The sequence below is a fragment of the Taudactylus pleione genome, unplaced genomic scaffold, assembly GCF_031769625.1.
Source record: "Taudactylus pleione unplaced genomic scaffold, aTauple2 ptg000662l, whole genome shotgun sequence".
NCBI lineage: Eukaryota > Metazoa > Chordata > Amphibia > Anura > Myobatrachidae > Taudactylus > Taudactylus pleione.
The window spans coordinates 699,016-987,373 of NW_028285064.1; the positions used below are offsets into that span (position 1 = coordinate 699,016).

At 47.0% G+C, this 288,358-nt stretch overlaps 4 protein-coding genes across 4 annotated transcripts; 2 read left to right on the forward strand and 2 right to left on the reverse strand.

Moving 5' to 3' along the window:
- Positions 1–13,914: 13,914 nt before the first annotated feature.
- On the reverse strand, positions 13,915–61,074 carry HECTD3 (HECT domain E3 ubiquitin protein ligase 3). The gene is made up of 22 exons (XM_088455593.1): positions 60,943–61,074; positions 56,452–56,826; positions 54,556–54,716; positions 54,345–54,437; positions 53,649–53,784; positions 50,953–51,068; positions 50,379–50,492; positions 47,949–48,031; positions 40,356–40,521; positions 39,110–39,191; positions 38,423–38,605; positions 37,977–38,029; positions 34,860–34,924; positions 31,391–31,494; positions 30,907–31,026; positions 29,944–30,033; positions 28,253–28,459; positions 27,683–27,812; positions 27,448–27,522; positions 19,026–19,107; positions 18,642–18,713; positions 13,915–14,838 (listed from the first exon to the last, which is right to left on the reverse strand). Exons 2-22 carry the CDS (start codon positions 56,785–56,787, stop codon positions 14,754–14,756), a joined length of 2,553 nt encoding a protein of 850 aa, XP_088311719.1. The 5' UTR covers positions 56,788–56,826; positions 60,943–61,074; the 3' UTR covers positions 13,915–14,753.
- A 20,048-nt stretch (positions 61,075–81,122) lies between these two features.
- Positions 81,123–91,769, forward strand: LOC148478310 (uncharacterized). The gene is made up of 2 exons (XM_088455605.1): positions 81,123–81,201; positions 87,076–91,769. The coding sequence occupies exon 2, from the start codon at positions 87,102–87,104 to the stop codon at positions 87,645–87,647; it is 546 nt and encodes a 181-aa protein (XP_088311731.1). The 5' UTR covers positions 81,123–81,201; positions 87,076–87,101; the 3' UTR covers positions 87,648–91,769.
- A 10,365-nt stretch (positions 91,770–102,134) lies between these two features.
- UROD (uroporphyrinogen decarboxylase) lies at positions 102,135–125,902 on the forward strand. The gene is made up of 10 exons (XM_088455604.1): positions 102,135–102,291; positions 105,191–105,303; positions 107,349–107,428; positions 109,110–109,172; positions 121,742–121,939; positions 122,035–122,196; positions 122,285–122,422; positions 122,603–122,703; positions 122,943–123,009; positions 125,568–125,902. Exons 1-10 carry the CDS (start codon positions 102,269–102,271, stop codon positions 125,742–125,744), a joined length of 1,122 nt encoding a protein of 373 aa, XP_088311730.1. The 5' UTR covers positions 102,135–102,268; the 3' UTR covers positions 125,745–125,902.
- A 1,282-nt stretch (positions 125,903–127,184) lies between these two features.
- ZSWIM5 (zinc finger SWIM-type containing 5) lies at positions 127,185–199,956 on the reverse strand. Its single transcript, XM_088455603.1, has 14 exons — positions 199,450–199,956; positions 145,267–145,623; positions 145,035–145,183; positions 143,184–143,334; positions 142,586–142,759; positions 139,862–140,038; positions 138,924–139,070; positions 137,526–137,663; positions 137,011–137,271; positions 135,178–135,313; positions 132,287–132,444; positions 131,258–131,421; positions 131,076–131,157; positions 127,185–130,736 (listed from the first exon to the last, which is right to left on the reverse strand). Exons 1-14 carry the CDS (start codon positions 199,937–199,939, stop codon positions 129,874–129,876), a joined length of 3,447 nt encoding a protein of 1,148 aa, XP_088311729.1. The 5' UTR covers positions 199,940–199,956; the 3' UTR covers positions 127,185–129,873.
- Between the last annotated feature and the right edge of the window lie 88,402 nt (positions 199,957–288,358).

Consider the following 288,358-nt stretch of genomic DNA (forward strand, 5'->3'; position numbering starts at 1 on the left):
TCTTCCATTGTACCAGTCATGTATTAATAAATAGCCTGACATCAATAGGAGAAACACTTACGAGATGTAGTTATATTACCGGCCATCGTAATCCCGACCCGGGACTAAAGGTAGGCGTCGAAATCCCAACAGCCGGCATCCTAGACGAGGGTAAGCGGGGCTTGTTAGGTCTTAGCTGCAGGGGGGGAGGGTTAGGTTTAGGAACCCTCGGGGGGAGATTAGGGTTAGGCATCCCCTGGGGAGGGTTAGGCTACGGGGAGGGACGGCTAGGCACCACCGGGGGAGGGATTAGGGTTAGGCACCCCACCGGGAGGATTAGATTTAGAGTGCTGGAAGGGGGGGATAGACACCACCAGGGGGGGAGGTTAGTGTTAGGGGATGTAGTTATGAGACCGGCGGCCTCAATGCCGCTGTCTAAATCCCGACTGGGGAAGCCTGACAAGGGATTTAAGATAGGCGTCAAAATACCGACGCCCATCTTAATCCTGATGCCAGAATCCAGGACCAAATGGAGTAAGAATCCTGATGCCAGAATCCAGCCCAAATGAGGTAAGCCCGGGACGGGAGGGTTAGGCACTAACAGGGAGGGTTAGGGTGCGGGGTGGGGAGGGTTAGGCTACTTGAAGGGAGGGTTAGGGAGAGAAGGGTAAGTATACTTACCTGACACTTGTTGGGATACCAACCAATGCGCTGTTGGTATTTTGACAAGAGGCATCCCGACAGCAGGCATTACATACTGATTCTGGGGAGAGGGATAGGGATAGCATACTTACCACCCCTGTCGGGATCTTGATCCATCGGGATGCCGCTGTTGGGATTTCATACCCAACCCGTAATGTAACGTACTCACCACGATGGAGAAAGATCACCCCTCCGCCTCTGTCTGGTACGTCCCTGTTGATCATTTATTAATACAGACAGCACTTTAGTGAGCACTATACAATCAGAGCACTGAGCAGTAAGCAGAGACTGGGTGATGATTAGTGTCTGTCTCCTAAGCATGATGTATGTTTATCTGATACCCCAGAGTGTAAATAATTCACCACTGCTGGTCTCTGGCTTTGCTGAGATTCCCTATAGTAACACTAAGATAGCAGGGAGCATAGCACTGCGGGACTCTTGGAACGGTATAATGGAGAATTTGTAAAAGGAGGGGATGGACGGAATTAATAATACCGGATTGCTAGCTCTTGTACATTTACCAGTTACATATATATATAGCTCTGTAACTGCAACATTACAGGAATTCTCCATTCAGTCTGGGAAGGATCATTGTCATAGATACCAACATTCACTTCCTGTGAATATTTATCAAATCTTGGACAGAGATAAAGTACCAACCAATCAGCTCATGTTATTTCACAGACTGTGCTTAAAAAAAAAAAAAAATCACACTAGCTGACTGGTTGGTACTTTATCTCTCTCCAAGATGTGATAAATCCCCCCCATAGTGACGTTGAAGTACATTCACCATGGCAGTGACTGATAGGATGTATATCACCTTTATAAATGAGATCGGTAAGATGTCTCAGAAGTGATAATGAGTGGGGGGGCATGACGCACCATCTATGGGGTATGCTAACCCTATAATGTGGAAACCAGAACAGCCAGACTGCAGCTTTCTCCGTCATAATACAAACCTCCAGAGCTGATTTGAGGTATTATACAGTCAGGTGCATAAATATTGGGACATTGACAGAATTTTCATATTTTGCCCTCTATTCACCACCACAATGGCTCTGAAATGAAACAAACAAGATGTGTTTTAACTGCAGAATTTCAGATTTAATTTGAGGGTAATTACATCCAAATCAGGTGAACGGTGTAGGAATTACAACGGTTTCTAAATGTGCCTCCCACTTTTTAAGGGGCCAAATGTAATGGGACTATCAACTCAAAAGCTGTTTCATGGACAGGTGTGGGCTATTCCCTCGTTATTTCATTATCAATTAAGCAGGTGAAAGGTCTGGAGTTGATTCTAGGTGTGACATTTGCATTTGGAATCAGTTGCTGTCGACTCTCAATATGAAATCCAAAGAGCTGTTACTATCAGTGAAACAAGCCATCATTAGGCTGAAAAATCAAAACAAACCCATCAGAGAGATAGCAAAAACATTAGGTGTGGCCAAATCAACTGTTTGGAACATTCTTAAAAAGAAAGAACGCACCGGGCAGCTCAGCAACACCAAAAGACCCGGAAGATCACGGAAAACAACTGTAGTGGATGACAGAAAAATTATTTCCCTGGTGAAGAAAAACCCCTTCACAACAGTTGGCCAAATCAAGAACACTCTCCAGGAGGTCAAAGTCAACAATCAAGAGAAGACTTCACTAGAGTGAATATAGAGGGTTCACCACAATATGTAAACCATTGGTGAGCCTCAAAAACAGGAAGACCAGATTAGAGTTTGCCAAACAACATCTAAAAAAGCCATTACAGTTCTGGAACAACATCCTATGGACATTTGAGACAAAGATCAACTTGTACCAGAGTGATGTGAAGAGAAGAGTATGGAGAAGGAAAGGAACTGCTCATGATCCAAAACATACCACCTCATCAGTGAAGCATGGTGGTGGTAGTGTCATGGCATGGGCATGTATGGCTGCCAATGGAACTGGTTCCCTTGTATTTATTGATGATGTGACTGATGACAAAAGCAGCAGAATGAATTCTGAAGTGTTTCGGGCAATATTATATACTCATATTCAGTCAAATGCTTCAGAACTCATTGGACGGCGCTTCACAGTGCAGATGGACAATGACCCGAAGCATACTGCAAAAGCAACCAAAGAGGTTTTTTAAGGCTAAAAAGTGGAATGTTATGCAATGACCAAGTCAATCCCCTGACCTGAATCCGATTGAGCATGCATTTCACTTGATGAAGACAAATGAAGGGAAAATGCCCCAAGAACAAGCAGGAACTGAAGACATTTGCAGTAGAGGCCTGGCAGAGCATCACCAGGGATGTAACCCAGCGTCTGGTGATCTCTATGCATTCCAGACTTCAGGCTGTAATTGCCTTCAAAGGATTTGCAACAAAGTATTAAAAAGTGAAAGTTAGATTTAGGATTGTTTAGTTTGTCCCATTACTTTTGGCCCCTTAAAAAGTGGGAGGCACATATAGAAACCATTGTAATTCCTACACCGTTCACCCGATTTGGATGTAATTACCCTCAAATAAAATCTGAAAGTCTGCAGTTAAAGCACATCTTGTTTGTTTCATTTCAAAGCCATTGTGGTGGTGAATAGAGGCCAAAATATGAAAATTCTGTCAATGTCCCAATATTTATGCACCTCACTGTATATCCATTATTATTATGCTGAAATCAGCCAGATTCCTTATATGTGTGGCCTCTATGCAGTCATTGTCCGAGATCACCAACAGGTTCTGATGAATCTGGGAGAGATCCACCTGCTTAATGGCCAGAGCTCATCCACTTCAGCAATTGGTGTGTATGAGTCCAAAGCTCTAAGCGGCAAGGTCACGCTGGTTGTGGCAGCTTAGAACCATCACACTTAGATGTGCAGAACAAAAAAAAAACATAATGGAAAACAACCCCAGTATACAGGACAAGAGAACTGGTAAATAATACAGTTCCCATTCAGGTGACCAGTACACAATAGTGACCAGCACATAATACAGATCCCATTCAGATGACCAGTATGTACTGGTGACCAATATATAATACAGATCCCATTCAGGTGACCAGTATGTAATAGTGATCAGCATATAATACAAATTCTAATCAGATGACCAGTATTTAATAGTGACCAACATATAATACAGATCCCATTCATGTGACCAGTATGTAATAGTGATCATCTGATTAGAATTTGTATTATATGCTGATCACTATTACATACTGGTCATCTGAATAGGACCTGTATTATATGCTGGTCACTACTGAGCACTGATCATCTGATTAGAATTTGTATTATATGCTGATCAGTACTCAATAGTGACCAGCATATAATACAGATCCTATTCAGATGACCGGTATGTAATAGTGACCAACATATAACACAAATCCCATTCAGGTGAACAGCATATAATACAGATTTCCATGCAGGTGACCAATATGTAATAGTGACCAGAATATAATAAAGAACGCCTTCAGGTGACCAGTAGTCAGTAGTGTCCTGTATATTACCCAGATCCCATTCAGGTGACCAGTATATAATATTCACCAGCATAGAACAGATTCCAAACTGATGACCAGCATACAATAGTGCAGAAGTTCCCAAACGTGGTCCTCAAGGCGTCCCAACAGTCCAGGTTTTAGAGATATCAATAGTTGAACACAGGTAGTTAAACCAAATTGAATGAGCAAGCATTAGTGTAAATGGTGCTAGCCTATGTGTCTGTCAGTCCTGACGAATGACGCTGGCTAGTGCGTGGTCCTTATCTTGCGCATGTGCAGAATGTCTTGTGTTAAGGTGCATGCGCTGTGTAACAGAGGGGATGCCAGACTTCAGACCTACCCATAGGCCTTTGCCAGGAGATGCAGCTAACGAGTTGCATTCTGGGTAAAGTGCCGGATGCCGGGTCATGTAGCAACACAGTTTAGACACTTACACGGGTTGGAGCTGAATCACACAACATGTTTTATAAAACAAGGGATATGGTAAGAACTTACCTTTGTTATCTCTGTTTCTACGAAGTCCATAGGGTCCACAGGGTTGACCTTGGGGGTATAGCTGGATCTGGATCCATGGGCACCACGCAGTTAAAGCTTTGCTGCTCCCAGGATGCACTTGGGTCCGTCCTCCTCTATACCCCGCCCCCGGCCACAGGCACCTCAGTTGGTAAGCAGCTAAGGCCGGAGGAGGAGACTAAACAGAGAGAAGGAAGACTGGAACACACAAGAAACCATACTCACAGAAATGGGAGACGGAAAACCGGTGACCAGCCACACAGCCCATTTGAAGCCAGGTGCGTCAGGGCGGGCGCCCTGTGGACCCTATGGACTTCGTAGAAACAGAGATAACAAAGGTAAGTTCTTACCATATCTCTTGTTTTCTACTTCAGGGTCCATAGGGGGTCCACAGGGTTGACCTTGGGGATGTCCCAAAGCAGTTCAACTAAGGGCGGGGACGCTCCTGTGCTGAAAGGAGTATCCGGCGCCCAAAGGATGCATCCTGAGAGGCGAAGGTGTCAAACGCATAGAACCTCAAAAACGTTTGAATTGAAGACCAAGTGGCCGCCTTACACAGCTGAACAGCGGAGGCGCCACGTCTAGCAGCCCAAGAGGGGCCCACAGAACGAGTGGAATGAGCCTTAACAGAGGCTGGCACAGGTAAACCCTCCTGTGCATAAGCCTCACAAATAACGGAACGAAGCCAACGGGCTAACATTTGCTTGTTGGCAGGCCAACCCCTCTTGTGAAAACCGAAGAGGACAAACAAAGAATCCGACTTCCTAACCGAAGCAGTCCGATCCACATAGATTCTAAGTGCCCGGACTACATCTAAGGAAGCCTCACCAGCTGAAAGATCAGGTGACTGAAAAGCTGGCACAACAAGTTCCTGATTAATGTGGAACTTTGAGACCACTTTGGGCAAAAACTCAGGACGAGTGCGGAGCACCGCTCTGTCCTGATGAAAAATCAGAAAAGGGGGGCGACAGGAAAGCGCCCCCAACTCTGACACCCTCCTGGCAGAAGCAATTGCTAGGAGAAAAACGGTCTTGAACGTCAGACACTTGAGGTCCACCACAAGAGGCTCAAAAGGAGGACCCTGCAAGACCCGTAGCACCACCGCCAAGTCCCAAGGAGCCACGAAGGGAGGCTGTATCCTGAGAACACCCTGGAAAAAGGTGTGAACATCCGGTAGTGTAGCAATCCGTCGCTGAAACCACACGGACAAAGCAGACACATGAACCTTCAGAGAGGCCAGGCGTAAGCCGAGGTCCAAACCTGATTGAAGGAACTCCAAGATTCTGGAAACCCGGAACACCTGAGGATCATAGTTTCTGGATTCACACCACTGAAAGTAAGTGCGCCACACCCTGTGGTAAATCCGTGCGGAGGCAGGCTTGCGTGCCCTAAGCATGGTACCAATGACCGAACTGGAGAAACCCCTAGACCTCAAGACGGCTGTCTCAAGAGCCACGCCGTCAAAGACAGCCGACCCAGATCCGGGTAAAGGCAGGGCCCTTGAGACAACAGGTCCCGACGCTGAGGAAGAAGGTACGGAGCGTCGATGGAGAGACACCTCAGATCGGAGTACCAAGGACGTCTGGGCCAGGCCGGAGCAACCAGCACGAGCGTGCCGCCGTCCTGCTTGAATTTCCGCAGAACCCGAGGAAGTAAGGATATCGGAGGAAACAGATACGCCAGGTGAAACGTCCATTTCACCGACAGCGCGTCTACCAGACTGGCGCCTGCGTCTCTTTTCCTTGACCCATAAACGGGCAACTTGTGATTGTGACGGGAGGCCATCAAGTCCAGCTCCGGCAGCCCCCACCTGTCCACGAGTAGCTGAAACACCTCTGGGTGAAGCGACCATTCCCCGGGATGCACGTCGTGACGGCTGAGGAAATCCGCCTCCCAATAGAGAACTCAGGGAATGAAGACTGCCGAGATCGCTGGAATGTGACACTCTGCCCAAGCAAGGATGCGAGACACCTTCGACATCGCTGCCCGACTTCGAGTTCCTCCTTGGTGGTTGATATACGCCACCATGGTGGCGTTGTCGGACTGCACCTGAACCGCCCGTCCGTGAAGAGCGGGACCGGACTGCAGGGCCCGATAAACCGCCCGCAGTTCCAGAATGTTGATGGGAAGAAGAGCTTCTTCCGCAGACCAACGACCCTGAAGTGACAACGAGCCGGTCACTGCCCCCCAACCCTGAAGACTGGCATCCGTCGTGAGCAGGACCCAGTCGGGGATCCAAAAGGGGCGCCCCTCGACCAGATGAGCTGTCTGAAGCCACCAAGCCAAAGACTGCCGAACCTCCGGGGACAACACCAGCAACTGAGAGCGGATCCGGTGAGGTAACCCGTTCCATTCCGATAGAATCAGCCCCTGCAGAGGCCGGGAATGGAACTGGGCCAATTCCACCATGTCGAATGTTGACACCATGGAGCCCAAAACCCTCATAGCCGAATGGACCGACAGGCGGCAACTGCACAGGCAACTGTGTATCCTCAGCTGCAGGGAGGAGACCTTCTCCGGGGTCAGGAAGATCCTTTGCTGACGAGAATCCAGCAGGGCTCCCAAATGAACCATCCGCTGAGATGGAATCAGGTAGGACTTTTTCCAATTTATCAGCCACCCGTGCGCCTGCAGGCAAGCGACCGTCAAGTGGAGATGATGAAGCAGTACCTCCGGGGAACTCGCCAGCAACAGGAGGTCGTCCAGATACGGTAGTAGCCGTACATTCTGGTTCCGAAGATGTGCGGCCATGACCGCCATAATCTTCGTGAACACCCTCGGTGCCGTGGAGAGACCAAAGGGTAGCGCCCGGAACTGGTAATGGTGTTGAAGGATAGCGAACCTCAGATACCGCTGGTGCGAAGGTGCTATCGGAACAAGGAGGTAGGCGTCCTAGATATCCAGGGACACCATGTAATCCCCCGGTTCCATCGCCAGAATGATGGAACGTAACGTTTCCAACCTGAACTTGGGAACTCTGAGGAATTTGTTCAGAGACTTCAAGTTGAGGATAGGGCGATGAGAACCATTGGGTTTCCGCACCAGAAACAGAGAAGAATAGTACCCCGTCCCTCGTTGTAATTGAGGAACGGGAACAATGACCCTTGCTGTCAGCAAGGACTCTATAGCTTCCTGAATCTGTAAAGACTTGGTCGTATCCTGAGAAGGACTCGTGCAGAAAAACTGGTGGGGCGGTCTGTGCCGAAAAGACAGGGCGTACTCCTGGGAGACCACTTCTCGAACCCAGGCATCTGTGGTGGTATTGTGCCAGCACTGGGCAAATAGAAGAAGTCGGCCTCCCACTCTGGGGTCCCCCAGAGGGAGGCCTGTCCCATTTATCTTCCTGCTTGGAAGAAGGGCGCCTGGCACTCCAGGGCTGCTTCTTGGGCTTAGAAGCGGCCTTGGTCGTCGACTGCCTCGGGAAGGACTGACCTTTTGCCTTGCCCTGAACCCGAAAGGACCGAAAAGCAGAGCTCCGTACCTTGGTAGGAGCAGAAGCCGAAGGGAGGAAGGCTGATTTAGACTTAGCCAGAGTGTCCACAATTTTGTCCAAGTCTGGACCAAAAAGCAACTCCCCATTAAAAGGTAAGGCCTCCAGTCCCTTTTTGGAGTCAGCGTCAGCTCTCCAAGACCTCAGCCACAAGGACTGACGCGCCGACACAGCTGCAGCCGACACCCGAGAGGTTAGCAGGCTTGCGTCTAACGATGCTCCCCCAATGTAGGAAGCCGCATCCCTCATTTGACCTATCAACGCTCTCTGGATCTCCGGAAGCATCTTCCGGAAAGGTATACTCCAAAGCATTGGCCCAGCTCTCGATGGCCTTAGCCACCCAAGAGATGGCCATGGACGGACGGGCCCCCGCCCCCGAGAGAGAGTAGATAGACTTCAAACAAGTCTCCACCTTCCTGTCCGTGGGATCCTTCAGGGAGGAGATCGACGGCAAAGGCAGCATAGCGCTTTTAATTAAGCGGGTAACGTGGGAATCCACCACTGGAGGAGTTTCCCACTTCCTGCAATGAGCCTCCGGAAACGGATAGTTCGAAGCCAACCGCTTCTGCGGTTGGAACCTCTTGCTGGGCAACTGCCAGGCCCCTGCCATATGATCCGTCAATTGATCGGACAGGGGAAAAACCGTCGAAGCTACCTTGGCCTTTTTAAAATTTGGGTATTTTGACCTGGGGGCGGGCACATCCTCCTCAATGTGAAGGATGGCCCGCACCGCCCTAACCAATGCCGGCACATTAATGGAAGACTTAGCCTCCATCTCCTGGGCCCCGGCATCCGAGTCAGAGTCTTCATGGATCTCCCCGTCATCCGAAGACACGTCCGTGTCCGTGAACTGAGCCGCCAGTGAAGCCGGAACGGAACGCTTGGACGCCTGTGGGGGCAAATCACTGTGCAACATATGTTGAAAAGCCGATGACGAAGCCGCCAGACTCTGAACAGAGCTGGAGAGGACGTCCACCCAAGGCGGGGGTACTGCCTGAGGATACCCCTGAAAAGGTACCATCGACTGCTGCAGCACCGTGGGGGATTGCACGTATACCGGCAAACCCGCATAAGGACCCACAGTCTGAGAACCGGGAGGAGACTGCACCAGACGAGTCACACCCGGGGAACGGGGCATGGTAGGCTCTGGCAACGCCCTAGAAGGGGCCGCAGTCGGGACCGCAAGTCGGTCCGCGATTGACGCCAGCACTTGCGTAAACATTGCCCACGGAGGATTCTGCGCCACCGGGGGTTTAGAGGGTCCAGGTACCAACTGGCACCGCCCGCACAGACCGTCCTGAGACAAATCTGCCCCGTCAACCCCTGCCGAACAGCGTCGGCAGGAAAACAACACAGGAGCCTCGGAGCACTCATTCCCCTCATCAGACATGACACAAACTTTTTTGCAATAAAAGTGTCTCACCGAAACGAGGTAAGGCGTATAACACCCACGCACTCCCAAGTATGCAACCCAAACAGCCCACAATATGGTACTGTGTAGCACACCACTGTATGTGACGGACCTCACAAATACGTAGATTTATATAAGTGAGGTTACACAGAAAGAACACTCCTCCCCCACGCACCTGCGGGCCGTAGGAGAAGGAAAGGGATAGGTAAAAAGCTGACAGTAAGTAGAAAATAAGCACAGACAGCAGCACTAGCAATAGTCACATACCATGCAGAGAAGTATTACTCACTTCACCTTCCGCTACAATCAACCTCCCAGATACAGTGTCTGGGAGGGCTATAGCGCTGCGAACACTGTCCTTTGCAGGGGGAGAGGTACGCAGGGGGACTGGTCCACTGGAAGCCTGCCTGGGAGCTCTGCGATGCTGCCTGAAGATGGCCGCCGGAGAGCTCTGAGGAGGAGTGGCCAGGAGATAACAGCCCAGCGACGCCAGCACACATGAGAGAAGGCGCGCTGGGCTGAGGGGAGGAGCGCTGAAGCAGGGAAGGCTGCCTCCCCTGCTAGTACTAAACCCCCGGGGTAGCCGGTTCCCCGCCGGTACTTACACCCCGGGGGCCAGCGGTCACGCGGGGTATTCCTGGAGGGGGAGCCCGCCGCCGCTACTAGCGCCGCCGGTCTGTCCCCAGAGACCGGCGGCATGAAGACTGCATTATCCCCGCGTGCAGCGCTGACAGCGCTGCACGCGGCTTACCTGGCCCCTTCAGTCCGGCAGCAGTCCTTGGGTGGTCCCGGAGCCACGCTAGTACTGACTCCGGGGTCCCGCTGCGATCCCCGGATCAGTACCGGCGTCGCAGCGCCAGCGGGGCTGTTGGAGCGGCAGCGTAGACGTCCAGATGGACAGTCTGATGCTGCCGCTCTGAAGACAGTAAAAATAAAATAAAATCTTCGTTTTTTTTTTTTTTTAAATAAAGAATAAAGCTTATAAATGCTTATGCAGCCCCACTGCGCAGGGTGACCCGACTCCGGCCGGGCACCAACTAAAACTGAGGTGCCTGTGGCCGGGGTATAGAGGAGGACGGACCCAAGTGCATCCTGGGAGCAGCAAAGCTTTAACTGCGTGGTGCCCATGGATCCAGATCCTGCTATAACCCAAGGTCAACCCTGTGGACCCCCTATGGACCCTGAAGTAGAAAGATTCGTTATCTCCATTGAGAAATAAAATAAATCCAATACAACCGGTGATCGATCGGCAGAGATGGCTGACATCACTAGCAGTACCTGGAAAGGAGACATTGCACCAAAGTGTCTGCCTGTAAAGCCCGTTCGTTGTGATGTCACTGCGGCTGCGCTATTATATAATTAAAGCATCACCTGTTACAGTAAAAGCAGAGCTAGCTAGGATTACAGACACTCAGGAGGTGGTGTCTTGGCTTTTAGTCCCCCAGCCGCTGAATTAAAGGAAAATAATCACTAGAAGTAAAAATGCAATAATTCACAGGTGTTATTGTATACAGCAGTATTTGTTACACTATTAGTCTACTTATTTATTTTGTTCTCTGCCCATCCATTGAATACTCCTTTTACTTGTGCCTTATGCATCAAAAACTATTCACCAATTCTATTTTGCGGTCCACACCAACATTCAAAATAATTCTTTCATCAAGGAAAGTGTTACATCACAGGAGTGTGAGGTACAGTGATGTCACTGGTTCCTGATAAGATAGGCTGCTTTCTCATGGATGTTGGCCCTGCCCAGTGTATGGCTGTCTCCAGTGTGTACACTCACTTTAAAAACTCCCATGGGCAAAAAAAGAAAAAAGCAACCCGGGCATGAATAAGCTTTTCTTACAGACAGTGGAACATGTTCTAACATTTCTCAGCGTTTGTCTCCCTCTGCTGGCGAGACGCTGAAGGTACACAATTGTTATTTTGGGGTCTATTTGTTATCTCTTCATTTCTACAAAAGCAGGTGAAAATGACAATTTTCACCTGCTTTTGCAGAAATGTAGTTTTGGGTCCATTCATCAAAAAGTTACCTTCCTCTCCAGGAATGGCCCGCTGTCCCCATACACTAGTATCACATATCTCCTGCTTACCTTTCTCTCCCGGAATGGCCCGCTGTCCCCATACACTGGTATCACACATATCTCCTGCTTACCTTCCTCTCCCGATGTGGCCCGCTGTCCCCATACACTAGTATTACAGATTTCTCCTGCTTACCTTCCTCTCCAGGAATGGCCCGCTGTCCCCATACACTAGTATCACAGATCTCCTGCTTACCTTTCTCTCCCGATGTGGCCCGCTGTCCTCATACACTAGTATCACAGACATCTCCTGCTTACCTTTCTCTCCCGATGTGGCCCGCTGTCCCAATACACTAGTATCACAGATATCTCCTGCTTACCTTCCTCTCCCGATGTGACCCGCTGTCCACATACACTAGTATCACAGATATCTCCTGCTTACCTTTCTCTCCCGATGTGGCCCGCTGTCCCCATACACTAGTATTACAGATATCTCCTGCTTACCTTCCTCTCCCGATGTTGCCCGCTGTCCCAATACACTAGTATCACAGATATCTCCTGCTTACCTTCCTCTCCCGATGTGACCCGCTGTCCACATACACTAGTATCACAGATATCTCCTGCTTACCTTTCTCTCCCGATGTGGCCCGCTGTCCCCATAGACTAGTCTCACAGATATCTCCTACTTACCTTCCTCTCCCGGATTGGCCCGCTGACCACATACACTAGTATCACAGATATCTCCTGCTTACCTTTCTCTCCCGGTGTGACCCGCTGTACCCATACACTAGTATCACAGATATCTCCTGCTTACCTTCCTCTCCCGATGTGACCCGCTATCCCCATACACTAGTATCACAGATATCTCCTGCTTACCTTTCTCTCCCGAACGGCCCGCTGTCCCCATACACTAGTCTCACAGATATCTCCTACTTACCTTCCTCTCCCGGATTGGCCCGCTGACCACATACACTAGTATCACAGATATCTCCTGCTTACCTTTCTCTCCCGATGTGACCCGCTGTCCCCATACACTAGTATCACAGATATCTCCTGCTTACCTTCCTTTCCCGATGTGACCCGCTGTCCCCATACACTAGTATCACAGATATCTCCTGCTTATCTTTCTCTCCCGAATGGCCTGCTGTCCCCATACACTAGTATCACAGATATCTCCTGCTTACCTTCCTCTCCTGGATTGGCCTGCTGTCCCCATAAACTAGTATCACAGATATCCCCTGCTTATCTTTCTCTCCCGGAATGGCCCGCTGTCCCCATACACTAGTATCACAGATATCCCCTGCTTACCTTTCTCTCCCGGAATGGCCCGCTGTCCCCATACACTAGTATCACAGATATCTCCTGCTTACCTTTCTCTCCTGAATGGCCCGCTGTCCCCATACACTAGTATCACAGATATCTCCTGCTTACCTTTCACTCCTGGATTGGCCGCTGTCCCCATACACTAATATGGGGACATAATTCATCAAGCTCCGAAAAATACAATATTTTCAGAGGGGGACTGCAGGAGCATTTGCCATCTTCAGAAGGCACTTGCTCCTGCACACAGCGCTCACCTTACTCCTTCCCTATGGGAAAGAGTCCCTGGTTCGCGAAGAGTGTGCTTACGCACAAAGCCCCGCCGTCCAGCGGAAGGAGCCAAACAGCGGCGTCTGGCTCCTTCCGCCGGACATAGGGCTTTGTATGCAGGCGCACTAGGGCTACAGAGTTAGACTTTCGGAGCAGTGAGTAGAGTTCGGGGAAACCGCTGATTTTCGGATCAGCTGTTTCCGCACCGGAGCAATGATGAATCGTTCCGCCGCTCACGGCAGTAGGTATGTTAATCATTGGGGTCTGCTTGGACCCCGTTAATTAACATAATGAATAGACTCCATAGACAGAAATGAGATTCCTGCAGCTCCCAGTGACAAAATGTCACATATTGCATAAGGGTCAGTATTTCACGGAAACTGCAAACATTGTTTTCAGCGCAGTACAGGTGTCACGCCGGTGACGCTACGCTCCAAACAGAAGTACATATAAAAATGGGAGAATATAAAGAAGAAAACAATCGATACTACAACTTAATGTGGCTATTCAGTGTCTATGCCATCTCCACCCAATATTTATTACACATAACGTCCCATACAGGAGAGATACACCCGCAGATCTGGCCGCCTGCCATGGTGGTGCCGCGGTGGATCTGCTGCAAAATCACAAACGTGCAGGACAAAATACGTGGGTGCTTGGTCATCACAAAAAATGAACCCCCGGTAAAGTAAAACCCCCAATGACCCCTGCATCTTTTGCCAGGACTTTTGAAGGATCATTGATAAGACGTGAGAAATCAATTTAATGGCCAGTTATGTCTGTGGATAGAACTACACAGAAATCAACATGGTGATCAGAAATCTTATCTGCCATTCAATGATCCCAGAGGTGTCCCCCAGCATTCACTCAGTCCCCAGCTCTCATCAGTCCAGGTATTGGCAACAGAGGGTTCTCGTATCACATTTATGTTGCTAATTACAGGATGATTAGACCCACGTTTGGAAGACAATGCATTTCAGAATTGTCTTGTCCACATGAGTTGATACGGAGCAATAGGTGACTCCATCTCCAGCCCCAGTGTCTCAGTGATGAGATCCACTCTCGCCCAATTAAGCTAAAACGGACATTGATCGCGTCGCTGTCGTCTGAGCAGCAGGATTGCAGTGTGTAGTGGGAGTACAATGATTGGTACAGTGCCGTGTCATTACCCTGCAGGTCCTCCTATAGCTATATACGTCATGTGTTCCTGATATAGGATACCAACCTGTAGCCCGATAATGTAATAAAGCATACATGTCCTGTTTCTAGGAGGGTCATAGGAGCTGTGCTGACCAATCAGCAGGGAGTGCCAGCAAGGTGTATGTCAGTGGTGAAGACCAACATGGCTGCCGTCCATGACTGAGAGAGTGAGTGCCATCGTTCACCACAAGCAGGTATATTTAGTTCTTGCATTTCATGATATAGTGTCACAGCCATATAAAAATATAATGACAAGAATGCTGTCCGCCAAGGACATCCATACAGTGACGCAGACTCTGCTCTTCATGCATTCAAGCCTCATTAAAAGTTCATATAGGATGCAGAAATTAATTAACTCTTCCCTGCTCCAGTTCCAATACGTTCATTCCTCCCAGGGGCTCATATCCGTATCGATGGCGACACAGTTGTAGGCGGCATAGCGCAGCTTCTCCTCACAGATCTTGGCACTAAAAAAACAGAAGAGCAATCACTAGCATAATAATGGTGTTAGGCAGGGGTCTTCAGCCTTTAAGACAGTGTGGGTCACATAAAAAAAAAATCAACGAAGTCCGCGGGCCACAAAGACACACTGCGGTATTTAGACTCTGCCCCCTCCTCACACAATTATGTCCCATAACTGCCCCCTCCTACAATTTTAATTAGGTCCCAGAACTGCCCACCTCCTCCCACAATTCTAATTATGCCCCAGAACTGTCCCTCCTCCTCCATTAATTACAATTATGCCCCATAACTGCCCCCTCCTACAATTTTAATTAGGTCCCAGAACTGCCCACCTCCTCCCACAATTATAATTATGCCCCATAACTGTCCCTCCTCCTCCATTAATTATGTCAGATAGTAGCCCCATCCTCAAACAATTATGTCCCATAACTGCCCCCCCTCTGCAGTGCCCCTTATACAGTGCCCCTAGTAGTGGTCCCCCCTATGCAGTGGCCCCAGTAGTGGTCCCCATTATGCAGTGCCCCCAGTAGTAGTCCTCCCTATGCAGTGCCCCCAGTAGTAGTCCTCCCTATGCAGTGCCCCCCAGTAGTAGTCCCCCCATGTAGTGCCCCCCTATGTAGTGCCGCCATTAGTGGTCCCCATTATGCAGTGCCCCCAGTAATAGTCCTCTCTATGCAGTGCCCCCAGTAATAGTCCTCCCTATGCAGTGCCCCCAGTAATAGTCCTCCCCATGCAGTGCCCCCAGTAGTTCCCCTTATATAGTGCCCCCAGTAGTACCGTAGTCCTCCCCCATGCAGTGCCAGTGCCCCTTACATATATAGGACAAAGACACAAAAAATAACCCCCCAAAAAACCCTTACCTGAATCCACACTCCTGCGACCGCCGCCATTCGCTCCTCCGTCCCCCCAGCATGTCCTGCACCATGGGAGAGACGTCATGACGTCTTTCCCTTCACCCACTGCAGGAGCCAGAAGGTGGAGCTCTTGAGTGAGCTCCAGCCCGGCTCCGGCTGTGGGTGCATTAGCCAATGAGAATCTGTCTTACTCTCATTGGCTGCCAAAACAAACACACCGCACTCAGGGCCTAATTCAGTAAGGATCGCAGATGCTAATACGTACGCAGACGGGTGATGTTTGCTTTCTGGTAAAGGTTTGGTTGAGGTGCGCTTCTCTATAGGTGCTTTCATGCGCTTTCTGCGCATGCGTACACATTGCAGTGCGCGTTGGCAAGCGGCTCACTGCGAACGGGAAAGCAATTGCACAGATCACGCAGATTCATTGTAAAGTGATTGACAGGAAGTGCCGTTTGTGGGTGGCTATGGGGAGTGGTCAGTCGAACGCAGGCGTGCCAGTGTGTTTGAACTCTGTAACAGGGGCGTGTATAAATTAACCACTGCGATGCCATACGTAGCCTGAGTGTTCACTGCGTACAGGAAAGTTAGAAATGTATAAGTGAGGTCTGACCTGCCTTAATTGTGCGAGTGGCTCGGATGGTACTCGATGTTACCTATGTTTTGGTTGGATTGCAAGGTGTTACGGTTGAGGGGAAGCGGGCGTCTGCATGTTGTCTGTGCGAGTGCTTTGCAATTGCAGCAGACTTGCGATCCTTGCTGAATCGGCCTCTCACTGCGGTCCGCACTACACTAACTGAAACGGACCTGGAGGGGGTGACATTAGGGTGTGCCTGCACACCATCGGCGAGTCATGGGGAACAGCTCCGCGGACCACCCCTCTGGTGTAAGGGATGGGTCTGGGTGCTGTTCTTCAGTTTTTATATTACTATGTAATAGTTGCATCTTTCAGTATATCTGTTCTGGACATATGGCTGACACAGAACACATACCATAGAAACAAAATAAACATAAGCAGCAAAATAAAACCCATATGCAATTTAATATACGATTAACATTCACAATCAAATATATTAGAATCAGAGCAAAACAGAGGCTGTGATCATGGTGGTGTGGTATATTATATTATAATAATATCGCACATATGAGAATGTTGATATGGTTGTAATATAGAAATGCAGCACGTCGACATTTATCATGCCAAAACGTATGACATGTCAACATGATTATAATGTCGACAAAAATGTTCCTGGTGGTCTAGTGGTGACTTACTTGGTCCAGTGGGTACGGCGGTGTCTTCTGCATCCTGATGACTTCCAGTGGGGAGTATGCCTAACCCTCTACCAAGTTCCCAACCCTAACCTATCTTCCCGAAGCCTAATCCTAACCCTCGCTCTAGTGCCTAACCCTAACCCTCCCTCCTGTAGCCTAATCCTAACCCACCCTCTTGTGCCTAACCCTAACCTCCCCTTCTGTAACCTAACTCTCAATCTAGAGCCTAACCCCCCTTCTGTAGCCTAACCCTAACCTCCCCTCCCGCAGCCTAACATTAACCTCCCCTCTTGTAGCCTAACCCTGTCTCTAGTGCCTAACCTCAACCGTCCTCTCCCACAGCCTAACCCTAACCTCCCCTCCTGCAGCCTAACCCCAACCTCCCTCCTGCAGCCTAACCCCAACCTCCCTCCTGCAGCCTAACCCTAACCTCCCTCCTGCAGCCTAACCCCAACCTCCCTCCTGCAGCCCAACCCTAACCCCCCTCCAGCAGCATAACCCTAACCTCCCTCCAGCAGCCTAACCTCAACCTCCACTCCCACAGCCTAACCCCAACCTCCCTTCCTGTAGCCTAACCTCCTTCTCACAACCTAACCTCCCCTCCCACAACATAACCCTAACCTCCCCTCCCGCAGCCTAACTCTCACTCTAGAGCCTAACACCAACCTCCCCTCCAGCAGCCTTACCCTAATCTCCCCTCCAGCAGCCTAACCCTAACCTCCCTCCAGCAGCCTAACCCTAACCTCCCTCCAGCAGCCTAACCCCAACCTCCCTCCTGCAGCCTAACCCTAACCTCTCTCCAGCAGCCTAACCCCAACCTCCCTCCTGCAGCCTAAGCCTAACCTCCCTCCAGCAGCCTAACCCTAACCTCCCTCCAGCAGCCTAACCCTAACCTCCCTCCAGCAGCCTAACCTCAACCTCCACTCCCACAGCCTAAACCCAACCTCCCTTCCTGTAGCCTAACCTCCTTCTCACAACCTAACCTCCCCTCCCACAGCCTAACCTCCCCTCCTGCAGCCTAACCCAAACCTCCCCTCCTGCAGCCTAACCCAAACCTCCCCTCCCACTGCCTAACCCAAACATCCCCTCCCACAGCCTAACCTCCCCTCCTGCAGCCTAACCCAAACCTCCCCTCCTGCAGCCAAACCCTAACCTCCCTTCCCTAATCTTAAGCCTTACCCCCCACTCCTGCAGTGTAACCATAATCCCTCCTCCCGGTGCGTAATCCTAACCGTCCCTCCCGTAGCCTAATCCTAACCGTCCCTCCAGTTGCCTAACCCTAAACCTCCACTGGTAGTCCATGCAGAATAACGACAGACATTGCAAACATGTAATCGTACTACATATGTCGACATTATGACTACATGGGGGAGGGGAGACATTTTTTAAGCACACTGGGTTTCCTGTCAGTAAATGTAATTGAATAACAAGGCAATAGCTTCTAAAAGCCCAAAATGGATGACAGCGGAGGACAATATTTTTACGCTCATCTACGTAACAAATGTACATAGTAGGAAAAATATCTTACATATATGTGAGATTTTGCCTACATACTCTCATGATTATACATTGTAAAATATATTTGTAAATGACATGAATGTATTATATTACAGGACATGGGAGAAGAGGAGATTAATGCACCGGTACAGCGCTGTGCAGGGGGATAAAGGGGGCCGGGCCCTTACCTGGGGTAGTTAGGAAGGTACAAGGTGCTGGAACACGTTGATGACTCCGGTAGAGAATCTGTAGTATCAGATCTGCGGACAGGAAAATACATTATTGGAAGTGGAGACGCTCTGCACCAGGATTATATTACTCATAACCAAGCCGTGTATTCAACAATAAAAGCTTTATTTAATGTCACACAATAATCAAATATTGGATTTAGGCATGCTGTGACTTGCAGTTCCACAACAGATGACCAGCTACAGACTGACAACATTTGATGTACTTTTATGACTGTTATTCCGCGATTGGTTGTTACAGTTATAGCACAACTGTCCCACATAAGTCTGCAAATGTAGAGAACGGTCATGTGACCCCATTCCATCATGCGCTGTGTTACTCACCCCGATTTATCTGGATAGATGTTGATTGGGGCTGGAAGACGACTTCGCCCTGTGACGAACCTCAGAAAGCGGCTACGATCCTCTGAATTGAGAGAAATGTTGTTAGTGAGGCTGAGATTTCCTGACCGTCACCCTACACGTGACCCCATCATTCTATGTCCGCCCCCCACTACCGACCACACTCTCTCCTCTCCCATTCCCTCCTATTATTATTATTATCATTTATTTATATGGCGCCACAAGTGTTCCGCAGCGCCTTACAAAGTACATAGACAAAAAAGTAACCATTGACTTACAATACAATACAATACAATACAATACAGGACATGGATAAACATAGCTATATTAGTGACATTAACGTCCGCATAAGCAGCCAAGTGTTAGTTGCCCTAGTGGCTAGTAAGAGATAAATTAAATTACAGTAGGGAGACGCACAAGAGGGTAGAGGGCCCTGCTCGAAAGAGCTTACTTTCTTTAAGGGAGGGGAAGACAAACAGGAGTGACACAGAATGGGGTGGGCCGGGAGAAAGGAAGATGTAGCAGCAAGTTAGGATGAGAGCTGGAAGGCTTTAATGAAGTAGTGGGTCTTAAGAGCTTGTTTGAAAGATGGTAGAGAGGTGCAGAGTCTGATAGGGAGAGGGAGGGAGTTCCAAAGGTGAGGAGCAGCACGGGCAAAGTCTTGGAGGCGGGAGTGGGAGGAAGTAATCAATTGGCATGAAAGGCGGCGTGTATTACGTGAACGAAGAGGGCGGACAGAAGAGTGAAGGGAGATGAGATCAGAGATGTAAATGGGAGAGGAATGGGTGAGGGCTTTGTAAGTGAGTGTAAGAGCCTTGAATTGGGTTCTGAAAGGGAATGGGAGCCAGTGGAGGGCTTGCAAAAGAGGAGAGGCAGATGTAGAGCGTTTGGAGAGGAAGATGAGCCGAGCAGCAGCATTGAGCACAGACTGGAGAGGAGAGAGATGGGATTTGGGGAGGCCAGCTAGGAGAAGGTTACAGTAGTCCAGTCTGGACATGACCAGTGAATGTACAAGGGTTTTGGTAGCATCCTGGGTGAGAAAGGGTCTGATCTTGGAAATATTCTTGAGATAGAAACGACAGGACTGTGAGAGGTTCTGAATGTGTGGTTTAAAGGAGAGGGAAGAGTCCAGGATGACTCCAAGACAACGCACTTTGGGGCTAGATGAGATAGTAATGCCATCTATTGATAAAGAAATAGTGGGACATGATGTTATGTGGGAGGGTGGGAAGACTATCAGCTCAGTCTTAGACATATTAAGTTTGAGAAATCGCTGGGACATCCAGGAAGAGATAGCAGAGAGACAGTTAGAGATACGAGTCAGTAGAGAGGGGGAAAGGTCAGGTGAGGAAAGGTAGATCTGAGTATCATCAGCATAGAGATGATAATGGAGGTCAAAAGAGCTGAGTTTACCTAGAGAAGACGTATAGAGAGAGAATAGGAGAGGTCCAAGAACAGAACCTTGGGGAACACCTACTGTAAGAGGCTGTGGGGGGGAGGAGTCGCCATGAGAGGAAACAGAGAAGGAACGGTCAGAGAGGTAGGAGGACAGCCAGGAGAGAGCAGTGTCACGTAGACCAAGGGAGTGAAGTATATGCAGCAGTAGAGGGTAGTCCACAGTGTCAAAAGCAGCAGAGAGATCAAGGAGAATGAGCAGTGAGTAGTGGCCCTTGGATTTGGCAACAAGGAGGTCGTTGCTGACTTTTGTGAGGGCAGTTTCTGTGGAGTGGAGAGAACGGAAGCCAACCTGAAAAGGGTCAAGGAGGGAGTGGGAGGAAAGAAATGTGGTGAGGCGGTTGTAAACAATACGCTCAAGGAGTTTGGAGGCAAAAGGGAGGAGAGAGATTGGACAGTAGTTAGAGAGAATGTTAGGATCAAGGTTAGGTTTTTTAAGAATGGGGGAAACACAGGCATGCTTGAATGCAGAAGGAACAGTGCCAGATGAAAGGGAGAGATTAAGGAGGTGGGCAAGATGGGAGCAGGCAGAAGGAGAGAGGTAGCGGAGGTGGGAGGGGATAGGGTCGAGGGGAGAGGTGGAAGGGGGGGGGACTGGATAAGGGCCTTAACTTCCTCTCCAGTCACAGGGGAGAAGGATGTCAGAGTCTGTAAAATGGATGGGGAGGGGTGATCCGGGAAAGGAGGAAGTGGAGAGCTGGGGGACTGGTTGGATATGATGTCCTGACGTATGGAATCAATTTTAGATGTGAAATAGGTAGCAAAGTCAGTGGCAGAGAGCAAGGAGGGGAGACGAGGAGGGGGTGGGCAGAGGAGGGAGTTGAAGGTGGAAAAGAGACGCTGGGGATTTGAGGACAGGGAGGAGATGAGATTCTTGAAATATGACTGTTTAGAGAGGGAAAGGGCAGCACTGTAGGATGACAGCATGAATTTGAAATGGAGAAAATCTGCCCGAGAGCGTGATCTTCTCCACTGTCGCTCGGTGGTTCGTGAACATTTTTGCAGGTATCTGGTGCATTTGGAATGCCAGGGTTGAGGTGTGAATTTGCGAGGGTGAATAGTGATCGCCGGAGCAACAGAGTCAAGAGCAGAAGTAAGGGAGGCATTGTATAGGGAAGCAGCTTGTTCAGCGCAGGAGAAAGAGAGGATAGGGGAGAGACGTGAGTCAAGTAGGGAAGAAAAGAAAGCAGTGTCGATGGCTTCAATGTTACACATAGTGATGCTGGCTTTCGGAGCTAGTGGAGGGGAAGGAGAGAGGGATAGGTTAAAAGAGAGGAGGTGATGGTCAGAGAGGGGGAATGGGGAATTGGAGTAAGCAGAAATATCACAACGGTGAGTGAATACCAGATCAAGCAAATGCCCACTCGCGTGGGAGGGTGAGGAGGTCCATTGGGAGAGTCCAAATGAGGAAGTGAGGGTGAGTAGTTTGGAGGCAGCAGATTCTGTGGGGATATCAATAGGAATATTGAAGTCACCGAGGATAATAGAGGGAAGGTCTGAGGAGAGAAAGTGAGTGAGCCAGGAAGCAAAGTTGTCAAGGAACTTGGAGGAAGGGCCAGGGGGACGGTATATGACTGCTACTCTGAGGTGTACTGGTTGGAAGAGGCGTATAGCATGAACTTCAAATGTGGAGAATGTAAGGGATGATTCTGATGGTATATGTTGGTATGAGTAACCAGGGGATAGAAGGATCCCAACACCACCACCATGGCGACCCCCAGGCCTGGGGGTGTGGGAGAAGGTGAGGCCCCCATAAGAGAGAGCTGCAGGAGAAGTGGTGTCAGAGGGTAAAATCCAGGTTTCAGTAATGGCCAGGAGATTCAGGGAGTTGGAGATGAAAAGGTCATGGGTGGGGGCCAGTTTGTTACAGACTGATCTGGCATTCCAGAGGGCACAGGATAGAGTGACAGAGTTGATAGGAGAGATGTGAATGAGATTATCAGGGTTGCAATAGCGTGGAGATGAGAATACTTTGGGAGACCGAGATGAATAGAGTGTAGGGATCATGCGTGCTCCTGTGCTAGGAGGGGACCCTGTAGGAAGTGGGCAGGGAGGGAAGTTAAGGAGACGTGAATGAAAGTGGGGCGAAGTGACAGGGAGATAAGTAAGGGAGGAAAGATTACCAGTGGGGTAGTAGGATCCTTGGGGGGTATAAGAGAAAGAAAATGGAGTAATGGGAGAGGAGGGGGAGGAAGGCAGAGAGAGAAGGGGAGATAGGAGGAGGTGGAGGAGACCAGGGGGAAAGGATAGAGGTGGAGTCAGAGGGCAGAACAAAAGATTAGTTAGAAACTGAGTGAAGGGAGGAGAAAACATGGTCATGGTAAGGATGAGGTACAGTGTCAGCACAACAATAATATATTATAGAGTTTAGAAAAAGTGGAGATAAGATTATTACTTATCGCTTCTAGACATAGTGAACTTAATAAAAAGTAATAAGCCCATTCAACTCTCCTGTCCACTGTCATACCGAATAAAGGATATAGAGATCTACAATCAGCGTCTTCTAATATTCACAAATCAATGGAAATTGACACAAGTGAAACATTTCTTAAAACTGAATCAGAAATATGCAGTGACATAAAGTAGGACAAAAGGTGATTATAAAGAGGATGCAAAAATAACTAATCCATCAGAATTGTACAATCTGTCAGTAAATGACCAATCACGATTATTATCGTTTCTGAAAATATAAACAGCTTGTTCTCTGAGAAGAGGATAAAAGCAGCTTGAACAAGAATTTAAAATCTTAGCAGTCGGCCACTGTCGCCTACCACAAGATGGCGTTCAAACAAGCACATCCATTTCTTACTATCTCAATGCTGTACACACAGACACTGCTCACCATAACCGCCTACCACTCTACAGCTATACAGACACTGCTCACCATTACCACCTACATATATACACTGACACTGCTCACCATTACCACCTACATATATACACTGACACTGCTCACCATTACCACCTACATATATACACTGACACTGCTCACCATTACCACCTATCACTCTACATTTATACACTGACACTGCTCACCATTACCATCTATCACTCTACATTTATACACTGACACTGCTCACCATTACCACCAATCGCTATACATATATACACTGACACTGCTCACCATTACCACCTATCACTCTACAGCTATACAGACACTGCTCACCATTACCACCTATCACTCTACAGCTATACAGACACTGCTCACCATTACCACCTATCACTACATATATACACTGACACTGCTCACCATTACCATCTATCACACTACATATATACACTGACACTGCTCACTATTACCACCTATCACACTACATATATACACTGACACTGCTCACCATTACCATCTATCACACTACATATATACACTGACACTGCTCACTATTACCACCTATCACTCTACATTTATACACTGACACTGCTCACCATTACCACCAATCGCTATACATATATACACTGACACTGCTCACCATTACCACCTATCACTCTACAGCTATACAGACACTGCTCACTATTACCATCTATCACACTACATATATACACTGACACTGCTCACCATTACCATCTATCACACTACATATATACACTGACACTGCTCACCATTACCATCTATCACACTACATATATACACTGACACTGCTCACTATTACCACCTATCACACTACATATATACACTGACACTGCTCACCATTACCACCTATCACTCTACAGCTATACAGACACTGCTCACTATTACCATCTATCACACTACATATATACACTGACACTGCTCACCGTTACCACCTATCACTACATATATACACTGACACTGCTCACCATTACCACCTATCACTACATATATACACTGACACTGCTCACTATTACCACCTATCACACTACATATATACACTGACACTGCTCACTATTACCACCTATCACACTACATATATACACTGACACTGCTCACCATTACCATCTATCACTCTACAGCTATACAGACACTGCTCACCATTACCACCAATCACTCTACAGCTATACAGACACTGCTCACTATTACCACCTATCACTCTACATATATACACTGACACTGCTCACCGTTACCACCTATCACTACATATATACACTGACACTGCTCACCATTACCATCTATCACACTACATATATACACTGACACTGCTCACTATTACCACCTATCACACTACATATATACACTGACACTGCTCACCATTACCATCTATCACACTACATATATACACTGACACTGCTCACTATTACCACCTATCATTCTACATATATACACTGACACTGCTCACCATTACCACCTACATATATGCACTGACACTGCTCACCATTACCACCTATCACTGTACATATATACACTGACACTGCTCACCATTACCACCTATCACTATACATATATACACTGACACTGCTCACTATTACCACCTATAATTCTACATATATACACTGACACTGCTCACCATTACCACCTACATATATGCACTGACACTGCTCACCATTACCACCTATCACTCTACATTTATACACTGACACTGCTCACCGTTACCACCTATCACACTACATATATACACTGAAACTGCTCACCATTACCACCTATCACTCTACATATATACACTGACACTGCTCACCATTACCACCTATCACACGACATATATACACGGACACTGTTCACCATTACCACCTGTCACTCTACATTTATGCACTGATACTGCTCACCATTACCACCTATCACACGACATATGTGAGGATGTTGCTCACCATTACCATCTATCACACTACATATATGTGAGGACACTACTCACCATTACCATCTATTACACTACATATATGTGAGGACACTACTCACCATTACCATCTATTACACTACATATATGTGAGGACATTGCTCACCATTATCACCTATCACGCTACATATATGTGAGGACACTACTCACCATTACCACCTATCACACGACATATATACACGGACACTGTTCACCATTACCACCTGTCACTCTACATTTATACACTGACACTGCTCACCATTACCACCTATCGCACGACATATATGTGAGGACGTTGCTCACCATTACCACCTATCACACGACATATATACACGGACACTGTTCACCATTACCACCTGTCACTCTACATTTATGCACTGATACTGCTCACCATTACCACCTATCACACGACATATGTGAGGATGTTGCTCACCATTACCATCTATCACACAACATATATATGAGGACACTACTCACCATTACCACCTATCACACTACATATATGTGAGGACGTTGCTCACCATTGCCATCTATTACACTACATATATGTTAGGACATTGCTCACCATTACCATCTATTACACTACATATATGTGAGGACGTTGCTCACCATTACCATCTATTACACTACATATATGTGAGGACATTGCTCACCATTACCATCTATCACACTACATATATGTGAGGACACTACTCACCATTACCATCTATTACACTACATATATGTGAGGACGTTGCTCACCATTACCATCTATCACACTACATATATGTGAGGACACTACTCACCATTACCATCTATTACACTACATATATGTGAGGACACTACTCACCATTACCATCTATTACACTACATATATGTGAGGACGTTGCTCACATTACCATCTATTACACTACATATATGTGAGGACGTTGCTCACCATTACCACCTATCACGCTACATATATGGGAGGACGTTGCTCACCATTACCACCTATCACACGACATATATACACGGACACTGTTCACCATTACCACCTGTCACTCTACATTTATACACTGACACTGCTCACCATTACCACCTATCACACGACATATGTGAGGACGTTGCTCACCATTACCACCTATCGCACGACATATATACACGGACACTGTTCACCATTACCACCTGTCACTCTACATTTATGCACTGATACTGCTCACCATTACCACCTATCACACGACATATGTGAGGATGTTGCTCACCATTACCATCTATCACACGACATATATATGAGGACACTACTCACCATTACCACCTATCACACTACATATATGTGAGGACGTTGCTCACCATTACCATCTATCACACAACATATATGTGAGGACACTACTCACCATTACCACCTATCACACTACATATATGTGAGGATGCTGCTCACCATTACCATCTATCACACTACATATATGTGAGGACACTACTCTCCATTACCACCTATGGCACTACATATATGTGAGGACGCTGCTCACCATTACCATCTATCACACTACATATATGGGAGGACGTTGCTCACCATTACCGCCTATCACGCTACATATATGGGAGGACGTTGCTCACCATTACCACCTATCACACGACATATATACACGGACACTGTTCACTATTACCACCTGTCACTCTACATTTATGCACTGATACTGCTCACCATTACCACCTATCACACGACATATGTGAGGATGTTGCTTACCATTACCATCTATCACACAACATATATATGAGGACACTACTCACCATTACCACCTATCACACTACATATATGTGAGGACGTTGCTCACCATTGCCATCTATTACACTACATATATGTTAGGACATTGCTCACCATTACCATCTATTACACTACATATATGTGAGGACGTTGCTCACCATTACCACCTATCACACGACATATATACACGGACACTGTTCACTATTACCACCTGTCACTCTACATACATGTGAGGACACTACTCACTATTACCACCTATCACACTACATATATGTGAGGATGCTGCTCACCATTACCACCTATCACACTACATATATGTGAGGACGCTGCTCACCATTACCACCTATCACACTACATACATGTGAGGACACTACTCACCATTGCCATCTATCACACTACATATATGTGAGGACGCTGCTCACCATTACCATCTATCACACTACATATATGTGAGGACACTACTCACCATTTGTGAAGTTATTCAGGGCTTCCCAGAAATATTGAACTCTATTATCAGTTGCCTCCAAATCCTCAAACCTGGCTGGAGGGGATGTGACACGTTAGTAAAGAGGGAGAAGAACAGGGGGAGGAGGACTGATTTATAGGGGTAAGAATATAGCAATACAGTCAACCAGGTGTGCCCATAGGAGAAATAGAAATGGTATATGTATTTTTCATTGATAAGCCACCCTTATACTTACTCAGCATTTTTAGGGCTGCCACAGAGATCTCAGGGTCCCCAGAGACCTTTTTCTCTAGTTCCTGCCATGTAAGGAGATCCAGCACAGCCTGAGGAATGACTTTCAGCAGCCCGGCCTGGAGACCCTGTACCTGAGAGACAAACAAAGATGGCCACCCAGTGAGACGGGGAAAGGCCGAGGCAATGTGAGACGGGGGCAAACCGAGCCAATGTGAGACGGGGACAGGCCGGGCCAATGTGAGAAGGGACAGGCCGAGCCAAGTTGCAATAGGAGCAATAGATACACACCACACATATTCACATTTCAGCTTTTAGCATTTCCTCAGTAGGAACCTGTCCCAGTCTCCGTGTGATATATAACAATCATTTATCAGCTTCATATTACCCGAGGCTCTAGTTGTAGAACTATAAGTCTCGGACTGCTGAAACAACATGCTGGGACCAGTACTTCCTAATATCTTGTGAGTAACAAATTGTCTGGAACATATACTAACATCTGGTATTATATAGAAATAAGATACAATGTAAGAAAATGTGCCTGATTTCCAGGTAAGGAAGAGCGGCATCCTACCTGCTCCTTACTCTCCTCCAGACGAGCTTTCTGCACCATTTTGATGAACTCCAGGCGGTCTTCATAGTGCACAGATATACTGCTGCCGCCGGGTACCAACTCCACCATCCGCTGGTCACTCAGGACCGTCGTGTATGTCAGCTCCCCCCCAAATTTGAACTCAAATGTATCTTTATCCATCACCTCCATCATTTCCAGCAGTTTAACCTGATAGGATAGAGCAGGACAGGAGATTCAGGAATTCCCTATCTACACATACAGGTATATTCTCCTATGGGATCCAGTAATTCAGATGGGGTATCATACACATATATGTAATTTACAGGGTCATTCCATGTCAAGTGGACCAGGGGTTCCCACCTCACCATCTCCAATTTTGAGTGTTGCACCACTACCTTTTTGAGGGCCAGAGGTTTGCTACTATTGCATATTGTGAATTACAATAAACCTCTATCGTCCTAGTGTCTGCATTAAACATCGTACTTACACATTAACATAGAAATAAAGACACGGACAACCAGACTGCCGATTATATTTGACAACTTTTATTAATAATAACATAGCAGTGGCATGGTGGCAAAGGAGGACGGCCTAGGTGAAGAGTCAGTAACGTGTGGTAATTATACATTGATAAACATAAGAGGATGGGCCCAAGATCCAGCCTAACCTCACCCAACTCGAGAAGGGGGGAAAACAGCCTTCTGCCACCCCTTCTTGGGACTAAATACAGGAAGGATGGTGGCCAACTGCCCACCCCACCCATCCCCAACTTGAGATGCCCTGTCAACCTGTCACCCCACGAGATCAAGGAGCCCACTTGGACCGGTGATGCTCCAATCACCCGAGGGGCAATCATGCATGCTCCCGTTGACAGCCCCCTTAACACCTCAGGGTACTTCCTCACTGACCACACACCTACCAGGCTGGCCCTAGGGAATCAGTCAAGGACCGCCCATCACCCTATTGTCCTTCATTCCTATTGGCTAGACCCATAAGCTAACCATAACTCCGTCCTCTTTCATAGTGCTCTTTCACACAGACCCATGCCCTAGGGTTTTATGGGGTCTATTTATCAAGCAGTGAAAAGCATGGAGAAGTGGACCAGTGGAGAAGTTGCCCATAGCAACCAATCAGCTTTGAAGTAGTATTTATCATGTACAGTCTATCAAATAGCTAGTAACTGATTGGTTGCTATGGGCAACTTCTCCACGCTTTTCACTGCTTGATAAATAGACCCCTCTGTCACTATGGTCATACAAAATGCCCGCCGGTGTCTCTCTCACAGTTAGTCTGACATGTACAATTTTATCTAATTTGGAGATGGTCAGGTGGGGATGATCTTCAAAATTGGTCCACTTGGCATGAAATGATCCATAAGATATACACAATGCTACATAAGAGATATATACCACACTACCCAAGCTAAACACAATGCTACATACAAGATATGCATGACAATATATACACAATACTATACACAAGATACATACCACACAACACAATATGCATAAAAGGTACACACGATACTAGATAAGATCTACACAATACTCAATACTACACACACCACTAAAGAAGGCATACACAATGCTACACAACTAAAGAAGGAATTTATATAATGCTACAAAATAAATATACTATATATACACACACAATGCTAATAAATGTAATATAGTATTGTATGGAGAACTCACAAGAAGAGAGTCCACAGCCTGGAAATCTTTACTCCAAATGACTTCCTCCCCTGTCAGTTGTTTCCACACAAGGCCGGGTAACGCCAGGACCTGTGGGCAGAGTGCGTTCAGTGCCGTGTCGGCAGTGAGAGGAGACGGAGCAGTGCCCACTCTGTGCCAGTTTATATTTACATTACATTTCATGTAGATAAGCAGACATTAAATCTCACTTTAATCAGTGCAGTGATGTCTTACCCTGACCATAGGGAGTCAGTGCAGTGATGTCATACCCTGACCATAGGGAGTCAGTGCAGTGATGTCATACCCTGACCATAGGGAGTCAGTACAGTGATGTCATACACTGACCATAGGGAGTCAGTACAGTGATGTCATACCCTGACCATAGGGAGTCAGTGCAGTGATGTCATACCCTGACCATAGGGAGTCAGTGCAGTGATGTCATACCCTGACCATAGGGAGTCAGTGCAGTGATGTCATACCCTGACCATAGGGAGTCAGTGCAGTGATGTCATACCCTGACCATAGGGAGTCAGTACAGTGATGTCATACACTGACCATAGGGAGTCAGTGCAGTGATGTCATACCCTGACCATAGGGAGTCAGTACAGTGATGTCATACCCTGACCATAGGGAGTCAGTGCAGTGATGTCTTACCCTGACCATAGGGAGTCAGTGCAGTAATGTCATACCCTGACCATAGGGAGTCAGTACAGTGATGTCATACCCTGACCATAGGGAGTCAGTGCAGTGATGTCATACCCTGACAATAGGGAGTCAGTGCAGTGATGTCATACCCTGACCATAGGGAGTCAGTACAGTGATGTCATATCGTGACCATAGGGAGTCAGTACAGTGATGTCATATCGTGAACATAGGGAGTCATGTACAGTGCACACAGATACAGTATATGGATGAAGCAATAAGAACAGAATGTTTATGACACTATATACAGAACATTAATACCAGGAATTCCTTTCCTCTGAGTGCTGCGCCCATTAACTGCCCGATCCACTCATATTTCGCTAGGTCCCTGCAGGATGGGTTTGGAACGTACATATCCCGGGCCTCCCCTGTGCCATTTCCCTGTAACAAAGAGAAAAACATCTCCAGCAAATATAAAGGCTTTGTACATCACCAGGACCAGCGATGACAAGGACCATACGACACCGTGTCCAAACAATGTCACCAATATTTAGTAGGTCATCATACACCGCCCTGCTGTATCCCATGTGTCTTTATATTAAACAGGGACGGGAGGGTGACATAAGGGCTCAGACCATATATCTATCCAAACTCACTTCACGCGTGTCGTATTAAACCTTCAGTTTACAAACAACTAACATCTGCTTATTGTATTACCGCTTGGCATCGGTTAGTTACAATAAATGCAAGTAATAAGGGAAAAGTCATTTATAGGCATTTCCTTTAAGGACGGGGATGAGCTCACCTGGTTGGATGTGCGTACAAAGAAGGGCAGTGGCACAGGAGTGTCGGCCGAGCTTGGACAGAGCTCTTCTGAGATATCGGCCAGACTGTCTCGGAAACCTCCGCCTAGGTGCAAGGATCACACAACAGCATCAAACAAGAGAAAGCACTTGTTGCCATGGCAACACGGTATAATCAGCAGCAGCAACACACAGCGCACAGAGATACTCCATACGCCACAGCGACAACCAGGACAAGTGTATGTACAGCTGACTGACATAATCTGTCACAGCGCACAGAGATACTCCATACGCCACAGCGACAACCAGGACAAGTGTATGTACAGCTGACTGACATAATCTGTCACATCGCACAGAGATACTCCATACGCCACAGCGACAACCAGGACAAGTGTATGTACAGCTGAGTGACATAATCTGTCACAGCGCACAGAGATACTCCATACGCCACAGCGACAACCAGGACAAGTGTATGTACAGCTGAGTGACATAATCTGTCACAGCGCACAGAGATACTCCATACGCCACAGCGACAACCAGGACTAGTGTATGTACAGCTGACTGACATAATCTGTCACAGCGCACAGAGATACTCCATACGCTAGGGAAGAGTGAGTGAGAGGGGAAGCAGTCGGGAAGCCGACGGACATAATCCCGAACGCCGGCCTCCCGATTGTCCAATCTTGGTAAGTGTCTAATGACAGGCGTCGAAATCCCAACGCCTGTCATTAGACCTACGCAGGGAGCCCGACACCCGGCTTACCGATCGAAGGTAAGCCGGGCGCGGACAGCCGCGGAAGGGGAGGGTTAGGTTAGGGGCTCCCAGGGGGCACTTAGGGTTAGGCACCCCCCCGGGAGGTTAGGGTTAGGCTAGGGGGGGAGGGAGGGTTAGGTTTAGGCACCCCCCCGGGGGACTTAGGTTTAGGCGGCGGGGAAGGGGGAGTTAGGTTTAGGCACTTAGAGGGGGGATTAGGGTTAGGCACTGGGGGGAAGGTTAGGGTTAGGCACCCCTAAGGAGGGTTAGGGGGGTTAGGTTAGTTGATACTTACCTGGGGACGATCGGGATTTTCAGCCGTGTCGGCCTGCCGCTGTCGGGATTTTGGGGTACTTTAATTTTGTGGCACAAATATCAGCATATCATGCATACCAAAATGCCTCCATATCTAGGTTTACGTGTATCTTACACTTCTGGCTCCCTACGCCTGGAGAGGTGGAATGGGGGAAGGCAGGGGTTAGTTGGGTACAGAAAGAGCATGCGTATTGTAGCCCCTTGTAGAAGCAACTCAGTGAGACTTGGAACCGTCCCCAGATACACTGCTTAGGAGGCCTGTTGTAAAGATACAGGACGTCTATGATAATAGCAACAGACAACTGCAGCTGAGAGTATTTCAGTCATTAGCATTGCGCCAGTCTATTTGGGTTACCTATTAGATATTTCCATTTGGACTATTACAGGAAAAAAGATCCTTAATTGATTTATAAAGCAGCATATGGTGTTTGCATTTCATTACATTACATATGGAAACTGCTACTCGGATTTATGAAAGGCTAATCTGTCTTCTGTATACAACACTTCCTTACATTATGGCTCGTATTCAATTAGCCGCGATAATGTCACCGCTGACGGCAGAATCTACTTTTGACCTACATCGCGTGTTTTAGCAGCGGAAACTTATCGGGCGCGTCCCTGCTATTCGCCGTATTCAATTCCAAAGTATGCGAACAGTCGGCCCGTTGAAACACAAACAGGCAGACAGTGCTGTTAAAAATGGGGAATTCAGCCTGAGGCCCCCCAAAAGATGCACTAAGATTGGGGTTCGATAAAGAAGTCCCCGATTAGCCCTACTGAAGCTATTTGGGTTTTTTCTTTTCAGTCATTTGCTTCAATTTAGCGTCTTTGCACAAGGGGTGAAGAATAGCTTTAAGCAGGTTTAATTGGAGAAAAAAAGTCCTGTCAAATTTGGTGTACATAAAAATGGGTGCAGGCATATTTTAAAGTCTCTAAAGTGAAGTTAAAAATATTGTGAAAAACCCACCAGTTGCAAGCACCTGCAATCAAAAAAACACCTCACCCCTATTTGCAGACCCCCACCCCCCCCAAAGTCTACTTTGTTACTTTTCAAGTTTGTACGCCAACTTTGTACTTTTTCGCCCCCATTTTCAAAGTGTAATTTTTGGGGTGTTTGCAATGAAATACGGCGATATTTTTCCGCCTGGCGAAATTACGTCATCCGCGATACTTTTCCACGGATTCCGACTTTTCGCCGCTAATTGAATACGGCTCTATATTGGGCAATGTGACTCATATTTAATACCAATACTATATATAGGTGTATATAGCAGGTCATTAAATTGCAGACTGTCAAAATGACGACAACAAAATATCGAGCGCAGCATACCGACACGGCAGTAATATTATTTAAAATATTTTTACTGTGTCGGCACTACAGTGTTTACAGTTCTAATGCTGACACAGTAAAAATGCTGTAAATAACATAACTGCCGTGTCGGCATTCTGAGCTTGTCATTACAGTATACTGTAGTTATCTCAACAAAAAAAACAAAGCGATCCAGGGTATATACATGTATACACCTGATGTAAGCCTGTCTGTATATACATGTATACACCTGATGTAAGCCTGTCTGTATATACATGTATACACCTGATGTAAGCCTGTCTGTATATACACATATGTACACCTGATGTAAGCCTGTCTGTATATACATCTGTACACCTGATGTAAGCCTGTCTGTATATACATCTGTACACCTGATGTAAGCCTGTCTGTATATACATGTATACACCTGATGTAAGCCTGTCTGTATATACATGTATACACCTGATGTAAGCCTGTCTGTATATACACATATGTACACCTGATGTAAGCCTGTCTGTATATACATCTGTACACCGGATGTAAGCCTGTCTGTATATACATCTGTACACCTGATGTAAGCCTGTCTGTATATACATCTGTACACCGGATGTAAGCCTGTCTGTATATACATCTGTACACCTGATGTAAGCCTGTCTGTATATACATCTGTACACCTGATGTAAGCCTGTCTGTATATACATCTGTACACCTGATGTAAGCCTGTCTGTACATACATCTGTACACCTGATGTAAGCCTGTCTGTATATACACATCTGTACACCTGATGTAAGCCTGTCTGTATATACATCTGTACACCTGATGTAAGCCTGTCTGTATATACATCTGTACACCTGATGTAAGCCTGTCTGTATATACACATCTGTACCCCTGATGTAATCCTGTCTGTATATACACAACTGTACACCTGATGTAAGCCTGTCTGTATATACATCTGTACACCTGATGTAAGCCTGTCTGTATATACATCTGTACACCTGATGTAAACCTGCTGCAGAAGTACTATGTGCGGAATTTTTGTACTTCAATATGTTGTGATTGGTCTGTATATACATATATAGAAATTTCCATGTACCTTGATCAATGATTCCTTCAGCGATGAATTTACATTCCCACCACTGGTCATAGCGCACCGGCCACCTAGTAAGTCACAAAATCCACAGAATTAGGTTACACAGCGACAAAGTGGACAGTAGGGACTATAAAAAGCAGGGGCATCGTAGAGGCAATAAGGAGCAGTGACACAGAGGACAGTAGAGGTGATAAGGAGCAGTGACACAGAGGACAGTAGAGGTGATAAGGAGCAGTGACACAGAGGACAGTAGAGGTGATAAGGAGCAGTGGCACAGAGGACAGTAGAGGTGATAAGGAGCAGTGGCACAGAGGACAGTAGAGGTGATAAGGAGCAGTGGCACAGAGGACAGTAGAGGTGATAAGGAGCAGTGACACAGAGGACAGTAGAGGTGATAAGGGGCAGTGACACAGAGGACAGTAGTGGTGATAAGGAGCAGTGACACAGAGGACAGTAGAGGTGATAAGGAGCAGTGACACAGAGGACAGTAGAGGTGATAAGGAGCAGTGACACAGAGGACAGTAGTGGTGATAAGGAGCAGTGACACAGAGGACAGTAGAGGTGATAAGGAGCAGTGACACAGAGGACAGTAGAGGTGGTAAGGGGCAGTGACACAGAGGACAGTAGAGGTGGTAAGGGGCAGTGACACAGAGGACAGTAGAGGTGATAAGGAGCAGTGACACAGAGGACAGTAGAGGTGATAAGGAGCAGTGACACAGAGGACAGTAGAGGTGATAAGGAGCAGTGACACAGAGGACAGTAGAGGTGATAAGGAGCAGTGACACAGAGGACAGTAGAGGTGATAAGGAGCAGTGGCACAGAGGACAGTAGAGGTGATAAGGAGCAGTGGCACAGAGGACAGTAGAGGTGATAAGGAGCAGTGACACAGAGGACAGTAGAGGTGATAAGGGGCAGTGACACAGAGGACAGTAGTGGTGATAAGGAGCAGTGACACAGAGGACAGTAGAGGTGATAAGGAGCAGTGACACAGAGGACAGTAGAGGTGATAAGGAGCAGTGACACAGAGGACAGTAGTGGTGATAAGGAGCAGTGACACAGAGGACAGTAGAGGTGATAAGGAGCAGTGACACAGAGGACAGTAGAGGTGGTAAGGGGCAGTGACACAGAGGACAGTAGAGGTGGTAAGGGGCAGTGACACAGAGGACAGTAGAGGTGATAAGGAGCAGTGACACAGAGGACAGTAGAGGTGATAAGGAGCAGTGACACAGAGGACAGTAGAGGTGATAAGGAGCAGTGACACAGAGGACAGTAGAGGTGATAAGGAGCAGTGACACAGAGGACAGTAGAGGTGATAAGGGGCAGTGACACAGAGGACAGTAGAGGTGGTAAGGGGCAGTGACACAGAGGACAGTAGAGGTGGTAAGGGGCAGTGACACAGAGGACAGTAGAGGTGGTAAGGGGCAGTGACACAGAGGACAGTAGAGGTGGTAAGGGGCAGTGACACAGAGGACAGTAGAGGTGATAAGGAGCAGTGACACAGAGGACAGTAGAGGTGATAAGGAGCAGTGACACAGAGGACAGTAGAGGTGATAAGGAGCAGTGACACAGAGGACAGTAGAGGCGATAAGGAGCAGTGGCACAGAGGACAGTAGAGGCGATAAGGCGCAGTGGCACAGAGGACAGTAGAGGCGATAAGGAGCAGTGACACAGAGGACAGTAGAGGTGATAAGGAGCAGTGACACAGAGGACAGTAGAGGTGATAAGGAGCAGTGACACACAGGACAGTAGAGGTGATAAGGAGCAGTGACACAGAGGACAGTAGAGGTGATAAGGCGCAGTGGCACAGAGGACAGTAGAGGTGATAAGGAGCAGTGACACAGAGGACAGTAGAGGTGATAAGGAGCAGTGACACAGAGGACAGTAGAGGTGATAAGGAGCAGTGACACACAGGACAGTAGAGGTGATAAGGAGCAGTGACACAGAGGACAGTAGAGGTGATAAGGCGCAGTGGCACAGAGGACAGTAGAGGTGATAAGGAGCAGTGACACACAGGACAGTAGAGGTGATCAGGAGCAGTGACACAGAGGACAGTAGAGGTGATAAGGAGCAGTGACACAGAGGACAGTAAAGATGATAAGGAGCAGTGGCACAGAGGACAGTAGAGGTGATAAGGAGCAGTGACACAGAGGACAGTAAAGATGATAAGGAGCAGTGGCACAGAGGACAGTAGAGGTGATAAGGAGCAGTGGCACAGAGGACAGTAGAGGTGATAAGGAGCAGTGACACAGAGGACAGTAGAGGTGATAAGGAGCAGTGACACAGAGGACAGTAGAGGTGATAAGGAGCAGTGACACAGAGGACAGTAGAGGTGATAAGGAGAAGTGGCACAGAGAACAGTAGAGGTGATAAGGAGCAGTGACACAGAGGACAGTAGAGGTGATAAGGGGCAGTGACACAGAGGACAGTAGAGGTGATAAGGAGAAGTGGCACAGAGAACAGTAGAGGTGATAAGGAGCAGTGGCACAGAGGACAGTAGAGGTGATAAGGAGCAGTGCAACAGAGGACAGTAGAGGTGATAAGGAGAAGTGGCACAGAGGACAGTAGAGGTGATAAGGAGCAGTGCAACAGAGGACAGTAGAGGTGATAAGGAGCAGTGACACAGAGGACAGTAGAGGTGATAAGGAGCAGTGACACAGAGGACAGTAGAGGTGATAAGGGGCAGTGGCACAGAGGACAGTAGAGGTGATAAGGAGCAGTGACACAGAGGACAGTAGAGGTGATAAGGAGCAGTGACACAGAGGACAGTAGAGGTGATAAGGAGAAGTGGCACAGAGGACAGTAGAGGTGATAAGGAGCAGTGCAACAGAGGACAGTAGAGGTGATAAGGCGCAGTGGCACAGAGGACAGTAGAGGTGATAAGGAGCAGTGACACAGAGGACAGTAGAGGTGATAAGGCGCAGTGGCACAGAGGACAGTAGAGGTGATAAGACACAGTGATCCAGTGTGAAATAGAGGCATGAACATTAAACATTAAAAAAAATGTAATTTCCCAGAATCCCTTGCTGGAGAAGAGTACGTAGTCATTTTAAATGATATCTATGAAAGTTATCAGATGTTTTCTCCATACTTTCCAGGACTAAGAACGATATTCAGACCCACCTGTAGTCCAGGGGCTTCTCTGACTTATCGGTGGGTTTCAGACCTTCATACACCTAAAGGCAGAGAATTGACTTATATAACGCTTGTTGTACCATCATATTAAAGCTGAATTAGGACATGTTAAGCTGGAACTATATATACAGCAGTAATAACTGCATTTGGTGGAAGTTTGGAATATATAGGGCACTGTCACATACATCTCATCTGTGATTTTTACTTATATTTCAGCTGCACATTAAGCTATAGAAAATAGCAACCAATCAGATATTGACTTTCATTAGTCTAATTGCATATAATGATGAAAGCCTCTGTAGGATTGGTAGCTGAAGGCTGTGTCATATGCACCTCGTTATACAACAAACATTATCATTGTTAAAGACCTGCTGAAGGCATCTGCTAGTATGCGTAAGATGTTTTACTATACAAGCTGCCCCTGTCTGGGGTACCTGGCTGAAGACGGTCTTCTTGTAGGTGGGGTCTAGTGTCGGATTATCCCGGTGCTCCACGGCCAGCCGCCGGTTGATGTATAGACGGGGCATGAAGTTGGGTTTACTGGTCTCCGAGTCTTTCAGGCACTGGGTGATGAGTGGAGAGCGCCGTTTGGACAGCAGCAGGAACTGTTTAATGTACTATAAGAGGAGAAAGAGTTCCACAGTCACAAATTAATAGCAATTATAATATACAATGGGGGAGATGTACTCATTTGAGAATGATAAAGTGGAGAGATAAAGTACCAACCAATCAGCTCCTAACTGTCATTTCTCAAACACAGAAGTCTATTTATCAAGCAGTGAAAAGTGTGGAGAAGTTGCCCATAGCAACCAATCAGCTCCTGCCTATTATTTTATAGACGACTGTAAATAAATGCTACTTGAAAGCTGATTGGTTGCTATGGGCTACTTCTCCACTGGTTCACTGCTTGATAAATAGACCCTACATTCTGTAAAATGACAGTTAGGAACTGATTGGTTGGTACTTTATCACTCTACAAGGCTTAGTACATCTCCCCCTATGTCTGAAAGGTATGTGGCAATGAAGGTAATTCTTGGAAATAGTGGCCTATTAGAAATGGCTGGAGATATTTCCTACTAGCTGTGTTCTTCAAATTCTAACATCGGGTGCCACTCTCTCACCTTAAGTTGGTTGAACGTGCCGATGCTGTGATCCCAGGCGGGAACGAGGTGGTGGAGAACATTATCGAGCAGCTTGACAAATCTGTCAGAACAACAGGACAATGATCAATCACAGCGAATGCACAATGACAGAACCAACGTTTCATCCTCCACATCCTAGGAAACCATCTACACATGTTATAGAGGATCCAGCGTTACAGCTTTGGTGACACAGAAGAGGTCATTTATTAGGAGTAAACGCAGCTTTCGCAGTGCTGAGCGCCTCCCTTTGCAAAAGACTTCCATCGGAGCACTGGGATTTGTGGGGCTAGGTGGTCAGACTTGCGGAGGTGCAGGTAGATGGCAGTAGTCGGGCGTTCCTGAGTGACGGGATACAGGGGAGATGGGAACAGCACAGGGAATCAGCACATGCTGAGATAGTGTGTCTCTTCTGATTAATAAGAACTGTTTTGCGTATATTGCGGCAGAGAAACACATTTCCAAGCTCACTTAGGGCCCGATTCAGGTGCGACTTCGTTCGGATTCGCTGCTGCTAAAATATGCAAATGCTGGTCTCAGCCTTCCCCTTCAATCCATCGATCTACTGAAATACTGCACCATCGGCACACCATCAACACTTTCGATGCCCTACGGCTGGTGCATCGTTTCCTTCTGAACTTCCTCTAATCATGGCTCTGCATTTGATAACTGACACGCCCATGACACGCCCATGACACTGACACGCCCATGACACTCCCATAACACTGACACGCCCATGACACTCCCATAACACTGACACGCCCATGACACTCCCATAAAACGCTTAAGAGACGCCGCCCTCCCCCCCCCCTTTTTTTTTTTTTTTTATCATTTCAAGCCGCCTACCAGTCGCCTCCCAGGAAAGCCCATGGCTGTCCTCCGACCATTTTATTACAAGCGACTCAATACACTCAGTACACAGGCGCCGTATCGGTTTCACTGACTTTTTACACAAGCGCAGTAACCAATAGATGCTCAACTGCGCAGACAATCTGTGTCCACCTGTTCAGGCCCTTAGAGTAGTACAACGCAGATTATATAGGTAATTCCCACTTGTAATAAAACCTGACCACTCAGTGCGCTAGATTATACCTGACCTCCAGAGAAAACTATTTTATAATGGAAAGACCATACTACCCTCAGCCAGATGTGGCCAATGGTATCGCGGCATCATTGCATGGGGGGGGGGGGGGGCGGCACAGGAATGTCTCTCTATGTATATTCTGACCTCTGGATTACCATGGCTCTCCGGTATAGGACATCTGGATCAATAGCTTCTAGACGCGGGTATCGTACCAGGTTGGGGGGCTGAAACATGTCCGCCGTGAGCCCTAAATCTCTCTCTTTGGAGGACTTAATCTTTATCCCGTGTATTCGGACATCTATTCCTTCATCTAAGGGAAACAGAAGTTAGAAGATGGGGAACAAATAGGAAGCAGCATACTGGAGTGAGGAATTAAAGCCATACTGATACACTGGGGAGAGTCTACAGGAGAACTAATTGGTCCTTATGCATTAAATGCATGGGTAACATTATAGATTGACATGTGAGAATACAAGAGACATAAGGGCCTATTCATCATCACTTATTCTTCACAAAAGCATTTGAAAATTAACATTTTCACATACTTTTGTACAAAATAAGTGCCAGGGCCATTCATCGAGTTCCGAAAAAGCATTTTTTTCGGAACTTGATGGTGTTACTGAACTCCACTCTGAGATGGTGTTCAGCCCCCGATAATCTTCACAGGCTGCTGTTTACACGGGGGGAAGTAATTATACATAGAGGCGATGGGGCAGACTCCAGCGGGGGAAGTAGTTATACATAGAGGCGAGGGGGCAGGCTCCAGTGGGGGAAGTAATTATACATAGAGGCTAGGGGGCAGATTGGCCTGGGCTAGACATTCGTGTCTGGAAGAGGGGAGACAGGGAGCGAGCAGGGGCTGCGGGCCGGTAAGAGGGCACACAGGCAGACTCTGAGGCTGTGAGCTGGGAGCAGAGAGGGCTTAGATAACTGTGAATAGTATCACAATTCCGAAAAGCTCACTCCGCAAGAAATAACAGTTATGGTATAACATACCTTAGTTAACTCTTTTTCTTTGAGGTCCATAGGGTCCACAGGAACTACCTTGGGGAAGTATGTAGTTGGAGCAATCCATTGCACCAAACAGTTACAGATTTCAACATCCCAGCATGCATAGGGCCTCCTCCCTATATACCCCACCCCCAGCCACAGGCATTCAGTTTGTAAACAATGTACGCAAGAAACACTTTAAAAAAAACGAAGCGGGAATGCGTGACACAAAAAGAAAAGAACAGATCCCAACTGCGGCCAGGTGCGTCAGGGTGGGTGCCCTCTGGACTTCGAAGAAAAAGAGTTAACTAAGGTATGTTATACCATAACTCTTATTTTCTTCTTCAGGGTCCATAGGGTCCACCGGAACTACCTTGGGGATGTCCTAAAACAGTTCCCTTAAGGGTGGGGACGCTCCTGAGCAGAGAGGAGAATCCACCACCCAAAGGAAGCATCCTGGGAGGCAAAAGTATCAAATGCATAGACTTTGATGAAAGTGTGGACTGAAGACCAAGTCGCCGCCTTGCACAATTGTTCTGCAGAGGCGCCATGTCTAAACGCCCACGATGGTCCCACAGACCGAGTAGAATGTGCTGTCACCGTATTTGGAACCGGGAGATCAGCCTGAATATACACGAGAAACAGTCATACGCAGTCACCGAGCCAGAGTCTGCTTGTTAGCTGGCTAGCCTCGCTTATGAAAGCCATATAACACAAAAAATGCACCTGATTTTCTGATGGAGCTGGTACGATCCACGTGGATACGAAGAGCTCGAAACACATCCAGTGACGCTTCACCTACAGAGAGGCCAGAAGACTGAAAGGCTGGGACTACAATTTCTTCATTTATGTGAAAAAACGGGTTACCACCTTTGGAAGGTACCTCGCCCTCATACGGAGGACAGCTCTATTCTGATGAAAAATCAAAAATGGAGAGCGACGTGAAAGTGCTGCCATATCAGAAACTTGCGAGCTGAGGAGATAGCGAGGAGAAAAAGGGTCTTCGCTGTCAACCATTTAAGGTCCACTGCGTCTAAGGGTTCAAAGGGGGGATCCTGCAGCATCCTGAGAACGAAGGATAAATCCCACTGTGCCATCGGAGGGAGAAACGGAGGTTGCAGCCGGAGAACACCCTGAAAAAATGTTCTAACGCCTGGCAGAGTGGCAATTATGCGCTGGAACCAAACTGACAATGCAGAAACCTGAACTCTCAAAGTAGTCAGACGAAGACTTAAGTCTAGTCCAGCCTGAAGAAAGGCAAGAACTCGGGAGACCCTAAAAACCTTAGGGTTATATTTTCTGTGGGAACACCAATGAAAATAGGAATGCCAAATCCTGTGATAGATGAGGGCTGAAAGAGGCTTCCTTGCCCTAAGCATCGTCTGAATCACGGAAGTAGAAAAACCTTTGGCTCTTAAGACGAAAGACTCAAGAGTCATGCCGTCAAAGCCAGCTGAGGTAGATCCGGATATAGGCAGGGACCCTGCACTACTAAATCCGGCCGTAGAGGAAGTGGACTGTCTATGGATAGACATGTCAGATCGGTGAACCAATGTCTCCTGGGGCCAGGCAGGAGCTGTTAGTATCATCCTGCTGCCTTCCTGCTTGAATTTTCTGACAACCCTTAGGAGGAGGGAGATCGGAGGAAACAGGTATGCCAAACTGAAGTCCCACCTCACCACTACTGGCAAAATAATCCTTTGCCCTAGAGAAACCAGCAGCGCCCCCAAATGTACCATCTGCTGAGTTGGAGAAAGAGAAGACTTTTTCCAATTGATTAACCAGCCGTGCTCTTGTAGACAGGCAATGGTCATTTCGAGATGGCGTTGTAAAACCTCCGGAGATTGTGCCAATTTCAGGAGGTTGTCCAAGTATAGTACTATCCAGACTCTTTGTCGCCTGAGATGAGCCACCATGACGGCCATAATCTTGGTGAATACCCGAGGTGCTGTAGACAGACCGAAGGGCAGAGCTTGAAATTGATAATGTTTCTGACCCACCGTAAACCTCAGAAACTTTTGGTGAGAAAGTGCACTAGATACATGCAGATATGCATCCTGTATGTCTAGGGAAACCATGAAATCTCCAGGCTCCATCGCTAGCGTAAATGACCGTAGGGTTTCCATACGGAATTTGGGTACATGGATGAATTTGTTGAGACTTTAAATTCAGAATAGGGCGATGAGACCCAATTGGTTTCAGAATCAGAAACAAATTTGAATAATAATCCCTTGCCTGCTGCGTCACAGGAACGGGGATTATAACCCCTGATCTAAGGAGGGCCAAAATAGCCTCTTGGAGGCCAAGGCCTTGACTGGGTCTGAAGGAAGAGCTGTACAAAAAACTTCTGAGGGGGAAGCCTCAGGAACGTGAGGGCATACCCATGAGAGACCACTTCTCAAACCCAAGCATTCATAGTTGTCTGATGCGAGGTGTAAGAAAACTGGAGATGTCGGCCTCCTACCCCAAGATCCCCCAGGGGGAGGCCTGTTCCATCAGGCAGCTTGGAAGTCGGATGCTTGACTGACCAGAATTTCCTGGTCTGCATTTTCTTGAGGGAAATATCCTGTCTGGAGAAAGACTGTCCCTTCGCCATCCCCTGCGGGAAAAAGGACCGCTGCTTATACTTAGGGGTAGACCTAGAGGGCAACCCAGCAGATTTAGATGCTGCCAGAGCAGTCACTGTGATATCTAATTCCGGCCCAAACAGTACCTTCCCGACAAAAGGTAAAGACTCAAGGGCTCTCTTGGACCCTGTAACTGCCTTCCAGGTTCTTAGCCACAGGGTCCTCCGAGCAGCCACTGAGGTTGCTGATACATTAGAAGCCAGAATACCTGCATCAATAACTGCTTCCCCAACATACGCAGCTGCTTCTCGCATTTGGCAGAGATAAGACAGATGTTCTCTGGTAGCATCTGGCATACTATCTTCCAGAGACGTCGTCCATTCTTCCATAGTCTTGGCCACCAGGCTAAGGCCATAGCCGGTCTGGTAATCTGGTAGCTCCAGATAATGAAAGCCTCCTTAAGTGAGGATGCGGCAGTGATGGGTAATGTAGAGCTCCGGATCAATTATGTCACATGAGCATCTACAGTTGGAGGAACTTCCCATTTGCTACACTCACCCGGTAAAAATGGGTTCTTTGTCACATGGAAACGCCTATCTCCCAGGAGTATTCCATCCTTCAGACATGAGATCCGTCAGTTGTTCAGACTGAGGGAAATAATCCTTAGCCACCTTCTGACGCCTAAAGACCGGAGTCTTAGATTTAGGCAGAACCTCCTCTTCCTCTATACTTAGGACAGACCTAACTGCTCTCACCAGAGAGGGGACATCTACCGAGGATTGGTGGTCTTCCACAACCGAGTAAGAACCGGAATCTTGAAGCAATGCCTGAAGGGATACTCTCTTATGCTTTTGTTTTACCGCCACTGGATTATTCGCCTGCATTACCTGCTGAGCGGCTATAGATGGCAGCATACTCTGGCTAGAGTGAGCAAAAGAATCAAACCAAAAAGGATTCATGGGAGACATACACATAGAAGGATGAAAATGTTGTGGGTACCCCATGGAGGGATGCAGCACCACTGCAGGAGCCAGTGATGCTGCTGCATGGTCCACTAAATTCAACAAAACCTGAGACCAAGAGGCCTCCCAAGTTGGTTCTTGTGCAGGTGCTGGTGTACCAGATTGGAGAAGAGGCTGTTTATAACAGGCCCTACACAAACCATCTTGCACAAAATCCTGTTCTGACAAGCCAGCCGAACAGGATCTACATGATACCAGCGTAGGAGGCTCAACCTCCTTCTTTCCCGTGCTTTTAGACATAACAATGTATCACAGGTATAAGGTATATATGTAATATGACCGTCTTCACAAATAAATGTGTAAGACAATGAAAAACCCCCACACCCCCGTACAGAGGGATGAGGAGAAACACAGTGATAGATATATCTGATAGTTTAGAAAATAAAATACAGTGTCAATACAGCAGCTAGCATGAAGGTCACATACAATGCAAATATAATTTCAAATGCCAATGCAAATGTAAATGGGCTCTGATTCAACTGACCAAACCCCCGGGGGGCTTGGTAGGATATAGCGCACTGTCTCCCTGACCCATGGGAGAGGTGTACAGGGAGACTAACCCACACCTCTGAGAACCAATGGCTTTCAGCAGCGCACTATAGGTGAACTGCGAGCGTCTCAATACACAAGGTGGTCATCAATAACAAACCAGATGCGGGAACCCACACAGGAAGTTGCGTCTGGGTTGGGGTAGGAGCGGCAGGGGGAGCTCCTATTTCCCCTAAACTGCAATTTTGACGACCGGGTACGCTGGCCTCACAGTAGTAGTAGACCCTTACTAGTGCACTGCTAGTGCATCTGCTAACCATCCCTGGCGTCAGACAATAGGGCCCCGGCAGCCTTAGTGAGGCACTCTGACGGGCCCTTCACCAGCAGCAGCCTCTGATGCGTCTCCTAAACCGGAAGCCAGGATTGCAGCGCACGATTCCCCGCAAGCGAGGAATCGCCTTACCTTGTCATCTCCTTGGATCCGAATGCAGTTCGGGCCCCGGCGTCGCTGCTGGCTAGGCTTCGCTGACACCCGCCGAAATCCCGAGCCTCCTACCTTGTTCAGGAGCTGGTGTTTCGGCATCAGCGGAGGTAATAGGAGTCGTAGTACATGCGTCCTGCTGTTATAAGAGGTGCGTCTGGACACTTGCCAAGCACCAAACAAAAAAACTGAATGCCTGTGGCTGGGAGTGGGGTATATAGGGAGGAGGCCCTATGCATGCTGGGAGCTTGAAAGCTGTAGCTGTTTGGTGCAATGGATTACTCCAACTACATACCCCCCCAAGGTAGTTCCTGTGGGCCCTATGGACCCTGAAGAAGAAAGAGCAGTTTTTCGGAAGTCATACTTAAGGCAAGGAGGCATGATGAATACCTCCGAACAGTACTTTGAACTCGCAGCAAGTTCAAAACATAATTATCACTAATGATAATTATGTAATGATGAATAGGCCCCAAAGAGAGTGAAAAAGGTTTTTCAGGACTCTGCATTTCCATTATAAGCTAACACTCAGCTCCCGATCAGTGGCCCTCCTACCAAGTAGACCTCCCACTGTTGTAGATATCAGTCTTCATTCTAGCACCCTGCACCTGTCACGGAATCGGTATGATTTACCGCCGGACCCATGCCCGGTGGTTGGAATCCCGACAGCGGCATCCCGGCAGAGAAGGAAATCCCGATCGTCCTAAGTATTGACTAACCTATTTCTACCCCCTAACCCTCCCTAGGGGGGCCTAACCATAACCTCCCCCCCAGTACCTAACCCTAATCCCCCCTCTAAGTGCCTAAACCTAACCCCCCCTTCCCAGCCGCCAACACCTAAGTCCCCCGGGGGGGTGCCTAACCCTAAGTCCCCCCCGGGGGTGCCTAACGCTAACCCGTCCTTCCCCTAGCCTAAACCTAACCTACCAGGGGGGTGTCTAACCCTAAGTCCCCCCCGGGAACCCTAAACCTATCCCCCCCTCCCCCGCAGCTATCCGCACTCGGTGTCCCTTCGATCGGGCGTCGGGCTCCCGGCGTATGTCTAATGACAGGCGTCAGCATATCGACGCCTGTCTTTAGACCCTTACCGGGATATGACAGGCGAGAAGCCGGCTGTTGGGATTAGGTCCGCCGGCTTCCTGACTGCATACCCATCACAAACCGTGCAGTTCCTCTTTCCTGCCTGGAGCTCTCTGTTCTGTTGCTTCTAGCACACTCAGCTGATACAACAACCTTCTGATATACAGACCAGTGTGTGCTAGAAGCACCAGAGCAGAGAGTTACACCCCAGGCAGGAAAGAGGAACTGCACAGGTTGCGACAGGTGCAGGATGCTAGAATGAAGACTAGATATAAATCACCTTAATACTGCATCATGTGTCCTTTGGTACAGGGCCGGATTAAGGACCACACGGGCCAGGGGCCGAAAATGATCAAGGGCCTAGTGTGAGGTGTGACCTCAACTGTGACCAGTGCTGTGTGGGTGTGGCCAGTGCTGCGTGGGTGTGGCCAGTGCTGCGTGGGCATGTACACCCCTACACTATCACCCCCAATATGTCTTCCTATATTCGTAAAAGCAAAAACATTACATAATTTTGTGAGGAAAACAGACATACAAGATTTATGGCTGACTGCGTGACCAGCTGGGTAACTGGTCATCGTCTTGCCCGCAAGCTACCTTGGTAACATGGCACAGCACTGAATGGACATATAGCTTTGACATGAATTGATTCCAAGTAGGGGGGTTTAGAGCAGTAACATTCATTTGTTTTATGGAGAAATATAAAAGGTTCAAAAGAAAAATGAAACATGCTTTGGAAAACGTGACTTTCCTTTTATTCTAAAATAACCCTTTGTTTTCAGAGTTAAGGCAGACACATTAGAAGAAACTATTTTACTCTGTTTGATGATTAAAACCATTGCATTCCCAAATCTGAGAGACGTTATGTTTAAAAGTCAATTATGGCCACTAGGTGGTGCTGTTTTATTGCATTATATGAATACGTCACAAAACAAGCAATAAAAGTCAGTTCTGGCTATTATGTATTTATTTTAAACTGACTTAATAATCTTAAATTGCTATTTTATTTCAGATCCCTTTGTAGAGGCTGTCTGACAGGTACAAGAAGCGTATGTCAGCCGCCTGCATATCGCTGACGTGTTACTGCTGCCTTATTGTCCCGGCCACTCACCAAAACACTCTGTGATCCGGATCTCAATGAGCGGGTAGTGAGACGTCATATCTTCCAGGACACACACATCTCCGATCAGGTTGCTGTCAGGGAAAGAGGACAAGTCAGAACCTACCAAATAACCGGCATTACAGTGATCAGACATGGATAATAAAAAATACCTATTAATCTATTCTTACAATGTTTGGAGAAATGTACTTCCACATAAGAGGATAAGATTATGAATAACATAACATTATATAGTAGCATTACTTTTTATGGATCTCATCCGACTGTCCACATGTATTTATCTCCCACTGTGCCCCCTTATACTCACTTCTTCACCGCGCTCCCTCATGCTCACTCCTTCACCGTGCTCCCTCATGCTCACTCCTTCACCGCGCCCCCTCATGCTCACTCCTTCACCGCGGCCCTCATGCTCACTCCTTCTCCGCGCCCCTCATGCTCACTCCTTCACTGCGCCCCTTTATTCTCACTCCTACACCGCGCCCCCTCATGCTCACTCCTTCACCGCGCCCCCTCATGCTCACTCCTTCACCGCGCCCCCTCATGCTCACTCCTTCACCGCGCCCCCTCATGCTCACTCCTTCACCGCGCCCCCTCATGCTCACTCCTTCACCGCGCCCCCTCATGCTCACTCCTTCACCGCGCCCCCTCATGCTCACTCCTTCACCGCGCCCCCTCATGCTCACTCCTACACCGCGCCCCCTCATGCTCCTTCCTACACCGCGCCCCCCCCTCATGCTCCCTCCTACACCGCGCCCCCCCCTCATGCTCCCTCCTACACCGCGCCCCCCCATGCTCACTCCTTCACCGTGCCCCCCCTCATGCTCATTCCTTCCCCGAGCCCCCCCCTCATGCTCCCTCCTTCACCGCGCCCCCCCTCATGCTCCCTCCTTCACCGCGCCCCATCATGCTCCCTCCTTCACCGCGCCCCATCATGCTCCCTCCTTCACCGCGCCCCATCATGCTCCCTCCTTCACCGCGCCCCATCATGCTCCCTCCTTCACCACGCCCCCTAATGCTCACTCCTTCACCGCGGCCCTCATGCTCACTCCTTCACTGCGCCCCTTTATACTCACTTCTTCACCGTGCCCCCTCATGCTCACTCCTTCACCATGCCCTGCTATACTCACTTCTTCACCGTGCCCCCTCATGCTCACTTCTTCACCACGCCCCATCATGCTCCCTCCTTCACCGCGCCCCCTCATGCTCACTTCTTCACCAAGTCCACTCATGTCATGCTCACACCTTCACCGCACCCCCTCATGCTCACTCCTTCACCGCACCCCCTCATGCTCACTCCTTCACCACGCCCCCTCATGCTCACTCCTTCATCGCACCTCCTCATGCTCACCCCTTCACCACGCCCACTCATGCTCACTCCTTCCACCTCCTCATGCTCACTCCTTCACAACGACCACTCATGCTCACTCCTTCATCGCACCTCATGTTCCCTCATGTTTACTCCTTCACCACATCAACTCATGCTCACTCCTTCATCGCACCTCCTCATGCTCACTCCTTCACCGCACCCCCTCATGCTCACTCCTTCACTGCGGCTCCTCATGCTCACTCCTTCACTGCACCTCCTCATGCTCACTCCTTCACTGCACCTCCTCATGCTCACTCCTTCGTCGCACTTCCTCATGCTCACTCCTTCGTCGCACCTCCTCATGCTCACTCCTTCACGTCCACTCATGCTCACTCCTTCATCGCACCTCCTCATGCTCACCCCTTCACCACGCCCACTCATGCTCACTCCTTCCACCTCCTCATGCTCACTCCTTCACCACGACCACTCATGCTCACTCCTTCATCGCACCTCATGTTCCCTCATGTTTACTCCTTCACCACATCAACTCATGCTCACTCCTTCATCGCACCTCCTCATGCTCACTCCTTCACCGCTCCCCCTCATGCTCACTCCTTCACCGCACCCCCTCATTCTCACTCCTTCACCGCACCCCCTCATGCTCACTCCTTCACCGCACCCACTCATGCTCACTCCTTCACTGCGGCTCCTCATGCTCACTCCTTCACCGTGCCCCCTCATGCTCACTCCTTCACCGCACCCCCTCATGCTCACTCCTTCACTGCGGCTCCTCATGCTCACTCCTTCACTGCACCTCCTCATGCTCACTCCTTCGTCGCACTTCCTCATGCTCACTCCTTCGTCGCACCTCCTCATGCTCACTCCTTCACGTCCACTCATGCTCACTCCTTCATCGCACCTCCTCATGCTCACTCCACAACTGTACCCCACATTCTCGCTCCAATGTGCCCTTTCATACTCAGTCCCCTGCTGTGATACACCCCCATTCACAATCCACCACTGTGGCCCCTCATACTCAATCCATCACTGCTCCCCCACTCATACTCACTCCACCACCTCATTCTTAATAAACCGTTGTGCCCCCTTATACTCACTCCTCTATGAGGACATCATTAAGTTTCTTCAGGTTGTCTCTTTCGCCCCCATGCACCACAACTCTTTTGGGCATGTAGTTCTCGTCTGTAGAGTCAACCGTCAGCAGCAGCTTTCTGTGGGCACAGGGTGAGACGGAGAGCTTACACTCTACAGAAATCGCAGTCTACATTGTAACATACAATATCACCAACCACTGTTCAGACCTACAGTAATGAAACGGACTCAACGCATCTAAAAGGATGTTCACCCCAACTACATACCCCCCCATCCCGTCCACTCGACAGAGACAGGCAGATCATGCTGGGATTTGTACAGCACTGTAAAGCCCGGAAGATGCCTACCCCTGGTCTGAATTTTCCATTGTAAGACAACGGGACAATAGGTAAACCTGGTGGACAAGTGGGCGGGAGCCGTTGCTAGATGGGATATAATCTGGGTTAGATGTCTGGGATGTGACACACTAATAATAAAAGTGTTAGGGCAATGAGGTGAGTAAGAATGGCTGAGGTTCCTAATGTGAATGACAAAGGAGTGAGAGGAGATACAAACAGGCTGATAACAGAGAACACTTGCTTGACAATGGTGCCTTCCTTCATGTGCAGTTGGATCCAGTGCTGCCCGTGAGACCCGTCGCTCTCCCAGTAAGTGTCGTGGTAGCCGTCCGTCAGGCAAGACAGGTTATTATCATCCTGCGATGAGAGAGCTCACAAATCAGGCTCTGACTGGGCTAATAAATCTCCCAAAACTTTCTATATCCTATATAGCTTCAATAAGGCTAACCCCCCTCTCCCTTCCCATGAGCAAAGAGCGATCCTGCACCTTCAGTGTACATCATGAATTAGGTCTTCTGTGTGTAGCTACAGGCTCAGCACCTGCTGGTGTCTCAGATGGGACTGCTCCGAGCCGACTGTTCCCATTTTTCCACGTTTCAGTGAAACCTATAAACACTATGAGGGGTATTCAATATGAAACGTAAACTTCGCTGTCAAAGTTTACGTTTCATATCAGAGCTTTTACATGGGATAAAGTATCGGGCGCGCGCCAGCTTATCCCCGTATTCAATACGAAACCTACGAAAACGGGAGCCTGCGAAGTGGGATTTGCGTTAAATTACGAAATTTTTCTTAAAAAAATTGTAGGACCCCCCTAAAGCTGTAAAAACATGGGGGATCACTATGGGTACCCCCGTTTTAGTCGGGGATTTAAATAGTCGCAGCAGGTGTTTTTTTCCCGACATTGAAGAAGTGATGCAGAAGAGCACTTAGGTTATTTTTTTTTCGTTTTTTTAAGTGGTCCCATCAAATTTGGGGTACATGAAAATGGGTACTAGCATATTTTTATGTCCCTAAAGTAAGTTTTTAAAAATTCTGCATCTATGCACCTGCCGCTAATAGCCTATTCTAGAATACACCTGACGCTAATAACCTATTCTAGAATACACCTGCCGCTAATAGCCTATTCTAGAATACACCTGCCGCTAATAGCCTATTCTAGAATACACCTGCCGCTAATAGCCTTTTATAGAATACACCTGCCGATAATAGCCTTTTCTAGAATACACCTGCCGCTAATAGCCTATTCTAGAATACACCTGCCGCTAATAGCCTACTCTAGAATACACCTGCCGCTTATAGCCTTTTCTAGAATACACCTGCCGCTAATAGCCTTTTCTAGAATACACCTGCCGCTAATAGCCTTTTCTAGAATACACCTGCCGCTAATAGCCTTTTCTAGAATACACCTGCCGCTAATAGCCTATTCTAGAATACACCTGCCGCTTATAGCCCTTTCTAGAATACACCTGCCGCTAATAGCCTTTTCTAGAATACACCTGCCGCTAATAGCCTATTCTAGAATACACCTGCCGCTAATAGCCTATTCTAGAATACACCTGACGCTAATAGCCTACTCTAGAATACACCTGCCGCATACTTGCAGAATAGCCCTGAACCTATTTCCCTATTTTTAAACACTTTTTTCCCATTTTTTTTTTTTTCACCCCAATTTTTAAATTAATTTTTTGGGGTGTCCCTATTTTTTTTTTTTTTTTTTGACACACTTCTTTTTAAAATGTCATTCCCAGGGGTGCAGGCTATTTTTTTTAAGCCTGCACCCCTAAACCCCAATTCTGCACTTTTTTTCGACACCTATTCAGTGGTGAAAAGTTATCCCCGTTTCTTTTCAAAGACTTTTCGAACCTGCGAAAAGTCTTTGAAATTGAATACGGTGTAAAACTAAAACCTGCGATAATGACGTCATAGGTGCGATATTAACGCAAAAACGGACTTATCGCTCCATATTGAATTCCCCTATATATAACCACGGCCTATAATAAGATTCTGCTAATATGCACGTAGTCTAGAAATAACATTATCACACTATTCTTTCAGACTTCCCTTTGTAATTACATCCATTTGTTTGTTTTGTTACTATCAAGCAAGATGTGTATTATCTATATGTTAGGGCAATTTTAGAGAAAAAAAAAAAAAAATCAGGACGGGTTTTATTTTTGGGGAAATAGGTTCAGAGACGTAATTAGAAACTGGATTTCCAGGCAGAGGTACAGTGCAGTGAGAGGGGAAGCAGTCGGGAAGCCGACAGACATAATCCCGACCACCGGCTGCCCGACTGTCTAATCCCGGCGTCGAAACCCCAAAGCCTGTCATTAGTCCTACGCCGGGAGCCCGACACCCGGCTTACCGATCGAGGGAGGGGGGGAGGATTAGGCATCCCTCCCCGGGAGGTTAGGTTTAGGCTAGGGAAAGGGGGGGTTAGGCACCCCCCGGGGGGAGGTTAGGGTTAGGAACCCCCCCGGGAGACTTAGGGTTAGGCTGCGAGTAACAGGGGGTTAGAGTTAGGCACTTGGGGGGAGGTTAGGGTTAGGCACCTCCCCCGGGAGACTTAGGGATAGGCTGCGAGGAAGGGGGGGGGGGGTTAGAGTTAGGCACTTGGGAAGAGGTTAGGGTTAGGCACCCCTAAAGGAGGGTTAGGGATAGAATTAGGTTAGGTTATACTTACCTTTGGACGTTCGGGATCTTCACCCCTGCCGGGCTTCCGCTGTTGGGATTTGAACAGCCGGCGGTAAATCATACTGATTCCAGTGAGAGCCAAAGGACTATTCAGTCTCTCCTGTTATCCAACCGTTCACAGGGCAATAACAATTTCTAAAGATAAAGCGCCAGGTTCTATGTGACAAGCGATGGTTAATGGTCTGGCGTTGGGGGATCAGATCAGTTTATAGGACCCTCTCATGTCATAAGTGGACTTACCGTGGCTGAGGACACGTTAATACTCTCCACAAACTGTTTCATGTTCCCTAAGCTCTCATCCTCCTTCCCCACATGTTCACACAGGAAGTGAACCAAATCCTCGTCGCACTCGTAGGTCCAGGAGGGAGGCACAAATCTGTCGGACAGAGAGAAGTAGCTTTATGAATGGTCCCGGGATCTTTAAGCACAGCTAGAATAATATAGGCCTTCCCTGATATACAGAGTGTAATTCCGTAGAACTATAGGGGTCAAATGACAAACTTTTCAATCAGAACGGGGATCTATGGTGAAGCCGATCATCTCAGCGTGTGTACGCGGCACACAGCGCCGATTAATTTTTCAAAACCAGTCAGATCGGATCTGGCCTGCTCCACGAGATTTCTCCAAAACGATGAACTGACATTGTCTAATGTGTGCGCATTTCTGATCTGTCCGACTGCTCTACTAACAGTTCATTTAAAAATGTAACCTTTGTGACGATCTGAGGGTAGATCAAGGGTGTGTGAGGTGTACCTAGCATAAGTGAGAACGCTGGAGGCTACAGGAAAATGGAGGACGTCCAAAACGTGGGTATCCCTGGGAGGTACATTACAGAGAGAGCAATGAGCGTTTCTAATTCGGAGTGAGAGCTTTCCTCAGCTCAGGGTGATCAGCGTCCCCCCCATAACTACAGGTCAAAGGGCAGCAAATTATTACCGTAATTTCTGTACAGCCTCCGCATCTGGTTGGGTACTTATGGGTTTTCTGCCCAGGCGCATGGAGTATGTAGCGTCCACAACCTCCTCCCATCTGCAGAGGGTAAGTGAGAGTCAGCACAGAACAGCGGCAGGTCAGTAGACGTATACTCTTCCCAGGCATGTGCAGATAACCAGGGATAATGGTTTACTCCTCATTGTTTAACAAGTACCTGCTGATGGGCCTGTAATCAATTCCAAATAACTGCTGCTGTTTGGTGGTCTTATCGGGAGACTCCACGGGGACCAGCTTGTCACCCCCCTCTTCTTGTCTGCAGAGTAGGACCCATCCCTCTGTCATATCACAGCTACTTCTGTATTCATCCATCTGCTCCTGCATAAAAGAGACCAGCGGGGTTACACAGAACATGGGGGCACTTTATACATTATTATACATAGATTGCTCTGGAGATAGCGGTCTATAGAATGACATCATAACGTAAAGTATTCTGGTCATACAGCCAGAGAAATATACACAGTAATTAACGCACATACCATCCTAGATTAAGTACGTCATCTCTACTACCTGCTAAAATACCTTACACAGTATGTGAATAAGGAGGAAGTGTGGGCTGAAGATCTTCAGCCACTCCCATGTGATCACCCAGAGCTGACATGCTGGAACCTATCAGACTTCCTAAATCACGATGATGTCACGGAAAAAGGGGAGGAAGTACAAGAGGACTTCATGGCGGGGCCAAAATGATCGCCCTGCAGAGCTTTAAGAACAAAGTAAAGATTTCACGGAGAAACTTTAGTAAACATGGCCTGGACCGAGAGGGCCGAAACACACAGAGGGTGCGTAGGGTCAGTTCCGAGTCCGCTGGAGGAATAGAAGAAGAACATAAAGATGGAAAACTCCAGGCAGTAATCTGTGTTTCTTGCATAAATGAAGCTGTGGGCTATTCTCTGCAGGTTGGAGCTGAAAATGTAAAGCGGCACTAACATTCAGTGCAAAGCATGCCTGGCTTTACACTGAATGTTAGTGCTGCTTTAAACTTTCAGCTCCAAGCCGCCAAGAAGTGGCAGCTTACAAAAGTCGCCGTTTTGTAAATATAGCGCCTATGTCTTCCAAACTCTGTGCTAGATGTGGGGAGAGGAGAGTGTCTAAGTCACAAAGTCACCTACCCATTACTTTTAAGAATCAGAGCTTCAGGAGCCACGTCGTTGTCAGATCTTTTAGGCTTTGACAAAAAGGTGGCCTTGGAAAATAAAAGGTTTGGATGATGAATGGATACCATAACTAGATCGGCATAGCAGGACTGTATGGGACAATCTTGGACTGATAATTTACCCCCAGGTCCCAGAATGCGGCCAAATAAAAAGAGAGTCTGTGAATGATCTGTGACACCAGCAGAACTAGCCCTGGGTAAGCTATGCTACCCATCTATGAGATCTGACACACCTCGGGATAAAGGGGCTGGTCATTCCCTCCTTCTTGCCTAACACATCATGGATGGAAATGATCGAGACGTCTAGGACGTAGGCCCTCATTCAGAGGCGCTCTGAATGTGGGCGGCCGCTTGTGTTTCAAGTGCGGCCTCCTGGTTGCTAGCTAAGCTGTGGGTTACCGACCGACCAGGTTGATGGTCGCGATGGATCGGGGCTTGCGACAAGACCCTAAGGTCGAGCAGGAAGCACCCCACTGACATCACTGCTGATGTCAGTGCGGCCGCCCACAAAACGGCAGGTGTTCCTTAAGGAACACCTCCGTTTGTGTAACCTCCCCCCCTCCCCGCCTACTAAAAGGGGCAAACTGTCGATCAAGATCGACAGCCGCCCCGTTGGTAGCGAGCCCCGGAGCGAGAGAATTTCTCTCTCGCTCAGGGGCTTGCGCACGCGCAGTGCGGCCGCTGCGTGTGTGCAGGGCCTAAACATCGACCCGCTTGCGAGCACTCAGCGCTTGCGACCGGGTCTGAATAAGGTCCATAGTACTTTGCCCATATTACGGACAAGAATACGTTTTTTTTTTTTTTTTTCTGTGCATCTTTAAATGTCATTTTTAATTCTGGGATCAATAAATAAATCAATGGATGTTAGAATTGTGCAAGCGGCCATCAGATTCTCACCTTGCTAAGCTTCACCCAGAGGCCGTTAGCATTGCCGTATTCCTCCCCCGTGGCCCTGATGCAGCTTCCTTTCTGGACTTCAACAGTGGCACGTGAAAGTTTTTTAAGGTTCTGCTTGGAGTACCCCGGGGCCTCCCACACCGTCAGCAGAGAGCGGGAGGCAGACAAGGCGCTGAGGTCCTTGCAGATCTTGTACTGTACTTCTCCAGGGACATAGCACAGGGCTTCAGGGAGCGGCTGTGCACGGCGGAAGCAGTCAATACACTCCAGGACGCAGCGGATCTGGCCCAGGAGCCGGCGCGGGTTATTGTGGTCCTGCATAGCTGGGGTAGTCATGGGAGTTGAAGAAGGGGGCTGAATCTTTTACTGAAACAACTGGAAACAATGAGACAATAATAGTTATTATAACAGTAGTCTTCATTCTAGCAATCTGCACCTATCACAACCCGTGCAGTTCCTCTTACCTGCCCGGGGTGTCACCCAGACGGGAAAGAGGAATTACAGAAGAAAAGGGCATTCCCTCCAGCACACTGCAACAATATCAGCAAAACCTACTTGAACCCTACATGATAATAGAAATTCAGAGGTATTAGTTGCATACATTTGCAAATATATGATTAAGCACCGGGCCAGCGTCAAGGCTCCTCTATACCAGCATCCTTAACATTAAGGGGTTCATGTATAAGGCGCAGGGCAGAGCAGAATAATAATAGTAACATATACCTCCTGTGGGTCCCAGAATCTCGTTTTGCGGCCAATAATATACACATATAGAAAACACTGTATTGTGTTGGGATCAGAACAATTCCACACTGGCATATAGGGTAACAGGTAGCAATGTTTAAGCATTGATGGTTTAGAGACACAATAGAACTAAATCAGTTCTATTTCATGACAGCAAAGTGCCCCCGGAATGGCCAGTATCGTCGCATCCAATATATGTGCAGTGGAAAATTGTGGAAAATTAGTGAGGTTTGTCTACCGGAATAGACGCAACCAGACACCACAGTGATGTCCAAAAGCATATCACAAGGAACAGATCCCCCCCCAGTGCACATTAATTGACCATGTGTAAGGATTAGTGAACAAAATACATATTTATCAACATCATTTAATGTATGTAACATCTAGTGGGGATGAGCAAGATGCAAAGTACAGTAACCCTTGGTAACCAGCCAGCGATTAAGTCACCTGACATTAAATTGGTTGCTATGTGTCGCAGAATATTTGCAGCATGTGGTGAATTGTGACTGATGTTCTGCACTGACCACACCAGGAAACTCTCTGATAGAACTAGTGACTCATATAATAATTTACTTATATCACCAGCTCTCTCCATCTGAGATAACAAAGATGAATCATGGTTTATAACCACCTATACCAGCATGTGACACTGTGTTCCAGGTGTACCGATAGAGCGCAGGGAGTGTAACCAGCCCTCTATGTCTGTCTGTCCTGATGACATTTAGGGGCCGATTCAATTCTCCATGGGTGCGATGTGCTGTTCCGAAACGGCACATCGTGGCCATCAACATCGCACCCCATTGATCTGAACAGGAAACAGTCGATGTCAGAGTTATTGTAATTGGCCGATATATGTGCGCCGCCAAGCGCTCTGACAATGCTCTTCGGCGCACTGCATTTAATTGAAGTACCCTCATATGGTGTATGGGCTGTCTTTACATACACAATATATAGCATGATCATGATGTTGGTAATATAGTCACTAGGTTTAAAGAAGGCAATTTTTTTTTAAACAGGCAAAGCCAACCTAGCACACATACATCTAAAGGAGGCTGCCAGTGTATATACAGGGCACACATACACCTAAAGGAGGCTGCCAGTGTATATACAGGGCACACATAAATCTAGAGGAGACTGCCAGTGTATATACAGGGCCCACATACTTCTAGAGGAGGCTGCCAGTGTATATACAAGGGCACACATACATCTAGAGGAGGCTGCCAGTGTATATACAGGGCACACATACATCTAAAGGAGGCTGCCAGTGTATATACAGGGCACACCTTCATATAGAGGGGGCTGCCAGTGTATATACAGGGCACACATACATATAGAGGAGGCTGCCAGTGTATATACAGGGCACACATACATATAGAGGAGGCTGCCAGTGTATATACAGGGCACACATACATATAGAGGAGGCTGCCAGTGTATATACAGGGCACACATACATCTAGAGGAGGCTGCCAGTGTATATACAGGGCACACATACATCTAGAGGAGGCTGCCAGTGTATATACAGGGCACACATACATCTAGAGGAGGCTGCCAGTGTATATACAGGGCACACCTTCATATAGAGGGGGCTGCCAGTGTATATACAGGGCACACATACATATAGAGGGGGCTGCCAGTGTATATACAGGGCACACATACATATAGAGGAGGCTGCCAGTGTATATACAGGGCACACATACATATAGAGGAGGCTGCCAGTGTATATACAGGGCACACATACATATAGAGGAGGCTGCCAGTGTATATACAGGGCACACATACATATAGAGGAGGCTGCCAGTGTATATACAGGGCACACCTACATATAGAGGAGGCTGCCAGTGTATATACAGGGCACACATAAATCTAGAGGAGGCTGCCAGTGTATATACAGGGCACACATACATATAGAGGGGGCTGCCAGTGTATATACAGGGCACACATACATCTAGAGGAGGCTGCCAGTGTATATACAGGGCACACATACATCTAGAGGAGGCTGCCAGTGTATATACATACAGGGCACACATACATATAGAGGAGGCTGCCAGTGTATATACAGGGCACACATAAATCTAGAGGACACTGCCAGTGTATATACAGGGCCCACATACTTCTAGAGGAGGCTGCCAGTGTATATACAAGGGCACACATACATCTAGAGGAGGCTGCCAGTGTATATACAGGGCACACATACATCTAAAGGAGGCTGCCAGTGTATATACAGGGCACACCTTCATATAGAGGGGGCTGCCAGTGTATATACAGGGCACACATACATATAGAGGAGGCTGCCAGTGTATATACAGGGCACACATACATATAGAGGAGGCTGCCAGTGTATATACAGGGCACACATACACCTAAAGGAGGCTGCCAGTGTATATACAGGGCACACATAAATCTAGAGGAGACTGCCAGTGTATATACAGGGCCCACATACTTCTAGAGGAGGCTGCCAGTGTATATACAAGGGCACACATACATCTAGAGGAGGCTGCCAGTGTATATACAGGGCACACATACATCTAAAGGAGGCTGCCAGTGTATATACAGGGCACACCTTCATATAGAGGGGGCTGCCAGTGTATATACAGGGCACACATACATATAGAGGAGGCTGCCAGTGTATATACAGGGCACACATACATATAGAGGAGGCTGCCAGTGTATATACAGGGCACACATACATATAGAGGAGGCTGCCAGTGTATATACAGGGCACACATACATCTAGAGGAGGCTGCCAGTGTATATACAGGGCACACCTTCATATAGAGAGGGCTGCCAGTGTATATACAGGGCACACATACATATAGAGGGGGCTGCCAGTGTATATACAGGGCACACATACATATAGAGGAGGCTGCCAGTGTATATACAGGGCACACATACATATAGAGGGGGCTGCCAGTGTATATACAGGGCACACATACATATAGAGGGGGCTGCCAGTGTATATACATGGCACACCTTCATATAGAGGGGGCTGCCAGTGTATATACAGGGCACACATACATATAGAGGAGGCTGCCAGTGTATATACAGGGCACACATAAATATAGAGGGGGCTGCCAGTGTATATACAGGGCACACATACATATAGAGGAGGCTGCCAGTGTATATACAGGGCACACATACATATAGAGGGGGCTGCCAGTGTATATACAGGGCACACATAAATCTAGAGGAGGCTGCCAGTGTATATACAGGGCACACATACATTTAAAGGAGGCTGCCAGTGTATATACAGGGCACACATACATTTAAAGGAGGCTGCCAGTGTATATACAGGGCACACATACATATAGAGGAGGCTGCCAGTGTATATACAGGGCACACATACATATAGAGGAGGCTGCCAGTGTATATACAGGGCACACCTACATATAGAGGAGGCTGCCAGTGTATATACAGGGCACACATAAATCTAGAGGAGGCTGCCAGTGTATATACAGGGCACACATACATATAGAGGAGGCTGCCAGTGTATTTACAGGGCACACCTACATATAGAGGAGGCTGCCAGTGTATATACAGGGCACACCTACATATAGAGGAGGCTGCCAGTGTATATACAGGGCACACCTTCATATAGAGGGGGCTGCCAGTGTATATACAGGGCACACCTACATCTAGAGGAGGCTGCCAGTGTATATACAGGGCACACCTACATCTAGAGGAGACTGCCTGTGTACATACAGGGCACAAATACATCTAGAGGAGGCTGCCAGTGTAATGGGCAATTACCAGGTGCAGGAGAATATACGGGCACCGGGCGCTGCTCTCCTCCTCCCGGGATCTCGGTTCATTACGGTGTAGCCGGAAGATCGAGCAGTAAACCCGGAACTCAGAGTACCGTATGTATCTGTGTAGCTGCGCACAGTTTTCAGGTAACTGAGTACCGTATGTCACTGTGTAGCTGAGCTATAGATGAGCTGAGTCATTGATCTATCTCCAGGAATAACATATTTTATATAATAAATAATAAGCATGTCCTCCTGCTGCTATCACATTACATTATCCCTTCTATTACAGGATATGTAATTTACTACAATTACTCTGTAATTCAGGCTGTGCCCATAGAGCTCAATCCAATTAGATGCGAGTTTGGGATAGTGAGTTTGTATACATAAGCTTACCACCATACTATGGGCCGTATACAATTTGAGGCGAAATGTCGGAATCGGCGATAATTTTTCGCCGATGACGTCATTTTCGGCCTGTTTCCAAAATTCCGTATTCAATTTTATTTACTTTTCGCCGGTGCGAAAAATCAATGTAAAAAAAAACCAGGGATAATTTTTCGCTTGCATTTAGCAGGCAAAAAAAATTGCAGAATTGGGGTTTAGGGGTGCAGGCTTAAAAAAATTAGCCTGCATCCCTGGGAATGGGCCCTTAAAAATAATCTGTGTTCCAAAAAAGTAAAAAAAAAAAAATAATAGGAACACCCCAGAAAATTAATTTCACTTTTGGGGTTTAAAAAATAAAATAAAAATAGGGGTAACACTTTTAGCGGAATGGAGTCCAGAGGGGTTCCTTTATATGCGGCAGGTGTTTTCTTCATTGCGGGTGATAGCGGCAGGTGCATTTTTGCAGAATTTTTAAAAATCATTTAAGGGACTTAAAAATATGCTTGCACCCATTTTCAAATACCCCAAATTTGATGGCCATAGTTATTTTTCCCCAAAAAAACTTCTAAATGCTCTTCTGCATCACCTTCTTCAAAGCCGCATTTATGCACCTGCCGTGGCTACTTAAAAACCCGACTTTCTTCTGCAGGCAAAAACGCGGGTACCCATAGTGATCCCCCAGGTCTGGACATCTTTAGGGGTCCTACAATCATTTCCCGAAAATTCCCGTATTTTTCCGCCGATCCAAATTTCGCCTGAAATTGAATACGGGGAATAGCGGGCACGCGCGCGATACTTTTCCATCTGGAAAACAGGCGAAGGAGGCCAAAAGTTCAGAAGGCAAAAAGTCTGGACTTTTCGCCTCAAATTGAATACGGGCCTATACCTTTACAACGGGACACTCATGAATTACACAGTTTCTGTGCCTGGGTGACCAAGCCTGGATTTCACCTGGTTTAATGAGCCACAAAACCTGTGGAATCCATGAGTGTCCTGGTTTAAAGGGATAGTATGGTAAGCCTATTGTCACACGCCGCCCTGGAGACCCCAGAATCAGACCCCGTCACCTACCTTTGTGGGTGCTGACCCGCGCAGTCTTCTGGCTCCCGCGCTGTGCGCTGTTTCCCTCTCTCTCTGGCCGGTCTCCGCTGTCCTCTGGAAGGTCCCGCTGCTCTGCTGCTCCCACGCTGGCTCCTGCTGGTCGCTGGTCCCCCCTGACTTCTTCTGAGAAGCGCTGTCCTCCGGTCCATGGGCGCGGCCATCTTGGATTGCCCATGTGACATGCTACCACCAATGAGGAGTCTTCTCCTTCTCTCTCAGCCTGTCAGCTCCCAGCGTCCACTATATAAGGTTCCCCAATGCTGACACAAGTTGCCAGTGCAACTAGTTTCCTAGTGAGCTTTCCCACTGTGCTCCAGTCGCTCCACGTAGCCACCCAGCTACCAACGTCTACCAACGGCTATCCAGCCACTCCACGTAGCCACCCAGCTACCAACGTCTACCAACGGCTATCCAGCCACTCCACGTAGCCACCCAGCTACCAACGTCTACACACGGCTGTCCAGCCGCTCCACGTAGCCACCCAGCTACCAACGTCTACCCACGGCTATCCAGCCGCTCCACGTAGCCACCCAGCTACCAACGTCTACCCACGGCTATCCAGCCGCTTCACGTAGCCACCCAGCTACCAACGTCTACCCACGGCTATCCAGCCGCTCCACGTAGCCACCCAGCTACCAATGTCTACCCACGGCTATCCAGCCGCTCCACGTAGCCACCCAGCTACCAACGTCTACCAACGGCTATCCAGCCGCTCCACGTAGCCACCCAGCTACCAACGTCTACCCACGGCTATCCAGCCACTCCACTTGGTCACCCAGCTACCAACGTCTACCCACGGCTATCCAGCCGCTCCACGTAGCTTCTCAGTTCCTAACGTCCACACAAGGCTATCCAGTCTTTCCAAGTGGCTTCCAAGCTACCACACCACTTCTAGCAGTACTCAAATTCCCTATTAGTTCACTGCTTCCTCTCATGCGGAGGAATTTTATTAAACCAAGTCTCCTCCTGCGGGCGTCTGAGCCAAGTGATACAGGTCCAAGGCCCAGTCCGGGAACACAGTCTTTAAATCCCACGATTGTGACAGTTTGCACTGGCCAGATGGACTCGGCAAGTGGTCAAGACAGGAGACCTCTCAGGCCCAGTTGATCCAGTTCATCCAAGATATGTCGTCACGCTTGGACAACATTCAGTCCTTATTGGCTCATCCCGCTCCCGCTGGCTCCCAAGCTGCCTCTCCTCCTGTGGTGTCACCTGCTCCCCGCTTCTACCTCCTGCTCGTCTTCAGCTTTCCCCTCCGAGTAAGTTCGATGGCAACCCCAAATTATGCAGGGGTTTTTTAAACCAATGCTAAATCCAGTTCGAGCTACAATCAGCCAATTTTCCAACAGCCAGAACCAGGGTGGCATATATCATCTCTCTGCTCTCTGGCCAAGCACTCGACTGGGTCTCGCCCCTTTGGGAGAAATCGGATCCTTTGCTCTCCAACTACCCTGAAGTTATTTCCACATTTCGCAAGATCTTTGACGAACCTGGAAGAACCACTTCCGCATCAGCTGATATTCTACGCCTCCGTCAGGGTAGCAGGACCGTCGGTCAATATGTAGTCCAGTTCCAAACTCTGGCCTCAGAACTCAATTGGAACGAGGACGCTCGCATCGCTGCCTTCTGGAGTGGTTTTTCAGAAAGACTCAAAGACGACCTAGCTTCCCGTGACCTTCCAACCAATTTGGATGATTTAATTTCCCTTTGCAACAAGGTGGATCTTCGTCACAGGGAGCGTGCCTTGGAAAGAGGCAAACTTGAACGCGGAAGGCCACGTCCAGCTTCCCATTTACCCTCTCCTCCTATGGGCGAAGAACCCATGCAGGTCAACCGCTCTCGTCTATCGGCTGAGGAACGACAGAAAAGGCAGAGACAGAACCTCTGTATGTACTGCGGATCTCCTCAACACTTAGTTAGATCCTGTCCCATCCGTCCAATTCGTCCGGGAAACGCCTCCTCCTAACTTATGACAGAGAGGTTAAGTTAGGAGTTGCCATTGAATCACATAGGAAGTCTGATTCCACCATCCAGGCTCACTTAAAGCTTCCCCGAGGTTCCAAAGCTGTATTAGCTCTTCTGGATTCTGGAGCAGCAGAGAACTTTGTTACTACGGACTTTGCCCAGAAACATCAAATCCCCATAGAAGCGTTGCCTCGGGTCATCACTTTAACCGCCATCGATGGTAGTCGCATTACTAGTGGAACCATCACCCATCGTACAGCACCACTTAGACTTACCTTTGGGGTGCTCCATACCGAACAACTGTCCTTCCTAGTGATTCCCAAAGCCTCTCATTCTTTAGTCCTTGGACTACCCTGGCTACAGAGACATTCACCACAAATTGACTGGACCACCATGCAAATAACCTCTTGGGGTTCCAATTGCTTCAAAGGCTGCCTTCAGCGGGTAGTACCTGTCCGATCTTCTGTCATACAGGATTCTACTGACCTGCCCCAAGCTTATGGTGGGTTTTTGGATGTCTTCAGCAAACAGAGTGCAGACCTATTACCTCCCTATCGTGATTGGGACTGCCCCATAGATCTAATTCCCGGGAAGAATCCTCCTAGAGGCCGAACCTACCCTCTATCGCTCCCTGAGACTCAAACTATGTCGGAGTACATTAAAGAGAACTTAAGTAAAGGCTTCATTCGACCCTCCACGTCTCCAGCCGGGGCTGGATTTTTCTTTGTAAAAAAGAAAGACAGTGGGCTGTGCCCGTGTATTGACTACCGGGGTCTTAATGAGTTAACTATTAAGAATCGCTACCCTCTTCCTCTCATAACAGAGTTGTTCGATAGAGTCAAGGGAGCCACAGTTTTTACCAAACTCGACCTAAGAGGGGCCTATAATTTAATTCGTATCCGTCCAGGCAATGAATGGAAAACGGCCTTCAACACCAAGGATGGGCACTACGAATATCTCGTTATGACCTTCGGCCTCTGTAATGCTCCAGCCGTCAACGAAATCTTCCGGGATCTTTTGTACAAGAGTGTGGTCGTGTACTTGGACGACATTTTGATTTTTTCTCAAGACCTCCAAACTCATCGAGACCAGGTGAAGGAAGTCCTTCTGAGATTGCGGTCCAATCAACTTTTTTGCAAATTAGAGAAGTGTCTGTTTGAAGTCTCAAGTGTACCATTCCTGGGGTACATCATCTCCGGAACAGGCCTTCAAATGGATTCCTCAAAACTACAAGCCATTCTTGATTGGTCTCTTCCTTCTTCCTTAAAATCCATACAAAGGTTCCTAGGATTCGTCAACTATTATCGCAAGTTTGTGAAAGGTTTTTCAACACTGGTAGCTCCTATTACAGCTCTCACCCGTAAGGGAGCAGATCCAACTAAGTGGCCTGTCGAAGCTACCTCGGCATTTCAACTCCTTAAACAAGCCGTCATCTCCGCTCCCATCTTAAAGCAACCGGATTCCACCCGGCCATTTATCCTGGAGGTGGACGCATCCTCCGAAGGTGTCCGTGCTGTGCTTTCCCAGCGGTTTGAAGATGAAAAACTTCATCCCTGTGGTTTCTTTTCACGGAGGTTTTTGCCTGCAGAAAAAAACGACACCATCGGGGATCAAGAGTTACTCGCCATGAAACTAGCCCTCGAAGAATGGCGATATCTTCTAGAAGGAGCCCATTACCCCATTACCATTTTCACAGACCACAAGAACCTGCTTTATCTTAAATCCGCAAATTGCCTGAACCCTCGTCAAGCCCGGTGGGCAATGTTTTTCTCCAGGTTTAACTTCAAACTCTCCTATCGCCCTGGCTCACAAAACCTCAAAGCAGACGCACTCTCCCGTTCCATGACAAGCGACCCTGATCTACCCATGGAACAGCCCCAACCAATCCTGAATCCAGCTTTCTTCGCCTCCACCAAATTATCTTCTATACCCCCGGTTGGGAAGACCTTCGTCGCTCCAGAACTCCGCAAGAAGTTGCTGCATTGGGCCCATGCTTCCGGGTTCTCTGGACACTTGGGTATGGATAAAACCCTTGAATTCATCCAGCAGTCCTATTGGTGGCCTTCGATGAAAAAGGACGTCAGGTCTTATGTATCATCATGCATCAAATGTGCTCAACACAAAATACCTCGGCGGGTTCCACACGGTCAACTCCAGCCTCTAGCAATTCCATCTAAGCCATGGACTCCCCTCTCTATGGATTTCATCTCTGAGCTTCCTCCATCTCGGGGCCACAACAACATTTGGGTTATCGTGGATTGCTTTTCTAAAATGGCTCATTTTGTACCTCTTACTGGGCTCCCGTCTGCACCTCTACTCGCCCAGAGTTTTATAAAAGAGATCTTCAAGCTCCACGGCCTTCCTCAAGAGATCATCTCAGACAGGGGAGTACAGTTCGTAGCGAAGTTCTGGAGGTCACTCTGCTCAACCCTTCAAATTAAACTAAAATTTTCTACCGCTTATCACCCCCAGACCAATGGTCAGACCGAAAGGGTCAATCAAGACCTGGAACAATTCCGGCGCACTTTTGTCTCCTTTTCCCAAGATGACTGGATTGACCTTCTTCCTTGGGCCGAATTTGCTCACAATAATCATTATCACACATCCACCAACTCAACTCCTTTTTTTACAGTTTTTGGTCATTATCCTCGAGTGCCAGATTTTCCTCTTCTTCCAACATTAGATGTGCCCGCGGCCAAAATGTCTCTTCAACGGTTCTCCAACATCTGGGAAAAGGTTCGTTCCTCTCTGACTAAAACCTCAGCCCAGTACAAGAGATTTGCTGACCGCCAAAGACGAGCGGTTCCCAATTTCCAACCTGGGGATATGGTCTGGCTCTCTACCCGAAACCTAAGACTCCGAGTTCCCTCAATGAAATTTGCCCCGCGGTACATTGGTCCATTCCCAATCGTCAAAGTCTTGAATCCTGTGGCCTACAAGCTAAAACTTCCTCCTTTTCTTCGCATTCCAAGTTCTTTCCATATTTCTCTTCTAAAACCACTGGTCTTAAACGATTTTAGAAGGTCCTTCCCAAAGCTTCTAGTGTTCAAACACAACAAGGAGAGGAGTTCGAAGTTGACAGAATCTTAGATTCCCATTGTCGATACAATCGTCTTCAATACCTCATCGACTGGAAAAATTATGGTCCGGAAGAACGAATCTGGATAAATGCCTCTGATGTCCATGCGCTCCGTCTGGTCAAAGCGTTCCATATGAAATTTCCTCATAAACCAAGGAAGTGTCCAGTGGCCACTCATGAAGGGGGTACTGTCACATGCCGCCCTGGAGACCCCAGAATCAGACCCCATCAACTACCTTTGCGGGTGCTGACCCGCGCTGTCTTCCGGCTCCCGCGCTGTGCGCTGCTTCCCTCTCTCTCTGGCCGGTCTCCGCTGTCCTCTGGAAGGTCCCGCTGCTCTGCTGCTCCCACGCTGGCTCCTGCTGGTCGCTGGTCCCCGCTGACTTCTTCTGAGAAGCGCTGTCCTCCGGTCCATGGGCGTGGCCATCTTGGATTGCCCATGTGACATGCTACCACCAATGAGGAGTCTTCTCCTTCTCTCTCAGCCTGTCAGCTCCCAGCGTCCACTATATAAGGTTCCCCAATGCTGACACAAGTTGCCAGTGCAACTAGTTTCCTAGTGAGCTTTCCCACTGTGCTCCAGTCACTCCACGTAGCCACCCAGCTACCAACGTCTACCAACGGCTATCCAGCCACTCCACGTAGCCACCCAGCTACCAACGTCTACCCATGGCTATCCAGCCGCTCCACGTAGCCACCCAGCTACCAACGTCTACCCACGGCTATCCAGCCGCTCCACGTAGCCACCCAGCTACCAATGTCTACCCACGGCTATCCAGCCGCTCCACGTAGCCACCCAGCTACCAACGTCTACCCACGGCTATCCAGCCGCTCCACGTAGCCACCCAGCTACCAACGTCTACCAACGGCTATCCAGCCGCTCCACGTAGCCACCCAGCTACCAACATCTACCCACGGCTATCCAGCCGCTCCACGTAGCCACCCAGCTACCAACGTCTACCCACGGCTATCCAGCCGCTCCACGTAGCCACCCAGCTACCAACGTCTACCCACGGCTATCCAGCCGCTCCACGTAGCCACCCAGCTACCAACGTCTACCAACGGCTATCCAGCCACTCCACGTAGCCACCCAGCTACCAACGTCTACCCACGGCTATCCAGCCGCTCCACGTAGTCACCCAGCTACCATCGTCTACCCACGGCTATCCAGCCGCTCCACATAGCTTCACAGCTCCTAACGTCTACACAAGGCTATCCAGTCTTTCCAAGTGGCTTCCAAGCTACCACACCACTTCTAGCAGTACTCAAATTCCCTATTAGTTCACTGCTTCCTCTCATGCGGAGGAACTTTATTAAACCACGTCTCCTCCTGCAGGCGTCTGCGCCAAGTGATACAGGTCCAAGGCCCAGTCCAGGAACACAGTCTTTAAATCCCACGATTGTGACACCTATGTATCATGAATCTCGCAGACATCGCAGGAATGCGCACGCCCTAGTGAAGTGGGCAAAATGGGGAGAATTTCCACAGCGATCGTGGGTCCCCGTGTAGGGGGCAGGGCTTAATGCCGTGATTATCCATGAATTGCAACATTTAGTCATGCCCCCTAATTAAATTTAAGCCAATCGTGGCAATTTCCCATAATGGGGGTAGGGCTTAATGACTAAAACCATCAGGCCCCGCCCCCATCACAGCCCACCTGCTTCTCCCAGGGAGGAGAAGCAAAAGGTAGACAAGTATGCCTTATTCCTGTCGAAGCCGGATGATTGGCTGAGATCAGATCTTTAAAAATATCTGAAGACGCCATGTTTGCGTTGTCTGCATGACGCCATCTGGCGTAGTCAGTATAATATCATTCTGCATGGCGCTATTTTAACGTTGTGTACATCTGCCGTGTTACTGCACACTGTTAAAGTCTTTACATAATAAATGTGCATGAATACACATATATATTTAAAGACTTTATATATTCAGTGCTGACAGACAAGTCTTGTGGACATGTCTGGAACTAGTAATTGGAATACACAAAGATACTGTGAGGTACAGACGAGTGTTTTAACTGAACCACGGTCTTTAAGTCTGACTATCATTGTATGCCTAAACCAACTTGCATTTACATTTGCAAGTAGACTGGAGAGTCCTTTGATTACATTGTGATTCCATCAAGTGTCTGCTGGCCATCTCTGATAACATCTCTGACAGTTCAGACAGAAGTAATAATAAAACCAGTTACTGTTTAAAGCTATATATATATATATATATATTAATATATATATATATTTTTTTTATATATATATATATATATATATATATAATATATATATACTTAAATGATCGCATGTGTATCCACAATGCGTGCACACATATACACAGATGCTATTATAAATAAAAACACACACACACCGCATGTTTTGTCTGTACACAACCCCTGCGCACCTTTTATGCTGCATGAAGACACACAACGCATACTTATATCATAAATATACACGAACTTATAAAAAGATTCCTCCACATTAAAGGCTTAATATTAGAGGTTATATTAGTGAGTAATTATGTTGTGAAATGTAATGTATATGATATTTAAGGTACATAAGCTAGTAAACATATCATGTTTGGTACTATTCTAAAGCACTGTTTGTTTGCAGGGTTCCGGTTCAACCCGCAAGGAAATCGCATTATGCGTTCGCAAGATTTGAACAATATGAAAATAGTGGTTAGAATGTGAAAATGTATGAAGTGTTTATTTATTAGTTTAAACCAGTTCTTCGGCGGGAAAACCACACAAAGCAACATCTGAGGAACTGGGACATACCCCTAGTGATGCTACATGAACTGTCCAATGACCTGCATCGTACCAGAATGTCCACGAGCAAGATCCAATGGAAACCTGTGTGATAGGATCACTGGTAAAGTGGTCTGTGGCAGGTACATTTGTCCCAGATTCCTGTCTTTGTGTTTTAAACCCACAGGAGAAAGTCTGCAGTGTAGCAGGCTTGAGTTTCGGCTTTTTGAAAAGCCGGTTTGGGACCTGGGGGTTGTGGGTGAGAGGAGAGGGAGGGCTCCACCCACGGCCACTCCAGGTTTTGGTTCTCGCAGCCTGGTAACAGGCTTGTTAGTTTTTCACCTGAGAGTGGCCAATATAAGCCTAGTGTGTTTAGGGCTGATGATCTCACCTGGGAGAGCAGACAGGGAGTTTGCTCAGAGACACTTGGAAAACCTATCTGTGAGTACTGTGCTGTGCTTTGTTGCTGGCGAGGGTATTAGGCCCTGCCAGGTTCTGGTAGTGAGGGAACTACCTGTGAAGTTAGTGCCCCGACAGGGCTAGGATTTATATTTATGTTTTCTTTATGTTTCTAACATTGTACAATAAAGACTGGCGCTGACCAGCTTGTACTTGCATCCAGACTGGTGTGCTGCTTCCCTGCTGCTGTGTGTGTGTGTAAGGAAGGAGTCCTCTACCCAGGAGAGGGACCCCCTAACCTAACTGTGTCACAATATGGTGGAGAATGCGGGCACCCACACACACTGAAGTTGCAGCAAGAGGAAAACTTTCCGTTTAAAAATGAAAGGGACAGACACCCAATTTGTGAGTGTGGAAATAACGCTGTGTCCTTGGAGTCCCATAGAGGAGGCGTCAGCCCATGCTCAGAGAGGCAAGGTTCAGCTTCCAACCTACACCCCAGGACAAAATGGAGGACATTATTAAAGCCCTGCTCCAAGCTACAGCAGCTCAGCAGGAATCTACCAGGGCTCTGCAGGAATCCACCAGGGTGCAACTGTTGGCCTTGGAGACAGCCCAGGGGCAACAACAGGTTGCCATCGAGGAAACCCACCGGGCCTTAGCGGAAAACAGCCAGGCCATAAAAGAGGTGGTACAGCACCTGATCGCCCGGCCCAGAGATGTTGGTACTGGTCCTCCCACCACCACTCACTCCGTACAAGCCTGTCACTTCCTCCAGAAGATGACTTCGGGCGATGATGTGGAGGCCTATCTCACCGCATTTGAAAGAACGGCCGAAAGGGAGAGTTGGCCCAAGGAGCAGTGGGCAAGTCTGGTGGCACCTTTTTTGTCTGGGGAGCCACAAAAGGCCTATTTTGACGTATGCCTGGCTGATGCCAAGGACTATAAAAAACTAAAACAGGAGATCCTAACTCGCTTGGGAGTCACCACCTTTGTTCGTGCCCAACGGGTCCACCGCTGGGAGTTCCATATGGACAAGCCTCCACGTTCACAGATGCATGACCTCGTCCATCTGTCCTCAAGATGGCTACAGCCCGAGACGCTGACGGGACCACAGATCGTGGAAAGGGTCGTGATGGACCGGTACCTGCGATCATTACCTGCGACTCTGCGCAAGTGGGTGAGCCATGCAGACCCTAAGTCCGCAGACCAGTTGGTCGAGCTGGTGGAGAGGTACGTGGTGGCTGAGAAGCTGATGAGTATGCCCCACCGAGCCCCGATGGCGCACCGGCGAACTCCCACAGACACTGGTAAGACTGATCCAGGGGAGAAGGGTGCTGGGCAGTGGAATGTACCTAAGACTAAGGGTGTAGAACCTGGAGACAGGCCTGCCAGGCCGGGAAGGTTCTTGCCCCATAAACGACTAGACATTAATATGACTCAGTGTTTCCGATGTGGTGGCTTCGGCCATATTGCCGCTAATTGTGCACTTACAACTGAACCTATGCAATGTGATACTGCTCATGTCTACCGCCGGGGGTCTTTCTTTGCACAGATAGCCTGTACGGCTGACCGGCAGGCTGTGACTGATAAGCACATGTGTGTACTCACTGTAGATGGCAACCGAGTAGAGGCACTGTTAGACTCTGGTAGCTTGGTGACACTTATAAAAGCTGAGCTGGTGAACCCCTTGTGGCGTGAGGGGAAAACTGTTGGTGTGACCTGCATACATGGGGATACTCGATATTATGTTACTGCTGGGGTGAACATCGAGACACCATGTGGTTCTGCTATAGTTTCTGTAGGTTTGGTACATGGTCTGATGTACGATGCAATATTGGGGAGAGACTTTGCTCACTTCTGGAAGTTGTGGGAGAGCCGTTTTGTTCCAGAGGTGAACAACCCTGATCCATTTGAGAAGGTTGTTGATGTAGTGGAGGAAGGAGTTTCTTCTGAGTCAGAGTTATTCCCTTTTTCTACTATGATTGGCGAACTAGAGAATGCGGAGCATGACGGTGGCCCGCCAACTGATGTGCCTCCCATTGAGGTGGGAAGTGTTGTTGGGCCAGGTGATCGTCTGCCTGATTTAGAGGTCAGAAGAGAGGTCTTTGCCGTGGAGCAGTTGAATGACCCTACTTTGGTAAAAGCCAGGGAGAATGTAAAAGTAGTTGATGGTAAACCCGTAGACCCTGATAGTTCTTTGTCCTATCCCCACATGGCAATGTGTCAGGATTTGTTATATCAGGTGACTAAGAAGGGGGAAGATGTTGTGGAACAACTAATAGTTCCCAAAGCCTACAGAAGAACAGTGTTGGATCTGGCCCATGGTCATATAACGGCGGGCCATCTAGGGGTAGAGAAAACCACTGAGCGAATAATGCAGAGGTTTTTCTGGCCCGGGCTTCATAAAGAGGTATCTGACTTTTGCGCATCCTGCCCTGAGTGTCAGTATCATGCTCCCAGGCCACATTTTAAGGGTCCACTAGTTCCATTGCCTATCATAGAGGTGCCGTTTGAAAGAATAGCGATGGATTTGGTTGGACCCTTAATGAAGTCTGCCAGGGGACACCAGTATATTCTGGTCATAATGGATTACGCTACCAGGTACCCGGAAGCGATCCCGTTGCACAATACGTCAACCAAGACCATTGCCAGAGAGCTAGTTCATGTCTTTAGCAGGCTGGGTATACCTAAGGAGATACTAACGGACCAGGGTACACCGTTTATGTCCATGAAAGAGTTATGCCGCCTGTTCAAAATCGAACAGTTAAGAACTTTGGTTTATCACCCCCAAACCGATGGGCTGGTCGAGAGGTTTAAGAAGACATTAAAACACATGCTTAGGAAAGTGGTCGACAAGGATGGTAGGGATTGGGACTACTTATTGCCGTATTTATTGTTGGCCATAAGAGAAGTTCCCCAGTCCTCCACCGGGTTTTCACCCTTCGACTTGTTGTATGGGAGACACCCAAGGGGGTTACTAGACATTACCAAAGAGACATGGGAGGGGCAGTCTAGTCCTTACAAAACAGTGATTGAGTATGTTTCTCAAATGCAGGAGAGAATTGCTGCGGTAGTGCCGATAGTGAGAGAGCACCTGGAACAGGCTCAACAGGCACAGCAGAGGGTATACAACCGCAATGCTTGGTTACGCAGCTTTGCTCCTGGGGACAGAGTGTTAGTATTGGTTCCCACTGTGGAAAATAAACTTTTGGCTACATGGCAAGGGCCCTTCGAAATCTTAGAAAGAGTGGGGTAGGTCAATTACAATGTTTACCAGCCGGGGAAAAGAAAGCCGGAACAGATATACCATATAAATCTGTTAAAGCCCTGGAAAGATAGAACGGTACTGTCGGCCGTCCGAGACCCTCCAGTAAGTCCAGGGCCCTTAGTTCCCGAAGTGACAGTGGCAAAAACCCTGTCGGCAATTCAACAACAAGAGGTCAAGGAGTTTCTGATTAGAAATAGGGTGCTGTTCTCTGATGTACCTGGGAAAACCTCGGTCATTAAACATGACATCATCACTGACCCAGGGGTTAAAGTTAATCTAAAGCCCTATAGGTTACCAGAAGCACAAAGAGAATCGGTGTCGAAAGAAATTAAAAATATGCTAGAGTTAGGGGTTATTGAAGAATCACATAGTGAATGGTCAAGTCCCATTGTGTTAATTCCAAAGCCCGACGGGAGTGTGCGTTTCTGCAATGACTTCCGAAAGTTGAACAGTGTTTCAAAATTCGATGCATACCCGATGCCAAGAGTGGATGAACTGATTGAGAGACTAGGGACGGCAAGGTATTTAACCACTCTTGACCTAACCAAAGGGTATTGGCAAGTACCGTTAACCGAGAGCGCCAAACAAAAGACAGCTTTTTCAGCACCAGAGGGCTTGTTTCAGTACAAGATGTTGCCCTTCGGGCTACATGGGGCACCTGCTACCTTCCAAAGAATGATGGACAGGATTCTAAGGCCCCATAGACGGTATGCGGCTGCTTATCTGGATGACGTGGTCGTTCATAGTCCTGATTGGCATTCTCACTTACCCAGGGTACAAGCAGTGTTGGACTCCATCTATAAGGCAGGTTTGACAGCCAACCCAAAAAAGTGTTGTCTAGGCATGGAGGAAGTAAAATATCTGGGATACACCATTGGCAGAGGCCTGATAAAGCCTCAGCTCAATAAAGTTGATGCCATACAAAACTGGCCACGGCCTCTGAATAAGAAGCAGGTGAGAGCCTTCTTGGGAATTACGGGGTACTACAGGAGGTTTATACCCAACTTTGCCACCATGGCAGTCCCACTGACTGACCTGACCAAAGGCAAACAAAAAGTCATGGTAGAATGGAGTCCTGAGGCAGAGAAAGCTTTTCAGGAGTTGAAAGTAGCGTTGTGTTCCCAACCAGTCCTGATGACTCCTAATTTTGAAAAGGAATTCATAGTACAAACCGATGCATCAGAAGTAGGTATAGGAGCGGTCCTGTCCCAGAACAAGGAGGGTGAGGAACACCCTATTTTCTATCTTAGCAGAAAGTTGAATGTACATGATAGAAACTATGCCACAGTGGAGAAGGAGGCGTTGGCCATAAAGTGGGCGTTAGAGGCTCTCAGGTACTACTTGGTCGGAAGAAAGTTCAAATAGATCACTGACCATGCCCCTCTGAAGTGGATGTCTGAAAATAAGGACAGTAATGCGAGAATTACAAGATGGTTCTTGGCGTTACAAACTTTTAAATTTTCAGTGGAACACAGGCCAGGAAGCCAGCTGGCCAATGCTGACGCGTTGTCACGCGTTCATTGTTTGGGGGCTTCAGTTGTTCCGCCCCACAGGTCAAAACAAAGGGGGGGGATATGTGATAGGATCACTGGTAAAGTGGTCTGTGGCAGGTACATTTGTCCCAGATTCCTGTGTTTTGTGTTTTAAATCCCCAGGAGAAAGTCTGCAGTGTAGCAGGCTCAAGTTTCGGCTTTTTGAAAAGCCGGTTTGGGACCTGGGGGTTGTGGGTGAGAGGAGAGGGAGGGCTCCACCCACGGCCACTCCAGGTTTTGGTTCTCGCAGCCTGGTAACAGGCTTGTTAGTTTTCCACCTGAGAGTGGCCAATATAAGCCTAGTGTGTTTAGGGCTGAGTGTCTCACCTGGGAGAGCAGGCAGGGAGTTTGCTCAGAGACACTGGAAAAACCTATTTGTGAGTACTGTGCTGTGCTTTGTTGCTGGCGAGGGTATTAGGCCCTGCCAGGTTCTGGTAGTGAGGGAACTACCTGTGAAGTTAGTGCCCCGACAGGGCTAGGATTTATATTTATGTTTTCTTTATGTTTCTAACATTGTACAATAAAGACTGGCGCCGACCAGCTTGTACTTGCATCCAGACTGGTGTGCTGCTTCCCTGCTGCTGTGTGTGTGTGTAAGGAAGGAGTCCTCTACCCAGGAGAGGGACCCCCTAACCTAACTGTGTCACACCTGTTATCTAGTTTCTTTGTCTGGGAGGGTATATAGCTTGCATGCTGGTCCTAGTCTACAGCCATTCTTTCTTGGATGACCACAGACTTCTGGACTGATGACTCTTTGCTGGGACCACACGTATGTATTGGGCTGTGTCGTATTATGAATTTCATTGCCTTTGCGCTAATTGTGCTAGATGAAAGCGTGTAACTTTCTTTTATTACAATAAGAACTTTTGTGCGTTGGAAACACAATTATTGTCTGGACAGCGATTATTTCTCTCTAGCGATTTAAGGGTATTCATACTCCCATTATGAATCTGTTACATTCAAATGGGATTATTAGTATCATTACCCTGCATTGGTTATAAGGCACAATGATCCCTATGGCTACATGCTTTAAAGACAAGTATCAGTGTGTTTTCACCAAAACAAAATAGATCTTACAAAACTGATTTGGGGTTCATTTAATTTGGATGTAAATCAATTTTATGACACGCCTCTCAGATGTAGCAGTACACGCCCACTTTACCGCCGTGCTCATACTGTAGGTGTTGTATTCACAGTCTCCCTGAAAAGTTTTTTCAAAACTAGGAAAGTGATATAGACAGCGGCTGCATCCGTATTTTTCCCCTGCTCTTCTATCAGTGGCGGGCTGGGCCGGGGGGCAGGGTGCCATGTGCCCCCCGGGCCGCAACGTCATTCGGGCCGCGGGTAGTCTGTGTCACTGTGACACAGACTGCACCGCGTGTGTAGCGCTGACCGGGCGGAGTTCGGTCAGCGCTACACAAGTGACAAGCACACAGCCGCCGGCTCCGGCAGCTGTGCGTTTGTTTTGGTCAGCAGCCAATGAGAGTCTGTCAGACTCTCATTAGCTGCTGCTGCTGCGCCCACTGCGGGAGCCGCTCCATCTTCCGGCTCCCGCAGTGGGCAATGGGAGAGGCGTCATGATGTCATGGCGTCATGACGTCTCTCCCATAATGCAGAGCGGCCCGGGAAGGACAGACGGAGGAGCGGATGGCGACGGAGGGAGTGGGGATTGAGGTAAGTTTTTTTTTTTTATTACGTGTGTCTACTGGGGGAGGGGCGGGTACTACAAGGGGGGAGGACTACTACTACTGGGGGCACTACAAGTGGGGGACTACTACTACTGGGGGCAATACAAGGGGAGGACTAATACTACTGGGGGCACTACAAGGGGGGGAACTACTACTACTGGGGGCAATACAAGGGGAGCACTACTACTACTGGGGAGCAATACAAGGGGAGGACTACTACTACTGGGGGCACTACAAGGGGGGGACTACTAATACTGGGGGCACTACAAGTGGGGGACTACTACTACTGGGGGCAATACAAGGGGAGGACCACTACTGCTGGGGGCACTACAAGGGGGGGACTACTACTACTGGGGGCACTACAAGGGGGGAACCACTACTGGAGGCACTACAAGGGGGGGGACTACTACTGCTGGGGGCACTACAAGGGGGGGGACTACTACTACTGGGGGCACTACAAGGGGGGACTGCTACTACTAGGGGCACTACAAGGGGAGGGGACAACTACTAGGGGCACTGCATAGGGGGGAGGGGACTACTACTAGGGGCACTACATAGGGGGGAGGGGACTACCACTGGGGGCACTGCATCGAGGGACCACTGCTGGGGGCTCTATAAAAAGGGCAATACTGGGGGTACTGCATAGGGGGAGACTACAACTGGTGCCCCTATTTAAGGGGCACTGCATAAGGGTTACCACTATTGGGGGCACTGCATGGGGGGTGGACTGCTACTGGAGGCACTATATAAGGGGCACTGCATAGGGGTACCACTACTGGGGGCACTATATAAGGGGCTTACTACTGGGGGCACAAGGGGCATTGCACAGGGGGGACCACTACTGGGGGCACTGTATAAGGTGCACTGTATAGAGGGGATCACTACTGGGGGCACTACTGGAGGCCTGCATAAGGGGGTCCTCTCACGCACGCACGTTCTTTGGGCACCCTGGCTACATGCTACTCCTCTGCCAGGGCCGCCTGCATGCATTTGCCCCTCAGGCTAAAAGTTGCCAGCCAGCCCCTGTCTTCTATTCATGTATAACATGCCTGGCTAGTTCAGCATAGCAGGCAGGTAGCAGTGTGATTGTGGTATAAGAGATAGGCAGTTAAAAGGACAACAATGTCTAGATAGACACCAGATGTGTCGACCAGTTTTATGTCGGCCTTTTGACCCTGTCGACCATTTGTACCTGCTGACTCTTCCATGTCGACCTTTAGTGTGTCGACCTTTTGTCCCTGTTGATCTATTGCCTGTCTAACATCTGGGGGCCAATTCATGATGTTAATTATTTGGGTCCGAACGGACCCCAATAATTAACATTCTAACTCGCCGAAGACGGCGGAACAATTCATCATTGCTCCAGCACGGAAATCAAAATCAGCTGTCCCTGCAAGCGGCTTCACTGCTCCTTTCCGAACAGTATGCAAATCGCGAAAGTATGCAAATCCGCGATCGCACGGCAAGGCATTATCACGCCCACTGTGTCTTGGCGTGCGATTGCGGTGTATATGCAGACACCCACCAGCCTGTCTTAAGACGCCCACTTCGCACCTAATTGGATCGAGCCCTATGTGTGTCCGTACCTTGCTAAGTGCAAAAAATTGTGTTTTTTTCGGAAGTCACAAATGCCAATGTAGTCTTGTAGGAAATGGAGGAGTGTTGGTTAAATTAAGTATTAACCCCATTTTCCTTCTACAAGTAGAGGGTATTAGTACTGTACGGCAGAGCCTTCTGTGTCACAGTTGGTACAATGAGTATCTCGTCTGGCAGAGCAGTGTCTGATAATAAAAATCTGCGGTGTTTGTGTGGTACCCCACTAAAACTGGAGCTGTATTATAAATGTATATATGTAAATAGAACATGGAAATACATTGTGCACTGTGCATATAGCACAGAATGGGTAATATGGAACCATATTGTAAGTGACCATATACATATAAGTGCTGGTACAGGTAGAATGTGGGGAATCAGCAGCAGTTCACATGGCTAAAGGCGCCAAGACATCAGCAATTGATTGCAGCAATCGTGCAATTTGCAATCGATTGTGTATAAAAAATGTTTCCCTTTTTCAATCGATTGTGGCAATTCTGCAATTTGCAATCGATTGAAAAAGGGAAAGATTTTTATACACAATTGATTGCAAATTGCACGATTGCTACAATCAATTGCTGATGTATGGGGTCCTTACAGGGGCGTATCTATAATGAGTGCAGGGTGAGCGGGGAACACGGGTCCCCTGGGTCCAGGGGGGCCCCGCACCGCACACCCTGCACCCATAATATTACTTACCTCTCCGAATTCCCACATCGGCGTGGGGGTCTGGCGCTGTAAAACGACTGGAAAATGGCCGCGGCGGCCATTTTCCCGTGGACCTGTGCATACACTATAGACTCTGGGCACACTCTAGTGCCCAGAGTCTATAACTCCGGCGCTGGCTGCACACAGCTCAGTGCGCTGCCGGACACCGGGCGGAGAGGAGGGGGCCCGTGTCGGAGACTGCACATGGGCCCCCTCCTCTCTAGAAACGCCCCTGGGTCCTTAAGAACCTGCTGGAAGCAGCTGCAGGTGGCTGAGGGGGACAGTTAAGGCCCCCATACATCAGCAATTGATTGCAGCAATCGTGCAATTTGCAATCGATTGTGTATAAAAATCTTTCCCTTTTTCAATCGATTGCAGATTGCAGAATTGCCACAATTGATTGAAAAAGGGAAAGCTTTTTATACACCATCGATTGCAAATTGCATGATTGCTGCAATCAATTGCTGATGTATGGGGGCTTTTACACAGAGGGCTGATTCAGACCCGGTCGCAAGCGCTGAGCGTTATATACTGTAGTGCAATTTTGGTTCATTTTTGGGGTGTGGGTCCCCCTGGATTGCGTTGGTTGGTCTGTCTCAGGGCACTGCATTATAACACATTTTCCTTTATAACACATTTTAACCCTTCACTGTGTGTCTAATATATATGTACCTCACTTTTTTATTTTCATTCTTTATATGCAGCTGCAGCTGCTCCTAACTATCTCTTTTCACTGCACTTTTCTTACTATGGTGGTGCCCTGGGGCGGCTTAGCTGGGCCGGTTTTGGGGGGTCCTGCGCTCTGGATTTGAACCTTAGTATGTTAGGGACCTACCCGAAAGAGGTTACCTGGATATGGTGGGTAGGCCCATAACCTTGGCCATGATTATGCTAAAAACCTCTATTGATTGCAAAATTTTATTGCATTTATATATATTATTAATAATTTGGAGTTGTGCACCTGAGATTTGTCTGTTTCTACTCTTGGTAAGATACCTGAACACCACAACACCACCCTATACCATTTGGCGGGGTATTACATTTGCTGTGGTCATCTGTCAGGAATGGGTGTTTATGTTCTGGCCTCAAGCCCAGAATTAGAGTAACTAGACAACCTGTAATTCTCCAGCCAGAGTCTAGTAGGGCATTGTGTGACTGCACACATATGTTAGCGTGAAATGCTTAATTAGATTATTAAATGCTCTATCTCTGTGTATGTCGCTTTAAGAGTGATTTTAAAAGTTACATAAGTTTGAAGTTTCAGAAAAACATGTTACTCACCATACAGTCTGGAGTAGAGAAGATAAGGTACTATCAGGGGTGGAGACCCTTGGACAGTCTGAAGATAACAAAATACAAGATGTCGACCAAGATGGCAGACGAGGAACACGACAAGAATATGCGTCATAATGTCATATGTTTATCTTATCTATATGTCCAGCCAGTATTGGGGGGCACAACTGCACATGAATAAAGCTGACTCACGGTGACTAACCTTTTCAGACCCCTATAAATAAAGCCAGCACTTGTACCATTCTCTAGAATGGTCTACTCAGTGCCACGTTGAACTTCATCGTTGTGTCTGAGTGGTCTGTTCTCCGATATATCGTAAATGTCTGTCTGTCCGTATGTCTCTTAAATGTTCTGAAGTCTCCAGTGTTCCTGACCACATTGAAGGAAGAGTTCCAGTTCTTCATTTTACGCTCACAGCTGGTGCGATTGGCACGGGAAAACTGCATATCCGAGACCACTGACAGATCATTTCCAGGGTGCCAAGGACGAGCTGAATTTCAAAACCGGTGAGTAAGAGATAATTGTGATTATTGCACAATCCTTGCTCTGTTCAGTTTTCTTCCTTGGGATCTTTGGAACGCTCAGGGGCTTGAAATAGACACGTTTTCTACGAACCCTGTGTGGTAGCGGGAACACTTGTATGTTGATTTTTTTGTTGTTCTGCTTTATTACCTCTACACTTTCACTTTCTACTTCCTTATTTCTTATCTATATTGCACATATTGCAATTTGAAATCTTTAATTAGACATATTTTTGAGCATTATAATAGCACCATCTTGCGGTATTTTTCCAATATTACAGAAGCAAATTAAAACGTAATGCATTAGAGATCTTTACAAGTCTAATTAAATGGCATAACAGAAATACAGTAAAATAACTAGGATTGTTACAAGGGACATAAAGAAATGCAGGGCCGGACTGACCATCGGGCACTTCTGGCAAATGCCAGAAGGGTCGATGGCTGCGTGGGCCGGTCTGTCCGTCTACATGGATACAGTACTATTGAAATTGTCTCTCCCAAAATGGCCACCACCTCATAGGAGACATCGTAGCACATTGACATTTGAGAGGTCTTAATTTGCCATGTTCTGCTGCCAGACGCTAGAGGACCAGCTGTACCTCTAGTAACAGGGAGCAGCTAGTTCGTCAAAATCCCGGGCAAGACCTGCATGCTGCCTCCCTTGCCTTTCAGGTATGTGTTTTTTTTTTTCATTATGTGTGTGTCTACTGGGGGGTGGCACTACTGTGGGGGGATTACTACTAGGGGGACTACTACTACAAGGGGCGAGATAACTACTAGGGACACTGCATCGGGGGTGGTACTACTGTGGGGGGATTACTACTAGGCGGACTACTACTACTACAAGGGGGGGACAACTACTAGGGACACTGCATCGGGGTGGCACTACTGTGGGAGGATTACTACTAGGGGGACTACTATTACAAGGGAGGGGACAACTACTAGGGGTACTAATGTGGGGGGATTACTACTAGGGGGACTACTACTACAAGGGGGGGGGCTACTAGTAGGGGCACTGCATCGGGGGACCACTACTGGGGGTACTGCATATGGGGGGACTACTAATAGGGGCACTACAAGGGGGGCTACTACTAGGGGCACTACAAGGGGGGACTACTACTAGGGGCACTACAAGGGGAGGGGACTACTACTAGGGGCACTACAAGGGGAGGGAACTACTACTAGGGGCACTGCATAGGGGGAGACTACCACTGGGATCACTGCACCACTACTGGCAGCTCTATATAAAGGGCAGTACTGGGGGCACTACATCAGGGGATCACTACTGGGGTCTCTATATAAAAGGCAATACTGGGGGTACTGCATAGGGGGGGACTACCACTGGGGGGACTGCATCATGGGACCACTACTGGGGGCTCTATATAAAGGGCAATACTGGGGATACTGCATAGGGGGGGCTACAAATGGGGCCGATATTTAAAGGGCACTGCATAAGGGGTACCACTATTGGGGGCACTACCACTGGGGGCACACATCCCACTGCTTAGGACTTTTAATCCCTACTTTATTGTACTACATTTGGATACCTCCCTAATATCACATATCGTATATTTTTAATACTTATACAGGAGTATCAGTAACTCCTTGAATACTTTATACTCATTTTAATAAATATTATTTGATTACATAACTATTTGACATTTCTTGTATTCACTGCTGCATTACTGGACATAGAACTTTCTCATACATCATTAGAGTAGGTTAGCGCTGGACACTACTATTTAACCCACTATGGAGTAGGACCCCATTTTTTTTAAAGTGAGGGGTCCCTGGGACCCACACTTTTTTTCATTTAGCGCGATCACTGGGTGTAAGGGGCATTACTGTGTGTAACTTGAACGAGGGGCACTACTCTGCAGTGTAATGTGACAAAGGGGCACTATGGTATGGAATAATTTGAATTGGGGGTACTGTTGTGTGCTCACGCCCTTTCTCAGTGAACACACAACTGTTATTTTCGATGCGTGCCTACGGTGCGCATACTATCATATTCTTTTGTGTCGGGGAAACCAAAGCTCTTTATGTCTACAGGGCATCAAAATGTGTAGTAATAACAGCTCTGCTTTGGTGACACAGACGTGTCCTCCTCTGCTCAGCTCCCCTGCCTTAAAAATTCCTACAGTGACCACCATCTAATCCTCTACAACTGCTAGGCTAGGCCTTGGTCAATTGGAAAAATGCCTTTCCTTTACTTTGTGCGTGACATATACTAATGTAGCGCCAGCTTTACCTAACAGAACTAACCAAATACCAAATGTTTAAATATGGCACATGCTTAAATCCCCTGTAGGATGTGCTCTTTTGTGTGTATTTTAATACAGAGAATGATGTACACTTTTATGTTCTAATATTAATTATATGTGTAAGCGCATAGACTAAGATGTGGGAGGAGTCAGGATTAGTAAGGGGAGGAGTCTATGCCAGGAGCCAGGTGCTGACGCGAGGTGGGCCTGTGTGCTTTAAAATGCCAGGGCCTATTTTTAGTCCCAGTCCGGCCCTGAAGAAATGTGTGCATGTTGTAGTGAACATTTTAAAGTTAAGATTGGGAATATTTTTATGGGGAAATGGTGAGCGGTAACTTGTAGGAAGTGTACATGCAATGTTTTGATGTTTATGTTTTTAAATAAGAACTGCTAGAGAATATAGTTTAAGTATTAATAGATAAAAAGAAACAATTTACATTAATGCTTGTTAGAAGTTATGTAGGAATTGCAGTATTGATGAAATGTTTTGTTTAAATTTCATTGCACCAACTGTACATATTGCTGGGTAAAGTTAGCCAGAACAGACGCACTAGGAAAACCCACAATGCGCATTGTAAAGAGAAGACAGTACCACTACCAAAGTAAGGGGAAAAGGAGCTTTCAGTGGTCATATAGCGTGTTCATACACTGACCTCAGAAGCACGATAGCTACTCACATAGAAGCTAGTCTTTTGTCATAACAGTAGCACCAACTAAAGTTAACCAAAGTACACTACATTAGAAGTGGGGTGTGGCATACCTCTAGATAGGTGCCTTCCTTGAATTGCGCACGAGTAAAGAAGATATATATATATATATATATCATAACGACACTGCGACTACCCAGATGTGGGGGCGCAGATCCCAAAGTAGGAAACCTGATATTTCAGACGAACCCCTAAAAGTAGGGAACCTGATATTTCAGACGAACCCCTAAAAGTAGGGAACCTGATATTTCAGACGAACCCCTAAAAGTAGGGAACCTGATATTTCAGATGACCCCCGACAGATAGGGAACTCGAAACTTCGAAAGAACCCCTACACACCATAAAAGCAAGTGGAGAGTGGTCGCACTGGGTGGGCTGCCTTGGCTCCGGGCTAAGGGCCTGATTCAGAGCCACTCGTAAGCGGCAGCTCGTTCGCTCCGAGCGATGTTTGCCCAACTGCGCATGCGTACGGATCGTTATACGCATGCGCGAACCAGTCAGTGCGGCCGAAATTCATGTGCTCGCAAAATAGCGAATGCCTGCTAATTTGAGTGACAGGATGAGGCGTATGTGGGTGGTAACAGGGGAAAGTGCTTGAAAACGGGGAGTGGAGATCCAATCGCAGGCGTGCTTAAAGGTCAAAACGGGCGTTTTATGGGTGTGCATATTTAAAACAGCAGCGTCATTGACCACGTCACTGGGTTATTTTTTAGCCAGAACTGCTCGCAAAATTTAGGTAGCAAAAACCAACCACAAGAATAGCGAGCAGCTCATACCCTGTTCGATGTACTCGATTAATCTAATAAATAGCAGACATGACGTAGGATGCGAGCGGCCAGGGGGCGTAGTTTCCCAAAAAACGACCGCAAGTTTTGTTCGCTCGTTCAGACCTAGAGGTGTGAACAGACCGCAAACAGCGAACGGTTCATTTGAATAGCCACCCCTATTTTCTGGATGAGCGAGCGCAAATAGCGAACGGCTCTGAATCAGGCCCTAAGTATCCGGACAAGAGGCGCCTCATGCGTTGCTGATCAATATCCCACAGCTGCCACCAAAAGGGTGGCAGTGCCCGATGGGTTGCCTCTGTTGATTTGTCCAGGATCGGTGGTCGGGACGGAAGGGTTGGCGGCACCCGTGGGGCTGCCTTGGCTCCGGGCTAAGTATCTGGACGAGAGGCGCCTCATGTGTTGCTGACCTGATTCGATCTCTACACCGGTGGTCTGTTGAATTATCCGGAGCAGAGGCACCTCATGGGTTGCTGATTACATACACCTTCAATAAATAGGGAGCTTTTACACAAAGTCCCTGCATACATTCACATACAATAACATGTACACTTAGGAATTAGTAAGGCACCAGAAGCCTGTAGGAGGAGTACTGGCCATATTCCTGCAGGCAGGCTTCACAGATGCTAGAACGTGGCAGGTTTTAGCGGGTTAGCTCTGGTAAAGAAGCATGAATATCACAGTGTAAATGCTCCATATACCCCTTCACCACAATGCATTTATACGGTATGCAATCGGGAAGCCGACTGCCTAAATACCGGCAGCCGGCTTCCCGACTGTCATATCCCAGCAAGGGTGAAATGCTGGGCGTCTAGATGTAGACGCCCGGCATTTCCCAGACGCCGGGAGACTGGCGCCCGGCATCCCGATCATAGTGATTCCGTGCGCCTCCCCCCCGGGAGGATTAGGGTTAGGCTAGGGGGAGGGAGGGTTATTGTTAGGCACCCCCGGGGGGGACTTAGGGTTAGGCACTTAGGTTTAGGCAGCGGGGAAGGGGGTGGTTAGGGTTAGGCACTTAGAGGGGGGATTAGGGTTAGGCACTTGGGGGGGAGGTTAGGGTTAGGCACCCCTAAGGAGGGTTAGGGTTAGGGGGGTTAGGTTAGGTTAGTAGATACTCACCTATCCACGATCGGGATTTCCAGCGCTGTCGGGCTTCCGCTGCCGGGATCTCTGCTGATGTCGGGCTGCCGCTGCTGGGAATTCCATTTATGCCACCAGCAAGACACCCAGATGTACAGCGATACATGCGTTACATAGAATTCCCCCCAACATGATTGTGCGCAAAGTCAGTGAGGGGAGGTAAGATACAGTTTACGCAATAGGAAATTGAGAACCACAAGAAAGGATACTTAGAAGAGGCATTATACACAATTAAAAGTAATAGTTGTTTTAAACAACATAAACAGTAATTAACAAAGGTTAAATGTATATTTATCTGGCAGTGCTTTATATGTATAAGAAGGGACCTTTTAGTTTAGATGCAATTGCACAATGTTGAATAATCCTGCGAGCAAGTGGTAGTCTGTCTCCTTCATATGCTGCTAAAGAAATTGACTATAAGAAGCGGCTAGCAGAAAGAGAGTTGACTATAAGAAGCGGCTAGCAGAAGAGTGACTACGTGACGTCAACAGCCAAGCTGCAGATATAAGATAAGAAAGTATTAAAAGTTTTTGTTGCTGTGCACATGAAATTTAATACGTGAATGCACGACCACAAATAAGGAAGGTATGTCATTTTTTGCATTCTTTTATATATAGCACAGATAATGCAGGTTTATGACAGGAATGCAGAATAAGAAAAATGTTTTAATTCTAGAAAATATAAAGTACGTACAGGATTAATGTTTTATTAAAGAATGGTCGACCAAAGAGAAAGTAAACGTTTATAAAGTTAATGTTCAAGGTATAAAATATTAGAAATTTATTTAGCATATATTGTACAGATGATAGCTATGGTCTGTTTAGCTGTGTGCTGTTAAAGGATGTTTCAGATGATCGCAAAGTCACGTTATGAGTTATAGCTTAGAAGTTCATTGTATTTTTTAGGACCGTTTGAATTGATAATCTGAGATATAGAGATAACAGCTACATCTGACAATTTCAGAAAACAAGAGATTGCAACCAAGGCTAATGGCAGGATCAGAGAAAGCTCTAGCTGATATGACAGCAATAAACACGGGCACACCAGAACCACCACCAGATGAAGTGCCTCAAATGTGTCCTACCCAAGCGCAATGTGTTGTTGACAAAGCAGGACACTTGGAAGAAACCCAAGAGCAACACAGACCCTGGGCATTGTCCGGTATGCAAGATATAGTGGCTTTGTTCGCGCCAGACCACCATAATAAGAATAACCAACTGATAGAGGCGACGAACGACATAGAAACCACAATTGATACAGAAGCTCAAACATCCAAGCGAAAAGGGAATCTCGCTCCAGCAGCCCCTAACACCAGGCAAAACCTAAAGCAATACCGTGACCAGTCTACACAAACACCTGAAGAAGATTTCCTCATGACAGATCCAATTATTGAGCAAGGTCAAGAGGAAAGCATAAGGCAGTATTATAATCCACCTGCACAAGCACATAAAGTTGAAGGCTTTCTCATGACAGACCCACAACATAGAAGAATATTTAAGACCCGATTCCTGAATGGGTTATCTGAAGTATACTGACAACAACTATATTTGATAAGCCCAGAAGCAGGAATAATGGAAGTTCCCTCTGTACTTCAGGTATTGGAATACATAGAAGACAGAGAGCGAGAGAAAAATAACAGACAGAGAGGAAAGACCGCAGCACAGAAAATAATAGTGCATGTGGTACAAGACAAGACAAGATGGAAAGATCGTGCAGAAAATTCCAAGGGGAAGACTCCTTTGGATACTGAGAAAATGATGAGGCTGGGCTTATGTTTCTTCTGCAAGCAAAGAGGTCACATGAAAAGAAATTGTGACGAATACAAGAAATGGCAGAAGAAGCAACATAAAACCCAAGAATAAGATGTAGGCGCTCCCTAGTACCTCCCACTTTATACTGCTGACCAATTTCAGCAAAACAAGAATTAAGCAAAGAGAAATGAAGTAATGACTTTACCCACTGGTCAGCAGTGTGAATGTTTAATGAAGAGCGGAGCAGAGTGAACTAGCCTATGATGAAGAGGAGGTACCAAACAATTTATTATCCAATAAAGTTTAACAGTGACTGGACTTGAAGGAAGTGAAGTCAACTTACAAGAATTTAAGCCTGTACTAATAAAGATAGGAACTGAGCAACTACAGGTACCAATTAAGTTTTTGATTTCACCTAAATGTCCAGTTAACCTACTGGGAGCAGATGTATTATCCAAGTTAAAAGCATGTATCAAGTACACTCCGGACGGAGTGGTACTAACTTCAGGCCTCACAAAAGAACAGAACGAACAGTTGACCGCAGCTATTTATTATTCTCAGCAGAGAACCCCACAAGCTACATTATTATCAGAATGGATGTCCAAGCTACCTGATAATCCATTGTCCAAAGGAAAGAAGATGTGGGACGTCTAGCAGTACAGCCGATTCAACTTACCCTGAAGCCAAATACTCTCCCAGTATCAATAAGACAGTATTCACTGACTCAAGTACAGAATGAAGAAAACGAACTAAGCACCCGTCCGCTGCAAGATTAACCAGGTATGAAGTGGCTTCGTTAAGCACATCTCATGTAACCATTTTAAGATGCCCAAGTTCTCAATCCAGTGACTCACCTTCCTATCAATGATTCATAAGAGGGGAAATGAGCTGGTGAAATAATCCCTCAAACAGGAAAAAGTACAGATGAAGTTGAATCATGGGATAAGGAAGAAGGTACTGAGATTACAGATGAAGACAGATCATGTAATAAGGAGGAAGAAGTTGTCAGAAGTTGATAGTAAAGGTAGTAAAGAAAATACACATACTTTTTTCCCTCATCATGATTGTTTAGCTCTTATGTAAGTTAAAGTCAGGGCTCTTCATCATGTAATGGGCACTCCTTTACAGAACCCTGAATGCAGATGGCTCCAGATACTAGTTAATGGGAGCATACACACAGGATATACAGACACTTCAAACACAGACATCTTAAACTTATACAGCACTACCTCCATAGTGCTCAGCACAAGAAGAAGAATTGTGTGCACTCAAGGAAGCTGGAATCTTGGCAGAAGGACAAACAGCCAAACCTCTACAGAAATCCCAGGTATGAGATCCACAAAGTTGTCCCTACCTGAAGAAACCAGAAATGATATCAAGCATGCAACTTTGATTAATCAGCTATTCATTGCCCTTGAACATCAGAAAGAAGCGATTATAAAGATACAGGCCCCTACCAAGAAACAGACACCAGAAATAAAGATCAACGCTTATGCATGTACAGCAGCAAAGAAAGCAGTATTGCAAGACCCAGTAACTGTGTGTACCAAGTTCAAGTACAAGAAGCTCCAGTGCATGAGGACACCTTACAGCACTTCCAGGAACAGGTTTCCAAGGGAGAGAAGGAATCGTGGATAAAACATAGGAGACGTAAAAGAATGAACAAGGTATATGGGCAAAAAGGACAACAAGGGTGTCTACCAAGAGCTTGGTATCTAATCATGTTACAAATAACGCATGAAAAGAGGAACTGTTCAAAGAAAGCCATATTGTGTGGCAGCAGTGGATGGCACCAGAATCCGATGCAGCAGCATGCGGGATGTATGAAATATGTAATCCAGGACAGAAAGTAAAGATTTGACAGAAACAGACTCCAAGGCCACTCTAACCTTTTCAGAAGCTGCAGAAAGATTACCTACAGCTATTTAAGAGAGGGCCTTGCACATCAGTATAAAAAGTAATAGGAACAGATAGGCCCTGATTACAATGTCTACCAACAGTTTTGTTCTCTATTAGAACCACCTCTATAAATACACATAAGCTTTGATACAGTACCTAAGACAGGGTGTTACTTCCCTCAGCAGTTACAGCGTAATTATGAAGATTTAGCTGCCTATGTACAAGCAATGTGTAAAGCTTTAACTAACCTCCATTGTCAAGTATTCTCTTCCCTTCCAGATCCAGACTCTGATGACAGTACTCATTCATTGAGTCCAGGGGACTGGATCTATTTCAAAAGACATGTGAGAAGGGCACTTGAACCTCGATACGAAGGCCCATTTCAGGTGTTACTGACTACACCTACCACAGTAAAGCTGGAAGGAAGAGACACTTGGGTTCATAGCATCGCACCGTAAGAAGTGAACAATGGAGATAGAGTGATCAAGCAACTTACTACACAACTAAAGAAGATGAGCAGAAGCACTCTTGTTTGAGTTAAATAAGTGAAAATCAAGAATTCAACACACAAAGGTATAGTCCACCTGCATTATACTCAGTGTTTGCTCCAGGTACCAATCTTGGGGGCCGCGACCTGTTCACTTGGTGCAGCAAAGCCCATATCCCGCTTGGAGGGGTCACTGGTGAATACCATCAGGTGGACTAGACTCCACGCCCCAGGAGAGGTCTCGTTAACACCTGGGAGTTACTTATGAGGGGGGCCTATACTCTAATCCCCGATGTCCAGTTACCTGATTCCTCGATCTTTCCTCCTGGCATGATTGACCTTCAAGCAACAGTAAGAATAGTTCCTATGATAAACACCAGTGATACGTGCTGAATTATATTTTGATCTATCTATATGTGGTCCTTAGGATAACATATGGATAACATAGGCACTATAAGGTCATATGCTGGTTATCGTAGGTAACTGATTGGCCTTTATGACTTTTGTTTCCTGCCTAAGAAAGATGAGGAACAACAAGAACATCAAGAAGCTCCAGAAGAAGGAGTTACTAAAGAAACATGGACATTTCTACTGAAAGATAGATCATTTGATAAAAAGAGGGGAATGTTAGCGTGAAATGCTTAATTAGATTATTAAATGCTCTATCTCTGTGTATGTCACTTTAAGAGTGATTTTAAAAGTTACATAAGTTTGAAGTTTCAGAAAAACATGTTACTCACCATACAGGCTGGAGTAGAGAAGATAAAGTACTATCAGGGGTGGAGACCCTTGGACAGTCTGAAGATAACAAGATACAAGATGTCAACCAAGATGGCAGACGAGGAACACGACAAGAATATGCGTCATAATGTCATATGTTTATCTTATCTATATGTCCAGCCAGTATTGGGGGGCACAAACTGCCAATGAATAAAGATGACTCACGGTGACTAACCTTTTCAGATCCCTATAAATAAAGCCAGCACTTCTACCATTCTCTAGAATGGTCTACTCAGTGCCACGTTGAACTTCATCGTTGTGTCTGAGTGGTCTGTCTCCGATATATCATAAATGTCTGTCTGTCCGTATGTCTCTTAAATGTTCTGAAGTCTCCAGTGTTCCTGACCACATTGAAGGAAGAGTTCCAGTTCTTCAATTTACGCTCACACATATCAGCCAGTTATGGTACCTGTGACATCACAAGTTTTACACCTCTGGGATGAGGGGCTGGTGATGTAAGTTTCCAAAATGGCATATTGCACCAATGGTGCCTAACCCTAACCCCCCCTGTCCATAGTCTTAACCTAACCCTCCCCTCCCCCTCGGCTAAGAGCTAACAGTAGCCAGCTTACCTTCGTTCGGGAAGCCGTCTGCTGGGATTTCGACATTGGGCTAAAGAAAGGCGTCGGGATTTCAATGGCCCTATCTTTAGTCCCAAGTCAGGATTTCGATCCCGGGATTTAGTCAGATGGCTTCCCGGCTGTCGGTATATTGACTACATCCTGTCTTGTATACTGTATATGTTTCTTTAATGCCTGTATTTTGCCTGCCGGTCCTCTATGTCTTTGTAATAAATATTTGTTACTGTCTGTGAAATTGTTATTATACAGCTTACCACATTTGAGTATTTAATGAATAATGGCATGAGTCGCAAATTGTCGCATATGCAAAGGAGCTGTGCAGTGGAAACTGATTCCAGTGAATGGATGTAATGAAACATTGAAAGGAAAAAATAATCCATTGAATCTGGAACATTGATGGTGGCCAGCCATCAGTTTTCAATGGACATCCCTCTGAAACCTCTTCCCAGGTTTTACTAATCACAGACAATTATTGTAAAAATATAAAGTGTGGACAGAGCGCCTGATGCAGAGCCGGATGCTATTTGCAGACGCTCGTTCAGAAAAAGGGGCCGGATATTTAAATTGAGCGCTCGCTCTTTGCGGTCTGTTGACGCCTCTATGTCTGAGCGAGCGTCCGAAACATGCGCTCGCTATTTTGTAAAGACGCCCCTTGGCCGCTCGCATCATACGTCATCTCCGCTATTTATTAGATGAATCGAGTACATCGAAAGGCGTATGAACTGCTCGCAGTGCTTGTGGTAGGTTTTACTTCCCGCAATCACTGCGAGCAGTTCAGGCTAAAAGACAACCAAGTGACGTGGTCGATGACGCTGCTTTGTTAATTATGCACACCCATTAAATGCCCGTTTTGACCATTTGGCACGCCTGCGTTCGGATCTCCACTCCCCGTTTTCAAACACCTTCCCCTGTTACCACCCACAAACGCCTCATTCTGTCACTCAAATTAGCAGGCCCTCACTGTTGTTCGAGCACACGATTTCCAATCGCAATGACTGGTTGGCGCATGCGCAATACGACCCATATGCATGCGCAGATGTACGAACATCGCTCGGAGCGAACGAGCGGCCGCTTACGAGCGGCTCTGAATCAGGCCCAGGGGCCCTGATCCAGAGCCGGACGCTCTGACAGAGCGCTCGCTCTGAATCAGGGCCAGGCTATTTTTTTTTTTTGAACGGCCTCCTGGCCGTTCGCATACCTGTGGGTGACCACCCACAGCTATAGCGAGCGGCCATGAAGATGGTCGCCACTATCAGGCTTGCGACGAGACCCTTGTGGCCGAAAGCACTCCCACTGACATCACTCGTGATGTCAGTGGGGCCGTCCCCAAACGTAGGCGTTCACATGGGAACGCCTCCGTCTGGGCAGCCACCCCCCTGGGCCACTCACCAAAGGGGGCGTGCTGTCACTCAACATCGACAGCACGTCCCCTTTGGTGCAAGAACCGTCGCTATCCGGGTCTCGCGCATGCACACGACGGAGCCGGCTCCGTCATGCGCATGTGCACTGGCCCACCATCGACCCGGTTGCGAGCGCACAGCGCTTGCGACCGGGTCAGAATCAGGCCCTGAGGGCCTGATTCAGAGAAGGACACTACTGCGATTGTATCTGCAATTTCGTACACAACGCAGCTGTGAAAATCTGCTATTGCATGCCAAACACAGCCGACATAAAGACGCCCACTGCTGCCTTCTTACATATGTACGATGTCACTTTCCTGCGTAAATATCGGTAACATCGATGCACATCAAGTGGCCATTTTGCCCTTGCGGAAAGTCTGACTTGCCGCAGACTCTGTTGCTCTCCTGACACGCAGAGGGCTCTCATGCTGATACGCATGCGCGATGACAAACAATTGCTCGATCTGCGTGCGTAATTGCCATTGCATCCATCTCTGAATCAGGCCTAGACTTTGGTCATCAGGCACATAGGGGTATACAGTATATAGGGTATAGGGGCATGTTATGTGTGCTGATACTGCTTCTCCCCATGTATTATTGTGGGGTCCGGTGTTAAATATAGTGCCCCTGTAATTTTCGGCGCTGCTATCATCAAGATAGCAGCGCCGATAAGCTGGGCAATGTATGAACGGGCAACTGGATGGAATGTAGGACACTGAACGCTCCGACAGCTGCAGCTATTGATATCGACAGCTACAGCTGTTGTTGCCCTATCGCCCTACAGCAGGGACAGCACTGTCCCTGCTGCGATGGCTGCCGGCTCCGGAGTGCATGCGAGATCTTGCGCATGCCCATTAGAACCAGCCGGGAAGGGAGACACAGTGCATCCAGCGGCGTAAGTTCATTCCAGACGCAAGTTATAATTCAGTATCAGCCCTGTCACAGCCGCTGACACTGTAATGTAGCAATTTGCATGCAGACAGGCTATAGATAGACAAAGGCAGCAGCTGATGGTGTGACATGGAGCTCTCCACAAGTGGATGGTGGCTTCTCAGGGGCCGCGACGGTATACTCCTAAGTGGGGTGAATATATTGTGGACAATGAAGTGCCACTTCAGAGCTGGAGCCCGGTGGCAGGCGCCTCCATTGTCTCCCATAGTTCTGCCCCTGATCAGCACTAGGTTTTCACTCCCCCACTCCGGCACATGAGATGTAAATACATCTCATCGGTAGTGCTTCCTGTTTCGCCTTGGTAAAGAAGCGGAGCAGGAAGAGTTATAGCGCCATGATCAGTGGCATAACTAGGGTATTTGGAACCCAGGGCAAATTTAAAAATGGAGCCCCTCCCCCTATGTGCGCGCACCTAAAATGGGCGTGGCCACTTAAAAATGGGGCGTGTCAACATGACACCCCCCCTTTCTCGTCACTCTAAACATTCCTTTCCATTCCATATGCACATTAATGCCCCTTATACAGTCCTCCCTATGCAGTGCCCCCAGTAGTTGTCACTCTTATGCAGGCCCCCAGTAGTGCCCCTTATACAGTACCCGCAGTAGTGGTCCCCCTTATGCAGCTCCCCATTAGTTCCCCTTATACAGTTGCCCCAGTAGTGGTCCCCCCTTATGCAGTGCCCCATGTAGTGGTCTCCCTTATGCATGCCCACAGTAGTGATCCCCCTTATGCAGTGCCCCATGTAGTGGTTCCCCCCTATGCAGTGACCCCAGTAGGGCCCCTTACACAGTGCCCCCAGTAGTGGTCCCCCTTATGCAGGCCCCCAGTAGTGATCCCCCCTATCCAGTACCCCTTATACAGTGCCCCAAGTAGTGGTCCCCCATATGCAGGCCCCCAGTAGTCCCCCTTATACAGTGCCCCCAGTAGTGGTCCCCCTTATGCATGCCCCCAGTAGTGATCCCCCTTATGCAGTGCCCCATGTAGTGGTTCCCCTTATGCAGGCCCCCAGTAGTGATCCCCCCTATTCAGTACCCCTTATACAGTGCCCCCAGTAGTGATCCCCCTTATGCAGGCCCCCAGTAGTGATCCTCCCTATCCAGTGCCCCTTATACAGTGCCCCCAGTAGTGGTCCCCCCAGTGCAGTGTCTCTTGTGCCCCCAGTAGTAAGCCCCTTTTATAGTGCCCCCAGTAGTAGACCCCCCCTATGCAGTGCCCCAGTAGTGGTCCCCCCTATGCAGTGCCCTTTATATAGTGCCCCCAGTAGTAGTGCCCCCCTATGCAGTGCCCTTTATATAGTGCCCCCAGTAGTAGCCCCCCTATGCAGTGCATCCAGCATTATGGGAGAGATTTCATGACATCTCTCCCATTACCCACTGCAGGAGCCGGAAGGCAGAGCTCATGAGTGAGCTCCAACCCTGCTCTTGCAGTGGCCACTGCAGCAGCAGCCAATGACAGTCTGTCTGAAGGTGCCCACACACATGCCGACTTTTCATCCAATTTGGCCGATTTCGACGAATCGTGACGACAGATCATGTAAAAAATGGCCAAATCGTGAGTTTCTACACTTGATCACGATGCCGATGCGTGTCCCCGCTCGTCGTACATCGCATCTTCAGATCTGCCGTGCTGTAGGGCAGATTAGCCAATCTGGGATACAATGCACTGGCTGCACGATAGATCTTAAGTCAGATTGGACATTTTTAACTCCAAATCGTGACCACGACTGCCTGGGGAGAGTGCAGGGGAAATCGTGTACATTGGCTGATTGGGAGCAAGTCGGTATGTGTGTGGGCACCTTAACTCTCATTGGCTGCTGATAAAAACACACATCTCCACCGCACTGGCGGCAATGTGTGTGTAAATGCACTAGCCTGAGCCCGCCTCCTAACCGTCCACCTGGCGATATTGAGTAAACACTCAGGGGGAGGGAAGGGGCTTGGCTGTGCAGCACAGGACGGCGCTGGGCTCAGGGAAGCCTAGCGCCGGTCCTGAGTAAATGTGTAGTGCTGACCGCACTCAGGGCCTGATTCAGACCCGCTCGCTAGCAAGCAGCCGCTCCTTGCAGACGATGTTCGCTAAAGTGCGCATTTGTGTAGTTCGCAGTGCGCATGCGCAAACTAGTATGAGCGATCGGATTTTACTCGCTCGCCCTGCAAAGACAGCCCAGTGGAATGAGTGACAGGAGAGGCCATTTGTGGGTGGTAACAGGGGCAGGGCAGTAGTAACAGGGGAGTGGAGTTGCGGATGCAGGCGTGCCAGAGTGTTTTTATGCCGTTTCTGGGGCATGCATAATTAACCGGCAGCGTCATAGTATACGTTACCTGGTTGAAAAATACTCTGAAGTGCTCGCAGTGCTTGCGGTAGGGTACAGTCATCCGCAAGCGCTGCGGTCAGATCTGATGTAACCCGATGTACCGATGGTTGAATATACTTCCTGGAGATGACGTCCGCTAGTGGACTAGAGACCGGCTGGTGGGTGTCTGTAAACACAAAGTGATCGCTCGCCAAAACATAGTGGGTGTGCTTATGCCTTGCCGAGCGAGCAGCTGCCTTGACGTCACTTAGCAAAATTTCCATACGCTGGGAGCGAGCGGCCGCATCTAATGAGCAGGTGTGAATCAGACCCTCACTGCGGTCAGCACTACTCTGGCTAACTAGGACAGGCCGGCACCGTGGCCGGCGCCGCCCCCCGTGCCGCCAGTCCCACAACGCCCAGGGCACGAGCCCTGGCGGCCCTGCCCTTGTTATGCCACTGGCCAAGATACATGTGGCTATAATACATCTACCCCTATGTTCTAAGCCATGGAGAGAGATAAAGTACCAATCAATCAGCTACTAACGGTACTTTACAGGCTGTGGGGTATATTTACTAAGCCTTGGATGGAGATAAAGTAAATGGAGATAAAGTACAAGACAATCAGCTCCTAAATGCCATGTCACAGGCTGTGTTTGAAAAATTCCTAGTGAAGTGGCCAGAATGGGGAGAATATTCCCGGGGATCTGGAGGTCCGTGCGTAGGCGACGGGTTCTTATGACACGATTCTATGAGAATCCTGTCATTTAGACCCACCCCCTAATTAAATATGCGGCATTTGTGCCAAATTCCCACGAGGGGCTGGGCCATATGGTGCAACCTGCCCAGCCCCACTCCCAACACCGTCCACCTGCTTCTCCTCCCAGAGCTTCCCCCAGGAAGGGAATCTCGAATGTCAGTAAGTATGGACTATAGGCGTCATTAGGCTTCACCCCTTTACAGGCAGGGCTAAATGTAGCAATTTGCGTCATTTCGACCCGCCCACTCCCTACGGACTCGCAAATTTCTCATTAAATCTCCCCATCCTGCCCACTTCACTAGGAAGTGGGCGGAATGCAGGAGATCTGCCTACTCTTTCGGGAGCCTTCCGTGACTCCCAGGAAAGTAGGCAACTATGGGGGAATTGGTATGTAATACTGCCGGCAGTTGGAATCCCGGCAGCGTCAGGCCGACAGAGGAACAGATCCCGACAGCGGCAGCCCGACAGCGCTGGAAATCCCGATCGTCCCCAGGTAAGTACTAACTAACCTAACCTACCCCCCTAACCCTAACCCTCCCTTAGGGGTGCCTAACCCTAACCTCCCCAAGTGCCTAACCCTAATCCCATCTCTAAGTGCCTAAACCTAACCCCCCCTTCCCCGCTGCCTAAACCTAAGTCCCCCGGGGGGGTGTCTAACCCTAAGTCCCCCCCGGGAGCCCTAAACCTAACCCTCCCCCCCGCGGCTGTCCGCTCGCGGCGCCCGGCATCCCTTCGGTCGGGATGCCGGGTGCCAGTCTCCCGGCGTCTGTAAAATGAGATGTAGACGCCGGTCATTTCACCCTCACCGGGATATGACAGTCGGGAAGCCAGGTGTCGGTATAATGTCAGCCGGCTTCCCGATTGCATCCCACTATGGGATATGTCCTTTATGAAAATGGCAGCCACTCTCCACCAGACTGATCAAGAATGTGTGATGAACTAAAAGTGATTTGTGTCCAAAGAAGTGTGCTAATTTACTGGGGCCTTGTGCTGCAATACAGGGGGTGTGCAAAGAATGGTATGATCTTGGTAGAGGGGGACATTTAAGATGCTAGAAAATAGTACAGTGGAGCATATTCTTAATGCACAGTCACGCCTATAGAAAAACATCTTGTGTTAGTAGGTTAATGGGCTAATGAGCAGATTTGATGGCCATGTGCAGGCCCTTTCTATGATCATTGCCTAGTATTTATTTCATTTTTCCTTAGACTTGATGCTGGGTACCAATAAGGCCCCCAGGTGGAAGCATTGCGAGCACCCAGCAATGGCTTTGGTGCAGCATTTCATGCCAGCTGCCAGGTCTGGTGGTCTCCTAGTTAATGCATTCCAAGTCATGTTCTCAGCTGCAGGACCTTCTCATGGCCAGCAATCAGTCATGCTAGATGGCCCACAGAGACCGAATGTATCACGCAGGCCAGATCTAAGAGGTGGGGTGAAGTAAGGATTGTGGCACACAGGACCTACGGAGGGTGGTGCGGCTGGTGCTATCACACCGGTCGAGATGCCCTGGGGGCGGAACCGGCCACATTCACCAACGCCCTGCTCTGTTTCTCACACTGTGCGGAGTGAGACCTCATGACGTCTCCCACAGGGCTGTGAGATCTGTACTGCCTCATGGAGCGTACTTCAGATTAGAGGGCCGGTGTGGCACAGGGTGCACTGGCGCTCTGGTACAGGGCTGGTTGCACGGCACGGCACAGTTGTAGATGACTTGGCCGTTCCTTAAGGGGGTGCTGTGCTGTAACTAGCCAGCGGAACAGAAGCAGGCTGAGAGTGTGTCTTCAGTTTGGGGGAAGGTTTTCCTCTACACTTTTTTTTTGGCTTTTGGGAGAAAACTAATTACACAGTTCTGTGAAATTTAAGGTATTGAAAGCTTTTTTAATAATACTTTTATATTCTTAATTATACTCCTGTGTACATCAAAAAATAGTATATTAAAAAAATTTACCACATCACATTTACCTATAAGGGGGTTACATACATTTTTAAGTTTAATTGTTTTTGACATATTTATTGTGAAATACGAAGAAGTGTAGACGATATCACTGTGTTTTTGTCTTAATTACATAATAAAATAACAATAAAATCAAACAATAGTAGAAACAAAACCATAATTATTGAAAAAAAATCGTTAATATCTTGTTTTTTTGGTCTTCAAACTTCATTTTGTCGCTTTTCACTTAGAAGCTTTTTCTGTGTCATCTCTATATCATCCAGCAGTAGTCAGCCATCATGCTGACGTCCCAACCACCCTGGTATCTACTTTCTTCATGTTTAACGTCTTGGTGGAACCGTTCACCCTGTTGTCGCTGTAGTCTCCGAGATTATTTGGGAAATCCTCAATATGGGAATTAAAAAAATGTTCTTTTAAACCATACTTGCCGGGAAGTTTTATGACGAGAACTGAATTGCAACGTTCTATACTACTGATTGAATTCATTTAAGACCATGTTTTATAATAAATGTAGGCAGAATAAATGTATTACTTTAAAGAATATGAAAAAAATTACTTATTCATAAATACATTTTTGCTGAAAAACGTGATGTGATATGCAAATCAGGAGTAATTTTCGTGTTCAGAAGCCAAAAATCTATAAGTATCACATAAATTCGTTAAAAAAGCATTTTCATTGCAGACCTGTGTTACTGTTTAATCAATAAACATTACCCAATTATCATTCAAGCCAGCCAACTAGGTGGCTGGTTGGAACAATTATTGTGCAATGTGCGGCCAGCTTTACTTTCACTATCTCTCTGAAATGCTTTTTCAAAAGTAGGCAGGTATAACGTGTGTGTTATACAGTCAGGTCCATAAATATTGGGACATTGACAGAATTTTCATATTTTGTCCTCTATTCACCACCACAATGGCTTTGAAATGAAACAAACAAGATGTGATTTAATTGCAGACTTTCAGATTTAATTTGAGGGTAATTACATCCAAATCAGGTGAACGGTGTAGGAATTACAATGGTTTCTATATGTGCCTCCCACTTTTTAAGGGGCCAAAAGTAATGGGACAAACTAAACAATCCTAAATCTAACTTCACTTTTTAATACTTTGTTGCAAATCCTTTGCAGGCAATTACAGCCTGAAGTCTGGAACGCATAGACATCACCAGACGCTGGGTTTCATCCCTGGTGATGCTCTGCCAGGCCTCTACTGCAAATGTCTTCAGTTCCTGCTTGTTCTTGGGGCATTTTCCCTTCAGTTTTGTCTTCATCAAGTGAAATGCATGCTCAATCGGATTCAGGTCAGGGGATTGACTTGGCCATTGCATAACATTTCACTTTTTAGCCTTAAAAAACTCTTTGGTTGCTTTTGCAGTATGCCTCGGGTGATTGTCCATCTGCACTGTGAAGCGCTGTCCAATGAGTTCTGAAGCATTTGACTGAATATGAGCATATAATATTGCCCGAAACACTTCAGAATTAATTCTGCTGCTTTTGTCAGCAGTCACATCATAAATAAATACAAGGGAACCAGTTCCATTGGCAGCCATACATGCTCACGCCATGACACTACCACCACCATGCTTCACTGATGAGGTGGTATGTTTTGGATCATGAGCAGTTCCTTTCCTTCTCCATACTCTTCTCTTCTCATCACTCTGGTACAAGTTGATCTTTGTCTCATCTGTCCATAGGATGTTGTTCCAGAATTGTAATGGCTTTTTTAGATGTTGTTTGGCAAACTCTAATCTGGTGTTCCTGTTTTTGTGGCTCACCAATGGTTTGCATCTTGTGGTGAACCCTCTATATTCACTCTTGTGAAGTCTCCTCTTGATTGTTGACTTTGACACATATACATCTACCTCCTGGAGAGTGTTATTGATTTGGCCAACTGTTGTGAAGGGGTTTTTCTTCACCAGGGAAATAATTATTTTGTCATCCACCACAGTTGTTTTCCGTGGTCTTCCGGGTCTTTTGGTGTTGCTGACCTCTCCGATGCGTTTTTTCTTTTTAAGAATGTTCCAAACAGTTGATTTGGCCACACCTAATGTTTTTGCTATCTCTCTGATGGGTTTGTTTTGATTTTTCAGCCTAATGATGGCTTGCTTCACTGATAGTGACAGCTCTTTGGATCTCATATTGAGAGTTGACAGCAACTGATTCCAAATGCAAATGTCACACCTAGAATCAACTCCAGACCTTTTACCTGCTTAATTGATAATGAAATAACGAGGGAATAGCCCACACCTGTCCATGAAATAGCTTTTGAGTTGATAGTCCCATTACTTTTGGCCCCTTAAAAAGTGGGAGGCACATATTGAAACTGTTGTAATTCCTACACCGTTCACCCGATTTGGATGTAATTACCCTCAAATTAAATCTGAAAGTCTGCAGTTAAAGCACATCTTGTTTGTTTAATTTCAAAACCATTGTGGTGGTGAATAGAGGCCAAAATCTGAAAATTCTGTCAATGTCCCAATATTTATGGACCTGACTGTATGTACTCAATAAACAGGCTGCACCCCCTTGTACCACTTGACATCAGTTTTTCTTTTTCTGGCTAGGAACCTAGTAATTCCAGAAAGGCTCACTTTCCCCTACACATCAATCACCAATATTGCACATCACTGTCTGTATGTAACAGCCCATCTGCCACACTACCAGCAAAGGCTGCGGGCTGGCAGGGCATGCCGTGACTTCTATTCTTTATTATAAAATAGCTGCTGAAATATAACACCTGGCATCTAGAATATATGTATGTAAATATTTAATAAACAGAAATATAATATCTGACTTATGAAATAGTTCCTGAGATGATACAGTTACAAGAATACAACATATTAACAGCAGTACCAGGGGTGGGTAATACATGTCCCTACAGCTGTTGTTGAACTTCACATGCCAGCATGCCTTGCAACAGTTTTATCATGGCCGAATAGCAAACCTGTGGCAGGGCATGCTGGGATATGTAGTTTTACTACAGCTGTGGTGCCTGCCCATCCGTAATTAGACAGTGACAGCTACGTATTGCGCACACACTACAGGCAATACGGTAAGGTCACACTGACAGCCGAAGGAGTCCTTCCTGCTCGACTTCAGGTTACCCAGCAACGCAGGCTTTATGTCTCAATTCTGATTGGCTAGTTGAGATCTCCCCTGACTAATGCCGGGAGTGATCTTAGTTCCGCCTTTCCCTAGATCACATGGAGGCGCAAAGTGGAGGGGGCGTGGCTATGGAGTAAGTTAGTGCAGTGACTGCTGCTTACCTTACTGACACTGACATTTACTGGCACACAGCAGCATGGAGCAGACAGAGCACCCACTGTGAGTATACAGCAGCCCGGGCACATGTGCGGGTGCAGGGGGGTTATATTATATTACATCCTGCAGGTAGGGGGGTCTCTATGAGGTACCTGTGGTATAGTGAATTGTACAGAGCCAGATATTTAACATCACACTGGAGCTATGGGCAAATGTAAGTCGTTTCTTTACATAGTGCTCCTGTACTGTTCACACTGGGTTTCGCATCCATCATAATATTACTGTCAATATTGCTATAATGATTCTTTTAATGCTAATATATAATTACATATATATAATCACGTGTCTACAAACACCCTACCTCATATTACGCCAAATAGTCCCATATGGCATGCCGGCGACTTAGCTCTGCCAAGCGTGAAACCTTTTAAAAATATATGCATCCTGTACGCATCAGCGCATCACTAATGTGACAGAAGTGCAATGCACGGGTACTGTAATACTGATTATGGCATTCCATGTAACTCCTGTGTGCATACAGCAATGCTGGAAGAACAGATGGGTACTTTATGCTAAAACAAATAATGTATTTATGAGAGTAGAAATGGACTAATCTGACCACAAACCAACATTCCGCATTTCTATGTACAATGTACGGAGTGCCAGGGGCCTATCAGGGAGCCAGAAAACATAACTGTGTGCAGCATCATGGTCTGGCATGCTGGCACTTGTAGTTTCACAACGGTTAGAGAACCACCGGAGTTGAAACATGATAAGGAACTTATTTCATTTTTATAAAAGTGTTTATGTAAATTTAGTGGGTTTTTTTGTTGCCAGTCTAGGTGACACTATTATGCTGCCCATCCACTAGACGATTTTGCCAGGCGATTGCACGATAACGACGTCGTTATCGTGCAATCGCTTGCAAATCGGGCACTTTGAAGTCGGAAACGACCAGCGATGTGCGCGCCTGCTGGTCGTTTCCGACATCTGTCATCGGGCAAACATGCTGGTCAAACTGACGATAAATTCAGGTTCAGCATGTTGCCAGATGATTGATGAGCCTGCACTGAACGACTGCTCGTTCAATGCAGGCTCATCACAGACATAGAAACGACAGCACGATTACAATGTGATAATCGTGCTGTTGTTTCTATAGTCTGCTAGTGGATGGCCAGCATAAGTCTGGCTGTCTCTGTAGAGGGTCGCCTTTGATGAGGAGAGCTAGATAGCACACCCCAATCATCTTATATACACAACATTATAATCTTTATACTGAAAACTACATACACCTATACTAACGTAGTGATTTAATAGGACTGGCTTTCTGTGTAGGAACGGATAGCCAATCCTTGTCTCTCCAACTGTTGTGGAACTAGAAGTCTCAGCATGTCAAGGTGTAGTGTTACAGTGGCTGGAGAGCCGCAGGTGAATAGAACAATCAGAATTTGAAGTCTCCGTGTTGCAGAAAGTGTAACTACAGAAATAGCAGGATATACAGGGTGTATTTATGCTAATAGAAATATATATATATATATAATATATGCGTGGTTCAATCTTTTAATGGATGGTGGAGATACTGTGCACACACGATACAGAGAAGAGCCCTAAATCATTTCTGTACAACCTGAGTCCTAGACTGCCAAGTGGGGTCACCACAATCTGGTGGTCAGATATGCTATATAGTCTATTTAGATTCGGGGAGATACACTGACGGACTGACTGACGCATAGACACTGATACCCATACACAGACACATACTGACATATATATATATATATATATATATGTGTGTATATATATATATATATATATATTACACACACATACTAGGAGCACCGCTGTGTTAGATGATTACAAGTCCAATCTGTCAGCAACTTGCCAGGGTGGGGGCTCCTATAGCTGCCTGTACCCCGCCCTCCTTACATCCACGTTAGTTTTGTCTGCAGCCTCCAGATATGGGATCTGACCCTAATCCTGCAGACTTGACACTTGTGGAGCAGAAGTTGTGGTTTCAGAACTTCAGGAACACTGAGAGGTTGGTAATAGTGGGTGGGGGGGGTGGTTAGGCTGGATTCTCTTTTACAAGCCTACAGCTACAGTATCCGTACATTGTGACGATACCCACAATATGCCATTGGAACGTCAGTAACTCCATTGTAGTAGGGGCTATTGCAAGTTCGGCTGATGAGCGCTCTACATTGCCAGCATTGCACCTAATTGAGTTGCTCCCTCCATGTCTTGCGGGATCTGCTATGTTTACTGTAACTTATTTTTATAAGCTTCAATCGCCAGCAAAAGATTAAAGTCAGTCTTTATACTGGTTGTGTGCATGTTGTCTGCCTCCCACGTACCACAATTATTGTACCTGTCACCTGCAAGCAGTGGAGGCAGCCATTTTGTGGGCTGAACCTATATGCAGCCTATCAGTAGGAACCAGTGATATGACTGAGGAGCTGCCACACATATATTCATGAGGTATCGGTTCTGAATCCATTCTCACCAAATGACTGACTGTGGGTGACGGGCACAATTTAATGAGCGCTTTCTGTGCCCCCGTAACAAGAGCAAAGTGACATTTAATTGGTATAAGTATTCCAGACTGAGGAGGATTTAAAGGGTGTAAATTATATATATATATATATATATATCTCTACATACTAATTGCAATGAACAGAATGAGAACGGTTAATGATAAATCTGTAATTGTGGGGGGGTATTCCCCTATACAAAGCAGATTTCCTGGCTTTATGACCCTGCATCCTCCCCCTCCGAGTCTTACACCATTGCTGCTAACAGAGAGCAGAAGATCACAGTTAATAATACTGGACTGGTTACACAAGGCTGTGCGGTTGTCGCTGGCTCCAATTCATAAAGCGCCTACCTAGTTTACTGTTCTAATGGCCTCTATACAAGATATCAGCAGTGAGCTATAATTCAGCTCTTCTCTCTCTCTCCACAGTCCTGAAAATTTTCCAGCCCTAAAGAATGACACATTCCTGCGTGCGGCCCGCGGGGAAGAGTGCCACCATGTCCCCGTGTGGTGTATGAGACAGGCGGGCAGATATCTGCCAGGTAGGTGGTCTGCCGGACCAGGATGTAATGCAGGAAACCTGCAGTTCACTCCTTATGTGAAAGTGGGGGGTGGGTATGGGATCCCAGCGGTCGGGATGGCGCCGGTCAGAATACCGTCAGCAGCATCACAACAGTAGAAGGTAAGCGCCCTAACGCTAACCCTCCCTCCCCGGTGACAAAACCTAACCTCCCCCCTTAGTGCCTAACCCTAACCCTCCCCTAACCCCCGATACTTACCTTCGGGATGCCGGTGGTCGGGATACTGGAGTCGGGATCCCGATGCTGTCAGGATTCCGGCGCCGGTATTTAGACCATCGGCATCCCACACACCAGGAAGCTGACTACACCATGAAAGCGGAATTGGCTAATCTATGGGGTACTGTGCGCCTGTCGCCTACACACTGAAACACAGCGGTTTTGTGGGATGTAAAAATATATATGTCCGTACAGCCTTCCACTTTACTAGGACCTAAGGACATAATTGAGGCACGAGGCTCTTGCGTGTATTTCTTCTCTTCCCTGCTAGTGCCTCTAGTGTGAAATGATTGTGACGGCAGAGTCCACATTCTGTTCTGTTTTCCACACAGCGTTATACAGACAAATTGTGGTGTTATGTGGGGTTTCCGGATGCACTGTAATAGCACCCGGGAGCATGGTGTGATTTTACCCTGTCAGTATATATCAATATAAACTTTATTGCATATTTACTTATACATCTATGAAAATGTTACTCACACCACTCCCTCTTCCCTCCACATTGGTAGTATCTCATGGGTGTGGTATGATATGTCGACAAATCTAGTGTTCATTCTAGCACCCTGCAGCACCTGTCGCAACACCAGCAGTTCCTTTATTCCTGCCTGGGGTGTAGCTTGCTGCTCTGGTGCTTCTAGCACACACGGCTGATGCTACAAACTGCTGAAATGTAGACCATAGTGTGCTAGAAGCACCAGAGCAGAGAGCGACCTTCGGGGCAGGAAAGAGGAACTGCACGGGTTGTGACAGGCGCAGGATGCTAGAATGAACAATAATTATCATATCACACTGATTTAGTGTTGACCTGTTAGAGAGTCGACATATTGTCCCTGGTGGATGCGTAGTCACTCACCTGCTCCTGACAGCTGCATTGACTCCAGCACAGTTCCTGATCAGTGCTGTGACGCTCCAGTGTGTATTCTTCTGCTACCCGTTATCCCTACCCCTTCTTATAGTGCCTAACCCTAATATCCCCCTACCCCCAGCCCTTCGCGGCTGCAGCCTAACCCTATTGTCGACAGCATAACTGTCATTGTTGTAAATTTTGCCCTAATAACTATATCCCATATCTCACCTGTGTAGCATTTCGGTGGTCACCCCTTGGACACCATGATTATCTTAAAATTACCCCCAAAGTCACTTTAGAATACTGTGCAGTTCTTTTGGGGTCAGTAATGACCCTGCTGGAGGATTGCTGCGACCTTGTTGGGGACGGGATTTACTTTACTGGAGAATGGCGCGATCTTGCAGGAGGATTGCAGTGGAGGAACACCAGTTTAAATGTGCCCACACACATAGCGATGTGCTCACGATCAGTCAATGTGTACGATCTCCCCGGCAGCTCTGCACACGATTTGGTGTCCAATCTTCATACGATCTCTCCTGCATCCAGACTTTCACAGTGCATCGTATCCTAGATTGTCAGATCTGCCCTACAGCACGGCAGATCTGACGATGCGATGTGTGACCAGCGGGGACGCGCATCGCATCGTGATCGTGAGTGGGGACTCACGATTTCCTCATGATTTTGGCCATATTTTACACGATTTGTCGAAATCAGCCAAAATCATGTAAAATATCGCTATGTGTGTGGCCAGCTGAAATGTTCCTGCGATCTTGCAGTCAGCCCCCACCTCCCCACCCCTTCCTAAATGCTACATGGGGGAACAATCCCTACATCAGAGCTGTTATTCTGAACCGCAGACGCTCTAATAACGCACTAATCCCAGGGTTGTGGTGTATACAGTGCTGCTCCCTTGTGGCTGGTCTTTGAAGTACATCTCTTGCAGAGTTTCGGGAGACCCGTGCTGGACAGGATTTCTTTGCTTCATGTCGCAGCCCTGAAATATGCTGTGAGCTAACCCTACAGGTAATGAGATGGGACGAGGGAGTTGTGATTGGGACCTTGTATTCTAAATACTTTTGTACTGTATTTACAGGAGTATCAGAGGGCCTATGGCCGTATTCAATTTGAGGCGTAAAGTCCGGATCTATGATACTTTTTCGCCGATGACGTCATTTTCGCCTGTTTTGAGTTTCCTCCGTATTCAATTTGGAAGAATGCAATGTAATAGGCGGAAAAGTTTCTCCTATAAATCGCAGGCGGAAAAAAGTGCAGAATTGCGGTTTTGGGGTGCAACATTGCACCCCTGTCTTAAGGCTGCACGGGGGGTGCAGCCTTAAGACAGTCTCCTAAAGGTAAACTGCATAAAAAAAAAAGTTTAAAAATATTCGGGACACCCCAAAAAAATTGGTTAATTTTTGGGGGTAAAAAAAAGGGGAACAAAGTGCCAAACTATCTAAATGAATTCAGGTCGGGTCCCCATGTATGCTGCAGGGGACAAGCGGCAGGTGCAATTTTGCAGATTTGTAAAAATAAATTTGATAGGAATAGTTCTTTCCCCTCCAAAAAAAAATCTAAGTGCTATTCTTTACCACTTCTTCATAGCCGCAAAATTGCACCTTGTGTGGCTATTACAAACCCCGACTTCCTTCAGCAGGCAAAAATGAGGGTACCCATAGTCATCCCCCAAGTCTGGACATCTTTAGGGGGGTCCCAGGCATATTTCCCAAAAATTCCTGTTTTTTTTTTTTTCGTAAATGGGGCCGAAGGTCATGTAAAAAAAAAAAAACACAGGGATAATTTTTAAATTCCCTATAGCAGGTGAAAAAAAGTGCAGGTTTAGGGGTGCAGGCTTAAAAAATATAGCCTGCACCCTTGGGAATTCCTCCTTAAATCGAAATGTGCCAAAAAAAAAAAAAATCGGGACACATTATTTTACATTTTGGGGTGAAAAAAAAAAAGTGAAAACAAAATGCCAAACTAACGAAATTAATTCTGGTGGGGTCCTCAAGTATGTGGCAGGTGTTTTTTTCATTGCGCAGACTAGCGGCAGGTGTATTTTTGAAGAATTTAAAAAAATGACCTTTAGGGACTTAAAAATATGCTTATCCCCATTTTCATGTACCCCAAATTTGATGGGAGCACTTTAAAAATAAATAAATAAATAAAACCTAAGTGCTCTTCTTCAATGTCGGGGGAAAAAGAAGCACTTGCCGCAGCTATTTAAAAAGCCGACTTTCTTCTGCACGCAAAAACGGGGGTACCCATAGTGATCCCTGAGGTCTGGACATCTTTAGGGGGGTCCTACAATTATTTCCCGAAAATTTCCGTATTTTTTCATCGATCCAAGTTTCGCCTGTTCCCGATTTCGCCTAGTTTGGAATTGAATATGGGGAATAGCGGGCACGCGCGCGATACTTTTCCGCCTGGAAAACAGATGAAGGAGGCGAAAAGTCCAGCAGGCAAAAAGTCTGGACTTTTCGCCTCAAATTGAATACGGGCCTTAGTGGGACAATTCCTAGCTTCACTTGCTATAAGTAGAATTACTATAGTGCTTGATGCTCAGGTGTTTATGGGATTTCTTTACAAGCAGAAGATATCAGTACATATATTTCAGGGAGCATGGGCTCTTGATCTAATACCGGGGATGGGGGGTGACTTCCTTCCACCACTGCAGAACTGACATTACACGTTTCTGCTCTCACAGCCGCTGCGCAGGTTCCCGTTGGATGCTGCTATCATCTTCTCTGACATCCTCGTTATACCACAGGTAAGTGGCAATTTCACAAAGACTGCTGCTATATTCCAGCCCTGGGAGACATTACACAGGAGGAAGTGGTGAGAACACAGAGGTCAATGCTTCCTGCATTGTGTGTGCACTGCTGATGCCATAATGAGCCATAGGCAGGTTTCAGAAGGATATTTACAATCAACCAGACACTGAAACCTCTCCTGGTCTTCTCTGTTCTTTAATTTCTGTAACTTCCTATGTATAGGAATATTTAGGTGCTTAGTGTTCATTCTAGCACCCTGCACCTGTCACATTTCATGCAGTTTCTCTTTCCTGCCTAGGGTGTCACACTCTGCTCTGGTGCTTCTAGCACACTCTTATGTATTTTAGTTTGTTGCATCAACTGTGTGTGCTAGAAGCACCAGAGAGCGACACCCCAGGCAGGAAAGAGGAACTGCACAGGTTGTGACAGGTGCAGGGTGCTAGAATGAACACTAGGTGTTTATCCGTATCTGGGAGAACTAGTGGTAGCTCATCTGGATGCAACATGAGTCCGGTATTGTACTGTCTAACAGAGTTATTTTCTTAGCTGACATACTAATGTGTGATTTTTACATTATATATAGCATAATTTCAAACAAACAGTACATTTTAATTACCTCTTCACTTCCACCAGCCCTGTATGTCCCATGCCGTGGTATTGCCTTCACCAGTGCTCGCTCGCTCCCCCAGCCCTGTGTGTCCCATGCCGTGGTATTGCCTTCACCAGTGCTCGCTCGCTCCCCCAGCCCTGTGTGTCCCATGCCGTGGTATTGCCTTCACCAGTGCTCGCTCGCTCCCCCAGCCCTGTGTGTCCCATGCCGTGGTATTGCCTTCACCAGTGCTCGCTCGCTCCCCCAGCCCTGTGTGTCCCATGCCGTGGTATTGCCTTCACCAGTGCTCGCTCGCTCCCCCAGCCCTGTGTGTCCCATGCCGTGGTATTGCCTTCACCAGTGCTCGCTCGCTCCCCCAGCCCTGTGTGTCCCATGCCGTGGTATTGCCTTCACCAGTGCTCGCTCGCTCCCCCAGCCCTGTGTGTCCCATGCCGTGGTATTGCCTTCACCAGTGCTCGCTCGCTCCCCCAGCCCTGTGTGTCCCATGCCGTGGTATTGCCTTCACCAGTGCTCGCTCGCTCCCCCAGCCCTGTGTGTCCCATGCCGTGGTATTGCCTTCACCAGTGCTCGCTCGCTCCCCCAGCCCTGTGTGTCCCATGCCGTGGTATTGCCTTCACCAGTGCTCGCTCGCTCCCCCAGCCCTGTGTGTCCCATGCCGTGGTATTGCCTTCACCAGTGCTCGCTCGCTCCCCCAGCCCTGTGTGTCCCATGCCGTGGTATTGCCCTCACCAGTGCTCGCTCGCTCCCCCAGCCCTGTGTGTCCCATGCCGTGGTATTGCCCTCACCAGTGTTCGCTCGCTCCCCCAGCCCTGTGTGTCCCATGCCGTGGTATTGCCTTCACCAGTGCTCGCTCGCTCCCCCAGCCCTGTGTGTCCCATGCCGTGGTATTGCCCTCACCAGTGCTCGCTCGCTCCCCCAGCCCTGTGTGTCCCATGCCGTGGTATTGCCTTCACCAGTGCTCGCTCGCTCCCCCAGCCCTGTGTGTCCCATGCCGTGGTATTGCCCTCACCAGTGCTCGCTCGCTCCCCCAGCCCTGTGTGTCCCATGCCGTGGTATTGCCCTCACCAGTGTTCGCTCGCTCCCCCAGCCCTGTGTGTCCCATGCCGTGGTATTGCCTTCACCAGTGCTCGCTCGCTCCCCCAGCCCTGTGTGTCCCATGCCGTGGTATTGCCTTCACCAGTGCTCGCTCGCTCCCCCAGCCCTGTGTGTCCCATGCCGTGGTATTGCCTTCACCAGTGCTCGCTCGCTCCCCCAGCCCTGTGTGTCCCATGCCGTGGTATTGCCTTCACCAGTGCTCGCTCGCTCCCCCAGCCCTGTGTGTCCCATGCCGTGGTATTGCCTTCACCAGTGCTCGCTCGCTCCCCCAGCCCTGTGTGTCCCATGCCGTGGTATTGCCTTCACCAGTGCTCGCTCGCTCCCCCAGCCCTGTGTGTCCCATGCCGTGGTATTGCCTTCACCAGTGCTCGCTCGCTCCCCCAGCCCTGTGTGTCCCATGCCGTGGTATTGCCTTCACCAGTGCTCGCTCGCTCCCCCAGCCCTGTGTGTCCCATGCCGTGGTATTGCCTTCACCAGTGCTCGCTCGCTCCCCCAGCCCTGTGTGTCCCATGCCGTGGTATTGCCTTCACCAGTGCTCGCTCGCTCCCCCAGCCCTGTGTGTCCCATGCCGTGGTATTGCCTTCACCAGTGCTCGCTCGCTCCCCCAGCCCTGTGTGTCCCATGCCGTGGTATTGCCCTCACCAGTGCTCGCTCGCTCCCCCAGCCCTGTGTGTCCCATGCCGTGGTATTGCCCTCACCAGTGTTCGCTCGCTCCCCCAGCCCTGTGTGTCCCATGCCGTGGTATTGCCTTCACCAGTGCTCGCTCGCTCCCCCAGCCCTGTGTGTCCCATGCCGTGGTATTGCCCTCACCAGTGCTCGCTCGCTCCCCCAGCCCTGTGTGTCCCATGCCGTGGTATTGCCTTCACCAGTGCTCGCTCGCTCCCCCAGCCCTGTGTGTCCCATGCCGTGGTATTGCCCTCACCAGTGCTCGCTCGCTCCCCCAGCCCTGTGTGTCCCATGCCGTGGTATTGCCCTCACCAGTGTTCGCTCGCTCCCCCAGCCCTGTGTGTCCCATGCCGTGGTATTGCCTTCACCAGTGCTCGCTCGCTCCCCCAGCCCTGTGTGTCCCATGCCGTGGTATTGCACTCACCAGTGCTCGCTCGCTCCCCCAGCCCTGTGTGTCCCATGCCGTGGTATTGCCTTCACCAGTGCTCGCTCGCTCCCCCAGCCCTGTGTGTCCCATGCCGTGGTATTGCCTTCACCAGTGCTCGCTCGCTCCCCCAGCCCTGTGTGTCCCATGCCGTGGTATTGCCTTCACCAGTGCTCGCTCGCTCCCCCAGCCCTGTGTGTCCCATGCCGTGGTATTGCCTTCACCAGTGCTCGCTCGCTCCCCCAGCCCTGTGTGTCCCATGCCGTGGTATTGCCTTCACCAGTGCTCGCTCGCTCCCCCAGCCCTGTGTGTCCCATGCCGTGGTATTGCCCTCACCAGTGCTCGCTCGCTCCCCCAGCCCTGTGTGTCCCATGCCGTGGTATTGCCCTCACCAGTGTTCGCTCGCTCCCCCAGCCCTGTGTGTCCCATGCCGTGGTATTGCCTTCACCAGTGCTCGCTCGCTCCCCCAGCCCTGTGTGTCCCATGCCGTGGTATTGCCCTCACCAGTGCTCGCTCGCTCCCCCAGCCCTGTGTGTCCCATGCCGTGGTATTGCCTTCACCAGTGCTCGCTCGCTCCCCCAGCCCTGTGTGTCCCATGCCGTGGTATTGCCCTCACCAGTGCTCGCTCGCTCCCCCAGCCCTGTGTGTCCCATGCCGTGGTATTGCCCTCACCAGTGTTCGCTCGCTCCCCCAGCCCTGTGTGTCCCATGCCGTGGTATTGCCTTCACCAGTGCTCGCTCGCTCCCCCAGCCCTGTGTGTCCCATGCCGTGGTATTGCACTCACCAGTGCTCGCTCGCTCCCCCAGCCCTGTGTGTCCCATGCCGTGGTATTGCCCTCACAAGGGCTGCAGTTGCACGGGAGATTTGAAATCTAAACTACACTGTGTCTCGTTCTAACGCAGGTGCTGATTGGACAGAGCCACAATTAATACAAGTTGAGTCTCCCATATCCAAATATTCCAAAATACGGATTTTTTGGCATGACTGAGATAATAAAACCTTTGATTTTTGATGGTTCATTATACATAAACTTTGTTTAAGGCACCAAATGATATGAAAAATATAGTATCAAATTACCTTCAGGCTCTGTGTATATGAAATATAAATGAATTTCATGTATGTACACACACTTTGTTTGAGCCACAAAATGATTGAAAATATTGTATAAAATTACCTGCAGACTCTGTGTATAAGATGTATATAATACATAACAGCATTCTGTGTTTAGATTTGGGTCCCATTCCCAAGATATTTCATAATGGTATACAAATATTCCAAAATACGGAATATTCCGATATCCAAAATACCCCTGCTCATTTTGGATATGGGAGACTCAACCTGTAATTCAGTTGGTGGCTCTTCCTACTAGTATGGATATATATATATATATTTCTCTGTAATTGCATAAATAAATCAGCAAGGCGTACACAGACAAGTGAAAATGATTGTGCACTAAAATTACCTGTTAAATTGGGTTGTAAATTATGTAAAATTTATGTTTACAAAAAGATGTACATACACATTCTTGTATTGGCTCTTGCTATGATTCACCTTATCCACTAGATGGCACTAGACCCCTTACGGGCAGCTAAAGTAAAGGGCATAATGAAAGTGCATACATCAGAGGTTCCCAAACTCTGGGCCTGATTCAGACCCGGTCGCAAGCGCTGAGCGTTCGCAACCGTGTTGATGGTGGCCCAGAGCGCATGCGCACGACGGAGCCGGCTCCGTCGTGCACATGCGTGAGACCCGGATAGCAACGGGTAATCCGTTGCTCCGGGTCTCGCACCAAAGGGGACGTGCTCTCGATGTTGAGTGACAGCACGCCCCCTTTGGTGGGAGCTTTCGGCTCTGTTTGAGCCGAAAGCTCTCTGGGGCTTGCGGACACGAGACCCTACCACAAGGGTCTCGTCGCAAGCCCGATGGTCTTGACCATCGCGACTATCATCCTGGCCGCTCGCATTAGCTGTGGGTGGCAACCCACAGCAATGCAAGCGGCCAGGGGGTCGCTCCATAAAAAAGAAAAAAAAAAAAAAAGACGCCCTGATTCAGAGCGTCCAGCTCTGAATTAGGGCCTCTGTCCTCAAGGAACCCTAACAGGCCAGGTTTTAAGGATAGCCATACTTGTGCATAGATGGTATAAGCAAACTGACTGAGGTATTAATTAAGTCACCTGTGCTTAAGTATGGATATCCTGAAACCTGGACTGTTAAGGTGACTTGAGGACAGAGTTTGGACCCACTGGCCTAGATGCATATTTATAGCCGACATACATCGCTCCTCTCCTGGAACAGAAATGTCCTGCAGAGCTGTACCGGATAAATAATAGGCACCTCTGTTGCTCCAGAGAAGATTCTCTCCGTGATAATGAAACGCAGAGTATGGACATATAACCCAGCTATTGCTGTTCATTTTTTTTTTTTTTTTAAATATCTTTTTATTGAACAGCAATAAAACAATTATACATTGCACAATCCAAGAATTAAAGAAAATAAAATTATCTGATAAACGACTAGTCTGTTTCTTGGAACAAACAATATACAAACTACTGTTAATCTTTTCAAACTTTTTTGGAAAATAGTACAAATATAGATTGAAATTATGTCAAAGTACAAAGAAACAAAGTACTTGAATATAATATAATGTAGAAAATTACAAATACTGTATAAAAAAATCGATATAGTACACCGTATAGAAATGCAAGAAAATATACAATCAATGTCACTCAAACTATACAACTTATAGAGCCAGTGTAAGCAGCAATTGAATTTTGAGTTAACCAATTATCACATCAACTTCGGTATATCAGTCAATCGTTGCGTCAATATAATCTACATCAATGCAGAATTATATTAGAAAAAGGGGGAGAGTTAGAATAAAATGATAAAAGAAACAGAAGAAGAAAGAAAGGTGAAATAGAGGGGGAATCACTGACAGAAGGTGAGAGATACCTTGTCTGGGGGGATTCACAGAGAGCTACATATAAATAGCAACAATAGGGGCATTTTAAGTGATGTTTCTTAGCATAAACCATTCCGTGTGATCAAAGACTTTCCATATGTTATTCCGAATCTGGACCGGTAAACATTGTATGTATGGTTCCCATTTTTTGGAAAAAATCCGTATCCCTCTTTCGATGTTAAAGATAGCCATACGTCTCTCCGCATAAATTACCTCCAGCAGCGCAATTTTCCATTAGTGTAGGTGCTGATTTGGAGATCCAGTAAATAAGGATAAGTTGTTTAGCTACTGTAACCATGACTCTCAGAGCAGGTTTCCATGGGCCCAAGGAGGACTCAGACTCCCATATTGAAAATTCTGCGAAAATAAGAACTGCCGCATTTTTGGACAATTTAAGATGTATTGTATTATTTAGATAACACAAAATTTTATTCCAAAATCTATGGATCTTTCTGCAGTACCAGAGGTTATGCGAGAGAGAGGCATTAGAGCAGTCACATTTCACACAATTTCCCTCCTCCAGTGGCACAAAATGTCTCCGTTGGGCCGGAGACATATATGTACGATTTAAAATTCTAAGATGAATTTCTTGAAGTCTCGCTGACTTAAGGCAGGGTAAAACACGATCCAGATTCGCAACAAATGGCTCCAAGTCACATAATTCGGGTATCTCTGTGTGCCAAGCTTCCGCAACTGGTGCCCAAGCATGTATAGGAATTTCAATCAGGTATTTATATAAATGAGCTATTCTGAATTTGGTTGAGCGACATAAGAGTAGAATGCGACCCATTGTATCTGTGTTAACTGAGATCCATAAAGGATTATCTAAGGATTGAATGAAATGTCGTACTTGTAGAAACATAAAAAATTGTGTACGAGGGATGTCATATTTATCCTGTAATTGTACAAAAGGAGAGCAAATTGCCACCCGGATCAAATACATCTTTGATGGACATGATTCCCTTTTGATTCCACATTTTAAAAAGAGGAATGTCAAGTGAAGGGGGAAAACAGGGATTACCCCATAAGGGGATGTACGGGGATGAAAAAGGATTTTTCCCCAAATGTGTATTAACCTTCAACCACGTAGTGTAAGTGTCCCAGAATAAAATATTAGAACAAAATATCTTAGGAATGTGTATTTTAGGGGTGTGTAACAAGGCTGCTGGGGCATATGGGTGAAATAATGCTTCCTCCAAGTCAGGATTAGTATAGTGATCGGTATGTAGTAACCAATCAGTTATATATCGGAATATGGCAGCTTTTGCAAATGCAGAGATGCTTGGGATGCTCAGCCCTCCATTTTTTTTCAGTAGGTAAGCTCGGGAACGCGGCATTCTGGGTTTCTTGTACTGCCAAATGAATTTAAAAAAGATCTGCGTAAACTTCAGTACATCCGCTCTTGTTAAAGTAATGGGTAAAGTTTGTAAAAGATAGGCTAGTTTCGGGAACACCACACTCTTTATTACAGTTACTCGTCCGAGTAGAGAGAGTTTAAGATCTTTCCAATTCTGGAGTTGGGAGTTTAATCTATTTAGCAATGGAGAGAAATTAAAAGCATATAGAGAGGATAATTGAGCTGGTATAAGTATACCTAAGTATTTTAATTTATGTGTTGCAATTGTGAAAAGAGAGGCTATGTGGGGATGTGTAGCTAAAAAAGTAGCTGCATCAATAGGGAGCAACTCAGATTTATTCACATTGATGCGATAACCTGCAAATGATCCAAATGTGGTAATTAGATCCAGAAGTGTAGGGATGGATCGTAGGGGATCAGATATAAAAAGCATCATATCGTCTGCAAATAAAGACAATTTACATGTTTGGTTTCTGATAGTAATACCCTTTACCTCCGTTTCCTGTCTTATTGCTATCGCCAATGGCTCTAGCGCAATTGCAAACAAAAGTGGAGAAAGCGGGCAACCCTGTCTCGTCCCTCTCTGTGTACAGAATACAGGTGACAAATATCTATTAGTGAGAATCTGAGTAAGGGGAGAAGTATATAAGGATCGTATGATCTCAACAAAAAGGGCGGGCATACCAAACCGACGCAGAGATTCAAACAGGTGATCCCAGGTTACCAGATCAAACGCTTTTTCTGCGTCTAAAGACAACAAGAACCTGGGATCACCCGTCTCGCCCATATGCAGAGACTGCAGCACCGTAAGGACTTTCCTAATGTTTGTGACAGAATTTCTGCCACAAATAAACCCGGTTTGGTCCGGGTGTATGATAGACGGGAGAATCAACTTCAACCGCTCTGCTAAAATTTTTGTCAATAATTTATAGTCTACGTTAAGTAGAGAAATGGGTCTGTATGATGAAGGCAAAAGGGGGTCTCTACCTGACTTCGGCAGAACTTTTATAATGGCCGAATTAAAATAGTGAGGGATTATTTTACTATCCATTATGGAGTTAAATACATTAGTTAAAGTCTCTGTGATTTGGGGACGTAATATTTTGAAAAACTCCCCACTCAGACCATCTGGGCCTGGGGCCTTGAACGTCTTGAGAGATTTAACAGCCTGATCTACCTCTTCATGTGTAATTTTGCCAATCAATATATCAGCCTGTGCAGATGAAATCTGTGGTAGGGTGTGTGATTCCCAAAAAGCCTCCTTTTTAGTGATATCTATTGGGTCTTGGGAATAGAGGTTTTGGTAGTAACGGAAAAAGATATTCGCGATATCTTTGCCATTGTATTGTATGGCAGAGCTTTCATCTTTGAGAGCTGCAATATTATTATGTGGCTTGGTACCCCTCAGCATGTTTGATAGGAGTCGGCTAGGTTTGTTGCCGTATCGAAAGAAATGTAATTTACCTGAGTATACATATTTATCATCCATTTGAGTGAGGATTTGATCAAAGTGTAACCTGCACTCACCATATGCGGCTCTAGTCACCGGTGAGGGTGAAGCTCTTAGAGCTTGAAATGCGGATGTTAAGGCCGTCTGTGCAGATCTATAAGTGGCGTCTTGTTCAGCCTTATATTTTGTCATAAAGGAGATAATTTCCCCCCTAATCACCGCCTTAGCAGTTTGCCAATATAAACCTGGGTTATCTTTATGTATTTGGTTGTTCATTTCGTAACTGGCCCAAGCAGACTCTAGCATTGACTTAAATTTAAGGGATGAGGCTAATTTTGCCGGAAATCGCCATTGGGAGTATGAACCCAAAAGGAATTTCCCCTGTACATCCACCCACACCGGCGCATGATCCGAAATAGCTATAGTTTCAATCGATGTATCGATAATCATTGGGGATATTGAGTTAGATAAGTAAAAATAATCAAGCCTAGAAAAGGCGTTATGAGTGGCTGAGTAGTACGTGTATTCCAGATCAGTGGGGTGTCTCATTCTCCACACATCTAATAAATTCAATTCTTTGGCTATATAATTTAAACCTATTTTTGGTTGTTTGGGGGAGGAATGAGAGAAAGTTTTCCTATCTAAGGTTGGGAAGCGACCAGATTGAAATCACCCCCTAATATAATCTTAGAATCTGCAAAAGAATATAATTTGTTAATCAATCCTAGGAAAAAAGATTTATCATATATATTGGGACCATAGACATTACACAAACAATATCTAGTGCCGTCTAGCGTGACATCCATAAGAATGTATCGGCCTTCTTGGTCTACATCAGAGGAATGAATATCGAATTGAATACCCTTGCGTATTAGGATTACCACTCCACGTGACTTAGAACCAAATGATGATGACGCCAATACCTGGTGGTGCAGTGTGTTTAGCTTGGCGTGTTCTGTGGGAGTTAAATGAGTCTCCTGTAAATAAGTGATATCGGATTTAAGCTTATTAAGATATGTCAATATGCGCTTTCTTTTCACTGGTGAGTGAATCCCCCTGACATTCCAGGTGCAAAACCTAAGGTGGGAATGCATCACAAGGTGTGGAAATTAGGTAATGCAAATAGTAAAAAAGTGTAGTATAAATGTTAATATACTCCCCATAATACCGGTTGGTGCTAGGTAGGTTCATAATAATATGAATGTCGGCTCTAGTATAAGTCATAAATAAGCTATGAAGGGCATGAGGTTCGTGATTCATACAGTATAAAGAAACAAATAGACAAATGGACATAGACATAAAAAGAAAATAAAGATAGACGCTTATATGCAGAGATTGCGAATCAAATGCAAACATATAACCAAAACTATAGTCATTGATCTCAGCCTATTGAAAAGAAAAAAAAAAACAATAGTATTAATAATAACTATAAAGCAACGTCACAAGTATATATGTAATTATAATCCTAAATCAGATTATAAACATATTTTTGAAGAAAAGGGTAAAACCTGGTAAAGGCATCAAAATAGGTATGGGACATCTTCCCGTAATCAATCATTATGATCCATCGTGGAGGGGTCCGAGGACTCTCTTACTTCATTAAGGAAAGCTTGGGCGTCAGCAACTTCTGTGAAATCTTTAGGGCCTTGAGATGAGAAAATGCGAAGTCTAGCTGGGAATAGGAGCGCGAAGCGAGTCCCTGATTGGATGTGCTGAGAACAGACAGGGGACATATTTCTGCGTGCTCTGGCAACCTCCGCGGAGTAGTCCTGGAACAAGAGGATACGTTGGCCATCCCACTGAAGAGGGCCCTTCTGTCGAGCAGTTGACCATGTCAGATCCTTGTGACAAAAATTTAAGCACTTGAAGATAACAGCTCTAGGTCGTGAGATGTTAGAATCGCGAAAAGGACCTAATCTATGTGCTCGTTCTATCTCAAAATGATTCAGTTCAGCCGAGATGCCGAGTAGCTCAGGGAGATCGGTTTGAAGAAATTTAGTGAGATCGTTGCCTTTAATCGTTTCCTTAAGACCCAGAAGTCGCAGGTTGTTGCGTCTGGACCTATTTTCCAGATCGTCTACCTTGGATAGTAATTGTTGTTGAGTGGTCGACATGGTAGCAACTTGTTGTTTTAGTTCCGAAAGTTCATGAAAGTTGACTCCGATCCTGTTTTCATTTTCACGCACTTGTTGTGAGACAGAAGACATTTGCGTCTTAATATCCGCCAGTGCCCCCATGAATTTATCCGCTTGGTTTTGCAGTAGTGGTTCCACTGTTTCTTTAATGGCTCTAACTATCTCTGCATATGAGAGAGGAGCAGGAACTGGGCCCATTGTGTTATGGGTAGTAGCGGGTTCGGAACTATGTGTATGTGGCATGTTTTCCACAGAGTCTGTAGGTTGATCTGTACGTTTGCTACTACCCCTGACTCGATTTGCCTTGGGGGTGGGCTGTGGAGCCATGAACTTATCCATGTAGAGATTGGTCTTAATTTTCACCAGGTTATGATAATACTGAGGAGTGTGTTGCTTAGAAATGGCTGTGATCACAGACAGGAGATCCTTTACATTTCAAATAATTGTGAAGTAACTTGAAAAATAGGCCTGGAGCACCATCTGGTGGTAGAAGCTGGCACTGTAACTATTCCCCAGAGTAAAGGATATGTACATAAATATTGCCAAATTTATCATCAGCTATAGCTGGGGTTTCAAAAGAAGTATAGAGTTGCAAGACTTCTGTTTATAAGCAGCTGCACGTTCTCCAGTATAGGGCTTTAACTGGTAACACACAGTACCTTGTCTCCTGTATATGCAGTGTCTGCAAAATGGCGCCGTCTGTAAAAGGACCTTGAAGGGAGCCAGCGTCTGCCTTCTGCAATTGCGATATGCGGTCACCCGTCCAGCGGCGTCCCCGTGTGTTCCCCTCGCTGCTCGCGCCCACCAGCTGACTGTCTGTGAGCCAGCGTCGCGGGGTTTGGCAGTGGACCAGGCGCGATGCAGGAGCCGGGAGGCGAGGGCCGGAACCCAGCACCACGCACCGCGTCCGCAGTAGGCCGCGAGGTCCGGCAGCCCGAGTCCGGGAACCAGGATCCCGCTAGGCAATGGGAACACCCGCCTTGGGGGCAGAGATGGCTTGTGGCGGTAGGAGAGCCAAGAAGCACCGCGCACGGCCGGAGGGCCTGGATCAGCAGGCTCAGTCGTAACGGAGCCCCGACGCCATGCAGCTTTCCTCCTCGGCTTCCAGGCCACGCCCCCCCTACTGCTGTTCATTTACAGTATGACACATGCACATGTTGCTGGGATGCAACATCTGAGAATAATATTAAACTGATCAGTTACAGTGCATCCGGAAAGTATTCACAGCGCTTCACTTTTTCCATATTTTATGTTACAGCCTTATTCCAAAATGGAATAAATTAATTTTTGTCCTCTAAATTCTACACACAATACCCCATATTGACAACGTGTAAAGTTTTTTTGAGATTTGCAAATTTAATAAAAAAAAAAACCCACTAAGAAATCACATGTACATAAGTATTCACAGCCTTTGCCATGAAGCTCAAAATTGAGCTCAGGTGCATCCTGTTTCCGCTGATCATCCTTGAGATTATCAGTGGAAACAGGATGCACCTGAGCTCAATTTTATTGAGGCAAACAGAGAGAGCAGTGTCTCAGTAGCGTCCATTATGTGTAACTAAATTTTTCCATCAGGCTCTCTTTTGTCGCTCCACCTGCTGTCATGTTAGGGGGAGGGGCTTCTAGCTCAGCAGACACAGAATGACTGACAGCTTTGCAAACTTGCTATGTAGATATGTACTGTGTTGATTGGTTGATACATGCACAGGGCACAGCCACCAATGACATAGTAGGTCATACCACAAATAGGATTAATACTTAACAGAACTGCAGCAGAATATCGCTTGCAATGTAATCACGGTTCATATCTTTGTTAGGGGTCCTCTAATGTGTTGCCTAACTGAGTGAGTTCTGTCATTGTTCCTAGGCGTTGGGGATGGATATCCATATGGAACCAGGAAGAGGACCTGTATTCCCCAAACCTCTACAGAGCCCGGAGGATCTTAAAAAACTGAAGCCTACGGTGGACGTTTCGCAGGAGCTGGGCTACGTGTTCCGCGCCATCACCCTAACTCGTCATAAAATAGCCGGGCAAGTTCCCCTAATTGGATTCACTGGTGCTCCGGTGAGTGTCACTGGGAGAGACATCAGTGACTGGGTGGGAGAGCTAGTGTAACATGTTCCATGACCTCAGTAACTTCTGTTTTTACCTTCTCGCAGTGGACATTGATGACCTATATGATAGAAGGTGGGGGCTCTAACACAATGTCCAAAGCGAAGCGCTGGCTCTATCAGAACCCGTCTGCCAGCCAGCAGCTCCTGCAACAGCTCACAGATGTTATAGTGGACTATCTAGTGGGACAGGTAGCAGCAGGAGCTCAGGTAAGGTGGTGACAAGCAGCAGACGTTGTTGGTTACCGAGAACAATACAGGTCTCGATGTCCGTTAAACCATTGTATGTGTGTTCCAGGCTCTGCAGGTGTTCGAGTCTCATGCCGGATGTCTCGGGCCCCAGCAGTTTGCAGACTTTTCTCTGCCGTATCTCCGGGAAATCTCGCGCAGAGTCAAACAGAAGCTGAAGGTCGAAGGATTGGAACAAGTGCCGATGGTGGGTACATGAATAGGTGGAAGAAAGCACCAATGGGAGATGTGACCGGTTGCTCTGTGCCACTGGCTCTGACTTTAAACTGTACTATATGATAATGATGGGATGAATAGTTCTTTAGTGGTCATGCTTATTTGACATTTACCATTAGATGGAGATTAATAATGGACCCTCTTCTTGCAGGTCGTCTTTGCCAAGGATGCTCATTACGCACTGGAGGACCTCTCCCAGTCAGGTTACGAAGTCGTCAGCCTGGACTGGACAATTCGACCGCAGGAAGCCAGGTGAGGAGACAGCGCTGTGGTCATCAAACTCTAAATGTCCCCAGGTATAGGGCAGTAGCCTAAACTGCAAATTATAGCAGGTGACCATTTGCCACTTATTCCAGTGTCCACTAAAGTCCCCTTTGCTCAGCTTTTATAGATCTCTTCTCTCGCTGCAATGATAACAGACCCCGATCTCTAAGACCTTTAGCACATTCAAAGTTTTTGTGGTTTCAACTAATTTTGAATCTTTGTTTCAGAGAGAGAACGGGGAGAAGGGTGACCCTGCAGGGCAATATGGATCCCTGCGCTCTCTACGCCAGTAAGGTGCGTGCTATATAATTATCTGTTTTCCGTAGCTTTGAATTAAGTGGTTACATGTTGGGATCCTTCGGCACGTTGGAGAAAGAATTGTACGTGAGTGAATATAGTCAGAGTGTGTAGGGGCAGATGTATGAAGGGGCGGCTAACGGCCACGATAAAAGCCTGGACCTGCTTTGCCTATTTTACGCTGTGAAGCAGGTTCAGACATAGTACATGCGGGCAATCTCCTTGTTTGACAAAGAGGGAGAGTGCTCTATCACCTGGCTGGGGATTTGCATATTCCCTCATTCGGCTTCTCTGACCGGCGCTTACAGTGAGCCTGCGCATGCGCTGGACAGCACCTGCTGCTAATAGAAAAATAAAACAACTTGTTTGTATGCACAATCTCTGGCTGTCGGAGCAGACAGCCAGGAACTGTGCTGTGTCTTGTGGCAGTGACAGCTGAAGCTCGGAGCAGACAGCCAGGAACAGTGCTGTGTCTTGTGGCAGTGACAGCTGAAGCTCGGAGCAGACAGCCAGGAACAGTGCTGTGTCTTGTGGCAGTGACAGCTGAAGCTCGGAGCAGACAGCCAGGAACAGTGCTGTGTCTTGTGGCAGTGACAGCTGAAGCTCGGAGCAGACAGCCAGGAACTGTGCTGTGTCTTGTGGCAGTGACAGCTGAAGCTCGGAGCAGACAGCCAGGAACTGTGCTGTGTCTTGTGGCAGTGACAGCTGAAGCTCGGAGCAGACAGCCAGGAACTGTGCTGTGTCTTGTGGCAGTGACAGCTGAAGCTCGGAGCAGACAGCCAGGAACAGTGCTGTGTCTTGTGGCAGTGACAGCTGAAGCTCGGAGCAGACAGCCAGGAACAGTGCTGTGTCTTGTGGCAGTGACAGCTGAAGCTCGGAGCAGACAGCCAGGAACAGTGCTGTGTCTTGTGGCAGTGACAGCTGAAGCTCGGAGCAGACAGCCAGGAACTGTGCTGTGTCTTGTGGCAGTGACAGCTGAAGCTCGGAGCAGACAGCCAGGAATTGTGCTGTGTCTTGTGGCAGTGACAGCTGAAGCTCGGAGCAGACAGCCAGGAACTGTGCTGTGTCTTGTGGCAGTGACAGCTGAAGCTCGGAGCAGACAGCCAGGAACAGTGCTGTGTCTTGTGGCAGTGACAGCTGAAGCTCGGAGCAGACAGCCAGGAACTGTGCTGTGTCTTGTGGCAGTGACAGCTGAAGCTCGGAGCAGACAGCCAGGAACTGTGCTGTGTCTTGTGGCAGTGACAGCTGAAGCTCGGAGCAGACAGCCAGGAACAGTGCTGTGTCTTGTGGCAGTGACAGCTGAAGCTCGGAGCAGACAGCCAGGAACAGTGCTGTGTCTTGTGGCAGTGACAGCTGAAGCTCGGAGCAGACAGCCAGGAACTGTGCTGTGTCTTGTGGCAGTGACAGCTGAAGCTCGGAGCAGGCAGCCAGGAACTGTGCTGTGTCTTGTGGCAGTGACAGCTGAAGCTCGGAGCAGACAGCCAGGAACTGTGCTGTGTCTTGTGGCAGTGACAGCTGAAGCTCGGAGCAGACAGCCAGGAACTGTGCTGTGTCTTGTGGCAATGACAGCTGAAGCTGTCGAAATCGATAGCTACAGTTGTCTGAATTGTCAGTACCACGGACCGTTCATACATTGCCTCCCAACTTCGGTGCCCTATCTAGGGATAGCAGCTCCGATAGGGTGGGAGGCTATGCGCCCCTGTCATTATCTCCCCTTCATATCCCCCCACCCCAGTCTGCCAGGAAGGAAATCTCGTTCAGTGATTTGACCTATAAAAATCTAAAATGATGAGCGCTAAGTGTCAAGTGCAGCATAGATAACCATAAAAACACATGTACACACAATTAACACTAAAAATAAACAAATAAAATTAAAAGAAAAAAAATGAAAGAAATTCTGCGGCCATCCAGTAAATGCAATAGCTCTTTTGTGATCTGGTGGTTAGGAGCGCAACAAGTTTGTACCGGGTAGTGTGGGATGGAGTAATGAATAGGTTACTTTCCCTATGCTTACCCTAGATTTCTCCCTCCGATGCCCAGTTGCTTGGCTGCATACAGCGTCCTCTTGCTAGCAGCTTAATCGGCGCTTGCGGCTTGTAATTACAGCATGACGGCGGGGAAGACTTCCTTCTTTTGTTCTGCGACTTCCCAACTACTTCCCGTTTTTATGGTTATTTATTCCGCACTTGATACTTTTAGCGCTCATCATTTTACATTGTTAGTTCTACATTACCCTGATTAAGAGCTTCTCAAAGTCATCGCGCTGTACTGCCATTTACTATTGTTCAATGATTGACAACTGCTGATGTAGGGAACCACTGTGGTAGCCTATAATGTGATTATATAGGTTCTTAAAAGCCAATGTCAGGATCTCTTTATGAATAATGTGAATTTCTCATTTAAGTTCAGTAATTACCACTTTTTCACAAATTAATCCTGAAAACCTATCCTGTCAGGAGGGGGGGGGGACTCACATAGGAACATCGATGTAGATAATTGTGATATAACAGGAGTTACCGACTCACGAGTTTTCCCTGTTTCACTCTTTGCTGCAGGAGAACATAGAGGAGGTAGTGAAGACTATGCTGGAAGCCTTTGGATGCCAGGCGTACATTGCTAACCTGGGCCATGGCTTGTATCCTGACATGGACCCAGAGCATGTCGGTGCCTTCATCGCTGCTGTGCACAAATATTCAGAGGACCAAGGGCGGCATGGAGCCACGGACTCCTGAGTGGTGTATTCGTCAGTCCTGGACTTATAGGAAACAACGCTCTGTTTTCAGAGAAATCTGCTTCAAATGTGGTTTTTATTTTTTTTTTAAGGATCAGTAGGAAATGTTACATTACACCCATTGAATGTTTATTATGTATTAAAGACAGATTTAAGGCACTCACGTAAATGTGACTTTATAGATAAGGTTTACACAGAGTACCCAGGGCCGCCAAGAGCCAAGGCGGGCCCCGGTATTAGGGGCGTGGCCTAATCTCAGGAGGCGTGGCCACACACCCTTGCCGAAAAATAAATAAATAAGATTTGCAGCGCCGCACCGGGTGGCGCTCTGAACCCCCTCAGCCTGGCGCAAAGCCAGGGGGGGCGCGATCAGGGTGATCGCTCCCCCGCACAGGCGACTGCTGTGGCTTCTGCTCAGCAGCCACGAGCAGTCTCCAACTGCAGCTCAGCACACACTGTGTGCTGGGCTGCTGTGAGGGAGGGGGGCGGCATTGGAACCGGGCCCCCGCCGGGCCCATCAGGAAGCCCGGGCCCGGGTAATCTGTACCCGCTCCCCCTCCCTCTCGGCGCCCCTGAGAGTACCAGTATTCTGGGCAGACTAATAATCTAAACCGCAGCCTCATGACTGTAAGTCTCCAGCCTTTAATGATACTGTATTCCCAGCTGTAAACTAGGTCCACCCCAGAAAACCCCACACGGTGATGGTAGTAGCAGATTACAGATAGGTAGGTTTAGGTGCTAATTTACTATTTAGGCTACAGATCTATAATTTGATAAAACGTTGTTTGGCAACACCAGGCCAGTGTACTGCCATCTTACACTGGGCCTGATTCAGACCCGCTTGCAAGCGGGTCAATGTTTGGCCACTGCGCATGCCGGAGCCAAAATGCGCGAGACCCGGTTAGCGACGGGCGCTCCGTCGCTACGGGTCTCACACCAAAGTGGGGCAGCTGTCGATTCTTATTGACAGCTTGCCCCGTTTTGGAGGCGGGCAGGGGGGGTGGCTGGCCAAACAGAGGCCTTCCTGAAGGAACGCCTGCCGTTTGGGGGCGGCCCCACTGACATCACGAGTGATGTCAGTGGGTGAACTTCCGGCTCTAATAGAGCCGAAAGCTCACTGGGGCTTGTGGGAACGAGACCCTACCCACAAGGGTCTTGTCGCAAGCCCCGATGGTCGCGACCATCGCCTGGCCGCTCGCAATAGCTGTGGGTGGGCACCCACAGCTAAGCGAGCGGCCAGGAGGCCGCACAAAAAAAAAACAAAAACGCCCTGATTCAGAGTGAGCGTCCGGCTCTGAATCAGGCCCACTGTCCACTAGGGGCGCTATATAACTGCACACTTCATGTTAGCTGCCCATGCAAGCAGGATGGAGTATGACCAGAGACTAGAGGCAGGTTAGATGTGTTCTTCCACACAATGAAAAAAAAATTAAAATAAAGATTGTGATCCACAATTTATTCATAAAAAAGCACTGAAATTTTCAACACAATTCATATAAAATGGTTTCAGCAATACATAAATAGGGTTAATTTTTTTCATTAATATTAACAAACATGAAGAGGTTGCACAAATATAACAAAAAGAGCATAGAAATTAAACTGGTAGAAATAAGAGCGGTGACACGTCTGTGGCAGGGAATACTGAGGGGGGAGTGCGCGCTTACTTTGGGATGTGTAGAAGCGATACAAAAAGACAGACGTGTGTTAGCAGTCAGCGACAATCCACTAATCGCCCCACACAAGGTCTCGTCGGCTCAAAACCCGACACAAACCCCAAAAATATATATATATATATAGCTCTATATATGTAGAGGGAAAGTGACTGACGGGTAGCATTAGGCTGATGACGAGGGTGAAAATAAATAAAGGAGGGGACAGAAATTGGTGCGAGGGAGAGTTCACAGGACGTTGTTCATTTTGGGCTCATCCCCCTGCTGCACCACGTTTATTGCTAAACCTCACAGTCTTTCTTAATCCCTGGCGCTGCCCAATAACGTGGAACCCACCGTCACAAACAGACAGTCACTCTATAGACCCCCCTATTTCTCCTAAACCCCAAAGGCTGAAACTTTAGTGGAACCATAACGTTTCGGTTTACAGGGTTTGCCAAATATCCTCGGGGGCGGTTTCAGATGTGGTTAATTTCCACGGAACTTTATTGCAATATCCACGTTGTACCACTGTTCATGTGAATGGGGGAAGGGTGGGTTTATGAATGAGCTCAGATTCTTGGCACAGTCTCAATACGTTCTTGTATTACTGAAGGGGGAGGACCCCTATTGTAGCCAAACCTCATTGCACACTATATGATCCCAAAAAAACCAGCTCCCTCCTCCCACCTGAGAAAGCACTTAAAGCACCGCCCGAGCCAAAGCATTCAAGTATACCGTCGCCCTGCGCAGAAGGACAGAACCATCATAAATAATTAGTACTTTACATTTCGTAATCCACATATATTATCATATTTACAGGTAGATAAATGCTTTGTGTAAAGTGTTCCCTGAGTTTGGATTGCAGTCTGTTCAACGATGAGGCGGGAGACACTTCTCATCATGGGCAGATAAGGAAACGTTCAAGCAATGTATGTCTGCACTCGTTACACTGTAGAGCCAGCTTCCAAATGTTTATTAATGAGCTGGAATGGAACTCAAACGTATGTTCTAGACTAGTATATATGAAGCTGTGAGGTGTAACAGTCGCTGTGTGATCCAGCCTCAGGGGGAGAGGAACATTAGTACAAGTCTTGTTGCGAGGTAAACCTGGATTTAAATTTCACTGGCTCGAAGCATTAACTGAGTAAAATGTATGTATAATGGGCTGCGTGAGCAAGCCTGCCCCCTAGTGGTCATTGCAATGCACTGCATTCATACTGGAAACTTCTAAACAAAGTTCCGTGATGCCTTACACCTTATTCAGCCTTCAAATGACAATGACTAGATGCACAATTATGCTGTATTATCTCATTAATAAAAAAAAATATTGTAGGAGGAGTACTAGTGTTTCTAACAGTCCCTGATGCACATGAAACCTGTTATGTAAGTGAACGGAATTTAATCAAGATATCTCGTGATATCTTTCGCTACGTCATGTTCCTTAATTCCAGAATTTGGTCATTTTATAGAAGTCTGTGCAATTTTTAGATCACGTTTGTAATCCTGCGGTGCATTGTGAGAAAAGCTACAGTCTATACTGTATACAAGCAGAGAAACTGGCACGGCAGCATGGCCCCAGACTGGTAGGACATGCTGGGACTTTTAGTCACTACAATGGTTAGCCAGGAGTGGCTTAAGCCTGCTATACACTGCAGTATCTAACTTCATGGCGGTTCATGGACAGGAGTTAGGAATGCTAGTAACCCCATTACACGGATGATTCAAACTGGAAAAAGTGGGCATTTGTTAGCAAATCAGCCATTTCAAGAGGTTTTATGTCCCATACACATAAACCAGCATCTCCTCTAATTATATAAATAGATATATGGATGCTTTTGGGAACATATTATAATCTACGAGAGAGACATTACAGCAGTACGGTGTCGCTTTTGCGTAAGCAGTGTTACACATTCTCTGGCTGGGAACGAGACTAGTGATGCAGAATCAAAAGCATAGCGAGCACTCGGATCCCTACGGATCTGGCCGCATAATTACTTCCAAGCACCTGGGAATGACAAGAATTTTGCACGCAGAGACCCCCTGCAGAATGTTACGCTATGTGCTTTGCAGCAGCACCACCTGGTGGAGAAGTCCAGAACTTCTCCCATCCAGACAATGCTGGTAATGGTTAACTTTATTAACAGAACCTGTTCACCCTACCGGCAAGGTGATACAAGGTGGGTTAAGAACCATCCGGAAACTTTGTGTGTACATCTAAGAATAAGACGGAACAAAACTGGGGTGCTTCACTCCTCCCTTTCGACCCTAACTGGCTTCATGTATGAAAGGAAGGTGGTGTATTTTGACACGGTGCGTCCCGCGAAAAACAATGAAATGTTTGGCAGGTGTGAAGAAAGGTTCCTGCTGACACAGTCCTGGTTTGGGCCCCAAGATATTAGGGCCCGGATATACAAGGAAGAACACAGTAGAGCGCTCCAAAACTGTGTGTTAGAAACATGAGGGGTCTAAGCCTGGAGATCAGCCAAATCGCTCCCTCACCAACATCATCAGCTTTTTCTTGCCTTTATAGATCTGCTTTAAATTGTCTATAAATTGGGCAAACTGCAGTAAACCGTCCTGCCCGAGTAGAAAGGTCTCCCTGGCTTTGCTAAGGAACTCTATGAACTCGCCATAGTGTCGAGGGCTGATGTGCGTGAGGCGCGAATGGGTGGTGTTAATGTAGGCGCCAACTGCTGCGTCTAGCAGCTGGCGCAGAGGCGGTTTGTCTGTTGACATCAGTTTGCCGGAGTTCCTCCTGCCAGGAATTCCAGCCAATCCTGGAGCGGTGAGTGTGCATCGTCTAAGGATGTCTGACAATACAGTAGCACAGTGCACACTTTTCACCACCAGAGGCACTAACGCTGCCAATTCATTTTTACCAAGAGAGTGGCTGAGAGAGCAAGCCCACAGGACGTCATTAATGGCGTGGTGCGTGTCCTGGTTGTACGCCAGGTTGAGGTGGCTCATTGCTAGCGAGCAGAGTTTGAACGCCCGTAACGGGTACCCGCGGTGTTCCATGTAGCGGGCGATTGTGAAAAGCTGAGAGTAGGTCATGCCCCCTGAAGCGGCGTCCACTGCGATTTGATAGGCCGTCTCAAAAGCAGTGTGGTCTTTTTCACATAAGGTAAGAGCTGAAAGGGCACAGTTCTGAGGGTCTTTCATGGCACACTGCAAGGCCAAGGTCCGTGCGCAGCTGGCCAACTCCTCCCGCTGTGCGTAATCCAGGTTGAGTCGCAATACGGTGCTGTGAGACGTGGCTGCGGCGGCTACAATGCTCGTGGCTTCTGTAGGGGTGAAGAGCGTGTACCAGCTCTGCAGGATGCTTACAAGGGCACGGACACCTGGCGGGGTAAAGATGGGAGTGTTACAGTGCAGTGTACATACATGCATAAATCTAGAACACAGGTTCTCAAACTCAGTCCTCAGGACCCCAAACAGTGCATGTTTTCCAGATCTCCCCACAGAATCACTAGTGAGAATTAGCTTCACCTGTGGATCTTTTAAAATGTGTCAGTGAGTAATGAATGCACCTGCTGGGTGACCTGGAAAATGTGACCTGTGTGGGGGGTTCTGAGGACCGAGTTTGAGAACCACTGATCTAGAAGTAATGGCTCAGCGGTACCAGCGAGGATGACTATGACAGGCCAGGAGAGAGAAAAAAAAAATCATTTAACACCCACCAACTTCAGTAGCGCATGTGACCAGCCACCGAACCATCTCCCTACGCCGCCAGTTCAGGGTGCTTAACGTCATTCGCATGACCTAAAGACAGCAGGAGGAGGGAATGAGTCAGGGAGGAAAGGGTTATGCGTTATTTGGAGAACGATTAGTCAGGCTCTGTATTATATGAGCCACTTCTCACCTGCAGTCCGAGCTCCAGGGCTACATTGAGAAGAGTGGTGTCAGAGCTGTTGTCGGCTGGGGTGGCGATCTTAAAAGCGTCCTGCGCCAGCTTGAAGATCAGCGAGGAGGAATGGATGTTCCGCTGTATGGCTTCCAGCACGGTGCGGAGCCGCAGCATGTCACCTGTGCGGAGCAGAGGGAATACAGTTTCAGAGCTCTGCAGCCACTGGATGGTGAAGGGAAGGGGGTTGATCTACGTTCGTTTAGTTATTTTAGAGTACGACACCCACAAATAAAATCCTTAATGAATGCAGCATTGTGTTTTTATTCAGTGACTGTCCTCCTTCCCAACAACAATCACTTCTAACATCATTTTATCCTGTGGGTAAGGTGTGATGAATGTTACTAGGTACACACATTTAACCTGGGGAAGGAGTCGGGAAGCCGGCGGTCGCAATGCTGACCGCTCGCTTCCCGACTGCTTAATCCCGGCAAGGTACAAATGACAGGCGTCGAAATCTCGTCGACTGTCATTAGCCCTACGCCGGGAGCCCGACACCCGGCTTACCGATCGAAGGTAAGCCGGTTTTATTTAGGGCTCCCGGGGGAGGGAGGGGGGGACACTTAGGGTTAGGCACCCCCCTGGGAGTTTATGCTGGGGGAAGGGGGGTTAGGCACCCCTGGGAGGAGGGTTAGGTTTAGGCACTTGGGGGGGAGGTTAGGCACCCCTTAAGGAGGGTTAGGGGGTAGGATTAGGTTAGTTTATACTTACCTTAAGGACGATCGGGATTTCCTCCTCTGTCAGGCTGCCACTGGCGGGATTAGAATGGCCGGCAGTAAATCACACTGATTCCATGCCCTGGATATAGCAAACTATAGGTTGATGTAGGAGGATACAGCTGGCTATAGGGCCTCAGAATCAGATGTTACGAGATGTGCACGGTTTATGGATCGTACTTATGCTTGGACAGTAGAGCTGGGAGTTACACTACAGGTCACACTAGTAATGACAGACACTTCTGGGGGCTGCAGTTACCGGTGTCCTCACCTTTGGCAGCGGTCAGCATGGTAGACGCCAGCTCACACTGCTGTGACTCCAAGTGCCCCAGAGTGAACCAACGAGGATACCGACTGGGCACCACAGACACAATGTGATGAGGGTGGGATACATCACTGGAGGGGACGCTGCTCTCCAGCACTGGGAGCCTGAGACAGGAGACAGAGCAAAGTGACAGATGAGATAGATGGATAAGTAATAAGACCTTGTCAGACCGCTTCCCTCCCGCCTCCCCCGCTGATCCCATACCCCAAACCAACTATGGCACCCTGTCTGCTTATGGGAAATAGTGTCTTTCAGTGCACAAAGTAACCATTTACAGAATACACAACTTTCCACCATAAATGCAGCCAGCCTTAATTGGTCTTCTACATTACACATTTCCACAATGGCTACTATGTGTCAGTGTCCTAGGAAGCTAGCAATCATTCAATTACATTTCTAGAATGTTTCAATAAAGAGCTTTCAGGAAGAGATTTCAAATCATTTTTCTTTTATAGACCAGATGGTTTGTTTTGCCTCGTTCCCGGGTCAGGTGACACAGCGTCCTCCCTGCGCACACAACACACAGCTACCCACGTGTACATATTACTCACACATGAACTATACACAACACACATACTACCATACATGCACATCACACACACCTACTGTATAATACACACATACTACTGTACACACTCTCCAACACATACATGGATAGGTAGACGTGGCAACGCTATGCTGGTTATTGTGACGCTCACACATCGATGTGCCTGAACCTGCGCTTGGACTGCTGTAGTCTTATTTGATTGGTCACAGTGAAGATCTTCATGTTTTTAGTCATGGCGGGTGAGGAAGACGTGTCTGTGAGATTACGGCAGGGATGTGTGACTGAGTTTTGTGTTAAACTTGGAAAAAGCGGAAATGAAACTCATGAAAAGTTACGGCAGCATACGGTGGAGAAGCAATTAGCCGGGCTGCAGTATTTCGGTGATGGAAGCACTTCAATGAGGGTAATACACAAGTGACTGACGAATTGCGTTCTAGGAGACCATCCACCGCAGTTACAGAGGTCAATATTGCCAGAGCTGTGGAGACGTTGCAAAATGACAGATGGGTAACTTTACTCAAACTTTTGGCATCACTTGGTATCTCATTGTGCCAAAGGAACTGAAAATGCAACGTGTGTGTGTGTGTGCCAGGTGGGTACCCAGAAATCTCACAGAAGAGCAGATGTAAGGACAAGTTGAATTGTGCAAGAACACCGTTGGCACGTCAGAGGATACCTGATTTCCTGACATCGATTGTGACGAATCGTGGATTTGTCATTATGATCCGGAACCCAAACAACAGTCCAGTGTATGGAAACGCGAAAATTGGCATCCGGCCAAAAAATTCTGTGTGATTCCTTCGGCGTGTAAAGTCATGCTTTACACGCCAAAGGTGCGCACGGTATGATCCTACAGCATTGGGTTCCCCGTGGACAGACAATTAATGGTGACTACTATACAAACGTCCTGAAAACCCATTTGCGTGGAGCAATGAGGAAGAAAAGACGACATTTGCTAAAGAAATAGTGGTTTTTGCTACAAGACAATGCCCGACCATATGTTGCTGCTGTTACTTTGGCAGCACTGACTGAAATTAATAGGACAGCACTGGAACACCCTCCATATAGCCCGGACTTAGCACCCTGTGATTTCTGGGCATTCCCAACCCTGAGAAACAACTGAGCAGAAAGACGTTTTCATCAGATGATGAAGTGAAAAATGTCACAGCTGCAACACTGACAGTGATGACACAGAACCGTCTCCTACACGTATGCGAATCGTTGTTGGAACGCTGCAACACTAACAGTGATGTCACAGAACCGTCTCCTGCACGTCTGCGAATCGTTTTTGAAACGCTGCAAAAAACGTATTAAATGTGAAGGACGCTGCTTTGAAAAAGATAAATCTTCAGATCCTGTGGAGTCATCTGATTCTGAATTATAAAATTAGTCTCATTCATTTTCAATCAGCCCTTGTATAAAATATACACATTCATACATAATAAATACACGCCTAAAACAGACACACACACATTCGCTTGCACATACATAAATGCCTAAAACAGTCACACACATGCAACTACACTTACACACACACGCATAATACACACGCAAAACACACACACACCAATATACATGCACATACATAAAACACATATACACTTAAAACAAAGTCCCACATACCCAAATACACATACATAACACACACAAATAATATTCACCTACACCAGAGTTTCACAAACTCCGCCGTTACAGACCAGGTTTTAAGGATTACCTATGCTTGAGTCCAGATGGTTAAATCTAATTGCTTGATGTACTAATAAAGTCAGCTGTGCTCAAGCATGGATATCCTTAAAACCTTGACTGTAATGGAGGATTTTGGAAACCTCTAACCTACACATACATAATTAACACACATAGCTCTGGCTGCATACCCACAAACAACCACATTCCCACACATGTCCCCACATGCACACCTACCCATATACCCGCACATATGTACTCTTAAGTTGCATACACACGTAACAATTTTTTTAATGATTTGTCGATAACGACGTCGTTATCCTTAAAAAATATCGTTCAGTTTATGAGTTATAACGATGAACGATAATCACAAATGCGCGCTCCCGTTTTGTAGTTATCATTCATCGTCCATTTCAGTCTGTCCAACATGACGATTTTCATTAAGGGAAGGAAAATTATTCGTTCATCGTTCAATAAAATCATTCATTACGCTTAAAAAAATCGTTCACTTTTTCAAGGGAAAATTTGACACAGGCATACGCACCATCCCATATACCCGCACATATGTACACTTACTGCGCACGCACCCACACACAGGCATACGCACCTCATCGCCCGGAGAGACAGTTTATATGCCAGATCTGCGTCATGTGGCAGCAATGCTGAGAAGAGGTATTTGGCGAAGGTGTGCATGGGTACACTCTCCCGGTGTATGATCTCTCCCAAACCGCTGAATGGACCTCCTAAAACATAGATTCTGTATGAGCTACATTCAGTGTGTGTACAGCTCCCCCATAATCTATTATAGGGACATAAATAAACAAACAATGCAAGTGCTCATTACCTTATGTACAGTATGTTAGTCTATGATGGGCACCTATAGCAAAGACAGTGTCTGCCTGCATCACACGGACTCTAATGGCAGAACACTGAGCACAGGCCCTGATTCAGAGCCGGACGCTCTGAAAGAGCGCTCGCTCTGGATCAGGGCGTTTTGTGTTTTGTTTTTTTGTGCGGCCTCCTGGCCGGTCGCATAGCTGTGGGTGACCACCCACAGCTATTGCGAGCGGCCAGGTGGAGACCATCGCGACTTGCGACGAAACCCTTGTGGTAGGGTCTCGTTCCCGCAAGCCCCAGTGAGCTTCTGGCTCTTAATAGAGCCGGAAGCTCACCACTGACATCACTCGCCCCCAAACGGCAGACGTTCCGTCGGGAACGCCTCCGTTTGGCCAACCACCACCCCTGCCCGCCTCCAAAACGGAGCGAGCTGTTGATCAAAATCAACAGCCGCCCCCTTTTGGTGCAAGACCAGGAGCAACGGAGCGCCCGTCGCCAGCCGGGTCTCGCGCATGCGCACGTCTGAGCCGTCTCCGGCGTGCGCATGCGCAGTGGCCAAACATCGACCCGCTCGTGAGCGCATAGCGCTTGCGAGCAGGTCTGAATCAGGCCCACAGTGCAACCAATTATTGGGAGGCGGCCAGAACGGGATCAGTTACATATGAGATAGTTATGTTACACAATACCAACCCAGGGATCATTATGCATGGACACTACACAGTGATATTGCTGACAATGTTAAATGCCCCCTCAAAAAATCTGATCAAATCATTTGGGTCATTTGTGGACCTATAAACTGGATGTCAGAAGAGCAGTATCTGTTATAGGGTATGGACATTTTCCCAATGCACTAATAGTCTCCCACTTGATCTGGTCACTCGAGCCTGAGTGTCCAAATTGAAGCACGTGCGTGGAAATGGATCCAGTAGTGGCCAACTTCTGGGGCATATTCACTAAACATCAGATTTTGAGCCCTGGATTTAAAAGAGCAATAGAATTACATGCATGATCACACTTGTTTTGCATGTATTGATACAGCCCTTTTAAATCCAGCTCTCAAAAACCAATATTTCGTTAAAAAACAAAAAAAACAATATCTTGTTCTGTAATTTTATCATGTAAAGACAATGGTCACAATAGGGTTAATTTCCACTCTTATTTCAGGGAATTCCAGAAAGCATCTCTCTAAATTCTGCTGGCTGAATAGGATTAGAAATATGACCTCTCTATAAAAATAAATGATCCACTCTCAAAATTTTCCAGAGATCTGTGGTTTCCGGCTCCAGTCTACAGGACACAGTGTGGAAGTGATTTGATAACGGCATGTATGGAACCAACTTATAATTCCCACGTGTTTTAATATCAGCTGAGATACGGCATCCTGATGTCACGGAAACAACTTTGCTCACACTGTACTACACAGGGTCCATCAAACAGCCAAATGAGTACATAGATTCTCATCACAATAAACATTACACTCCCTATCAAGGTATTCGTAAAGGCACAAAAAAAAAAAAAGAAAAACTTGGGTGGAGCAATCAGACATGTGGCAGAAAAAGGTTAGAACACAATTCTTTAGCCCCAGTGGGTGGCGCTCTCTCACCTTCCAGCAACAGGATGCACTGTTTGCGCAGAGTCTGGACAAGAACTGCGTCCAACTCCAGCTCCTGGAGGCGGGCAATGATCTGCTCTTCGTTGCGACACACTTTGTCCTGCGCGTACAACCCTTCCGGCATTAGTCGCTGCTGCCCCATGCCCATCAGAGCCACCTCCAGCGCCAGGGACAGGTAGGATTCCCCGCTCTCCAGGGAGCCACTTAACACGCACACGTGTTGGTAGTTTGGGTACTGAGACTCGCTGGATTCTGTGAGGGTGAGAGAAGGAACACGTATGTAGCACATTAGGATGGTTGCAGCCAGCCTAAAGTTTCTCTAATCTTTGCCCCACCTAATAGGTTGGGTCCAGCTACCGGGACCAGAGCTTGGAGAGAAACGGTTGGTCGATGCTCTCCTATATAGCACAGTGCCAGTGGAGCCCTCTCCCCACTGTGTGAGTGCACAGAACTATTGTCTTGTGGTGGCTTTTCTTCTACAGGTGACAGTATTATTGACCTCCTACCTGTCCCTTCCATGGCGTTCTCTTCGTCCACCCGGCACGCCTCTGTCAGAGTGGTAAATAAACACCCAATTGGGTCCAGGGGGTGCCCCACCCATCCCTCCAAGTTGGTGATTGTGGTTGTATTTCTTTGAATCAACTCTGCAAGGATCAAACAATAAAATAAAATAAATGTCTACTATCAATAATATACACAAGACAAGTCCTGGTAGCAGATCACAGCCTGCTAACATTAATGCTCTTGCCACATGCAGCTGTCCAGTGCCACAGGCCCATCTCTCCCTCTTTGCTCCGGGCTATCCCCCGCAGTGCTGCAGGCTTTGCGCCAGGCCACTCCCACGTGTTACAGGTTTGCTCCAGGCCCATCCCCCGCCGATATTGCAAGCTTGCTCCAGGCCCATCCCCCACAGTACCGCAGGCTTGCTCCAGGCCCCGGCCCCTCAGCTTGCTCCAGGCTCATCCCCCATAGTGCCGCAAGCTTGCTCCAGGCTCATCCCCCACAGTACCGCAGGCTTGATCCAGGCCCCCTCCCCACGTACTACAGGCCTGCTCCAGGCCCATCCACCCTAGTGCCACAAGCTGCTCCAGGCCACCCACCCCAGGCACCACCCCTCGGTGAAGCAAGCTTGCTCCAGGCCCATTCCACGCAGTGTCACAAGTTTGCTCCGGGCACAACCCCCCACAGCCTCAGGCTTGCTACAGGCCCATCCTCCCCTCAGTGCCTCAGGCTTGCTCCATTCCCACCAACCCCACCAGTGCTGCAGACTTGCTCCCGGCCCATCATCTCACAGTGGCGCAAACATGCTCCAGGCCACCCAGCCCAGGTGCCATAGGGTTGCTCTAGGCCCATCCCCCCCCCGTGGCAGTCATTCTCTAAAGACAAAGCCACCCAGTGCCACGCACTGCCGTAGGACAAAGTTACCCAGTGCCATGCAATGCCGTAGTACAAGGTGACCCAGTGCCACGTACTGCCGTAGGACAAATCTGCCCAGTGCCACGCACTGCCGTGGGACAAATCTGCCCAGTGCCACGCACTGCCGTGGGACAAATCTGCCCAGTGCCACCCACTGCCGTGGGACAAATCTGCCCAGTGCCAGACACTGCCGTGGGACAAATCTGCCCAGTGCCAGACACTGCCGTGGGACAAATCTGCCCAGCGCCAGACACTGCCGTGGGACAAACCTGCCCAGTGCCAGACACTGCCGTGGGACAAACCTGCCCAGTGCCAGACACTGCCGTGGGACAAACCTGCCCAGTGCCAGACACTGCCGTGGGACAAATCTGCCCAGTGCCAGACACTGCCGTGGGACAAACCTGCCCAGTGCCAGACACTGCCGTGGGACAAACCTGCCCAGTGCCAGACACTGCCGTGGGACAAACCTGCCCAGTGCCAGACATTACCTTTTTTCTGCTGCTTGTAGATTTCCAGCTGCCGTTGTTGCTGTAATCGGAGAGTGCTTATAATGGCAACTGCCAGGCGTAAAGCTTCTTTGGGGTAACCATGAGATCGCAGAGCATCCACTCTTGCACAAGCTGTGGGAACATGTTCTGAAGCAAAAAATATATGTATTAAGACAAGTGGTAACAGGAGACCACAGAGCAATTACTCTACAAGTCTCATGCTCCTCTGTCCCTTTATAATGACTAAAACAACCTTTGAGTCTTAACCTCTTGCCTCTATCCCAGGGGTTCCCAACCACGGTCCTCAAGGCACACTAACAGTCCAGATTTTATGGATAGCCATACTTGAACACAGATGACTTTATTAGTACCTCAGTTATTTTGATTTAACCATCTGTGCTTAAGCATGGATATCACTAAAATCAGGACTGTTAAGTGTGCCTTGAGGACCAAGGTTGGGAATCACTGCTCTATCCCATCCCGACATGTCTTCTTCCTCCTAGCCCTGGGCTCAGTACTACCCTAAAGCCCCGGCTTTTTAACCCTCTGAGCAGTGCTTAAGAGACTTAACAAAAATTATAAAAAAGAAGACACCCGTCATTAGTACCAGAGCTGTAACTTGACAATGGTTCAGAATCACTACTAACCTCTCCCTTTCAGACAAATGCATGCTGGGACCTTCCACAACTGCTGGCGTGCCACTGGGCTACACGCTCCTAGCCATGCCTCACTCACACTCGCCTCTTCTTGCTATGTCATGTTTGCTAGAGGGTTCTCAATATGATTATGTGAGATGTTAATCTAATAGGCTATGGTCCATCTACATTTCATTTGCAGGACATATGTTACCCGTTAGATCAGACAGTGCATGTTCTCAATTCCCTGCAGGAAGGGATCTCTCTGAGGTTAGCCTCTCTTTGCTTGTACTAGGCACTCACCTAGCCACAGGGGCTGTCCCTGGGAATTGAAGATCAGACTCTCTCCATCTCTCTGGCAGGAGGGAGACAGGTAGAAGTCGCTGCTGATTATTCTCTGCAAGTGGCTGTCCTGCCAGTGTAAATCACAGCCTTCGATTGCGCGGGTGAAGACCGTTCTCCGTGGACGTACTAAGGAGTCTGTAAAGGGAGGAAAATGAACGTGTAACTGTACACTTCTACTCACAATTTAATATTACACACTTAACTGTGCCTTTCCGGGAATCAGCTATGGCATTCCTGGTCAACCTGCGGCTCTCCAGCTGTTGTGAAACTACACATCCCATCATGCCCTGCCACAGTTTTAGCATCCCCTAATAGCAAAACTTTTGCAGGGCATACTGGGACTTGTAGTTTCACAACAGCTGGAAAGCCACAGGTTGGCCTACCAATTAATATTATTAACAACTAGCTCATGTTTGCCTTGTCAACGCTTGCGCAGCGGAAGCCGGGGAGTATGCCCCAACGGCACATACTGCGAGGGAGATGGGACAGACCTAGGGGAAGAGAACCAGCCGCCGGGAATGCGGTAAGTAGTATGGGGTTTCGAAGCTGGATAATTGGCTGAGACACGATCAGTTTAAAATTGAATCGCGGCGACGCCATCTTGCGACTGGCCGCAAGACGCCATCTTGGAAATGAAATCGCAAGACGCCATTTTGCGAATGGCCGCCCCAGCGCCATTTTAGATAAACTCACAATTAAGTACATATGGCGAGATTACTATTAGCACCATGCGATTGCATCTTTCATAATTTCTCATTTACACAGTAATACACACAATTGCGCTGTTAACTAGTCGCATATTAGCGAATGCATAAGATCCTATATGAAAACACCGTTTAGTAGCCAAATGCGCACGCATCTGTCCCCAATTAACTAGCATCTTTATATCAAACCCCGCATACTCACACATTACATGTTCACATAGAAGGTTTCATAAGCTTTAAGATATAAGATTTAAGTTTGTTCATTTAGTATAAATGCTATGAAATAAAGATTGTTTGGTAACTAAGGTTTTATACGTGATAAGTAAGCAGTGTTTGGTTTTGTACTGATGCGTACTCTTTCCACAGTATTCCGGTATTATCGGTGGGGAGATCGCATCATGCATTCTCAACTTATGGACCGCAGAGACTTCAAGCAACAAAATGTATATGATATGAATAACTGTTAGGATGTTGCATGTGGCGGGAATCTAGTTGTTGGAGGTTGGGTTGTGTCTATTTGAATCAGCCTGTTAAATGCTCTGTAACAGATGTATCCCCCTTGGGAACCAATAGCATCAGCAACAAACTTCCCTATTGTGTTGTCTATTCCTGGGGGGTAATAAATATGTGTGCTCCAACACTGGGTCTTTAGTCTTCTTGCTGAATGCTGATAGACGAGGGGTTTCTTGCTGATGCTTAACATCTGGTCCGGAAGCGCTGCGTATGTATACTGTACTTGGGTCTGTATAATTCCTTTGCGCCTAATTGTGTCTGGATCAATAGCGTGTAACTGACTGTACTTTTACTTGAATAATACTTGTGCTTTGAAACCACAGATTCCGGGTCTTAAGTCTTTATTTACTGTATGACTCCGTATGCAAATTAGCGTCATCCTTAGAAGGTATAGGCAGGATATTAGGAGGTATAGGCAGGATATTAGAAGGTATAGGCAGGATATAGAAGGTATAGGCAGGAGTGTATAGAGGTTCTGATCCAGTATCGTTAGGGGGCAGGGGGGAGGCTTGTTGGACGGGGCGGGGACACAGAAGTGCGCAGTTGCAGTATTGCGGGGGATGCGGATATTGTCCAGAATAAGAGGCACTCCCATACATCCCGATGCCCTTCAATGTTATAGCGAATTACATCGTCATCAGGGTATATATATATATTGTCAAGGAGGAAAGAGATTGTCTGATGATTTTACATTTACATATTTCTCAGGAGCAAGGTTAGAGCCTTCACACTGAACCAATCACCTTCTTTATTACTAATCCTAGGGAAGGATATCAGGACACGCTGACTTCGGGTGGCAATCATGAGGAAAACTCTGTATGGTGCCCGTCCCTGCAATACGTGCACATCCGCTGCATTTACTTTCAGAATATTAACAGGTATTGTCTGAGTGGAAGAGCTACACAGACAGAAACTCTACAGGGAGGTAAATACAAGGCTTTAATCAACCTCACGTCCTCCTTGTAAGAGCATAGCATGCAGGGCAATCAGGACAAGAGCACCTACAGGAGCCGCAGACATTGATTTGTGCTGATGATCGGGAGGAGGGACGGATTGCTCAGGTCACAGAGACGCTCTCAGAGACACCTCTGCAGGTTTACTGAGCGGCGGGAGAGACGCTGAACACTGGCAGAGAGCATCGGGTGGCCGTTACGGAATAAACACACGCTGTTGGCTCGGTCCAGGACAACTATTTTGCCTTGATGACGCTTTGCACAATATTTACTTCCCTGCTTGCAGGAGAACGGTCGCCTGTGCACCATGGGGTCAGACATTTTGTGGGCGGAACCAATATTTGCGAGAATGCAGCCTATCCCATAACTAGAGACCAGACTACTGATTCAACCAAAAACATGGCTACCTCCGTGGTGGGCAGGCGATGGATCCGCTTGCAGAATGAAGGACACCAGAGAGCGGATTTACTAGTATGGAAGCCATACATGTATTGGCGTGGCTGTGTACTTACCATGACCATTGCTTTGGGGAAGGGCGTTGGTGATGTTAGGAAGGTCGTTGCCATAGTTTCCATCCTCCAGCGGGCACACGTCCATGTCGCTCCACTTTCTGAGCTGCCGGAGCCAGCAGGACTTTTCCTCTGGTTTGCAGTGAGGGTTCAGCACGATACAAACCCACAAGGCCCCTATAGAGATCGCCAAACAGACCAATTGCAGCACTTCCAAAATAATAGTTTCAAAATGATGAAATAAGCAAGGAAGCATTTAAACAGCGATATCTCTTGTGCACTACAGAGGTCATGCAACTGTCAACAGAGAGTGGTCTGATGGCGCTAATTCAGCAGGGGAATGGTATCAGCACATATTATTACCATAGTAACCAACTGTAGTGATTGATCCTGAGAATTTATCTGAATGACAATAAGAGGTCTTTTCCATCAACGAGGTTAAATTGTCAGTTGCCTAGGGAAGGGAAAGGGAGGGGGGCTGGGGGGTTGTCATTGCAAATACCTGATACTGCTAATCCCCCCACCGCAACCCAAAACCCATCACAGTTCATTAACAATCACTACCCCAGACTAGTATCACTGCCCCCACATACACACTTACCAAGCTCATCCCAGAGCTGCCTGCACTTATCAGTCATGCCGGTTCCCTGTTGCCTCCAGAGAGCCAGCCTCGGGTCTGCCATGAACTGCTCTGTAATCAGGGTCAGCATTCGGGCGCCATTAGAATCTCTCATCCGCAGCATCTCTCTCACCTGATTGGACAGTAGGCACAATATATTAGCCACTAATGCCAGGGTGACCTTGCAGTACCAAAAGAATGCATGATTACATTACTTTGGTTCCATTCTTAAAAGCATATTTAATATAGGATTTGAATATTTGCCGAATGGATTAAAGTGAGTCACCTTTCCCCGCCAATGGATCTCCCCACGGGGAAACCGTTCTAGCCAGGGTAAGTGTAGGGACGGGTGAGAAGAAAGGTGAAACAGTGGTTAGTATTGGTGTCAGTGTTTGGAGTCATAGGATTGATAACATCAAAGGTCCTATCTGTGTGGAGTTTGTATTTTCTGTCTTTGTTTGCATGGGTTTCCTCGGGTACTACAGTTTCCACCCACAATCCAAAAACATGCCGATTAATTTAGCTAGTTACTTAGCCCACATAATTTGGAATGTCTGAAAAGCTGAGTGCTATGTTCTCTGTATAGCATTGCATTATGTGATTTGTGCTATATAAACAATAACAGTAATATCTGCTGGTGACTATTTAATCATCTGTAGAGCAGTCTGCTCTGTACTGTGAATGATTTCAGGAAGCAAGGTGTGCATCGTATAATTGTTTTAAACTTTTAGGCCTGTATTCAATTTGAGGTGAAGAGTCCGTTTCCACGATACTTTTTCGCCGATGACGTAATTTTCGCCTGTTTTGACTTTCCGCCATATTCAATTTGGAATTCTTTTCGCCTAGGCAGAAAGTCAATGCAATGTAATAGGCGGAAAAGTTTCGCCTATGAATAGCAGGCGGAAAAAAGTGCAGAATTGGGGTTTTGGGGTGCAACGTTGCGGGAGCCCCCGAGCAGCCTTCAGACAGTCCCCCAAAAGTTAACTGTGGCAAAAATAAAAAAAAAACACAAAGACACCCCAAAAAAATCACTTTGAATTTGGGGGCGAAAAAAAAAAATTGGGGGGGACAAAGATAAAAACTAGTCAACTTGACTCTGGGGGGATCCCCAAGTGTGCCCCATGTGTTTTTTACATTGCAGGGGCTTACGGCAGGTGGATTTTTAACATTTTTTTCAACTTAACTTTAGCAACTTTAAAATATGCTGACCCCCATTTTCAAGTACCCCAAATTTGCTGGGAGAACTTATTTTCTGCAAAAAAATACTCCTAAATACAATTCTGCACCACTTATATAAAAACGCTATTTAGCAGCTTTTGAGCTCGTTTAAAAACACCAAATACCTTCAGCAAGCCACATCGGGGGTAACCATAGGGAACCCCCATGTCAGAGTATCTGGCTGATTTCCCCAAATCTGACAGTACTTTCCGCCTGTTCAAGTTTCGCATGGTCCCGTTTTCGTCTACTTTCAAATTGAATACGGGGATACGCGGGCACACGCACAATACTTTTAAGCCTGCAAAACAGGCAAAGTAGGCGAAAAGTCTGGGAGGTGGAAAAGTATCGCAGGTGGGCTCAAATTGAATACGGCTTTTAATGTGCAAGACAACTTCCTATGACTATAACTGGATGCTATTCATTTATTTCAGACATCAGCAACCAGTGACCTGTGCATATATAATATGTGGATGAGCAGGTGTAACAAGTGAGTGATGCCACAATATCCTATTATATATACATATAATAACCTGTAAAAAACCCAGCAATGCACTCTTTATGAAGTGTAAATGATCTCTGGCCTTTGCTAGCATTGTACGATATGTGCTGTTTTACCTTGGCAAACATGGAGTTCAGCTGCTTCCCAGAGCTGTAATATCCTCCCTGAGACAGGAAAAGCTTCACCTGCTCCCTGACCTGTTCCTCGTCCAAATGCCAGCAGTTCTCATCGTTGATGCTCGCTCCGGCTGTGGGATCGGGGGCACCTGAAAGGAGAGAGAGGAGCTCAGTCTGAGAAGAAAGGGGGGATAACAAGACAGGTCAGGGTACAGGAATGTAAACTCATTACCATGCACTTGGTTGATTTCAGAATTAGAGGACAAGATCTCGTCAGCCAGCTTCTGCGCGGTGGGAAGCACTTCTGTGTGGTGGGCCGTGATCAGGTACTGGACAAACTTTTGCAGCTGATCTCTGTTCATTTGGAAGAGGGTCTCTGAGATGGGAAGACGCAGTTTGACCTGGTCCGGCTTGCGGATGCGGTAGAGCGAGAGCGCCACTACGTGAGCGCAGTAGAAAATGTCCCTGTTGCCGCAACCACAGGTCACTGAGGTGATCTTGCAGCGGTCAAAACTGATGGCTACTTTGTAAGTGGCTTCTGTTTCAGACTGCGTAGCCGGCTCGGTCACTGTGCCGCTTAGATGGAAACCTGGGAAATAGGGAGAAAATAGGCGGTTTATCAATCAGTGGATTAACAGGTCGTGCCCAGATATCAGAACATCATTAACAAGCTAGAATACAGATTAACCATTCAGCTGCTGTATACGTTGACTAGCGATGCCTATTCTGTAGCCAAATCTGTAATATATCCCTAAATTTTAGAGGATAGCCAGACTTAACGGAAACTATGAGATCAATTCTACTAGCCTGAGAGTAAGTGCGGCTATATCCCGCACTTACGGTATCTCCGGACTCGCAGATTAATTAGCGAGTCCATGGAAAGAACGGGCCGCGAGTTGCCGGTGTGTCTTACGACAGCAACTCCCCCCCTTCGTTGCTTATTGACCCCTATACGTTTCATCCCCCTCATCAGAGGCTCTGACAATATTTTATTTAGAATCCATTCACAGTGGAACAATCAGTGCAGGAGAGATCATAGCCCAGATCTCCCTGATGCAGGAGGCAGCGTCATACCCACGGAGACAATGGAATGAGTCGCCTTGTGTTTTAGAGACATCCTGTGAGCTCACAACGTGACCAACTGTCCGTACCGCAGGATAAAAGCAGCCGGGGCTAAGTTTCTTTACTGAGATGGGGAAGAACAACAGAGGACCTGGACTAAAATCTTGGGGGAATCCAAACGGAAATTGGGAGGGGTGGGAAGTGTTTGTTTGAGAGTTCCCTGAAACCCAGCTTACATATAGATGTTAATGAGAGTACCATGAATTCATTCGGAGTATATGATAGATAGCAGGTCTGTACATAACGTGGGATACTGGTATAAATGGGGATTTGGATACTACTCTGGGGAGAGGCGTCTCGTGCGAAGGGATAGCTAATAGAAAGCCTATTTCTTACAATGCTTGTAATCTGCTGAAATGAATGAAGATACTCCCATCCTGCCTACTGGCAGCAATATTAAGCTCAACAGCACTGTGCTTGTGGCCCTAAACCCAGCCTGGTGCTGGATGATAATCCCATGGAAGTGGATAAGAACGTTGATGAACTTCCAACCACGGCAGCAGTGACACTGGAAGAGAGCCAGCCAATTGGCCGGTGCACTGAACCGTAGCGCCACGTGTGTAGCCAAACTGAAGGCCGAACTGATCCGCCACAAGCAATAGTGATCGGCCTAAGGTTTGATCAGCATTAACCTTTTTTTGGGATAATTAGACTGCGAGCTCTTTGAGGTACAGGCATCTTCCTCTTGTTTCTCTCGCCAAGGGGTCTATTTACTAAGCAATTTTAGGAGAAGTGAAAAGTGAAGAGTGAAAGTGATAAGGTGCCAGCCAATCAGCTCCCAACTGTCATTTTTCAAACAGCCTGTGAGATGGCAGTTAGGAGTTGATTGGCTGGTACCGTATCACTTTTCCTAACACTGCTTAGTAAATAGACCCCTAAGTACTGAAAAAAATGAATAAATGAAGTACTGAAATTTATATCCCATAAATTGATTATATATATAGATATATAGATATATAGATATACACACACACACCAACCTCCACGTCACCAGGATAAACGCTAACCTGCCAAACTGCTGACAGTGCGCAATATTGCCAATATTCTGCTTATGTACGTGATTATACAGAACATTCCAGGCACAGGAAAACCAACTGCACGGACAGTGCGGGAGCCCCGGAAAGGGGGACAGTAATGTTTATATGGTGCCTCCAGTCCTTGCAGCTCCTTTGGAGTTTTGGGAGTGACGGGGTGAGAAAACCAGCTGCAGTGGTGAACGAGGAGTTTACAAGGGTTATATTTAGCAGCTGCCTAGAGGCCTAATCTTACCACAATCTTCCATCCACAACTCCTGAATGTATAAATATGTTTCCAAGACGCTGAAGTCGGTATTAACTTTTTGGCCATCAGCGGAGCCCCCTTACCGAGACGCTTCTCTAACACAGTCCGCGTGGAAGTGCGTTGTTTCCACATAGAAGGACCCTGGTTAATAAGCTAATTAAGTCTGTGGATGACAAACCTGGTTAAAATGAACGTATCTTCTCTTTTATCAACACAACACAAGGCTATTCCGCAGCACATAGCATCAGAACGATACGCTTACAGGGGAATAAGACACTATTTTATGCCATAAAAGACCAACTGCACACAGTATACTCAGTAGCAGACAGGACGATACTCCAAGCGGTGCGCAGATATTTTATCACGTCAGGAGTCCTCCCCCGCTATTTGGGGTTTTTTTGGCCCTGGCTATACACAAATGATAAAGACAAATGCTTGTTTGAGGCCTCGGCACCAGCAGATCCTACAAGACATTAATGAACTCACAAAATTTAGGATAGCATGGCCCTTGGGATATTTACACATCCGCTGTACAGTCCTACATTATCTTTATTTTCAGGTCTACTATGATTCTACTTTATAAGACGGGGGTGGGGAACCTTTTTTTCTGCCAAGGATCATTTTGATATATATAACATTATTTGCGGGCCCGATGCAGGCCACGCCCCCTCCATGTGACGTCACTTGGGGCGGGGCCACAATCGCCGATGATTACAGCTGTAAGGGCAGCGGTGTGACCGTCTGAAGTGTCCTAAGGATGCTCCTGATGGCACTGCTGCATAGATTCTGCAGGATGCAATTCTAGGCACCCTAATAGCCAGATGAGGCCAGCAGAAAAAAGCTCAGAGGGCCAGACCAAATGATTCCCCGGGCCTGAGGTTCCCCATCCCTGTTATAAGATATAGGAAGAATTCTGCTCTCAGAATCTATACTAATTGGTCCTCCTGTAACTTAAACAACAAGCAGCATAAATCAGGGATGACCGCCATGACATTACCCAGAAGACGCTTCTCCTTACTTTCAGTCATGCTTTACAAACAAACTCAGTGACTAGGGGACAGGATGTGATGTGATCGATACTTGCGATGTCATCCCTACTGTCATTTCCGATATGTGTGCAGTTGGGCGTCGTGGCACTCCCTGCCCAGCTGAATTCCCCTCAGTATGTAGTAATGTATATGCACAGATCCTGGGTCAGTATGTAGTAACGTATATGCACAGATCCTGGGTCAGTATGTAGTAACGTATATGCACAGATCCTGGGTCAGTATATAGTAATGTATATATGCACAGATGCTGGGTCAGTGTGCAGTAACGCATATGCACAGATGCTGGGTCAGTATGTAGTAACGTATATGCACAGATCCTGGGTCAGTATGTAGTAACGTATATGCACAGATCCTGGGTCAGTATGTAGTAACGTATATGCACAGATCCTGGGTCAGTATGTAGTAACGTATATGCACAGATCCTGGGTCAGTATGTAGTAACGTATATGCACAGATCCTGGGTCAGTATGTAGTAACGTATATGCACAGATCCTGGGTCAGTATGTAGTAATGTATATATGCACAGATGCTGGGTCAGTATGTAGTAATGTATATATGCACAGATCCTGGGTCAGTATGTAGTAATGTATATATGCACAGATGCTGGGTCAGTATGTAGTAATGTATATGCACAGATGCTGGGTCAGTATGTAGTAATGTATATATGCACAGATCCTGGGTCAGTGTGTAGTAATGTATATGCACAGATGCTGGGTCAGTGTGTAGTAATGTATATGCACAGATGCTGGGTCAGTATGTAGTAATGTATATGCACAGATGCTGGGTCAGTATATAGTAATGTATATGCACAGATGCTGGGTCAGTATGTAGTAATGTATATGCACAGATGCTGGGTCAGTATGTAGTAATGTATATATGTACAGATCCTGGGTCAGTATGTAGTAACCTATATGTACAGATGCTGGGTCAGTGTGTAGTAATGTATATGCACAGATGCTGGGTCAGTATGTAGTAATGTATATATGCACAGATGCTGGGTCAGTATGTAGTAATGTATATGCACAGATGCTGTGTCAGTGTGTAGTAATGTATATGTACAGATGCTGGGTCAGTATGTAGTAATGTATATGTACAGATCCTGGGTCAGTATGTAGTAATGTATATGCACAGATGCTGGGTCAGTGTGTAGTAATGTATATGCACAGATGCTGGGTCAGTATATAGTAATGTATATGCACAGATGCTGGGTCAGTATGTAGTAATGTATATGCACAGATGCTGGGTCAGTATGTAGTAACCTATATGCACAGATGCTGGGTCAGTATGTAGTAATGTATATGCACAGATGCTGGGTCAGTGTGTAGTAATGTATATGCACAGATGCTGGGTCAGTGTGTAGTAATGTATATGCACAGATGCTGGGTCAGTATGTAGTAACCTATATGCACAGATGCTGGGTCAGTATGTAGTAATGTATATGCACAGATGCTGGGTCAGTGTGTAGTAATGTATATGCACAGATGCTGGGTCAGTATATAGTAATGTATATGCACAGATGCTGGGTCAGTGTGTAGTAATGTATATGCACAGATCCTGGGTCAGTATATAGTAATGTATATGCACAGATGCTGGGTCAGTATGTAGTAATGTATATATGCACAGATGCTGGGTCAGTATGTAGTAATGTATATGTACAGATGCTGGGTCAGTATGTAGTAATGTATATGCACAGATCCTGGGTCAGTATATAGTAATGTATATGCACAGATGCTGGGTCAGTGTGTAGTAATGTATATGTACAGATGCTGGGTCAGTGTGTAGTAATGTATATGCACAGATGCTGGGTCAGTATGTAGTAATGTATATATGCACAGATGCTGGGTCAGTATGTAGTAATGTATATGTACAGATGCTGGGTCAGTATGTAGTAATGTATATGTACAGATGCTGGGTCAGTATGTAGTAATGTATATGCACAGATGCTGGGTCAGTGTGTAGTAATGTATATGCACAGATGCTGGGTCAGTGTGTAGTAATGTATATGCACAGATGCTGGGTCAGTATATAGTAATGTATATGTACAGATGCTGGGTCAGTATGTAGTAATGTATATGCACAGATGCTGGGTCAGTATATAGTAACGTATATGCACAGATGCTGGGTCAGTATATAGTAATGTATATGCACAGATCCTGGGTCAATGTGTGGTAATGTATATGCACAGATCCTGGGTCAGTATGTAGTAATGTATATGCACAGATGCTGGGTCAGTATATAGTAATGCATATGCACAGATGCTGGGTCAGTGTGTAGTAACGTATATGCACAGATCCTGGGTCAGTGTGTAGTAACTTATATGCACAGATGCTGGGTCAGTATATAGTAATGTATATGCACAGAACCTGGGTCAGTGTGTGGTAATGTATATGCACAGATCCTAGGTCAGTATGTAGTAATGTATATATGCACAGATGCTGGGTCAGTGTGCAGTAATGTATATGCACAGATGCTGGGTCAGTGTGCAGTAATGTATATATGCACAGATGCTGGGTCAGTATATAGTAATGTATATGCACAGATGCTGGGTCAGTGTGTAGTAATGTATATATGCACAGATGCTGGGTCAGTATATAGTAATGTATATGCACAGATGCTGGGTCAGTGTGTAGTAATGTATATGCACAGATGCTGGGTCAGTATATAGTAATGTATATGCACAGATGCTGGGTCAGTATGTAGTAACCTATATGCACAGATGCTGGGTCAGTGTGTAGTAATGTATATGCACAGATGCTGGGTCAGTATGTAATAATGTATATGCACAGATGCTGGGTCAGTATGTAGTAATGTATATATGCACAGATGCTGGGTCAGTGTGTAGTAATGTATATGCACAGATGCTGGGTCAGTATGTAGTAACCTATATGCACAGATCCTGGGTCAGTATGTAGTAACGTATATGCACAGATGCTGGGTCAGTATATAGTAATGTATATGCACAGATCCTGGGTCAATGTGTGGTAATGTATATGCACAGATCCTGGGTCAGTATGTAGTAATGTATATGCACAGATGCTGGGTCAGTATATAGTAATGCATATGCACAGATGCTGGGTCAGTGTGTAGTAATGTATATGCACAGATCCTGGGTCAGTGTGTAGTAACTTATATGCACAGATGCTGGGTCAGTATATAGTAATGTATATGCACAGAACCTGGGTCAGTGTGTGGTAATGTATATGCACAGATCCTGGGTCAGTATGTAGTAATGTATATGCACAGATCCTGGGTCAGTGTGTAGTAATGTATATGCACAGATCCTGGGTCAGTGTGTGGTAATGTATATGCACAGATCCTGGGTCAGTATGTAGTAATGTATATGCACAGATCCTGGGTCAGTGTGTGGTAATGTATATGCACAGATCCTGGGTCAGTATGTAGTAATGTATATGCACAGATCCTGGGTCAGTGTGTGGTAATGTATATGCACAGATCCTGGGTCAGTATGTAGTAATGTATATGCACAGATCCTGGGTCAGTGTGCAGTAATGTATATGCACAGATGCTGGGTCAGTGTGTAGTAATGTATATGCACAGATCCTGGGTCAGTGTGTAGTAACGTATATGCGATGGCTTGTGGTGGGTGTGTCGGTGTCACCGGCCTGCAGATCGCGCACACACACACAGCCTGCTATGCTGATTAGATATACACACTCAGTTCACATTGCGGTCACTGCCTAATTAACTGTGTTTAAACAAGCACTAGGAAAACATATTAGTTTCTGAACTTTTGGAGAGTCATGTGAACAATGGAGCCGGGTCTGTTCCAATAATCTCCCTGTGCGGGGTAAAGAATACACCCTTTCAGTTCCATAAAGCTGCAGGCACAATGCGGGGTCTCACTACTGAGTGAGGGGGGACAGACAAGACAGGCCCTTGAGAGCTCTCTGTGACCGATTAGAACGGTCAATAATTAAGACAAGTCAGAAAATAGGATAATTAGAGGAGAATAAATGGAATGATGAAATCTGACTGGAATGTGGCTGGAAATTAATTTATAGATGTGGGAAATAGATCACAATGGAGGGGGGGGGGGGGGGGAGGTTGGAGTACTAATAACACAGGAATTATTTAATCAGCCAGGACACATTATTATGCATAGGAAACAATGGGGGCTCTTTATCAATTCGACTCAAGGGTGCAAATCCGAAACTGAAACGGCCAATCAGATGGCTGAATATGCTCCCATTGTATAAACTGTGCTTGCCAGACGATAGCTAAATTCTTACTGGGTGCTGTGGATCTAGTACAGATTGGACAATGGGCCTGATTCAGCAAGGATCACAACTGCTAATATAGAACGCAATTGGCCGATTTTGCGCATGCGTCGCAGTGCGCGAACGAGAACCGGCCACTGCGATCGGGACTGCAATCACAGGGACTATGGAGACCTATAGCAGAGTAAATGACAGGAAGTGCCGTTTGTGGGTGGTGACGGGGGTGGTGGGGGGGGGGGGGGGGTAGTGGTCGGTAAAACGCAGGCGTGCCAGTGCGTTTGAAAGCCGTTGCATGGGGCGTGCATAAATTATCCACTGCGTTGCTGTACGCAGCCTATATAGTACTTTATAGCTTTCAATGAAGTTAGCAATTTCTGAGTAAGGTCAGAGCTTGTGCAAGAGTGCGTGAGGCTGCGATGGTACTCCATGTTACCAATGGTTTTGTAGTCTTGCTAAGGATTACGGATGTGTGTAAGGTAAAGTGGGCGTCCTTATGTAGTGCTGCAGCGTCATAGCGATCACAATGGAATAGCATACTATCGCAGGGGGAGTGCGTGCGTAATCGCTATTGCAGTCGCAGTTGCGATCCTTACTGAATCAGGTCCAATGTTATACCTCTTTTCCACCAACAACCCGGGTCCGACCTTGGTTTTCAGACGTGGTTCCAACCCTGGTCAGACACAGTTTACACATCACCATCAATCTGGGTTATTCTCAGGTCAGCCCCGTTCACACTGAACCTGGGTCTGCCCTGCTAAACTTGTGAGGTCATAAAAAGTGGGAGGTGACTGCTCCACAACCACCAATCAGCTAATTTTAGGCATGACCCAGGTCAGATAACCTGGGTTGCGCCGTTCACACTGCACCATTACCCAGGTCCATCCTTGGTCTGACCCTGGTAGCTACCTGGGCTGGATTGCCAGGTCACTTGACCCAGATTTTTTTTCAGGGACCCTTTTACACTGAGCTGTGACCCGAATAAACCCAGCAAAAACCCAGGCTTTTACTCTGGTGTAAAAGGGGTATTAATCTCTGGTGGGAGAAGAGTAATAATTCCAACTTCCTGCACAATGTCCATTCAAATGACAAAATATACTTATGCAGCAAAATCACATCTGTCGCCAATACACAGAGGACACCTCCACTTTGCTTTGTAAGTTTACTCAATGTCATTCATAAGAATTCAGCAGAATAAGAATTCAGGCCATCACTTAACTATGAGACAGAGACAGTAAGTCACGTCGCTGCTTCCTAGCGATCTGATTGGCTGAACATTGGTTGTAGGTGATGGTTCCACTTTACTGGTAGGAGCTCTTACTCGCTCTCATCATTATATGCAAACAGCCAAGTCTTTTACATTCTTCCATTTGTACTGACTGAATGATTAACAAAAAAACTTGATAAACCTAAAATCTCACAAGACACTGGTCCCTTAAAAGGCCGTAAACTGCCTTCTTGCCTTTGGGCAAGCTCAGACCGAGCTGTCCTGCATTGTAGCTTGAGTGGCTGCAGATATATCTATTCCATTCAGCCCTCTCTCAGCAGCTCTACATTACACCGTGCGGATCTCATTACGTTTACACCCATGGATCTATGTATTTCACTCCGTGAGCAATGCCTGGTGACAGAGTAGGGAAATGGCTCGGTCAAAGGTTATGGATGGAGTCTCCCGGAGGTCAAACATCAGCACAGTCCCCTCTTCTGCAGCTAGGATTTAGGGGTGCCAGGGCTTAGACAGAATGGGTTTTGGAGAGTATCCTAGAAGCAAAACACAAAAGGTTGATAGGCTTCCTAGAGAAAAAAAACACTATTAAGCATAAATGTGACTATGCTCTGATGTAAAGGAGAGTCAGGTCTACGGCAGGCTGAATGGAGAGCACAATAGAAATAGGGCAGGAAGCATATGAGCCTAGGCTGGGAAATGATTCAGAAAGCATGCATGATCTTCTGCATTAAACCCACAAGATGTTTGTGGAATTGTTTATGCCGGAGGTGGCCTCTAAGCTTCCCTGAGCAGCTGAGTAAGCTGGAGGGACGCTTCTCCTCACCATCTGCTCCTCGCCCAAGAGCTCCGTTCCAGTCCTGTTAACCTCTAATCAGCCATGAGGGCCCCTGCCCAGCTCTTAATCCCATGAAGCTAGGGCCCTCCGCTTCCCATCTGCTCCGGCAGAGGTAGAGTTAAGGAACAATACATCCCTTCTATCCCCCTCCTGTGCTATGTGGCCACTTCTGCAGATGCTGTGGCATGTTCTATGGAGACTCCTGCTGCCAAGCTCACCTTTAATGGAAAAGAGACCTACTGCCTCCTGCTGCCCTCTACGCTGGCCGATCTAATCACCTTAACCAGCCTGTACATACTCACTGCCACTCTATAGGGATGGGCCTCCTTTGTACATTCTCTGTGCCTTTATCGTACAGCTCTTTTCAGATGACAACACAGTAAAAGGACTGTGAGACTTCTCCAATTGTCTGATTAGTGGGGATCTGGGGGCTTGTTCCCTCACATGCCCCCGTCCACGGGACTAGGCTGAGCCGACATTTATCTAGGCTACAAAAAGCAGGATAGAAATCCCAAGACAACATAAAGAGATGTCAGAATCCTCTAAGACAACCATTCAGATTTAGGTTTGGTCTAAATTTAGTGCCCATAGGTATCATTAGAAGATGCTGAGCCCATGGTTAGGACGCCAATGGAGACATATTCCAGCAATCGTAACAGAATGGGTTTTTTACACCCACAATTATCCACAGTGACCTTCAAACTGTGAATAAAAGGAACACAATCTAGATTCTAGCTTATTCACAAAGTGCAAGACAAGTCACTTTAATTTTACGCCTAAACGGACTGCCTAGCGCATAGTGTGGGTCACACAGTCTTTCCGGTCACAGAAACCAGGAGAGCAGCTAGGAGCGTGGAAACGCAGAGAAATCTGCACAGGCGACTGCGCAAAAGTGTACACGTCACATGAGATGCCCATCTCCCACGTCACATGAGACGCCCATCTCCCACGTCACATGAGACGCCCATCTCCCACGTCACATGAGACGCCCATGAAAAACAGCCATGAGAGGAGAAACTGGGACAGGCATTATAATAGGGGACACTTTTCTGTGATTGAAGATTGGTTTTAAGTGGAACTGGAAGGTATAATGGTTGTGACATAAAAGATAGGCAGCTAAAAGGTTGGCAATGCCTAGATAGACACCAGATGTTAGACAGGCAATAGGTCGACACGATAAAGGTTGACATGGAAGAAGGACAACAGGTACAAATGGTCAACTGGGTCAAAATATCAATGTGAAAATTGTCGACACCAATTTTTCTAACTCTAATCTTCACCCTAACCTTAAGGTGCCTGACCCTAACCGTCCCTTCTAGTGCCTAGCCCTCTGGTAAGTGTCTAACCCTAAACCTCCCTCCAAGTGCCTAACCCACCAGTAAGTGCCCAACCCTAAACCTCCCTCCTAGTGCCTAACCCACCAGTAAGTGCCCAACCTTAAACCGCTCTCCTGGTGCCTAACCCTCACCCTCCGATAGGCGCCTACCCTAACAAAACAAAAAAAACCAAAAAAAACAAAACGCGCTTTGTTGGCCTTTTGTAACGGTCGACCTTATTCCATGCCGACCTTTACTGTGTCGACCTTTTGCCCCTGTCAACCTATTGCCTGTCTAACATCCGGTGTCTATCTATAGTCCGGATACCAGGTATAACATTTGCTCCATAAACCGTACAGCATGAAACACCAGCCATTGTTTTTGCTAGGTAAAAACAGTAACGCCCCTGAAACCTCCAACCTTTTCTCTCATTTAGCAAATCAAAGTCCTGATTTTGTACTGCTCCGGAAAACTACCGGCACTGGCGCGGCTAATCTGGAATCCCTGACTCCAGCCATGCTGTACACTGTGTGGAAGCACTGTGCTCTGCAAAGCCGGCACTTATGCAGAATTCTCTGTACATTAGAGTAAACCGAGGCAGGTGATGCCACCAGAGAGGAACACTGCTCCAATGCAATGCAGTCTGTAACTGAGGTCTGTGACCTTTACACTTTATGCATTATAGTGCACGCATACATCTATTGATCTATATAGATCTAGAGAAACCACCAAAATATCTCCTGATCTAAGGAAATGTTTTGATTATGATATATACATATAGGCCCATGCAGAAGCGCATTCATGTGAACATGATACATAGATTTCCCTTTGCAGAGTGGTGGGGGCAGCGTATTTCCATATCCTGTTCCGTCTGCTGTAGGTAAATACAGTTCTGCTTGAGAGGACTGGCTATTAGTGCTGTTTATATTGGATATGGAGCCTTCTGAGATTTTCATACTTTGAGTTTGAGGCATCATTGTTTGCAGAATGAGCGAATATTAACAGCAACAATCCTGCTGCCTAGATACAGAGGCCACGTACCATGCTCACTCTGTCATATCACTGTGCTGGAAAGGACTGTCCCCCAAATAGTAGATAGTCAATGAGTCCAGCAACAGTGTATCACATAAATGTGTCAATAAAAGAATTGAGCACAGGAAGTGTCATCAGCAAATTGGCCGGATATTACCAAGTCTGCGGCCCAAAAACCAAGGGGACCACCAACATGCCTGGCCAATAGAACTAGTAGCCCCGCCCCCTCCCCTCCCCCATGTGATATTCCCTGATAGCCTAATGGATGGACCTGTATAGTGTGGTCACATGTCTCTGGCCAAATTTAAAACAGATACTGTTTAGCACACATGACGGGATGGGCTCACGTGTAGCATAGGCCGCACAAGGGACATTTCCAAATCCCATCCAGCTGCATTAACTAACAGAGAATGTACGAAATGATGATGCAGCCTATAGTGAGGTTCCACCTGCAGCCTCAGATACCTTACGCTGCTATTAGAGCAGTGATAGATGTCTGTATTACAACGCACTGTACGTATTGCACAAAACTCACAATATATATTTTTATTCCCAGGTGGCTCCACTCTCACCTGGAAATAGCTGTGCCTGGAGTATGTTATGGACACACAGCAATGAGCCCTGTACAGGACATTTGGCTGACATTATCTATTTCCATTTCTTGCATCAGCTCAGCAGAAACCAATCAGAGGGGAAGGCTCTGAGCGATGGAGCGCTGAATCCGCTGGGGCTGATATTCTGAGTCCCCATGCTCATTGTCACTTTGCCCACAACAGAAAGTTAGGCAATTAGAATGGCCTCTTAGAACCTCCTCCTTCAAATAATGTTAATTAAACAGTAGGAATACACTGCAGACTGGCAGTTCCCAACCGAACCACCGGGACAAACACACAGAAATCAGTGGGGACTAAAATCACTTTACCATCGGTTGTTTTACGTTAACACGTTGTTGTAGGGCTTCCAATGTACAACCAGCAAAGGATAACTTTACCCAAATGTTATCCTTATTACCTGCTCCTCTTGCAGCCTCTTACCTGAACTGTGGACGTCCCTTCTCTGGGAACCCCATACTGTGCATAGATCTGGAAAAGACCCAATTGCTTTCACGCAAGCCGTCCCAGCTTGTGTGAAAGACTTTACACCTACACCTTCAGTGTCCCATACTTGCAGTCGGTAGCTGTCCTGTGTATGGATATAGGCTCTGTGTGCAGACACTATGGCAGAGGTTTTCCTTTGGCAAAATCCAAGACCAGTGATTTGTCCTGAATGTCCAACGGGATACTTATACCCATTAGAAAAAAAAAAAAAAAAGACTATTTACTACCGGCCTATAAAGACAGACTTCAAAATGAATTACTAAAGAATACAATATGTTTAACTTTCCAGGAGTCCTATATTTAAAAAAAAAAAAAAGCAGGAATGAATTGAAAAAAAATAAAAAAGGCATCTTAGCTTTATTCTGCTTTGTTGACGCTCTTGTGTCTCTATGCCCTAATATAGGCTTCAGCAACCTGCGGCTCTTTATTCAACATGGAACTACACATCTCACAATACCTGGACACCATCTGTTTGGGCAGGCATGCTGGGACTTGTAGTTTTTAAAACAGCCAATAGCCCCAGGTCAGCAGGAATGTATGCAGAGCGCCATGTGTCCCACTGACCTATATATTTAATCTATATATGGATAATATGACCAAAAGATCTCTGATTGACATTTCCCGTCAACGCGGAGGGTCACAGGTCTAGTAATAAGGGTTGAAGGAGGGACCTTGGGTTCCATGAATGTACAAGTGTTGGGAACCCATACAATGAAAAACTTGTTTCTGGGGAAAAGAGATGTAATCTCATACAGAGCAGAAACAACTGCACTCTGTAATATGCATCCTGCAGATAATTACTTGCTGAAATGTATCCACTAACATTGCTGGAAAAGTGCAAATCTGCACTAAAACCACAGAAACCAAGAAGCTGGTGCAGGTCTGCTGCAAATCACACAGTGAAAGAGAGTGTTTGATTGGTTGCTGGGGTTTTAGAACAGATTAGCACCTTTGAGCAATGTTAAGTAAAGGTCCCTCGCTGTGATTTATTGACAGGTGAAACCCACAAACCATCATTTAGAGGGCATAGCTCTGCAAAATGCCCGGATTCTGAGTATAGGCATATGTACACAATGTGCAGACACATCAGTTGGGTACTTGTCTGGTGCTTTCAGGCAATGTCAAACAAGTCTGATCGCATAATCATAGAAATACTTTACATAGTAGCACTGAAAGAGAAAAGCACAGACAGGGAAGCAGACTGGAACAGATGTATGGAGGAGAGAGAAAAGGTGTGTGTGTGGGGGGGGGGGGGGGGGGCGACAGTAAGAGACATTCATTCTAGAACACACTGAATTTACTTCCGCGTACAGAAACCCAATCTCTCAGCACAGTGTAATGAAACCAGAATCCAGGAGTGCTGTGTTGACACTGAGACAAGTCCTTCAGATGCCCCCAATATGCAGCAGACACGTGCCTCCTACAATGAACCCCCAGGACTTCTGCTGCAGCTATCTGCCCCATAGGAATGCTGGATGTGCATTCCTTCATCTCTGGACAGCTATTCCCATGGCAACAACTGGGCTCCCGGCAAGGAAGTTAATGACAGGCTCCCTGCCAAATCCCTGCACTGCTACATAATCTTAGCTGGTAGCCTGGCAGTTTACTATACTCTTCCGGCAGAAGAGGAGACGGCGGACCCAGGTATTACATCACCCCCACACAGACCCACAGTATAGGAGAAAAAGCAACAGGACTCCCATGTGTGATAGTGGAATCATATCATTAAGTGATAATTTGGCCACTAGGGGGCACCCTTATATTAAGTTTGCTTTTTATTCCAAAAAATAAAAAAAAAAGCATGTAATATGGCAGCTTCTGCTCTTGGCAATAGAAATAATATAATAAATAAATCTTACTTACACAGGTGAATTAACACAATGTTGTTTTTTTTTTAGAAACTCAGATGCAAATATAACCCCATTAGATGGTAAATATCCCTTTTCATGCACAGGTCTCCTATAATACCACTGAACGTATTCCTAGCTTCCATTCTCCAGTAGAGGACACCCGCCTGAATGCAGAACAAGGCTTGCACACTCCTCAGTACTCCTCACATACAGAGAGTTGGGTAGATCAGCTTTATTAAGTGTAATAGGTATATAGTTTGTGTACACTCGGCTCTGCTGACCTTGAAATGAAGAAGGAATTAGTGTCCCGTCCAGTTGCCATGCAAACAAGCTCTCGGCCTGGAGAAGTACATTATGCCCTGTCCATAAGGCAGATGGAGAGTAAATTGTCCTGTGGTGGACGGATTACGCTCCTGCTGCCTCGCTGGTGTGGTGACATGGCAACAGCACATTACACCAACTCCTCCACTCAATCACATAGTAACAGAACTTAATCAGGATCCTAAACTACAACTTGGATCAGTGCTATGCCCTCAATCCCTTTCTGATAGGAATAAACTGGATAACAGGACACATTATAGACAGCGACTGCGTGTATTACCCTAGCGGACATTGTAGTCCCTACTTACAATGACAATTTGCAGATTAGTAGTTTGCTAATCTCACGTGAGATCTGCAGAACATTACCCTGCTCCGACTATCACTTGATTGATAACTGTTGAAATACTCTGCAGAGCATCTAATTCAAGTCCAAATGAATAAGATACTAGAAACCGTATGAAGGAACAATATCTACCTACAAATATATATATCACCAACTAGTGCCTTGCTTTCCTTCTGGTGGACGGAAGAGACCCTTGTGCAGTAGGGAGCACTGATCCCTATGAGCCTGGGAACACAGCTTTCCTTAGGCAATGCAGAAGCGATTGCATTAGTTCATGAACGCAACATGGATGCATACGCAACGCCAATGTGCGCAGTGTTTATCCGTTAATAAACACAGCTGTGGAAATGTTACTTTACCTGTGTGCAGAAAACTGCAGACTCGAGTAATAAAAAGGAGAACTAATGCACAATAATACAAACACCCAACCAGGACCATAAATTGTCTCATTACAACACACCAATGACATCTCATGGTCTCATTGAACGTATTAATGAAAGCAGTGCACATAACTCAGCATATAGCAGATAAATAATACCGCTCACAATGGGACCTTATAATAAACAAATATATTAACATATCATGGGGGGGTATTCAATTGATTTCTCGTGTCCGATCTCCCGACAGAAGTGACGGGGCGATAGTCAGTTGATTGTGCTGCTTTTGGGCACCCAAAAGCCCGACTTTTCACGGATTCTGCAGGCCACCTCAGGAGGGTGTGAGCAGAAATAACGGGCACCCGCAGCACTTGCGCCCCTCAGCACAAACAATTCAATTGCCTCCGTCACTTTAGGCGGGAGCAGACAGAACGTATGCTTCTAAAGTAGCGGTTCCTAAACTTGGGGTTTGATTCAGATATGTACACTAATGTAATCGTTACTGCACACTCTTACGGATCGCAGTTGCTGAAATATGCTAATGCCTTCCAAAGCTTACCAGAGCATAGGGACGCACACTGCTGCCTTCTCATATCCGTCCAACGACGTGCAACAGAGTAACCATCCGTACCATCGACGCACATCGGCCAGGCACGCAGTATGCAAGTCAAGTCTGACCAGCCGCAAACACTGCAGTTCTCATGTCAGGCTGAGAGCTCTTATGCTGTGAAGGAGATCCCAATGGCTAATTTATGCACGCCCATGAAACGGCATTTAAACGGTCAGATGGGATGCAATCGGGAAACCGGCTGACGTGATCCCGACAGCCGGCTTCCCGACTGCTTTATTCCAGCGTGGGTTAAATGACAGGCTTCTATATCTAGACGCCTGTCATTTTCTGGACGCCGGGAAACAGGTGTCCGGCATCCCGATCGACGGGATGCCGGGCGTCGCGAGAGGACAGCCGCGGGGGGGAGGGTTAGGTTTAGGGCACCCAGGGGGGGACTTAGGGTTAGGCAACCCCCCTGGAGGGTTAGGGTTAGGCTAGGGGGAGGGAGGGTTAGTTCATCTGTCGGGCTGCCGCTGCCGGGTATCGAACCACCGGCCATGCGGCCGGCAGTATTTCATACCGATTCCGGTCAGACACCCCTGTATTTTTCTAATCATCCCCCACAAACGCAGACTACCTGTCACTCATTTTGCGAGTCGTTCTTGTGTACGAGAGTAATGGCAATGCAATCGCTACACGTGCGCAGTGCGGCATTCGCAACAACAATCGCTCGTTCTGCAAAAGTATCAGCATTACGTCCATCTCTGAATCAGGCCTCTGGTCCTCAGGGCACCCTAACAGTTCAGGTTTAAGGATATCTATGCTTAAGCATAGGTGGCTTAATTAGTATCTCAGTCAATTTGATTATACCATCTATTTATTATTTATTACCAGTTATTTACATAGCGCACACATATTCCGCAGCGCTTTATTTGGCCGAGAGTATTTGGCCATTCACATCAGTCCCTGCCCCAGAGGAGCTTACAATCTATGCTCCCTATCACATGCACACACACATACACACTAGGGTTAATTTGTGTTGGGAGCCAATTAATTTTGGAGTGTGGGAGGAAACCGGAGTACCCGGAGGAAACCCACGCAAGCACAGGGAGAATATACAAACTCCACACAGTTAGGGCTGTGGTAGGAATCGAACCCATAACCTCAGTGCTCTGAGGCAGTAACTCTAACATTTAACCCGTCTGTGCTGCCCTATGAACAAGCATGGATATCCTTATAACGTGGGCTGTTAGGATGCCCCCTGGAACCCGTTTGGGAACTTCTGGTCTAAAGTATAGCAACCTATGTTGGATTATTTATATTTTTAGTTGTCTCAACAAACATCGTTGTAGCTGAACATCCACGTTGCTGATAAACAGTAAGGGGTATATTTACTAAAGGTCAATTTAATCGATTTAAAATCGTTCTAAATCGATTAACATCAATGTTGTGTTTCTGGGACTAAATCACACATTTACTAATACTTTAAACGAAAAAAAAAATTGTCTTATTAGTCAATGTATGATATAGCCCCAGAAACACAACATCGATGTTAATCGATTTTCAATCGATTAAAATCGACCTTTAGTAAATATACCCCCACTTACCTGTGCGTAATTTGACTTAATAACTTTGTGCATACTGGCTAGAGATGCAGGTTATCGCCTTCTGCGTTTGATAAAGTGTAAGGAGTGGGCCACGAATGCGGTCTCACATTAAGGACTATTTAAGGGGGCGATTCAATTGCTTTCCATCCTCCTAAGGAGGCGAGCAGAAATGTACGATAACTCCTTGTTTTTGGCACCCATACTGCTGCTTGGGTGTCCTATCCAGTATTTTAGATGTGTTTCGCCGTTTTACGCGACTAAACCTGGTCTAATTGGGCGCAATAATTAATGGGCACCCAAAACAATTGAATTGCTACATTGGGCGCCCATTAATTAACGAGCCTAAAAAAAACAAAAACAAAAATAATTTTGTCTCCAATGTCTTATGCTGCCTATATTATAGCCAATCAGACAACTGCTCACAAAGTAATTGATAGTAATGTGTGATAATAATCCTTTTCACAATCAATCATTACAGGAATGTTGGTAAATGCAGTTGGAAAGTGATCGGCATATGATCATACTACCAAACCACAGTGATGACAGACGTCTGCCCGGTTTTGGCTGAAATGTCTTTGCCCCCCGTTTCTTCAGACCGTCTCTGTCTTTTTCTGTTCAAGAGCAATAGCTGTAAGATAAAACTCTGAGATGCAGAATAAGACGCCTGATGGTCTAACAGGCAGCCACGCTAACCAGACACCGTACCCTGACAAACACCCACCAGAGGAGGCTCATCCATCTTAATTGGAGGAGGCTTCATTAATATTGCAACCTAAGGAGTCTTCAGTAAGAATATAAATAGCCCAATCTGATGCAACAAATCTACGTGGATCGAGAACGTGTTTCCCGAGTTGAGGGCTGAGCTGGAGGCATTAAAGCGCCAGACACCAGGAACTCTGAAGGATCTGAGGGCTCCTCTGTCCTGATACTCGCAGCCAGTAACATGGTAGTGATGAGGCTGGAACACAAAATCCATAGGAAAAAAGCCTGATGACCGATCACCCCCACACACACACCTAAACAGGCAGTATTTAACTCAATGCTCTAAAATTCTATCCACAAAGGACAGAGTCATCATCTCTTTCTACACAGGCACATGTGGCATAATGAGATAAATGGTGAAATAATAAAACATGGACATATTACAAAGAATATGGGCGTTCCTGTAAAATAAATCACTGTTCGTGGCTGAAGATCTCCTACACATAATGGCCCTCATTCAGAGGCGGTCGGAGGATGCAAGCGGTCGCTCAGAAACTGGGCGGCCGCTTGCAACCTGACCGGCCACCTCTGTTTCAGTCGTTAGGCTGTAGGTTAACACCCACAGCTCTAATGACCACTAGGGTGATGGTCGCGATGGTCATTGACCATCGCGACCATCGGGGCTTACGACGAGACCCTAGGGTAGGGTCTCACTTGTCGTAAGCCCCGGAGAGGTTCTGGCTCCCATGGGAACGCCTCCGTTTGGGCTGCCACCCCCCCGGGCCCGCCTTCCAAACGGGGCGAGCTGTCAATCAACATCAACAGCTCGCCCCCTTTGGAAATAGACCCGCTACGACCGGCGCTGTCGGTCGTAGCGGGTCTCACGCATGTGCACGAAGGAGCCGGCTCCCTCGTGCGCATGTGCACTAGACAAACATCGAGGCCTCTGAATAAAGCCCAATATGTGGCTGTATCACACTGCTCATAGCCTGCATTTCTCTCCACACATTGCTCAGCAGATTACCAATGTCCTGTATTAATTAATATATATATATATATATATATATATCTTTTACTGTGCGATAAAAAAGAGGCCGGGCGGTGGGGACACTGTCATGTGGCTGACCTGGAAGTAGTATTGAGGGGTTATTACAGGGGTAAGCACAGACGGTGTAATGGATTCCCACTACGGCCCTAAAGCTGGCCACACATCTAAAGATTTTCTGTCCAACCAGCCAACTAGTTGATTGGTTGGAATGAAAATCTGGTAACGTATGGGAGTAACTGATGATCAGCAATTTGCTCCTAAATGCCAGAAAACAGATGAAAATGGTCGGTCAGACAAGTTTGTTAAATGTTTGATCTAAACAATTTGTTCAAACCACAGTTTTTGTCCATTTTCTGGTGTTTGGGAGCAAATTGCTGATTGTCATTTGCTTTCATACCTTACCAGATTTTCATTCCAACCAACCAACTAGTTGGCTGGTTGGACAGATAATCTGTAGATGTGTGGCCAGCTTAACTTTGTGGAGTTGTATATTCTCCCGGTTTCCTCCCACACTCCAATAATATACTAATAGGTTACTTGGCTCCCAACAAGAATGAACCCTCCTAGTGTGTATGTGTGTGAGCATGTAATAGGGAACATAGGGCCTGATTCAGACCCACTCGCGAGCGGCTGTACGCTCGCAAGTGGGTCGATGGTCTGCACTGAGCATGCGCACGACGGAGGGAGCTCCGTCGTGCGCATGCGCCAGACACGACGAGCGAAGGACTTTCCTTCGCTCGTTGTGTCCGATCAAAGGGGGCGTGCTGTCAATGTTGATTGACAGCACGCCCCCTTTGGTGGGCGTGCCGGGGGCGTGCCTCCCTGACGGGGGCGTTCCCACGGGAACGCCTCCCGTCAGAAGCCGGCCCACTGACATCACTAGTGATGTCAGTGGGAGTGATTTTGGCTCTGATAGAGCCAAAATCACTCCGGAGCTTGCGGTTGAAAACCTCAACCGCAGGCTCCGGCTCGCAGTTTCGATGGTCGCGATGGTCACGACCATCGCGGCCATCAAAATGCACGCTCGTATAGCCTGTGGGTGGTGACCCACAGCTATACGAGCGTCCAGGAGGACGCTCCATGAAAAAGGAGCCCGGCCCTCATGCAGAGCGTGCGCTCTGTTCAGAGCGTACGGCTCTGAATGAGGGCCATAGATTGTAGCTCCACTGAAGCAGGGACTGATGTAAATGGACAAATATTCTCTATAAAGGGCTGCGGAATATGTGTGCGCTATATAAATACCTGGTAATAAATAAATAAAATAAATGAGGCCACTGAGCTGCTGCAGAACTACATATCCCAGCATGCTTTGCTATTAGGACATGTTGGGATGAGTAGTTCCACAGCAGCTGGATGGCCGCATGTTGAATACCTCTGGTTTATTACATTGTGAAGCCGTAATTATTATTGCTCAAAATTCCCATTCTTTCCAAACCACTGAAATCTACTAATGGATCTGACAGAACACGACCTATGTAGATATGTGAGGAGATGAATCACAGACTCTGATCAGCCCCGTTACAGCGTTTCTAGGTGCCGCTTTGGCTAGTATAATATCCTGCCTCAATAAGCAGTACTGCAGCAATGAGGGGGCTGGACTGGGAGCCCTTCATGTGCGGCACAGGTGGACATGGAGTTAATGGGAGTCTGCTCAAAGCACAGAACAGCTTTTTTACATTAGCAATCCCTGGAAAATTGCAACTTGATTCCTCATGACCGCACTCTGCACACTTCCCATGGCTGCTCTTCCGAGACCTACTGGCAAGCATTAATAAAAGGCTGCCCGCCTGTCACAGGCTGTAACCCAAGAAGAGCCACCCGAAGAGGCAGGAGGACTAAAGGGATAAAAGGAAAAGAAAGAAAACACCATGAAATCTTATATGTGGCTTCTGGTCGGATGGTGGGGGGAAACTAGTTGGATTTCACTCATTCAGCATCTGGAGGTTTGTGCGTGAGCAATTATCTTAATAAAGATTGCAATGCAAATTGTGTGCCTGCATAAGGGAAGCAGAGGCAATGGAAAGATGCTTCTGATTGGCCGATACAGTAATGCGCTCAAAGCACTGAGGTCACGGGTTCAATTCCCGTTCATGGCCACTCTGTAAGGAGTTTGTATGTTTTACTCTTCGTATTTGAGTGGGCTTCCTCCAGGTATGGAAATGTTGCAATTAAGGATATCGCCTTATTGGGCTGCTTGTATAGACGACGAAAGAGGTGTCTTACGATATGCAGGAGCGCGCTTCGTACACAATATAGTGCGTACACACTAGACGATGAACGGTATATTGTACGATCCGGCCGATATCGTCCGGATCATATGATATATCATCTAGTGTGTACGCACCTTAAAGATGGATATGAATGACTTATTCATTGCACAGTGCGGTGTAATCTGGTGGCGCTTATTGGGAGGTCTAGATTATTTGTGGAGTTGCCTGCATTGGCGTAGAGTAGCCAAGAACAGGAACCCAAGTGCTTTCATATAAAAAAAAATAAATGTGCCCCATCAGTGTGATTACGAGAAGCATCAGGACGAGGAATAATATGAGACACATGTTACTTCACCCCCAGCACAAGCACAGATGCAAATAAAATTAAATAAAATCTGGCACCTCTACAATTCTGTTATTCTAAGCCAGGCCCTATGTGATCTTTCCACAAAGCCAGGCCGGATGAGCCAGCATGCAAATCTAGGAGACCACCAAAGGAACAAGCTGAATGTACCCAATAGACATCAGATAATGTGCAGGGGCATTTTAAGAAACAAGTGGGCCCGCGTGCAAGGGGGCTGGGGGATAGCAGTGAAGCCTGACAAGAGATGTGCCCCAATCACTTATCACCATTGTGGTGGTTGTAGCAAGTATATCATTTTAAGTTCTACACCTATTTCACCCCTGGTGGTCTGATGGTGCATACACTCGGTCAGATCTTGTGTCAGATCTGAACGATAACGATTTAAAAAATCGTTCATATCTGAATGAAAAGCTGACATGTGTTCCTGCAACGATGAACGATGCGCGTTCCCGCACGTCAGATAACGATATCTGACATCGTCTGTGTTTGCAGTCAGATTTCGACGATTTCATTCATTTTAATACTGTCTCAAATCGTTGGTAAAATCGTTCATCTGACAGATCTGACCGAATGTATGCACCATGAGCCTCACTGTCCTGTCTGTGGATTATCACCCTGGTAGAGGAGGAGAGAACTCGTAGAGGAACAGTTGCAGCATTGGGAGGTGGGGTGCGGAGCCAAAAGCCGCGGTGATGGGGACCATGGACGGAAATTATAATTTACTCTGTCTCCTCTGGCCTGCAGCAGATGGTGGGTGGTACAGGGGCCCCCTGGCTCAGGGGCATGCTCGCCCTGCACCCTTTGGTAATAAGCCACTATTAATGCCGGGGCATTATGGGGGAGATGACGGACCACAATCATTTTCAGTCATTGGTCCCCAGTGTCGAACATGAACACACACAAGGGGCTGACGCGGAGAAGAAGGCGCACAGTATCTTGCGTGGAGTTGCATTGCGCATGCCCAGTAAGTAGGGGAAAGCTAATGCGCCTACGCAGGCTTAAGCAATGCTGCCACTTAGGCCCACATGCGCCTGGAGAGGCCAGTAAAGACGTGTGCCCACAGTTGCGGCTCATGTAAACCAGCAGCTTAGGAGAGGAAGCCGTGTAGCAGGTGCCAGTACACGCAGATGGTGCCAAGCAGGTGATGCATCTCGGGATGTGTAAAGCTGGCCACACACATACAGCGATGTGCTCACGATCAGCCGATGTGTACGATTTTCCTTGAAACTCTCCCCGGCAGCTCTGCACACGATCTCCACGCGATATGCACACAATTTGGTGTCCAATCTTCATACGATGTCTCACGGTGCATTGCTTTCCTAGATTGTCAGATCTGCCCTACAGCACGGCAGATCTGACGATGCGATGTGCGACCAGCGGGGACGCGCATCGCATTGTGAGTGGGGACTTGCGATTTACTCACGATTTTGGCATATTTTACATGATCTGTCATCACGATTCGTCGAAATCGGCTAAATCGTGTAAAATATCGCTATGTGTGTGGCCAGCTTTAGACTCTGCGTATGTGCCTAGTAATTTACTCCCAGTTTGCCAAATCTCCATATCTGCCCCAAGGAGAACAGGTACCAGGCGGGGACATCGCCTCATTACTATCACCCAGCTCATCGCAAAGTGATTCCTGTATTGAGGTCACTGTACCAGCTCTTTCATCACAGGATGATACAGCAATGTAAGAAGAACAGACCTACGGGCTAAGTGACCAATTCTAGAATTGGGTTAATGCCCTTTTATTAGGAATATACATTTTCCTCCCCATAAACAAACGTCAGAGAGCAGCAAAGACTACCATACGTACTGTATGTATGACACTGGGAACGGCAGGATGGAAGCATTATTATTAGAGATACATCTCCTGAGATAAACCTGCATTTATCACGATCACCTGATACATGACATAAGAAGCAGGGTAATGTCATCCTTTATTTACAGTGATGAACTGCGCTAATGAAGTGTGAAACAAACCTGAAATTACCACATTTCAGTGATCTGAAAAAAAAAAAAAGAAGAAGAAACAGATTTGACGCACTGGGTCGCTGTAACGTGTCACGCCTGAAATCCTGCCTGTATGGGGGTTATTAACATTATATACAGGAAAGACGCTGAAAACAGCTGCGTGGACAACACCAAGGATGACCATGGGTATATATACGTCCAGCAGGTCGACAATCACTATGCCGACACTGACAGAATGTCGACAGACAATTTTAGGGTTAGGTTGTGCTTAGGGTTAGACTCAGATCTAAGGCAAAACAGCATTGTCGACATGCCGACATTCTGGCAACATTGACATTAGGTCAGAGTCTACACTCGGAATGTCAACATATATGTCGACTTTTTGTACAACACCCTAATCATGGATATTATTACATGCTATGATGCTATATACTCTACAATATCCACTGAATCCCATACGAAGGCATTTTGATTGTCTGACGCTACAGCAGCGTTACCCGCCTGTAACTTGCCAATGACAAACACCTTTGCATATTACAGTTTGATACAAAACCAACCACGGAAAAAACGCGAACCATGTCATGTCTGGCGGCTGTAGAGTTCGGATACCTCAGCTCCCCCTCTCATGGAATCACTGGGTGCCAGGAAGACAAGCTTGTGCTCTCGTCTGTATTTTTTTTTTTCCTTGTACACTGAAATGTTTGCGTTACAAGATCAGCGAGATAGCGGCAAAGCGACTAGGATAGCACTCATTAGACTCATCGTTCCTGACATAACTGGGCAGTACGAGGGCCCGATTCAGACCCGCTCACTAGATGCGTTCGCACGCTGCCAAAGTATGCAAATCCCGCGATTGCACAGCAAAGCATTAGCACGCCCACTATGTCTTGGCGTGCGATCGCGGTGTGTATGTAGACGCCCACCAGCCTGTTTTAAGACGCCCACTTATACACGTCATCTCCAGGAAGTGTATGCAACAATCTGTAACATCGAGTACCATCGGAAGCGTACGCAGCACTTGTGACTGACCATACCCCACCGCAAGCACTGAGAGTGCTTCAGAGTCTAAATCAACCATGTGACGTGTACTATGACGCTGTGTCTTAATTATGCACGTCTCTGAAACGCCGGTAAAACGCTCAGACACGTCTACGTTCGCACCTCCACTACCCCGTTTCCATCGACCAACCCCTGTCACCACCCACAAACGGCTCGTCCTGTCACTCAAGCTAGCGAGGCGTCTATGCATAAAGGGTGATCGCATGGACTATTTCGCGCAGTGCGATGTGCACGCGTGCGCACACTGCAAACATCGGCAGGCTACGCGCGAACGCAGCCTAGCGAGCGGGTCCGAATCGGGCCCTGAGTTCCTGACATTTTAGGCAGGCAGGTGTCACTCGCACACCTACCAGCATTGCACTGTGAAAGCTTTTGTTAGGTGCTCTCAAGCCACTGCAGAGCTCTCGTCAGCTAAAGGGTTACCTGGCCGCGCAGTCAGTCTAATACGCCTTCTTCCTCTGCATTCATCAGTACTCACATGGAAAGGTTCCAATCTGCACAATTGTTCTTCAAGTGGTCTGTGCACGCAGAAACAAGGGGACAAATCAGAGAAACATAATGCAGAGGGGGACGGATGGAGGGGGACAGTGTGAAAAATGAGGCCCCCAACCTAGTGCACACAAGTAAAAACCACAACAAACACTTTGGACTCCTCTCGTACATGTAAATGCCACTGATGAGCGAGCCGGCAGTCTTTTCATATGACAAGTAGGGCTGGAAAATGAGGACATGGAAACTAAGTGATTGGTGGAGAGAGAGAGAGAGAGAGAGAGAGAGAGAGAGACGCTCAGTCTCCATCCAGGCTTAGGCTAACTTACTGCAGGGTTCTGGCAGTGCTGGCACCCTATACAATTAACGGAGCTTTCTTTCAAAGTACTGATGCAGCTCTTGTGTCAGCTCTTTTTCATCTTGATGTGTTCCAGGCTTTCAGCGACATAAGAACCCATTGAAGTGTACTTATAGAGGTAGCCGATTTGAGGGCTAAAAAAAAATAAAAATATTCAGCCAAATCAATTCCCTAGAAACTACTTACATCGGCAAGTGTACAGCGGAGAGGACAAAGTAGTCCCATTTAAAGATGGCTGCTATAACTGTAGCGCACCTCCACCTATACAGGAGCCACAGAGAAAGCCGCTACTTAGTGAAATGTGTCGGTAGACCAGAAATTAAACTGTACATACTTATCTGCAATGGCTTTTAACAGTAATTCCAAGCTGAGAAGGCTAGATATATCGGAAGCAATAACAGGATTACGCGTGAGGGTATATTTTAGATTCCACTAAAATCTATATGCAGATTACTGGTCTCAAAGTCAAAAGTGATAAAAGCAACACGAATAGTTACACGTGGTGATATTACAGCGCAGAGCTACCAAAGCTGGCATTACAGATAAAATAGAGAAATCTCCAATTTATTAGGCACTAATCACAAGTTAATACTAATAATATATATATATATATTATTTTTTTTTTATTACACCTTGTGTCAAATTATTCATAACAACAATATTTATTGCAAAAAAATAATAAATTTGAGAGACAGTGAAATTGACTCAGAACCTCATTACGGCCAATCTGGGTAGATCTGGTCACTTGGTGGGCAGTCAGTTTGAATAGTTATTACAAGACCTAGGTTACCTGACCTGACAGTTGATTTTATGCACAGATGGGGAAAGAATATGTAACTTAAACCCATTGGTTCCCTGACAGTAGTGAAGATATTGGACGGATAGTCTTCTTGTCTTCCTGCAGGGTCCTGTTCTTCATAGTCAGCCATTTAAGCCTGACTGCCATGCCTGTCAATGGGTGATGTAGTCAGGATCCCGACCGTCAGAATGCAGACGGTCACATTACTGACAGCGACATCCCAACTGTCACAATCCCGACAGTTTCTGACAGTAAGTATTAGGGTTAGGCACTAGGAGAGGGATTAGGGTTATGCTGCGGGAGGGGAGGGTAAGGGATAAGCTGCGGGATGGGACGATTAGGGTTAGGCTGCGGGAGGGGTGGGTTCGATTTAAGCTATGGGAGGGGTGGAGTAAAATTTGGTTTAAAATACTTATCAAAATCCGTTGGGACTTTGACAGTCAGGAAGCCCTCTTGGTAATCAGACCGTCAGTATTCTGACCGTCTGGATCCCGTACCCAACCCCTGTCAATGAACTAACAGGAAGCCTGGTGTGCACACGCTCCCTATGTTGAAACTTGACTAGCTGTGGTTTCAATTAGCTCCCAAATATTTTACACACATTATTTTAATATACAAAAATTTGTGTGCATGCTTTTAGTAGCTATTTTATATATAAACATCCAATCTGATAGCGTTTAAAGGGAATGCATACCCCAGGGTTTATTTATCTTCAATCTTAGGCATTTGTAATAAAAATTTTAAAAGAAAACTCTGCAGTCTGCAGTAGGGCTCCACTTAGATAGTCAAAAGCATGAAAAGAACAGCAAGGAAAGAGATCCTTACAGACTAGTGGCTATAAACAGCTGATACAGGTCGCTGCTTGTGTAGTTAGATATAAAGAAACCTTATAAGCGAAGCGTGTTAAGCGGCCAGCACGGCATTCATGCAAACCAGACAACCAAATGACTGGTTTGACCGATGATCATTCAGTGTCTCCTGGTGCTGAACGATGATCGTTCACAGCCCGAAAAATGCTTTGGATTGTTTGCTCTGGTTTTCAAACCAGTCCGATCGAATGGAGAGGGCCTCCATTCTCTACACAATGCTTTAACTATCGGGTAGTCGGCTCCTGCCCTGTCGGCTGATCTTGCAATGTATGGCCTGCTTTAGCGCAGACGAGCAATAATTTATACCAGCTATTTTAGCAGTTAACCATGATCAGTCCAGCTGGACGGATTACTATGGGTTAACGCTCTCACGCATTGCCATTTATCTCTCAACTACCTAGCTGGGATCCTCTAGCCTGCCCAATACCTAGGTGCGCTATCTCCAGAACAAAAGGTAAAGCATGTGTTAATTAAAAAGCATACTCTACACAGAAATAGCAGAGATAAACAGCAGGAAGCGGCTGGGCCATGAGGAATGTGACAGATGACGGTGCTGCTGTGATATGTATTTGCACTGGGAGGCTGCAAAGTGTGAGAAGTGGGCAGGAAAAGCTGAGCGAAGTGAGATAAAAATGTGTAAGAAAGAAAGTCTGATGGTAAGAAAATGAAGCAATCATTCCTGAAAGACTGAGCAGGCCCTGACCAAAGGTGGTGGTGGGAAGGGGGGGGGGGGAGTTTGCACAGACAAAATCCAGCCTAGAGTTTAAACAAACACTGAATGTAATGAAACTAAGAGAAGCGGAAAGGGGAGGTGAAAGAGATGGTAATCAAATGGAATTATTCCGGACCTCTTCAATCATTCAGGGGGAGAGCAGCCTGTCATTTCATACAAATTACAGCCAAAGTAATTTATGAATATTCACTTGAGTTGTAATTACGTTAATTAGCAGGAGAAAGAGAAAGAGGCTTTGCAGAGCCATGCTGTGGTTGCTCTTTGTTCCCAGGCTGCAGGCTCTGGGAGCCAGTAAGTGGCTGAAACAGCCCGATACATAGGTAGAGGGACGCCAGATGAACTGGGAACGCCACTGACGTCCTTTACTGGGACTGAAAAAAGAACTGGTAAACATTGGTCGGACGTGTTTTGTTACTGTAAACTAAAACCTGAAATACAGATATTGTCATAGCGCAAACAGCTGAAGTGTATAATAAAAGGCAGTTTATAACATAGATGACAGATACAAGGTGCTCCGGCAGCCGGTAATTCTGCTGCAGAACTCACGATGGCTTCCATCCACAGCTGAAGATACATGTGACAACAATGCAGGATTCTCTTTGATCTTGGAGAACATTATCCGGAAAGAAAAAGGGGTTTAGGACCCATGCTGTTCTATCTATTAAAGAAAATCATCATTACTGGTTTATTCGCCTTGGAGGTGCCAGGGGCACCAGGCGTATCACATGCCCGGGACATGTTCTACCAGACAGTAAACAAGTCTGAATGGAGCGCAGTATAATGTTAATGAGGCCTATGCATGTGAATCATTCTGATGATTGGGGTTAACCTAACCCTAATATGCTGGGGCTCACAAAGGCTTTTTTCAGATACTGAAGAGAGATATCTCTCGGGATTTGTCCTACGCTCATTGCCTCACAATGCCCACCTCTTATTTCCAAGGCCGGCAGATATTGTTCCCACAGTAATGCGGAGAGTGTCAGGAAGCTTTTATTCTGGTAGCCAGGCTCTCATCTTCCCCATTCCCATCTCATAGGAGGTATAGCAGTACCAGATGAGATCAGCACAGTGGAAACACTCCAGCACGAGCTTCCTACTGCAACAGGGACAGAGGGATGAAAATGCCAGCTCATAGGCGCTATAACACCTCAGATAAGACCACGGCAGAGGAATGAATGGTCTAAGCTCAGCAATTGGTCTACGATAGTAGTGTTAACAATAAAAGCAACATATTCTCAGGAAAACCTCCTTGTTCCATATATTTTCTATATGAGGCCTCATCAGTCACAAACCAATTCCTTACTGCTTCATCTCATAATCTGTATACCGCAGGCAAGTAAAATAAACATATAGGCAAGATGTATATACTATATACTGTGACATAAGACGCGAGTCCTGTACAAGGTGTAGCCCATCGGTTTTAGTACATATGGCCTTGGGTCTGTATCTCTCCACATTATAGATAAAACTGTCTGGGAAATTGCCAGAACTAATGGAAACAGACAGGAATTCTTATCCTGTCCTCAGTGCTCGCTCCCCAGGGTACTAGTCCTTCTTCATCTCTCTCAAACAACCCCCAACCATCTTGACTGATTGCAAAGAAACAGTTTATTGCAAATCTCTATCAACAGACCACCATCTCTTCTCTGGTTCCCCCGACAGCTGATGCCAAAGGGCCACAACAAAATCTAAGTCAATATGAAAAGCCCTCTTTTAAGCTGGCTAAAAATAAAAGTTACATGTAATGCCAACAATTTTATCAAACACACTGCAAGCTATTGTCCACTGTTATCAGTCATTTCAGGCTATGAGAGGTGGCTGCAGGGTTACTAGTAAGGCGAATGATAAATAAAAGCTTTCCGAGTTATATAATGTAGTTTCTCCCATAAGAAAGGCTTCCCAGGCAGAAGGGTCATCTCAGTCCGTCACCTCAGCCTTATAAGCTTCTGATTCAATCTTACCATGCGTTTACCCCTCTGCAGTTCAGCAGTGTCTGTCAGGTAAAGCTGGGTACACACTGGAGCGATGTCAGGTCGATTTGCAGTTTCGTAACAACAAATCATCTACATCGCTCAGTGTGTACAGGCGGCTGCCCGACAATGGAGGAAATTCCGATCGTCCTAAAGGTATCAACTAATCTAATTCTACCCCTCAACCCTAACCCTCCTTTAGGGTGCCTAACCCTAACCTCCCCCCCTGTGCCTAACCCTAACCCCCCCCATCCCCGCTGCCTCCCCCCGGGGGTGCCTAACCCTAACCCTCTCCCGCCCCCCCGCGGCTGTCCGCTGCGGCGCCCGTCATCCGCTCGATCGGGATGCTAGGCGCCGGTCTCCCGACGTCGGTCAAATGACAGGCGTCTAGATTTAGATGCCTGTCAATCGTCCCTAGTCGGGATTGCAGTGTCTGGAAGCCGGCGGTCGGCATTTAGACCGTTCGCTTCCGGACTACATCCCGTACAGGCGACGTACTGCACATCAAACCTAGCGATATTGCTAGCAACACACTGAAGCGAGGGGCATTAATTCCGACATCTGTACGAATGCCCTTGAATGTGACTTGCCCGTCCACACTTGAATGAGTTCATGAACCACAAAACAATTACTGTTCCTTCCTTCATTAACATACTACAGGTTGCAAGCAATATTGGTAGGTGTGCTGTGCAGCACATCAAACCTAGCGACCGCGGGAGCGTGCAATCGCCCGTACACATTGAGCGATATAGGCGATTTGTCGTTACGAAACGCCAAATCGGTCCGACATCGCTTCAGTGTGTACCCAGCTTAAATGAAGAACGGAACAGTGATCGTTCATTAACTCGTTCAAGTGTGTACGGGCAATCCCCGTTCAAGGCCATTCATGCCGATGTCGGAATGAATGCCCGATGCTTCAGTGTGTACCCAGCTTAAGAGTTAGGCTATATAGGAAGGGGCACTCACAACACATTTTCTCAGGGAGGCTATATTAGTGATGAAACAAATGTCATCGTACATATAAACGTTATATAAACGTTGTTGCTAGTTTAATAATGGTTTCCTTTAGGTTAACTACAGTCGAAATGGACAATTTGACAGATATCTAAGTATCTGGGCAGCTCAGTGGCATAGTGGTTAGCACTTCTGTCTCCTAGCACTGTGGTCTTGGGTTCGACTCCCATCAGGGACCTATCTGCATGGAGTTTGCATGTTCTCCCTGTGTTTGTGTAGGTTTCCTCACAGACAGTCCAAAAACATACTGGTACATTATTTGGCTTGTGAAATGCGAGTGATTACTATAATGACTGAGCACATCCAAAACGGCTGCCTCAAATTCTGCAATAATGAAAGTGTTTTAATTCCTATTGGGAGAAAGTGTTACATGCTTGGAACAGGATGGACAGGTGAATGCATGTAAAGCTCACTCTTGTCATGGGATACAGTGCTGATTCAGTTTTACCACTTTTCTGGAGCTAAAAGAAAGATTTATATTCTTTACCAAGTTTACATACTTTTATTTCCATGATGGGCGTAAAGGGAAATTATTTGTGCAACTTTCTGCAAACAGAATGGCTCTTACTGCACTGGAAACAGCTCAATAAATCAGATTGCAATGTTTGTAGAGTGCAATTTTCCATTCTTTCATTTGCAGGTTTCAGTCTTGGTAGATGAGTAGTTTTATACGTGAGGACAGGTGGTAAGAACAGGGACATCTCACGCTACTCACAAGAGCTGCGTTTCCTCCCTTACTCCTTATAGAATTCCCTAATTTTATAACCTAAGACTAGAACCAACACTGTCTTTCGCCCACCTTCCATTGGAGCATACATTCGTTGGCGATAGAGTGCATTGTGCTCTGAGTCTATCTACAGGAATTCACAACCATCCACTACATCTCTGCTCTCAGGGCCTGATTCAGAGGCGCTCTCAAAAAGCGAGCGCTCACTCTGAATCAGGACGGGCGCTGGTTTTTTTAGTTGCGGCCTCTTGGCCGCTCGCAGAGCTGTGGGTGACCATCCACAGCTATAGCGAGCGGCCAGGATGATGGTCGCGATGGTCAAGACCATCGCGACCATTGGGCTTGCGACGTGACCCTTGTGGTAGGGTCTCGTGGCCGCAAGCCCCAGAGCGCTTGGGAACGCCTCCGTTTGTGAAGCCACCCCCCGGCCACGCCTACAAAACGGGGCGAGCTGTCGATCAACATAGACAGCTGCCCCTTTTGTAGTGAGCCACGGAGCGAGTGCTTTTTGCGCTTGATCCGGGGCCCGCGCTTGCGCCACCATCGACCCGCTTGCGAGCGGGTCTGAATCAGGCCCTCAGTTCGCAGTAACATACATTTTATAACCCATGTATACAGTATTATACAAAGCCAGAACCTACAGTATGCTTGCCCACCTAGGGTATCCCTGTACAGTGAGCTCCACAAGAAACACAGGACCTGATTCATTACTGATCGCAACTTTCATTACGGACGCAGTCGGCCGATTGTTTCGCAGTGCATGTGCGCGAACCGGCCACTGCGATCAGGACTGCAATGAAAACGCAGACCCATCGCGATTGACACAAAGTGCCGTTTGTGGAGGTGACAGCGGGGTAGTTGGTGAAACGCAGGCGTGCCAGGGCGTTTGAACGCCGTTGCATGGGTATGCATAATTTATCCACTGCGATGCCATACACAGCCTGAGGCCTCGTAGCGTGCGCTGAAGTTAGCAATTTCTGAGTAAGGTCGGGGCTTGTGCGAGTGTGCGTGAGGCTGCGATGGTACTCGATTGTACCGATGGTTTCGCAGTCTTGCTAAACATTACGGATGTGTGCAAGGTAAAGTGGTCGTCCTTATGTTGTGCTGCGACGGCATAGCGATCACAATGGATTAGCACACTATCGCAGTGGGACTGCGTGCGTAATCGCTATTGCAATCGCAGTTGCGATCGGAGGTGAATCAGGCCCTGAGCTGTAATTAAGGCTGTCCAAGCATGACAAAATGCAATTATTTCACTCTATGCACCAGGATCATTTCAGTTTCATTAACCCCTACAGCTGTTGTACAATGGCCGGGATAAAGGAAAAACAAAACGGAGATCAATATTTTCCCACTCTGTTGGCTTAGAGCTGTGAGAGCATAGAACATATACGGAAATACTGCATGTGGGCATCCACCTGCTTTACGTCCTCCGGCTGCCACCAACAGACATCTTTCCGTCATTAGAAACCACCAATGCCAGGAGCTTTTGTCCCAGATCTCTTTATTAATGTATGTGGGTGTCACCTGCTTGGCGTGTAGGCCTGGCTGGGTTCATACATGATCTCTGTGCTGCTGGCTTACATACCAAATGACTGGTCTGCCCGGCACAGCGTTCTCCTCTTACACAAATGGAGAGTTCTGCAATATGAAAGTGTTATGGAATTGGGTCAGAGCAGCTACACTCTCCCGCACAGCTCTCACTGCTTACTGCCATAACACATTAGGATAGGTATAAGAGCAGTGAGCAGGAGAAAGGTCCTAGGGGGAAGGAAAGGTCTGCACACTTTACCAGGGGGCAGTAAGGAACCAGCAATCATTTGTGACAGCGATTGCACCCATCCTCCCTACTTAATGTGCAACACTGTCAACGAGGAGACCCGTTCGCTGCCTGATATCTGACTTTCTTCATTCCAATCTCTTCACTCTCATTTCACAGAAGGGCCGATCCTCTAACAGGTAACACGGAATAGGAGAGAAATCCGTGTTTACTCCCCAGCACAACAACATATAAAGTCTCTGCTCCGTCTCACAAAGCAGAAGGCTGTTGGTTTTTTCTATATAAGACACAAGCAAACTGTAACAGCACAGTTCTCATACAGTACATACAATGTGAGTCACAGCTGTAATAAATAACAGGCAGTTACTGTGATTACAAATAGTACATCCTCATACAAGATTATAAAAAAAAAAGATCTCATTCAATATCCTTCTAAAAGCAACAGATATAAATATTTATATTTGTGTTTATAAATAGAATCATAAAAGGAACCTGAAGGTAGAAGGTGGTTTGTGGCCAGCATCCAAAACATGTAAGGTGTGAGCCACAAAAAAAAAAACTTAATACAAATCGGGACTGAAACAATAAAATCAGGACAACCTGCCTCTCAGCAAATCCGGCTATCGCCAGGCGCCACTTACACCGAACGGCAGATAATGTTTCAGATTAAAGATCTGTCCCAGCCACTTCATTCCATTCCAACTGTTTAGTATCCCAAAGTTCATCCATATTCATAGTCTCTGGGCGTTTAATTAAATTCCACATCACACTTTCTTCCTTGCATCCCCCCCAGAGTACATTCCCTAAACAGTGGTAATCCATCTTTTATAGATAAGGAGAGCCACAAATTATTCCTTCGCTCAAGATAACAGCAATTTTCTGTGATTACGTTTACCAATTAATTACCAGCTACCCCTGAACAGCCTGTCTGTGGGCACGCAATCACTGACACATCAATACTTTAACTATTTACAGGTCTTGTGGCTATGGAGCTTATTACTAATTTTTACACTGTGTATCTTTATATTAATAGTAACAAGGGCACATCATTCATATACATCATACGGTATCTAAATATATTCTGCTGGTGAAAGAGGTAAAGAAACGCCGATGATTAACTTAAAGACAGACAAACTACCACCTCCAACCCAGGCTGAAGACCAGGGAAGGTGGAGGGGCCCAAAGACCAGGGAAGGTGGAGGGGCCCAAAGACCAGAGAAGAGGGAGGGGCCCAAAGACCAAAAGACCAGAGAAGAGGGAGGGGCCCAAAGACCAGAGAAGAGGGAGGGGCCCAAAGACCAGAGAAGAGGGAGGGGCCCAAAGACCAGAGAAGAGGGAGGGGCCCAAAGACCAGAGAAGGGATCTCTCTTGATTGGTCCACACGATCAAACAAACCTGCTGATATTCCAAAGTGGATGAATTAAATAGATTATTCCCGGGGCATGCTGCTGGTTTTGTAATAAAGGCTGAATGCAATACCCCCTCCCCCATCTCCAGCTATGGTAAGGGGGGAGGGAGAGTTGTATTGTAGCATTAAGTAACATTTGTATGGTCCTGAGAAGAATGCCCTGACACTGAACATTACAGGAAAAGTAAGCATTCATGTAGCAGCTTCCTGGTGACAGCTTTAGGACCTATATGTGAGCTTGTAGAAGAAATACTGAAAACTTTACAACAAATTATATTGATGTGAAAGTGCCCTTTGTCCACCATATATTGTTCTGTGGCCCCAGACTCACTTTCTGAGGAAATGCAATTACATGTAGAGTACAAGTCACACCTAGAGCATAAACATCAACCTACATTTGAAAGTCAATTAGCTCTATACACAATTTACCGCCACATCGCTGCTTTCACTCTACGCCATCCCCTCACATCATACCCCTGTCACACACCTGCCCTCACTACTGTAATCACTGGCCACTGCCCCTCACATCATACCCCCAAGTCACATACCTACCCTCACTAATATAATATAATACTAATAATCACAAGCAGGCCCGGCAACAGGAGGGTACAAGGGGTACACCTGTGCCAGGCCCGAGTTTCTGAGGTGCCCGGAGGGCTCATGGGCACAAAGAGCATCTGCCGCGGTTGCCCGCCTGGCACTTGTAAATAAAAACAAAAAAAACGTATTATCCCCGGCTCCCCCCAAGGACGGTATCCCCGGTGGCCCCATCACCTGTATTGTGTGTGGTTGCGGCGCAAGTACATATTGCGTCATGACGTCACTGTGCGCCCGGCCCTCCCTGTGTCCTTGGCCTGCTGCTACGACGGTAGAAAAGGTATAGACGTCCATCTACTGAGCAGGGTGTCCAGGACATGGAACAGACCGCCACGCTGAGCACACAGACAGGCTAGCACACTAGTTCACTGCACCTCCACTGTCTGCCCCAGTGGATGTTTGTGGTGGCAAGTGACATCCATGACATACAGTGGTTTATTTTAAGATTGATATTGACAAAGTGCTCCTTTTCTTAATTTTACATGTAGCTCCAGAGATATCCATGTAACGGGCCCCAGGATATCTATTGCTGGCCCTGATCACAGGTCACTGCTCCTCACATCATACCCTTTCACACGCCTGCCCTCACTGATATAATCAGAGGTCACTGCCCCTCACATCATACCCCCCCCCGTCACATACCTGCCCTCACTGATCTAATCACTGGCCACTGTCCCTCATATCATACCCCCTGTCACATACCTACCCTCACTGATATAATCACTGGCCACTGCCCCTCACATCATACCCCTGTCACATACCTACCCTCACTAATATAATCACAGGTCGCTGTTCCTCACATTGCTCCCCTCACATACATGTCCTCACTAATATAATCACAGGTCACTGCCCCTCACATCATACCCCCTGTCACATACCTGCCCTTACTGATATTATCACAGGTCACTGCCACTCACATACCTGCCCTTAATAATTAATCACAGGTCACTGTCCCTCACGTCGTGCCTCTCTTATACATGACCTCACTAATATAATCACAGGTCACTGCCCCTCACATCGTGCCCCAGTCACATACCTGCTCTCTATCACAGGTCACTGCCGCTCACATACCTGCCCTCACTTAGTAGTGACAGTAGATACGAGGAAGATTTGTAAAGAGAATGATCATGTTGTGTATAACTCAGACCCTGTGACAAATGCATGATTATATAGCAGGCGATATCGCCAAGTGAGTGACTGCTATGGAAGGCTCTTTTAGAGATATTACATTCATTTTGCTACCAATTGCCAAGTCATTTTAAATGGCTGAATGTACCTCCCATGTAGGAGAGTACAGTGCGCTGGGTGACTCTCTTTGAATGCCAGAAAAGCATTCTTTAGTACCGCCGAGCGTACATAGAGATCTCTGATGCTTACGCTATTGCACTTATTTGAGATGACGTTGGAAAGGCATGGGCATCCCTGAAGTAGATGTAACAAAGAGGGCGTCCCATGGGTGCGTTATGGGAGTGTCATGGACTGGTCAGTGAATACGACTGCATTCTCATACGCAGAGCCTCAGTCACAGAGGCCATGTTTATACAGAGTTGAGAAGGAGACACTGCGTCTGCCATAGGCTGGTGCAAGGGTTGATGGTGCTCACGATGATGTGTCAATGGTGGATTTTTCAGAAGCACCAGTGGATTTGCACCATCCCCGGGCATTGATAGTGGGCGTCTCAGCATTTGCATGTTATCGCAGCTGCAAAACCGAAATACACCACAGAAACTAGAGCCCACCTCTGTATCAGGCCCTCAGTCGTCTAATATGAGTAAATACAGAGGACCTCATTCAGAGTCTCTCGTTAGGGCACGCTCGCAGGGAGCGATAATCGCACATATGCGCATGATTCGCAGTGCGCGTGCGCAAGCCATTCGTTGCGATCTGATTTTGGTAGCTCGCAAGCCACTTTCAGGTCGTTGCTTTGAGTGACAGATTGCGCCGTTTGTGGGTGGTAACAGGGGAAGGTGCTTGTAAACGGGGGAGTGGTTGTGCGAACGCTGGCGTGTCTGGCCGCCAAAACGGCGTTTAAAGGGCGTGCATAATTAGTAAAGTAGCGTCATCACACACTTGACTTGGTTGGTTTTTTAGCCTGAACTGCTCGTAGTGCTTGGGATAGGTTAGGTCAACCGTAAGCGCTGCGAGCAGCTCCGATGGCCCTCGATGTTCACGATTAATCAGACTCTTCCTTCCCGGAGATGATGTGTGCTGCGAGTGACAGGTGGGAGGTTTTATAGTCCAGCGTACTCTAACTGCCGTCGCTCACTAAGACATAGAGGGCGTCCTTACAGCGCAAAGAGCGATCGCTTGATTTGCATACCCGGCCCCTTTTTGCAAGCGACCGATCGCATCTTGCGAGAGACTCTGAATGAGGGCCAGAATGTGTAGTAACACAGACTCCTATCCTCTTTTACATGGTATGTTTTCAACTCAATGAACAATCGGGGATGGATCCAGTACATACAGCCATGAGATTAACATGGCAGCTCTGAGTCAGCAAACTGACATTGCAGGACAGATGGAAGTCAGAATGTATTAGTGGTTTCCAGAGCTAATGTGCACTGTACATTCCTACTGCTGATAACGTCATGCCCCTGGTAAAATGGGGTCAAATATATGAAATAAAATAATGATAGTGAAGAAATAGATAGGGGACAAAGAAGAGATAACCAGAGACAATATATGAGATACAGATATCTCATGTCTGTATCTCTTTATGGGGAGATGCTCTGGAAAGTGATAAACTATCAGCCACTCAGCTCCTAACTGTCAGTTCAGAGGCTGAGGGCCTCATTTATCATCAAGTTTTATCACTCAAAAAGTGATAAAACTCAGGGTCTCATTCAGACCCGCTCGCAAACGTGCGCAAGCCCCAGAGCGAGAGAAAAATTCTCTCGCTCCGGGACTCACTACAAAAGGGGCGGCTGTCGATGTTGATCGACAGCTCGCCTCGTTTTGTAGGCGGGCCGGGGGGGTGGCTACACAAACCACGGAACGCCTGCCGTTTGGGAGCGGCCCCACTGACACCACGAGTTCTGTCAGTGGTGAGCTTCCGGCTCTGATAGAGCCGAAAGCTCACTGGGGCTTGCGGCAGATGAGACCCTACCACAAAGGTCTCGTCGCATGCCCCGATGGTCTTGACCATCGCGACCATCAACCTGGCCGCTCACTAAAGCGAGCGGCCAGGAGGCCGGCTCTGTACATAGAAGCGGCCACCCTCATTCAGAGCAAGCGGCTCTGAATGAGGTCCTCAATGCGTATGATAATGGTGCTCCAGCCAATCAGCTCCCAACTGTCATCTATTGAAAAATTACAGTTGGGAGCCGATTGGCTGGAGCACCATTTATCATACACAGCGGGTTTTATCACTCATTTTCAGTGATAAAACCTGTTGATAAATGAGACCCTGTGTTTGAAAAAAAAAAAAAACAGGAGCAGATTGGTTGATAGTTTATCACTCTCCAATTTATCACTTTCTAGAGCTTCGGGCCTGATTCAACAATGATCGCTATTCTGCTTATACGCACGCAACGCAATTGCTAATAGCGGTGATATGCAAATGTCTGCATTTTCATTGCGATCGCAGCCTAACATAAGGACGCCCACTTTCCCTTACTCACATCCGTATACCTTGGCAACATAGCAAAATAATCTGTAACATCGAGTAACATCGGACCCATACGCACAGTTAAGGCAGGTCAGACATCACTCAGGAATTGCTAACTTCAGCGTGAGGCCTCAGGCTGCGTCTGGTATCACAGTGGATAATTTATGCATGCCCCCGCAATGCTGTCCCAATGCACACTGGCATGCCTGTGTTCGCCCGGCCCCCCCGCCCCACCCCCGTCACCACCCACAAACGGCACTTGCTGTTAATCACGCTGCCATGGGTCTGCGTAGTCTCTCCGATCGCAGTCCCGAACGCAATAGCTAGTTTGCGCACTGCATGCACACTACGCAACAATCGCCCGACTGCACAGTACAAGCAACTGCAATCCTTGCTGAATCAGGCCCTTAGTACATCTGCCCCATGTCATAAAAAGAAAGTAGATCCTCATTAGATCTGTGTCTGTACATATCAGGACAATATTAGTCCTCACCTCTCTTAATATAGGATAACTCTAATCTCATTTGGCAAATAATAACACATAACAGATTTTACTGTCGTTATCCGGCCAACATGACGGAACCATGGGCCTGATACAGAGGTGCACGGAATTAGAGTGCAATGCAGATGCTCACACAGTTGAGCGATTATCTGCAGCTGCACATGCACGTAAACTCCAGAAAACCCCTACGGCACTTTGTTACACAGAGTGTACGCTCAGATTCTGTTGCAATCGGCACAGACGGTATCAGTGATTGGGGAGGAGTTATGGGTGTTCCTGAGTTGTGACTGGGAAATGGCCTAAAGTGAACCCCCCCAAAAAATAATCTCTCATAGGCCAGTTATGAGAGTGCTGGGAGCGTGTCAGCAAAAGCGGCCGCATTCACAGATGCAGAGCAGCAGCCAAGGAGGACGTGGTCAGATGGAGAAATTGGCCCGGCCACAAGGCTGGTGCAAGTATTGAGGGTACTTCCATGGGGTCTGCGTGCAGAGACACTAAACGTGGGAGTCTCATTCAGACACTGGCTACTACACCAGGGGGAGATCTGCATATTATTGGAGCCGCAACTCCGGAAACAGACGCTATAGAGGACGCAGCAGCGCCCACCTCTGAATCAGGCTCCATGTGCGGATGGGTAAGTACAGCATGTAGAACCACCTTTAGCAGCAATCACCTGTAAGTAATCATTGTTGTGTTAGGGTGGGTACACACTTGCTCAATATCAGCCCGATTTGGGCAAACAGGAACGACAAATCTGACATATGGTGCAGTGTGTATGCCCGACTGTACGCTCTCATGGGTCACATGCAATGTCGTGTGATTGGCTGTGCTGCACGGCCAATCACACGATACCACATGCGAGGCTGTACATATTAATGACAGACGGAACAGTGATCGTTCTGTCGTCCATTCAATATTTTAGGTGTGCACTGGAAATCTCCTTTGGAGCGCGGTGATTGAAATCGCCCCCTCCATCTTCACAATTGCCGGTCGTACAAGTGTGTAGCCAGCCTTAGTGTATCAGTCCCTTAAGACGTATGTGAGGAATTTACAACAAGCTACAAATTTATGATATTTAAAGTGCATTGCCCTCTATACGTCTGCTACCCCAACGGGGGATTTTTACTTTCATTCCAAAACATTTCTTTCAAGCATTAAATTAGAATTTGCAAATCTACCTATATCATATCTAAATGTAGGATGAGATCATTTGTTAATAATGTGCTGATGTATAAAAACACAGATTAAAAAGAGCGTGTACCAGACAGACAGATGGGAGATAGACATATAGTGGTATCATTTGCTATAAATGAGCAGCAATCAGATTAATCTAGTATTCTAGTAGTCTCTAAAGAAAAAGATGGCACCGACTAGTCTAGCTGTAGGTGGGAGAGTCTTTTCTATACACAGCTTTGTAACTAAGTGCACAGTAGTGAGTGCTTGCAGTAATTACAAGCACAAAGTGGGCACTGAGGGTAAACATGGCATTTAGCTGCAAATCTGGGCTAAACCATAGCAACCAATCAGCAATTAGCTTCCATCTGTCTGGAACAAGTCAAACAAAGAAAGCAAACGTCTGATTGGTTTCTATGGTTTAGTGCAAAATTAAAGCATAACACTCACTGGGTAGTGACAGAAGATAAGATGAATGAGGTTAAATATGTGTAAAGAGGCTGATTATGTTGAGTATAACAAACACATTGCATGAATTGCATATATATAGTAGGAGAGATCACCAAGTGATCTTGTAGACATAGAACACTGCCACATCAGTAGATGAGGGAGAACGTTACATTGTTGTTTAGTCTAAACATAACATAATTCAGCTTTTACTCCTCAAGGCAGCTACAAAAGCTGTTCTACAAACAGCTTGTGGCACAGTCACGGGTTTCAATTCCAACCAGTGCCCGATCTGTGAGGGGTTTACATGTTCTCTTCCCGCTTATGAGTTTCTTCTGGGAGCTTGCGTTCCCTCCAGCAGTCCATAAACACACTGGTAGGTTAGCTGGTGTCAGAGAAAATGTACCCTCTGTTATGTGTGTGGTGGGGAATGGTAGACTGAGCTTCAATGGCTATTGTTAATTATTAGTTATGTCTGTAGAGGGTTGCAAAATATGATTTTGTTATATAAACAACAATAGCAATAATAAAGAAGAATGTAACTCAGCTTCACAATACAATCTATAAAGAGCCCATTGCCTTAGCAGTTATAACTTTATAGCAGTCTATGATTACCCTCCCTGATTTGTGTGCACTCTCTCAGCTCTTACAAATCAATTCTCCTTTGCTGGCTTTAGATTTTTTGGTTGTTTTTCCTGTGTGTGGTTATATAGTCATTTATTACCCACTTCCTGCCAACTGGCAGCCTCAGCGATGGTCTGATGACACTATACCTCATTGCTATTATTCTGTTCTCTTTTGTGCCAACATATTACATGCACATGTAATCATTCCCATCAGTCCCTGCTCAGCGGAGCTTACACTCTAAATTCTGAGCCACACGATAACATTAACCTACCAGTATGTTGTTTTTGGTCTCTGGGAGTAAAGTGGGGCAAACAGAGAGAGAATATACAAACTCCTCACAGACAAAACCCTGTCCGGCAAATATCCAGCAATGCCAACCACTGTGCCACAGATGCTTGCATTACAGGTGGTCTCCCACTTAACTGGAGAACAAGACCACAAATGTGGGGCCGACAGGTCAGCTATAAAAGCAGAAGCAGGAGGGGTGGGGTATAATTTTCCGGACCTGGATGCTCTGGGGGCAGAATTGTCGGTTACATTGGGAAAGGTGCATAATCCCGGGTAGACCTTTTTGGAAGCAGAGTCAGTAATCTGCCGTATGGCATTACTCCATCTAATCATCCATGCAGATAAAAGGGACCTCTTGCCAAACTGATGTTGCATGAAAGGGGTTAATCTCCTAATAGAAGCGGCTCAGAAACTAATTAGTTGAAAAGGAATTACTAAACACATTAAATTAACAAAAAATAATTGTTTGGGTGCATTTGGAGTCAGACTTTTAATGCCCTAATTGGGCACTTACACTAATTTTCTGCTGATGTCTATTAATATGAGAACAAACAAAAAAATTGGTACCCTGACCGAAATCCTGACATATGAGACCGATACCTGTGTGGGAGCGCGGGTTCTCCTCCAAAGGAGGGCACTTACTGAACTTCTCAACTATACAAGCTGACTTGTGTGGGACGAGGGCTCGTTTAGGGGAACCCCGGGAACCTCTGCATACACCACTCACGTAACCACTGCATCACAATGTTCCACTTAAAGTGGGAGGTGATACCACTTTCATAACGTCTGCTCCAGGGCCTCTAGCTGTGACTATACAACTAAGCTTAGTGCAAAGCACCGAGGAGAGATAAACCTTGAACTATGATATGGTGCATTATTTGTCATTTACAATTTTATTGTACTACATACTGTCCCAGGGCCGGCGTGATGTGCTACACATTTATCTTTAATGAAAGGTTGCTGACTATGCAAATGTGTCAGTGCAGATAATAATAATGTGCTCTGTGGCTCTTTGCCGTTCGCCAGCAATGTCCGTGACCAATCGCCAAATTCTGTGGCTACATGCTAAACAAGGGTATGCCATACAGAATGTGTTCACTTCACCTTCTGCAAGAAAACATGGTCATATTTACCTGTTACTTAATACTGAAGTTTGTCACATTAAACACAAAATTACTTATTACTCCTTCTATTACTTCCCGCTCCTTAAAGTCACAAATAAACTAACAAAATGGCTGTGGAGTCTGTTGCATCGCTCCGATTTGTACAGTGTGACTCTGTCATAGCGGAGGGGAAGGCAACATGCACACAAAAAAAAAAACATTACATGACAAAATAAGTGTTGTATGCTGTAACACTGCATAAGAAATTGTTTATTCACTGCAATAAACAGAATAAACAGTCATATTTGGAGGACAGAAACATTCAATGGCCATCTTCTGGTGAGCTGACATTTTGCGGGCTGTACCCAACAATTCACATGGAGCCAGTGACATCACTGAGGCATAAGTCACCCTGTAAGAGGCGGGGAAGATTTAAGATGTGCTGAATGCAGACATGGGAAAAGTAACAAGACTCCGGCCTCACTACTTATACAGAGATATGGAATACCAGGGGTGGGCTATTAATATAATGTCTCTGAGCAGCACTGAGATTGCCTCACATGTTACATATTACATTCAATATCCAAAAATGTGGAAACCAAGATATAAAATATGTTTCTTATTTTAAACCACAAAGAAATATGAAGGGACCACTCCTAATCCTTAGCCATGTGCAGCAATGAAACTGCTTGTTAGGAGATAAAAGGTGTATATTTTAGGATCAGAATAATAAGAAAATCTATGTGTATAAATTTTGTTGGGGGGAGGGGGAGAGACAGAGAGGGGGAGAAGAGGGGGGAGAGAGGAGGGGGAGAGGGGCAGGGATAAAGGAGGAGAGTGACAGAGTGGGGAGAGGAGATAATAAGAAAACCTGTGTGTATAAGTGTGTGGGGGGGGGGCGGAGAGAGAGAGGGGGCGAGAGAGAGGGGGGGGAGAGAGAGAAGGGGGGGAGAGAGAAGGGGGGGAGAGAGAAGGGGGGGAGAGAGAAGGGGGGGAGAGAGAAGGGGGGGAGAGAGAAGGGGGGGAGAGAGAAGGGGGGGAGAGAGAAGGGGGAGAGAGAGAAGGGGGAGAGAGAGAGGGGGGGAGAGAGAGAGGGGGGGAGAGAGAGAAGGGGGAGAGAGAGAAGGGGGAGAGAGAGAAGGGGGAGGGGGAGAAGGGGGAGGGGGAGAAGGGGGAGGGGGAGAAGGGGGAGGGAGAGAAGGGGGAGGGAGAGAAGGGGGAGGGAGAGAGAGGGGGAGGGAGAGAGAGGGGGAGGGAGAGAGAGGGGGAGGGAGAGAGAGGGGGAGGGGAGAGAGAGGGGGAGGGAGAGAGAGGGGGAGGGAGAGAGAGGGGGAGGGAGAGAGAGGGGGGAGAGAGGGGGGGAGAGAGAGGGGAGGAGAGAGGGGAGAGAGAGAGAGAGAGAGAGAGGGGAGGAGAGAGAGGGGAGGAGAGAGAGGGGAGAGAGAGGGGAGAGAGAGAGGGGAGAGAGAGGGGAGAGAGGGGGGGGGAGAGGGGGGGGGGGAGGGGGAGGAGAGAGAGGGGGAGGAGAGAGAGGGGGAGGAGAGAGAGGGGGAGGAGAGAGAGAGGGGGAGGAGAGAGAGAGGGGGAGGAGAGAGAGAGGGGGAGGAGAGAGAGAGGGGGAGGAGAGAGAGAGGGGGAGGAGAGAGAGAGGGGGGGAGAGAGAGAGAGGGGGGGAGAGAGAGGGGGGAGAAGGGGGGGAGAGAGAGGGGGGGAGAGGAGAGGGGGGGGGGGAGAGAGGGGGGGGGAGAGGAGAGAAGGAGGAGAGTGACAGAGAGGGGGGGGGAGAGGAGAGAAAGAGGAAGGAAGGGGAGAGAGAAGGAGGAAGGAAGGGGAGAGAGAAGGAGGAGAGGGGATAGAGACACAGGGATAGAGGAGAGAGACAAAGAGAATGGGGAGAGAGAAAGAGAGGGGTAGTGAGAGAAAGAGGGGGAAGAGAGGAGAATGAAAGGAGGGGGGAGATAGAAGGAAGAAAGACAGACAGTGATAGAGGAGAGAGAGAGAGAAAGAGTGGAGAAGAGAGAAAAGGAGGAGAGGTGGTAAAGTCCATGGCCTAAACCCCAGCATGTGCAACTTACATTAAGTGCAGGAAATGGTTCCTCCATCAGCCCCCCTCTCTCTCACCCAGCTTGGGACAGCATAGGGGTTAAGTTATGAAAAGTATGCTCTCCATGCATGTTCTAGCAGCTTAAGCAAACAAAGTGTGTCCTCCTTTAGAGCAGAGGTGAGAAGCTACAGTCCCTAGGGGCTTGCAACAGCCACATTTAAAAGGGATCCTTTCAGCGAAAAGCAACGGTGTCCAAAACATACAACATGAAAGAAAATAGAAACTCATTTTAAAGTATATTTATTATGAAAACTGACTGTATGCGTAATAGCCTATTAGACCTCTTGGAGAACAATAAAAGATCATCTGTGCTGCTTTCTGACCAGACCTCCGTCCAGTGCACGATGTAAAGCCACGTGTCCACTTGCCGATTTTAATGCACTATTGAACAATAACGATATCGTTATCATTAAATCGCTCATTAATCGTGCATGAATCGGGCACTAAAATGTCGGAAAACGACCAGCGATGCACTCCCGCTGGTCGTTTTAAAACATCAATCAACGCGCACCGAACATGCCGGTCAATCTGCCGATAACGACAGATTGACCATGTTCGGGGATGAGGGAGGGTGCCTACACTGAACAACATATTGTTCAGTGTAGGCACTACAGGGGACCAGAAACGACTGTACGATTATGATGTTGTAATCGTACTGTTGTTCCAAGATTTAGTAGTGGATATGCACCTTAACACTGAGTAACCCTTGGCACTCTGGCCCTGATTCAGAGCCGGACGCTCTGACCAGAGCGCTCGCTCTGAATCAGGGCCCACCTCCATTAATATGGAGTGTCCTCCTAGACCATCGCGACCATCGAAACTGCGAGCAACAGCCTGCGGTTGGGCTTTTTCAACCGCAAGGCCAGGAGTGATTTTGGCTCTATCAGAGCCAAAATCACTCCCACTGACATCACTAGTGATGTCAGTGGGGCCGGCTTCAGACGGTAGGCGTTCCCTTGGGAACGCCTCCGTTTGGCAGGCACGCCCAGCAAAGGAAAGTCCTTCGCTCGTCGGGTCTCGCGCATGCGCACGACGGAGCTCCCTCCGTCGTGCGCATGCGCAGTGTGGACCATCGACCCACTTGCGAGCGGACAGCTGCTCGCGAGTGGGTCTGAATGAGGGCCTCTGTTCACAAATCCATTAACCTTCGCCACAAAAGCAACAATTTAATCTGCCAATTTTGTCTGCTGGAGATTGGTCATGTTGAAAAATATTATTGGCAGATGACTCAATAGGCAGGGGGGTGGGTATGCAGTCGGAAAGCCGGTGGACCTAATCCCAACAGCCAGCTTCCCGACCGCTTTATCCCGGCGAGGACAGCCGCGGGGGAGGGCTAGGTTTAGGGCTCCCGGGGGAGACTTAGGGTTTTTGCCCCCCCCCCCCCCCGGGAGGTTGGGTTTAGGCTAGGGTGAGGGAGGGTTAGGAACCCCCCGGGAAACTTAGGTTTAGGCGGCGGGGAAGGGGAGGTTAGGTTTAGGCATTTAGAGGGGGGATTAGGGTTAGGGTTAGGCACCCCAAAGGGAGGGTTAGGGGGTTAGAAATAGGTTAGTGAATACTGACCTTCGACGATCGGGATTTCTTTCTTTGCCGGAATGCCGCTGTCGGGATTCCAACCGCTGGGCAGGGGTCCGGCGGTAAATCATACCGATTCCGCAGCAGGGAAACATTTTGCACACAAGCTATCCATTTGCTGAGCCTGCTCACAAAACAGACAAATCTGAGGCAAATTATCCAAATCAGCAACAGATTTGGTCTTTCCACAGTTCACCTTGCGTGGTCGGCACAATGGGGAACTTGCTTTAGCAATTAAATTTGATTTTATTAATGGATTACGGAAATTAAAAACATAAATTGAAGTTGTATCAAAACAGAAATCGAGAGAGGTGGTTTTTACTTAAAACACCAATAAACATTTTTGATGACAGAATGTCTGATATTTTATGAATCTCATACAGAGCTGGATTCAGTTAGTATAGACAGCTCCTCACAACCAGTCCTTGCTAATATATACCAAGGGTGAGTAGGAGCAAAGGGTATTTGGGTGTACAACTGTGTCCAGCCATTTTGATTGGCTCTTATTCTGGCTGCAGGGTTTATTATAATTTCCAGGGTCAAGGCATCTGTTTCATCCCACTGCATTGCTAAGGACACTGGTGGAAGTTAAACGGAGGACTGCGCTCATTTTATGTTATGCAACTTAGTGGTCCTGTTCTGCTCAGGAGTTCTCGCTTGACTCCTCGGCTCTCCTGGGCAAAACCGCTGACATCTACTGATGATTCCAATTCAGAGTGATGGCGAAGGAGAAACGCTACCTGTTGTGAGGCAGAAATGTGACTATACCCTGTCCTTTGTTACAATGACAGAGTGTCACAGTAATGGGGACATATTGCCCCTCAAAGCATTGGGTTCTTGGGTCCACTTTGGACCAGAGAACTATCTATGTGGAGTTTTCCATATCACACAGGGTTTGCGTGTGTTTCTCCAGGTGCTCCGGTTTCCAGGTCTTCAAAAAAAAATCACCATGGCGTCGCACAATGTGTGGGGGCTAAAGAGAAATGTATCTTGGTGTTTAACCAGAAAGCAGAATGGATGAACCCTATCCAAGTCCCTGAAAGAGTTCACCAACTCATCTAAAAAGGTTTTTGGTCGTGATGTGACATTACCTTACTGATTTGTCGTGCCTGACTAACCATTATAAAGAATTATCTACATAGGGCCACATTTAGAGTGGTGACAGTCACTTTGGCAGAACCATGCCACGCTGCAGGAGACTGGGACAAATTTCATATGTGCCGTCAGACTTGGAGCTGAGGAGCAGGTTCGACCTGGCGCGATTCAAAATTAAAGTGAAAAAAGATTAAATAAAAAATGGGGGGAATTCAATTTAATGCGATGTTGAATAGCACCAGGAATGAGTGCCCGGAGCTATTCAATTGCCCGCGCTGTTAACCCATGACTAGAGTATTTCTGCTTGCACTTCCCTGAGGTGCGAGTAGAAATCCGACTAAACTAGTGCCACAATGCTGGTTGCGGGCTTAGCGCGTGCGCTAACAGCATCGCGCCCAACACTAAAGTCGACAAATGACATTTACCGTGACTAACTAAACCCTAGGCGCCGTAAACTGCAGTGCCAGATGTGATGCGGACAACGGAATAGCTCCCTGAATAGCCCATAATGACCTACACCTCTGAATAGAACTACCATTTAAAGATGTTAAGGGGAGTAAAGCTGGGTACACATTAGACGATAGGTCACCCGATCTGGCAGGACATATCGTCGACATCGGTAAACGTGTACCCACTATGTCAGACATTGCGCCCTCCCGCGGGGCCGTTCAATGCATCGACAGATCTGCAGTACATGCTGCTCAATCTGTCAATGTGATGAATGATCCAATGCCTTTCGATGCGGCTGGTGAACGACATATCGCGCGGTCGTTCACCAGAACGTGTAGTGTGTACCGACCGCACGACATGTTGTCCATCGCATCGTGGGTAGGCTCCACCGTCCGTTGCATTGTGGGTCGTCTGATGTGTACCTATCTTCATTTTACTTACAAAAATAACAAAATGTAGTGCGACCACCGAAAACCATAATTAACCTGTTCTTCCATTCTAACCAAGTAAAGACAGATTAACAAAAAAAAAAAAAATCAAATAGTTTATTAAATATGATCAACTAGATTTGAACCCTAATTAAAGCAGTTAAGAGTCATTACATAACAATAATTATATCCGACCTGTCTATAATAATCTGATGCGTGCTTCTCACATTGATACTGCTCTCGGTTACCAAACATCAGCGCAGTCTGTGCACAGTTTGTGGGCAGAATCAGCGCTAATTAGGGTACAATGACAAAGTGGTCTCATACAGGCGCAACCCAAAGTAAAGTTTCTTTGCAGTTGTACAACTTCAGGGTGTAGTACGACCTAGACATATTTAGCCCTACTAAGCAGAAATCTGGCAATGCACATATCGATCACTTGGCCTGCTAAATGATAACTGGAAAATGCAGAGGCTATTAAGTGCCCGGTAAATTATCAGTTCCCCATTTTTGAGGGGGGAGGGGGGGGGGGGAGCGGTGCTATAGCTATAATCTTTGATGTACACAGACAAGAATAACAATGAAAAGCAAAATCACACAGGCACTGGTGTCAGGAAGAGGAAATACCATTAGGAACTAAACGATGCTGACCGACGACCTCTCATCCGTGCTGGTGATAAGCAGGCATTGGATCTGCCCTTTCAAATCTAACACTATTTAATGAAATAGATTGGATTCACTTGTGAATCATATGTATCCAAAACATCTGTCCCTGGCCGACCATATCTGCGTGTGGGTGTGTGCGGCCGGCTTCTGAGAGACTACCACCCCAGGAGGTGAAAGGTTGATACTTTTACAATCTCCGCTATCATTTACAGGAAAATAACTGGTGACACAAGCAGGCTGCACACTACAAACGCTGATGGCCTCTTTCTGGGCGGCTTTGTTCTTTTTTTTCCCTGAAATGCCTAATTAAATCCCTTTGAATTTAGTACTGGGAATTAAAAAAATCCTTTTTGAGGGATGAAAGAAACTGCATTTAAAAGTTTTCAGCAGCTGGAGGAAGGCTCTGGAGCCTCTCTATCCCCCCCCTCCACCCCACCCCTGGAAACTTGCATGCCAAATGTGTTTTAGGGGCTTTTGGAACAAGTTAACTTAATTCCATCACCCTGGAAAGAAACATATCCTGCTTTACAAAGGGTGTCTGCTTATAAACAAGTGATCTTTTCATGGCTCCAGCGCTGGGGTGTCGGGAATCACATGAGTCGAAATTTAGAGGGGGTGTCCTGTCCATGACAAGTGGAATATCTTGTCTATCAGATATTAACACCAATGTTCCCCGGAAGCAACACCTCACTGTGCATCACAATGAAGGAAGCCTCACACGTAATACTACAAAGGGAATGACCGAAACGTCCTAATGGTTTGGATGGAATTGCAATGGAGCTGCAACATGTTTCCATCTATTATTAGTCAAATCAAGTACTTAATTATCTTGTCTGCCCCCTGCCAAAAAGCACATAAAGGTAAAGCAAATGCTTACATGATAAACACTGCTGATAATCTAAGATCCAAAGCTAAAAGCTGTGGCCGGCCCTGGAGACACCGAGCTTTGTCCTGTAGCCTAAGCCGTAATCTATAGAGTGACTATGATATTGTATGACTACAGGTCCCACTGACTGGACAACAAGAGTCTGATCCACCTACTAGTAAATTTAGGACCGGAGTTGATAGACCAATCTAAATAATACAGGTGACTTTGATCATACGGTACTTACTAACTAGGCAATATGCACTGTTTTCATTGTATCCCCCAAATTTTAAAACCAGATGCACAAATTTCACAGGGCTAACTTATTTTGCAATTTAATTTGCCGCGTAACATAAAATAACCAGGAAATGCTGCATTGGGAGGAGATAAACAGCAGGTACTCATCAGTTAAAAATAATAACACCACTTAAATTAGATTTGTGCCCCCCATTTCCCCTTCCCCCTTCCCCCAGGAAAAGAGAAAAAGGGCCAGTTAGAAATACCTTGCCCTCTGACTCTGCAGGAAGGGCAGTCCCTGCCTTCAATCTGACAGCCGTGTGATTGTCTGGCCTAGGGATTTTACCCTACAAAGCCTGTTAGACTCAATCCATTGCTGATAAGAGGATGGGCGGTTGTGTGGGTGTAGAGGTATAATCTGCAGCCCCCCTTGTCTGGAGAATATCCTTTATTAGCAAAGACTCCTTGGTAACAAACATAATTAGGGAATGCTCACAGGCTTTCTATCTGCTGACTCTGCAGTTATAGAAAAATTTTTAGATTCTAGCAGATGAAACACCGGTATAAAGTCACATATGATGCTAAATGTTGTACATAAAGGAGCCAAGACTGGGGGCTACTGAGCCATGACTAATGAATACCCTGTGATCCATAGCAGCCCTTTCTGGGGTAGTAGGGAGTCACTATGGGTCAGCAGCAGAGCCCATTTGGGTAAAGTAACTGCTCTGACCCTTTACTTACAGTAAAATTATGTTATAGGTCTAAGTGAGGAAAGTAGAAGTTACAGACGGAGATTTTAGCTGCAGATGTCAGAATATCTTGAAGTATGACCATAACCATAAGAGGTGTAAGATGCAAGGAAAAAATATATAGTAAAATATTTAAATCACAGGGTTAAGGTACGTACACACGTAACGATTTTGTGAACGATTTGTCGTTAACGACATCTTTATCGTTAAGTCGTTCAAAAAATCGTCCAGTTGGAGAGTTATAACGATGAACGAAAACTACCAATGCGCGCTCCCGTTTGTAGTTGGTAGTTTTCGTTCATCGTCCCTTCTGACTGTCCAACATGACGATTTTCATTAAGGAAAGGAGTTCTTCGTTCATCGTTGTTAAAATCCCTCATTACCCTTCAAAAAATCGTTAACAAAAATCGTTGGTTACAAAAATCGGCACCTTATGATGATGAGTCTGAAGGTGAGGTTTTGATAGTACAGAATCAAATACGGCTCTCTAGGAAATATGGCTAGTTTATGATATTAAGGGTTCGGATTCTGAACCGTCTGCAAAAACGAATGCAGCAGCCTGAACTGTTGCCCATCTGAAAATCAGAATCAGGCCCTAGTCTTCAGAGACCCAGTGACTATTTCTTCAGTTACCAGCCTTAGGACCACAAAGCATTCACAGAAAGGACTAGGAAACTTGTTCAACTATCATTTAGTCGGCAACCCATGTCTCATTACTTATCCATGGTCTGAATGCTCATCAGCTGCAGCTAATGTTATATGCGGTCAGTCCTAAAACTGTCACTGAACCATTGTCCTAAATTGGTCCACCACTCAGTACCAAACAATGCTGCAGAAATTCAATCACAATTCTGATCTGGATCCATCATTACTCATTTAGAGTAATGATCTGAGCCCATCACCATTCACATTAAATAGTCCCAATCTGTTCCCATCATCACTTATTCACAGTGTCGATTTGGTCCCATTATCACTCATTCATAGTCCCAATCTGGTCCCATCATTACTCAATCATAATCTAGAACCATCACTTGCATTCACTATCCTGATCTGATCCCATCACTAATCTCTGGTGCTGATCTGGCCCCATTGCTTCTCCCTGGTCATGATCTGGCCCCATTATACATCCCTGGAAATTATGTATTCCCATCACTTATTCATGGTCCGTATCTGGTTCAATCACTCATACATGGACCTGATCTGGTGCCCAACCTCATCCATAGATCTAATCTGGTCCCATTACTATTTGCTTTAAGTGATGTGTTACCATCACTTATTCATGGACCTGATCTGGTCCAATCACTCAACTGCTGAACTGACTTGTTCCCATCAGTCTTCCATGTTCCTGATCTGGTCCAATCACTCAACCTCAATACTAAGCTAGTCCCATCACTCACCCATGGTCCTGACCTAATCCCATCACTCACCGATGCTCCTAATCTAGTCCAATCACTCACCCATGGTCCTGATCTGGTCCAATCACTCACCCATGGTCCTGATCTGGTCCAATCACTCACCCATGGTCCTGATCTGCTCCAATCACTCACCCATGGTCCTGATCTGGTCCAATCACTCACCCATGGTCCTGATCTGGTCCAATCACTCACCCATGGTCCTGATCTGGTCCAATCACTCACCCATGGTCCTGATCTGGTCCAATCACTCACCCATGGTCCTGATCTGGTCCAATCACTCACCCATGGTCCTGATCTGGTCCAATCACTCACCCATGGTCCTGATCTGGTCCAATCACTCACCCATGGTCCTGATCTGGTCCAATCACTCACCCATGGTCTTGATCAAGTCCAATCACTCACCCATGGTGCAGATCTAGTCCAGTCACTCACCCATTATGCATATCTGGCCCAATCACTCTCCCATGGTGCAGATCTGGTCCAATCATTCATCCATGGTCCTGATCTGGTTCAATTACTCAATTCTGGTCCTACCTAGGTCTCATCACCCATCCATGGTCCTGAACTAGTCTAATTCATGGTCCTGACCCGGCACCACCTCTCATCCGTGGTCCTGACCTGGTCAATCTCTCATCACTGGTCCTGACCTGGCCCCACCACCACTCACAATATGTATCAGTCTCTCGGACACAGATGTTCCCGGCACAGGGACCTGCAACCCGCACAGTCCCAGGGTCACTCACCGACTTGCAGAACATTCTCCACACATCCGCTCTCAAGGAGCCGTATCCCTCGGCGGAATGGCAGCCCCTCGCCTCCTCCAGTTACCGGGGCCCCAGGTCCCCCGATGCCGGTAATGGCAGAGCTCTGACCGGGCCCCAGCGCCCCCCCAATGGCGACCCCGGCAGGGACAACGGGGTCCTCGTTCCGGTACTGAAAGGACGAGTACATGCAGATCTCCCGCTCGTTGCGAGGGAAGGACCAGTAGACGATGCGGCGCTGTACCGGCTCCGGGATCCGCTCGAACCGTTCTTCCACACGTTCAAAGGCCCATTTCTCAGCCACTGCCTTGGCGGCGCAGTCCAGCAGGGTCTCTGGCTGGTACTGGGGGCGGGCGGAGGGTCCTCGCTGCTGGGGACATTGCTGTGCGGTTGGAGGGGGCCGGGAGCAAAGCCGCTTGGCCGGGGGGAGCGGAAGCGGCGGCTGCGGCGGAGATCTCTCGCCCTCCGCCATGTCCGCTCTGATGCGCTCTCTGACTGACTAGGTAGCGGGGCCGCGCCGCGCGTCTTCGACACTGACCGCACTGCCTCCGCGTGATTGGCCTGTCACCGAGAGCGCGCAAGGGAAACGTTCTTTGATTGGCCGCGACACGGGTGCGCGCAGGAGAAGAGGCTGCTGATTGGACAGTGACAAGAAAGGCCAGGAAGCCGGGGAGGAATGTGAGACTCAGCAGCTGTCAAACCCCACACAGATCCGTCAGTATACTCTGTGCTGGTGATACAGGGCTCAGCGTACTCTGTGCTGGTGATACAGGGCTCAGCGTGCTCTGTGCTGGTGATACAGGGCTCAGCGTGCTCTGTGCTGGTGATACAGGGCTCAGTGTACTCTGTGCTGGTGATACAGGGCTCAGTGTACTCTGCTGGTGATACAGGAATCAGCATACTCTGCGCTGGTGATACAGGGTTCAGTATACTCTGCGCTGGTGATACAGGGCTCAGTATACTCTGCGCTGGTGATACAGGGTTCAGTATACTCTGTGCTGGTGATACAGGGCTCAGTATACTCTGCTGGTGACACCGGGCTCAGTGTACTCTGTGCTAGTGATACCGGGCTCAGTGTACTCTGTGCTGGTGATACCGGGCTCAGTGTACTCTGTGCTGGTGATACCGGGCTCAGTGTACTCTGTGCTGGTGATACAGGGCTCAGTGTACTCTGTGCTGGTGATACAGGGCTCAGTATACTCTGTGCTGGTGATACAGGGCTCAGTGTATTCTGTGCTGGTGATACAGGGTTCAGTATGCTCTGTGCTGGTGATACAGGGCTCAGTGTATTCTGTGCTGGTGATACAGGGTTCAGTATACTCTGCTGGTGATACAGGGCTCAGTGTACTCTGGGCTGGTGATACAGGGCTCAGTGTACTCTGGGCTGGTGATACAGGGTTCAGTATACTCAGTGCTGGTGATACAGGCACAGCGTACTCTGGGCCTGAATCATTATGGATCGCAACTACAACAGCGTATGCTGGTGATACAGGGCTCAGTGTACTCTGTGCTGGTGATACAGGGCTCAGTATACTCTGCTGGTGATACAGGGCTCAGCATACTCTGCGCTGGTGATACAGGGTTCAGTATACTCTGCACTGGTGATACAGGGCTCAGTATACTCTGCGCTGGTGATACAGGGTTCAGTATACTCTGTACTGGTGATACAGGGTTCAGTATACTCTGTACTGGTGATACAGGGCTCAGTATACTCTGTGCTGGTGATACAGGGCTCAGTATACTCTGTGCTGGTGATACAGGGCTCAGTATACTCTGTGCTGGTGATACAGGGCTCAGTATACTCTGTGCTGGTGATACAGGGCTCAGTATACTCTGCTGGTGACACCGGGCTCAGTGTACTCTGTGCTGGTGATACCGGGCTCAGTGTACTCTGTGCTGGTGATACCGGGCTCAGTGTACTCTGTGCTGGTGATACAGGGCTCAATGTACTCTGTGCTGGTGATACAGGGCTCAGTATACTCTGTGCTGGTGATACAGGGCTCAGTGTATTCTGTGCTGGTGATACAGGGTTCAGTATGCTCTGTGCTGGTGATACAGGGCTCAGTGTATTCTGTGCTGGTGATACAGGGTTCAGTATACTCTGCTGGTGATACAGGGCTCAGTGTACTCTGGGCTGGTGATACAGGGTTCAGTATACTCAGTGCTGGTGATACAGGCACAGCGTACTCTGGGCCTGAATCATTATGGATCGCAACTACAACAGCGTATGCAGTTGTGTACTGCGCATGCTTACGCATCGCAGTGCACGAAGACTACACTGCGATCACACTGCGATTATGCAGAGTACGGTAAGCCATCGCAGAGTGAGTGACAGGTAGTCAGCATTTGGGGGGGTGACGGGGGAATGGCTGGAGAAATGCAGGCGTGTCTGTCCGTTTGAACACAGTTACATTAGCCACTGCGACAGTATACGCAGCTTGAGTACTTACTGCGTGCAACAAGATTAGCAATTTCTAAATAAGGTCAGGGCTGCTGTAATCGTGCGTGAGGGGCTGATGATCAGAGCGTAACTAGACCTTTTGGTGCTCTGTGCCAGAGAGAGCATTGGTGCCCCCCCTCCCATTTTCTAAATAGGGACATAAGACAGTGCACCTGAAAAAGGGCCATGGCCCCATGGGGAAGGACCAGGGAAGACATAGGGAAGGCCAGGAGATGCTGGGGATCACAGAAGAGGAAGCTACAAGTGAGAATGATAATAGGAAAATCGACAGGCCCAAACACCACCCCCTGCCGTGCGGTGCCCTGTGCCATGGCACAGGTCGCACTACCCTAGTTACGGCCTTGCACTGTACCCTGGATCACCAGCCCAGAGTACACTGAGCTCTCTATCACCAGCACAGAGGGCCTGATTCATTATGGATTGCTATTGCGATCGCAGCTCCGAAATCACATACAAGTCTGCTGCAAAAATATTCTAATGAATGATATCGCACTGCCAGCATAGAGACACCCATTGCTTCTTACTACCGCTATCTCACATCCATAATACCTTGCAGTCCTGCGTATACATCCAAAACATTGAGTACCATCGGCAGGGCCGTAACTAGGGTAGTGAGACCAGTGCCATGGCACAGGGCACCGCAGGGCAGGGGGCGCTGTTTGGGCCTGTCACTTTTCCTGTTACCATTCTCACTTGCAGCTTCCTCTTCCTTTATCCCCAGCATCTCCTGGCCTTCCCTATGTCTTCCCTGGTCCTTCCCCATGGGGCCATGGCCCTTTTTCAGGTGCACTATCTTATGTCCCTATTTAAAAAATGGGAGGGGGGGGCACCAATGCTCTCTCTGGCACAGAGCACCAAAAGGAAGCTGCAAGTGAGAATGATAACAGGAAAAGTGACAGGCCCAAACAGAGCCCCCTGCCCTGCGGTGCCCTGTGCCATGGCACTGGTCTCACTACCCTAGTTACGGCCCTGCCGATGTTACTCAATGTTTTGGATGTATACGCAGGACTGCAAGGTATTATGGATGTGAGATAGCGGTAGTGAGAAGCAATGGGTGTCTCTATGCTGGCAGTGCGATATCATTCATTAGAATATTTTCGCAGCAGACTTGTATGCGATTTCGGAGCTGCGATCGCAATAGCGATCCGTAATGAATCAGGCCCTCTGTGCTGGTGATAGAGAGCTCAGTGTACTCTGGGCTGGTGATCCAGGGTACAGTGCAAGGCCGTAACTAGGGTAGTGCGACCTGTGCCATGGCACAGGGCACCGCACGGCAGGGGGTGGTGTTTGGGCCTGTCAATTTTCCTATTATCATTCTCACTTGTAGCTTCCTCTTCTGTGATTCCCAGTATCTCCTGGCTGCCCCTATCTCTTCCCTGGCCTTTCCCCATGAGGCCATGGCCCTTTTTCTGGTGCACTATCTTATGTCCCTATTTAAAAAATGGGGGGGGCACCAAATTCTAGTTACGGCTCTGCTAGTGATACAGGGCTCATTGTACTCTGTGCAGGTGATAGAGAGCTCAATGTACTCTGTGCTGGTGATACAGGGCTCGGTGTCCTCTGTACTTGTAATAAAGAGCTGAGTGTACTCTGTGCTGCTGATAGAGAGCTCTGGGTACTCTGTGCTTATGATATAGGGCTCAGTGTACTCTGTGCTGGTGACATACGGCTCAGTGTACTGCGTGCTGTTGATACAGGGCTCAAGGGGAGATGTATTAACCAGTGTTAGGGGAATTAGTGGTATCAGTGCACGTTATGTGCTCTGATACCACTTCTTCCCCATATATTAATGTGGGGTTGGGTGGTAAATGATTATGCGCCTCTGTCATTATCGACGCTGGTATCTACAGTACAAAACGGATGTGCCACCCAGTGTATGAACGGTCAGTGGCACTGACCATTTCATCAGCTGCAGCTTTCCATATGGACAGCTGTAGCTGTCGTTCCCCTATCACCACAGCAGGGACAGCTCCGGGCTACACACGAGGTCTCGTGCATGCCCAGTGGAGTCGGCCGGGAAGGGAGACAAAACGCATCAGCACTAGGCTGATGCGCTGTGGGCTCTGGCAGGGATCTCCGGAAGGGGGAGCTTTCACTCCCCCACTCCAGCAGATGAGATGTTAATACATCAGTACTGCTCTTTACCGAGGCGAAGCAGAAAGAGTTATCGTGGCATGATGCGTGCCCAGTGGCATAGCAATAGCCCCCGCAGACCCCATTGTGGCTTGGGGGCACCAGCAGGGCCGGAGTAAGGGGGGACGCAGTGCCCCGGCCTCCCTATCTCAGAGGGACCCCCCGTCAGAGCACTTTGCACATTGCTGCAGTACTGAGTGCCCTTAATCCTCCAGTCTTCACCAATCTCTGGCCCCATCAGCCTCCCAGATCTGTCTCCTGCAGTGTCTCTGTGGAATGTAGGACCTCATTCACACCCGCTCACAAGCGCTGAGCGCTCGCAAGCGGGTCGATGTTTAGGCCCTGCGCACGCGCAGCGGTCGCACGGCGCATGCGCAAGTCCCGAGAAATTCTCTCGCTCCGGGGCTCGCTACCAACGGGGCAGCTGCCGATGTTGATCGACAGCTCGCCCCGTTTAGTAGGCGGGGAGGGGGGGTGGTTTCACAAACGGAGGCGCATGCCGTTTTGTGGGCGGCCGCACTGACATCAGCAGTGATGTCAGTGGGGAGCTTCCTGGGGCTTGCGGTTGCCGAGACCCAACCTCAAGGGTCTTGTCGGAAGCCCCGATGGTCTTGACCATCGCGACCATCAACCTGGTCGGTCGCTAAAGCTGTGGGTGGTAACCCACAGCTTAGCTAGCAACCAGGAGGCCGCACTTCAAAATACAAGCGGCCGCCCACATTCAGAGTGAGCGCTCGCATTTTGCGAGCACCTCTGAATGAGGTACGTAGTCCTTTCCTTTATTGCTGTCATTAGCTGTTGTCATTAATCGGTGTCTCCCAGAACTACAATTCCCAGCATCCCCCACATCTGGCTTCCCTCATCTTGGCCTGTGATTGGCTGCTAGTTGCAGAATGTATACCCAGCAGCACCACACTGCCCTGCAACCCCCTCAAATTGTGAGATGGGGACGGCGCCAGAACCTTTTTTTTTGACGGGGGGAGCAAAATTTATAGTTACGCCACTGTGCGTGCCGCTATAATACATCTCCCCCTCAGTGTATTCTGTGCTGGGGATAGAGAGCTCATATAGGTAGAAGATGTATTGGCTTTCAGAGCAGATCAGGCCTCCAGCCTTCTAGAACGTAGGTATATACAGTATGTGTAACTATGTTGCGGACCAGATGGGTCCTATGATGTTTTCCAGGGATCTTCTCTTCAATCTTGCATCAACCAAAGTTGTCCGGGAACCAAAGGATTCAAACTGCGTTACAAAAGAGCCATTTTCCCATTGCACCCTCATCGGATATTCATAGGTTTGTCATATTCCTGCTCCATAAATCTTCTTTTTCCAGGATATCACCTATAATAATATTATACAGGGTCAGGTGGGGTTGGAACTCTACAGACTGCAGAGCACAGATTAAATACAGTGGTTCTCAAACTTGGGGCCTCATTCAGACCCACTCGCGAGCGGCTGTCCGCTCGCAAGTGGGTCGATGGTGCGCATGCGCGAGACGCGACGAGCGAAGGACTTTTCTTCGCTCGTTGTGTCTGATCAAAGGGGGCGTGCTGTCGATGTTGATTGACAGCACGCCCCCTTTGGTGGGCGTGCCGGGGGCATGCCAGCCAGACGGAGGCGTTCCCAAGGGAACGCCTACCGTCAGAAGCCGGCCCCACTGACATCACTAGTGATGTCAGTGGGAGTGATTTTGGCTCTGATAGAGCCAAAATCACTCCTGGCCTTGCGGTTGAGAAACTCAACCGCAGGCTTCTGGTCGCACTGGCGATGGTCGCGATGGTCAAGACCATCGCGACCATCATCCTGCACGCTCGTATAGGCTGTGGGTGGTGACCCACAGCTATATGAGCGTCCAGGAGGACGCTCCATATTTATGGAGGTGGGCCCTGATTCAGAGCGAGCGCTCTGGTCAGAGCGTCTGGCTCTGAATCAGGGCCTTGGTCCTCAGGACCCCACACAGTGCACGTTTACCAGGTCACCCAGCAGGTGCACAGGTGTATTCATTACTCACTGACACATTTTAAAAGATCCATAGAAGAAGCTAATTATTTCACTTGTGATGCTGTGAAGAGTCCTGGAAAACATGCACTGTTTGGGGTCCTGAGGACCGAGGGCCTGATTCAGCAAGGATCGCAATTGCAAAGCTGCACTCAGGCATCTTTGCAATGACGTCCTTGCAATAATGCAAATGCAGCAGGAGGTGTATGACACCCTCTGCTGCATTTGTGATCCCAGCACTGCGACAGAGTATATTGATTTAGGATTTGTAATTGTTTGGAGGTGTGGTTGCTTGTACCCCTGACAGTGATTTCAGAGTAGCATACTTCCAAACTATCCTAATTTTGGTGGGACATCCTGAATTGTTGGATCTTGAATGCAGCAGGGCATACCTGCCAGCTCTCCTGCAATGTTTAGTAGACTCACAACATTTGGGGAGCTCTTCATGGCTCCTGGGATAGTAGACTAAGGATGGCCATCGATGTTTAACAACCATCAATGGTTAACCACCGATGGACGATGGTTTTGCCATCGATGGTGGATATCCAATGATTCTCCACCATCAAGGGAACAGAGCCCTCAATGGTTATTTTTCCCTGGCGCCAGGACACAGCACTGCCCCCGATATGACCTGCAGAGCCCCACCCTATCCACTGCCAAATCAGTAATAGTTCCTGTCAGTGGTTCATACCATTGATGTTAACCGCCAATTAACCCACCAATGGCCAGCCATAGAGTAGACCAGTCTTCCTTATTCTTCCCACCTTCCCAGTGAAATGGATGGAGTAGAGAGGATTGATGCCCCTCACCGCTACAAATCCACCGCTATACAGGACCATGGTGGTCTAATTCACAAGACAGGGAATGTGGTCTGTGGGCCTAATTCAGACTCCCTTGCAAGCGGGTCGATGTTGGCCCAGTGCGCATGCGCACGACGGACACGGCTCCATTGTGCGCATGCGCGAGACCTGGATAGCAACGGGCAAGCCGTCGCTATGGGTCTCGCTGCAAAGGGGGCGTACTGTCGATGGTGAGTGACAGCACGCCCCCTTTGGTGGGCTTGCCGGGGGCGTGGCTGGCCAGACAGAGGCGTTCCCATGGGAACGCCTACTGTCTGGGGCCGGCCCCACTGACATCACAAGTGATGTCAGTGGGAGTGCTTTCGGCTCTGATAGAGCCAAAAGCACTCCAGGGCTTGCTGCAACGAGACCCTACCACAAGGGTCTCGTCGCAAGCCCGATGGTCTTGACCATCGCGACCATCTTCCTGGCCGCTCACTATAGCTGTGGGTGGTCACCCACCACTATGCGAGCGACCAGGAGGCCGCTCTAAAAAAAGAGAAGGACGGCCCTGATTCAGAGCGAGCGCTCTGTCAGAGCGTCCGGCTCTGAATCAGGGCCTGTGTCTCCTGTCCGCCTCCTGTATCTGTGCTACTGCATCTTTGTGCGAATTTTAGCTAGTACATCACATATGAAGAACACGTGTCCTACGTCTTGGTGCTGTGTCTGAACACTTTATGTAGTGGAAAATTGTTTTCATGTACACCGTTTAGGCTGCTCCTTAACGGATCTCTAACAAGTCTTGTACAGTCATGTTCAGATATGGCTTTAGTTATGTCTAAGAAGTTTGTCTGAAAGATGCTGCACAGTTATAGTGACATAGGGTAAAATGCTTCCCATTGGAATGCAGATTTGTTTATAAAACTTTAGTTCACAGCAGGGTTACCAGATCGGTCATGTGAATCCAGACATGCATGAGACATGCGTCAATTTGTGCACATGCATCTTGCATGTTGGCTTTTGTTATAAAACTACTACATGCATGAGAATTGGCTGCATTACAACCTTGCGTTATCTTATAATTCAACAGCAATAATAATAATGAGGTGTTTTCCATAGCAAGCAATCAGATTGTAGCTATGATTTTATAGAATGTACTGGATAAATGATAGCTATAATCTGATTGGTTGCTATGAGCAATACCTCATCTCAGGCCATATCTAGGGGTGTGAGGTCAGTGCTTCTAGCCAGGGTGCAGGGCCTAGGGGGCAGCACTGTTGCTGCCCCCATGTCACCTGACTAGCAGTGAGCCTGGAATAGAGACACTGCAGAGAAGCCCGAAGCGTCCTTAGGATTTTCCGGGGATGCATCTTACTGGTCTGAGCAGCCACGCCCCCTAAACATGACATCATGAACTTACATGTTCAGTGACAGGACCGCCACAGGACAGATTATGGCCATACCTCAACTTATCCGCTTTAGAAGGTTTGATAAATGTTACAGAATTACTTTGATACCTGAGCTATGAGCTTTGCCTGTGACAGTAAAATCATACTTGCCTACCCTCCCGGTACAGCTGGGAGGCTCACGAAAATCAGGTGGCGTTCCCAGCTGCCCAGAAAGGTGGGCAAGTCTGCCGGAGGCTGGGACTACGGGGTCCACAGCAGCCCATTTCCTGTGTGGTGGTACAGGTGGGAGATGACACAGGGCCTAATTCAGAACCGGACGCTATTTGCGCTCGCTCGATCAGAAAAAGGGGCCGGATATTTAAATAGAGCGCTCGCTCTTTGCGGTCAGTTGACGCCTCTATGTCTGATCGAGCGAATGAAACATGCGCTCGCTTTTTTTTAAAAAAACGCCCGCTGGCATCCTACGTCATCTCCGCTATTTATTAGATGAATCGAGTACATCGAAAGGCGTATGAACTACTCGCAGTGCTTGTGGTAGGATTTTCCTACCGCAATCATGAGAGCAGTTCAGGCTAAACGACAACCAAGTGACGTGGTCGATGATGCTGCTTTGTTAATTATGCACACCCTTAAAACGCCCGTTTTGACCGTTTGGCACGCCTGCGTTCGGATCTCCACTCCCCGTTTTCAAGCACCTTCCCCTGTTACCACCCACAAACGCCTCATTCTGTCACTCAAATTAGCAGGCATTCTCTATTTTGCGAGCACACAATTTCCGACCGCAATGATTGGTTCGCGCATGCGTATTACAACCCATGCAGTTGTGCGAACATCGCTCGGAGCGAACGAGCGGCCGCTTACGAGCGGCTCTGAATCAGGCCCACAATTCGCATTGATTGCCATCATGGCGCCACCCCCTATTTCACAATGCCGTTAATCGTGCCATTGTATTGGTGCACAATATTGCAATAGAGTGGATAACATGACTTACATGGGTAATGACTTCCATTTCTCTATATTGTGGATTTATAGCACTGGAGCTACGAGTTAGCAGTCTAAACTGCACAATGCTGAGCGCACAGGCCGGGGGCAGTGCCAACGCTGAAAGGAAAGACAGGAAAACAGGATAAACTGGAAGGGAGACTGTGTCAGTTCTGGGAGACCCAGTTCCTGCTCCACATAATAGTCCATTGTCAGGAGAGATCAGATCCAAATTGTGTACCAGGGACTGATACATAACAATGCTCCCGATGATTGCACCTTTCAGCCCATGGCCACACCGTGCACCCTAACAAGCAGCTGTCCGTGTCCGTCAAGTGTCATTTACCTGTCTGCAGGTGGATTTGTTGTTCCTAGCTGTTGGCAGTATTGCCGCAGGCTAGGGCGGGCACACGTTGTCATGCATTCCAGTTCAAATGTAGCTGCTTTACACAATGTGTCACTTTATAAACAAAAGCAGCCTGATTACCTCTTATTACAATTGTCCCCATGAATGAAGCCAAAATACTGACTTATCCAGTCATTGTATCTCGCTGCCTCATCTGTGTGGCCACAAGCATTAGATCCAAATGAAAGGGAAAAGCCTGATGCAGTAGATATGTGACCTTTGACCAGGTGCCCCTTTAATCCACACACCAGAGGTAGAATGTGAGAAATGCTGGCAGAAACACTGTATTTAGCTGAATTCACTGTGTACATTTTAAAACAGACCGTAATTCAGAGGTGCGCACTAACTGTAGGCAATGCTGGTATTCACGCAGTTGGGCGATATTGGAAGAACTGCGCAAGCATCTCGATGGTTAAAGCCGAGAGACGCAGAGGGATGCAACTTCCGTGGGCGTTTCTGGGTGGTAACGGGGGTGGCTAGGCGTACATGGGGGTGTCGCGGGCAGCGTCTGCGTCTATAGATGCAGCGGCACTGACAAAGGCGGCCATGTTCACACGAAGAATCTGCAGCTCCATAAGGGTGGTACAATCTTCGATGGTGCGTCTTAATACACACGGAGACGGATTTGCACCGCAGCTGATGGGCATCTCAGTAGGAAGGTGGCATAAAGACCATACTTAAAAGAAGAAGTTTAAGAAAATAAGTTGGCGCTAGTATCGTATCAAACAGCAATCAGCTGCTGCACTTATAAAAAGGAACCTGGTTTCCTGTATATAGCAATAAGGAAATAGATGAATAAGGACCTCATTCAGAGTCTCTCGCTAGATGCGATCGCTCGCCCCCAGCATATGCAAATTTGTCAAAGTGACGCCACGGGAAGCGATCGCTCGCCAAGACATAAGCACGCCCACCATGGCTAAGCGAGCGGCCAGCGTACGCCCAATCGCACAGGCAGAGCCGCCCACCAGCACACATCATCTCCAGGAAGTGTATTAAAACATTGGTACATCGAGCACCATCAGAAAGCTAATGCAGCGCTTGTGGTTGCCTTACCCTGCCGCAAGCACAGCGAGGACTTCAGTGTAAAAAACAGGCATGTGACGTGTACTATGACGCTGCGTGTTAATTATGCACGCCTCTAAAACGGCGATGAAACACTCAGGCACGCCTGCGTTCGCACCTCCACTCCCCCGTTATTATTGTCCTGCCCCTGTTACCACCCACAAACGGCCTCTCCTGTCACTCATTACACTGGGCTATCTTTGCTGGGCGAGCGGCCTGCGATCGCAGAGAGTAGTTCGCGTACGCGCAGAACGAAGCCTGTGCAAGCGTGTATGCAAACCATCGGGCCACTTGCGAGCGCACAGCACTAGCGAGAGACTCTGAATGAGGTTCTAAGGGCCTGATTCAGAGCTGAACGCTCTGACCAGAGCGCTCGCTCTGAATCAGGGCCCTCCTCCATGAAAATGGAGCATCCTCCTGTGACCACCCACAGCTATAGCGAGCGTCCATGATGATGGTCGCGATGGTCTTGACCATCGCGACCATCGGGCTTGCGACGAGACCCTGCGGTAGGGTCTCGCTGCCGCAAGCCCAGGAGTGCTTTTGGCTCTATCAGAGCCCAAATCACTCCCACTGACATCACTAGTGATGTCAGTGGGGCCGGCTTCAGACGGTAGGCATTCCCATGGGAACGCCTCCGTCTGGCAGGCACGCCCCCGGCACGCCCACCAAATGTGTCGATGTCAATGTCGATGTTGATTGACAGCACTCCCCCTTTGGTGCGAGACCCGGAGCGATGGAGAGCCCTCGCTCGCCGGGTCTCGCGCATGCGCAGTGGGGGAACATCCACCTGCTTGCGAGCGTACTGCCGCTCACGAGCGGGTCTGAATGACCCCCTAAGTGCGCTGCAAGGATGCTTTATAGGAAGGAAAGATTGGGGCTTTGGAATAACACTGTCACTAGACACTTGCACTATAAAGGAGTAATGCTACTACCTTCCCTGAAGCCAACCTAAAAAAAGGGGGTCAGTAGCTTGCACAAATTATGGTCTGATGACGGTTAACAATTAAGCCTCTAACTTAGGGATGTGCAATACATGGCACCACAGACGTTGTAAAACTACACATCCCAGCATGCCCTGTCACAGTTTTGCTATTGGCCATGCTAAAAATGTTGCAATGCATGCTGGGATTTGTAGTTCAACAACAGCTGGAGGGCCTCTAACTCCTATTGAACCAGTAACATGTGTGGTTAACCTGACTACCATGACTGTTATATGCACTGACCTTGGATGGATTATTGCTTATGAGATAATAATCTAATATTGGTGTGAGACTTCGCTGGCTAAAAGTACTAACACTCGAGCTGCTATTTATTCATCACTATATCGCTGCTTATCCATAATCTCTGCCTCTTCTTACTAACCTGACTGCTGGGCTGATAAGGGCATCGGACTGCTGATGGATTACAGCTTAATAGATACATGACGGACAATCGGTTGTGACATTGTTCTTTTTGAAGCATACTACACCCACGACCGTTTTTCTATTTATTGCTGCTATCAATTGATACACCCTTAATAATCAGGAGGCTTGATATATGACAGCGACTGTTCTCCCCAGTATCAGTCTAATGCTGCATACACACAGTCAGATTTCTTATAAGATATGACGATAACGATTGTAAAAATCGTTCAATCATTCATATCTTTGACATGTACCGGTAGGACATGCATCAACCAACGGTGCGCGTGCCCGCATGTCAGATAACGATATCTGACATCGACTGTGTTTGCAGTCAGATTTGGACGATTTTATTCATTTAAATGCTGTCAGAAATCGTTCATTGGTCATGAAATCGTTGGTAAAATCGTTCATCGTTCAAATCATTCATCGTTCATCTAGCAAGCCTGGCCTTGTGTATGCACCATTATTGTTACATCATTCAAGGCTTGATATTTAATCTAATTTTTTAAACAAAAAAGCATTCTTGTAACAGTAATATCCTGTAGCCACAGTTTGGTATTATACATTTGTTGCCATAAATTTTTTTTATTTTTTTTTTATAGCCGGTTTTACTGTTGTTTATTCTGTTTTAATATGAAATAAATCACAAACAGGTTTTTTTTAAATATATACAGCATCCTTGCAGCGCACTTATTCATCTAAAGACCATACTTGCCTACTTACCCGGAACCTGCGGGAGGCTCATGATTTTTCGGCTAACCCCCAGAAGAGTAGGCTCTTCTCCCGCATCCCGCTCACTTCCTAGTCATTTGGCCTCACCCCCCTATTTAAATATGCATTATTCAATTCAGTTTAATGAGAAGGTGCGCTGTTTATTTATGCAAAATGTCTGGGCCCACCCCCATCACAGCCCACCTGCTTCTCCTCTCCGAGCACAAATGCATTTGTCCTGGTACGTTTATAAAAATTGTTGCACTGCACAAAGCTGTTGTGCTCAGTTACATGTGTGTAACATGCGGCGTTGTGGATTTATCTGGCACCTTATAAAGCAACAATTACAATAATAACATAGGTTCCCCTTACACTCTAGATTGAGGGTCATGGTCGCTAACATGTAATAGAATAAGGATGTTGAGAAGCAAGTTAAGCACACCTTTTTTAGTTGTGTCGTATTTAAAGTGACAGGCATCTTGAAATATGGAAGTTATGGGAAATACATTTCTACTTCAGGGTCCATAGGGTATCCACAGGATACCTTGGGGGTATAGATGATGACGTCAGTCTTCAGGCACCACAGAGTGAAAGTTTTCAGCCTCCCAGGATGCATCTGGGTCCCTCTCCTATACCCCGCCCCCAGGCCAAGGCATCCCAGTTTCGTTGGTGCCTGGCCGGAGTCGGAGGCACTGTGCAGAGGGGGGCTGTGAAGAGCCCCTGAAGTTTCTTTTAAAGGCAGCGCTGGCTGCACATCTGGGAGTACAGCATGGACAGTCAGTACTGACGTCCATGCCGTCTCCCCTACACCCCGCCGGTACCAGAACGCTGGTACTGATCCGGGGATGCTGGTAGACATCTGGGGTCACGGCTAGCAGTGTCCCCAGATGTTTTGGACCATGGCCGGATCCAAGGGGATAGCAGGTAAGCAGCGGGGTCCCGCGGTGGGTCCCCGCTGGTCACATGGTCCTGAGTCCCCAGGCAGGGGGCTCCCTGGGGACTGGCTGCAGCGTGGAGCCAGGCGACCAACCTGCACTTCCACTATCCCCTGGGACAGCGGGCCGCTGCTGAGCGGCATGCGCTGCGGCGTCCCAGGGGTTAAAGGCATGCCAGGGGAGCGCGCTTTCCCTGTCTCACAGCCGGCGCCTCCCCAGCTGCACACAGCCTCTCTGCTCTGCCTGATTGGCCACAGTGTGTCAGCTGTCCTCCCCAGGCCGGCCTCCTTCATCCTCTGCTCCTCGGTGGCCATCTTTAAAGCATGGTGAACGCTGCTGGAAGCCTGTGAGCGGTGGCATTGCGGTCTGGGTCCCCCAGCATACCTCTCCTCTGTTTGTTACAGGTCAGTGTATGCAGCGCTGAGTCCTACCAACCTGAGGGTCTGAGTAGTTGAGAACCAGCGCTAATAGTGCAGGGATTTGTTTCTTCTGCATTGTATGTGACTAATCTGCTAGCCTGCTGTCTGTACTTTCACTTTCAACTGTCAGCTTTATTACTGTCCCTGATCTTGCTCTGCTCAAAGCCCTTGCGGTGCACGGTGTGCAGGGTGTTATTCACACTATACCAATACGTATAGGTGTGAGTGTCACATACTTACCATCATGTCTGAGACTGACTTTCCTCTCCAGCTCATGTGTACTAAATGTAAGGTACCAATAGCGGAGGGGGAGGGTAACGCGGAGGAGTTATGTCCCCAGCGCCTGGCACTGTCACGGCCGATTATGGTCACGGTCCCGGTACAGGAACCTCCCTGGGCTTGTTTCGCTAAGGCGCTTATAACCCTTGTGGGCCAGCTAGCTCCGCCACCTGCGTTTACCCAGACGGGTTTGTCCCAGCAGTCAGTGGTGTCGTCACCCATGCGGGAGTTCCCGAGACAATTGATGGTACCCCACAGTCTCCCTGTCCCTTCCCAGGTTTCTCCGGAGCCTGCGTGGGTTAATACTCTAACTACATTGGTTCAGCATTTGTCCAATGTTTTACAGGGGGAGTCTGTGTTGCGGCCTCATAACGGCCGGTGGCGTCTTTATCTGCTCCTTATGGGGATGACGATGAGACGTCAGATGGTGGGGAGATTCTGGATCTATCTGACCAAGAACCTCTCCGTACCAAAGAGCCGGAAGCTAAGTCCAAGGTGTATATCCCTGGTCTTATTCGAGCGGTCCACTCGGCTTTAGTTATTGAGGATATTGGCCCTCATTCAGAGCCGCTCGTTAGCGGCAGTACGCTCGTTCCGAGCGATGTTTGCACATCTGCGCATGCGTACGCTTTTTAGTACGCATGCGCGAACCAGTCAGTGCGGCCGAAAATCCTTTGTACGCTATATAGCGAGTTCCTGCTATTTTGAGTGACAGAATGAGGCGTATGTGGGTGGTAACAGGGGAAGGTGCTTGAAAATGGGGAGTGGAGATCCGAACGCAGGCGTGCTTAAAGGTCAAAACGGGCGTTTTATGGGTGTGTATATTTAAAACAGCAGCGTCATTGACCACGTCACTGGGTTATTTTATAGCCAGAACTGCTCGCAAATTTGTGGTAGCAAACACCAACCACAAGAATAGCGAGCAGTTCATACGCTGGTCGATGTACTCGATTAATCTAATAAATAGCGGACATGACGTAGGATGCGTGCGGCCAGGGGGCGTTTTTAACAAATAAACGAGCGTATGTTTTGCTCGTTCGTTCAGACTTAGAGGTGTGAACAGACTGCAATGTGCGTACGGATCATTTGAATAGCCACCCCTTGTTTTTAAACGAACGACCGCAAATAGCGAACGGCTCTGAATGAGGGCCATTGATCCTTTGGTGGCCACATTCATATATGCCTTTTTAAGGATATTAAGGGTGAGGCTACGGTGTTCCCTCTTTCTGATCAATTAGTGGATCATTTAGAGGAGGCGTGGAAAAATCCAGGTAAACGGTTTCAGCCCCAGAGGCGCTTAGCCGTGGCTTATCCGTTTGCGGTCAATTATTTTTCTAAGCGGGAATCCCCTACGCAAGTGGATTCACATGTCACACGCCTAGTCAAAAGTGCCACGTTGCCTATGCCTTCGATGTCATCCTTGAAGAATGTCACTGACCGCAAGGTGGAGATCTGCCTCAAATCCGTTTATTCCCTTGCAGGGAAGCATCCAGACCGGCTCTGGCCGTGTGTTGGGTAGCTAGAGCTATGGAGCGCTGGGCGGATAATTTGGAGGCGTCTTTGGACTCTGACTGTTCGGCTGAACAGACCGAGTTGGTGGGCAATCTCCGAGACTCGGCCACTTACATTAATGAAGCGGCCTTAGATATTTGTATGCTCACCTCTAGGATCTCCTCTGCAGCCGTGGCTGCTCGTCGCACCTTATGGTTGCGTTCTTGGAAAGCGGACGCGGATTCCAAAAAGGGATTAGAAGGTCTGGACAGGTACTATTTGGTCCAGATCTGGACAAAATTGTAGTTACGTTGGCAGCAGCAAAATCTGCATGTCTTCCGTCTGCTACCATTCCTTCTAGTGCTGGTGGGTTGTCCTTTCGGCCTCGCAGGGCCCAAGGTAGGCCTAAAGTACAGTCCTTTCCACGGCAGGCGCGGACCAAGAAATTGTCCAAGCCCAAGAAACAGGTCTGGAGTACCAGACGTCCGGCTCCTAGGTCAGATAACAAACCTGCGGCCTGACGGTCCAGGCCTCCTTTTGGGGGACCCCAAAGTGGGGGGCGCCTGCTTCAGTTCGCCCAGTGCTGGTCGAGGACTACGACAGACACTTGGGTTCAGGAGGTGGTCTCTCACGGGTATGCCCTCTCCTTTCGGGACAGGCCTTCCGCTAGACTAGAGCAAAGCCTCGGAACTGCGGAAGGTTTTGCACATTATGCTCCAGGCCGGAGTTTCAGTGCATGTTCCAATTTCCCAGAGGGGCCTGGGTTTCTATTCCATTCTAATTTTGGTGCAGAAACCCAATGGGTCTTACCGTTCAATACTAAACCTGAAGGCCCTCAACAAGTCCTTGAGGGTGCCTCTGTTTCGGATGGAGACCCTGCGGTCCATTATTCTGGCACTGGAGCCTGGGGACTACATGGTGTCATTGGACATCCAGGACGCTTACCTGCATGTCCCTATTCTTTTGCGCCATCAGCAGTTCCTCAGATTGGCAATCTGCAACGAACATTTCCAGTTCCGGGCACTGCCTTTGGCCTGGTGACTGCTCCACGGGTATTCACCAAGGTCATGGCGGCTCTCCTGCGGATGCAGGGAGTCCGACTGTTGCCTTATCTGGACGACCTCCTGTTGATAGCGGGGTCTCCAGAGCTTCTTTTACACCATCTGGATCTGACGATTGCGGTACTGCAACGTCACGGCTGGTTGACAAACTGGCAGAGGTCCACTCTCACCCCGTCTCAGAGGATCCTGCACCTCGGGGCCTTATTGGACTCCAGGCAGCAGTGGATCTTTGTGACGGAGGAAAAGATCCTTGCTTTGTAGTTGAGGGTGCGCAGTTGTCTGCAGTGTCGTTGAGTGTCGATACACTTTGCAAAGAGGTTATTGGGCTCAATGGTGTCGGTATTCGACATGGTGGAGTACGCCCAATTTCACTCCAAACCTCTGCTGCTATTGATCCGGTCCAGATGGAATGGATTGCCTCAGTGTCTCAAGTCCCAGACGATGGGGCTCACTCCGGATGTTCGCCTGTCACTAACCTGGTGTTTGCAGACGACCCACCTCAACAAGGGTCGCCCGTTCTGGGTGGTGAACTGGGTCCTGTTAACAACAGACGCCAGTCTCCGGTGCTGGGGAGCTGTCACGGGTCCACACTTGTTTCAGGGCAGGTGGACTCGGGCCGTAGCGGAGCTTCCAATAAACATTTTGGAGCTCCATGTGGTGTCAAGAGCTCTCCAGTGGGCACAGCCGGTTCTCCAGGGTCACCCTGTGCAGGTCCCGTCGGACAGCGCCACCACGGTGGTCTATTTAAACCAGCAAGGAGGAACCGGGAGAGTGGTCTTTACATCAGGACGTCTTTCGGAGTCTGGTGGACAAGTGGGCTCTTCCAGAGATAGACCTCATGGCGTCCCGGCACAACAACAAGTTGCCGGTGTACGGGTCTCGAACATGAGACGAAAAGGCGTCTCTGGTGTATGCCCTGTCCGTCTAGTAGACGTTCCAGTTTGCCTACCTTTTCCCTCCATTTTCCCTTCTTCCGCGGGTATTACGGAAATTCAAATCAAGAAGGAGGTACGCTTCTGTTGATAGCTCCCGAGTGGCCCAGACGGCACTGGTTCTCAGACCTCCAGAGTCTGTCAGTAGACGTTCCTCTGAAGTTACCATTACGACCGAATCTGCTGTCACAGGGTCCTTGTCTTCACCCGGACCTGACTCGGTGTGGCTGTTGAAACGGTCATGCTAAGGTCCAGAGGGTTTTTCTGGCTCCGTGGTGCAAACCATACTAAGAGCTCGTAAACCTTCCTCGGCAAGAATCTACCATCGTGTGTGGCATACTTTCTTCCGGTGGTGTAGACCTAGAGGGTATTCCCTTAGGGAGTTCCGCCTGTCTGGGGTGTTGGCTTTCCTACAGGCTGGACTGGATCATGGGCTTCGCCTGGCTTCTCTGAAAGTGCATGTGTCTGCCCTGTCAGTCTGGTTTCATCGTAGGATTGCTGCGCTCTCTGATGTGCACACCTTTATGCGAGGTGTTCTTCGCATTCAGCCACCTTTTGTTCCACCGGTGGCGCCTTGGAATTGGGCTGTGGTCCTGAGAGTTCTCCAGGTACCGCCGTTTGAACCACTGGACTCAGTGGACTTTAAATGGCTTACAGCTAAAACCATATTCCTTCTGGCCATTGCCTCGGCCAGAAGGGTTTCGGATTTAGGGGTTGTCTCTTGTAGACCCCCTTTTCTGATTTTTCATAGGAATAGGGCGGTGCTTCGCACTCGTCCGGGATTCCTTCCCGAAGTGGTATCCAGTTTTCACATCAATGAAGAAATTGTTGTGCCGGCTTTCAATTCACCTGGACTTTCAGTGGGTGACGCCACTTGGGATGTTGTGCGGGTATTGAGAATTTATGTTGACCGCACTTCTTCTTTTAGGAAGTTGGACGCCTTGTTTGTCCTCTATGGCTTCCGTAAAAAGGGTTGGCCTGCTTCAAAGTAGACTTTGGCAGGCTGGATTCGTATGGCAATTTCAGAAGCTTATCTTCATGAAGGTCTTCCAGTTCCCTCCTTGGTGAGGGCTCATTCCAATAGGTCTGTGGGTCCTTCGTTTGCAGCTAGACGTGGTGCCTCTGCAGTTCAGATCTGCAAGGCTGCTACGTAGTCTTCTGTCTATACCTTTGTGAGGTATTACGCTTTTGACACCTTTGCCTCTCAGGATGCTTCCTTCGGGCGGCGGATTCTCCTCTCAGCACAGGAGCGTCCCCACCCTTAAAGGATACTGCTTTGGGACATCCCCAAGGTATCCTGTGGATACCCTATGGACCCTGAAGTAGAAAATATGAGATATGGTAAGAACTTACCCTTGTTATCTCTATTTCTACGAAGTCCATAGGGTTCCACAGGACTCCCGCCCTGTCGCACCTGTACTGCAGATGGGCTTTATTCTGGTCACCGGTTTTTCCGTCTCCCTATGGTGAGAATGTGATTCTTGTGAGTGTCCAGATTTTTTTCTTCTCTCTCTTTCTTCTCCTCCTCCGGCCTATGGCTTGTGACGTAACTGAGATGCCTTGGCCTGGGGGCAGGGTATAGGAGAGGGACCCAGATGCATCCTGGGAGGCTGAAAACTTTCACTCTGTGGTGCCTGAAGACTGACGTCATCACCTATACCCCCAAGGTATCCTGTGGAACCCTATGGACTTTGTAGAAATAGAGATAACAAGGGTAAGTTCTTACCATACCTCATATTTTTGCATGACATAAGCCAGGAGCAAACTGTTAGTGGATGATGATCATCACCTCTGTACATTGATAATTCTCTAGACGCAGCTATATGCTAAACTAAAAGATGTGTGTGTCATACTTACTTTTAAAAAAGCATTTCAAGCTAATTGTGAAAATAACACTTGGGCGCCGTATGAGAGATGTGTAATAAAATGTACTTCCAACCGTAAATGAGCCCCAAAGCAGTTACATAGCTTTGTACATATAGCATAAATCCAAGACAGGTACCAGAATGAGGCAGTAGTATAATCCATTAATGAGAAGATTTGTATGTGTTATTTTTTTATGTTTACCTAAAACACTGCACCATAATAGGCACAGCCGGGAGGCTCCTGAAAATCGGGTGCTGCTCCTGGTCATCCGGAAAAGTGGGCAAGTCTCCCGGAGCCAGCTGCCACCTGCCCGCAGCTGCCCACTTACCATGTGACATGGGCGGTTGATGGCGGGATTCACGCTGAATTGCCTCATTGTATCCCTGCTCCCCACTTCATAAACGCATCATAACGCCCACCCACTTAAGGGCATTCTTGCCAGTAAGCTGTCAAGAATGCCCTTCACACACGTGCGCACACACATACCATACTTGCCTGCTGTCCCGGAACCCCCCAGTAGGAACTTCTCCCACATCCCGCCCACTTCCTAGTGAAGTGGGCAGAATGGGGAGTATCTTACTGTGAATCCGCGGTCCGTCGGGAGGGGGCGGGGCTTAATGACGCGATTATATAATAATTGTGAGATTTGGCCTCGCCCCTATCTAAATGTCCACGATTCGCGGCATTAAATTGTGAGGAAACGGGGCATAAACGGGGCATAATGACGCCATCATCTGGCCCCGCCCCCATCGCTGCCCACCTGCTTCTAGTGAAGGAGCCTTCTCCCGGGAAACTCCATTTAAATGTAGGCAATTATGATACATACACACACATAGATTTTACCTCCTCTAGCTCTGCCCCTTCCACCAGGTTCATGAAAGTCATCACACATGTTGCACATCATTTGTAATTCATCTTAAATTCTTAGATAAACAGACACTTATTCATGTAGTCATCAGTGTGCTGGAAAGTGGTGGCCATTTTCTTGTAGCACCTTATACCGCTTTTACACCAAAATCCCGGGTCCGACCCTGGAATTTGAACACTGGTCAATCCCGGGTCGAACTCGGCTTCAGACCCCGTTTACACTGCAACTCGACCCGGGTTATTCCCGGGTTTGCCCCGTTCACACTGAACCCGGGTAATCCCTGCTTTTCCCTATAGATGTCATTAAAAATGTACTTTTTTAAGGGCTGACAAAGATGAGGTCACAAAAGGCAACAAAAGAGAGGGGTGGGGACTGCTTACAGCATTGCAACAATGATGGCAGACGGAGCACATGTGGGTATTCCCGATGTCCTCACTGTTTTCAGCTTTCTGTTGATTTCAGCAACAGAGAATTTCATGCAGCTTTTTATGATGTGGCACCTTGTGCAGGGTTCGAGGAGGAGAGCGCAATTCTTGGCTGAGAGGGCCAGATTTGCGCAGGAGGAGAGCACTGATTTCAGCCAACATCGCCCTGATGAGATTGACCGCGATGAGAAATCGAAGAATGTGGGCCAGAGACCGCCACCATGGAGAAGCTTTCATGCTGACTGAAGAAGCTTTCCAAGTGGATCAGAGGCTGGAACACTTTCGGATGTCGCGTGCCACCTTTTACTATATATTGGAATTACTGGCACCAGCACTGATGATGCAGACCACCAACTACCGAAAGCCCATCACCCCAATCAGGAGATTAGCCATTGCACTCTGGTGGTATGCTACCCCCGGAGAGTACCGCACACTCTCCTGTCTATTTGGTGTTGGGATTGGCACAGTCTGCAAGATCATTTACCAGGTGATGCGGGCATTAGTGGATACCCTGTACCAGTGCTTTATCTCTTTGCCAGAAGGACAGCGCCTAGATGAAACCATCCAAGGCTTCCTCAGGCGTGGGTATCCGCAGTGTGCTGGTGCCATAGATGGGACCCACATTCCCATCATCGCCCCCCATGAAAACCCTGTGGATTATTATGATCGTAAAGGGTGGCATTCCATTATTCTTCAAGCTGTTGTGGACCACCGATACTGGTAAGTAAATTTGTACAAATTATTCTTTCAGGAAAAGTGGGGTGGATGGCTTTTCCCTAGAGAGGTAAGAATATATGGTCCTTTTTCTCTTTATCTCCACTATTCTTATGTACTTTAGCAAAATATGAAGTGTGAAATGGTGCGGAATGCATGATATTCCAAAGTATTTGCCAACATATATATTGTGCTATAAAATACATGAAATTTTTGAAACCTACTTGACCACAATATGAATACACCTTATGCCACTTCTCATTATAGTGACCATATTTTTTGTTTAAATCGGTGACCGTAGATGGCGTGGAGGTCCCGGTCCACATCATTGGCGATGCGGCATATCCTTTGAAGCATTGGCTAATGAAGGGTTATACACAACAAGTACAGTTGTCCCCGGAAAAGGTCACCTACACTCACAGCCTTAGCTCTGCCCGGATGGCTGTGGAAAATGCTTTTGGACGTTTAAAAGGACGTTGGCGCTGTCTCATGAGGAGGAATGATGTGGACCTAAAAATCATGCCCCATGTAGTAGCAGCCTGCTGCATACTGCATAACATTTTAGAAATTCAAAAGGACCACTTCTTTCCCGAGTGGAATGTGCAGGACACTGAGGTGGGGGGCATTACAAGTGATGCAGTAAGCTACGTGGGGGAGCATGAAGACAGCGCCGAGCTCATCCGGGCCACCATTTCCACAAACCTTCCCTTATTGATTTAAAATAAAAAAGGCAAAATTTGATATTCCAAACATGTTTTTGGTTTATTTGGTTTTAAAGTTTTTTTTTTTTACTTTAACCATGTGCATATATTGTGTTTTTTAATAGAACAGTTTTAACACATTCTCAGATTGTAGAAAAAGTACAAAAACAGTATAAAACATATGCCAAACATCGTATGCCCAGTATAAAAGAAAAGTGCCTTATAGATCCGTGCGGGCAAAACAATATACTATAAAAGTAATAAAAAAATGAAAAGTGCCATCACACAATAAACATGATAATTTTAGCCACACAATATAAAAAAACAAAACTAAAATAGAACATGTACCGGTTGGTACAACGATAAAATATTTAAAATGGCCATGTTTACGGCAATTGCCTATACACTGTATACTGTGGTGACTCTTGGTTTGTTTGTGTTGTGTTAGGGTTAGTGCTAGGGTTGTAATAATTGGGCCCCATATTGCACTGCCCAAATCTGTGTTCTGGGTACACTGGGGCCTGTGGTAATGCCTGTGTTTGGTTTGGAAAACCATGAGCAAATGTGCGCTCAAAAAAAGACATCTGTCTCCTGCATATCCATTAATTGCCTCATAAATGACTGCTGCATTTCCCTTTCGGACTCTAGAAACCGATCCAATCTAGCATCCTCCTGCCTCTGAATATCGGCATCCAATTCGCGGAGATGCTCCACGATCACAGAAGTCATCGCTCTAGTCGCTTGCTCCGACCTGTTGAGCTTCTTCTTTTTGGGTGGCACATTGTAGACTGCAAAGGGGGGAAACAAAATAAATAAATAATAATATGCACTGAGCCGATGTAAAGCTAGCATTGGTGTTTGCGTCCATGTGCTTGTGGCCGTCTATCTACCTGCACGCTAGCAGCACTCTGCAACAGTTACCCTTTGGATTTAAGTGAATGTAGTGTGTGTGTAATGTGGGTGTGTTTATTTTTTTAAATACTATTAGCGCGTAGCAGAGGGGTCTTTTTAGGAGGCGCAGTCTCTGAGCTTGTCTCAACTACCTCATCTATGGTGGAAGCGATACTGTCAGCATTCACAGATGAATTCATCCCACTACCTTCTCCAGGTTCATCGGTCAGTAGGAGCTGTGATGTTGGTCTGCTTTGCGAGGACAGCAGGGTAACCTGTGTAGCCGGTACCTCTTGACCATCCTCCTGCTGGCTGGAGCAGGATGGCGCAATTGAGGAGGACAGTGCTATGGGGTTTGAAAGCGCTGTATTTCCAAAAGCGCTGTAGCACAATTGGTAATGCACCCATTCCTTGCGGCCTGCACCACTTTTGTTGCGGTTATGATTGTGCACTTTAGTGAACTGCTTACGCAAGGCCTTCAATTTATTGACCACTTGCTGCTGCGTGCGTTTTATCCCTCGGGACTCCAGCATCTGGGCTATATTGTGGTACACTACTGCATCTTTCACTGTGCCGGTCATCTGGCATTTAATTTCTTCCTCCGCCCTGATGAGCAGTAGCTCTCGGATATCGGCATCGGTCCAGTTTGATGCAGCACACATGCTGCTGTAGGAACAGGGTGTGGCTCAGGCTGCTGTTATGGCTGTGTATCAGCCTGCGTTTGGAGCTGCTGGTCAGGCTGTGGTGCAGGCTGCAGTTCTGACTGTGGCAGCCTGTGTATCAGCCTGCGTTTTGTGGGAGTTGGTCAGGCTGTGGTGCAGGAGGTTAGGCAGGCAAGTAATGGCTGCGTGTGCGTCTCTCTGCAGGGCCCTGACAAATGACATCATCTGCCAGCGCCCCAGAAGCTCCAATCAGCTAATAGCAGAATGCAGCCGGGTAAAATAATCCGGGTAGCACCCGTTCACACTGCCGCATGACACGGGAACAACCCGTGTTCAACCCTGCTCTCAACCCGAGTAAGATTCCCAGGTAAATCAACCTGGGAAATTTTTCTGGAAGCCGTTCACACAGAGCATCGACCCGGATTGACCCGGCAATAACCCGGGTTATTCGGTTGGTGTAAAAGGGGTATCAATCTCCACAATGTCTACTCCGTTGTGGGTGGACAGCTGTGCACTCAGGACGGCCTCTGTGAGTTTGCCAGACTCTTTAGGATGTCAAGGAGATCACCACTATTTTTGGGAGTCTCCTTGTCAGTGGGAGAGTCAGCATGTATGATGTATGTTATGATGCATGCAACTTAAAATCCAGACATTGAAGCATAAGTCTGCAGACACAAGTATTGCATTCAAATTTATATCACTGTATTTATGCTGAAAGTGTCATGGTGGCCTACACAAGTGGAGGTAGCCATATGTAGACTGAACCAAAATTAATGAGGATGCGGCCTAGCGAGTAACTTTATGCTTCAGCGTAGATCGTAGTGAAATGAGAGGCTGAATATTGTTTTACTGGATGGATTTGCAACCTATTCAGCAGCATAACCATATGCGGGCCATCTCTTTCTCATCATGGCCGACAATTGTTTAAAACCAAACCAAGCCTACTTCTGATGAATGCATACAGTTCAGCTCAGGCAGCACCCAGCATTCTCTTGGCAGAGGCTGGATAAATGCCTGAATAGAGATATTCTGTCTAAGAGCTTGTGATGATGTCATCTGCATCTTTTTTTTGTGTGCAATGAGGTCACATGGCCATTGCATATCACTCTAGTGCCAGCATATCACATTAGTGCCAGCAAGTGTGTTTGCCACTTGCGGTTTAAGTAGTTACACGTGTACCATGTAAATACCGGAATGCATTTTGCCATGTTTGTCAAGAGGGCTAATTTATGTGTATTAATGATATCAGCACTTTTTATCACAGTGTACATTATACTGTACAGTGCACTGAAGTAGTCTATATTATTTAATGATTTTATAATACATAACTGATGCTAACATATGTATAAATGCCTGTAAGGTCATTTATCTGTGTTTGGGATATATATATCATACTTGTCCTGGCACAAATTGTGCCTTACGCCCCTGAAGGTGAGCTTCAATAACTTGATTTGTCACCAAACCCACACCCCCCTCTTAGACCACATTCGGAGGGGCATATTAGTATATAAGTCAGCAAGTATGATAATGTATATTTCATGCTTGACAACATTCTCGGGGCAGCCTAGTCTGCATAGCGGGGAGGGAGGCGTAGTGCACCATAGGGGGCATGGTCGGGTATATTGCTCAACATTAGGGGCCCGCAGAGATTACCGGCATTGTAAAGCATGGGGTGGGGCCATGGTGACACGATTCAGCTCGATCGTGTCATCTGTTTCGGGGGAAGCAGTTGGTGGCTGGCCAGGAGACTTGCTTGCTTTTCCGGGGAGCTGGTAGCACCACCCGATTTTCTGAAGGCTCCCGGCCGTCCAAGGAGATTCGGCAAGTATGATGTATTTGCCTAAATAAAGTCAGGACCTTGCAGCAGCATAAACAATCTTCCTTGTTTGGTTTCATTTGGACCTGTGGAATTAGAGCCTGATTCAGAGATGAACGTTAATGTAACCGCAGCTGCATTTTAGTACGCAACGCAGTTGCGAAAATATGCTAATGTTTGCAAAGCTTACCCGAGTGGACGCCCACTGCTGCCTTCTTACCTTACCAATGACGCATACCTGCGTAAATACCGGTACCATCGATGCACATCGGCGGCTATCTTGCCTGTGCGGCAGGTCTGACCAGCCGCAGACTCTGGAGCTCTCCTCTCACGCAGAGGGCTCTCATGCTGCGTATGCACTCGCAGTGGCTAATTTATGCACGCCCATGTAACGGCGTTTAAACGGACAGGCACGCCTGTGTTTTTCTGCCCCCCCGTCACCACCCCCAAACGCCGACAGCCTGTCAAATCGCTCGATCTGCATGAAAATCGCATTAGCGTCCATCTCTGAATCAGGCCCTTAGAGAAATTTTATTTTGGCACACCCTCTAAGCCCTGTGCAAGAGAAGCCAATGGGGGTCATTCAGACCCACTCGGAAGCGGCAGTACGCTCGCAAGTGGGTCGATGTTCCCCACTGTGTATGCGCACGACGGAGGGAGCTCCGTCGTGCGCATGCGCGAGACCCGAACTGCGACAGCCAAGCTCCGGGTCTCGCACCAAAGGGGACGTGCTGTCGATGTTGATTGACAGCACGCCCCCTTTGGTGGGCGTGCCTGCCAGATGGAGGCGTTCCCATGGGAACGCCTACTGTCTGAAGCCGGCCCCACTGACATCACTAGTGATGTCAGTGGGAGTGATTTTGGCTCTGATAGAGCCAAAATCACTCCAGGGCTTGTGGCAGGGAGACCCTACCGCAGGACCATCGCGACCATCTTTTTGGACGCTCGTATATGCTGTGGGTGGTGACCCACAGCTATACGAGCGTCCAGGAGGACGCTCCATTTTAATGGAGGAGGGCCCTGATTCAGAGCGAGCGCTCTGGTCAGAGCGTCCGGCTCTGAATCAGGCCCAATGTTCCAAATATACACTGATGAGAGCTAACAAGAGTGAAAGAGTCTGAACGTGGTATTTGTGGCTCTTATCTCTGGCTGTAGGTGAGCAGTTGTCCAAAATGGACAAGTAAGAAGCTATTTTCAGGTATTTCCTATAGAATGTTTGCGTGTTATTAGCCTGTCTTGTTTTATTACCGTTTTGTTCCCAATTGTAAAGGGCAACAAAATATGTTGGCGCTATATAAAAAAAAAATGTTAATGAATAAATAATAAATGACTCAACAATTTGTAGATTCAAGCTGAATCCTTCATTGTGTTGGATAACACTGGCTGTGCACATATAAATACCGGCTACAATAAGGGGAACACTCACTGACTTATCTATATAAGAAAGGTCTCTTGGGTTCCATCTAACCCTCCTCACTATAACCATGATGTACTGTCCAGACATCCTATGGATCTGTATACAGATGTGTCCCCAGAAGGCGCAGAGAGGGGAGGAGGTGTGTCACCGAGCTGGGCACAGGATGCTGGCGCTCAGATCCCGATGCCGGCATCCCGACCAATGGGATCATAACTACATACCTTTTCACCTGCTCAGGAGGACAAATCTCCCGACTGCGCACATAGGGCCTGATTCAGCTGTGGGAATACAGTTAGATATAGCAAGTAACTTTGCCCCTTGGTAAAACCAGACTGCACTGCAGGTGGGGCAGATGTAAAATGTGCTGAGAGATTTAGTTTTGGGAGGCGTGTGGTGGGCTGGACCGGGGGGCAGGGTGCCATGTGCCAGTTTGTGTCTATGTGACACAGGCTGCACCGCGCGTGTGTGGCGCTGACTGGACGGAGTTCGGTCACCGCTACACAGTGACTAACACACAGCTGCCGGCGCCGGCAGCTGTGTGTTTGTTTTGAGTGGTAGCCAATGAGAGTCTGTCAGACTCTCACTGACTGCTGCTGCGCCAACACTGCAGGAGCCGCTCCATCTTCCGGCTCCTGCAGTGGGTAATGGGAGAGACGTCATGACGCCTCTCCCATAATACAGAGCGGCCCAGCCCGGAGGACGAACGGAGGAGCGGATGGTGGCGGCGGGAGCGGGGATTCAGGTAAGTGTTATTTTATTTTTTTATTACGTGTGGCACTGCAAGGTGGAGAGCACTACTGGGGGCACTACAAGGGGGAGAGCACTACTGGGGGCACTACAAGGGGGAGACCACTACTGGGCACTACAAGGGGGATTACTACTGGGGGCACAACAAGGGGGGACTACTACTGGGGGCACTACAAGGGGGGATTACGGGGGGCACTACAAGGGGGGATAACAAGGGGGGGACTACTACTGGGGGCACTACAAGGGGGGGCTACTACTGGGGTACTACAAAGGGGGGCTTCTACTGGGGGCACTACAAGGGTCGGGACTACTACTGGGGGCACTACAAGGGGGAGACCACTACTGGGAGCACTACAAGGGGGGGACTACTACTGGGGGCACTGCATAGGGGGTACCACTACTGGGGGCACTTTATAAGGGGCTTACTACTGGGGGCACAAGGGACACTGCACAGGGGGGACCACTACTGGGGGCACTATATAACGGGCTTACTACTGGGAGCACTGCACAGGGAGGACCACTACTGGGGGCACTGTATAAGGGGCATTGCATAGGAGGATCACTACTGGGGGCACTACTGGAGGCCTGCATAAGGGGGTCCTCTCATGGGGCACAGGGGGCACTGCATATGGGCACCACTACAGGGGGCTGCCCCTAATTTTCATTTTTACTTTACATTAATTCCATATGGACCCGCCTCCTCCCTGGAACACTTGAGGGGGGGGGGGAAGCACCGTAGCACGCACGTGCTCCGGGCACCCTGGCTACACGCTGTTCCTCTGCCAGGGCCACCTGCATGCATTTGCCCCCCAGACTAAAAGTTGCCAGCCAGCCCCTGGGTGTGTCCGAACTGACGTACATTGCAGAGTACAAATAAAGGTGTCCAGTATTTACCCTGCATGCCACAAAAATGTATGTACTTGCACAGGGGCGTCTTTAGAGAGGAGGGGGCCCGTGTGCCTTCCCCGTCCGGGGCCCCCTCCTCTCTTCCCGGCGGCCGGCAGCCGACTATCGCGGCTGGCTGGCCACCGGAGCATTAGTAGACTCTGGGCACCAGAGTGTGCCTGGAGTCTACTGCGCATGCGCAAAACGCCAGAAAAATGGTCGTGGCTGCCATTTTTCTGGCTTTTTGTACAGTGCTGACACCCAGCGTGGGACCTCGGAGAGGTAAGTTTGCAGTGTTGCCCCCCCCTGGACTCGGGGGCCCGTGTACATCTCATACTCTGCATCCATTATAGATACACCCCTGTATTTGCACCCCTTGCATTGCAACATGGTTTGTTCAGGTGCACAGTTACTTGCTATATCTGTTCCCAAAGGTGAATCAGACTCATAGTGAATCAGACCCATAGTGAATCAGACCCATAGTGATTGCCATGCCCCTTTGTAATTCTTTCATAATTGTTTTGGCTGCCCTTTGTGCCCTCACTAACCTATCCTAAACGGTATGCAGTCGGGAAGCCGGTGGACCTAATCCCAACAGCCGGCTTCCCGACTGCTTAATCCCGGCGAGCGTTAAATGACAGGTAGCCGGGCACCTAGTGCGGATAGCTGCGGGGGGGGGAGGGTTAGGTTTAGGGTTCCCGGGGGGGATTTAGGGATAGGCACCCCCCCGGGAGGTTAGGGTTAGACTACGGGGAAGGAGGGTTAGGTTTAGGGCTCCCGGGGGGGACTTAGGGTTAGGCACCCCCCCGGTAGGTTAGGGTTAGGCTAGAGGAAGGGGAGGGTTAGGGTTAGGCACCCCCCGGGGGACTTAGGTTCAGGCAATGGGGAAGGGGGTGTTAGGTTTAGGTACTCAGAGGGGGGATTAGGGTTAGGCACTGGGGGGAGAAGGTTAGGGTTAGGCACCCCTAAGGGATGGTTAGGGGGTAGAATAGGTTAGTGAATACTTACCTGGGGACGATCGGGATTTTCATCTTTGTCGGGCTGCCGCTGTCGGGATTTGAATCGCCGGGCATGAGTCTGGCGGTAAATCATACCAATTCCATCCTAAAGAGTCCCGTGTAGTGGGACACAGAAAGTGCGACTAACCGCGCCTTGCATCCTGCCACATAGTTTTGTACCAAATGCTCATTTTATTCACACCCCGATTGTGACAATAGTACAAAGCAGAGCCACGCCATATGGCGCTAAAACGATGGGTGAGTAAGGACACATCTGTACATGGACCACTGCATTAAAAGGCCTCCTGTCTACCCTCCCTGGTGCAATTCAGGATGACAGCAGACGCACCTCTGTGTGCACACTACTGAGTTGTGGTGGTTTGTCATTAGCATTTCCGTTTGTCAAGATGATCATTACTAAGCAAATAGCTGCAGAGTGAGTCTTTGTCCCGGAGTGTTTGTAAGTTACACTGATGAAATGGCTGTTTGTGTGCTGTGCTCAATAAGCCAAAGGCTTTGTTTGTGAATACATCATTAACACACAGACCAGTGACCCCATTAGGAATCCTTGGAAGGAAAACAAGGTGGTGGTGGTGAGGGGCAATTTATTTTCATTGCTTTTTCCCTGGGGGTAGGAAAATTCTGGGATGAAATAAATTGAAAAAAAAAAAAAATCCTTGGCAACTGGAAATCAACGAGGTTTCCATAACCTTGGGATTAGCGGGAGATAGCGCCCACTAGTGTCAGTAGCTCAGTGCTGCAGAGAACCATCAGGCATAGTACTACAATTTCACTTTTTTATTATGGTTAGGCAACATCCAGCTCAACAGATGATGTGGAACTACAAGTCCTAGAATACCCTATAAATGACAGAGTATGTATCCCTCTGCTGGTGATTTTCTATACTAAGATTCTTCAATCCATTAACTATTGTTTTGTATTTTTTTTTTTTTAAGAAAGTTTGATTTAGAAAGCTTTTGTTGGCTATAAGCTCTGCAGCCAAGAAAAACATACTTCAAAATTTGGTGAACCCAGGCCCACCTGTATTTAATTTATATAAAGAGAAACTTTACCTTATCTTCCGGATGGACTGGGTGAAGCCTACAACGCATGTTTTTGGAGAAAACACTTTCCGTGCCCCCGCTTTTCGCCCAATTCAATTTCAAAGGACGCGAAAGCGGCACCCGGCGAAACTGAAACGGGCGAAAAGTCCTGTCAGATTTGGGGAAATCAGCCTGACACCCCCCAAAAGATGCACTGACATTGGGGATCACTATGGATACCCCTGAATAAGCCTGCTGAAGGTACTTGGAGTACTTAAATGTTCTCAGTAGGTTCTAATTAGCGTCTTTGCATAAGTAGTGAAGAATAGCATTTAGCAGGTTTTTTTGTGAAAATAACTAGTCCAGGCAAATTTGGGGTACCTAAAAATGGGGGGGGTAGCATATTTAAAAGTTGTTAAAGTAAAGTTTAAAAAAAATCATAAAAAATCTACCTGCAGCAAGCACCTGCAATCCAAAAAATACCTGAGGCATACTTGGGGATCCCCCTGGAGTCTATTTACCTAGTTTTTAAATGTGTCCCCCAACTTTTGTTTTTTTCACCCCCAAAATGAAAGTACTTTTTTGGGGTCTTGTAAAGTCTTTTTTTTTATTGTGACACAGTTTACCTTTGGGGCAGCACAGGGGTTCCCGCAACATTGCACCCCTAAACCCCAATTCTGCACTTTTTTCCGCCTGCTATTCATAGGCGAAACTTTTCCGCCTATTACATTGCATTCACTTTCCACCTAGGCGGAAAGTCTTTGAAATTGAATACGGCGATACTTTTCCGCCTGGCGAAATGATGTAATCGGCAAAACTTTTTCGACAATCTGGTCTTTTCGCTAAAAAATTGAATACGGGCCCTTGTTTGAGAAAGAGAAACGAGTGGGTGTTTTTTTTGACGTTTGGTAAAGTTACAATGGATCCCTGCCTCTCTCTATGCAGAGAAAGATCCACAATGGCTTTAGTCTGACATCTTGGTATGGGATGAGATTGCTAGAGGGCAATTCCCAAATTGACGTATAGGAGTATACGCTTTTTTTATATTTTAATTTTTCATGGTCCGAGGAACGAGTGACCCATTTCATTCATTGCTCACTTTCTAAGTGAACATGTATTATAAATATATTGTTATAGTTTGTGAACTACACTTTATAACTTTTGAACGATTTCAATACTGTGATTTGTCTTCCTTGAAAGATTGAAGAAAAAAAATCTTCTTTGTTCTTCTTTTGTCAGTACTGTGGAACAATTGTACAAGTCTTTATGATGTAATGATATCTCTTGCTTCAATAAAAACAATATAAAAATAAATAAATAAAGTTTGATTTACCTTAATATTATATATGCTCCCACACAGGGCAGATCGTTTATATCACCATTCATGAATTGTGGCATTGCCCAGTGCAGAACATGTACTGCAGGTGGCATTGGAGTGGAAATATAATGACTTACAGACAGGCATGCCCTTCATATTATTATTACTATTATTATTATTATTGCATTTTATTTGTAGGGCGCCACAAGTGGTCCGCAGCGCCGTACATACAGTAAAGGGTACACAGAACATTACATTACAGTAACCATAATATAAACAGAAGTAACAATTAGCAACACAATTCTCCATACACAGTACAGCTCTGAAGGTGAAGGCTGTCATAGAAGTGCTAGAGAAGAGGGCTGTGAGACAGTGGGGAGGAGGACCCTGCTCCTAGGAGCTTGCAATCTAAGGGAGAGGGGATTGTATGTTACAATTGCTTCACTGTGAGCACACATGGGGCATAGATGGTGATGTCTGTGTGAGAACAAAAACCTTCCAATACCGTGTTAGAGAGTAACAGACGTTAACGTCTCAGAAATTGTTTCCTTTATTCCCGGTACAGATCCGCACAGTGCCTATACGTATGTACCAGACAGGAAAAGCCCCCTTCCCAACACATCCCAGACTGCTGACACATAACAGTTTCTTTGCCTTAACCAGGTCTTTAGGATAAACATTAAATTACATTTCCACTTAAAATATAATGGAAGACTCTTTGTGGGTGATGTATCAAGCCTTAGAGAGAGAGAAAGTCCCAACTAAATAGTCTCTAACTACCATTTTGCAGGCTGCATTTGAAAAATGACAGTTAGGAGCTGATTGGTTAGTACTATATCATTCTCCACTTTATCTCTCTCTAAGGCTTGATACATCTCCCCCTTTGCCTTAAACACTCCAGTCTGTTTGGTCAATTATAATGTGGGAAGGATACGAAGCATTATATTTTTGTTTTCTAATTACCAGGACTATGTATTCTTTATTAGTTGAGTCCACATGGAGTTTGTTCCCCAGTCCTTCATGATGAAGCTCTCTCCCTCTACCCTCCTATTTGTAAGGTGCGTTGGAGAGAGATTCCATTAGGGTGCTTGAAGCAGGTTTATGTCTCTAATGGAAAGTGAAAGTCACTATGTAAATGTATTCCAGGTTCGAGCCCATAGGACGCTTCTTCTGAAACCTAAGGAGCTGTCATCTCTCACATTACTCAACCATTGTCCTCTGTTTTTGCTTCAGTGCTTTCGAACAATTTATGAAAGTTGTCAACATTTTGCTAATTTTGTCTGACACTTCTTTTTTATTAGTTATATTTCTTACAGACAGTGGCGTTATAAGAAGGGTGAACACTTCTCTTACAGGGGCAAATAGGAAAAAGTGGGGAGATTTTAGGATCTATTCATGATCCCTTACAGGCCAGTTACACATGTGGCCCATTCATTATTAGGGGCCCAATAGGGCTACCTAGTATTCAGCAAACCTGCAGTAGCTTGCAGGAACCAACACCATCTTCCGATGAATTGATTCCCGGAGCCTCGCTCCTTCCTATAGGAAGGAGGTTCGGGGTTGCGAAGAGGGATCCGAGCAGATCCCTCCACCACCTCCGCACCGCAAGACCTGCAGCCGTGCACGTTCGTGAACTCAGGTCACGTATATGCGCAGTTGGCCGGGTCAGTAGGGGTAAGTGTTACTGCTACTTTTGTAGCAGTGTTAAGGATCACGTGGCTTTTTGGAGCAGCTGTCCCCGCACCAAAGTAAAAGTGAATTGCTCCAGCAGTTAAGTATCCACCACCGCAACTCGCAGCAAGTTGGATACTTATTTATCGGGGGCCACCTTGCGCCCCGCTGATGAATAGGGCCCTGATTATTTGTCTTCATAGTCTGCCACAAAAATGAGAGTAATAATTTTCACCATGGACTTCTATATTTGTGGACAACCTCCTTAAGCTTTTACGAGACATTGCAGAATAAGTAGTGTCTGTGGAGAATAGAGCTGCGTCATCTTCGGAAATGTATTCATTAACCGCATGAAGGCTGAAGTATTTCAATCAGGCTTCAAATTCGCAAAGTCAAGTACCAACGTCAGTCAATCAATCAAACAGAGTAGTAATCATCAGTCACCAGTTATGTAGCTCCGAGCCATGATTAATACTTGGCTAGATTTGTTCCTATGGTTACTAATGGACATTTTTATCACATTAGGCATTTAGGATGTGGGTTGTGGCTATTTTTCTATATATTGCAAAACACATATATGTAGAAGGAACCGTGATCCTGAAAGGTGTTGTTATACACGAGATACGTTACAGAGACACGGTATTAGCTCGCTCTATCACACAAGTTTCATCATCAGTTCCTAAGATCTGCTGACGGTGATGCCCACACGCAATTTGTGTTGGCCATATTTTCACAATGGGATACGTTCAATATCCCGGCAGATGGGATTCTGGTGGACAGAATGCTGGCGCCAGAACCCCGACACCTGTCAGAATCCTGGCACCGGAATTCCAACCGTAGGAATACCAAAGGTATGTATCGGGGTTAGGGGGAGGGTTAGGCACTAGGGGGAAAGTTAGGTTTAGGTTGCGGGGAGTGGGAGGTTAGGTTTAGGGTGCGGGGAGCAGGAGATTAGGTTTGGGCACTAGGGGGGAGGTTAGGATTAGGCACCAAAAAGGGAGGGGTAGGGAGAGAGGGAGGATTAGGATACTGAATGACAGGTGTTGGGATACCGGCGTCAGGATTTTGAACGCCGCGATCCTAAACGCTAGCATTTCGTACCCATCCCCTCCAACATCATACTTATAAATGGAGGATATTGCCAGAATTTCTCCATCAGGTACAAATGAATGGGATTAATCTGCTAGGAAGCCATGGGTACATTTCACATTTCAACATCTGGACAATTTGAGTGTGACTTTCAATACAAGAAAAGATGTGCATTGCTCTTTAGATTACATCAATGGGTAAATGGATCTTTGAAATGAAGATGACATCCTTCGAAAGGGATACTCAGGGTCAGATGTATGTATGAGAATAGTAGCATTAATGTCATGCATGGCTCAGATGATTTGTTGTCCAGTTGACATACCTGGAGCTTTCAAGAACAGACAGGACATCTCCCAATATATTGCCCTTCTGGGTAGGATGAAGACCTGGAAACCCAAACTTGTGGAAGAGTTTTCTTTGGGGGGAAAGATCTGTCTTCGGTTGAGGAGAGATGTCAGGGTAGAATGCGTTTGTACGTAGTACTGTAGGGCATGTTCTGTAGGACTCCTGCCCCAGAGTTGTGTCCTTGCTTGAGATGAAGGCAGTGCTTCAAGCTCTGAGACATAGCTTGTTGAGGCTGCATTTGTCATGATAAGATTGGAGAACAGCAAAGCAGGAGCCTATATAAACAGGGAGGCATCTGGGAATGCAAGATAAGTATCAGAAGTTTATGTTTTCTAGGGCAGTGGCGTAACTACTGCCCCCGCAGCCCCCGCGGTGGCTTGGAGGCACTGGGTAGCTTGGGGGCGAAGGGGCAGTAGTAGTAACTACGGAGGGTGCAGGGGGTGCGGTCGCACCCCCTGCACCCTCCATCTGCCGGGCACCCGCTGAGTGTGTTACCAGCGGGCGCCCGGCTCCTATTCAAACTAGGGGTGAGCGGGTTCGGTTTTACTCGGATTTACTCGGATCTTTAAACGGCATTTTATTGGCTATCGCCTATCATGTGTTTTGGATAGCCAATATAATAAATCCGAATTTGCGGTAAAGTGGCGATAAGAACCGAGTAAATCCGAGTAAAACCGAGCCTGCACATCCCTAATTCAAACCCCCGGGGGCAGCCGGAGGACGGAGCTCCCTCCGTTTTCCGGGTCCCGCAGGGCACTATGGGAGTGACGTAATGACATCACTCCCATAGTGCTGAGGAGCGGACGCCGGGGACGGAGCTCAGGAGTGATCTCCGTCTTCCGGGTCCCGCAGAGCACTATGGGAGTGCCGAGGAGCGGACGCCGGGGTATGGACAGCAGCAGCACTGGAGCGGGGATAAAGGTGTTTGTGTTTTTTTCTTTTGTGTGTGTGTGTTTGTTTGTGTGCGCGCGGAGGGGGGGAGAAACTACAGGCGGCTAACTACAGGGGGCTAACTACAGGGGGCTAACTACTAGAAGGGGCACTACAGGGGGCCCTGCATAATGGGCACTACTACAGGGGCACTACTTTAATGGGCACTACTACAGGGGCCCTGCATAATGAGCACTACTACAGGGGGCCCTGCATAATGGGCACTACTACAGGGGGCATTGCATAATGGGCACTACTACAGGGGACATTGCATAATGGGCACTACTACAGGGGACATTGCAAAAGGGGCACTACTACAGGGGGCATTGCATAAGGGGCACTACTACAGGGGGCATTGCATAAGGGGCACTAGTATAGGGGGCATTGCATTTTGGGGCACAACTACAGGGGGCACTGTATAAGGGGCACTAATTTGATACACAGTTTACAGGTTATAAACTATGTGCCCAATAATCTGGTTCTACACGAACATAAAAACTGTGCAACCTGTCTTGAGCTGAGGTGACGGACTGGCAGGAGCAGAAAGGAGGGTTGGTGAAGTAGATCTGTCAGGGTGGGATGTAATGGGCATTACTGTTTGGCATAATGTGTATTTGGCATTACTGTGTGCACAATGTGCTATTAAGGGCATTACTGTGTGGCATAATGTGTAAGGGGCATTACTGTGTGGCATAATGTGTTGTATGTGGCATAATCTGTTCTATGTGGCATTACAGTGTGGCATAATGTGAAATAGGGACATTACAGCATGGCATAAATTTGTTATAAGCGCTTTACTGTATGTCATTATGTGTTATATGTGGCATTATTGTGTGGGATGTGTAAGGGGCATTGCTGTGTGGCATAATGTGTTGTAAGGGGCACTCCGGTGTGGCATAATGTGTTGTAAGGGGCATTCCGGTGTGGCACACTGTGTTATAAGTGGCATTGCTTAGTGTGTCATAATGTGTAAGGCACGTTGCTGTATCATGTAACCACACACCTTAAACATAGTCTTTGGGTGTGTTTAATCTTTGGGTGGGGGTGGGGGGGCGCCTGAAACTTTTTTGGCATGGGGGAGCAAAATTTATAGTTACGCCACTGTTCTAGGGTCACTGCGCTGCGTAATTGTCTTCCAGAGAAGATTTTCCTCATCACAGACCATGGAGTCTATCCAAGAAAATCTAAATCTACAGTAAGTTGCCATCGGCTGGTGTCATCAGTGCCCCTGATTCAGACGTGCCTCCCAGTGTTCCAGACTTCAGTTAGTATATGTTAGTTAGTTAAGCGCTCGCAAGCAAGTCGATGGCAGGACAGTGCGCACGCCCTGGAGCGTGCGAGAAATCACTCGCTCCAGCGCTCGCATCCAAAAGGGGCGGCTGTCGATGTTGATCAACAGCTCACCCTGTTTGGTAGGCGACACGGGGGGTGGCTGGCCAAACGGAAGCGTTCCCGAAGGAATGCCTGCCATTTAGGGGCGTCCCCACTGACATCACGAGTGATGTCAGTGGTGAGCTTCCGGCTCCATTAGAGCCAGAAGCTTACTGGGGCTTGCGACGAACGAGACCCTACCACAAGGGTCTCGTTGCAAGCCCGATGGTCGCGACCATCATGACCATCATCTGGCCGCTCGCTAAAGCTGTGGGTGGTCACCCACAGCTTAGCGAGTGGCCAGGAGGCCGAACAAATAAAAACATGCAGCCGCCCTGATTCAGAGCAACAGCTCACTTTTTGCAAATCAGGCCCTCAGTTCCATGCTAACATTGGACTTCTGTAGTGCAGCTCAATCCTCATTGCTGCTGGTCCCGGTGTATACCAGGGGGTCAAGTCTGATTATGTGTGTGTATTCTGCAAGCTCCAACCTTGGTTGTCAATAGGGAACACCCCCATCCTACTTTGTGAGATAACAAAGAAGTAAAAATTAGTTTTATGTGGTATTCTTTTCTTCTTTGCATCATGTATTAAGTAGGCAGTTATTTTAAACTAACTAAAGAAACCGGCGCTGCCTGGTTTCAATCTTCAAGTTATTAAGTTTTATTATGTGATGTTGTTCAAATACATCTAGTGGAAGGCCCAGAACAGGCTCCCTGGATCAAAGTTCTGACCGGGACCCCAACCACTTCATTAGGCATCCCAGACCAATTGCCACCCCTCTGTGAAGTTTTAATCCAAATCCTTTCAGTGGAAGGCTCAGAACAGGCTCCCCGGGTCAATGTTCTGCCCAGCGTACACCAACGGGAGATCCGAACAGGACCTCAACCCCCTAGTATGTCTTCTGGGATCCAATGTTACCACTCTGTGAAGTTTTCGCCCAAATCCATCCAGTGGAAGGCTCAGAAGAGGTTCCCCAGGTCAAAGTTCTGCCCAGGGTACACTAACGGGATGTCCGACCAGGACCCTAACCCCCCTAAAATCTGGCCAGGACCAACTGGACCACCTCGCGTTGGTTTCATCCCAATCAGTACAGGGATGTCCGGATGCATTGTCGCGTTGTCGCTATGTGGTCTAATAGCTTAGTTTTTGGATACTAAATAACTATAAAGGTGGCCATACACGGTGCGATGCACCGCGTATGGCGACTGCCGATCCGTCAGTAGACAGATTGTGCTGTCACCGCTGGCAATTGTGCGGTCCCCACAGACCGAACGATATGCCGGCTCCCCCCTCCTTCATCTGAATTGGATCGTACATCGCATCCCAGATCAGATGAACATGCAGGAAGACCTGGGGATGCGATTTACGATCCCGCGGGAGCGCGCAGCACGATATCAGGTACGATATCGTGTCCACACATGGAATCGGCATGAATATCGTGCCGTGTATGGGGGCCTTAAGATTTGGTAGCTTTTCCTTGAGAGCTTTGTAAGATATTCGAGAAACAAATAAACAAACTTCTTCTTTTATACAATATATAGATATTCCAAACCTATACTATTAATACTTGAAGCCGTCGCTGTAGTTTTTATCTGGACAATCTAATGTTAATGAAAGTTAATGTTGTTAATGAACGACTAAAGCCATAAAGCCAGCAAAATCTTGATTTTTCATTGAAGATGATATTTTACGCTTTCCTTGAGTCTTTAGCTGGGTACACACTGACAGATACATTGGCCGATCAATTAATCGGCCAATGTATCTGCTGCCTGTCGGCCAGTGTGTATCCGCAATATGTCGGTGAACGTCGGCGTTCACCTACATGTCACATTGGCTGTGCTGCACAGCCGATGGACAGATATGTCTGCAGACTGCCTGGACACACACAGCGTCAGCCGCTAGGAGGGGAGAGGGACCCGCACCCGACCCGCCCATCGGCCGCCAGGTCCCACCCCCCGGGGGCACAAGCAGATTATGGCCGTTCAGTGTGTATGAATGACCATCACTCGATCTAACCCTCACTAATGCTGTGTACACACTGAACAGGTATATCTGCAGATCGAGTGATCTGCAGATATATCTGTAGATGATGGTCGTTCACGAATGGCCATCATCTACCAGGCAGCCGTGGGTCCCGCTTCCCGGGGGGCGGGGAGGGGCATATCCGCCCCCATCCCCTGCGGCTGCGGCTGCATGTGTACGGGCGGTCTGCAGTCTGCCTGTACACACTTGCTAATGGACAGATATGTCTGCAGATATATCTGTCCATCGGCTGTGTAGCACAGCCAATGCGATATGTCTGTGAACAATGTCGTTCACAGAGATATCGCTGGTACGCACTAGCCGACATGCACCAGATATATTGGCCAATCAATTGATCAGCCAATATATCGGCCAGTGTGTACCCAGCATTACAGACAAATGACCGGTCTGTGACCTTCTGACACAAAGGCTTAATGTCCTGTTACTGACCCCTGACCATCACTTCCTTGATCTAAAGATTAGATACTTTACCCTGACCTAAAGCCATTATCTACATAAGCCATGTACATGGTGACCTAACCCAGGGGACTACATGGTGTCCAGAGCCAGGACACACCCCTAGGAACGAGACAGTATCTAAACAGGGATCAGAAATGAGCAGCAAATATAACCTCTTATGTATAAAACATCTGTTTCTATTATGACAGAGTAATATAGTAACTTTTGAAATACAGAGGCAAAATTATAAATGTAGATAAATGTAGGGATTTGCAGCAAGTCTGTTACCTAAGCTTCGTATACATTAAATTGAATACAATTGCTGAAAACTGAAATTAACTGAACCGAAAAGGATCTGGTAACACTGTCTGACAGAAAGCTGGGCTGCAGCACTCAGTGTCAGGCAGCAGCTGCGAAGCTGAAATGTAGGGAGTCATAAAAAGGTGATAAATACATGTAATGGAAACATAATATCGACAATGCGCAGCGTAAGTCACAACGTAGGCCACATCTTGTATATGGAGTACAGTTCAGATACATTATATATATATATATATATATATATATATATATATATACATATACACAAAATAACAGCGGTACTCTCAGGACTTGAAAAAATAAGACTCACGACTTCACAAGGTCTGCGTTCAACGTTTCAGTCGATTGGACTTTTATCAAGAACCTATGTGTCTATATGTTTGTATGTATGTTTGATACAATTAAATGAGCTTTGGGAATTTTAGAGCTATTTCCTTGCTTTCATTGGTCACATGCCAAATGTTCAGGAGGGCTCTCTGATGTTCAGAATATTATACTCTTTTATATAACAACTATTAACCTACGGATTCATCTGCTTGTGATATTTAGAAACTATTATATCCGTGGCAATTTGGATTATTTGATCCTTTATTTAGGGCAATACTGCTCTCTTAGTATACATTGGGCCTGATTCAGAGCCGTTCGTTAACAGCAGTACGCTCGTTGCGTTCCGATGTTGAGAAAGCGCGCATGCGTCGGTGTAACACTGCGCATGTGCGTACGGCATATTGCGAGCTTTTTTTGTCTCGTTCGTCAAATAGCGTACAGGAAGTGACATGTCAAATGTGATTGACAGAACAGGGCGTTTTTGGGCGTTGACGGGGGTGGAGATGGAAAAACGCAGGCGTGGCGAGGCGTTTTTTGGGCGTACATACATTAACAGATGCGAACGTCAAATGTGTTCGTACCAACTCATACGTCACTGGATGATCCTCTTTCCGTTCAAAATGTTCGCACAGCTTAGGGTCTGGATTACTCGAACACATTGGCGATGGCCATCTCCTCCGTCCCGGCACTCCACGATGTTGCATCGATTAATCATGGCTTGTCAGAAAAACAATTAGTGTTGTATTGAAAACCGGCTTGGAATGTGTTTTGAAATCAGTTGTTTGGGTTAGCACAAAACCGTACGCAGGTGGAAATCATAGCTGCTAATGTCAGGATAACACAATCAATTAGCGTACATTTGTGGGGGTTTTGTTTTTGGTTGATATTTTGTTTTTGGACTATTGTAACAATAATGTCATCATGTTTGTGTGTTTTTTCCCATTTTGCTTTTGCCTGGAGAATTTGCATCCTTATGTAAATGTTAAAACGTTCCTTAAAGAGCCATTTTTTTTTTTTTATGTTAAAATTTGGGGAGAGCTCGTTTTTGCCTTGTGGGCCAGGATTAAATGTAAACCATTTCTACAATAATGTCAGAATACAATGTCGTACATTTTGGTCAAATTTATTGGAAAATAAAAACATTATCATGCACATTTTTGGGCCAAACATTTTTTGCATTGTTCTTCCCCAAAATTTTTCGAATTGTGCAATCATAAAAGTTATGGAAACGTAAAGCTAAAAATTAAAAACAATTCACAAGAAAGGAGAGGGAAGTTTTGGCCAGAAAGGAATATGGGGCAAGCACAGAAGGAGTGTGGGAAAAGTAGCCAGTGCTGTCAACATTTTTTCCCCCGTTTGGCTGGGGGAGGGAGGGCGCCAGACCGGGTCCGGGATGTCATCGGGCTGGCCCGTCCAGAGGCAGATGTTGTGGCCTCTGGACTAGGCACAGGGCTAGGCACATTTGGAGGATTGGCTGATGTTGTGCCAGAGGTGGAGGATCCAGATGTTCGGGCAGGAAGGGAGGTCGGCTCCACCATGTGCTGGCGAACGAGCTGCTCCAGGGCATTGGCGATGCGGATGTTGGCCCTGGTATTTTCCACCAGGGCCTGACCAATGGTCACGTTGGCCGCAGCATTTTGCTCCAGGGCCTCAGCCACCCGTACCAGACTGGCGTCCATCCTCTGCAGAATCTCCGTATGGAAATCCGATTTAAATTGAGTTCTGTGAGGAGGGACACTGCCTGCGAGGGGGATTGCCCTGGACTGGCTTCTGCAGGGTCCTCAGCCAGATGTACTGGTTCCTCCCCTGCAGAGCCAGCAGAAATTCTGCGGCCAAGGCTCCCCTCTGGAGCAGACTCATCCGCCTGTGTCTCTGTTGGGAAAATGAGAAAAGAGTCACATTAGAATCTACATATTGGCACAATAACATTTCCGAGTTGGTGACATCACAATATTTACCTTGGACAACATGAGGAGCCGCAAAGTCTGGCTTGTCCGTATCCATGTTGGACACGCCAAACACCTCCACAGCCTGCACACACCCCTGTGCCAGCTCTTCCAAATCATTCAACTCCAATGACACAGGGGTGGGACCCCCACCTGTCCCCCTTGCATGCCTAGCCCTGTCCGCCAGTTTTTGCTTCAGGCGATATTTGAAGTCGGCCCATCTGTGGGTGAAATTGGAACCATTATCCTTTTGTTTTAAATGGGTTTTGGTTTTAGGGGGGGTCAAGTTTTTACTTACCGCCGTTTGACATCCCGGGCTAGACGGACATAATCACCCACCCTATTGACAGCAACGGCTACCTCCTCCCACATTCTCCACTTCTGGCTTGCACTCATATTCCTGTCTGCCTGTGGCAGGATGTCCACACACTTCTGAACCAAAACCTCCATCTCCTTTCTTGTGAATTGTGGCTGCCTTTTCTTTTTGCCAGCTTTGGCCGGAATACTGGGCCCAGCAGCCTCTTCCATGTCATCCTCCTCACCTATTTGTTTAAATGTTGAGAATTGTAAGCTTCACAACTTGCACTATATTATGTTTCAAAATAATCATTGTTTACAAATGCCTGAAATACTTACCGCCAGACTGTTGCCCATTGTTTCCCTGGTCTGTAGCCATGTCTTATCTACAAACAAGAAATACACCAGAACTTTTTTGTTGGCTCGTGACGTATTTATACATGCGTCCTTATTTTTCGTCCGCATCATTGATTGTGCGTTCCTATGATCCCTCCTTAATTTGTGAGGGAAACTAAGCACTATTTATGGCTTGGGGCGACTCGAGTCGAGGTGGCGGTTGTTGATTGTTGGAGGTTACGTTGGTCAGAGTTGATTGTTGGCGGGTTTTGGATTTGGCGTTGGTGGGAGTTGATTTTGGTTTGTCTTTTTCTTTTTTTTATTTCCGTTCGCTTTTTTTCTTGTGTTTATTTTTTTGGCGTGTATTTATTTGGTAAGTTTTTGGCCGTCTAACTTTTGTACAATTTGTGTCTCCTTCTTTTCCTGAATTTTGGCTCGTTAATGTTTCCAATTTTCCCCTTTGTTAGGTTTCTTTTGGCTCTGCCCCAACGACCTTTTGATCCGGAGACGTATATATTATCTATTTGTAAGTTTTTTTTTTCACTTGGTTATTAAATGTTCATGTTTGTATTTACGCAACTTTTTTTGACCTTACACTTTTAACTTTTGGTTTTATTAGTCAGAAATGTTTCAAATAATTCGTGTTTTTCTATCTGCGTATATTGTGACTTGTATTTGCGAACTAATTAGCGCATTTTTATCTGTTTCTATTGTGACTTGTATTTGCGAACTAATTAGCGCTTTTTTATCTGTTTCTATTGTGACTTGTATTTGCGAACTAATTAGCGCATTTTTATCTGATTCTATTGTGACTTGTATTTGCGAACTAATTAGCGCATTTTTATCTGTTTCTATTGTGACTTGTATTTGCGAACTAATTTGCGCATTTGTATCTGCTTATTTAGACCCGTTAAATTGGTTGTGTTTTCCCTTTAGCATTTGGTTAATACATTTGGGCCCAAATTGAGGTAGTCTGCGCACTGTCGTTTTGCTATTTGCCCAAATGTGTGTTTCTCCCCATTTATCTTTTGTCTTGCACCCAATTTAGAATCCAAAATGCCCTCCCTAAATTGTTGCATTTTTATATTTGGATTATTTATAGTTTGGGCCAATCATGACAATACCCCGGCATGTAAGCATCAATGGATTGTATCATCAAGATAAGTAAAATTCCTTTTTTGGGGGGTGAAAAAAGCCTAACATTAAAATCTTGCCATTTCAGGTTGATCTTGGTCGGATTGTTCTGGCCATGCTCCCGGAAGCCGACCAACCTCAATCTCGTCCCAGGCGTAGGCATCGTAGGCGTGCAAGGCCCCAGATATATCGAACACGTGTCACCCTTTTTGGAATGCCCGATGATGAGGTGTTAAGACGCTACCGTCTTCCTCCCAAAATCATCATAGACACTCTCTCATTAATAGAGAGTGATCTTGAGCGGCAAATTGACAGTCCTACAGCAATACCACCACTTACGCAATTTATGGCGGTGTTACATTTCTGTGCCTCAGGATCGTTTCAAACAACAGTGGGAATAGTGGCGGGCATCTCCCAATCCTCCTTTTCCCGGATCCTGAGGGCAGTGATGGAGGCACTTTTCAAGCACCTCCATCATTTTATTAAAATGCCTTTGGATATGGGTGCCCTTAGTGTGGCCAAGGCCAATTTTTACCAAATAGCTGGCTTCCCACACATCATAGGGGTTGTGGATGGTACTCACATACCACTTCAGCCTCCAGCACGTGTGGAGGCCATATTTCGCAACCGTAAACACTATCACTCCCTGAATGTAATGCTGGTATGTGATGCCTCCCTCCAGATCCTGTCCCTGAATGCAAAATTACCAGGAAGTGCACATGACTCATTCGTCATCCGGCAATCAGGGATATGGCACAAATTAAACAACCTACAAGCTGGTGATGCGTGGCTTCTGGGTAAGTGGAGACCTTTAGTACATAACAATGTTAAGCTTGATACACAGTGATCCTGATGTTGTCACTTCTTTTTCACAGGAGACAGTGGCTACCCTTGCACGCCCTGGCTGCTCACTCCTTATTTTGGCTCCCACACCAGGGCCACAAAGTAATTTTAATGCCGCACTTACAGCCACCAGGCAAGTGGTGGAGCGCTGTATTGGCCTTTTAAAAGGCCGATTCAGATGCCTCCACCGCTCTGGTGGCGAGCTCATGTCTTTGCCGGATATGGTTTCTAAAATTGTGGTCCTGTGTGGGATATTTCACAACATCGCCATAAGGAGTGGTGTCCCAATGCAGCCAGAGGATGCCTTACCTGAGGATGGCCCCCCCGAGGTTGGTCGGAGGTCAGTATGTGGGGGGCCATACACGATGATGTGGTGGCCAGATATTTTAGGTAATTATTCGCAACACAACAGTGTTTAGACACAATGTGGTAAGGATTGTTTGAGAACATCTAATTATTTTGTGTTTTTTTCTCCATCTTCTGTTTGATTTCATAATCTTTGGGACTCCAACGATGACTACTTCCTGCTACCCTAAAAAAACCTTCATGGGGACACATTGGAAATATATTATGGAACCCATATTGCAACGCCACATTTGTGGAATCATGTTGGCATGGTCCTTCGTCAACCAGTTCTTGATTTTTATTTTTTATTTAAAAATGTTGTTGTATGGGTTGTATTTATGATTATCACTGTGTGTATTGTTTGTGAGTGAACACTTTGTTATTTTAGTTATGTTGTGAATAAATGTTTTGAGAGTGTAATTTTGTACATTTTATTGCCCATTACAAGCAAGTGTAACCACGTTCACCCACGTTAAAATTTCCTAAGGGGTAATCCTGTAATGACGCAAGTTGAGCTAAAATGTAAGATGTTTTCGGGGTCAAAACCAACACCAAAAAGAATCCTGTACAATCAGTTGGCTTTGTAATATCGGCCTAAGCAGCTTGCCCCCCAAATTGGAACCTGTAAAATGTACTAATATATAATTTGTAAAACACCAAAAAAGGCCAATCAGATTGTTACTGTTAGGTGTTTCTTGTGCCTGTTTTCCTAAAAAATACAACACACAATCTTAGTGACAATATTTGCAAATCCTTGTTGGAAGAGTCTACTTATGTCAGTGTAAACAATCTCTGATTTGGAAACAAGGAATGAGACAGAATGTTAAGATTAATTTTTTAATTTATAAAACTTTTTTAAAATGAAATCCTAAAATTATTTACGAAGGATGACCGACATATGGTCAAGGACCACCAGCAGCCCGATGACGTGGGCACGCATCCGTCCAACACATCCGGCTAATTCCGCCATACGCCTCTGTTCCTCTGTGGGTTAGAAAAGTGTGGGGATTAATACATCAATAATGAAATCACATTAAAAAAAGCCAAACCAAGCTAACCAAAATGTCAATATTGTGACCCAAAGCAGAATTACACCGAAAATAGCAAGCACCCAAAAATGGTCCCCCAAAAAATTACTAGTCAAAAAATCAGATTCAGACAGGTGTGATATGTGTATGGGGAAATCAGCAGTAAAAGGTAAAGACAAACCGAAAACTCCAACAAATTCTCCGAAACAACACAAAAAAAGGCACAGACACATGATTACATACAAACAGTTTTTGCAAAAAACTAAACTAAAAAAAAACCATACCGTTCAAACTAACGGCCGCTCCAGAAGCCACTCCCTCGTCCTCCTCGGAGGTGCCTCCATTCCCCAACGAGGTTGGCGGGGTGATTTGGGATTCAGGGGAGGGGGGTAGTTACAAGAAGGGTGGTTGGAGGAGAGGGGGAATTGGGATGGAGGGGAAGGAGCCCCGAAACATCCTTCACAAGGTCTGTGCAGGCTGGGGAGGAGGGGGAAATACGGGAATTTGGGGGTGTTGAGGTTTTGCTTGGGGTTGGGGAGAGTGGGCGAGAGCGCCGTCTTTGACGCCGATGACGCCGTAGTCTTCGCTCTGCCCCTAAAAGATGTGAAACAAATTGTGGTTAGTTTCAACCAAAACCTAGTTAAACACTAATTTATGACAACACAAATATGTAAACATGGCCATGCAGATATGAGTACAATGAATAAATAGGACATACATGAAAACATGGCCATGCAGATATGAGTACAATTAATAAATAGGACATACATGAAAACATGGCCATGCAGATATGAGTACAATGAATAAATAGGACATACATGAAAACATGGCCATGCAGATATGAGTACAATAAATAAATAGGACATACATGAAAACATGGCCATGCAGACATGAGTACAATGAATAAATAGGACATACATGAAAACATGCACACGCAGTTAGGGCCACAAAGATAAACATGAAAACCACAGTCCCAAAAACTTACTTTCCGCGATCTGCATGCGAAAGCATGCCAGCAAGCGGGGCGTCCGCCGTTGCAGGTCGGACCACCTGCGCTCCAGCTGGCCGATCTGGCAGCGTGAGTCGATGGAACGCAGGCGGCCACGTACCTCCGCATATGCGGAACGCTTTTCTCTATTTGTGATGGGTGGAGGCTGGCTGGTGATCCGCCTATCCATCACCTCGGTTAACACCAGCAGCTCGCGCCTGGTGAATGCCGAGGCTCTCATGATGGCAATGGTGTATTTGGTAAAAATCATTTTTAATAAAGACACGAAAATAATTTTGATTGGCTAATGTATTTGGGTAATTAACAGGACCAATTCTATTGGTTAGTGTATGAGTCATGTGTTCGACAGGGCCACAAATCTCTTGAGAGTTATGATAGGGTTGATGCAGTGACATGCGTAAGCAAATTTAAATAAAGAAATGAACCCAGTAAAATATGCGTGGTTAAAAACAAATAAAACAAATGTTTAATTGGCTCTAACATGTATTTTGACAAAGAAAAGCGAATGTTTAAGCTGTACGTATTCTGCGGGTAAACACAAACACGGACAAGATTAAAGTTTATTGCATTGTCCAAAAAAACCCCAAAAACCAATTAAGCTAATTGATATATTGATTGGCATGATACGATTGAGGGAGGTAGGCAGAATAAAGGAGCAGGTAATTGGAATCTGACAGTCCCACTTCCGGTTTGTACTTGTGCGTGCGTTCCCTTCAAGCCACTTTGGGGATGTACGCTCGCTATTTGGCACGCTCGTTAGTTAGAGGAGGGGTCGGTAGAGTTTGGGGAGGATGTTTAGCTGCGTTCGAAAATACGAGCTAGTGCTTGATTTTACATATGTTTATACGTACGGCGAACGTACGAACGGCCACTTGCGTCCGGGTCTGAATGAGGGCCATTGTTAGAATATTATCCAAGGTTCTTATATACTCTCCTTCATCCATATTATTCTTCTCCCTTTCTTCTCCCTTTTTCTATTTTTTAGAAATATAATTTTCGTGGTTTCCTCTCTTGGTAACTGCTGTTTATGGTTATATATGTTTTAGTCTTTTGTTTTGTGTGCAAAATTGTATTTTATTGTTATACTGTATCTATTAAAAGTTACATTTTAACTCAACACAATTTTTTCAATACATACAGAAAACGAGTCCCCAAAAACGAGTCTTCTTTTCTTTCCAAACTAAAGTAAAAAGTCTGTCAATGTGACAAGCACAAAGCACATAACCAGTAATATGAGAAACCGTACTAGTTAAAGCATGTAAGCGACAGACTTTCATTCAGCCCATCCGGCTGTAATGTATTTAAACGGAAGATCCAGCGAGCTTCAGCCTGTAATAACCTGGTCTCCCTATCTCCTCCTCTTATATTTTCAGGAATGTGGTCAATCATTTTATAATGCAATGTAGACAAATTGTGTTTACATTCCTTAAAATGACGGGTCACTGGTTGATCATTGTCTTTACCAGAGAGGGCTAGTTGACTCGCGGACCTATGGAGCGCCATGCGCTAGCGAAATTGTCTAGTAGTTTTGCCTACATATACTGTAGATTTCCACAAGGACAGCTAATGTAGTATACTACGTACTGATCAGTGGCGTAACTTCATCCCAGGTGCCCGGAGGCAAGATAAATGTTGGTCCCCCCCAAATTAAAATGTACCACCCACCAGCACCTATGCCAGCCCCAGCTGCCACCCCCTTATGCAGTTCCCCCAGTAGTGGTCCCCCTGTGCAGTGCCCTCTGTAGAGGTCCCCCTATGCAGTGCCGCCTATGTAGTGCCCCCCAGTAATGGTCCCCCTTTGCAGTGCCCCAGTAGTAAGGGTCCCTGTAGTGCCCCCAGTAGTAAGCCCCCAGTAATGCCCCCTGCAGTAAGCCCCCGTAATGCCCCCTGTAGTATGCCCCCTGTAGTAAGCCTCCTGTAATGCCCCTGTAGTGCTCCCCCGTAATGCCCCCTGTAGTGCACCCAGTAATGCCCCCTGTAGTAAGACCCCAGTAATACCCCCTGTAGTGAGCCCCCAGTAATGCCCCCTGTAGTGAGCCCCCAGTAATGCCCCCTGTAGTGAGCCCCCAGTAATGAGCCCCAAGTAATGCCCCCTGTAGTGAGCCCCCAATTATGCCCCCTGTAGTGAGCCCCCAGTAATGCCCCCTGTAGTGAGCCCCCTGTAGTGAGCCCCCAGTAATGAGCCCCAAGTAATGTCCCCTGCAGTGAGCCCCTAATAATGCCCCCTGTAGTGAGCCCCCAGTAATGCCCCCTGTAGTGAGCCCCAAAACGCGAGCGCACGCGCATACAAAAAAAAAATAGTTACCTGAAACCCCGCTCCAGTGCTGCTGCCTTCTGTCCCTGGCGCCCGCTCCTCAGAACTATCGGAGTGACGTCATGACGTCACTTCCATAGAGCATTGCGGGACCCGGAAGCGGAGTTCAGGAGTGAGCTCTGTTCCTCCGGTTACCGCCGGGGGGAAAGAAGGAGCAGGGCGCCCACTGGTGACACACTCAGCGGGCACCTGGCAAATAGGGGGCGTGACCGCCCCCCCGTATTGACGCCGCTGGAGGTGGAGCGCCGATGGCGCTCCATCTCCATAGCAGTGCCCGGAACGGTCCGGGGGACAATGGAGCCAGGTGCCCCCTTAATGGCTGAGGCCCGGCGGCAAATGACTCCATTGTCTCCGGGAGTTCCGCCACTGGACTACTGACTGGTGCATTTTAGAAGAATGTGCCTTATCTGTTTCTACATCCTGTATGAAGATGTACAAAACTGTCTCCTGTCTCCAAGAAGCCACAGGTTGTGCATCCCAAGCACATATAATTCCCGGGTTTCTTGGTCAGGAAATGTGATGTGCTACTACTGCCAAATCCAGAGATATCCGTGTGGACTAACCAGTCACGGAAATTTTTACCGCGCTTAAAGCAAGGGACTACTGAGGAAATCTTTAGAAGAGGCAATGTACCATCAGTTTTAATCATAGGCCAGAATCGTTTGGCTGTTTTTATATTGGTGTTGCTACAGGCACTAAAGCCATTAACCCACACTATCCTTTCAGAACCAATAGGTTAGTTCTGTATTCTTTTGCTAGCTTTTTTAGGAGCGGCCAACGCTCTGTATCTCGCCTCCCTCAGTAATTTAATGGGATAACCTCTTGCGATTAAATCATCCATCATTTGATCAAGTTGTTTCCTCTCATCAGTAGCATTACTACAGATGCAATGTACTCTTAAGAATTGGGAGAAGGGCAAGCCTTTAATGGGATGGTGGCTCCAGGCTAGTAGTAAATTATTGCGGTCTGTAGGTTTTTTGTAAATAGAAGTGGTAATTCCGCCGTCAAAAATCTGTACTAATACATCAAGGAAATGCACCTTTTCTGCACTGATATCATATGTAAATTTTATGTTGGGATCAATGGTATTAACCACTTCCATCATTGCTATAAAGCTTTCTTGAGACCCCTGCCAAATCAAAAAAACATCATCAATGTAACGCCTGTAAGTTCTAATACAATCAGAATATTCAATATTGCTAAAAAAGAGATAATTTTCAACACTAAACGTAAATATGCTACCATAGACCGGATTTGCATAAGATCCCATTGCGCAGCCCAGGGTCTGTAGGTAGAAGCAACCATCGAAAATAAAATAATTTCTCTTAAGAGTAAGATCGAGTAAGGACAAGAGGAATGAAAGCTCAGGACCACGATAATGTGGATTGTTGGTCAATAATTGTTCCACTGCCTTAATACCTCTATTATGGACATCTGAGAGCTGGCGGCTCTCCCAGCGGAGTTTCCTGCATCTGCCCTCCGGCCCTGTCTAGGAGGAAACACTTACCTGCTACCTGTCGGCGACCCCAGACATCCTGCATCGAACACGCGCGGGTGTGCTGTGTAAACCTGGCGCCGGTGGGACCACGCGGTGCGGCTGTACGTAAAGCTCCCTTCTAACCGTCTGGTCCCTGGAGATAACGACTTTACACTGCGCTGTTGTCAGCCTGGAGGCTCCGACTGCTGGATCTGGCTGCAGGGAGATTTTACCTTCCGGCGGCGGGAGATGTACTCACCTGATAGCTTGCTGTGAAGCTGAAGACGTGGTTCCCTGCTCTCCCCGGTGATCGCGCTATTTGTCGGACGCTGGACGGGCTCCTGTGTACCTGAGGGGAGTTTGTGTTAGTACCGTTGGGGAGCGCTGCTACTATCTCGGAACATATCGCATAAACGACTGTGCTGGGGGAGACTCACATCAGGCATTATGCCTTTCATTGTCTCTAACTGTGGGATCTAATTAAGAAGGGCTGAGAGTACTGCCGCTGTGACTTCCTTCAGACAGTCACATAATTGAGAAGCGGCCAAAGTTTATTGCCCTGATACTTACTTGGGGCTCGTCACGGCTGTGACTTTCGACTCTGACCCTTGGCTATTCAGCTTTCCAAAAAGATACTGAGCCCTACCAGCCGAAAAATTTGGCTATTATAAAACAGTCTGGAATGCCAGTGTCTGCTGTTTGACCTATTGATCTTACTGGTTGGTGACCAATCGTAATAACTATCCGACTCCCCCTGCTTCTCCCCAAACGCCGGTTGCCAGCCAAGGTGTCAATTTTATCCCCATACCGCTGTCTCTGCGAGCTGAGGAGGATTCGCTGGTTCTGACCCTGGACTGCTGATGACCGGACTTTCTATTTTTGCTATCCTGGGAGAGGGTGGAGGCCGGGGTGCTTGGCTTGCTGCACTTGGCTAATAATCCGGCTGATCCTGATCCTGGACTTTGTTGTACCGTACTGAAAATCTGATAAGTAACACAGCTAAATATATATACTTGCTGTTTTTCTTTATGTGAGCTTTTAGTATATTGTACTTTGAACAGTGAAGATATAATTGCGGTTATTATCTGTATTATATCTGATCTAATATTAGTACGTGGCTGCCATCTACTGGTCACAGTGACAAACAACAGTATCTAATTCTAGCCTCTAAGCTGATGGACATTTCACAAACTAACTATACAGCATTGTTACCACATACTAGCAGTAACGGAAGCAAATTTTGTTAGTTTAATTTATAAGAACACGGTGTATCATGGAACCATATTAGGGCTTCATTATATAGAGGAATGTAGTTCAATTACTATTGTTCAGAATATAAGACATGGGTGTTCGACAGAGTGATGCATATTTTTGAATCTTCATAACATGTCTACAATTTAGGGGTGGTTGATGCACATCTACTCCTGTACCGTGCTTTACCTCTCGTTAATTTAGTGTCCTTTTGAGGAATTTGGAAATTATCTGACCTTATTAACTGCGAAGGATCTACTTTGAGTAGAATTTTCAAGGGATCTCTCGTTAGGTTATGGACAGATACGTCCGTAAATCTACTCCTGCTACATCTTCACAAGGGTCGACAAGTAAAATGGGCAAAGTAACTAAGACTCCAGCTAAAGTTGTTCCTCCTTCTCCATCACGTAGTGACACTGCTGATGTGGAACCTGAGGAAGCTGCAAATTTCAGTCATCATTCTCAGGGTCCTTCATCGGTTGCTGAAACTGCTCAGGAAATTTCTAAAATACTAATGCCTCTAATAGATAAGAAACTGGATTCCCTCCAGTCATCTTTTGACGCTGCACTTGCCAAAATAGATTCAAACACCTCCAGACTCGCTACCTTAGAGCAGCGAGTTAGTGATGTAGAGGATCGCTCCCATGATGTGCAACAAATTGTAGGTACGCAAGCAGAAAGCATTCAATCGCTTTTAGTCAAAATTGATGATATGGAAAATCGGCTTCGAAGAAGTAATTTGAGGTTTATTGGGGTACCTGAGCAAATAACTGATCAGGCTCTGGTTCAACTGGTAGCCCACAAAATTCCTGCAGCCCTAAATTTGTCAGAGGATTCCATTTTGCCCCACGTAGAGAGGGTTCATAGAATAGGTCCAGAAAGACCAGCGCCTAATTCACGATCCAGACCGGTGATTGCAAAGTATCTAGACTTTCGAATGAAGGAAAGGATACTTGCTGAATATAGGAAGACACCCACATTAATGGTAGATGGTTTTAAGGTGCTCATATTCCAGGATTTTTCAGCAGCGGTAACACAGAAAAGACGGGAATTTTCAGATGTGTGCAAATTACTGTATGAGCGTAACACTAGATTTGCTTTATTATACCCTGCCAGACTAAGAGTGGAGGATGGGGGTCAAACATTATATTTTTCAGACCCTAAGATTGCTAAACGTCATTTTGGTGTGGGTATAGATAGGGAACGCTCACCGCAACAATCACCAAACAGATGATTGGATAACTGATATAACACTAATTTAGGGTTTGGCTCTCATTTCTAAATAACCACGATCATCCCTGAGAGTAGATTATGCACTTATATTCGCTATTATTTTGTTAAATGTGACACTAATGTTGAATACCATAACGTCTAATTGACATGAAGGAGCATTCCTCGTTTTGGTGAAGATTTTCTACTGTACTGCTATACGTTTTGTTTGCTACTTTATAAGTGATATTGAGTAGTTCAGGTGTGAATCACAGGTTGCAAGTGATGAACACCACATTGAAATGTTGGAGAGAAAGGGTGTAAGAGACATTGCGCAGAAGTGTATAGTGCATCTATTTTTTTATGGTTTGTTTTTCATTTTTATTATTTTTATTTACATTTTTTATTTTGTTGGCTCTCTCTCGTTTTCTCTCTCCCCCCCTGGGGGACTCCGGGGCCAGAAGGCTCGCATTCTTCAAAAAGGGTGGTCTCCGCTTGCTGGGACGGAGTGCCACGTTTTAACTTAATTTTGTTCTTAGACTGTTTTGTCCCACGGCAGGGTATTGGATAAGACATGTCTAACGATATGAGTACCGGTAACACTGGGTCACAGGTTGATAAGTTAAAATTTTTATCCTGGAACATTGGGGGTTTGAACTCTACTATTAAACGCAAAAGAGTAGTAACTCATTTAAAAAAAATTAAGTCTGACGTAATGTTCTTGCAGGAAACGCACTGGGCAGAGGGAGATATTTCCACTTTGAGGGCCCCATGGATAGGGGAATGTGTTAAGGCTAGCTGTGGTAGAAAGATCAGGGGGGTGGCCACAATATTTCAAAGGAATCTGCAATATTCTATTATAAATACCATTGCGGATCCCAATGGAAGATTTTTGATTATTGACGTAGAGATTCAGGGAACCTGTTATACTATGGTAAACTTGTATGCACCGAATGTTTCACCTCAAGAATTCATAGGAAGGGTGATGGACATCTTGGCGCAACGTACTAACTATGCATTGATAGTGGCGGGTAATTTCAATTCAGTGGAGGATCCCTCATTAGACAGACAACCGACTCCCCAATCATCTAATATGGCAATATGGAGACAATTCCAATCTTTTAAAGCAAATCATCAACTTACAGATGTTCGGAGACTATTGAACCCTACAGATAAATCATACACCTTTTACTCTGCAGTCCATAGATCTTGGTCGCGAATCGATTTGTTTCTGGTCTCAGATAGCTTGGTATCTTGCATACAGGATTCCAGATTGCATTCAATTCTAATATTTGATCATGCGCCCATTACAATTTCTTTGAGTTTAACGCAGTCATCAAGGGGCTTGAAACATTGGAGGTTTCCGTCTTATTTGTACAAATCCACTAAATTTAAAGATCACCTACTAGTACAGTGGATGAATTATCAAGACGATAATATAGAGGCATGGGATACACCAGCAATCTTTTGGGGTGCATCGAAGGCTGTAATGCGGGGACAGATCATAGCTTTTGTCTCTTCCCAACGGAAGGCAGAAGCTGCTGTGTATAAATCAATGTCAGAGGCCCTAACTTTAGCGTTACGAAATTATATAGCAGACCCTACTGATGTTTCTAGGGAAACGTATGTTCAGGCAAAACAACTCTTAGAATCGCACCTTTTATCCCAAGCTAAAAAGGATGTACTGTTCACTAAGCATAAATTTTACAGGTGGGGGAACAAAGCTGGAAAGTTGCTTGCTAACATGTCTAAGCCCTGGCGTAGAAGAACGTATATCACAGCCATTAAAGATCCGCATACCAATGCTTTACTCACAACGAATAATGAAATTATAAATAAGTTTGAAGAGTACTATAAGGACTTGTATAGAGATCTTCCTTTTGATCAATCTCGATATGAAGCTTTGATCCCTGATGATTTGTTGCCTTTATTAACTATAGAACAACAGGAGGCACTTTCTGGGAAAATAACACCAGATGAAGTGCTGTCGGCTATTTCACAGTTACAACTCGGGAAATCACCGGGCCCAGATGGTTATTCAAACGAATATTATAAATTATTGCGGCACCAGGTAGCCCCGATTTTAGTGGATTTGTTTAATGACATGATAGACAACAATTCTCCATTCCCATATTTTACAAATACAACTACAATATTGATCCCTAAACCTCAAAAGGATGTACAAAAATTAGAATCGTACCGACCTATCAGTTTGTTAAATACAGACGCGAAGTTGTTAGCTAAAATTATGGCAAGTCGCTTACAAACTATTTTGCCAGAATTACTAACTCCTCATCAATTGGGTTTTGTAAAAGGGTGTCATTCAGTTCGAGGAGTTAGAGCGGCTATTGCTGCAGTAGCAGTGTCAGCTGGGGCATCTTCAATTTCTACTAACACTCTATTAAGTTTAGATACGACAAAGGCTTTTGACACAGTGTTATGGCCCCATCTATTTAATGTATTACAAATGCGTGGGTTCAACTCTTCATTTATCGGATTGATCAAATATCTTTATTTATCCCCAATGACGTCCCTAATGATAAATGGTTGTACTAGTGCACCTATAGAGATGTTCAGAGGTACTAGACAAGGGTGTCCTCTTTCACCCCTCTTATTTGATCTAGCTATAGACCCGCTGATTAGAATACTGGAGAAGGACGATCATTTTAAGGGAATAAAGATTGGTTCTAAAACAATAAAATTAACAGCATTTGCAGATGATATAATGCTTTACATTGCAAATCCTCATGACTGCCTAACGCATATACTGGGGCTTTTGAAAAGTTTTGAAGAAATATCAGGGTTCGCGGTGAACATAGGTAAATCAGAGGCACTTTATTTGGGTTCGCGCAATTCATTGCCACGTCTGCCTAGTGATGTTCCACTTAAATGGGCCAAAGACAGGATTACATACTTAGGTATTGTGCTTCCTAGCAATTTGGCAAATTTATATCCTTTTAATTATAGACTCTTTCTAAAAAAAATTTCAGACGAATTGGATGGCTGGAGGAATATCACTCTGTCATATATGGGTCGCGCGAGCTTAATCAAAATGATTTCATTTCCAAGGTTAATGTACACGCTCCAAATCCTACCTTTGCTCATTACAGTTAAGGATCTGAGTCTTTTAAATAAAATATTTAGGTCCTTTATATGGAATGGTAAGCGGTCTAAGATTAGTTTGTTAAAATTGCAACAAACCAAATTGAATGGTGGAATAAGCTTTCCAGATATCAGATTATATAATAAAGCAGCTATGATCCGTTATTTGTCGGATTGGATAAATGGATCAGAGAATTATGCTAATACCTCACTTGAGCGAGAATTTTTAGACCAGGGCGATTTGATTACATTTCTTCACTCCCGTGACCAGGAGTTACCAATCGCAATTAAAAATAATCCTTTATTGTGGAATACAAAACGAGTATGGCACTTGATAAGACAAGAGGCGGGCCTTAACTCACACAAATCATTATTTCTTCCTCTAGTGAAAAATCCACATTTTCAGTCGGGGCAGGCGACATATCCATTCACAATATGGCGTGTGGGTGGCATTCAGAGAATAGGCTGTTTGGTAGATAAAGAAGCATGTCGGGTTTTATCTTTTAGCGAAGCGGCAGAACAGTACAATGCTTTGTCGGGGTTCCCCATGGCCTTCCTGCAGGCACAGCATTATATCAACTCAGTAATCCAGGTGTTTGTGGCGGAAGATTGGAATAATACAGTAGATGACCTTCTTTCCAGGCCTCCAATACTCAAGAAAGCTATTTCTAATTATTATCAGTATTTTAAAATATCTTTGGATCACGCGTCCAATGCTAGGGGACTTTCGCAGTGGGTTAAAAAATTTCCTCTGTATACACCGGAAGAGTTATTGACTGCCCTTAATTATTCCTGTAAAACTTTAACATCAACAATATATGTGGAGATGTTTCTAAACATTTTTCACAGAGCTTATTTGTCTCCGCATAGAAGTTTTTTAATGGGACGTTCGGCTTCTCATTCCTGTTATAGGTGCGGAGAAGATAATGCGGACTTATATCATTGTTTTTGTTCGTGCCCAATAGTCCGAGGATTTTGGTTACGGATCAAACGATATGCGGAGTCAGCTTTACTCAATTATGTCCCTTTCATTCCAGAGTGGGCTATTTTTGGCATTATACCTACAGATATGAGAGCTAGCAAAGGAAGCAGAAAACTGTTATTGGCAATTAGCGCGGCTGCTCGTAAAACATTATTGCAGGAGTGGATTTCGACCACCTCCCCATCTTTTGTGTTATTTAAGACAAAGTTATATAACATATTTCGAATGGATTGGGTAGAGGTAGTCTTAGAGAAGGAAAAGAAAGTGGAGAAATTTTTTGATATGTGGGAATCATATATATCTACATTATCCCTCGACGTGCGACGCCAAATATATTATAGTGTGAAGGATACATCTTGGTTTTTACTCCAGACTGTTGGAAATAATACACCAATAGACATCAACTCTGCCACGACCTAATGTGTTTTCATCAGATACAGATGATTATGGATCCTTTGGGGGTGGGGGGGGGAGGATTGGGAGAGAGCTCTTTTTGTTGTTGTTGTTTTTTTTTTTTTTTTGTAGTATTATTATTTATTTGTTTTTGGTTGTATTAGTCAGATGTTGAAAGTTTTAAATATTATCTGATATACATTATGTTCTGATAACTAGGACATACGCAGTGTTTATATGGTGGAGTACTGCTATCATGAGCTATATATATATGTCTATGTGGTTTTTGACTTGTTTTTTTTTGGGGGGGGGGGGTTTCTTTTCTTCTTTGGTAGACACACTGTTACTATATAATGTTCACAACAATTATGATCTATATGTCTACTGTACTCTATGTATATTTATACTTTGCGTGATTGTTATTTTGATGTATCTGATTGTGCTTCTGTGCGGTGTCTCAATAAAAAGATATTGGTATATTTCCTTACTATATCTATAGTGCAAAGCCAACAATCATCTGTGAAGTCTGGAATATCCTCAAGTATTTTAAAAAATTCTGTGGTGTCTTTCAAATAAGCTCTTTGTGCCTGAACTGCAGGCTGCAAGAAAAAGTCTACATATCTTGAGACATCGTAGTACAGAGAGTCATGTGCAGATATAATAGGTCTGCCTGGTGGATTACAGGCATCCTTATGTAATTTGGGAAGTGTATAGAAAACAGATACCCTCGGCGCTGTAGGCAAAAGGACCTGCATAGTACTCTTAGTAATGAGATTGTTCTGGCATGCATTCTGTAATACTGTCGTCAGTTCTTGTTTAATTTCCATGGTGGGGTCCCTATTTAATTTCTTGTAGACACTGATGTCAGATAGTTATCTCATAGCTTCAGCCTGGTAGTCACTTGTATTCTGTATCACAATTTCACCCCCTTTATCAGCGGAGCGGATAACGATACTTTTATCAGTTCCCAGGTTTTTGAGAGCTGTCATCTCATTCCCAGAGAGATTGGAGTGTACTCTTGTGGTCTTATCGCAGTCACTGATACAGGATTCCAGGATATTGGTGAATCCCTTAATGGTGACATTACTCGAGTTGGGGGTCAAAGGAAGATTTTAATTTTATAGGACAATTGAATATCTTGTCTGGCTCCAAATAATTCTTTCAGTCACAATTGTCTATTAAATTTATTCAAGTCTATCCTGCTTTGTAGCGGGTCATTTTGTACAGTCAGGGCCGTAACTAGGGTAGTGCGACCTGTGCCATGGCACAGGGCACCGCAGGGCAGGGGGCGCTGCTCGGGCTTGTCAATTTTCTGTTTATTATCATTCTCACTTGTAGCTTCCCCTACTTTGTTATGCTTGTCACATTGACAGACTTTTTACTTTATCAGCTTATTCTGTATCCAAGTGTATCATTATTTTGTACGTTTTGACATTATTGAAACTGTTTATGTATTAGTGACGGCTTTACACTACTTTGTTTACAGTGTTGCCATGTGAGCCTGCTGCCGGACGTCGCGCTTGCTGGAGGATGACATGGGGGAGCACTCGTGGTGTGTCTGTATTTGTATTTAGGTAAGTGCATTTTCTGTGTCTGTATTCTTCCTGACGAAGGTCCAAATGGACTGAAACATTGAAGTAAACTTTGAAGTCTTTTAACCCAGTTGTTAATCTGTTATTTATTGCTACTGTTTGTATTATTATCTTCGGAGCAGTGGCGTAACTAGAGTCTTCGGAGCCCAGGGCATATTTTAGATTAGCGCCCCCCCCACTTGTAGAAAAGTATAGTTTGCGTACCTCTGGCGCATGCAAAAAAAAATGGGCGTGTCACATACTGGAAGGGGCGTGGCTAGTGAAAATGGGGCGTGCCAACATGAAACGCCACCCATACCCTGTCACTCTGGGTACATTCCTTTCCATTACATATGCACCTTACCTATATGGTGGTTTCTTACAATGTGAAACCTCTGAAGAAATACATCCTCCCTGGGACGACGACGTCTTCAGTCAGTATTTAATATTCATGTAGGTCACATCGCACGGAAGATACCTGTTTGAGTAGGAATATTAATAAGGTCATCATCATACAACAACGGTTCAACCAGACTCGTGCCCCCTGTGTAACTTCCATCCCCTGCTCTTTCAGCCACACCATCATCTCACTGCATCGTCTCTTAGCCACACCATCATCTCCCTCCCTGCATCATCTCTCAGCACACCGTCACCTTCCCCCCTGTGTCAACACTCAGCACACCATCATCTCCCTACTGCGTCGTCTTTCAGCCACACCATCACCTCCCTGCATCATCTCTCAGCGCACCGTCACCTCCACCTCCTGTGTCATCTCTCAGACACGCAATCAGCTCTTCCGATACGTTGTCTCTCAGCACACAGACACACACTGACCCAGATACACATTAGGGGTGAGCGGGTTCGGATTCCTGAAATCTGAACCCCCCCGAGACCCCCCAATCCGAGTCCGATCCGAGTCAGGCTCGACTTTTCCCGCCTGACTCGGATCTGAAATCGAGGCAAAACGTCATCATCCCGCCTTCCGAGTCTCGCGGGTTTTGGATCCTATATAAAGTACCCGCGTTGGCGCCATTTTCTCACTCGGCTGTGGACAGTGAAGAGGGAGGGTGGGAGTTAGGGCTGGCTGGGCTGTGTAGTGTAGTGTAGTGTAGTGCTGCTGTTGTCCACTACTTCAAAGTCCATAGGGGCTGGCTGTGTTGTGCTGTGCTGCTGTTGTTAATAGGGACTGTGTCCACTACTTCAAAGTCCATAGGGGCTGGCTGGACTGTGTTGTGCAGTCAGTTCTCCATAGGGGCTGTGTCCACTCCAAAGTCCTGTGCAGTGTCCCAGTCCTAAAGGGGTGCTGTAGTGTTGTCCAGGGGGTGCTCTGTCCATCAGGGGTGCTCCCCCCAAGTGCTAAAAAAATAATATATTTTCTGTGTTTGTGAATTGTGTGCGCAGTAGCCGCACGTGCATCAACAAAGTAGTGCCAAGCGTGCGCCTGTGTCATAAGTAAAGGGCCGGCTGGCTTGACCGTTAAAGGGTGCTGTAACCCCCAAAGTACACTCCAGTCCAAACCAAACAAAAAAATTATTTTCTGTGTTTGTGAATTGTGTGCGCAGTAGCCGCACGTGCATCAACAAAGTAGTGCCAAGCGTGCGCCTGTGTCATAAGTAAAGGGCCGGCTGGCTTGACCGTTAAAGGGTGCTGTAACCCCCAAAGTACACTCCAGTCCAAACCAAAAAAATATATATTTTCTGTGTTTGTGAATTGTGTGCGCAGTAGCCGCACGTGCATCAACAAAGTAGTGCCAAGCGTGCGCCTGTGTCATAAGTAAAGGGCCGGCTGGCTTGACCGTTAAAGGGTGCTGTAACCCCCAAAGTACACTCCAGTCCAAACCAAAAAAATATATATTTTCTGTGTTTGTGAATTGTGTGCGCAGTAGCCGCACGTGCATCAACAAAGTAGTGCCAAGCGTGCACCTGTGTCATAAGTAAAGGGCCGGCTGGCTTGACCATTAAAGGGTGCTGTAACCCCCAAAGTACACTCCAGTCCAAACCAAAAAAAAATATTTTCTGTGTTTGTGAATTGTGTGCGCAGTAGCCGCACGTACATCAACAAAGTAGTTAGTGCCAAGCGTGCGCCTGTGTCATAAGTAAAGGGCCGGCTGGCTTGACCATTAAAGGGTGCTGTAACCCCCAAAGTACACTCCAGTCCAAACCAAAAAAATAAATATTTTCTGTGTTTGTGAATTGTGTGCGCAGTAGCCGCACGTGCATCAACAAAGTAGTGCCAAGCGTGCGCCTGTGTCATAAGTAAAGGGCCGGCTGGCTTGACCGTTAAAGGGTGCTGTAACCCCCAAAGTACACTCCAGTCCAAACCAAAAAAATATATATTTTCTGTGTTTGTGAATTGTGTGCGCAGTAGCCGCACGTGCATCAACAAAGTAGTGCCAAGCGTGCACCTGTGTCATAAGTAAAGGGCCGGCTGGCTTGACCATTAAAGGGTGCTGTAACCTCCAAAGTACACTCCAGTCCAAACCAAAAAAAAAATATTTTCTGTGTTTGTGAATTGTGTGCGCAGTAGCCGCACGTGCATCAACAAAGTAGTGCCAAGCGTGCGCCTGTGTCATAAGTAAAGGGCCGGCTGGCTTGACCATTAAAGGGTGCTGTAACCCCCAAAGTACACTCCAGTCCAAACCAAAAAAATAAATATTTTCTGTGTTTGTGAATTGTGTGCGCAGTAGCCGCACGTGCATCAACAAAGTAGTGCCAGGCGTGCGCCTGTGTCATAAGTAAAGGGCCGGCTGGCTTGACCGTTAAAGGGTGCTGTAACCCCCAAAGTACACTCCAGTCCAAACCAAAAAAAAAATTATTTTCTGTGTTTGTGAATTGTGTGCGCAGTAGCCGCACGTGCATCAACAAAGTAGTGCCAAGCGTGCGCCTGTGTCATAAGTAAAGGGCCGGCTGGCTTGACCGTTAAAGGGTGCTGTAACCCCCAAAGTACACTCCAAACCAAAAAAATATATATTTTCTGTGTTTGTGAATTGTGTGCGCAGTAGCCGCACGTGCATCAACAAAGTAGTGCCAAGCGTGCGCCTGTGTCATAAGTAAAGGGCCGGCTGGCTTGACCGTTAAAGGGTGCTGTAACCCCCAAAGTACACTCCAGTCCAAACCAAAAAAATATATATTTTCTGTGTTTGTGACTTGTGTGCACTGTGGCTGCACGTGCATCAACAAAGGAGCAGCGCGAAGCGTGCGCCTGTGTCCCATAAGTAAAGAGCCGGCTGGCTCATTTCTTAAAGGGTGGTGTAACCCACAAAGTGCACTACTCTCCAGCAAAAATAAAAAAATATTTTCTGTGTTTGTGTGCGCTTTAGCCGCACGTATATATCAATATAACATAAATGGAGGACCAAACTTTCTCCGATAAAAATAAAATAGGGAAAGATCAAGAACCACTTCCTCCTAGTGCTGTTGCTGCTGCTGGGAGTTGTTCATCATCCCAGAGAGGAAGTAGGAACATCACTACTTTTACTAAACAATTGACCCTCCAACAGTCCCTAGCGATGAGGATGAAGTACGACAGCAGTCATCCTGAAGCAAAACGTATAACTGAGGCCTTGACTGCTATGTTGGTGTTAGACGTGCGTCCGGTATCCGCCATTAGTGCAGTGGGATTTAGACAATTGATGAAGGTAGTGTGTCCCCGGTTCCAAATCCCGTCTAGATTCCACCTGCATCCTCAAAGCAGCAGCGACAAGCGTGCGTCTGTCTGTTAAAGGGTGGTGACACCCTCAAAGTGTGCTACACAAACAATAAAAATATTGTTCTTTTTTTTCGGTCTTTGTGAAATGTGTGGGCTGTAGCCGCACCTGCATCCTTAAAGCAGCAGCGACAAGCGGGCGTCTGTCTGTTAAAGGGTGGTGACACCCTCAAAGTGTGCTACACAAACAAGAAAAATATTCTTCTTCTTTTTTCTGTCTTTGTGAATTGTGTGGGCTGTAGCCACACTTGCATCCTCAAAGCAGCAGCGACAAGCGTGCGTCTGTCTGTTAAAGGATTACATCGGTGACAGCATCCAAGTAGGCAAGTCAGACAGTCTGTACCTGTACTGGCAGGAAAAAGAAGCAATTTGGAGGTCCCTGTACAAACTGGCTCTATTTTACCTGAGTTGCCCCCCCTCCAGTGTGTACTCCGAAAGAGTGTTTAGTGCAGCCGGGAACCTTGTCAGCGAAAGGCGTAGGAGGTTGCTTCCACAAAATGTGGAGAAGATGATGTTCATAAAATTAATTATCAACTCTTCCAGGGAGACCAGCCTCCAGAACGTACAGAGGGACCTGTGGTTGTGGATTCCAGCGGGGACGAATTAATACTCTGTGAGGATGAGGATGTACACACTGAAGAGGGTGAGGAATCGGTGGATGAGGAGGATGAGGATGACATCTTGCCTCCGTAGAGCCAGTTTGTGCAGGGACAGATTAATTGCCAGCTTGTTTTGTGGGGGCCCAAACGAACCAATCATTTCAGCCACAGTTGTGTGGCAGACCCTGGCGCTGAAATGATTGGTTTGTTAAAGTGTGCATGTCCTGTTTATACAACATAAGGGTGGGTGGGAGGGCCCAAGGACAATTCCATCTTGCACCTCTTTTTTTTCTTTGCATTATGTACAGTTTGGGGCCTAGTTTTTCAAACTGCCATCCTGTCTGCCACTGCACTTTCACGCCTAGATGGGTCACGTGTTTGTGCCGCCCACTCGTGTCGCTTAGCATAGTCATCCAGCTACCTCGGTGCAACCTTTTGGACATAAAAACACTATTGTGAGGTGTGAGGTGTTCAGAATAGACTGGAAATGAGTGGAAATTAAGGTTATTGAGGTTAATAATAGCATAGGAGCAGAAAAACCTACAAATTCTGTGATTTTAGCTGTTTTTATGCTTTTTTTCAAAAAAATACAGATCCAAAACACAAAACTCAGAACCCAAAACACGGAAGGGTGGTTTTGGCAAAATCAATCCAGATCCAAAACACGAAGAAAGATCCAGATCCAAAACCAAAACACAAAACACGAAAAGTGGCCGGTGCACACCCCTAATACACATACACACAAACACTGACACACATACACACACGCACACACTCTGACACATATATATATATATACACACACTGACACATATATATATTAGGGGTGTGCACCGGCCACTTTTCGTGTTTTGGTTTTGGATCTGGATCTTTCTTCGTGTTTTGGATCTGGATTGGTTTTGCCAAAACCACCCTTCCGTGTTTTGGGTTCTGGGTTTTGTGTTTTGGATCTGTATTTTTTTGAAAAAAAGCATAAAAACAGCTAAAATCACAGAATTTGTAGGTTTTTCTGCTCCTATGCTATTATTAACCTCAATAACCTTAATTTCCACTCATTTCCAGTCTATTCTGAACACCTCACACCTCACAATAGTGTTTTTATGTCCAAAAGGTTGCACCGAGGTAGCTGGATGACTATGCTAAGCGACACGAGTGGGCGGCACAAACACGTGACCCATCTAGGCGTGAAAGTGCAGTGGCAGACAGGATGGCAGTTTGAAAAACTAGGCCCCAAACTGTACATAATGCAAAGAAAACAAAGAGGTGCAAGATGGAATTGTCCTTGGGCCCTCCCATCCACCCTTATGTTGTATAAACAGGACATGCACACTTTAACAAACCAATCATTTCAGCGCCAGGGTCTGCCACACAACTGTGGCTGAAATGATTGGTTCGTTTGGGCCCCCACAAAACAAGCTGGCAATTAATCTGTCCCTGCACAAACTGGCTCTACGGAGGCAAGATGTCATCCTCATCCTCCTCATCCACCGATTCCTCACCCTCTTCAGTGTGTACATCCTCATCCTCACAGAGTATTAATTCGTCCCCGCTAGAATCCACAACCACAGGTCCCTCTGTACGTTCTGGAGGCTGGTCTCCCTGGAAGAGTTGATAATTAATTTTATGAACATCATCTTCTCCACATTTTGTGGAAGCAACCTCCTACGCCTTTCGCTGACAAGGTTCCCGGCTGCACTAAACACTCTTTCGGAGTACACACTGGAGGGGGAGCAACTCAGGTAAAATAGAGCCAGTTTGTACAGGGACCTCCAAATTGCTTCTTTTTCCTGCCAGTACAGGTACGGACTGTCTGACATGCCTACTTGGATGCTGTCACCGATGTAATCCTTTAACAGACAGACGCACGCTTGTCGCTGCTGCTTTGAGGATGCAAGTGCGGCTACAGCCCACACAATTCACAAAGACAGAAAAAAAAGAAGAATATATTTATTGTTTGTGGAGCGCACTTTGAGGGTTACACCACCCTTTAACAGACAGACGCACGCTTGTCGCTGCTGCTTTGAGGATGCAAGTGTGGCTACAGCCCACACAATTCACAAAGACAGAAAAAAGAAGAAGAATATTTTTCTTGTTTGTGTAGCACACTTTGAGGGTGTCACCACCCTTTAACAGACAGACGCACGCTTGTCGCTGCTGCTTTAAGGATGCAGGTGCGGCTACAGCCCACACATTTCACAAAGACCGAAAAAAAAAGAACAATATTTTTATTGTTTGTGTAGCACACTTTGAGGGTGTCACCACCCTTTAACAGACAGACGCACGCTTGTCGCTGCTGCTTTGAGGATGCAGGTGGAATCTAGACGGGATTTGGAACCGGGGACACACTACCTCCATCAATTGTCTAAATCCCACTGCACTAATGGCGGATACCGGACGCACGTCTAACACCAACATAGCAGTCAAGGCCTCAGTTATACGTTTTGCTTCAGGATGACTGCTGTCGTACTTCATCCTCATCGCTAGGGACTGTTGGAGGGTCAATTGTTTAGTAAAAGTAGTGATGTTCCTACTTCCTCTCTGGGATGATGAACAACTCCCAGCAGCAGCAACAGCACTAGGAGGAAGTGGTTCTTGATCTTTCCCTATTTTATTTTTATCGGAGAAAGTTTGGTCCTCCATTTATGTTATATTGATATATACGTGCGGCTAAAGCGCACACAAACACAGAAAATATTTTTTTATTTTTGCTGGAGAGTAGTGCACTTTGTGGGTTACACCACCCTTTAAGAAATGAGCTAGCCGGCTCTTTACTTATGGGACACAGGCGCACGCTTCGCGCTGCTCCTTTGTTGATGCACGTGCAGCCACAGTGCACACAAGTCACAAACACAGAAAATATATATTTTTTTGGTTTGGACTGGAGTGTACTTTGGGGGTTACAGCACCCTTTAATGGTCAAGCCAGCCGGCCCTTTACTTATGACACAGGCGCACGCTTGGCACTACTTTGTTGATGCACGTGCGGCTACTGCGCACACAATTCACAAACACAGAAAATATATATTTTTTTGGTTTGGAGTGTACTTTGGGGGTTACAGCACCCTTTAACGGTCAAGCCAGCCGGCCCTTTACTTATGACACAGGCGCACGCTTGGCACTACTTTGTTGATGCACGTGCGGCTACTGCGCACACAATTCACAAACACAGAAAATAATTTTTTTTTTGGTTTGGACTGGAGTGTACTTTGGGGGTTACAGCACCCTTTAACGGTCAAGCCAGCCGGCCCTTTACTTATGACACAGGCGCACGCTTGGCACTACTTTGTTGATGCACGTGCGGCTACTGCGCACACAATTCACAAACACAGAAAATATATATTTTTTGGTTTGGACTGGAGTGTACATTGGGGGTTACAGCACCCTTTAATGGTCAAGCCAGCCGGCCCTTTACTTATGACACAGGTGCACGCTTGGCACTACTTTGTTGATGCACGTGCGGCTACTGCGCACACAATTCACAAACACAGAAAATATATATTTTTTTGGTTTGGACTGGAGTGTACTTTGGGGGTTACAGCACCCTTTAACGGTCAAGCCAGCCGGCCCTTTACTTATGACACAGGCGCACGCTTGGCACTACTTTGTTGATGCACGTGCGGCTACTGCGCACACAATTCACAAACACAGAAAATATATATTTTTTTGGTTTGGACTGGAGTGTACTTTGGGGGTTACAGCACCCTTTAACGGTCAAGCCAGCCGGCCCTTTACTTATGACACAGGCGCACGCTTGGCACTACTTTGTTGATGCACGTGCGGCTACTGCGCACACAATTCACAAACACAGAAAATATATTATTTTTTTAGCACTTGGGGGGAGCACCCCCGATGGACAGAGCACTCCCTGGACAACACTACAGCACCCCTTTAGGACTGGGACACTGCACAGGACTTTGGAGTGGACACTGACTGCACAACACAGTCCAGCCAGCCCCTATGGACTTTGAAGTAGTGGACACAGCCCCTATTAACAACAGCAGCACAGCACAACACAGCCAGCCCCTATGGACTTTGAAGTAGTGGACAACAGCAGCACTACACTACACTACACTACACAGCCCTAACTCCCACCCTCCCTCTTCACTGTCCACAGCCGAGTGAGAAAATGGCGCCGACGCGGGTACCTTATATAGGACCCAAAACCCGCGAGACTCGGAAGGCGGGATGATGACGTTTTGCCTCGATTTCAGATCCGAGTCAGGCGGGAAAAGTCGAGCCTGACTCGGATCGGACTCGGATCGGGGGTGCTCGGGGGGGTTCGGATTTCAGAAATCCGAACCCGCTCACCCCTAATATATATACACAGTACACACATACACACACTCTGACAGACATATATATATTATATATATATATATATATATATACACACATACACACACTGACACATATACACACTGACACATACACACACACTGACACACACAGACACAAATATACACAGACTGACACATACACTGACACATATATACACACGCTGACACATACACATTATACAGACACACACACTTATTTCACCGAAATGCACCAAGCAGCCCCCACCCCCATACCCCCTCCCTTGGCACCCCAATTAACACCCCCCCCGCACGGCAATTTAGCCATGCACCCGCCGACACATCAACCCCGCGGCAGCTTAGCCATCCAGCCGCCGACACCCCCACACGGCAGCTTAGCCATCCACCCGAACCTCCCCCTAACAGTAACTCACCTGTGGGAGAGGGAGCGCCGGGGGAGGAAACACATACACACACTGACACATATACACACACTGACACACACACTGACACATATATACACACACTGACACATATATACACTGACACATACACACACACACAGACAAAAATATACACAGACTGACACATACACTGACACACTGATACACACACACACTGACACATATATACACACGCTGACACATACACACAAACACAGACACAAATATACACAGACTGACACATACACTGACACACTGATACACACACACACTGGCACATATATATACACATGCTGACACATACACATTATACAGACACACGCACTTATTTCACCCAAATACACCAAGCAGCCCCCACCCCCTCCCCCGGCACCACAATTAACACCCCCCCATGGCAATTTAGCCATCCACCCACTGACACATCAACCCCGCCGCAGCTTAGCCATTCAGCCGCCGAAACCCCCACACGGCAGCTTAGCCATCCACCTGAACCCCCCCCTAAAAGCAACTCACCTGTAGGAGAGGGGCGCCGGGGGAGGAAAACTCACTCCAAGTCCTCACTCAGCGCAGACGGCAGGCAGCTCTAGTCCAGGAAAAAGACTGCCTAGGAGGGACTGCGCACTTCCGCTGCAGCTCCCCCTACAGGCAGTATCAGGCTAGCAGGCACACTTGCCTGCTTGATAAGAGACAGGACACAATGGTGGCAGGGAAGGAGGTGGGAGAGTGGGCGTTTGTGGGTTTGATGCCCTGGCGGCGGCACCCCCCGCTGCAGGGCTTGCCACGGCACCCAGGGCCCGAGCCCTGCTAGACCCCCCCTAGTAACGCCACTGGCCCTGACCTCTCTCTCACGGCACACCAGACCTCTCCCCCGAGACACAAAGGGCCTGATTCGGAGTTATACAGTATTGAACAGCTGCAGGGGGGCGTCTGCGCAATACTGTAAGCTAATATGCTAATGCAGCAGCAGGTGCCTGGTGTAAATAGAAGCTTCATGACAGCTTCGCAGATCCGAGTGCTGCACCCTAACACGCAGCATCAGATCTTCTGCGACACCATCGCCAATCTGAGTAACACTGAGGTTACTCAGATTACCCCTCGTAGCTCCGTCGCTGAGGCCAGGAGGTCCGCGTTGGAAGATGCAGATCCTGGCCTCAGCGCTCCTAGAAAACAGGGCAACGCGCCCCATTTTTTTAGAAAGGAGACCAGCGCCGCCCACTCCCCGCCCCCAAATGGCAGCATTCTGTCAATCAGCCTGTAGCTTTGAAGCCCGGTGCATGCGCAGCACAGATCCTACGTATGCGCCGATCTTCTAACATCGGAGTAGTACGCAAACCATTGGGTTTCCCAACTACTCTGAATCAGGCCCAAAAATCACAAGTGGTATTTGTTTTTAGAGATCAAAATAAAACTGTTTTAACATTTGTTTTAATATGATTACACTTGTTATATGAATTTGTTTTAAAATCAGGGCTGGATTAAGGTTTGTGGGGGCCCCAGGGCAACTAACCTTTGAGGGCCCCTACCAATAAATTGTGAATAAGATTCTCTTGCGATGTTATCAAAAAGTATAATGTGTAAATACTCTCAGCATCACCAATGTGATACACACACCGTAGTGCCCCCTGGTCACATTATGCCACACAGAATCCATCCGGCTCTGTTTTACATGTATATTTACTAGGGATGAGCGGGTTCGGTTCCCTGAGAACCGAACCCACCCGAACTTCGGGGATCCGGGGCGATCCGAGCCCAAGCTCGGATCTCCCTGTCTGCCCCGGATCCCTCTCCCGAGGCAAAACCTCGAGATCTGCTGTCGGATCTCGAGGTTTTGCCTCGAGCGGCCATTTAAAAAAAAATGCCTTTGCCTTTAATGGGCAAAGTGCTGATTGGCTGACAGAGCCGTCTGTCACGGCTCTCAGCCAATCAGCATTATGGTGCTCATTTGCATGTAGCACGGACTCGTGAGATCCGTGCTACATGCATCTGTGTGATTGACAGTGACACAGAGCACAGATGGGTCAGTGAGACCCGTCTGTGCTGCTGTGTATTTCAATGACACAGATGCACGCACGGACCAGGAGATCCGTGCTACTTGCATCTGTGTCATTGACACAGAGCACTAACGGGTCCGTGAGACCCGTCTGTGCTGCTGTGGTAAATAAAAAAAAAAAAACCTGTGTAAAAAGAGAAAAAAATGGCGTCCTCCCCCCCAAAAAAAGAGCAACCAGCCCCGGGCATTAGTGACCCAGTGCTGGGTGTGCTTAAATACAGGGGACAAACGACATAGGGGTCCCCTGTACTTAAACACAACCAGCACCGGGCTAGTCAGAACCAGAGCTGGTTGCCAAAATACGGGGGACAAACGACGTAGGGGTCCCCCGTATTCTGCGCAACCAGCTCTGGGCTCTGATCCGGTCCTGGTTCTGGAAATACAGGGGAAAAAAATGAGTAGGGTTCCCCTGTATGTTCCAGAACCAGCACTGGACTTTTTCTAGCGGGGGGCTGATGCCACAGCCAGGGGAGCCCTTTCACCGGGCCCCCCAGCCGCAGCATCAGCCCTGACCGCTAGTCAGCCCAGGCCGGGGATCCCTGGAGAGCTGGGGACCCCCCCAATAAAGGGGTCACCCTCTCCAGGGCAACCCAGGCCCAGGCTGATAGCCCGGGGCTATCCCCGCCACCCCTGGTGGCGGTGGGTGGCGGGTTGATTGTGTGGTGTGGTGTAAATAAAGAATATCAAACATTGTCTTTACAAGTAGAACTGCAAGTCCCAGCAAGCCTGCCCCGCATGCTGGTACTTGGAGAACCACAAGTACCAGCATGCAGGGCATTAAGGGCCCACTAGTACCTGTAGTTCACCTGTAAAAAAATGTTTAAAAAAAACACAGGACACACACACCGTGACAGTATAAGTTTATTAAACATACATACACACACACACACACACACACATGTACACATACTCACCTATGTAACCCTGTAGCATCGGTCCACTTGTCCGGTAAAGTATCCATAGGGGACCTGTGAAAAAAAACATACTCACCATCTCCTATGCGAGGTTCTGTCCTCTTCGTTCCAAAGTAGGCATCCCCGGACTTGGCAAAAAAAAAAAACGAAAACGCGATCCACGAACTTAGTACCGTTCTATAGAACGGTACTTCCCGAATGAGAGCTTAGCGGCGGGGTATCACCATGGAAACCCCGCTGCTAAGCGTTCATTGGCTGAGAGAGGCCATCTCCCGTCTCTCTCAGCCAATGAACGGCTCCCTCCATTGTAGTCAATGCTGGGAGCCGCAAGGTTATTAAAGTTTACCCTGCGGTTCCCACCATTGACTACAATGGAGGGAGCCGTTCATTGGCTGAGAGACGGGAGATGACCTCTCTCAGCCAATGAACGCTTAGCAGCGGGGTTTCCATGGTGATACCCCGCCGCTAAGCTCTCATTCGGGAAGTACCGTTCTATAGAACGGTACTAAGTTCGTGGATCGCGTTTTCGTTTTTTTTTTTTGCCAAGTCCGGGGATGCCTACTTTGGAACGAAGAGGACAGAACCTCGCATAGGAGATGGTGAGTATGTTTTTTTTCACAGGTCCCCTAGGGATACTTTACCGGACAAGTGGACCGATGCTACAGGTTACATAGGTGAGTATGTGTACATGTGTGTGTGTGTATGTATGTTTAATAAACTTATACTGTCACGGTGTGTGTGTCCTGTGTTTTTTTAAACATTTTTTTTACAGGTGAACTACAGGTACTAGTGGGCCCTTAATGCCCTGCATGCTGGTACTTGTGGTTCTCCAAGTACCAGCATGCGGGGCAGGCTAGCTGGGACTTGCAGTTCTACTTGTAAAGACAATGTTTGATATTCTTTATTTACACCACACCACACAATCAACCCGCCACCCACCGCCACCAGGGGTGGCGGGGATAGCCCCGGGCTATCAGCCTGGGCCTGGGGTGCCCTGGAGAGGGTGACCCCTTTATTGGGGGGGTCCCCAGCTCTCCAGGGATCCCCGGCCTGGGCTGACTAGCGGTCAGGGTTGATGCTGCGGCTGGGGGGCCCGGTGAAAGGGCTCCCCTGGCTGTGGCATCAGCCCCCCGCTAGAAAAAGTCCAGTGCTGGTTCTGGAACATACAGGGGAACCCTACTCATTTTTTGTCCCCTATATTTCCAGAACCAGGACCGGATCAGAGCCCAGAGCTGGTTGCGCAGAATACAGGGGACCCCTACGTCGTTTGTCCCCCGTATTTTGGCAACCAGCGCTGGTTCTGACTAGCCCGGTGCTGGTTGTGCTTAAGTACAGGGGACCCCTACGTCGTTTGTCCCCTGTATTTAAGCACACCCAGCACTGGGTTACTAATGCCCGGGGCTGGTTGCTCTTTTTTGGGGGGGTGCACGCCATTTTTTTCTTTTTTTACACAGGTTTTTTTTTTTTTTTTTACCACAGCAGCACAGACGGGTCTCACGGACCTGTCATTGCTCTGTGCCAATCACACAGATGCATGTAGCACGGATCTCCCGGGTTCGTGCTACATGCAAATGGGCACCATAACGCTGATTGGCTTCCTGTCTGCCACTGCAGTGCCACTCCTAGATGGGCCACGTGTTTGTGCCGCCCCCTTGTGTCGCTTAGCATAGTCATCCAGCTTCCTCGGTACAACCTTTTGGCCTAAAAACAATATTGTGAGGTGTGAGGTGTTCAGAATAGAGTGGAAATGAGTGGAAATTAATGTTATTGGGGTTATTAATAGCGTAGGAACAAAAAAAGGCCCATTTATGTGATTTTAGCGGGTTTTTTTTATTTTTTAAGAAAAAATCCAGATCCAAAACACAAAACCCAGAACCCAAAACACGGAAGGGTGGTTTTGGCAAAACCAATCCAGATCCAAAACACGAAGAAAGATCCAGATCCAAAACCAAAACACAAAACACGAAAAGTGTCCGGTGCACACCCCTAATATTTACTTTTATTTATTTTTCTGCTAAATATGGAACATTTCATAAAGTGTCATCACTGCGCAGGGGACAATCTATCTATACATACAGATCTGCCCAGCTACATTGTTGTCCATAGCGCATCGAATCGCGCTATGCGTGGTGCGAGACGCACTCCCGCAATCAGGGACGCGCTTTCGCATCTCTATAGGCTTGAATGGAGATGCACTCCCGCGTTCGGGGATGTGCCATAGCGTAACTTAGCACATAGCACGATTCGCGGGCACGTTTGTGCCGTGATCAGCCACAATGATCGCCGGCGAATCTGTAGTATAAAATAATGTCCCTGGTAGGCATCTGACTGTGTGTTTGAGTTAATCTCGAGAAGCGCTGGACGGATTTTGATTCAGTTGTCACTATTCTACAGAACATGTGTGGAGGAAGGTTTAGGTGTATGACACATTAATGTATGACAAAAAGGAGCCGAGCAGTGATGATTTTAGTGACGCCAGTCAATGAAAAAACGGATGTCTGAGTGCTTCGTGGCTTACGCTGCCTAAACCATTAAAGATATATCACAACGATGGACTTTATTTTATAACATGTAGAGATTAATACGTATTATCCGGTTTCTCCAGAAAAATTGATGTTAGTACTGATACAAAATTTCAGTTTTTTCCTTTTTTTACCTTTCCTATATCATTTACGTGAAAAACGATTTTTTAATTTCAAACGAGTCCAGTTCCCGGTAAGAGCCTGTTTTGGCGTGACAATAAATAAAGCACAGGGACAGACACTTAACGTGGCTGGAGTTGACCTAAGTGGAGACTGTTTTTAACAAGGACAACTTTACATGGCCCTTTTGCGTGTCACGTCAAAACGAAATCTTTTTGTGTTGATAAAAGGAGGAAAAACAACTAATGTTGTCTACACAACCTTATAAGACCTCGATTAAAAAAGACTGTCACCGTAAATTCGAATCTTCTCCCGTGCAAAGCAGGGGTGGGTCGCTAGTTTTAGTATATGTACAGTACTTATGAATCAAGCATTACTTTTTATTTCATATTTTTAAATAAAAGTGGTCCTGTTGTTTTGTTGGAATCCTTTGTTTTGTTGTCTAACCTTGTCTGTGAGGGGATAATTCCTAGCATGAGAAGGTAGTCTAATGTACACAGATTTCATAACAGCCTTTGCTTAGCATAAAGCCCTGCAATGATGTCTCATGAGCAGATGATGTCACAGTCACTCAGTAGGCATTATGACATCACACGCTGCCTTGGAATCCTCACTTCTCAGTACGAGTTGTTGGAGAGTGGATGATTTCAGTTTTGGAGAACTAGTAAAACTCTAAAGAAGACTGGAATGTCTGATTGGGAGGAGGAGCTTCCTCCCAACGTCATCCTAGTGAAAGAGGCCGGCCCTAAAAATCGATTTATCACCAGGACACACAACCCTGTGAGAACATCGAAGATAACACCAGATGCAGAGGAGGAAGTTCCTGCCAATGTCAGCTTAGTGCAAGAGCCCGTGGCTAAAATACCATTTGCCAAGTGGATAAGGTACCACACATGGATCCCATCGGCGAAAACACCAGATGTGGAGGCCTGCGCTGAAAAGCAATTTATAAATTGGATACATGACCCTGTGATGCCATCGATTGAAACAACAGATGTGGAGGATAAAACTCCTGGTAATGTGATCCTTGTGGCAGAGGCCTGCGCTGAAAAGCGATTTATCACCTGGACTCATGACCCTGTGATGTCATCAACGGAAACACCGGATGTGGAGGAGACAATTACTGGCAAAGTGATTCTTGTGGCAGAGGCCTGCGCTGAAAGACATTTTGTCAGCTGGACACAGGACCCTGTAATGCCATCAATGGAACCATCAGATGAGCTATCAGTAACACCCAGCAGTGTAACCTGTGACATAGATGCCAGGCCAGTGACACCCAGCAGTGTAACCTGTGACATAGATGCCAGGCCAGTGACACCCAGCAGTGTAACATGTGACATAGGTGCCAGGCCAGTGACAGGAAAGCGCAGAAAGCGAGTACTCAAGTGGCTTCGGAACACCTTCTGCTGCTCTTCAAAGCAGGTTGAGTAATAACCAGATTTTAAATGCTCTCGAGATTGTCTCACCCCTGTCAGCCTGCCTGATAACCTGTGAACCCGACCTCTGGACTTGTATTTGGATTCTGCCTCTGTCTCACCCTTGCCTGCCTGTTACAGTGATACCCGTGTACCAGATTCCGGACCAACTGACTACGAGCTTCATCTCTGCCGATACCTTAATCCAGTTACATCTATTAGACCAAAGAAGAACCAACAATGCTGAACATCTCCTTGGGGACCCCAGATGTCAGGCCTGGTGCAACATCTGTCCAGGCACTTATTTTCTATAAAAGGCCAAAAATGGGGACTTTGGTGTTTTCCAGACTTAGATGTCTCTTCATAGACCGTAACTGGGGTCTAATTCTCTACGAAGGAACCATGCAATGATGTTATATTACATAAATAATACTATAGATTCCCTAAATAATAAATCTGTCCTACTTGGACTGGAACTCACAGATATTCTCTGTGTTTTCTTAATAACTCTGGCAAGTATATATCATGCATGTGTATATGTATGTAGTGTGTGTGTGCTGGGTGTGTGCGTCAAAGCCCGGCGACAGGGGGGCAAAGGGGGCCCCGACAGAGGCGTAACTAGGGTATGTGGTGCCCAGGGCAAGAGGAGAAATGGCACTCCCCAACTGTGTGCGGCAAAAATGGGCATGTCCACATGCCACAAAGAGTGTGGCCACTAGAAAATGGGGGCGTGTCAACATGACATACCACAATTTCTCGTCACTCTGGGAATATTCCTTTCCATTCCAGTTTGAATCCCAAGTATGACTGAATTTTAGATTATGGAGAATGTGAAGTAGTTTGATATAGTAAGGAATCACAGGCTTTTGCTGTAGTAGCAGGTAGCTCCATTGGTAAGGTGACTGACTGCAAAGCATGAGGTGCTAAGTTTGAATCCTAGGTATGACTGTATTTTAGATTAATATGAAAATAAAGAATGTGAAGTAGCTTGATATAGCTGTAATTCACAGTCTTTGCTCGTAATAGCAGATGGCTCATTGGTAAGCTGTCTGGCTGCAAATCGTGAAGTGACAGGTTCAATTCCCACCTATGGGCTGTATTCAATTAGAAGTGAAAATTTGAGAGCTGTCAAAAAGTATCGCTGTATTCCATCCGCTCTTCGTGTACGGGGAAAGTCAATGTAATAGGAGAAAATGATTTGCCTCTGAATAGGGGGAGAAAAGAAATGCAAAGTTTTAGTTTGGGGGTGCAAAGGTGGGGAAACCACTGAGAGCCCTTGGGACAGGCCCCCAATGGACAACTGCGTAAAAAAATTCCTAAAAAAAAAACTTAAGAACACCCCAAAAATTACTTTTAATTTGGGGGCAACAAAGTGCAAATTGGGGGGACAAGTTCGCAAACTAGCAAAATAAGGTTCTGGGGGTGCACTAAGAAGGGGGTCAAGTGTTTTGGGGATTGCAGGTACATTTTTGTGGGTGTAATTTCACTTTATTTAAAAGTTAACTTTACAGACATTAAAAGATGCTTGCACCCATTTTCATGTACCCCAAATTTGACAGGACTACTTATTTTCACCAAAAAACACTGCTTTACGCTAATTAGTGGCAATTATGCGAACTTAAGTACCCCAAACAGTTTTACTAGGGCTAATCAGGCACTACTACATTGATCCCCAATGTTTCTGCAGCTTATTGGGGGGTTCAGGCTGATTTCCCCGATTCTGACACCACTTTTCGCCTATTCTGACTTCGCGTGTCTCCGTTTTTGCGTCTTTTGAAATCGAATACGGCGAATAGCGGGGGCGCGCACGATAAGTTTCCACCCTAAAATACGCGATGTAGGCGAAAAGTCCGGCAGGTGAAACTAATTGAATACCGCCCTATGACTGAAATATGAATATGACTGAAGGGAAGGAGATGTGATCAGAATCAGAGAGGAGATATCGGGACTCACAGAGCAGGAAGCTACATTGCCAAGGGATGTTTCTTCTATAACGGGACTTCCGAGCACGCTGCCCTGGCTGCTGGTGCCCCCCTCTTCCGGGCCTTGACTCCCCCTGGGCCCGAGTATCATGGACAGATAAAACGGGGCTGCAGCACGTATTAATACTTTTTAAACTGCTTGCTGCGCCTGTAGACATGAATCTTTTTTCCCAATGACAGGCTGCAGCCGTCCAGCAGAAACCCCGCACACTGACACCCTTCCTTCCCCCCAAGTAAAATACCGGCAGTCACACTGTGACACGCAGGGGGCGGTGCTAATCAGTTCTCACCCCTCCTGCTTCTCTCCTCTCCCATCGGCTTCCTCCCCTGTTATTCCCCTTAGTGCATCTGACAGTCTGCCACTACTCCCCCTCGCTGCACCCCTGCAGCACCCCCAACCTCCTCTTCTCCTCTCGTGACACCCCTGACCAGTGGCATAACTAGGGTCTTCAGAGCCCAGGGCATATTTTAGATTAGCGCCCCCCCCCCCCCCACTTGTACAAAAGTATAGTTTGCGTGCTTCTGGCGCGTGCCAAAAAAATGGGCGTGTCACATACCGGAAGGGGCGTGGCTAGTGAAAATGGGGCGTGCCAACATGAGACGCCACCCATTTCTTGTCACTCTGGGTACATTCCTTTCCATTCCATATGCACCTTACCTATATGGTGGTTTCTTACAATGTGAAACCTCTGAAGAAATACATCCTCCCTGGGACGATGACGTCTTCAGTCAGTACTTAATATTCATGTAGGTCACATCGCACAGAAGATACCTGTTTGTGTAGGAATATTAATAAGGTCATCATCATACAACAGCGGCTCAACCAGACTCGTGCCCCCTGTGTAACTTCCTTCCCCCTGCGTCTCTCAGCCACACCATCATCTCACTGCATCGTCTCTTAGCCACACCATCATCTCCCTCCCTGCATCGTCTCTCAGCACACCGTCACCTTCCCCCCTGTGCCAACTCTCAGCCACACTATCACCCACTGCATCGTCTCTCAGCACACCGTCACCTTCCCCCCTGTGTCAACTCTCAGCCACACTATCACCCACTGCATCGTCTCTCAGCACACCATCACCTTCCCCCCTGTGTCAACTCTCAGCCACACTATCACCCACTGCATCGTCTCTCAGCATACCGTCACCTTCCCCCCTGTGTCAACTCTCAGCCACACTATCACCCCCTGCATCATATTTCAGCACACCGTCACCTCCACCCCGTGCAGGGGTGCCGAAATGGGGGGGGAGCGGGTACTATTTACCCGGGCCCGGGCATGCTAGGGGGCCTGGAGCACACTAATACCCAGCACAAGTTTCTTTCTCTATAATGTTTTTTCAATGTATTAAATGATTTTATTTTTAGTATACCACCACGGGGAGGGGGGGAGTGGTCGGGGTAGGAGTGCAGCTGTCCGGTTCGGTCATATGGCAAGTCAGTGCCGTTGACAGGACTGTTCTGTACCTCCCCAGTTCCCAGTAGTACTGTGCACCTCGCCGCTGCAGAGCTACTGGGTCTCGCGAGATGATGACATCATCATCTCGCGAGTATATCTATCTTGTAGCCGGCTCCAGGTGACAGACCTGGAAGGAACAGTCAGACAGGGTGGGGCCGGCCTAGTGATCTTTCATGTGGTTCAGTCAGGTGAAGGCTTGTCTGTGCGGTGCAAGGAAAGAGCACAGTGAGTAACAAAGTCACTGTAGTGATAAACTCTATAGTGTATATACATACATCCCCAAAGTGTGTATATGCTGATTAGCCATACACCCAACACTGATATATTTACTATATATATATATATAGATTGAGCCTGTCGTTTATTTAAATTTTGTGGTCACACTTGCTAGGGCACCCTGTTTTTCAAATGTAAGACAAACTTTTTTCTTTTTCCAGGTGCTCATTAACTGATAGCCCTGGGTGCGGTCCTGTCTCTTTAAGGCAGGACCCAGTTTCATGTTTAAAATATATGCAAGCTTGAGGCCAAGATGGCAGATCAAGTTCATTTGTCTGAGAATTAGTGTAGGGACTGGCTAGATGGGAATGACCGTGAAGCGGTGGCCAGCTTAACAAATTATTGCAATATTTTGGAACCAACATTCCCTATGTTCAAAGGAGTTGCAGTTTGAAAAGCATGTGATAGCCGAGTTTGTATGATATTTTTTATGTAGATGGTGTGGTCACATACCAAGGGCACCCCAGATGGTCGAGTGCCGTGGATTGAGCCTATCGTATATATATATATATATATATATATATAGTAAATATATCAGTGTTGGGTGTATGGCTAATATAATATAATATATAATATGTGTGTGTGACTGTATATGCATAACTAGATATAGTTGTGTGTGCTACAGGTGTATATGTACTGTATGTAAATATATCTATATATCAATCAATGTTCCCCCCACGCTTAATTCCCCTACTGCCCGGCACTTTGAAATGTCCAAACATCACTCTGCACTAAAATTTCATATAGAAACATCAGCGGAACTTATTGGCCATGTCAGTGGGCAGTGTCTGCACCACTCTAAGAGACTTTTCTACTCTAAAATGAATTAAAACCTGTTTTAAGTAATGACATAAAGAAGAGCACACTATATAATCTGGACAGTGTATAGATCCCCTTCTGTAGATGTACATGGAAGTGACATGGAGTGAGGGCAGAACTGCAGTTCCATGCCCATAAAGGCCACTAAAAGCAGAAATTTGTCCACTCGCCACACTTAAGGCATAGTGGATCGCTTCGCTTGCTACAGGTTAATATTCCCCCTCTATGTCCACGTGGTTAGTAACTAATGACGTTGGACAGTAATTGATGATAACTGGGTACATCTACTGAGGGGGGAACTATCAACTGCTATATAATCTGATGCTGATGTCACTAGAGGGACCAGATCCTACAGACTTTGATTTTGAAAAAGCTGCAGACAACTGGGCCTCTAAGAAGAAGAAGAAAATAATTGAAATGCTAATCTTGAGTTTAAACCCATATATGGTCAGGATTTCAACATTTCATTATGGAGAAGGCCCCCACCCTGCTAAAAATGCAGCTTTTATGGGATTGTACCACCATCCTAATAATTAATATTTTTGTCCTAGCTGCTGGGAGGTATGTCATGCTCCTAGTAGCGGGTGATTCTCATGTGCTAGACACGCCCCCAAAGAAGTACACCCATGCCCCCAACATGCTGTGGCCACACCTCCTCCAGGGGGGGCCCGGGAAGTTGCTGTACCGGGGCCCACGATTTCTCTTGGCAGCCCTGCCCCTGTGTCAACTGTCAGCCACATTATCACCCCCTGTATCATCTCTCAGCACACCGTCACCACCACCCTTGCGTCAACACTCAGCACACCATCATCTCCCTACTGCGTCGTCTTTCAGCCACACCATCACCCACCGCGACATGTCTCAACAGACCATCACCTCCCCCAGCATCATCTCTCAGCGCACCATCACCGCCACCTCCTGTGTCATCTCTCAGACACACAATCAACTCTTCCCATGCATTGTCTCTCAGCACAAAGACACACACTGACCCAGATACACATACACACAAAACTGACACACATACACACACATGGACACACACACTGACACACACACACTGACACATATATATACACACATACACACACGCACACACTCTGACACACATATATATATATATATATATATATATACACACACACACACACACACTGACACATATACACACACTGACACACACACACACACTGACACATATACACACTGACACAAATATACACAGACTGACACATACACTGACACACTGATACACACACACACACACACACACACTGACACATATATACACACGCTGACACATACACATTATACAGACACACGCACTTATTTCACTCAAATGCACCAAGCAGCCCCCACCCCCATACCCCCTCCCCTGGCACCACAATTAACACCCCCCCGTGGCAATTTAGCCATCCACCCACCGACACATCAACCCCGAGGCAGCTTAGCCATCCAGCCGCCGACACCCCCACACGGCAGGTTAGCCATCCACCGGAACCCCCCCTAAATGTACCTCACCTGTGGGAGAGGGAGCGCCGGGGGAGGAAAACTCACTCCAAGTCCTCACCCGGCGCAGACGGCAGGCAGCTCTAGTCCAGGAAGAAAACTGCCTAGGAGGGGCTGCACACTTCCGCTGCAGCTCCCCCTACAGGCAGTACCAGGCTAGCAGGCACACTTGCCTGCTTGTTAAAAGAGAGACAGGACATGATGGTGGCAGGGAAGGGGGTGGGAGAGTGTGCGTGTGTGGGTTTGACGCCCTGGCGGCGGCGCCCCCCTCTGCAGGGCTTGCCACGGCACCCAGGGCACGAGCCCTGCTAGACCCCCCCTAGTTACGCCACTGCTTTGGAGGGCACCCAGATATCACCATTAAGGGTGGAGGAGTGCCGAGCCTGTGGCTACATATATTGGAAGTGGATGAATCTACTTACCTAAAGCTAAGGCACCATCCCTGACTTATCCAGTTTACCTGATATTTTTGACATATCGTATCTCTTACCGTGTCTTGTCTCAGCAACAAGATCATCTAGGTTTCACTAGTGTGGAATTACCTGTTGGAGATCTTTTCGCATTTTCTGACAGATGCGGAAAGTATCCTGTTCAAGAAAAATTGGTCTACTACAGTTGGAGAAGAATCTACTGATTATTATTATGCACAACTACTTAAACTAAACAAACGATAAAACGATTATTTTATGCATGGAGTGACATTGAGTGACTATTTTCGTATTAAAAATATTCCAAGGGGTTTCCGCATTAGGAATACACCAACAATAGGATGTCTAAACCCTGAATTCTGTCGCAAATGGGCGGCCATTCTTAACAAAGCCTCATTAGATCTTATACTGCTTGTGATTGAGGAGTCTGGCCGCGAATTGAATATTATTATAGATAAAATTAAGAATTTTGAAACAACTTATCTGCAGAAGATAACAGAGGACAACACCTGCGATTGGCTTTCCAAATTACAAACTGAAACTGAGAAGTACAAGAAAGACCTCATAAAATTCAAGAAGAATAAATTAAATCTAGTTAATAGGGATTACGAGGATAAGAAGGTATACTCCTGGGCCGATAATCCCACTGGAGGTAGGAAATTTCCGCAACCCAGATTTAATAGCAGATTCCCACTTGATACAGATACGTTGAGTGGAGGCCAGACGAGCGACCCAGAGTGTGCCGTACAAGCAACATGATCATAAGGGCCAAAAAAGACCCCCCTTTAGAACATTTACCAGGAGAGGAGAGCAATGCCAAAAGGCAAAAGAAAAACGGCACCAAAGAAGAAGAAATAATTTACAATCTCTCTTCAAGGATTCTCTATATGGATGAACGAAAAGTATTACAACGTGGTCTTAGTTTTGTACCTACTGTACAACATGACCCACTACAAAGCAGGATTGACTTGAATAAATTTAATAGACAATTGTGACTGAAATAATTCTTTGGAACCAGACAAGATATTCAATTTGTAGATACAGATTCTTGTCCTATAAAATTAATATCTTCCTTTGACCCCAGCTCGAGCAATGTCACCATTAAGGGATTCACCAATATCCTGGAATCCTGTATCAGTGACTGCGATAAGACCACAAGAGTACACTCCAATCTCTCTGGGAATGAGGTGACAGCTCTCAAAAACCTGGGAACTGATAAAAGTATCGTTATCCGCTCCGCTGATAAAGGGGGTGGAATTGTGATACAGAATACAAGTGACTACCAGGCTGAAGCTATGAGATAACTATCTGACATCAGTGTCTACAAGAAATTAAATAGGGACCCCACCATGGAAATTAAACAAGAACTGACGACAGTATTACAGAATGCATGCCAGAACAATCTCATTACTAAGAGTACTATTCAGGCCCTTTTGCCTACAGCTGCAAGGGTACCTGTTTTCTATACACTTCCCAAATTACATAGGGATGCCTGTAATCCACCAGGCAGACCTATTATATCTGCACATGACTCTCTGTACTACGATGTCTCAAGATATGTAGACTTTTTCTTGCAGACTTCACGGATGATTGTTGGCTTTGCACTATAGATATAGTAAGCCCATATACCAATATCCCCCCATAATAGAGGTATTCAGGCAGTGGAACAATTATTGACCAACAATCCACATTATCAGGGTCCTGACGTTTCATTCCTCTTGTCCTTATTCGAACTTACTCTGAAGAGAAATTATTTTATTTTCGATGGTTGCTTCTACCTACAGACCCTGGACTGCGCAATGGGATCTTACGCAACCCCGGGTCTATGCTAACGTATTGACGTTTAGTGTTGAAAATGATATTTTTTTTTAGCAATATTGAATATTCTGATTGTATTAGAGCTTACAAGCGTTATATAGATGATGTGTTTTTGATTTGGCAGGGGTCTCAAGAAAGCTTTATAGCAATGATGGAAGTGGTTAATACCATTGATCCCAACATAAAATTTACATATGATATCAGTGCAGATAAGGTGCATTTCCTTGACGTATTAGTACAGATTTCTGACGCCGGAATTACCACTTCTATTTACAAAAAACCTACAGACCGCAATAATTTACTTCTAGCCTGGAGCCACCATCCCCGAAACCTCATTAAAGGCTTGCCCTACTCCCAATTCTTTAGCGTAAATCGCATCTGTAGCAATGCTACTGATGAGAGGAAACAACTTGATCAAATGATGGATGATTTCATTGCAAGAGGTTTTCCCATTAAATTACTTAGAGAGGTGAGAGACAGAGCGTTGGCTGCTCCTAAAAAAGCTATCAATAGGATACAGAACTAACCTACTGATTCTGACAGGATAGTGGGGCAGCACAGATGGAGTAATGGTTAGCGTTACTGCCTTCGAGCACCTAGGTCATGGGTTTGATTCCCACCATGGCCGTAACTGTGAGTAGTTTGTATATTCTCCCTGTGCTTACAGGGGTTCCTCCGGTTTCCTCCCACATTACAAAAATATACTGGTAGGTTAATTGGCTCCCCACAAAATTGACCATAGTGTGTATGTGTGTGAGCATGTGATAGGGAATATAGATTGCAAGCTCCACTGGGGCAGGGACAGATGTGAATGGTAATATATTCTCTGTAAAGCGCTGCGGAATGTGTGCGCTATATAAATAACTGGTAATAAATAATAATATGGCTTTAGTGCCAGTAGCAACACCATGATAAAAACAGCCAAACGATTCTGGCCTATGATTAAAACCGATGGTACATTGCTTCTTCTAAAGAATTCCTCAATACTCCCTTGCTTTAAGCATAGTAAAAATATCCGTGACTGGTTAGTCCACACAGATATCTCAGGTTTTGGCAATAGTAGCAAATCACATTTCCTGACCAAGACACTCGGGAATTACAAGTGCTTGGGATGCACAACCTGTGGCTTCTTGGAGACAGGAGACAGTGTTGTACATCCTCATACAGGATATAGATACAGATCAGGCACAATCTAACATGCACCAGTCAGTACGTAGTATACTACATTAGATGTCCTTGTGGACATCTACAGTATATGTAGGCAAAACTACTAGACAATTTCGCTAGCGCATGGCGCTCCATAGATCCGCGATTCAACTAGCCCTTTCTGGTAAAGACAATGATCAACCAGTGGCCAGTATCTTTATTTTGTATGTTTTGACATTATTGATACTGTTTATGTATTGGTGACGGCTTTACACTACTTTGTTTACAGTGTTGCCATGGTGAGCCTGCTGCCGGACGTCGCGCTTGCTGTGTGGTGCGTAGTGATGGCATCAGGCTCAGTCTCCAGAGGACGACGGGGGGGGGAGCACTCGTGGTGTGACTGTATTTGTATTTAGGTAAGTGCATTATCTGTTTCTGTATTCATCCTGATGAAGGTCCGAATGGGCTGAAATGTTGAAGTAAACTTTGAGGTCTTTTGACCCAGTTGTTCATCTGTCGTTTACTGCGAGTGCCGCCGCTATTGTCCGCTATATATATATATATTTCCACACACATAAACACTGTACATACACACATAGCATTCACACGGCATTCATACACATACTGAAACACACATACAGACACACACGCAGTTGTGCTCCTCCCTCAGGCTCTCCCACGCTCCCTCTGGGAGGATTGTGTTGTGATTGCGGCGCGCTGCCTGGACCCTGCCGGTTCAGCTGTCAGCGCTTCCTTGTCTGGTGATATGAAAGCCAGCTGACGCGGAAGCACTGACAACTAAGCAGTAGCTGAAGTGAATCTAGCCGCAAGCAGACAGGCAGTGGCCGGGCAGCTCCAACAGTGGGTGGCCCGCGGCCGGTGCAGAGACGAGACAAGGCTGTTTCCGTCTCTGAGAAAAAAAAAAGTGACCATCAGGGGGGTTTCTGGGTGCTTAGAACACCTCCTCCCCCCCCATGCGTGCGCTACTGGGCAGAGCCTTCCCTGTCATTAATGCTAAAAATAAAACACAGAAGATACTTAGGATGACACATATTATGATGCCCAGGATGTCTTCGAGACAGGGGATTGGAACTGGGCTGTTGGAGTGGGTACAGGGAGTCCGGACTGGGCGTCTTTCAAGGTGATGTATGGACCAGCGGTGCGCCTTAGTTCAGTGTCCCCCTGAGTCTGCGACTTGGGGAGGGGATGACACCGGCTTGGATTTGTTTGGAACCTTAAGCCGGTCACCCCCTCCTCTTGAGAAACTCACATATTGCCTTTCCCATTGCTCTGTTCCTTTTGCCTCCTGATGCTGGACGCGGCTCACACTGCTGGATGTGGCTCAGGGGTCTCCACTGTCTGGCACTTCCGGGTCACGTGACCGGGCTCTGGCGGTGGTTACTTCGGCTAGTTGAAATTGATGTCCAACGGCTACAGAATGTTCTATAGGTTGTAAGCTTGCGAGCAGGGCCCTCTTACCTCTTTGTCTGTCCGTTATTACCCAGCCTTGTTTTATTTCTGTTCTATTATTGTTTTGTTCCCAATCGCAATGTGAAATATTAAATGCTCGCACTATATAAGTAAATGTTAATAAACAATAATTGTTCAGAGCCTGGCTTCATCACTAGGATTAAATTGTAAAGTGTTTTTAGAAAAACTATGTTTATTATTTAGGAAAAAGGGGCGCCGAAAAGGGTGGAGATGGTACTAATTACCCAGGCTGGATGAAGGGGTCCAGCGGGGGCCTAGGTCCGCTGTCTGCCACCCCTCCCTTACCTGTCAACTGCAGCAGCCTGTGTCTCCCCAGCCCAGCACACGCTGCTGTGTACTGGGCTGTGGTGGGACCAAGGAGGCTGCTGCTGCTGATCAGTAGCAGTAGTCTCCTCTGGCTGTGCAGGTAGTGGGGTGGGGTGGCGGGAGCAGTGCCGCAAATACTATATATAAGCTTTATTTATTTTTATAAGGAGATTTGGGGGTCTATTTACTAAGCCTTGGATGGAGATAAAGTGAATGGAGATAAAGTCCCAGCCAATCAGCTCCTAACTGCCATGCCTAATTCCATTTGGCCACGCCTCCTGAAATTACCTCCTGAAATTACTGGGGCTTGGCACGGCTCTCTACAGCCCTTATTGTAGGTGATCTAATGAATATGTATAAATATATTCCATTCAGCCTCAATATTTTTTTAACAAACCTATATAAAAGACAATATTTATTAACATTATTTTTACTAAAATAAAGTGAAAATGGGTGTTTTCACACCCTTTTCACATTATTTTAGTTTCACCTGTAGTTATTACAGGGCAATTGGAGTAGAATTTTTAAAATTCTACTCCAACCCCCAGTATCACTTATTTTTAGTAAAGCAGATCGCATTTCCCATAATTGTAATGGGAAATGTGATCTGTGTGCAAGTTACTAAAAATAAATTGTAAAAAAATACCGGGGGAAGCCCTGTGATAATAACGCCACCTGGAGGTGGCGTTATCCAGGGTCTCCCCCGGTTACCGGGCTCCCACTCTGCTCTAACGGAGAGAGCAGAGGCGGGAGCCGGTACCAGTAATCAGCTGTGTGGTCTAAGTAGACCGCAAGCTGATTACTGTAAAAAAAAGAAAAAAAAATTAAACATTTTTTTTTTCCTTACCTGAATCCAGGGACCGGTGATCGGGCCTCCGGTGATGGCTCCTCTCCGGTCAGCTGGTCTCCCACAGTGCACTGGGGCCCGGTCATCAGGTGATCGGGTCCCAGTGCAGTATGGGAGATCACCTGATCGGGAAACCCGGAGAAGATCACCGGAGGCCAGGAGGAT

Coding starts and splice junctions, on each gene's coding strand:
- HECTD3 (XM_088455593.1), bottom strand. CDS start 56,787: ATGACTACCCCAGCTATGCAGGACCACAATAACCCGCGCCGGCTCCTG. Junction 27,813..28,252: donor TGGAGGAGAGTAAGGAGCAG/GTAGGATGCCGC, acceptor TTTGTCTCTCAG/GTACAGGGTCTCCAGGCCGG. Junction 19,108..27,447: donor CCTGAATAACTTCACAAATG/GTGAGTAGTGTC, acceptor CTCTCAATTCAG/AGGATCGTAGCCGCTTTCTG.
- UROD (XM_088455604.1), top strand. CDS start 102,269: ATGGAGCAGACAGAGCACCCACT. Junction 122,423..122,602: donor GATTGGAACAAGTGCCGATG/GTGGGTACATGA, acceptor CTCTTCTTGCAG/GTCGTCTTTGCCAAGGATGC. Junction 122,704..122,942: donor ATTCGACCGCAGGAAGCCAG/GTGAGGAGACAG, acceptor TCTTTGTTTCAG/AGAGAGAACGGGGAGAAGGG.
- ZSWIM5 (XM_088455603.1), bottom strand. CDS start 199,939: ATGGCGGAGGGCGAGAGATCTCCGCCGCAGCCGCCGCTTCCGCTCCCC. Junction 142,760..143,183: donor GCAGCTCTGGGATGAGCTTG/GTAAGTGTGTAT, acceptor CGATCTCTATAG/GGGCCTTGTGGGTTTGTATC. Junction 131,422..132,286: donor CATGCTGACCGCTGCCAAAG/GTGAGGACACCG, acceptor TGCTCCGCACAG/GTGACATGCTGCGGCTCCGC.
- LOC148478310 (XM_088455605.1), top strand. CDS start 87,102: ATGGCAGGATCAGAGAAAGCTCTAGCTGATATGACAGCAATAAACACG.